Source organism: Podospora pseudopauciseta, assembly GCF_035222475.1.
Source record: "Podospora pseudopauciseta strain CBS 411.78 chromosome 7 map unlocalized CBS411.78m_7, whole genome shotgun sequence".
Classification (NCBI taxonomy): Eukaryota; Fungi; Ascomycota; class Sordariomycetes; order Sordariales; family Podosporaceae; genus Podospora; species Podospora pseudopauciseta.
The window spans coordinates 2,967,891-3,207,118 of NW_026946667.1; the positions used below are offsets into that span (position 1 = coordinate 2,967,891).

Consider the following 239,228-nt stretch of genomic DNA (forward strand, 5'->3'; position numbering starts at 1 on the left):
ACAGGGTCTCAGAGGCAATACAATGGCTTGAATCAGCAGTGTTTAGGGACCACGATTACCGGAACGGAAGCTCGGTCTCCGGAAGCAATCCGAGGTCCCGGAAAGCTAAACGCTAAGGCCAGTGCCCTGCAGCAGTCAAACGGTAGCGCAACGTAGCCTGTAGCGTGGCTCCTAACCTTATGTTTGGTTAGCGCATTTAGCGGGCGTTCGGGCCCGGGAACGGAGTCATCCTCAGGGAACGAGTAGAAAGCCAACGGCCTATAAGACCTCTGCCTCACTCCTTATTCACTGTGATATTTCTTAGACTATAAGGTTCAGTTAATATACTGGTTCACCACACTCGTCAGTGCTTCACAAGCCTATGTTACAGTGACTCTCTTCTATATATTACAGGGCGCCCCCCTGTAATCCACCCTCCTTCAGTGCCACGGCAACTGTCGAATGCTGCAGTCAAAGTCTTCGCTCTCAGTGTACTGCGCCGATAGCTATTTGAGCCTGTATTTACAAGCCTCAATAGCACCTATTTCAACAATTAATATTAGAATAAAGATCTAGAAAAAATAGTTGAATTAAGATCGATAATTTCCAAATAGGCTTTATTTGAATTAATTGGTAGTAAATTAACTATCTTTTCTAGATTATCTTTAGGGCATATTTTGTACAAATATAGTTGATATTAGTAAAAGAAATAACATAGAAATATAGGCTTTTCTACTATCTACACATATAATATTACTTTTTTAACTATAAATTAGTTGATATAAATCTTATTCTAATAGTAAAAGAAATCTAAAAAAGAGTTTTAAGGATAATATTTAATATATTTCTTTTCCATAAAAAAATAAGCCTAACAATGTAAAAGTTAGTATAGGTAGTTTTATTTTACGACTTTTTTTTAGCTTATTTAAGCTATGCTTTTTAGCCTCCCGTCAATTTATTTAAAGTAAAATATTAATTATATAATTTTGAAATACAACATTTGATTGTGGGCTTTAGAGTGCATCTAACCTCTGTAGAATACAAGGCTTCAGAAGCAATACAATAGCTTGGAATCAACAGTATTCACTGAAGTTCAGAGACTACCGCAACTGGAGTGGAACTTAGCCCTTTTGAAGCAATCCGAGGGTCCCGAGAAACCGGGCGCCAAGGTTGCGCCTTGCAAAGGTGAAACGGTAGCGCAATGTGGCTTGTAACTCTATCTTGATTAGCGCACCTAGCGGGCGTTCGAGCTGGGATTAAAAAGAGCCTCGGAGAGCGATTGAAAGACTGAAGGCCTATAAAACTTCTCCTCCAGACCCTGTTCACTGTAATATTTATTAGTCTACAAGTTCAACTAAGATACTGGTTTACTATATCTATTCAGTGCCTCACAAGCCTATATTACGGTGATTACCTTTCTATATATTATAGGGCGTCGTCTTATAATTCATCTTCCTTCAGTACTTCGGTCTGTCAAGTACAGCGGTCAAAGTCTTCTTCGCTCTTAGTGTGCTGCGCCGACAGCTATTCGAGCCTATATTCTATAGGCCTCAATAGCATCCATCTCAACATTAAGTAATAAATACCGGTAGCTAAAACATTGAAAATCTTCGTTTTATTTATCAAATTTGTTATATTCATCTATAAATTACACTTATTTAACACTTATAAAATAATATTACTAAACTATTCGCTTCATTTTACAACATTCTTTTTTATTATCAATATTTTTTTTTAATTAATAATAAGTAAGTCGCTAATTATTCATTAAATACTGAGTGCTAATTCATATAGGTAATATCAGAAATGTAAAACAATCTTATAACAAAGATATAAAACCAAAATACATTTTACAATTATTGATAATAATACTAATTTTAATAATTTATTAATTTAATAAAAAGTGACTACTATTGACGATATTGCCCACCTTATTAGATTGGTTCTTCTTGGCGTATATAAAACTTAGAACATATATAAGAAATATACAATTTTGAAGCTGCATCCTAGTATTTTTAAGTTGTTTGTTTATTTTGATAAATTCGGTAAAGTAAAGACTGTTAAATATTTAATTGAAGAACAAATTTGCGGTATAATCTTTTTTGAGTATAACTGTTAATACTTAAAACAGTATTTTAAAGCTTTCCGAAAAATGCAATGATATATGCTCTACATACATGAATAATTGTACTTTCTTTTTAAAAATTATATAAATCATATATATTGAAAATTATATTATTGTAATATATGGGCATTTAATGTATATATTTTTTACTATAAATAAGAATATTTTAAATAATAAAATTACACTATACAACAATGAGCGGATTTTTACGCTATACATTATTAATAATATGGGTTTAAAATAAATATTTAGAAAACTTAAAGATGATTAAAAGTATAGAAAGTTGTTACGGTACTAAAGGAATAACTGGAAAGGGTTGCGAGTGTAGAACATGACCAGACTAGCACCGTTCCGACTATATTTAGACACCGCTTTATGGTAAGCTTCGCTTTTATCTTCTTTTCCCTCGCGCAATAATAAGATATTTACTCTAGCTTTTAGTTAGCACTATAAGAGTTTATTACGCCTCTTAATTAAAGAAATTAAAAAGCTTTACCCTATTTCTTTCCCTTTACAACCTTATAAAGAAATCATATCGTTGCTATTTAACCTAGCCTATATTTAACCCTAAATCTTTAAAATGCCGTCTCTAATAAAATACGATACTTTAAGGTTAATCAGAGCATACAACACTAAGTATAGCCTAATTATATATTATATTTTAATACTTACTCTAATAGTTTTAAAACATACCTACGAATTTCCTATTTCAGTTTTTTAGTTTATTCCTAAGCCTAAATAATGTCAAAGATATTAAGGATTTTATACCCATTAAAAGTACCTCGGTCCAGGTATAATTAATTTTAAATAGTTTACGTTATTTCTATCTATTCATAGTAAATACTTAGGTAAGCTTACCTCTTGCAAAAATTCTAATGACTTTATCTCACTGCATTACTTTTTTTAATATCTACGCACTACCTTCTACAAAGATTAAAGTTATACAAGAAACTCCGCTCCGCTCCGCATTTAAAGCATCTACAGGTCTTTTTTTTTTTTTTTTTAATCTTTTTTTCTTTTTTTAATCTTTTCTTTTTTTTTACAAAAGAAAAAAAAATTTGTTTATTTTTTTTTATTTTTTTTTATTTTTTTTTTCACTTTTTTTTTATTTTAATTTTTTTATTTTTGTGGTTTTATTTTTGGGTGATGTTTTAATTTTTTTTTATATATTTTTTTAAAAAGAATTTATGTTAGAAACAAACCTATATTAAGAGCTATTCAGATATATTTTTATATAAAAAAATTAAAAAGTTAAATAACAAGCTTTACGCAGCTAAGCTTACTACCAGATTTCCTTTAAAAAAATACCAGCGCGTTTAGAAAGTTAAGCCTACCACTTTCTTTAACTCTATAAGCGCTAAACAAAGGAAGAAAATTTCTTTTTTAGGAGACCCAATCCAGCGAAAAACCCGCTAAAAATTAAAAGCATCCCAAATATTTTTCTAAACCTCTGTAAACTCCAGTAAAATTTTTTATAAATATTATATAACTATCCGCATTAACTAGATTATTAACTATACTATCAACTACAATATCGACTATATTATTAACTATCTATTTAACTCTATACCAACCACAGTAACTATAGCTCTAGACTTTCCTTAGACAATTAACAGTATAAATTTATACTTATATATACAAAAGTATTTTTTATTTATTATGATAATATAGTTACTTACATATAAATATAAAACTAAAAAGTTGGTTAATTAACAGCTTTAATTAACAGCTTTAATTAACAGCTTTAATTAATAATTCTAATTAAAAGAACTTTAATTGTAAAGGTAGAAATAGCAACATAGTTAGCGATGTAGTTATAAACGCTATATATTGCCCTAATCCCTGTAGGGGGTAATGCGCGGGGATAAGATCTCTTAAATAAGCAATTAAGCTATCTTACCTATCTTTATTTAGCCTGAAGTGAAGACGAAATTCAGAATCGGCTGTTTTACTGTCACACCATGTCACACTACATAGGAGGCAATCCGTGACTTGCGTTTCGCATTCATGAGTATAACACCCTGCATCTTTCTCCTGAGGGCAAACCCCACTCGAACCTAAATTCTAGACGCAAATTTTCGGTTCTCTCGGGGGCCATGTCACAACAAGAAGAAGTGGGAAACACATACTTTCTCACATCGGGATGGCACCTTTCTGAGGGGACCATCACTCTTGGCAGCATTATTGCAGATCCAGTGCACCCCAACTGACGCTCTTCAAACCATCCTCCCCAGCTGAAGCCACTACGGTAACGAAGTCCCACTTCATAAATAGAAGCGACGGACCAGACCATCCTACGGCACTTTTTAGTATCTTTATCAACCTCTTTGGTCTTGGGAACGAAGATCTATTCCACAATGACCGCAAAAGACCAATCCTTGCTTACTCGATTCGGGGTTTGCAGATATCGTCCTTCATGCTTAGTGATGAGCTCAAGCTCAAAGTCATACCTGAGACTGAACGCGTGTCGCAATTTTTGAAGGCCACGATATTCGCATTTGAGCTGACGCGACCCAAGCTCTCTGACTCAGGCGACGTCATGGCCGTTGGGGCCGACTCGGAAACTCTTGATAAACTACAGAGCAGACTGGACAAGGAGTTTGGAGAGGCCACATTCACAGTCTTCCGCACAATCGATGAATAAACCAGAGAGTCTTGTCAAGCCGTCGCACCGAGCCCCGCTTGTGTCGATTTGTTGACAGCTGGTTCGGCAAGAATAGACCGCGTCTCTTCTGCGTAACTAGTTCTGAACTCTCAATTTCATTTAGTCACCACTCTATATACACACATCCGTCTTACTCAACAAACAGGCTCTTCGCGCTTATTGTCACCCACTATGCTTCGTCATGGTTGACGTGAACTCTACCTCGTTGTCCCTACATGTATCTTTGCTGCCAGGCTTGGCTCATAACCTGGAACTGCTCATTCATGTGTTGCTTGTAGCACGGAATAGCAGGTCCTCCAGGATCTATCATTCCGAGCTACAGCAGCTGTATTTTGCCCTTTCATACCCCGAAGTCACGGTCCGGGTGGCAATATCTAGCTAGAATATATGACTGGTATATCTCTTCTGACCCTTGTTGGCCTCACATTTGTTGGAGGGCCAACATCGTCACATGCTTGGAACGAGGCGGTTAATATAGCTTCAAGGTAAATGTGGCCAGGAAGCTATGGTAGAGGTCGTTGATTGTGGTCGGCCAAGAAGAATCATTCTGCCTGCGAAAGTTTTCTGGGAGAAGCCGCATCTTCAAGCAAGTCACCGGTCGTGACATTGATGAATGACAAGGTTGGACGAGGAGCATTGGGCCCGTCGAGCGTTTTTGTCGAGATATAGGCGGTGGTTTATAAACAGCTCCACATAGTATCGGACTGCGAATGGGAAGAATAGTATGATAATGAAAGTAAATGCTTCGTGGGTGCTGTGTAGGGGACCTGGCTCCCGTTCGAGGGAGTCCAACAGTCTGCTCCACGCGAGGTCGGCCTGGTCGACAGCAAAGGTCATGATAATTGACGGGATGGGAATGGTGGCGGGGGGGGCCGAATTTGTGCAAGGTAAATTTGGGGTATCACCAGGTGGAGTCAGCAAGTTGGGTAACTGATGAGGATCTTGACGAAGGCAGCGTTTCTGGATCTTTTTGTACAACATTGTGTTCGGGAAACCCGACGTATTGGGTGGTTATCTTGCGCCACTCCGTCGTGCCGGGTGAGACTGTGCCACCGCCAGCTCGGTCTGCACATAGCCCTACCATCACCCACCAGCAGGGCAATGAGTTGGTGCCCCAATGCCGATTGGATTGCGGGGTTACATTGGAGTTCAATTCAAACCCCAGCCCTTGTGGCCCAGAATCGGCACAGCCTCCAGATCTCATTGAGCCCCCCACCAATGCTGGTCATAAGCGCTTAACTGGAGGTCCCTTGATAACCTGCAACCCATAAAAGAACCCATGAGAATCGGCTTGCCTTAACAAATATAGGTGATCTGGAGCCTTGCACAAGATGAAATTCAATCTCACCCGTGTCATATCTTCAAGAACACCCGACGGGAGGTTGGTGTTGAACGGGTACCAGTACTGTGAATGGAGACAAAGACAGGATTGGGCAAATGCATTTTCACTTGTCTACCGCAAGTGATCAATATTCCCTCATCTGTCACTGGTGATGGTGATCGCTGCAGCGTCTTGTGGTCGCCATGCGCCTGTTGGGCGCATACCCGGCACGCTTGTGGCACAATAATGACCACTTAGAATAGGCTACCCTAGTCCCATTCTCTCTAGCGTGGCCAGCTGTGCCACTTGGGTGGACGTAGGTGGACCAAAATAACCAGCCCCTTGCCTTTTTTGGTGTGCGCATATGTAGGATATCCCATTTCTACTGGAGGTGTGGGCCGCGGGATTGGCAACGAAGGGTGCAAGATGAGTACGTGGGTGTAAGACTTATGAGTGGCACAGCGTGAGAAAATGGGCATATCACCAAGTGTCGGGTGTTTAGAAGTGCGAAGCTTCTTCTGGCTTTCCCACCTCACTTCTTCATCTGCTCCTTACCTCCCAGATCCTCCTGGTCGACACTCGCGATCTCTTGTTGATACCCCAAGCGCCAGGCACAATGGTTTCCCAGCAAGAACTAGATGCGATTGTTGACGACCATGCCAGTCTCAAAAAGATCACTCTTAAAGTATATGAGGGCACCTGCAGAGAAAGAGAACATATTAAGCTGACATCTCAACGCAGGTCACGGTGGGCGTCTTCTTTGCCTTGTCCATCCTGTCGGTAGTTGCAAGAGTAGCCATCCGCCTCAAGACGCTGAGGCGATTATCTTTGGATGATTATCTTTTGTTTATGGCAGCCACAGCCCTAACGGTGACAACCGGCCTGCTTCTTCACAGCTGCGACCGCATCTATCTCTCGGCCGCGCTCCAAAAAGACCCAGCACTAGCCTTTCTAATCAGTTCGGAGCTCTTGATGGACCTTCTGAATCATGCAACACAGCAGTTTCACACCTTCCTCATCCTTGCATGGACCGCAATCTTCTTCGTCAAATTCTCCTTTCTCGCCTTCTTCCGGCAATTGATCTGGAAGACAAGGGTCCAACGCTATTACTGGGCCGTAGTAGGGATCACCATCGTCTCGTACCTTTTCTTTGTGGCAGAGCCATTTATTCTGTGTTCCGAATTTGGGATTAAGGCTCGTAAGTTCTTCTCAATACTTCTTACTCCCACCAGTCAAGAGCGGTGTTCATTTGTATAGACATCAACTAATCATGAGTAGTTTCCTGTTTTTCCCCTTCCAAAAACATCCTTTACATATCTTTGACCGGCGTCGTGACTGGCCTGGACGCAACCACCGACCTCATGATTGTCAGTATCCCAATCATTATTCTCTACCAAGCAAAGATCCAGACCCGACAAAAGGTGGCCCTGGGGATGTTTCTCTGCCTGTCCTTGGTCATGGTGTGTATTGCCATCACAAGGGCCAGCAAAATTAAAGGAGCACAGGGCATCGATATCCCGTGGGAGTTCTTCTGGCAGTTCATGGAAGCAACTATCGCAGTGCTAATGGGCTCGTTGACTGTTTTCCGCACCTTACTCGCATTCCAAACGAACAAGAATTCAGAAGAGCGGAAAGGAGCGGCAGGCCCGAGCCCTAAATCGCGAGCTTTGTTTTCCTTCCACGAACGCATGAGGCGATGGCGGGAAAAAAGGGCACAGCATAGTGACGAGGAGTCTCTCAGCGACCTCCCCCAGATCCCAAGTGCTACTATGTCGGGAATGCGTACCTTTATACGGCGCAATAACCGTGATGAGGGCCTTGAAACTTCGGCTGGCACCGTGAGAGTCCTCTCGCAGAACGACACACTGGCCGAGAACTTCGATGCCTCTTCGCACCACCGTGTCGCTGTGACACCCTACAAGCAAGATGACCATCGCGTCGACTCTCGACAGGGCAACGGGGTATCGTGGCCTTTGGCAAGCTCTGGATATGTGCTCATATCGACTGAAATCAGACAAGAACGGTTAACCACGGAGAGGGATGAGCTACACTCATCCCATATGACCAGCCTGGCTGGTTCAACAGTCCAAGGGGACTGGGAGAGCACTTATCGCGAAAGCGGTCAGCCTGGATCTGTGTATCGGGATAGCCGCCAGTACGCCTACAACCCGCAGATGTCGCGATAGCCTACTATGAATAACAATGAGGCGACGGTTGGCAACCCCGTTGCGTGGAAGCATGTGGCCCCGATGAGTCCTATTCGACCGAGATCGAGGAGCTAAAGGCGTGGATTCTGAGAGCTTATAATAAGGATGTGTGGCAAGCTCAGATACTGCCCGGGTGGCCTGCAGTAATAGCTGTAATTGGATGGCGAAGGACGCGGGGGGGCCAAAATACCTACCTCGGTACTTTCTCGCGGATGGCAAGGAGCGGAATTCTCAGGCATTGGCTGGCAGCTATCGACTGTGATAGCGGATGATTTATCGCGGGATGAGGCAGTGGAGTCATGAAAGAAAGCATCATCCCCCGTGATGATCGCCTTCTCGTTCTGAATGAGAACTGGAACGGTCGTGGGGCAGTGACGCCCGGGTCATGAACATGGCTAATATTGTATTGTGTCAAAGCGTTGATATCAATCTAGATAAACACATACATACACCGTACATACAAGGTAGACAGCTATTTTACTTATTTATTGCTCAGTATATTTAAATCATCTTCACGCTTACTGCACCAACAAACAGTTTGTGTGCCAAATTATACATGCTCTACATTCGAGTCACACTGCAAGTAAAATCGAAGTTGGAGCCGTTGATTGAAAAAAAAAAAAAAGCAGACCGCCACAGTAAACCTACATAACGAGAGTGCTGTTCAGTCAATTTTGCTGTTACATTATCTAAATGAAAGTCCATGACACTTCAGTCTTCCCCACGTCCAAACTACCCACAAGCTCCTTGAAAACCTTTGGGCTGACATCGATCCCACCGGGGGGGCACGAAGGGCACTTGTCACGGACAACGGCAGTGACCTTCTTGCCATCGTGGCCCTTGATGGAAATCCTGCGGCCACAAGCATCGCCGGCATCTTGACCGCTCACCAGTGCCGATGAAATAGCCACGATGTTGTGAGTATAACCCTTGCCACTGTCGTCGTGACCACAGGCACCAGGTCCGACTTCGTAGTACGTCATGTGTCCGTGGCGGTTGTATTTATTTTCGTCTCGATTGCGTTTGGCGGCACACTCCGTGTCCCGGAGCTGCATCTTGAGAGCAGCGGGCACCTCAACTTGCTGCTCGGCACGGGCCATGTCCATGTTGATAGGGCTGGCGAGAGCACCAACAATGAACACGGCCAAGGAAACAGCGGAGGTCCTCATTCTGATGATTTAGTTTAGAAAGAGTGTATGGGGGCAGTTATTGTAATGTATGAGTGGCTGAAGCGGACAGTTTCAAAGTTGTAATGATTGTGTGCGAGGTGATTTGTAGTACGATTTGGAAAGAGTGTGTGGTTTGAACAGCGAAATCTGACTGCGGAGAAGGAGCGTGGTTGTTGGATCTTCTTACCATGTTCGGGTTGGCATGATAACTTACTTATATTGCGCAGTTTCGTATCGGAGCCAGATTAAACGGAGGTGCCGCTTGAGTGAACAAAGTCGTTCACACTTGGCTGAAAGCTACCGGGATCGACGAGGTCACCGCTTGACGCGCCGACCGCTTTAGCGTCGTTGAGTCAGTGCCACTTCATCCTGCTGGCACCAGAACAGGAGGCCCGGTCAGTGTACCAGCCTGATTCCGACCCTACCTGACCGTTCCTCATTCCTCGATGACAGTGATGGATCCGGGGATGGTGCTTGAGATGAGAGTCGTGACGACCTGGTTCATGATCAATCCGGCAGCATTCTTGGAAGTTCCGCGCCGTAGGTGTCATGCCCCTGAATTAGTCGAGCAACAACAGGGAGTGAGATAATGGAACACCGGATATTATTACTGTTCCCAACGCCACTTTGATGCAGCTGTGTGCCAAAACCGACAAAGCTACAGGCGCCGTGGGCCCAAAATGTATAGGATAGATAAGCCTCCAATCAAGACTAGCTAAGAAGCTCCCTGATGTCTTCAATCCTCTGGACCCTTTTTTCCTCGTCTGACATCATTCCAAGGGACGAGGCACTGCGAGTAAGGGGAACTCATGTCAGCAAACTGATTGCAGGGGCCTTGGAGGTGGCTAGAGACTCACATGAACTTTTTCCTTTCTTGTATCTTGAGCATCCTCTCCTCCACGCTGCCCTTTGCAATGAAGCGGTAAATCTTGACCTCGTCCTCTTGACCCATCCGGTGTACTCTGTCGATAGCTTGCGCCTCGATTGCGTAACTCCACCAAGGGTCCATCATAAACACCCTTTTTGCCATGGTAAGGTTCAGTCCAACCCCGCCTGCCTTAAGACTGAGCAAGAGCACGGTAAATCGTTTGGACTCTTTGAACTCCTCGAGTACAGCGGCCCGGGCCTTTTGGCTCATTGAACCATCCAGTCGCACGAAATGCATGTTGGCTTGGGTGAGAGCTGGTTCGATGAGAGAAAGAAACGACGTGAACTGACTGAAGACGACGGACTTAATTGTAGGGTGTCCCTTCCGCAGCCCACGTAGTTTCTTGATGAGTGTTACAATCTTTGCAGAAGAGTTGTTGACCCCGAGGCGCTGCAGCGTAACACGCGACCCATCACCAGGCCTTCCATCATCGAGATCATCATCATGACGGACAACTTCGAATAAATCTCGGTTGTTGATAGGCTCACGACACTGGAAACACTTTGGCAACTCGTTCTTGTCTGTTTGATACTGAATATAGTCAAGCAAGCACTTTTTGCAAGCGGAATGCCAACACCCAGTTACGGTTTGGTCAATGATCGGTTCTTCGGCGCAAATGGGACACTCGTTGGACGCCTCGTCTCGGATCTGGTTCAGCACATGGGCGCCGAAAGCGTTGGAGTCGGCGGCATCATCTGTCGTCGCTGTAAAGCGTTCGATGAGGGCCTGGAGATCCATATCGTCTGCCAATCCGACAGCCGCGTCTGCAGCGGCAGCAGCTTCTTCGTCATCTGCATTGGCACTGAGATGGCGAACGAGGACAGGGTGACAACAGGATTGTCTAAGACGTAAAATCTGGGCAAAGATGCTGGTAAAAGCCTTCATCACAGTGCCTGCCTCCACATTGGCATTGAATGTGCGCTTGGCGCTGGTGAAGACATACTCGTACACGTCGCGCTCAGCCTTGGAAAGCTCGATGTCGACAATTTCGACGTGTTTCGGCGGAAGTGGAACCAGTGGTAAACCGTCGGGAGTCTTCATGTCCTTCGTCCGCCTCATCACCAAGGGTTCTAAGACCGTCTGGACAACATCCAAGGCCCGCACAAAATCTGTGGATTCAAATGGCACCGTGATGAACGTACGCCAAAAAGAAAAGTTATTCCAGGGCTCCACCCGCAGAAACCGGACGAGGCTGAATAGGTCCTCTAGCTTGTTCACAATCGGGGTGCCCGTCAGCGCCCATCTGTGCTCCGCCGTAATTTCATAACAAGCTCTTGAAGTCTTGGCCTGTCGATTCTTGATATTGTGTGCCTCGTCCAAGATAACCCGGAAGAAGTTGAGTGAAAAGAGACCACGAGTGGTTGCCCTGTCACCACCTTTTGATGCAATCTGAGTGAATTCCGACAACACCACACCATAGCTGGTGATGATTAGATCCGGAGCATTTTCGGCGTTGGCTTCAGAGCATAAGGTCAAGAGATCAGCATTTTTCTCGGCTCCATAGTAGACCATGGACTTCAGGGTGCCCTCCTTTGAAGCCTTCTCGGCTTCACTCTGCCACTGGGCCAGCAGGGACATTGGCGCGACAACCAGGGTCGTACATGGGGCGTTGGCTGCGATACTTGCGCCATTGACGACGGACAGACGGGGAAGTTGATTAACAAAGCCAACTGGGTGAGGAGGAGACTGCCGTGCTTTCACTGCCACATCGGACCTATGCGAATGAATCAGGCTGAGCATTTGGATCGTTTTTCCCAACCCCATTTCATCAGCCAGAATACCCCCCAGACAGTGCTGTTCTTGACGCGGGAATTCTAAAGATAAATCTCCCGAGTATGGGTTGATATAAAATGCAGGTTGATCGGGGACCTGGGGCAGGTCCTTATCATCGTAGTCCTTCAGAGGCCAGGTGTACTCTTCCCAAAGAGGATGCATAGACTCCTCACGCTCCTTGTTTTGCTGGTCCTTTTCCTTCGCCATCATCCAATACAGAGACTGTTTTTGATAGGTACGAAGAGTCATGGCAAAGGTATCAGCTGGCTCGGCCTCGGGCGTATTGAAGTCGAATGACTGGGCTTTCTTGTAGAGCGCATCAAGCTGGTCTTGCTCAAGTTCTTGCCCATCTTCGTTCTCGTCAGAGTTCGGAGAAGAGGATGGATTTTCCTGAGACTCTGACCGGGTTGTTGGTTTTTCCTTTTCTTTCTTATCCTCCATTTCGGCCGCCTGAAGTAGTTCTTGACGTCGATGTTTGGCGGCGGCAGAATTTGCTCGGGTTGGGACCAGGTTGATCTCCTGGAAGAGCCTGACGAGAGCTACCTGCCGCAGCCGCAAACTCCTTTCCTCTGTCGACTCGCCTTGATCGAACGGACTGGCATCTCTGTTATCGGCGACTTGGAACCCCCTTCCAAGAAAACAAGACCGCAAGAGCGAACATCTGAGCTGGAGATAAACAGTGTCGTTTGTCCGAAGCCGGTCAGGAGCATATACACATATGCCCTCGAATTTGCATATCTTTTGGTCTATCAAAGTTGAGACCCAATCAGCGGTTTCTTTTGCCAGACGGCCGATCTCTCGACCAGTCCTATCAGAGAAGCGGACAATCACATCGTTCCTCCTCGCAGTAGCGGCCGTGAGCTTGGATTGTACTTTGTTCTTGGGAGGCTGGATCTTATGACGTTCAATCATGACGATATCTCCATGCTTCACAAGACCAGCGCCACTTCGTGTTGCCCAGCCTTCGGCACCAAAGGCGCCGATATAGCGTGATTCAGGCATCGAGTGGAATGTGGCTGGCGCTTGGTGAGGTACCTTCGGACTGGCTCTGTTGCTTTGTGTGGGGGACGTGGGGCCGGGTCGCATCGTGGCAGTTGGCGGGGCCTTCCTTTTCAGGGTCCTCCAGGTGCCGTCAAGATAGAGGTTGATTGCCCTCTCGACATTGTCCCCACAATGTTCTTTGAGGATGGCGATGATGTCGGGGCTGACGGTCTCGCCAACGAAGCTCTCGAAGGTAGGTTGGTCAAAAGCTATCACGGCGGGATTCATGTCGGAAGTAGCAGCAGTTTTCGGGAAGTCATTTGGTGGTAGGGACGAGAGGTTCGCATATTGAGTCGCATGTTCTTCTTGAGGTTGTGCGCCGGAAAAGAAGCGGCGTCTTTTGCTTGGGGGTTCGTCTGAGTCGGCAAAGTCCATATTGAAAGCAGGTGGGTGTCGCTGAGCAAAAGGATGGTGGCGGTACGTATCCGTGGTCTTTAACGTTGCATGGTTGCATGTGGAAGACGCGCCGAGTCAACGGGACCGCGAATTTTGGCGTTGCTGATCCACAAAATCAGGTGACCATGTTGCTAGTTAATTTAACGTGTCAGGACCCGCTATTTCGTCATTGAAGTTCAAAGACGATCATTCCTAGCGATCCGTTGCAATTGGCGAAAATGGCCATCGCTTTGATCCCCAAGGTACACAGTATGTTTGCTGTTCCTCACCCAAAACGCCGCAACAGAATGGAAAGGGTTTTGACTTTGACTTGCAGGATGGAGCCACTGCGCTAGGGCGCCTCACAAACACTATCTATGTATCGGTCGATTCGAACTGCTGGCCATGGCCTGAAGTGGACGGCCCCCCGATGGGTTCGAGAATGCCGTCGCGGCATTGTCACAGATGCCGATGTGACTCAGTCCCGCGACTACTGTCTAAACCAGCTCAAGTACGTCTCCATCCACCACCTACGAGGCAAATAAGAGGCTGACGACCCTTTGCAGACATAGCGATTATGAGACCTACTTGATACGGCAGTTTGTTCCGCGGTCAGCAAACGATGCATACCATGCGCTCCGGACACTCAATCTCGAGCTTGCTCGGCTTCCCGAAACCGTCTCCAACCCCACCATCGGCCGACTGCGCATCCAGTTCTGGCGTGACACAATCGAGAGGGTCTTTGCTGGAAGCCCGCCTCGAGAACCTATCGCCATCTTGTTGCACAGTGCTATTGCGCAATTGAAGTCCAGGGCTGGGGATGGAAGTGCCAACTCTCTCAAATTCTGGCTGCTGAGGTTTATCAAAACAAGGGAACGGCACATGGAGAACAGGCCCTTCGTCAGTTTGGCCGCTCTGGAGGACTATTCCGAGAACACCTACGCGACCTTGATGTACATGACGCTGGCTTTCATGCCCATGCGGTCTGTCCACATGGATCACCTCGCCAGCCATATTGGCAAAGCTTGCGGCATTGTCGCGACACTACGGGGAATTCCAGTGCTCGCGGCACCTTCAACGCCCATCCAGGGGCCCTCAGGGGCCAATCTCGGGAGCACCCGAAGCCCGGCGCTTCTGCTTCCCCTGGATGTCATGGCGGATGCGGGCTTGAAAGAGGAAGATGTCTTTCGAATGGGTCCTAACGCTGAGGGACTTCAGGATGCTGTTTTCCACGTCGCCACGCGTGCCAATGATCATCTTATTACAGCCCGGGAGATGCTCAAGAACCTGAGGTTGGGAAAAGGGCCTGATCACGACTATGAACACGAAGGTGAAGCCGAACATGTGTATTCATCTGCTGCACACAACGTCGAGACTGCTGGCTCCGATGTCAAGCGTGGGTTTGGTGTGTTGCTGGAGGCTGTTGCAGCCGGGGATTATCTGAAGCGTTTGGAGAACGCCAACTTTGACCCCTTCAAGGTAAAGAAAAGTTGGAAGCTTCCCTGGTCGTTATGGCAGGCGCTTAGGCATGAGCAAATTTGATGATCTGTCACGAGCAGTTGTTTAGATGATGCCAGAGATCTCTGTTTGCCTTGAATCTAAATGGTGAACCCAATTGTTCTACTTTAGAGCCAAACCAGGGGCGCCGATGTTCATGAAACATTCGTTTTTTATTTTGGTTTGATGAGTGTTGGACCATCACGGTGTTGTCTCAGGCTCTGGAGAATTCTAGTATTACCAGCCTCATCGTGGTATTCTGGTTTTCGACCCTCTCCCAAGGTGTGATGCTGAGCTGTCGTTCTCGCGCCTTCAATAAGCGGCTGTAGCCGAGACTAGAATCCACCATGATGGGAAACACAGCGAGAGCATCAGAGAATTTTGCTTGCCAGACTCCACATCCCGCAGTTGAAAGTCAACGGAACCAGGTACATGGTGGAGTCCTTTCGTTCTCGACCCAAGGGATCCAGGGAATCCAGGAATCCAGGAACATATCCGTTGACAGGGCGCTAGCTAGCCATGGATCAAGGAAGGAAGTCCCAGAGCGAGGATTGATGCGTATTTATGTCCTCAACATAACAAAGTATTGAGCCACACTGCCACTGAATCCTGTTATATCAATTATCTTGCAAGTTGTTGCCTTGCATTTTGCAAAGCCATTAGGTTAGCCACAGTGCCACTGACCCAGGACTTGCATATGGGATGAAGCTTTTGAAAGCCGAGCATCGTCGAGAGTCTAGGCCACGATGCGCTCTCAATGTTTACTCGATATTTACTCGATAGTTTTATTTTGGCGAGACCGTCAATGACCCAAGTGTCCGGGAGAAAACCCCCCAGGTCGGCGGGGCCCCGTAGCAGGTGCCACTTCCGAGAGAGTTTCGGCCCGGTGCCCCGCATCCCTTTGGCTGGTAAAAAGGTCCCATTTCGGTGGGGCCACTTTTGAACCAATAGGAGAGCAATCTCTAAGCGAACTATTCTACACAGTATATACAACCGCTAAATAAGCGCTGAAAAAAAGAGAAGTAGTACCTGAAAAGCTCTATACTTATAGCGACCCTTAGTGGGTGTGGTGCTATAATTCGCTGTCACTTACATGCTTATTTTGTGGCAGAGCAGCCCCACCGAAATTGGACTTTTCGCCCAGTCAAAGGGATAAAATGTCGGCTCCTTCCGACATCACGGACTCGGCCGTCCTAAAGCCAGTTTGTCCGACCCCAGCGATTTCCGGTGCCTGAAACACATGAATTACGACTGGGTTTTTTCCCCAGTTTTTTTCCTCAAACGTCCCATCGCAGGCCGCCTGAAGCCCTAGTGCCCTGGTACTCAGAATACAGCCTGGTGGCGTTTTGTTGCTGGAGTTGACGAATTGGCCAATGACATCTTTGACAAGGTTTCCGTTTACACACCATCAGTAAACCGCCCGAGTTGGCCTGCAGGTTAAAAGATCGTTTGGCTGGGAGGTTCCTGGAATTACCTAACTGGAACTGCACCTGGTGCATCTGGGCATCAGGTGGCACATGAGGCTCTCACCCAGACTGCTCGATGCAACGCACAACGCCCGACGGAACATGCCATCTCCGAGGAAGTCTGAAGTTGGCAGAGACACGTGGTTTTGGAAGACTTTTAGATGATTTATGTCACGCGGTACTCTGAGGGCCTGTGTTATTTATTTTTACGGATAACCCAGTACCGAGCGTAGATACGATATACGCACTGTCGAGTATTTTAGAGATATCTGAGCATCGCGTCATAGGGCTGGATCTTAGCGCAGAAGCAGAAATGGCGGGGGAAATTAATACCATCCAGGCGAGGGGTTCCCGCACAACTCTTGTTTTTCAGTCTCTTTGCACCACAAACGTCAGCTTGCAGGGGAGCAGCGAGAAATTTGCAGTGGACAAAGGAAAGGGGGACGAATGTTCGACTCGAGCTTGGCTTCTTCGGCCGCTTTCCAAGCACCCGGTGCAAGCTTGGAATATGGGGCAAACAAAGCCAATTCCATGGAACAGAACCTTTGCCGCACACAAAATTTTCCCTCGAGGTGGAGCCCCAGGACTTTGGGAAGAGGTCACTGGGTCACCAGGTGACCCTGGATTTTGCCTTGACAGTCTCTCCAGCGGAGCCCAAAGAGCTTGAAGCTTGAAAGCTGGCATCCAGTTTGTGAGCTCATGCAAGCCTTGTGACTAGTAGGTTGGCTTTCAGCATTAGCCCGTGACCTGAAAAGCGTGCCTCCAGCCCCAGTCCACCACTCACTTGCAAGTTGGAAGAAAGGTACGACGGCAGATCGCAGACTTGGAACATGCGGTTTACATTGTCCTCATTATTCCCTGGAGAGATGGGGCTCTTCGGTAAGCTCGGAGCACTGACATTTGCTCTCCGGATGTCTCACTCAGCACTGATCTCGGCTTCGGCGAGGGCTCGGTATGGATACCGACTGTGGTGCTGACTGGCCCGGGCAGTGGAGTGAACTGACATGCGGGATCGACCAGGTGAAGATCCGCCCTGCACATGGAAGAGGTAGTGTAAGGGGTGCTCCAGATCAATGCTTGGTACGAACCACTGTCTGTCTTTTTGCAAGTATTTTTCCACCTAACTTACGTGAGCCCACGTCACAGTCAAAACTCATCAGGCACTCAGAACCGCCGGGGCACATAGCATCAAAACAAGTGCTACCCTGGCTGCGCAATGATGAGAAGCCTTTCCTGGACTCATGCTGTCAAGACCATGTGGACCGGAAGTGGACTACAAGGTGCACACAACAAAGGGGATCGATCGATGGCGGAGCAACAAGGTCCAGCTGGTCGGTTTTGTTCGCGGCCCTGCCGCTCGCTCGGTCGGTGGTGGGCTGTCCAGGTGGAACCCTTTAAGCCCTGGCCATCTATTACACATAATTACTTGATGGAAAAGGCCGGACTGGTCCCCGGGGACATACAAATACTCTGACGAGCCAGCATCCTGCTCTTGCGTCAGACCTCTGAGTAATTGTTGGTAGACTTATAGCCGTGCTCTTTCAAACCATAGACGTTATCCCACCACCCATCTCCACGCTGTTATTCGCATCTTCACACCCTCAAATCCCAACACTGGGTAACCCCATCTTCACTTTCCAGTCAAGAAAACGAGCCACGGGCACTCGATTACATACCACGCGTCGAAGGATAATCGAATCGAATCAAAAGAAGGCGAACTATCTCTTGTTGACATTTCATGGATATTGGGGACAGGGAAAACCACCGCAACGAGGATTTTCCACGAAAACCAAGGGCGCCACCTCAACACCTAGCAACTGGACCACTTTCAGCAGTTTTGGCTTTCGCAGGTGACACGGCAGCTCTGACGCACACACTGCGCGGAGCGCTCAAGCTACCTATCCTCCCGTGACACCTTCCCCGCATTCTCTAAGCCTTTCTAGGCCTCAGCAGAAGCGGCGCATCCAGCAGCAGGCCGCCTGCAGCCGGTAGTAGCCCCGTGCCTGCCCCGAGCCCACCCCGCTATTGGCAGGGGCTTCCCTAACTTGGAAATCAATAATAGAACAGCCAATATGCCACACCGAGTAGCCAACTTCTTCCGGTCGTCGACCCATTCCCTGGAGCACCAAGTTTCAAATTTCACCAAAAAGTCATCCTCGGGTTCCCGGAGACGGGCCTCCCCACCCGGCAGCGGAAGAAGTACGGGCTCAGAGTTAGTGGCCTATACATCTGAAGAGGAGCTTGACGATTCCCATGCTCCGCCCTACGTTCCACGCTTGAAGATGGGCGACTCCCGGACCAGCAGTTTTACCTCGGATTCACACAAAGAAAAGGATCATGGGCACCACCACCGGCTCTCGTTCCCCGGCATGCATTTTGGGCGGTCCAACAAGGAGAGCCATGTACACACCCCCGCCTCGCTGGACTGGAAGCTCGAGTCTCCGCCCATCGTCATGTACGGGAATGCCGAGAACAGCACCGGCGCTCTGCTATCCGGGCAGCTCTTTCTCCACATCAAGGATGAGGCCCTGGAGATCGAATCGTTTACAGCGACGCTCACTATCCGGGTATCGCAAAAGAAGCCTTTTACCAACCACTGTGCCGAGTGCACCAGTCAGTATACCGAGATCAAAAAGTGGTCTATGCTCGAGCACCCCTTGGTGATGATGAGAGGTAGGTGTTGTTTGAGAGGTGGCCTTGCAAATCTCATAAGCTGACACCATGTCACATTAGGCCAGCATTCGTTCCCATTCTCTGTGCTCATGGAGGGCCATTTACCTGCCAGCATGGAAACTCCTCTCGTCTCGATCTCATACGAGTTCAAAGCCGAAGCCATTCCCAGGAGCAACGGCATCACCCCGGTACCGCCCATCAGGCTCGAAAAGGTTCTCGATGTCAAACGCAGTCTCCCAGCATCCGAGATACCACATCACTCCGTCCGAGTGTTCCCCCCCACCAACATCAAGGCCAGTGCGCACTACCCTCACGTCATACACCCGATTGGAAGCTACACTTTGGCACTTCGACTGGATGGAATCTCTAAGCTCAATCCGAAGGTGAACACGATAGAATACTGGAAACTCAAGAAGCTCACGTGGCGACTGGAGGAAACGATCAAGACGGTAGCACCGGCATGCGGTCGGCACAGTCCCAGATTGGGAGATAGGGAGGAGGGTGCGCAGCCCAAGAAAGGCATCGTTCGTAGCGACACGCGGATCATTGGTGAAAAGACGCTGTTCTCGGGCTGGAAAAGTGACTATACCAGCGCCAATGACGCCAAGGTGGAGCTCGAGCTGGAGTACAGCCTAGGGAAGCACGCCAGGTCTGCCTGTGATACCAAGAGCCAGGATGGGACCGAGGTGAGTCACCAGCTGATGGTGGAGATGGTGGTCTCTCAGGAATGGGCGCCAGTGAACAAGCCCTCTTTGGTCACTCACACCGGGGTTGGACGCATCCTGCGCATGCATTTCGGCACCATTTTGACGGAGCGCGGGGGCATTGGGATCAGCTGGGATAACGAAGCCCCGCCTATTTATCAAGATGTGCCCCCCAGCCCGCCGGCCTATTCTCAAGAAACCAATCTGCACAGCGACGCGTCAATTGCCGAGATGATTGAGCCACTGGATAGCGCTCTGACAGCGGGCCCGGTGCACAGGTTGGTGGTGGAAGAGGAAGGAGGAAGCTCTCGCGGTCATCGGAGGGCAAGTTCTGAAGGGAGGTGAAAAGCCCCTTTCAGCTGGGCCCGGACGTTCCACTGCAGTCAGACTGGTGGGAAACCTCCACCCTATGGTCAACAAGTGTGCATTTTTGAAAAGGGAGACGGCGAGCAATGGGCTTGACAGCGGCGTTTATTTGTTTTGTTTGCATTATACCCCCGGGAACAGCGTCAGCAGCACGCATGGCAGTTCTATCTACAATCTTGCAATTTGGGCGTTTTTTTCTGTTTGGACTTGTTTCAGGGACAAAAAAAAAAGGAAGGAGGAGCGGGGGTGAGAGCAATCGGTCAGTTTGGTGTCTATAGAGCAAGAGTTGTTGCGTTTTCAAAGGGTCTGGCATCTCCTCGGCTGGAGCATTCAAGAAAAGGGCGTTTGGAGGCAAGGAAATTGAAAAAGGGGAAGGGTCTGCATCTGTCATGATTCATGGCCATTATCGAGAGAGTGGGAACAAAGAGATATATATATTGTACATACTCCCACAATGAAAAGTATACAACCATAAAGAGTCTATTGCTCTTTTGCTTTTTTTCCAAAATTGATCTATATTAGAGCTGCCCTGGGAATAGAATCAGGATGATGTCAAAGCCATGTAGGTACTTCCAGTTTGCGGGGAGGTGGGGATGGGGAAGTTGGCTTATCGATAAGTCACCTAACCCTTCATGGACGTTTACTCACCTGCCGTTAGCTCAGGTTCGATTGGTGGTGACTCGACGGAGCTTCGACTCAACCGGCGAACCTAGGCCTACATTCCAGCATCTTGGACTCATTGTTTCCCTCTAGACTTATATCCCTCCTCGCGTCTTCTTGCATAAATAGCCAACAGCAGCTGTCTTTGGTATTGCACTGACCCAGCCGGTGTCTTTCTTCTGAGTTGGCATCCGGTGGAGCTTGCTTCCTTGTTGGTGTTCCATCCGTTTGCATCGCCTTCATCTAGGAGCTCAAGAGAGCACCCCGCCACAATCATGAACAGCAAATCTGCAAAACAGTTGCCGCACGAGAAGCGGAAAGGAGAAGCAGCCCTCAGCGACTTCGCCGAGTATGTCGAACAGCAACAAGCGCTACGTTTTCCGCTTTCCAGAGCACCCGCCACCAGCAGTGCTGCCCACCATTCTGCCACAGCCAAGAGTGCCCAGGCCGACGCCGACCATGAGCACCATGACGAGCTCGATGACATTCTCGACAGCCTCGACCTTTCTGACCCAGCGCCGCGCGTGAGGTTACGAGAGTTTCTACTGTCTCCGGAAAGCAGCACGGACGCCCTGGAGGGGCTCTCCGAGATCATACAGAAACGGTTACTGGAGGGCCATGGCGAGACCGTGTTTGATGTGGGCGTGGAGGACAATGGCGACAGCATGAAGCTTACACGAGATGAATGGGACACGGCATACAAACGCGTCATCGACGCCGCAAAGAAGCTCGGGGCAGAGTGTCAGCTCTTGTTGACCAAGAACGTGGGCGGGGAGCTGGATGGAGCTCCCACCAAAGACAAGGATTGCAGCGGCAAAGTGATGGTTCGACAGGCTCCTTCCACCGTCGAGGAGGTCATCGAGACCAGGATAGCAGTGGTGGGAAATGTTGACGCCGGGAAAAGCTCCATGCTGGGCGTGCTGGTCAAAGGCGATCTTGACGATGGAAGGGGCAAGGCGCGAGTCAACCTGTTCCGGCACAAGCACGAAATCGAGACAGGGCGGACATCGTCTGTCGGCATGGAAATTATGGGGTTCGATACCAAGGGCGAAGTTGTAGTGTCCGACACGCCAGGCCGCAAGCTATCGTGGGAGGAGATTGGAAAACGCAGCGCCAAAGTAATCACTTTTAGCGATCTGGCTGGTCATGAACGTTATCTTCGCACCACGGTCTTTGGACTGTTGTCTAGCAGCCCAAACTACTGCCTACTGATGGTGGCAGCGAACAATGGGCTGATCGGCATGAGCAAAGAACATCTTGGCATTGCCCTTGCCCTCAACGTGCCCGTGATGGTTGTCATCACCAAGATAGACATCTGTCCGCCACAGATTCTGGAACAGACGGTCAACCAGATCACCAGGATACTAAAGAGCCCGGGGGCCCGGAAAATACCAATATTCATCAAGAACCGCGAAGAGTGCATCAACACGGCCACCCAGTTTGTGAGCCAGCGTATCTGCCCTATCTTCCAGGTTTCCAATGTGACGGGTGAGAACCTCGACCTGGTCCGATCCTTTCTCAACATTCTGCCACACCACGGCCGCTACGACGCCGAGGCTCCATTCGAGTTCCACGTCAATGACACCTTCAGTGTGCCGCACGTCGGAACGGTAGTAAGTGGTATCGTGAAGTCCGGCGTCATCCACGCAGGCGACGATGTACAAATAGGGCCGGACTCCCTGGGTCGGTTTACCCAGACATCTATCCGTTCGATCGAGAGGAAAAGAATTGGTGTTCCCATGGCATCCGCCGGCCAGTCCGCCTCATTTGCCCTTCGTAGAATACGACGCAAGGATGTGCGGAAAGGGATGGTTGTTCTCGCCAAGTTGGACGGCGCCCCCCCAAAAGTCTATCGCGAGTTTGTTGCTGAAGGTAAGCCGCATATTCCACCCCCGCGGTACCTAGGAAAATGTCGGACTCTCATGCTAAATCAGTCTAGTCCTCATCCTGTCACACGCCACGACGATCAAAACCAAGTACCAGGCCATGTTGCATGTCGGACCTGTTTCGCAAACTTGTGCCATCATTGACGTTGATCGCCCCTTTATACGAACTGGTGACCGAGCTACAGTCGCGTTTCGCTTTGTGCAACGGCCCGAGTATCTTGCGCCGGGAGATCGGTTACTTTTCCGCGAGGGGAGAACAAAAGGTCTGGGGATCGTCAAGAGTGTTGGGTATGATCCGTCTCAGCCTTTGATGGCCAAACAGGGAGACGAGAGTACTGCCCCCCTTCCACAAACAGCAACAGAGGAGAGTAAAGGAGCTGAGGTGATGGCCGACGCATGATCTGTCTGTTTGAAAGTCCCCTTCCCACTAGGGCTGTACATCAGCACCCTTGATTGTTTTGTTGAGAACAGATAGAATACCGGGGACGATGCAGCGAAATCGAGCATTTTCAGGAGCGCTGGAAGTTCGGGCAGGCCCCATGTGATGGGTGACTTTTCATCTTGGTTTTACATTTGTTTCTTAAATATATTCGTGTCTTTTTTTCTTTTGCCTTTATAGTTGTCAGTATTCTTCAGACGAAACGGTGGCTCGCACCAAGCCGCAATCTCTGAAGGTCCCTTTGACGACCCTTTTTGGAAGGAGTGTACTCCTCTGTTGTAGCTAACCAGTAATGGACCTTCCCATACACTCCATTGCCAGACCCATGTGATCAGGTCTTGATTCGGATGGGCCAAAAGCAGCCAAGAGCGCGTTCTCGTTGGCACCTCCAGCGAACAGTTCGGCGATGGGATCCAGGGCTAAGGCTAAATGCTCATCTGTTCAGAAACCTGGTCGGGTAGCATGAGCAATAATGGCACTGAGTGTAGGCTTGATCGTCAAGTGCTTCATGGTTGGACGCGCTGAAGGCATGGATATTGCCACTTTCAGTGAATCCGTGACTGAGGGGAGATGAGCACAACGCTATCACCTGCATGGAATGTTAGCCGGGGTCCACAGACCTGATGAGATGGATCTAAAAGTACTAACCTCTAACAAAAAGCATCTCGGATTTCCGGCTGATAGTCTGTGTACATCGAAGGGCACATTTTAGCCGCAGTTCTTGACATGGCATCCAACAGGTAGGTGGCCCCCACTATGATGGACTTTTCACTGACCTTGACTTCTTCGTCGTTCTCCTCGTCTTCAACCACGTATATCGTCTCCTCCACATCCCCCAAGACGAGGTTACAATGGCTGTCGTAAGCCTACATAGGTAGGTTAGTCGCAGAAAAAGGCCAGGAGGTGCTGGGAAGTGCTGGCAGTGTTGAGAAAGGAAGGCAAGCTTACGTGGAGCCGACCCTTGAGCTCACGGTCTCCCCTCAGCTTCACAAACACAACCTCGTCGAGCAGCAGGCGGACGAGATCGAGGGGCTCCGAAACGGAAGGCGCCTCCTCTGCAACATCGGCCATTTTGAGGGGTTGTTTTTGGACCGAAGCTTAGTGTGCAAGGATCAAGAGAATGAATTTGCCGTCGTTCTGTTGTTGTGGTGGTGGTTGTAAATCGTTGTTTTGAATGTGGTTGTTTGTCGTCGTCAGTTAGCAGTTCAGACAGCAACTCATCCCAGCCTGGTTGGTGACTGCCGAGTGAGCGAGCGATGGGAGTGAGTTGAGTGGGTGCACGCTGGAGTCCGTTGCGATGGATCTGCCGGCTGACACCGCCTGCCATGCTGGGGTTCGTGAACCATGGTGGACAGGGGGGGCCTATAAGTGGGGCATTTGACAGGAGCTCTTTTGACATCCAAGTTAGGTTCTCATTTTCATGGGGTTTCGACATACATTCTGCCCGAGAGTGGCAGTCTTGAGAAATCTGGGTCACGTAGTAGAGAAATTATGATATTATTACAAGTTCAACTACGCTGTATGTGCTTCCTTGGCTAGTCCAGGGACTGGCAGCCATCACCTTATTTTCTCTTGATCTTTTCCAGCCGGAGATCATTGATGTACATGTACCTGCTCAGAGTGATCCAGCCGTAACGGAACCACACCATCTGACTCTTGTGCGCCGTAGTCATGGCTTTCCACGCCGTTGTGAAGCTACCATGACCAGCCAAACCATTGAGAAACACGAGCCCACCGGGGTGCTTTTTATCCCTCTTGCCGGCACCAATTGCCCAGCTCAGTAGGGTAGGGAGGACGTCGACAAAAGCAGAGTATTTGCGGGCTATTGGGACGGTTGTCAAAGTATAAAGATCGACGGGGGATGCCCATCCCCCCTTGCCCGCCACGAGGGCACCGACAAACTCCTTGGCGCCATGATACAGCGAGATATGGTTGGGATGGCTTGACACACCACCGGCGTCAAAGGTAATGAGCACATCTATGGAGGCTGTGGGGGGCGATGAGGCACCCTTTGACTTGTTCAATTGAGGCGCAAAGGCAGAAACAAGGAGGTCCGAGATCTTGCCCGCATCCCAGGTCGTGGTCATGCTGTCGCGGAACTCGGGCTTCTCGACCACAAAAACATCACTGGTGGACCGCAAGCCGAGGACCACACCAGATTTGGCCAGCTCTTTCTTTCGGGTCTCCCCCAAGCCATCCGCATCACCTGTGTCAAGAAAAGAATATCAGTACTTGTGCGAGAACCGGGGAGCTCTGGCGAAGTACGCACCACTACTCAAGCAGAGAATCTTGACATGATTGCCAATTTCAGGCCGCGTAAGGGCGAGAACTGTGGGGGCAAAGAACATGGCCTCATCGTCCGGGTGCGCAATCAGAAGACAGATGCTCTTGTTCTCCAACTTTGGAAACCGCGTCGAGACCACAGAGGCGGTGTATATGTAAAGTGACGGGAGCACGACAGCCAATACGGCGAAGATGGTGAGCAACTCCATCTTGATTTGCCCCAGCTCGACGGCGATATCGTCCCCAATCGTTCGTCTTGTCGAAATCGGGCGCACAGTCAAGCAGGGGCCGAAAAGCGAAGCGGTTCAAAGAGGAGGCGGGTCGGAAATTTCTTGGGCTGTTACTGCAAGGGACAACCGGTCCGAGAGAAACAATGTTTTCGTGGAAGATGCATCAGGCGCCACTTTTGCGATTGGCAAGGTTCCCCTGGTCCTCATCAAGTTCAGTGGACCTGCGGATAATGAAGCTCACATCACGTCGTTACCAAGCCCTGTCCCGTAAAAAGGAACCACAGAAGCCTTGTGTAGGTATGCCGTACTCAAAGTTGGAGAATAGAGAGCTATGGCTATGAAAAGACTCATCTCTGTTTTTACCGGCCAGAAGGGTTTGATGCGTGCACAGGGAGCTGCCCCTCCATTCGCTCGTGGTCCCCCACTACGGCGGCGCAGCAACAAGAGCTCCAGTGGAGCTGCAGCCAAGCTTCTGGGAAGTGATTGCTGTATTTAATTAATATGTACTAGCGCCGCGAAACACGCTCGCGCGTTCTTTGCTTCTCGTCTTTCTTCTCCCTGGACCTCGACGACAATGGCAAGACAACGGAAAGATCCCGTCACCAAGGTCAGACTCAGGCAACCTGACCGATCGGGCCCCAAGGAGAAGACGCTGCTGGAGATTGCCCAGGAGAGGAATCTCTTTGCCGAGGCCGAGAAGCGACAAAATGCGCTGAGGAAGAAAACCGGAGAGTCCGGGACTGTTGATGGGAGCAGCAGCAGCGAGGATGACGAAGAGGACGACGAAGAGGATGAGGAGAAAGGCTTGTCTCCGACCGCCGAGCGCATTCTCGAGACGATGCTCTGGGCTTTATGTCTGTCAATGCTGCACTTTACACTCGATGTGCTGGTCCAGCACCAGTATTCGGCTGACCGTGTGGTATGGCCCACGGTCTGGACGAGGTTCTTCCAGGCTCTTCTTGGTATGTGTGCCATTTCTTTCTCTTGCCACCCGGATCGGCCGCGCTGACGCAGTTCACCATCCAGTCTTCGGATTACTGGTTTATACCCTCCACCCTCACCCATCGAAACCGACGCTCGTACCTGGCCTACCCTTGCGATATCAGTCGGTCCTGAGGCAGTCCGTCTTTTTCGTTTGCAGCATATGCGCCGGCTGCTACATGATTCATATTACGAATATGTTCGGGTATCTGGCAGTCATGAAGCAGGCGCCTTCTCTCGGGTGTCTCTGGGTGTGGTCCGTGATCGAACTCGAACTCCCCTGGGCTGTTCTCAGCCTTGTTGGAGCCGGGGGTTTTCTGTGGCTCAACGGCTATGACATCAAATGAACCTCAAGGGAGGCGCTCGTGTGTGGGGCTGGGGACCAGTTTGGGGTGAGCACTTGAGAGAAGGAGGGGGAAGGGGGTTCTTGCAGCTTCAAGGTGTGGTGGGATATCTAGGGCCAATCGTGTAGGTATGGACGCACGCATGTCACCCGAAGGTACCTCGTCCCGAAAATCACTTCCTGCTTCTCTCCCCGCCCGACTGGTGCTGCGCAACCTCCTGTCCACTCTGGTATCGGGTGGCTGGAGGGATGTGATGGGTGCATGCGGCTTGGGCGTTTGGAAAACGTCCCTCGCGGCTGCGGTGCAAGCGCCACGTCGGTCACCGCACCGGACAGGGAGACTGGAACAGCATCACCACTCTTTTCGGAATGTCTCACGTTAGTTAGCGTTAGCTCGGGTGCGGCCGTTGAGCGGTATGTAGTTGAGCTGGCCGGTCAACAAGCCCGGCGTGACTTCTTTGTCAAAACCGCATGCAGTTGAAAAACATGCCATGAGACATTTCCCTCATTTCCCCAACTGGAGGTCCAGGCCCGATGGAAGGTCCATGTACCCAGGACCTGCCCTCTTCTCGACGGAAGCAACAATGGCAAAGACAACAACACCATGCATCGGACTGCAGCCGGCGGCGTTTCTGCCCGCCAAGGAAACCTGCTGCCTCCGTCGCGCTTGCAGTCTCTTCCACTGACGATCGCGGTTCGAGGAAGAGTTTAAAGCTGGCCGGTCCTGCTCTGTCCACGCCATGGCCCGTCTGTCTGGTTGTCCCTCGACCTGCCTCACCAACGCTAACATTACTCAGACTCGACACTCTCAACACTGTTATATTCAGCCTTATACCCACGCTTGGTATTCTGCCGTTTTGCTCCTCGTCAGCCTTATCCGAGCATCGTTACGGACGCCGTCAAATACCCCTTCCCCTTATTGGCCACCCTGACGATGATGCGGCTGTCCACGTTGCTCTCCCTCTCTGTCGGGCTGCTCCACTCAGGTGGGCAAGCCGCACCAGCCGACACCAGCAGACTGGCGTCCAGGGTACCTAACGGCGTGATCATTGAGCACTGCACTGTTCCCGGTACCGTGGCCCTCACGTTCGATGACGGTCCCTTCAGCTACACCGGCCATGTCCTGGACCTCTTGGACGCGTACGGTGCCAAGGCTACGTTCTTCGTCAACGGGGAGAACTGGTCTCACGGAATCGATGACCCCTCGACGACGTGGCCCAGCATCCTGAAACGCATGGTTGCCTCTGGTCATCAGATCGCATCTCACACTTGGTCTCATCAAGACCTGACGTACGCCAGCTGGGAGCAGCGAAGATACCAGATGCAGCAACTCGAGACATCCCTTCGAAATGTGATTGGCAAGGTCCCAACTTACATGAGACCGCCTTACGCCAACTGTGGAGGCGATTGCCTCCCCGATATTGAGAGCTTGGGGTATCACGTGGTCAACTTCGACGTCGACACCAAGGACTACCTTCACAACTCGCCAGGCACCATCCAGGCGGCGATAGATACTTTCTCGTGGGCGGTAAACTCTGGCGGCCAGTCATCATACCTGGTGCTCAGCCATGATGTACATCAAACTACCGCCGAAATCCTCACTCCCGCCATGTTGGAAATTATTCGGGAGAACGGATTGAGGGCTGTCACGGTTGGCGAGTGTTTGGGTGACCCGGCAAGCAACTGGTACCGCTACTAGCGGGCGGATGACGATTGATGACGCTATGAGCCAGGATATCTCAATGAGCGACGATCAAGATATGACGGGCAGGTGGCGGTAATGATGATGCTTATAACGGTTGTTTGGTCCTGGGCTCGGAATTTCTGAATCACATACTGTTGGTGGAATATGGTCTGCACAAAAGGGAACTTACCCTCTGTTCCTGGTGATTGACCGAAGCTTGGGGGGTTGGCATTGCTCTTCTTTAATCATTTATCTGTATCGCATAACTAATAGTCCTAGTCGCCTACGGGTTGCTAATCCTACACTATAATATACTTTATATCGACATGTGTGCTGCATTTCCATACATGGCTTTGATTTGGAACCATCCTAGAGGTTGTCAAGCAGATGTTTAATTTCCCTGGCCACAGATTCCGGGTCGTCCTTTTGTATAAAATGCCCGCATCCGCTGGCAACCTTCACTGTATTGGAATTTCCCGGGGTGTGGACAAGACGAAGGAGGCCATCATTATAACGTGACCACGTTGGGTTCATAAAAGTGTTGATAACTTGCTTCGGGACAGCCATGGTGCCCTAGCAGAATTGAGGCACGGTGTTGTCAGTAGGAGAGTTAAACCACAGCGGATGATTGCTCGGCTCAGGAACTGTTTACTCACTTTCTCACACTGCTCAGCGAACTGATCCCAGTCATGCCCGACGACGGTCAACAGCGGGGCCTTCTCGCTGGGCTTCTCATCTCCCGGCGCAGCTATAAGAGGGAGTGAGGGTCTGTCGGAAAAGGGCAACATCTCGGCCAGTTTTCTTCGGTCAAAACGTTCAGGGTTGGGAACCGTCGGGTGGAAGAATTTGCGAAACTGTGAACGTGTGTATCGCAATTCTTGCGGGGAGACGCCTTTGGGCAAGGAGCCTGGGTCGAAGCCAGCGTCGTCGGGATCTGGGAAGATGGAGACGAAATCTGTGTTGGCTATCATCGAATCCAGGAAGAGGTATGCCGATATCTGTGTTTGGTCTGCATGTGCGTGGGCGTAGAGGCGTGCCAGGGGGCAGCCAATGGAGTTACAGACAAACACCAGACGGGTTGACTCCAGGTTTGGGAGGTGAGGTGACGAGCTGGTGAATTGTGTTAGGAGCTGGTGGAGATCGGAGACGATGTCATGAGCGTCATGGCTGTATGGGATGGTATTGGGGCCATCGGTTGGGTCGTGGTCCGAGTCTCCTTGGCCATAACGATCATAGGTTAATATCGTTGGAGGGTGCTGATTGTTGTCGGAGAAACTGGAGAGAAGGTGAGATATGGCCGGCGACCAGGCCCTACGTGACAGAACCAGGCCATTAAGAAAGACTACCAGGACGTCTGAGAGGTTGCGACTGGTACTTGGTGAATGGGCGGAGAAGACAGATGCCCTGAGAGACGCACTTGGTTTGGTGGTGAGGGTGATGGTGATGTCTTCCATTGGGTAGCCACTAATTATGTGATGGTGTATTAGAGGAAACCAGAATAAATAAGGTTTAGTGGAAACGGCAAAGCATTTGGGTCTATTCTTCCGAGCTATGAATATAGTTAGAAAAGAGCTTGATACCAGTTTGGGGGGTATGAGGAGATCTGAATGACGTTTCAGCGGGGTATCTAGAGTCTTCAACCTCACTTTAGGCTGCACATAAAACTCGTATGAAGGTTTATCACACTGGAATACCGCGGGGCCTTGATGCCGTCAACCATGCCCTTAATATTGCCTCCCATCAGCCCAACAAAACAACAGCATGGATTGCGGAGGCAAAATAATGAACTGAATGCCAAGTATCCAGCCACGTCTTAGTCATTCAGTAGCCTCCGCATTGCTCCACTACATCCTGCTCCACGAAAACCCATACCTATAATTACTACACACGTAGCCAAGCCCTAGCAGCCAATTACGTCTTGTTTGATTACCTCTTTTATCTACATCGACTTCAAACGTCGAGCTTTGCATCCTACCACCGCCATTTTCGCAGGGGGTTTCACCAACCTATCTATCTAACCTTGTCTATTGTCATTCAGTTCATCTATCACACAGTGACCATGAAAATTACAACAGTAGGAATCACCATCTTAAATGATCAGATCCTTTCTCTAACGACTTGTACACAGCTTTATGTCTATCCCATAAAGGCCCTTCGCGGCATCAAACTCAAATCAGCCCGAATCGGGCCCCAAGGCATTGCTCACGACCGGACTTTCATGCTCTTCCAGGTTTCTGAACCTGATGGGGAGCTCAAGAAAATGCAGGTCGATTCCCATCCACAATGCGCTCTTTTTGAACAAGAGCTCTCGGGTGGTAACATTTCGGTTCGATATCACGACCCAGAAAATCAAGACCAAGATGAGCAGCCTCTCGTGATCCCACTTACCCTCAACACTGCCACCCTCGCTAAAATAAACGTCAATCTTCATGGCAGCGCACCATCATCGGCCTACTCGATGGGATCACCCTATGAAGACTGGTTCTCTGCCCGGTTTGGCTTTCCTATTAGACTGGTCTACATTGGTGATGGGAAGAGGGCTGTACTGGGTGATACCCTCCCTCCTAAGCAGCATCAACAAACCACTCAGAATGGCAAGGGCGGTTGGCTATCATCCCTAACGTCCTATGTCACCGAAAGGGATCAGGAGGGGAAGCCATGGATTACCTTCACTGATGTCGCACCTTTACTTGTGACATCCGAGTCGTCCCTACATGATGTCAGCGCTCGGCTGCCTGCTGATGAACCCATGCCCATGTATAAGTTTCGTCCCAACATCGTGGTCGATGGGCAGGGTGAAGAAGCCTGGGCGGAGGACTTGTGGGCTGAATTGACCTTCAACAACAAGCACAAGCTACTCCTCACCGGGAACTGCGTGCGATGCGTGAGCATAAATGTTGATTATGAAACTGGCAAGCCCGCTGTGGGAGAGCTGGGGAGTGTTTTGAAGAAGTTGATGAAAGACAGACGAGTGGATACTGGGTCCAAGTGGTCGCCTGTTTTTGGCCGATATGCTTTCCCTGCTGTAATGCAAGACAGCCAGGGTGCGAGTTTCGAGCTGAGGGTTGGGGATGAAGTGGAGGTCACCAGGAGAAACGCGGAGCGAACTGTTTGGGATTGGCCTGGGCTATAACTTATAACTGGTGTGAGAGGCTTCTATATTTCAAGGTATAACTGCAATATATTCCCGGGGAAGCGATGGTGGTATAATGAACTATGAAATATGAGTAGCCATATTCAAGCCATCCTCGTTGTCGAAGCTTGACATATTCCGCCTGCGGAAGAAATACTGGGTGACGAGATTTGCCTCGGCGGTGGCACTGATTCAAACCGTTGCTTGGAGCTTGGAATAGAGGGCGTGGGATACTCGATGGTGATGCCTGCCGGGCGAACCTCAGCGGCGACGCGATCTATCCTGTCGTATGGATAGACTTCAGGCTTAGGGTTGTTGGATCCAGGGCTGAAGAATCCCACGTCGGGATTGAAGTCGATTTTTATGCTTTGCAGTGGTATCTTACGAGCAATCGCGGCAAGAGCAAGCCCTCGCAACCAATCCTCATCGGCTTGGTCAAATTTGGAGATGCCTTCTGAGCATCGCTGGTCAACCCCAGCTCATTGCCAACAGAACTTTCGCAAACGCGGGGCTAGCAGCTTCAAGTAGGTAACAGAGCCCACCACGTTGTCCCTACTCCACGGGTCTGCGCCCACCCAATGCACCATAGTGTTCCAGCGTGAGAGAAAGAGGTCCTCCAGCAGGGGGAAAGTCAGTCACGTCAAAGCTACCAAACGCGCCTGTTAAGTAGGATATCTCGATTGAGCGAAGCGTTTCTTTGTGATGGGAGAGCAGGACGTGCATAACAGTCAAGTCAAAGGCTCGATGCCTGCGAAGCCCAGTGTTGTGGAAACCAGTGCGGGAATGATAAGTGCTCGAGCTCCCTGAAAACAAGTAGAAAACGCTGTAGGTTGTCAGGGCTGTCTTCAAAGCAGCTGAGAGTAATGGAAGTAATGGCCGAGGAGCTCCGGTGGCTCTGTATGTGGGTCTGGTCAGCCTGATTTGTATCTCTACAGGACAAAAAGAATACGAAGACGAGGTCTTGCCTTAAATACGCTTAAGGGGAACTGTGGGTATGTCGGCGCAACACTGTACAGTTCGAGGACTTTGAGACTGGGCATGCCGTTGATCATCTGGCAGACCGGCACAAGGCGGAGCGCATCTCCATGCTAATATACAACGACTCGAGGGCTGGCATCGCCATCGTAACTGTGCGGAGGATAGCCCAAACTCATCTGGATGCCGATTCAACACAGTGAAATGGAGTTGCGTCGTGTTCGGGCATGAGTTTACCAGAGCCATGGCGTTGTTGAGATTGAACCTGGTCGAAAAGACGCCATCATTTTCCTGAACTACCAACTGCAGTTTTCGGCAGTATTGGCCCAGTGTTGGATTGTTGCGAAGGCTGGAAACTAAGTGCTTGATTGCCCTGGGCTTTCTGATGTAGTCTTGAGACCAGACGCTGTTTCGCCCAAAGCTGATGCTGAGGGTTCGATAAAAGAACGGCGTTATGATACGCCTAAAACGGCGACACACTGCCAACAGGGCCACGGCATCTCGATATTTATCAGCATGGTTTGGATGGCCACCACCACACCGACCATAGTGGCGCAGTTCGTGAGTTGCCAACTCGAGGATCACCACCAGAAGCTCGTCTGGTAGACTGATAAGCCCTATGCTGAGCACTCCATTCTGAACAGATGTAGCGGGGGTTTGGGCCTGACAATAATGAGTCGACCAGCTTCAGATCGACCTAGAAGGGCATCGCGACCAGGTCCACGTCCAGCAAGATGTCGGCATGGAGCCACCATTCTTGCTTGTCTGTTGCTCTTCCGTTCTTGGAGATGGTGTCCGAGTTGTTCTCAGAAGAAGCACGCTGAGAGAGAAGATATCATCAGTATTGCTGTTTGCTGCCTGTTCTGCCTGTTGTCAATGCGTGGCTGGGTCTGGTCTGGAAACAGGGAAGATTTACACGTTAGGTATTGGACATCACCAAAAGGGACACAGTGCAACGAACCCCTGTACCCCTGAGTCCTTTTCGCACTCAGTGGATCTGTGCGCGCAGTGGCGGGACCCCACATCGAATTGCCGTTGGGACAGCCCCCTAAAACGTGGTGAACAGAAGAGCGTTGCTTGAAGGCGAAACAGCTATTGACCGAACCTCTCTTTTACCTTGCCCAACACAACACCATATATTTCACCATTTTGTCTCATCATCATGGCTGTTGAGCAAGTGGAAGAGCCGCTGTGTAAAGCAATCCGAACCTCGGACGACAAGCCATGCACGGTGCCAGCCATTGAGATTTCCAACGGCAACCTCTTTTGCAAACTCCACGCAAAGCAATGCTATGGCTTATATATGGGTTACCAAGAGACATACCAATGAGTTCATGACGATTGCGGAAAAGAAATCCTCATTTTTAAGGGATACCAAGGCCTCTCTCAACACCATGTCGTTTGAAGGCATCCAGTCTCTGGAAGAACTGACCCAGGTCTATGAGTACCTGCTTAACCAGTTCGTCCTGATAGGGAAAGCCATCAGGGCCCGAGAACTGCACCACAAACATTTTTACTCCAGGACATGGACTACGGCCACAAGGCTTTTCTAGACAAGCTCGTCAACACTCGCTACTCGATCCAAAAGACACTGGAGAACCTCGAAAAGCGCACCGCTGAGCTTTTGTACGAAAAGGAAAAGTGGTACAATTGGGTTCGGGATGCTCAGGATGACCAAGACAAGAGCCGGGGGAAGGAGCAGAAGAAGAGGTTCAAACAGGAGCACGCCCTGTTTCAACGCCACAAGCGCGAGTTGGAGGTCCGCTTGCTGCTGCCAGGGCCAAGGAAGAAGAACGGAGCCAGGCTGCGTATTTGGAAGAGATTTTGACCGAACGCATGGCTGCCTCTGCATCCGAGGATAGTGAAGACTCTTCGTGGGATCCTATCGAGGATGTAGTGGAGAACACCCGAGGACAGTACTTGGATCTCATACGCCATTTCCTGTGGCTTGAGCCCCCTATCGTGGAGAATAAAGAGGAGGAAGTATGCGTTTATCCCACTCCTGCGGGAGCTCCCGGTGTGGACGGCGGTGCGGAAGCCGCGATTGAGAAGGACGATCAGATGACAGCAGCCGAAAAGAAGAAGGCTAGGAAGCGGGCAAAGAAAAAGTCGTCAAAGACGGCAGCAGCAGCACAGAACCAGGAAGCTGGCAGTTCGGTCGCGACAGGAAAATCCCAGCCACAGCCATACAAGAGCAAGATAGAGAGCAAAGAGGACGTGAGAAAGCGGCTCAAGGAGGGCGTTGAAAAAGACTACAGCCATATCAATGGACCAATGCTCATGGGCACCGCGCAAAACCCGGCCAAGCTGGCCAAAAGAACAGCCCCTGTCAAAGACGAGGATATTGTCAAACTCATTGCTGACATCACCGAGATTAAGGAGCTTCTGTTTTGTCGCCAGGTCATGTCACGCTCTGCGCTTCTCCCAGCTGCACTCAAAGCCAATAGTTTGGAGGAATTCCTCGCCGATCCTTCCATCTCCGACTCTGATTTCTTAGATCTCTGCATCCAGGTGGAACAGCCTAATCTGCAAGCCCTTCGAGATGTCTGTGCCGATTTTGTGCGGGGGGATGAGCCAGACAAAGACGAAGATGACGAGGATGGTGAGGACGACAAGTACGGCTCAGTCGCAGAATATATTCGCCATCATTATCGCCACGGGGCTCTCGAAGACCTGTATCGCGAAGCCCTCAGCAGCATGTCCCGCAGAGTCCTTCGGGGCTCGGACAAACTCTTTGAAGACATTGCCGAGGACGAAAAACCCAAAGACAAGAGAATGAAGGTACAGATTTGGGGCTGAAACATTTGGAACCACGCCAGGCAGCACAGCATGGCTCGAAATGGCTGGTTACACTTCTCCATCATGGCCAAGGACTGCGAATTTCCAAAGGTCATTTCACTTTGCCGCAACTGAGATGAGTTCTTTGAACTCAACTGTCTGGCCTTGTGGCAGTGTTTCCCTGCCAGCAAATGAACCGGATGGAGCGGAAACTTCCTCATCGAAGAGCTAACGCAACTTGTTCGTATCCCCGCAGCTACCTGCCGCCTCTTGCGCCCCAAACAATGCCTGCTAACCACCTAAACTCACATCGTAGGGATTCGTGCCATTCTTCATAGACCTGACAGCACAGCAGGAGACGACATACAACCAGCTTGGTACCACCCGTCGGAAAGTACTTCGAAAGCAAAGTCTTGTTATGGAGGCGCGCAACTTCATATGTGCTCACATGAAACGCAACGATCCTGTCAGTCGGCGATTCATTCAGTACGCCCTCATGCGTCCTGGCGAACATTTCATTCTTGTTTGAGATGGCAAGACCGGTCGCATTGGCGTCGCGCCTGAAGAGTACAACCGCTGGATCGTCCAATCGAGGTCGGGAGTGGGCGTTAGGCCTGGCGAGGGCTATGGCCGTCATGGGAACGATGGATGGGACCTCGAGCTTGAGGTAGATGCCATGTCCTTTGAGCTTACTGGGATGCAGTGCCAGTGGAAGTTCAGCTTTTCCGAGTACTACGAGATTTATATCTGGGACTTCGCCCCAGGAAACAGCCTTGGCAAGATGTATAAGTACATCAAGGAGGTGAGTTCCCAGGCCCCTCGACACAGCCGACTCCCCCGATGCTAACCGTCTGCACAGTGCTTGAGCAAGGCCCATCGTATCAGGGGTAACCGTGACAAGTACAAACACATGAAGCCCGTCATGGAGACCCTTACTCGCGAGCCAGACACCATGCGCGTTCGTCAGATTCAGCCTGGAGAAAATGTCAAGAGTTTGTACGATGAGCTTGCCGGACCTGATGCGCAGTTCTATGTTCGGACCAACCTGGGAAAGATGATCAGGACATGCCAGGACGTTCTACCTGGGTGCTCCCCGTACGAGTACTACAACGATACTGACGCTGCGGAAGATGCAATCCTCTTTGAGGAAGAACAGCTGGAAGGTGTGCAGAACATACCGTTTGTTGAAATATCAAACCCGGTCCAGCAACTGGAGTCCACTCATATGCCCTTGAGCATGCTGAACCACAAAGCCAATCAGCTGACGGGCGAAATGCCTGATGCTTTGGAAGAGATTCTCGGCATCAGCCGGAAGAAGTTGGTGGAGAAGAAAGGCAACACGCCGTATGCTCCTGGGTCCGAAGAGTTCCCCTTGAGGCCCCGCCCATCTGGCAGCAACAGCACGATATCATCACCGAGACACCTCTCACATCTCCCCGCCCCAAGCTGCTTACGTCCCTGGATTTTTCTTCAATCAAACTCAAATTCAGCATGGCAGAACTCGAGGAAACGGCCTGTGCACAGGAGACCATGGAGCGAGATAGATCCTACAGTATGCACGCCATCGTCTACAGCTCTTCACGGCACCATTACATTTGCTAAATCTGGCTCTCCCTACCTTAGTCTTCAAGGATACGTTCCATATCGGTGACCTCGAACCCAGGGTACAAGATCGATACAAAGAGTCGATGAAGCTCATAACTGGTCTGCAGAAATACCAATCACCTCATCCTCGTCGCCATGAAGAATGGACATGTTCTGCATAGAGATCCTCAACTGTCTCAATTTGAAGATATACTACGATGTCTACGTACGAGATCCCGCCAACCTTTGGCCTCACCGCTACATTCTACAGGACATCGTACACGCATTCATGACCATGGGCTTGTTTTTCCCAAACGTAGAGGTAACGTCCATTTTACAAGAACACCTTGGATCCAGGGAGGGACATGCTTTCAGGAACAGCAAGATCCTCGATCCAGAAGCTCGTCGTCAAGTGAGACCAGACGCGTGTACAAGAACCAGTTGTGCTTATCGGCCAAGGAAGTTCTGGGCTGGGTGGGAAAATAAAGTCTATACAGGAGATGACCTGTACATTGACAAATTCCCATTTGATTGGAACATGGCCATCAGGCCCATCATCGCAAAGCGTAAGTTTTCCACCTTGTTTCTTTAGCCCGGCCTGCGGTCGTCTTGCTCACATGGCTCAATGTACAGTTTACCGAGCCGGCATGATTGGACCCGCGTGCGTCGAGCCTCGCCCAGATGTGGTCCCTGGATTCGCGACAGCAAACACGGAGCAGCACCGGCCAGATAAGCTCGATCTCTTCATCACGTACAGCAACACGGACGAGTTTGTCCAAGGCATGCCCCCATCGTTCATCGACTACCGAGACTGGCCAGAGCTGCTGCCGGCCGCAAAAAGGTTTGCAGCGATCTGCAAGACGATGACACCACGGTTTGCCCTACCTCGCCTCTGGTCAGCTCCCCATTTCTACCCTCTCATGATGTTGCTGTCCATGCGACAGGCCGTTTCATTTTTAGATCCTGTGAGGCGAGCTTGGGAATGTAAGTTTATTCCAAAGGACATGCCCATGAGCGAATGGAGTGTACACAACACAACGGTGTTGCGGCTCGGGTTCCTTCGTGAGCAAATGATGGGTCTCGGACCCGGTTTCCAAGACGCTGGTGGACAAATCCAGAGGCCGTTTATGGGCCGAAACGAAGTACAGCGCCAAAGACAAATTCAGTCATGGCCATTCTGAACTGGATGACAAGACCTTGCGCCGGGACGATCTGATTTTGGTCATGGGAGGCGATGAGAAGGTCTTGCTCAAATGGTGCACTGCTGTCACTTTTGCCATGCAGACCAAACCGTGGCTGCGCGAAGTTGACCTGTGGAAGAGCTTCATCAACATGGACTTGGCGTTCTTGGAGAGCCTAGACTCACACTGGCTGGAATGACTATGCTCGAAGCTTGATGTATGTTTGGGTATCAACTTGTGTGTTCCGTGCTTGGGATAGCCCTCAAGCCTTTTGAAATATCAACAGCAGGCTCTTCTTCGTACTGTTTGAAAAACGCACGTATGTATGTCATAGGTCCTCATGAATACGAAGCATGAGTCATTCTGCAACAACGGAATATCAACAGATAAATGTTTTGATGGTCTCAAATCCCCTTTTCTTTTATATACCAACCCACAACCCCCTCTAGTGTGTCAGGTCTTCTTCCAAACACTAATATGGAAACTCGGCCCCCCACAAGCCTCAAACACATTTTTTTGACCAGGACATTGAGCGTTGCAGCCCCAATCCGGCGCCCTCTTGAGTTTGTCGGCCGTTGACCCACAGAAGCACCGCCTTCCATTCGTAGTACCAAAGTATTGATAGATCCTATCTGTGCACTTATCTGCACAGATCTGGTTCGTCAGGTTTTCTTTGTCGTACTGGACATAGTCCGAGAGGACGCGATCAGAGTTGTCGTAATAGCAACCAAAGTAGGACCAGCCAGGGACGCTAACTTGAATCGTTTCGGTTAGACTTGCGGAGATGGGCAGAAGTGGTTGCTGTTGTTCTTGTGGGTGGGAGGTGCTCGTGTTGACTTGGGTATTAATAACTGATGGAAGCGTTCTTTCTAACTGAATTACTTTGTGCCCCAGCAGCCCGGCTACTACAACCAAGCAGGCTGTAACGAAGGCGAGGGAGAATGTCAAGATGGCGATAGGGAGGTCAAGACCGAGGACTTGTCTCTTCTTCTGAACTGTCGAGTGTGGCCGCGGTGGTAAGCTGCCGTCGTGGCGGTAAACAACGCCTTCGTCATCTTCGAGGTAATGTTTTTGATCTGGTTTCGCCCGCCATGGGTGCTGACCCGCACCCATGGAGCTTTGGTGATGGCAGCTATAAACCTCTGGGAGGGCATTCCCGTGGTTCTTTTCTCGGTTTGGAATTGGGAGATTTGATTCGAACTTGTAGTTATGTTAATTCGGAGCTGGGATTTCACGGCGAAAGGGGAGAAAGGGCCGAGACTTACATCGTTCATGTTTACTGTTGATTCGCCTGGGAGGCAGGTCTGGAGCTGGGAAGAAGCGAGCGGTAGAAAAAGGTAGGACAAGCTTTGTTAAAAAGCCAGGTCTTGATTCTGAGATGCCTCACTCATACATGGATATCAAGACACTAGTCCCGATCAGCAACCCAGCCCCTGAGCTGACATTGATGCTGGCCCCCAACTCACCAAATCATCACACTCCTTCGGACTTATATTTAGTTAGCCTCGCATTCCTGATCCTTCCGCTCTATCAGATCGCAGGCGGAGCGCAAGCCTCAACTCTTCAACCTTTCCCAATCGAATTATTTCGCTATCTTGATTGGATTGTCCAACGCAGCGAGAATATGCTGCGCCATCACCAGACGCCAGTTCATGTGATCGAGGCCTGGATGAGATTCCTGACAATGGCTCCATCCCAGCTCTAAATTCCAGTCGCCCCAAAACAGAAGAACCATGAGTGGGCAAATTCGAGGGTTCAAAGTAATTCAAGTTGAAAAAGAACCCGGAACCACGGTGGCGGGTCGCCGTTGGGGGCAACCAGCAAGCCGTTTTGGCTAAGGCCACTCGCCTGAGCCATTCAAAAGAAAACCTTTTTTTTGACTGCCTTGGCTTGCTTGTCTTGCAAGCGACTGGCCTCCAGTTGATTGATGAGCATATGGCGGCCGCAGCTAAAGAGGATCTGCATCCTGTTCAGCTACGGGGTCGACAGTATTGACGGCAGGAGAACTATGGCTTTGGTGAGCATCCATGATCGACAGGCAGCAGAAAGTAGAGTTGATGGCCGGCCGAGTCAGTCAAGGTAGCCAACCCTGATGCAAGTAACTATAGAATGTCTCGAGGAACATTGCTTAGATAGACTGGGTACCTAAGCATCTAGCCAAGACCAAATATGGACATTGGAGAGTGCCGCGTTGACAAGCCTCTTAACTGAATCGTTCTCGATGGCTCTGAACAAGAAATTCCGGGTCATCTAAAGACCTCCTGAACAAACCGCTGCACCCAGTCAGCGATTTTCGTCGAGTATAAGACCTTTCCGAACTCGGCGGCGTCTCCCTCGCAAAGAGATTCGGCAAGCGTCGGAATTAACAACGCAGAAACTCTCGCCCAGCCAACGCTACGATCCTTTCCTTTCCTAGAGGAAGAATTCTTCAGCGGTGGACTATCGCCACTTACGAATTGCTTGCTACCTTCTTGCTGGCCTCCCACACTTTCCAGCTACCGAAAAGTAAGATTCCAGCCACGATTCTGGGAAAAAAGGGGGGGTGAAACCCTTTTGGTAGGGGCACAAGGAGGACCTCGCCACCACTGGCTGTGGTTTGGGGTGCAATCGCGACGTCATCATGGCAGCAGTCAGGGGTCATGGTGTAGTAGGAGACCCAGAGGTCTGCCCTACAACTAAGCGGATGGAATACAAGGGAAGACATGCGGTGATGTGTGGGAGATGAAGCCGGTTGGCTGCCGAAACGCCCGCTGCACCGAGAGTCTGAAGCCGAGACTAACCTTACCTAATGCCCTTGTGCTTAAGGGACCTGCCTACGGAGAGGAGGGCAAGTACGGAAGGCCGGATTTATACAGGATGGGGCCGACCCACTGCCAACGCCGACAGCGCACCGGTTTTCTGGGTGGGAGCACCGTCCGGGACAGCCCGAGAACGGGTACCTGCTCCGTGCTTCACCTCCCGAGTCTGGCCTTTTCAGAGACAACCAATCAGTTCGAGATGCCCTAGTATCTCCTGAAGAACGAGGGAATGGGGCGGCGGACATATGGTAGACTGCACTTCTGATATATAGGTTGTGGCGACATCTGGGACATGTTTAGCCGAGTGACAGTATTGAGGCGGCATACCAATCCCTCTCGCTGGGAGAATTAGTTTACCTACCATGGGCCTCTGACGAAGGACCCCCCATATGTTGTACATTATGTGTGCGCAACCAATATCGGGCCATCCCACCCACTCTTGATGTGCCCAGTGGGATCTTATGCATCACAGTTGGCCGTCACCCACGCAAATTACGTGCAGCGGCTGGAGATTGTAGCTTCTTCGGGACAGGGTCTCGACTAGCAGATCACGGGGTCATTTTTGGGAAGGTAATTATCTGCTGGTTCAGGAACGAGGTCCATACCTATCAATGCCCACTTAGCGTTGATACAAAACAGGCCTGGTAGAATCACCAAGCTGCCGGCCATTCCTTAGCCCACAAGAGCACGATGACTACAGGACTGCTGCTGCGGGAATTTGGAGAGACGGCAAGTCGAAAATGTGGTGGATTGGGCTACTCATGCAACCGGCGATGCAACTGCAGCTGGTTCGCATGCAAAGAGACGACGAATCAGCAGTTGGACGTTGCTGAATCCTGCAGTAGCATCGTGGAACCCTCCTCGCTTCCGTGCCTCCGTCTGCTGTACACCTGACCTTTTTGCTTTTCTTGAGGGAAGCCAGTCGTCCCACGGCACGGTAGGGCTCTTGGAAAAAGAGCCGCAGCTCAATCATGGTCGTTTATATTGACGGCCATCTGGCTCATGTGTGGATTCGGGGTAGAGTTGGGGATGCAATCTGGATCAAGTGGACCAAGATATCCGCCATCGTCATGGTTCTCGTTCGCTTCGGGGGCTTTTCATATCGGGTGGTGCGGCCCCAAGGGTAACGCGGCTGTCACCGAGAGAGTCAACAGACATCTACAGGATGTTCCCCAACGACGATAGAGGTGTGTGCCTTGGGGATCTGGACATACATGATTGTACAGCTGGTGTGGTTGAGATAGACAGCCCATGCTATGGGTGAAGTGAAGCCGCTCTGAGAGACTTTGGGCGTTCCAAGTCACTCGTGGGCTTGTGATCCACTGTCACTGTGTGGGGAAGAATGGAGTTGCTGCCAAGGCAAACCACCGACGCTTAGACCATCTATCTGTGAAGGTGGCTGGGAGCTGATTGAGCTGAAGGGTGAGAGTTGGGTACACCTGGTAACTTGCCATGGGCATGGGCTGTTGGAGAAAGCAGAGCCGTTGTAATATCAATCGATATGCCCTAAGCGTTTACCTCATTCATCTGTGTTGGAGGCACACAGATTGCAGGACTTCTTGAGGTTGGGGAAAATTGGAGGAGGGTACCCCTCCACGCCAAGCTCCTTTGGTAGGTGGGCGGGAGCTTTACCTTACCTACCCCTCCATCAAGGGGACGTTGGTCCTTTGGCGGGGTAGATTCTGCTTGAGCTGTGTCCTATCACTATCTGGCCAGTGCTCGCATTGTTGGTCGCTGATGGCTGGCTCAGACCTACGTACTATTGTACTCGCCGTACTCTTCATCTTTGGAGCAAGGCACTATGGTTCCAGAGCTCTTTAGGTGCGCTAACGAGGGCCGCTGAGTTCGCGATGCCGAGGTCTGTCCGGTTCTCAACTCTCAAAGCTCTCCTGGCCAAGACCAACCAACGATATTCTTCCGTAGGAGCCCTAGTGAATGCACCCAACTGATGCTTGATTGGCTGTTTCATTTCGTCGGGAGCGTGCTAGACCTCCAGACTTCAGCCTGCGTGCCTGCGTGCCTGCTTTCATTATCTATTAGTATGTGCTTGGGTCAGGCAGCACCCCACGGTTTGTCAACCTCTGACCATGATCGGGCTGGTAAAGCTTCCGAAAACAGCCACCGCTCCGTGGTCTGGCGTGTGTTTGTTTCGTGGGTTGGGCAGTGTCGCATCGCCGGTAGGGTCGATCGACCTAAGCCGCGGATATCCCAGCCAAACTGGGCTGGACATGCATGGAGGCAAAGAGCCACGGACGGCATTGGATGGCAGGGACTGCTTAATGCCTGGCCTGGTCTGTCCGAACACGATTCATGTCATCAGTTTTACTTTTTAGCATTGTACGGACTGCTGGTTTTGTCCGCTCAGGAGGACTGGAGCAGAAAACAAATCTGAGCCTGGCCAGGAGCTTGGTGCGTGGAGTGCCATTTTATTAATAGAAATGCTCGTCCACAACATGTGGCGAACGGCAGCTCCCAGCTCCTAGACCGCTACTTATTTTCTGCTTTCTGCTTTCTGCTTTCTGCTTTCTGCCTCCTGCTTCGACATGCTTACACTACAAGATTCCAGGCTGAATTACCTGCTTGGTATCCGTACTGCGTAGATGCGAAGGAGCGAGGGAAGCATGCGGCTGTATCCGTACGAGTTATAAAGTAACCTTGAGCGGTGAGCACTTTACCTTGCCACCTATGAAACCACGGAATGCCCCCTTGTTACTGTCTCCTGTTCCCGTGTAAAACAACTGTACTGTGCTGGCTTCACACGCCGAGAGATGTCTGTTGAACGCAACCAACAAGGCTTGAAGGTCTCTCGAAGCTCCAGAGCTAGGAGCTGGGCACTGGGCTTATTTGAAACTCTGCCGTGACACCGTGCAGACAGACAGAAGGTGGGCGGCCCACAGGAGCTGCATTGCGCTAAGCTGTGGTGAGAAACGCGTGTGATCAATCACCTTGGACCGCAACGTCCATGGCAGGCTCATGAATTTATGTTTGGCAGGGGGTTCTGGATAGAAATGGGCGAGGTGCAGATGAGCTCGAAATTGAAACCAACTCTGCTAAGGAAGGCATCGGACAATCTGTCTTATCTATCACACACGATACTCGTGAGAGGTTGCTCTCCAAATGGAAGCTCTGAGTCACTGTGCGAGAACGTCTGCGCAGGGACTGACTTGGCTCGGCAAGGTCCCTGTCATTTTGCAGGGTCCAGCGGGTAGAAGAAGTAGAGACAACCACCAAGAGACTCGGAGTGGATATTCATCTTGCGCTCGATTTAAAGTATCGAATAAGTATCCCTCTACCAGCCCCGGAGTTCCAAGATTTCCTTGTTAGATCAGTTGCGCCTTTGGCCAAGGAACACCACCCATCGCTTGACCAGGCCCTAACGAGGCATGCTGGTCCATCGATTCCTTAGCTCTCTTACTACAGGGGTAAGCTTTTCCATTCCGCACTGTGTCGCTGTGTCGCTGTGTCGCTGTGCCGCTGGTGTCCGTCACTGCCTGACAGTTGGATGGGACCCAGTTGACGGCTGTCCAGTCCCCCAATCATTCGCCGCATGGCACCAAGACGATCTGGGTTTCTGGACAGACAGACCTGAGAGGGAGACCTGAGACTGTCATCCATGGCAGAAGCTGTCTGTCTGTCTTGCTCAAGCCAGCCTTTCCTCGTCTTCACCTTATGCAACTGCCGCCTTCACCTACCTCGATTCCTTGGGCTGATGCCAATTGTAAACGTCTGGTTCCTCGAGAGTGTGATTTCAGCAGACCAGCGGGTATACGAAGCTATTTGGACCCTTCAAGAATCAATTGCGTCCCGTCGGGATAGCATGCGATAGCCTGCTTCACTGCCCTGTTCCCGTCCCTCCCCACCGCTCCGCTGCTGCCCGCCGCCGCCCGCCGCTGTCGCTGCCTCTTCCGTGTCTGTCCCCCCCACCCCTCCAATCTTCAACGTGCTTCTACTCTGTTCTTGCCTCTTGTTTCCCTCGACCACACCTACGCAATCTCGACGCTTCCGACTTGTCTCTGCCTTTTACGCTGTCGCCAGAGTCGCCTGGAGCCTGTAACCCATTCTCGGTCCCACGGACGATGACTGTGTCGAGTGACGCTGGCAGTAAGCTTGAGGGTGTCGCCGCCATGTCCAATTCCGCTGCCTCTGCGTCGACCACTGCCGCTGGCGGCACTGCGCCCGTCGGTGATGAAGTTGGTATGTTTTTCCCCAATGGTGTCGTTCCGACCATCCGGTTTCGATTGAGTCCTGCAAAACTGACAAGTGCTCCCTTCGGTGGCGAGAAAAAAGCCTCAACAATCACTGTCAACACCAAGGTTCCCGCAGCCAGTTTCCCGACGCCCAAGACCGACAAGCCGCGCCCTCATGTTTGCGGCACCTGCCAGCGCTCGTTCGCTCGGCTGGAGCATCTCAAGCGCCACGAGCGCTCGCATACCAAAGAAAAGCCGTTTGAGTGTCCCGAGTGCACGCGTTGCTTTGCTCGCCGCGATCTGCTGTTGCGACACCAGCAGAAGCTCCATCAGACCACGACTCCTTCCTCCCGTCCACGTAATCGTCGCGAGAGCGCCAGCGGGGCCGCCCCCGGTGCCAGCCGTGTCCGCAAAAACAGCATCGCAGGTCCGAGTGCTGCTGCCGCTGCCGCTGCTGCCGCCGCCAACAGCAATGCCGCGTCCATGAGACCGCGCGCCAACACTATCAGCCACATCGACAATGCTGCGATGCAGAACATGCTGGCAACGAACCTGCAGGTCCAAAGGGGAATCCAGCCTACGCACAGCCGTCACGCTAGCCTCGTTGGTCTGCCCATGAGCAACACCTTTGACACCTATGGCATGGCTGCCGCTCTAGCGCAGCGAGGGGCTCCTCATGGCCTTCCCAAGCTGGAGACTCACGGCATCAGCATGGACTTCACCGGTGGCCTGCGGACAGCGCCTCCTCTCCCATTCAATCCCGAATTCGAGTATGACAACCTGTTCTTCGGCCCTGCCACAAGCTCGACCATCAATCCAAATGCTCTGCACTACAGCGACTCGCCGCCGCCAATGTCCATGGACCCGTTATCCCCCTTCGCACACGGGCTTCCCGACATGACGGGTACCCAGCAGCTGGATGATGGGTTCGAGTGGTTGAACGGCTTTGAAAACCAAATGTCATTCAACAGCGGCCCCAATGAGAATGCTGTGGACGGCTCATCACCCTCAGCCATTAGCACCACCAGCCAGAGCGGCATTAGCGATGTCATGGTGGACGGTTCCAACCACCAGTCCGTCTCGACTGTGGTTTGGCAGCCCTCTATCATGGGCCCACCGCAGATGGGCAACCCCTTCTCTCTCGACATGGGCGGCTCGGTATTCCCAGACCTTTTGAGTGGCGCCCCCCTCTCGCCGCAACCGCCACCAGCTGGTAAGGCCATCGGCGATGGCTACTTTTCGACACCTCCTCCCTCTCTCAGCTCGCTGAGTCCATCGATTCTCTCAGGCTTGAATGGTCCAAACCTGAGTCAAACTCTTAATATGGGTGCCGGTCCGGAGACGCCGTCCTCGATGAATGGTAGTAATCATGGCACCTTACCCGTCTCGACAATCACTGATTCAACAAGAAATGCCATCCTAGGTGCCCTCTCGGCCTCCCAGGCGTCCGCCTTCGGCACGCGAAGATACTCCTTTGCGACGTCGAACTCGCCATTGACCGCGCAACCGCCGACGAACACCAGCAGCTCCGATCAGAACAGCAGCAGTAACCTCCCGAGCACGCGAGACCTTCAGCGATATGTCGGGGCCTATTTGCGCTACTTTCACCCCCACCTGCCGTTTGTCCACGTTCCGACGCTTTCGTTCGAGACCTCGCCGCAATCAGCTAACGGTCGAAACAGCGGCATTGGCGGGAGTGGGTGCTTGCTTCTTTCCATGGCGGCAATTGGTGCCCTGTTTGAGTTGGAGCATCAGGCGTCGATGGAGTTGTTTGGGTTGGCCAAGAAAATGATCCAGTTGTACCTCGACGAGCGGAGGAAAGCGAACGTAAGAAAGGCAGAGTCTATCCGACGAACTCCCCTGTCGGACCAGAATTCACATCAGCAGGACCCTTCCGTCGAGACTCCCGTGTGGTTGGTACAGGCAATGCTTCTGAATGTCGTGTATGGTCATAATTGCGGAGACAAGCGGTCCGGAGAGATAGCGACCACCCATGCCGCTGCGTTAGTAAGTCTTGCGCAAGGAGCCGAGCTCTTGCGGGCACCGCGACCCGAGCCTGCCAAAGATGTTGACATGATGGATGTGGATGCCGCTTGGAACGGAACCGCGAGGAAGGAAGCTGACGAACAGGTCGAGTGGCTGCGCTGGAAGGCGGCCGAGGAAAGAAAACGTACTCTCTATGCTGTCTTTATCCTTTCTAGTCTTCTGGTGTCGGCATACAATCACACTCCGGCTCTGACCAATTCCGAGATCTACCTCGACCTGCCCTGCGACGAGGAGTTCTTTACTGCCGAGTCTGCCAGTGTCTTCCAGTCAAAAGGCGGCGCCCCCGCGGCAAACCGTAATCGCATGACGTTTCATGAGGCACTGGGTGAGCTGCTCCGCACAAACGAGAAGGAGCAGAAGAATCTGGCTCTCAAGAACGTTCACCAGCCGTTTGGCACAGCGGTCAATATCAACGACCTACCCAAGAGCAACCTGAAACCTAGCAGCTTTGGCTGTCTGATCCTGATCAATGCTTTGCACAATTACATTTGGGAGACGCGCCAGCGACACCACAACAAGGTGTGGACCAACGAGGAGACGGAAAAAATGCATCGGCACATCGAGCCAGCCCTCCGGGCCTGGCACGCGGCCTGGGCAAGTAACCCTCACCACAGCCCAGAGCGTCCCAACCCTTTTGGCCTGGGCCCTCTCTCCGCCGACGCCATCACCATGCTTGACCTAGCCTATGTGCGCCTCTTTGTAAACCTGTCACGGTCCAAGGAGAAGTTCTGGCAGCGGGACTGGGACGGCATGGCCGAGGAGCTGGCAAGAGGGTCGGAAATCATACAGCATGCTGAGCATTCTCCGGCGTCCAACACCGATTCGGCCGCCACGGAGCAGTCAGATGCATCTGGAGTAAGCCCACACTTTGTCGACTCCCCACTAACGCAAACCTCCTCTCCTGACTTTGCCGCGTCCAAGTTCTCGCAGTCTGGGACAATCAACCCAGCTGCCGTGACACAATCCCAGCAGCAGCAGCAGCAGCAGCCTTCGGGCACACGATCCACAACGCGCAGGGAAAAGCATCTGCGGAAAGCAGCCTTCTTCGCCGCCGAGTCCCTCTCGGTTTCGGACAAGCTCGGCGTGACTTTTGCCAATCTGACCAGTCGCGAATTGCCGCTGCAATCGACTCTCTGTGTGTTTGACTGCGCCCAGGTCTTGGCAGAATGGGTGGCAACGTTGCAGGACCGGGTTGGGCGTTATCTTGGGATTCTGGGCCGAGACAGTGTTGATCTCACACAGGTACCTGCCATCATGCTTCTTGAAGAGGAGGATCTGAAACTGCTGGGCAAAATCGACAGCATCATTCGTGGCGCCGAGACGAAGATGAATCAGGACATGGCTGGTGGCGATGCTGCGGTGACGGGCATGGATGGCAAGCCTCATCTCGGCGACAGTCCCGGTTACGCCGCGAATCTGCTCAGAGTCACTGCCTACATGTTCGACAAAGCCGCTGTATGGCCAGGTGTGTACAGAACCGTTCCTTTCGTTGCCAACCGTGAACCTCTGCTAACTAAACGGCCTGTAGTGACTCGCCTGATCACCGCCTGCCTGGAAACTCATGCTGGTCATATGCGAGTGCGCGCAGAGAAATCGGTCATGGTCCACGAATGAACTTTTGGTTGCAGCCTTGCCGACTGGCAGGAGATTGAATGCAGGGCTCGGGTGCTGTAGCCCCACGTTTGCGTTATGTTACGACCACCATTTCTGTACGACATTGATACCCTTTTATGTTCTGTCGGCTTTCTTATCTTCATTCATGTTGTCTGTACACTTACACTTTGCCGCTCCATCATGGCATCCTCGACTTCAACAGTCTTACTGGGCGGATGGATCCGGAAGGGAGATGAGGGGGATGGCATGATCTTTTGCGGTATACGGTGCCTGATGGCCGAGGTGTGGTGGTTGGCAGGCTTCACTTTTGCGGAACTAGCTCTCTCCTTACACTCCCACACGAGCACAGTCCCAAAAGCCATGCACGACTCGGCCTTTTTGTCAGGACAACGCGGGTTTTCTTTCAAGGCATGGTATGGGGAGGAAGGGGGGGGAGGCGGGGGCGTATCTCGTTTACTTTATTTCCCCCAACACATATGATGCTGTATGGAGATCCAAGGGGCAAAGATTCACAATCATATTGTCTGGACACGACGACGCGTTATGAAGATGAAACAACATTACTTACGAATTTGACGGGATGGAGGCGCTTGGGAAAAGGTTTAGGGAAAGGTTTTGGAGGGGGAAATCGGTTCAACTCTGGGAGCTTATATTATTCAAACAAGGACACTCGCTGGTTTGACTGTGGCTGGCCAAGAAGGAAGCCGAGCAGGCCCAGGAAGAAATGGTCCTAGTGGTTTTCCCTCGAAATAAGGGATTTGTGTCGGGTACAGTAAAATAGTAAAAGCAGAGAGGAGAGAGACAAAATCAGAGAGCAATAAATGTGTGCCTGAATATTATCTTGGCGAATCTGAGACCCTTCTTGCATAGCGGAAAACGGTTGGTAGGGGTTCACTTTTAATGTGAACAGTTCAGACGGTTAGTACCCATCACTCGCAGACAGGTGAAGCCGATTGGTGGTCGGTTGGAGAAGAGACTCGAGTCGGGAGAAGGGATGATGTGTACAACAACGGTCTTGCTGTACCGTTGTAGACAAGTTCTCAAAAAGCGTGGCTCCTTGTTGGCGTTGGGTTTGCCATCTGCTGGGATTCCGCCTCGGCGCCCCCCTTTCTTAATTTTTTTTGTTGGCAAGTGTGGGGTGGACATGTGAGCTGGTGTTGGGGAAATCGGGAAACCCCTCTTCGTCGAGCCAGTCGGAGTGAAGCGATTGCAGCAGCCCAACCTGGTTGAAACTGCCAATTGGGATTTCGATGTTCATGGTGCAGATCCACATGGAGGCCAGATGGTTTGAAGATCCAGGGTCTCCGGGGGAAGTTGGATCTGGCATTCTGGATGCCAGAGAACATGGCATTTTGCTTTGTCTCCAAAAGGGACTGTCTGCTGTGAAACACCAACGTCTGCCACCCGCGTTCTTTTGTGTTGCATGTTGCATGTGTGCCGCCGGGATGCCTCGTCACTTGCCAGCAACCCGCGTGTCAGTCAATGCCCAGTGACCGCCTTTTTGCTCTTAAACTCTATTTTTTTTATACTGGGCCCTTATCGAGATGGGTCCAATCAGCGGCGTCAATTGCAACGGCAAAATGGGTTTGGTTTGCAATCTTAATCGCGTCCTGGCACCGTAGCACACGCATATCGCCCGCACCAGCTCCAGCCAAGGGGACCCGTTCTTTTGAGGTTAGATTCGTTTTCTGTTGGCCTGGGCCTGAGCTGGGGACCAGACAAAAGAGGACACACGTGGGGCTCGCCGGCCAGAGGGGCAGGGGAGACATGGATGGCACCCGTTGACAGACACGCAGCCAGATGCAGGGTCCCTGTCAGTTTCGAACGAGAGTAAAAAAAAAAAATGGGAGAAAAAACGGACAGTCGCTGGCTGGTGGTCCCCTGGTGGTCCCCTGTTGCGGTTTCGCTCGAGCGGGCGGTGGAAGAAGTTTAATTCCTCCTCCTCTCCCTCTTTTTCTCGCCCGCTTTCCCCCCTTCCCTCCCCTTCTCTTTCCTTTCTCATCTCCCCCATCGCCTCTCCGTCTCCGTGGATTTGGCTCCCTCCCCCCAGATCCATACAATCAGCCCAAGATGGCGACCGCTATCACCACCACCGAGACCAGGAGTCGCAAGGCCAACGGCGGTGCCAATGGCGTGCTCAAGACCAAGGTGGTCGAGTATCCCGACATTCAGACCATCCGCGATGCCATCCCCGCCCACTGCTTCGAGCCAACTATCCTCCACTCGATGGCTTATGTCTTCCGCGACCTCATCATGGCCGGCGCCCTTGGCTGGGCTGCCTTCACCTACATCCCCCAGATCAACGACAGCATCGTCCGCGGTCTTGCCTGGGCCCTCTATGGCTACCTCCAGGGCCTCGTCCTGACGGGCGTCTGGATCTTGGCTCACGAGGCCGGCCACGGCGCCTTCTCCAAGCACCAAAACTTCAACGACGTCGTTGGCTGGGTCCTCCACTCGGCTCTCATGGTGCCCTACTTCTCCTGGAAGTTCTCTCACCACCGCCATCACCGCTTCACCGGCCACATGGAGAAGGACATGGCCTTCGTCCCCGCCACCAAGGAGGACCGCCAGAAGCGCCGCCTTGCCGACCTCTACCTCGACCGCGAGCTCTTCGAGGACGTCCCCCTTGTCCAGCTCGTCAAGCTCATTTTCCACCAGCTCGCCGGCTGGCAGATGTACCTCTTGTTCAACGCCACCGCCGGTCCCGCCAGCAAGCAGCGCGAGGGCGGCTGGCTCCGCGTCAGCCACTTTGAGCCCACCAGCGCCGTCTTCCGCCCCAGCGAGGCCGTCTACATCTTCATCACCGACGTCGGTCTCGCCATTGTCGGCTACTGCCTCTACCTCGCCTCAACCATGGTCGGCTGGAAGATGGTGTTCCTGATGTACGGCCAGGCCTACTTCTGGGTCCACCACTGGTTGGTCGCCATCACCTACCTCCATCACACCCACCCCGACGTTCCCCACTTCGACGCCGAGAACTGGACATTCGTCAAGGGCGCCCTCGCCACCGTCGACCGCGACTTTGGCTTCGTCGGCCGTCACCTCTTCCACGGCATCATCGACACCCACGTCGTTCACCATCTATTCCCGTAAGTTTGCTCCTTTGTCAACCCTGCTGTCTCCGGCACTCCTGGCTAACAATCTCTTGTCCAGCCGCATCCCCTTCTACAAGGCCGAGGAGGCCACCGAGGCCATCAAGCCCGTGGTCGGCGACCTTTACCACCAGGAGAAGGGCTCGTTCCTCGGCTCGCTCTGGAAGACCTTCACCACCTGCAAGTACGTCGAGGCCGATCCCACCGTGCCGGGCACTCTTAAGTGGGCCGAGAGCAAGTAAAGAGCATCTCTTTTCGCGCTTGATATCATTATTTCTGCTCTTCCTTGGAAAGGGGCCAAGTCCCCAGGGAATGAGAATGATTAGGGATTCATGATGGGAGGCTGGCTTGTATATACCCCAACGGCAACACAGCGACGGAAGGAGTTCATCCCATTGACGATGACGAAGACGAGAAATATACAAAACAAACAAAATTAGAGCGGGTAGAGAAATAGACGATAGAGACTCGAAAAAAAACAGCTACAAGAAGGGGCTAGAAGCAGTTAGCCAGTCGAGCGAGCATTGCATGCTGAGCGAGCGGGATAATATAATTGTTATTGGAACCACAACACCCATTTGTCAGGGTAAGCTGACTTGTCCATGTTGAGAAATTACCCCGCAGATAAGCATGTTACACAGCCAGCATTGATCGGACTTTGGTATAATGAAGGGAATATATACAATTTTATTCTCACAATACATCTAAACCTCCTTCTATCCTTTTCTTCGTCTCAACCCTTCACTTGCAGTCTCATTCCCCGAGTTGGCACCCAAGGTTGACTCGCTCCCCTCGTACCGAAAACTGAAGTCGACCACACCAACCAACCCACTCACCGCCTTGACCAGCCCCTCCAGGTCGTCACATACCAGTGTGGTGCATACCTGCAGCACGGCAAACTCTGCGTATCCCGGCTGTTCCATGTTTCTCGGATCCAGTAGATTCACCTCAACCGGCCTTCTCTTCCTTGGACGGCCGCCATCGTGGTGCTCAGGGATGTGATCAAGTTTGTGGCTCGAACGAGTGGTGCGCTTCCGCAGCAACCTGTCCTCGTCGCGGTCATCTCTCCCTGTTCGGGAGTCGACTAGTCTAACGGGGGCGCCATCCGACTCATTGTCTTCATCATCTTCTTCGCCCGGTCCTTCCTCGGAGCCATTGTCCTCGTCGTCGTTGGCATGTTTGGGGTAAGACTTGGATGACGACAGCGTCATCAGCCGTCTCGTCATCTCGTACGGCCTTGGCAAGGGCAAGAAAGGGGGTAGCCTCTGGCCTGACAATAGAGAGTTCGACAGTAGCGTCAATGTGGACAGAATTGAGTGATGTGTTGGTCTCAGAGTGCGCAGAACCTTGGCGAGAGCGTTGAGCCATTCGCGGCTGCGGATATGGGTTTCATCGCCATCCTCCCCGTTGTGTTCTTTCGAGGTGGCGTGATAAACACGCGTAGGGTGCATGAGCGTGTAGCTTATAAGGGTGAGGTAAGCCATGATTCTTGTGCTTCCCGCAATGATGTCGTCGTAGGCTTCGCGGGGAAACTTCCCCCCTATCGTAGGCTCCCATCGCTGCCACTCGGAATGCTGCATCATGGAGGGGACCAGCATCATGACCTTGCCAAAGATTTTACGGCTAATCTTGTGAAGCTGATGTGCTGGCGTCCCGGGAATATCAACATCTCCAGCCGTGTCGTCCAGATTGGACCGAAGCGTGCTGCTGATAACACCGAAGTAGTTGGCTACCAGGTAGAGAGTTGCTGACAGATCTCTTCGGAGCCAGGTGCGATCTGTCAATGGGGATGGAAATATCGTCCAGAAAAAGGCAACGAGACTGCCACCTGCCACGCAAGCTAGACGATACGGAGCGAGCAAGTATGTTGGATACCAGGGCTGCCCTGTTCGTTCGGCAATCTCCTTTCCAAGTCGGATAGTCTGAAGCTCATACCCGATAATGAGTACTTGGGTGACGATGGTGATCATGATGGCCGGAATGAAACGAGGGTATTTGAGGAAGAAGTAGTAGCTGATGAAGACGAAGAACCACATGATCACAATGGCGCCGGCGGGCTGTTCATCAACGATATACCATATGATCAGGGACAACACCATAGCTATGACTGTGCCTCCAACTCGGCAAAGGAAGCCAAAAAAGGACTGGCCCGATGCTGTTGATGTTAGTCAGTTCAAACCCGACATGGCTGGTCGAAGGGATAGCTTACTCATTGTCATGCCAAGGGCGATTATGATCATGGCCCAAACCAGTCTTTGTTCCATAAAAAAGCGCTGGGTTTCTTCGAGAAAAGCCACAATCCCAACCGTCATGGTAGCACAAGCTACTCGAAACCCAAACATGGACTCTTCGGATCCCAAAAAAGCAGAAATCTTGCGTAGCCCATTGCCAAAGTGCTGCCAAGCTGTTTCTGGTGGCAGGTGCTCCGGATCCTTCTTTCGGTTGTAGCCATCTCCAAAGTATACGATGGTGTTTCTGGTCTCTGTGAGATCTGGCGACTCTTCCCCTGACGAGTCTTCGTTGTTGAATACCGAGAGGAGTAATTTCTTTAGCCGTTTATTCGACGGTATGATGATCCTATTTCTAGACATAGTCCCATCGGCCACCTTCTTGTCAGCAAACGCGACAAGTGCTTGAACGGCCTCGCCTGAAGCGTGCATCAAATTCTCCATATAAAGAACAATGTAGAGCTGGGACTGATCTCGCTCTCGCTGCTCCGTCAAGTGTTCTTCTCCATACCCGTCTTCATTGTCCTCAAGGCGAAAGCCGCGCTCTCTGACCCAAGTTCTTAGCAGTTCTCCTTTTTTGGAGTAGAAAGCGGCAACCTTTTCATCCATGACTTTGGCAAGTCTGGGGTCGCCGGGTCGAACCTGTTCGCCTTGGGCCTCAACATCTCGTGCCAGTTTTGGCCGTGGTAACAATCCTAAGCAGAGCCCAGCATGTTCCAGACCTTGATCGATAGCTCCAGACAAAATCTCGAACGGCTCATGCATTTGTTTCATGACCTCGTTCCAAACCCTTTTTTCTTTTTCTTTGGCGGCAATCTCGTCATCAGACAGCTCGTCTTCATTGCGAAGACGGTTCCACCCACGGTGTTCCGACACTCTCTTAAAGATGTCGATGATGGTCATCATCCCAAGCCTGTCCGTTCCGGTCAGCTTCTGAGAGGCGTGAGAGAAATTAAAGCGTAGAGGTACTTACACCGGAATGTACACATTCCGAAACAACGAAAACAACTGCCCAATATCATCCCCGTTCAGTTTTCCCCAGGCAAAATCTCTCTTGGCAAACGGTATATCAGCATGCAGCTTCCCCGCCAGCTGCCTCATCTTATCACCAGTCTCTTTCAGCTGTTTTGCAGCCCTCTCTTCCTTGGTCAATCTCCTCCCATTCTCTTCTCTTGAACCCGTTGCCTGGCTTGCGACAGCAAACATGTCCTCTTTCTCCAGTGACACCAGATACTCTCTCTGTAATTTTACTGTCCTCCTCAACAACCCAATCGCGCCCTCAAACTCTTTGAACACCACCAACCGACTACTCATGGGGAAAACGAAGAGATTGACGGCAAAAGCCAATGCTAGTGCCACGAGCATGGCCGTCAACAACTCCCTGACAAACTTCTGTGCCCCGGTAGTTGTTGTCATGAAAGGTCCGTAGGTGGCCGCGACATTGACAAAGATGCTGAAGATGATGACGGGCAAGTTGAAGGCCGGCAGCTTGGCCCTCACTACATTCCCCAGCCAAATGCCAAAGAACAGCCAGACGGCGCAGACAGCCGACTGGCTAGAGTTATATGGTACCATGGTCAAAGCCTGCCCACCCCCTGTTCCTGACGCTGGACGTGGAGCAGAAGATCTGGTGTTTTCCCGGGCCTTGACAGCCGACCAGAGTGCCAGCATGGAGATGGCGGCCCCGAGGCAGACGGAAAAGAGGTTCAGGATCATGTTCATGAGAAACTTTCCCCTCGGGAGAATGGCCAGGGCGAGAACGCTGACGATGGGGACGAGGTAGCCGAGAGTGGTGAAATAGGCGGTTATGGGGGCGGCTTGGTACATGGCAATGGCGATTGTTGGAGGTAGTGACCCCTTGAACATGATGATCAAGGTACCGGCATCGAGTCCTAACCTGTTCGCCAGCCTGCCCACCAAGCTTGGCTTTTTGTCTTGTGGCCCATGGTCGTCTGGCACAGCAGCAGTGTTGTGGTCGACATTGGCACCGGGTGCATATTCGTTTCTCGATTTCGGTACCGGTGGTGTATATGAAGTCGCTTTTGGATATGTGTGTGTTGGACCGTCGAAAGGGCTTTCTGCGTCGATTATCTTCCCCCCCTCCTCCTCGCAGGTTTGTCGTTGTGCTTCATTACTGTCCATGCCAGCTTCGTCTCGGACGGTCAATCGGGGATGCGTCCCAAGTTATCGGACGGAGAAAAGAGAAAGGCGCCATTGTTTTTTGGGCGATTATTCAGGGACAGGGACAGAGGTGTGGTGTAACTGCGTCATGGATGCCGCTTTCCTGGAATTCCATGTTACTGGCCGGTGGAGCCATGTGGAGACGGAGGTTTTACAGCGGATTCCAACCAAGCCCCAGCCGGGTTTGAGGCGGGACACTCCGCTGTCACGAAGTTGCTCCAGGTGGTATGTTCGAGAGGATGCGATTTTGCAGGCGAGCACAGACCAGACACACCAGCTATATATTGTCGGCCACCCTGTGCATTTTACTTGATTTCCTCTTTTCTTCTTCAGCTCTCCTTGCCTTCTGGCTTAGATCAAGTGTAGTATCTGTTATTTTCAGTTTAATATCTGAAACTGCTCCAACGGAGCAGAATCTTGATTATCATAATATTTTTTTTTATCTCGGCTAACTGTCCTCTGGGCATGCCCATGACGGTTGGCCACAGTGTCCCTGGTCTTACACTGCCTCCAGGTGATGGGAACCCTTTTTCTTTTCATTGCACTCTCGGGTCCTGCTCGAGCTGCGAGGAAGAGAGTACCTACACCTACCTACCAGCAGTGCTTCTGGATGGCCACCACCAGGCCGACAGTGCCACGGCCTGAACACACGCCTGGCCAAGACCCGTGGAACAACAAAAAGAACAAATCGAAGAAGGGCGATCCAAAACACGTTTCCTGTTGCACTTGTGCTCTCTTGGGTCGGGTTACACCTGCAGCACACTCATCGTCACCAACCAGCCAGTTGTTCAATTCAGAAAGCTTGTCTGGTCTTGTCATCGCCAAAACCCCACCAAACAAGCCATGATCGGCAGAGCACCTCTCGTGGTGGTGGTCTCGGTGCCGGGCACACCCGGATCAGCACGATGCCGTGTGGGCGTCGCCCGAGATGCCTTCTTGCAAGCCTGCGTGCATTACGTCTTGGCTCTTGCTCGATATAGAGAGGTCTCATCCGGCCATCCGTTGTGTGAGGGGAGCCTCACAACAGTGTCGTATAAATCTTCGCTCAAGCCCACTCCCGAGAAACGATAGAAAATCGCCACAAAATTCTTCGTTGGGCAGCCTGGCCGGTTCTATTTGGAGCAGTTGCCCATTTGTCCGACCATCCTCCAGCACTGAGTTTCATGTCGGTGTAGAAGGCGAGCGGCGCGGAGGGCCATCCAACACCTCTCACCCTGCTACACCTCAGCTCTCAGCAACACTCAAGCCTCATTCACCGCAGCCTGGTTTGACCTGTTCTGCCCGCCCGCCAATCCGGGCGGCCTTGGTTGGAAGGGTGCAGAGACAAACTTAAACCTCTGCTCCTGCTGTTTTCTCTTTTTTACTTTTCGTCTTTTAGATTTTGTTCTTTCTCGTCTTTGTCTTCTCTTTGGCTATGTGCATCGGTTCTTTACCGACATCAATCACCACGCCGACACACCCTCCGACACGCCCTCCGACGACTCCCCGAGTCACGCCTCTTGATAACTCGCAAGGTCAACGATGCCAGTCTATTACACACCTCCCCCGACCCCCCCACCTGCCATCCCTTCTCCATCACCTCCGCCATCACCGCCCCTAGCCCTCCCGGACCCAGATTCCTACCCACCCTACCCCTCCTCACACTCCTCGCGCTCCCGTTCCAAGTCAACCAAATCCTCACTCTCCTCCTCTTCTTCTTCCAAGTCCAAACACAGCCACTCCTCCGACAACCACGAAGAAGGAGGCCACAAGATCCCCTACGTCTTCCTAGGCTCCATAGCCGCGGCCTCCTTCCTCGCACACAAATACTGGCCTAAAGGTTACGTCTACGGCGACAAGGAAGACTGGGAGCTGTCCAAATACGAGAGAAGGGCCAGGGAGAAATTGCAGGCCGCAACGGCCGCCAAGAGGGGCAAGGTGAACGAGAGGGAAGTTAAGAGTTACAGTCCCCGACCACCGGCGCACGACGGCAGGGAGGCGAGAAGGGGTGGGTATGGCTATAAAGGGCCACCTCCGGTATCCCACAGGAGGGAAGTGTATGAAGAACAAGAGGAGGGGGAGGTGTACAGCAACCCCGGAAGTAGAAGAGGAAGCCTGAGAGGTGCCGCCCCCCGGGGAAGAATCGATCCGAGGGGTTACTACAACGACGACGACAGAGAGTATACCAGAGGTCTCTCCGAATACGCCGTCGCTCCCTCGGTCCTGCGGAGTAAGAGCCAAAGTGGGAGAGACCAATTCTACTCTGACGTTGCGCCCTCTCGGGACCGATCCCTTCCTCCCCGTCGCGCCTCCTCTGTTGCGAACGAGGAATATTACATGACACCGGCCATCGGTCCAGCGGCCAGCCGAAATAAAGATAGTCACGACCCCCCGCCACCTCCGCGAAGTTATGTTTCTGGGAGGGAGTTGAGCAGGCCGAGATACCTGATTGAAGAGCCCCGAGCTGGACCGCCCTTGCTTGCCAGGCCAGAAAGCATGAGGGGTAGGGAGTTGCAGAGGAGGCCATACTATGATGAAGAGGTTGTAGCCCCGAGGGCTCCGAGAGAAGCGGTTGTGTATGTGTACCGGGATGCGCCATCAGCAGGAAGCAGAAGGGCGTCTGTTGACCTGGAGGCTGGGAGGAACAGGGCATTTGACTGGGATTATCGGTGATGTTACTGATTGCTGCCTGCTTCTCACGTCTCAACAGTCTAATATCTAGCTAATCAGGTAGTCATTGATCATTTGCCTTTCGTGTCCATTTTACGCCATCTACTTGCTTATGCCCCCCCCTCCTCTGTTGATCCGTTTGCGATATGATGTTTGTCTGTGCCATATAAGATGCGAATGCTTGCTACCTAGATGTGTCCCATCCATGTCGGCGACAATCAGAAGCGTCCGCATATACCAAATCCCTTAAATCCGTGTTTCAAAAAAATAATATTACGTGTTGCTGAGAACTGCATGAGCATGTTCTAGAACACTCTTGGAGCTGCTCATACTTCACCTGCCGTGTCCTCCTCATCTACAACAATTTTCTGGACTTTGGGCTTTCTACCCCGTTTCCCCACGGCCTTCTTCGGCTTGACTGGAGATGCTTCGGGAGACGTCCCTTCCCCGGCAGAGCTCTTCATCGGACTCCTCTTCAGCGGACTTGGCGGAATTGGAAGCTCGTCAAGATCCAGCCCGGGGTTCCACCCCCTCCCGCCTGTCCTGGCTACCAAATAAGGGTTCAACTCGGCTTTAAACCACCTCTCACCCCGTTTGTTGCTCCTCGATCCACCCTCCATTGCAGACAAAGCAGCTCTTGTCGTCCGCATCCGCTTCGTGCCTTGAGTTCCTTTCCCGCCTTCGCTAAGAAGACTGCTCATCTTCAGTCTCTGCTTCTGGAGGGATTGCTCATAGGCCACAATGCCACGGACATATGGGGCCACGTCGAGGACGATGAGTTTCAGCGTTCTGTCAAACACAGATGGGTCGAGATAGGATGCCGGGATGGCGGAGGACGACTCTGGGGTTGCGATATTGTCAAAGGCAAACGCAAAGTCCATGCGCGTGATAGCCATCGATCCTGGTGTGGGAGACGTGAAGCTCGTTTGAAGACACTGAACCGCTTGTGATTCGGTTAGAGGGCAAAACTCGTCGGCCGACTGATCCTGTAGCGCCTCTATCCTTTTTTTGAGAGAGGCCTTGCCAAGAGACTTGATCGTCAATGGCAAGGAAGTTACGAGGGAGTCATAGTGAGTGGTACAGGGCGAATCAAGATGAGAAAGCCCCTGGACAAAGTCGCCCTGGGCCTTTTCGGAGAGCCCGGGCAGTGTGGCATCCATTGTCTCCTGTACAAGCGGTTAGCAAAAAAGGGAAGACTGCAAAAATTGGTGCCGCTTACCTCTTTGTGCGTGGCGAATGACCCCAGTGAGCAGATGTCAGCCACGCTCAAGGCCTCTGTCATCTCACCAAAGGCCTCAAGAGCACCAAGCCGCCCAGCGGGGGTTGCGCTGACAGGATTGATCTTTTCCGCCCAAGTACCAAGACGAAGCGTGTCCTCCCAGTTCCCGAGATCAACGCCCCAACTCTCCCAAGCTTGCTCAACAAGTTCCTCCTCTGCCTGCAGGGGTGTTGTCTTGTCACTGACAATGCTGTCCCTCGCCAACAGGTTCATGCCTGGCTGGTAGGTGCCCTCACTGACGACCCGAACTACCTCCTGGTTCTCGTCAAGGTCCACCCCTTTTGGCCAGCGAGGATAAAACCAGTCAAACCCTCCTCTGCGGTCACCAACTCCCATCTGACACCAGTATTGGAGGTCCATTGTGGCCGCACGGATGTCGCAATCTCGTGAGTCGTAGAGTGTCTCGACAGCCTGGCGGGCAAGCGCATGACCCTCATTTGCTGCAATAAGAATGAGACGATCAATGGCAAGATCTCTCGGGGGTGGGCTGAGCCGGAAGATGCCATGCATCCTCAAGGTGTGTAAAGGAACCAGAGTCTCATCATTGCACGTAATGATGAAGGGGCGTCGGGATTGTGTGATAAGGTCAACCACTGTTGACCAAAACTGCTTGTCCTCATCATAAAGAACATCAACCTCCTCCAGCAGAATCAAGGACTGCCTTTGGCTTCTAGAAGAACCCTTCTTGACATCTGTTGGTGCTGCTGTCTCGCCTGACGCGACTGTTGATGATTTTGGTTTTGCAGCCACCACCGGATTTGGTTTGAAGAATGAAGCCATGGTAGACTGCTTGCCCGACTTTATATCGGCTGCAGTTTCGTCCTCACCCTTGGCGTCATTGTTGTCTCCCGGGGTACTGGACTCATGCTGCCGGACATGATGATTTCTGGTCATGTCACCAATCTTGGCGAGTACGTCCTTTCCAGCTCGTCTCGTGCTGGAATTGATCTCAAAGATTTCAAAGTTCAGCTCATTTGCAACTGCATGAACCATGGTCGTTTTGCCACAGCCCGGGGGACCGCTGATGATAAGTGCATTGGCCATCTTTTCGCCCTTGCTCAAACTCAGAGACCGGATGACCGTCTTTCTCAAGATGCCCCTGGCGCCACTAGCGGTCCAGTCTGCTTCGTCGCCAGAGAAGTCATCCAGCCCATAGTCCTCGTTGTCACTAGAAACGATGAACCCGTCGAGCCTTCTGCGTCGCTTCTTCTTCCCATGCTTCGCCTTGGACCGTGGACTGACTTTGTCATCTTTTGACCCTGTGTCAACCGACTGAACCACCAGTGCTTGCAGCCATTCCTTCAGGAGAAAAGCCTCTTGGCCAGGCTGGAGAACCTCGGCAGCGCATGTGGGGGCGTACTTTTGGACCCAATTGACCGTCTCACACTGGGACTGGTCGAATGCAGAAAGAGAGGAAGAGATTGACGCAAAAAGAAGGGAGAGCTGAGCTGGTGGCTGAGCTTTTCCACCCGTGTCTTTAGTAAAGAGTGTACGCTGAGTCCCGTTCTTGCCTGGTGCAGATGTCTGGAAAGTTTTGAGCTCCGGAAGGATACGTGCCTGAAGCTTACTTCCACTCTCAAAATGTTTCTGAGGAAGTCGCAGCTCCGGAGGAGGAGGGACGACTACATCCGTATTGATATTGCGAATGTCTTTGACAAGGGATTCTATGTTCAAGGTCATGGCTGTGAGGGCCAACACTGACTCAGCAAGGGGCACCTTGACAGAAAGGCCCTTTGACTTCCGAGCTGCCAATAAACACAGATTGTCCTCTGCCACCTGGGTCTCTGGTCTTCCGATCGCCTCAGGCTCGTCCTCGTCGCCTCGAATATGCACCATCCCCTGCCACGGCCATGCTGGCTGCTTGGCCCCCGGGAATTTGAGGCCCAGGTTCTTGACGCCGAACTGAGGTAGGGGGGCTTTGTGCACCTGCGCGGTCCGTGGCTTCTTAGGGGAGAAAGGCGTTGAGCCGAATATTTTTGACTTGGTCTTGGTAGGCCGGGGCGAGGTCGGTTCACTGGGCTTGACATCTTCGGGCACCGCCTCCTGCTTTTTGGCCTTGCCGAGAAAGAATGGATGTGTCGATTTGGATGATGTTGGAGCTGCTGTCTTTGGAGCCGTGGGGTATGTCTTCTTTGTGCCAGATGCCTGCGGGGATTCAGATTCAACTGCCGGCTGTGCAGGTGTGGCTGACAGTATAGAATTGATGCGCGTGCCAATTCGAGTCCGAGTTTCCATGTCTGTTCCATATTTGATGCACACTACCATTGCCTTTGGCTTCCTGCCACGTTTCTTGGGGGCCTGTTTTTCACCCGCCGCAACAGTTCCCTGCACAGTTGGTGTCGCCTTGGGTACTGGGGGAGGGCCGATTGTTCCAGTCTTGGGATCAAGAAGCAAGAGTTTTTTGGGCTTCGGTGCAGTTTTTCCTGGCGCTGAGGGTTCTGTTGAAGCGGCAGTGCTGGAGGTGTCGTTACTGCTTGGTTGCGTTGCAGACGAACCCTCATGCTTACCCACAAGCTCTGGCGTATCTGTTGGACATGGTTCGCTTTGCTTGACTTTGGTGAAGAGACTGGCAATGATACTAGCCCCAGAGACCCTCGCCCGTTTGTTTGCCTTTTGTTTCTGCGGCTCCTCGGCTTCCAGTGCGTCACTGCTGTTCACATTGCGTCTCTTTTTGCCGCCACTTTCGAGGGCATGATTCACCGCCGTATCATCTTCTGTTTTACTGTTGTCCTCCGCGGTGATCGGAGTCGATATAGGGGAGGATTCGGCAGCCTCACTTTCGAGGGCATGCGGGGTCATTCGGTTTGGTGTGAAGAAAGGGTGTAGGGGTCGGTGAGCCGGAGTTGCAACCATGACTACTGGAGATGCAGTCTCGGCCATGGTATGAACCCTTGAATTTTTCACGGTCAGTCAAGACCCATAGACAATTTTCAAGCTTCGAACGGGAGGGCAAAATACCACAGCGTCGTCGCTCAGAGCAAAGGGAAGAGAGACAGCAGAGAAGAGTAGTCTGGGGGTATCATGCTGTGAAGACAAGAAAATGATGCATGTGAATACTCTTCGAGAGGTAAGTAATTGATGATTTTCAACCAAGACGGGACGGGAAAGAGCAGGAAGTCGAGGTGGAATCGGTGATAGGTAAAAGCAGTAAAATTGATGCTGGGAGAAAGTTACCAAGACGAGATCCTGCTTGAGAGTTGAGACCTGAAGTCGCGTCCAACTCAACTTCCACTATAAGCAGTGCCTGGAGAACGCGTTCTGGCGTCTCTCTCCAGCGCGTTTGGCGCTAGCACAGGCCTGGCTAGGCCAGAGCTGAAGGGTCCACTTACATCATAAGTGGGTCTATTTTGGCTGGGCGAGACAGGAATTCCGGTCCGGAGCTGGATCAAGTATTTACCGGGACTTCGAGAGCCCCGCTAAAAAGTTTCTGGACCCACCTTTCTTTCACAGTGGAGCATTGCCTTTTTTTCTTGTTTGGCAGAGCTTCGCATTTGACTGGTGATGGCTTCGAATTGAGCGACTCTCTGCGACCAACTCGAGGCGACGCAGCCAACCCCTCTCTACAGAATGGTGTCCAAACTACAGATACACACTCCCTATGTGTTGACCACCCTTGCCGCCCCCTTCGCCGACTCCCAGGGCACCGGTCGCCATGTTGCAGGCGAGGTTTTTGGACAGAAGCAAGGACTCAAGCGCAAGAAACGGTCAGAGCTTGCCGTAGCCATTGACGGCGTCGCTGTCACTATCTACGATGTCAGGCACCTTTGGCAACACCTCTAGACTACATGTATGCTGACTTCAAGTCCAGGTTCTCTCCTCCCAGCAGGTCATATCTCACGATGTCTCGACAGAATCAGTCTTCACATGCCCCCCCTACTCGCTCAGATGGAGACCGTCTTCCGGGAAGAGCGCTTCTCGATACACATATGTTTCAGCTACCACGTCCAAGGAGAAGCAGATCACACTGTTCAAGGAGGAAATTTCTACGTCCCAGGCCACAGCAGTGTCAAGCTTGTCGCATACGCCTCGAACCAAGACACCCATCGTCCATCTTTGCGCCGGCGCAGCTCATACTTCTCCACACTCGGTACCGGGCGATGAGCTCCCAAACCACGAAATAATTGCCGTGGCTTCCGACGGCACCATCATTGGCCTTGATGGGGAAACGCTTGACGAGAAGTGGTCAACTGCGCCTACCGTGCTTGTTCAAGGGCTTGCCTCTGGTTCGGGATCGCATCTTCAGGTTGACTTTGTCCAGGCCACCACCGCGGCTGATGTTGTCGATGGCCTGTTTGGTGGTAAGAACGAGCTGTTTGGCGTTTTCAAGGAAAATGTGAGCCGCGATGGGTTCAATCCGGATATCCTCCTCATCATCACGTCGTCCAAAACGCCCGAGAACGTCACCCAGCAAAATCTGCACGTTCTTGCTCTTCCGTCGGGGAGACAGGCGCAGTCGATCTTTGTCACTCGGCTCCCAAGTTTCCCGGCTTCGACCGAATATCAGCTCGATGCGAGATCCGGCACACTGCAGACCTTGGCCAACGGGCTACTCTCCAGTTACACCTTCAGCTCCGGCAGTCCGCGCCTTGAGACTAAGCTACAGATCTCCGGCATGAGCTCGTTTCTTCGAATCTCCAAGACGTCTGTCCTCGCCGCTACGCCCGAGTCCTTTTCCATCTACAACCCCATCTTTCGCTCTCTCCAAGCTGCCACCCCTGCCAACTCCGAAGGTGATTGTCAACTCATTTCCTACTTTGGCGCCCGGGAAATTGCGGTTGGCTTGCACGGATCAAGCCTCATTGCCGTACAGGTTGAGGCGCCCAAGAACCGCAACACGAAGCGTCGTGCAGAGGGACTATTGACGGATGCGATTCGCCGCGGATTACCTCGTGAACAATCCGAAACAAAACGAGCTCGTGCGGAGCACCACTCTTCGGCAGTTCTTGAACAAGCCCTGCCCGGCGTGCTATCTGAAACCATGTCTGCTGAATGGAGAAATGGCGTGGCCAACGCGGAGGAGCTTCTTGCCGCCGAAGATTTGCGTGCCTGGGAAGAGTTCCTCGCCAGTATTTTCAAAGTTCAAACCAAGCCGATCGAAGCTCAGGAAGCTGGCTCTGCTGCTACAAATGGCATCGTCGCCAGTCCTCAGCTACCAGAATGGATCTGGCCCTCTTCCAGAGCCGAATATGCGCATGTCGACAGGCGCTGGATATTTTACGCCATCAGCAAAGTGTTTGCGTGGAATCAGCCGGCTGCCGACTCGGAGGAACCTAGATTGTCTTGCCCACTTGCGGCGAGCAGTGTTCTTAACTATCTGGTAGATGCTGGCCACTTGTCCACCTCCAATGTCAAATCAGCCTTCAAGGATGAGACGTGCGAGTTGGACAATGTCGACGATATTATTGGAGCGGAGCTGCCTCCCCTTCTTGCTCAAGTCGACCCCACGATGGCGTTACTCCTTGAGTACTTGTCAGGAACTCAGCTTGGCCCCACAGAGCTTGTTTCCGCTGTCAAGTTGCTTCTCCACAGCCTGGACGTGGATGAAACCCCGTCCAGTTCGGAACAGAAACGTCTGAAGGGCGTCGCCGAAAAGAGTGCTGATGAGGATAATGACGCCATCAAGATGGAACTCGACAAGGCTGAAGAGGAACTCCAGATCACCGAGGTGCATCTGAGTGGGCACCGTTTCCGAGGACTCGGTGTGGCATTTAGCAAGTTGGCTGCTTGCCCAGCAGTGAGCACTGTCCAGAGCCTTCGGCGTCTGTTCAAGCCCGAGCAGATCATCGGGCTACTTAATGTGTTGCGGGCCGAACTCATCAAAGATGGCTGGACGTCGGATTATCGGGAGGAAATCGAGGCGCCCCCAGACGGAAGCCTGCAGCTCATCGCGGATCTTATGACCAGATGCATAGACGCGGTCGGCCTGGGCGGTTGGATGGCGTTTGACGGTGTGCTCGCCAACTCGGCCAGCCACGAAGATGCGGCTGACTACTTTGGGCGGTTCAATCACGAAATCGACTCCGCCTTGCAAGGCATTCACGACGCTATCTATCTGCAGAGCATGCTGGCCGAGGCCACCAGGTACGCAAAGAGGGCCCGTCGGGCGCTTTTGGACGCCGGCAAGGGAATGCCCACAACGGTGCAGTTCACAGAGCAGCTGCCGGTAGGGCTCAAGACAGATGCCAGGATATCTATGGAAAGGATCAGGTCAGGCGGAGAAATTGTCCAGCGCAGCAGCCGAGATATTGGCCAGGCCATCAGCCGGAGGAGGGCCGTTTACTCGGTGCAGCGGATACCGGAGGAGCTGTTGTTGGGCGTGAGGGGATCACGCGAAACCGTTGTGCAGGAAGCCAAGTAATTAGAAGTGAGAATGTCTTGGACCTTGTGTCCTACAAGTTCAGATACCCAAATGTTAATGGTTGTGTAACAAGTCAAGCTCAACACGGCCTTTCTTCCTTGCATCTCTACGATACATGGTGCGTGACAACTGATGACCTCGCCCGGTCTCTCTACTGACACCGAAGCGGTACATACAAGAACGTCACCGAGGGAGGGATCTTAGCCTCATGGTACGATGTACGATCGGGGACCTCATCTGCCAGTGTGAGACGAGAGAAATGTTGCCTTGAAGATGCGAAAACACCCAGCTCAAACAGCACCGCATGCCACATATCTCTTGCCTTTCTGCTGCAACTGTCCTCCGGTCGTGAGAGGGACCGATTTGCCTCGAGGCTCGAGTTGTTCGTTAACGTGGTTCCACCAGCTCGCCCAGGAGCGTCAATCTCGGCTTCAGAGAAAAAAGAGTCAAAAGAGCCGCCTTGGTCTTGGTTCTAGTTCGTTCCTGAGAGATCAGTAGAATGCGGGGAGGAGTCGGCGTCATCTCGGTTTTAGGCCTGTGTCCTTGTCCATCGTGACTGGACCTGCCTCTACAAATTCCCAGCACAGCCCAAGCTCCAACGGTTCGGCGTTTCCAGAACAGGCAGTGTCTCGGTCTTCATTTGGATGTCATAGGTACCTTGGCGGATATCTTGACAACGGGACTTTTAGAGCTTTTCACCACGCAAAAGCAGACAGCAAACAGGACCCCCCAGCATGTATAGAGATGTAAATATCTTGGTGATCTTTGTTTCAAAAACGGCATGCTAAAAGCTGGGCTTTTGGTACGTTTGCAATGTCTTGCATCTCGGTCGCATGTTTGCGGCACTGGTCACCCATGCTCGGCAGCTCCCACCTGGAATATTGGCCACAGTGGCGCAGCCTGCAACCCTACTAAAGCGGTTGGACGTCATCGCCGAGTTTCTCCTTTATCCCTTTCCAACTCTCGTTATTGGCCAGCCCTGTCCTATCAGACAAGAGACGTCACCTTAAAGCTCGTGTCTCGTGTCTCTCCTGCCCACCACACCACCTCTGGTCTCGCCGGCAGATTCGCAAGGCCGTCTGGAACTTCCAAGCCTTCCAACCTGGAAACTGGAAACTGAAAACTGCAAGCCATGCTCTGACACCTGCGTTTTCAACGAGACCACCACAAAACTACACTCGCCTACTGGTGATGTGACAAGATTCTGACGCACCCAGCCTTGGTCGACTGTGTTCACTGGGTGGACAACATGTATTTGCAGACGGCTAGTTGCTGCTTGATATCGCCCCGGGCGAAAGAGGCGACTTGCAACCATATGCTCGTGATGCTATACTCCGCGCCGCATTCTGATACCGACCTACGTGTTAGGATGATTGCCTCAACAAGAACCGAATTGCTTGGTAACCCTCGGGCATGCTAACATTAGAACGTTTGGGCAGCAGCAGTGTTGATTTCTCTGCTGCGTACCGCCGCTAGTGCCGCGATTCGATGACATATATGTATCTGGTTCCAGAAAGCACCCCTCCCACATGCTCGTTGGGTGATCACTCGTGCCTCATTCGTCAGCAAACAACGGGGCGGGCACCCAGCGAAGGAACAGACGCCCCAGGTCATGATGGCCTCTGCTTAGCACCTCCGGGCCATCTCCTTATCCGTTACACAGCCCGCTCCATTGGTTCCTCAGATCAGTCTCTCTTTACTCATCTCTTCTACTTGCAGCAGCCCAATCATCTCGACTGTGCTTGCTTCCACCATTCCAGCCTGAGCATCTTGTTGTCAAACACATCGAGTGCCTAAAAGCTCTCCAGCTCCCCAGCTCCCACCATTCCCGCCTCCCATCCGTACTCAAGACACATCACCAAGCTTTTCGAGATCCCCCGAGACCAAAAACAAAGACCTGTCTTTTCTGGACCAAAAAGCCTCCACGACCCCCTTCCAGAGGGGTGTTGATCTTGTCAAGAACAGTAGACCCCAAGCTGGCATTTCTTTTTTTGGGCTTCCCAACCCGACCCTACCTCGATGACGGTTGCGAACGACCGCGTGTTGCGCGTCGAGTCGGTCGATGCCCTTGCACAACAGTTGTATCGCCGTTCTCGGACTGCTGGCCCGGATTTCAGTAAACTGAGCAAGGCTGTTGGCAGTCTCCAAAGGGTCCTCAAGCACCTACGCGACGAGGTCCAGGACGCCGACTCCCTTCTCAACCAACCGGGATCGTCCAATCATGACAGTCCAAATGGCGTCTATCATGAGGAGCTGACCAGGCTCGTCCAGGAGAGCGACTACACCATCAAGCAGGTGAACACGCTTATCGAAAAATATGGTGGTGCCAGCGCTGTCTCGAATGGCATGGGAGCCGAGAGCCGGGATTCCTCCAGGACCCCTGATGAAGACCCAACCGACAAGGCACTCAAGATTGACCTAGTCAGGGAGCGCGTGGTCTCCCAAAAGGCCAAACTTTTCAACTTTCTGGACATGGTGCAGCTACACAACCCATCAAAGGTGCATCATTCGCTGGTGAAATTAGACAACAACTCGCAGATGGAAGACATCAAGAACAAGGTGGATATCGTTGCCAACCGCTTGTTTCAAAAAAGACGAGGTTCACCAGTGGGAGAGCACCAAGAAGAGCTGTGGCAAGAGTTCAAGACTGAGTTCGAAAACGAGGGGTTCTCGTCAGACGTCCTCCGCAACAACAAGGTATGTTTGGGCTTGCACGTCAAGTCATAACCCAAGTTTTTGAAGCCTGGACTCACACGGTCAACAGGAAGTCCTTCGGGCATACATACGCGAGCTCGAATCGCACAAAGCCCCTCAGGACGGAACACCCCCTTCTGTTCGCGGACTGCTCGAATGGGGCACCCAACCGCCAATGGGAGAGCAGGGTGCTTCCTCATCCTACCCAGTGCCCAACCCGGACCCAAGACCCAACCATGGTGATGCCCCCATTAGTAACGAGGGACGACGACGGATCCCGACCTCGGACACAGAGAAAACCCTTCAAGTCCATCGACATTTACAACCTCCTGCCATCTCTAACCATTCATCACATCTCAGCTATGACTACTGCACATCATCTGAACCCTCCGACTCCGAGTCCAACCCTGTTTCTCAAACGACCTTGATATCAACGCGAGATATTCTCACCCTTGACTTGTACGAAGCTAACAAGATGCCTGGACGCCTGGGCTCACGCGGCCCACCACCCAACTACAACCTGTCTCCTGGAACATCGCCAGGAAATCGGTATTTGCCTCCTGGGGTTCAGCCGCTGCAGATCCCTGGAGCAGATGCCATCTCTTACGATGGCCAGTACTCGAGGCCTCCTCGATACGCTTCGCCATCCTCTCAGTTCCCGCCCCCTTACACCAGAGCCTTGTCCCCAAGTTCATCGACCGTGACACCACCGCCTCCCTACACCAGCCAAGTGTCGCTCTCGGTCCCTCATGCCGGGAATGATCTTTCTTATCACCAACATCGGCAGCAACAAGCTCGGCAGCACAGTAACCTAGCCCCCGATGGTCGAGGCAAACAGATCCCACTGGACGCGACCTGGACCAGAATCAAGCGCAGCCTTGTATCGCCTGTCGTTCTCGAGAGAGCTGGTGTGCGTTACGAGGCCAGACCGACCTTTGTTGCAGTCCTTGGCAAGCTGTCCCCCGAGCAAATTGCCGAGTATGCCAGACAGACTGCCGAAGTCCGAAACGCAAGAGGCCCATCCAATGCTCCAAGCGAGATCTATGAACCCCCCAACCGAGCACGCCCTCGAGGATACCCCGAGGGACGAAGGATGCGTGGAGGCGGAGGTGCAAGAATTCGGAGCAACAACAACCCACCCCAACCGGCACACTGGGATGATGGCGATTCCTCCGACGATCAACGTGATTACCGCCAGGAGGTGGCACGCACCAAATACATACCCAGAGGCTACACCCCCGATAAATACCGCCCCGAAGACAAGGGTGCAAGAGCCCACCCCATCATTATCTCGACCCCTGATAGCGGCTACGGCGAAGGCAGTAGGGTCTCACCCTCGGCCACTGTTGAGCCGAAGCCGATCTTGAAACAGAACCACGTCCGGTTCAACGATGGACCGAGGGACATCTCTCCCGGCTATTACACAGATCGCTCCCACCGCGAAAAGGGTCGACGCCGTTCTGAGCGGGACAACCAAGACCGAGATGACAGAGCCAGGGATGACCGGTCCGGTGATCGGGACAGTCGGGCTCGCGAGCAGCGTGAACGGGAGCGGGAGCGGGAACGGGAACGGGAACGTGAAAGAGAGAGGGACCGGCCTCGCAGAGGTAGTTCCCGCGACAGGGAGAGGGAGAGGGAGAGGGAGAGGGAGAGGGAGAGGGAGAGGGAGAGGGAGAGGGAGAGGGAGAGGGAGAGGGAGAGGGAGAGGGAACGTGAGCGGGAACGAGACCGGGAGCGGGAGCGCCGCAACCGCCAATACACCGACAGGGATAGAGATAGGGATCGGTACAGCCGAGAGAACAGTAATGGCAACCGGTACAGAGACAGGTCGAGGGAAGATGATAGGTCGGCTTTGAGGAAGAGCCACTGGAAGGAGACGGCGGGGGCGATTGGGGTGGGAGGGGCGGCTGCTACGCTGCTGAGTGTTTTGACGGATGCTGTTCAGTATTTGTGAGGAGGACTTGGAGATATACCTATTTTAATCTTGCTTTTTTTTTTTTTTGTTTTTCTTTTTTTGTGGGAGGAATTCTTGTGATGAAAATGAAACGATTTGGAAGGTGGATATTAAGGGGAGGGATTTAAAAATCCGGGGGTGATTTCACGGAGGTTGTTGACATTGCTTGTTTATGATTTTCCTTTGTTCATAACGTTGGTTTTGTGATGATTTAGATTTTGATAGATACCTCTGGTGGGATGGCCAGAGGGCTGAGGAACTGCTTCGGAAGTAGCGGGGGACAACTGCGAAGTCAGGAGGATACTCATCAGGGAAAAGGATAAAGTGTGGCAAGCAAATGGGAGGACATCTGGAAAGAAACAGGGCACCAAAGATACCCATTTATTTTAGTTTTATGTTTACTCAACAATAATACACCTACAAGTCTGTGTTTCGCATCACAAACATCCCTCACAATCTGCTTGTTCTTCTAAGCACCCTGAAAAGCGTATTAGATGTCCTTTGAGGTTCGTTGGGGATCTCATGTTGATCATCTCATTAATGCTGGCTTTATCTGCTATATACCCTGCTTTTGGCCTTCCCCAACACAAAACCACGTTTCCCAATCCTACCATCGTGTGGCCCAACGTATCTCTATACATAATCTCACATACATGAGAGCCTGACCTTCCTTCCAAGCCCGACATAAACTCCATAACCTGCTTGCTGTGCCTAGCAATATCACAAGAAATGAAACAATCAAGATACCTTGTCTACCTTCTCCTCGCAGTCCTCCTCTGCGGCAGAGCCCCAGCCCCAGCCCCAGCACTCGAAGCGTTATTGGAAGGCCCATAACCACCCAAATCGCCAATCGTGACAAAGCCTTGCTCTGCCGTCAACTTCCCACCCCCCTCCACAGTGCTCCCCGTCAGTTTACCAAGCAACGCCGCCTTTGCCTTTCTCGACTGCGGATCCTCAAAATGGAGCTGCGAGCTCGACACAAGCGGTCCCTGTGATTTGTCCTTGTCCCCGAGCGAGCCATTTTCTGCATCCTTCTGCTCGGAGCTGCTAGCTGCCGATAGGTTGGACACGGCCGACACATTGGAGATGGCCCTGCCCAAGATCTCTCTCTTGCGTCTCTTGGCTTGGGGCTGCTGCCTGTCACCTTCCATAGAGGATAACCGGTCAGCCGTGAGTCCGGCACTCTCTGACCCGGCGGCGATGACTGTGCTGGTTGTCCTCTTGAGAAGGGCGGATGTTAGCTTTTCTGACAGAGCGATACGCTCCTGTTCTGCACGCATTGCCCGCAACTTTTCTGCGTTGTCTTTGCGTGCTTCCACCTCGGGTATAGAATGGAGGGGAGAGGCCGCGTCTGCTGATTGCCCGACATCGCCATCGGTGGCCTCAGAATCGGCCACTTCGGAGCGTGTGCGGCTAAGGGGCTTGTGAGTTTCTGGTGCCTGTCCGGATCGCGAAGAAGCCGAGGAGGAGGAAGAGGGCCTATTCAGACAGTTGGGTAAGGCTTCCGAGATAGGCGCTCTGGGTGTCTCATTGGAAGGGGTTTTGGTAGATTCGCTGGGAGCATGGTGAGTGGGTGCTGTTTCAAAGTGCGTATTGGCCGTCGTCAAGAAGGAGTCTTCTGGCGCCATTCTCTTTTTAGGCGGTTTAGCGACTGTGTCCGTCTTCTCATGGGCAAAAGCTGACGCATCGATATCTGAGCGACGTGTAGGCTTGGTCGTGGCAGTTGGCTTGGACAACAAGTCCTGGTCTACCGTGTCTCTTGCTGCTTGCTTGGGCTTCTGCCTGCCCTTCGTGGCCTCGGGAGGCTCATGTGCCATGGTGTGCTTTGGGCCCTGCAAATCCTGCTGCTTTAGCTCTGGAAATAGGAAGTCCCGGATAGGAACAATAGAGCCCGTAGATATGCATTTCCACAACCAACCGGCATTCACAACAGGTATTTTCCACTCCAACGCAAGCTTCAACTTCTGCGGCCTGATCCCAGAGAGCGTCGGGCAGACTAATATGGAGATATCGGCAGTGAATCGCTCTTCGTATCTCGCCCCCAATTGCCTGATGGACTTGTCCATCTGGTTGAGGTCGACGCCAGTGAAGTTGGACGTGCAGATGGAGAGCTTCTCAAAACCCGGAATGGGAAATGTTGGGAATGGACGCCCGATGACATGGTCTGTTGGGTGGAAAAAGCGCTTGTTGTGGAGGCATTTCTCAATATAAAATTCGGTAATGATGCTGACGTTCTCGGGGAATTTTGGCTGTATCTCGGGAGGAGAGTCCTGCGGTATAATAAAGAATCGATGTGCCATCTGAGCACCAGATGCCGAGGAAACTTCTTCTAGAGAATGGCATATCACGCCCCCCAAAGAGGCCACAGTGTTGAGAAGCATCTCGGTCTTTTTGGCCGAGAACCCCTGGATGAAGAAGCAACATGAGGCGAACACGCCGCTTTCATCGGGGCGACCGAAAGGCGAGAGCTTTGAGCCTTGGGTGTCCATTGACTTCGTGGGATTTGGGCCTGAAAGTGATGGTTGTGTGACATGCTGAAAAGACGCTGAGGGAGCAGGTTGTTGCGGGGCGGTCTCGAAAGGTTCGGCGGTCTCGGGCTGTGGTGGCTTGCCCATGCCTAAAATGTCCCCCCAAAGGTTATCTCTCTGACTATTAAGCTTCATACTGGCAGTCTTGCGCAGCTTTCGCTTTCCATCCTCCTGGGCGGCGGCATTTTCTCTCAACCGCTTTCCCATAGCAGCGTGCTGTGCCCGTTCCTTGTTCCAAGCACCGACACCCCTTTCTTCCGGAGGCAACACAGGGTCGTAGTACCTCTCATCCAAGATCATGCCTCGTTCGACACTGTCTCTGACCCACTCGACCGACACGGTCTGTTGGCCCCATCTCTTGGAGGCGTAATATTTCTTGCCTTCGGGTTTCTGGGCAATCAGGTGCGTGACGTCCTTGACGAGATCGCCAGTGTAGCGCCCACCGTTGGCTTCGATCAAATTTGCGATTTCCTGACGGGCGGCGGGGTCCTCGATGCCAGTTGTGCAACAGAGAAGCTGGCCGCGGGGGTGGTTTGGGTCCATAGTTCCTCCATCCCTCTCGAAGGCGCGCATCTGCCATTGTTTTTCCAGGGCGGCAAAGTCGATCTCGGCATCCCTCACCCAGAGATCCCGGACGGCCTCGACCCAGGCAGTAGCCATGGGCTTGATGTCGGGGCGCTCTCTGGCGACATGGCGGTACTTTGCGGTGTCGTAGTTTCCGACGATCAGATGTGTGCATTCGGGGGTGAGGTCATACTTGTGGAGACCTCCCAGTTCGATCGTTTTCGAGGCGATGTCTTCCTACGGTTGGGGAGCTCTGGTTAGCTGGAACACGGCGCGGTAATGGGTTGGTTGAGGTCAGGTTTTAGTTACCCTGAGGTCGGGCGGGATGCTGGTGCAGCAGATGACAACGCCCCGGAAAGGTTGAGCTGGGTCGAAGCCGGCCTCCATTGGATCTTTGTGTTTACCCGGCGAGCATGAGCATGAGGCTGCGTGAACGACGACAGAATATCTGACGGACAGCGGGAATGCGGACAGTCGCGTCGCGTGGGCAGCTGACATGTGGGGCACTTTAACATGTTGCTGCTGGCTGATGCGGGAGGATCGAAGAATCATAACAGGGGTTAGGGTTAAGCTACTATACATCTTTTCTCTTAACTCCTACAAGTTGATTCCTCTCTCTCCTGATCTTGAAACCAGTCATGATAACTCTATGTTGATCCTTGGTGGTAAAATCGATGGTCACTTCCTCCCCGTCCCAGTTGATCTTGCCCGCCCGACACTCTTCCTCGGTAGCCCAGAGGAACCGCACATGCTCCTGAGGGTCAAGTGTCACCACCGGTCTCTCAGATATGCTTGGGGTTTGCACCTCTGCCTCGAATGTCATCTTCTCTACAGTTCTCCCACTTCGCGTTAGAAACACATCTTTTGATACCAGCTCGACCGCATGTATCATGAGAAGCCCGCTCTCCTCCCACAATTCCCTCGCCAGCCCATGCAAGACAGTCTCATCTTCAACGTCACAAGCACCGCCGGGAATCTCCCATTTGAGTGGCATCGAGTCGTCTGGGGCGCGCTGGATGAGCAGGATGTGGTCATCGTGCGAAAATACCAGGGCACCGGTTGCTAGGTGTTTGAGGAGCGGCACATGAGGCCAACGGACCTCGAGGAGGTCGCCAACTGTAACATTGTAGGCGGAGAGGTTTGGTGAAAATGTGAAGGTGAAGCCTGATGGCGGAGGTGGTGGTGGCATACTAGCTGATGTGAAGGAGAAGAGGTAAGTTTATAGGTAACAGAGAAAGATGTTGCTTCCAGGCCCCTTTTCAGTTGAGCCCCACCCTCACCGCCCAAGTCCTCCACAAGGCAACAAGGCAAGGCACATAAGGCACCGATGCATATCACTTCAAGGCAGCAAAGCACATGCTTCTTTTTACATATTGCTCCGTGCTTACTCTGCCCATGCATCGTGAGGAAATCTCATTTTCAATTTGCTGAGTAATGCACAAGCACCATGGGCTTAGCTTTCTCCTGAACCCCTCGGAGAAGTGATTGCTGGACTTGATCTCACATCGGTATACGAACCTGAAATCGACAGCTTCATGTAGGTCACACAGCACCGATTAGTCACGACCAAATCTTGGCTGCTTGTGAAAGACATATAAAAGTTACCCAGTGAGGCAATATCTGGCTGGAGCACTCACTCGTCTGCTCAGTGACACTTACCTTGGAAAACTCACGATTCACCTTCTTGTGACGCAATGTCTTCGCTACCACTGTCAATGAAGACTCTTCTCCAACTGTCGCCTCATTCTCCTTCCCTTACCCTGACCACCTCACCGCTGCCCGTACCTTCTCACCCTTCTGACGTGCTCATCAAAGTATACACTACCGCGCCCTGCAAAGGCGAGCTCACCTGGGCTGCCGCATTCCCAGATGTGATCCCCTCCACCAAAACCCCCGTGCCCTCTCAAGATCTCGCAGGTGTCATTGTCTCCTTGCCCCCCGCATACACCGGAGGGTTCAAGCCAGGGGACAAAGTCTACTGCCGGATTGAGGCGACCCGTCCCGGTGCGGCCCGCGAATACGCACTTGCCCGTATTTCAGAGCTGGCAATGATACCAAAGAATTTGGGATGGATCCGGGCAGCTGCAACGCCCTTGAGCTCGTTGACCGCTTGGCAAGCCTTGTTTACACATGGTGGCCTGAATAAAGAAGGCCTTCTTGAAGGAAAAAATCCTGCGAGAGAGGAGAACGCAAAAAAACGAGTGCTCATTACGGGGGCGACTGGTGGTGTTGGAAGTTGGGCGGTACAGCTTGCTGCTCTGGCGGGATGCGAAGTGGTAGGGCTCTGCGGACCGAATAAAATTGCCCACGTGAAGGAATTGGGAGCAAGTGAGGTGGTGAACTATAAGGAAACTTCTCTTCGGCAATGGGCGTCGCCTGAAAGGGAGGTTGACGTCGTTTTGGACATGGTTGGAGGGAAGACGTTGGAGGGCTGTTGGTTCGCTATCAAAGATCAGGGCAAGATGGTCAGTATTTGCGCTCCTCCTGAAAGTGCTAGGCCAAGCCATCTTGTTGGAAAGGAGGGCGTGAACAGCAATTTCTTCATCGTTGAGCCTCTTGGGGAAGACTTGACAGAGATTGGACAACTGATCGAGGCAGGCAAAGTCAGGCCGACGGTGGATAGCGTTTGGTCGTTTGAGGAGTACGGGGCGGCCTTTGAGAAGTTGGAGAGCGGGCAGACGACGGGAAAAGTTGTCCTTCGAGTTGCTGACTTTGACGAGTGACTGATAACATGGCTGTGTACGGAGTAGGTAGTGTAGCTATGTATTGTGAATGATCAGTGCAATGTGGGAATGTTTCCGGTTTGATGTTTTGTGGGGTGTGCAGGGAGCAGGGATGTGATTGGCCCAGGCCTTGTCCCCTGAGACGTTGGGGGTTTGCAGACCCCTGTCTCCAAGAAACCTTATTCAGAGACGCAGGGTCCTCGCTGCGACATGATCCTCTCAAGTGTTTGATCACCCTCATTGTCACAGCTCGAGAGATCCGACTGCCACTGACAGCCATCAAGAGCACCATGGCATTGACCAACTCGGCATTCTCGCCCTGTCTCCGTCAAGCGCGAGTCCTCCGTCGGCCATCAATTGCTCACTGAGCCTCACCACCAGCCTCATGTTGAGGCTAGAGTGTAGCTGTTGTGTAGCTACAGGTCCCTGGTCCTCGACACCTCCTGATCTTCTTCCAGAGAGAGAGCTCCCATGTGCGTATCCACCCAGAAAGTTGTGGGATGAGACATTACAACCGCACAGGGTCGTACCGAGCGTACTCGCACACAGATACCCTTTCCCCAGCTCTCTTCTTGTTTCACACCACCTAATTCTCCTTCTTTGCCATTTACCTTGGTTTCTACTCGACACTGACCACTGTGTGGTGCTTTGTTGCTTTTCTCCTGCCTTTCCTTTCCTTTCATTTCTTTCTCTTTTGCCTTGTTGTGTCTCTAAGAAGCCAATCTTTCTTTCTGTTTTGTTTCTTGCCCTAGGCGTATTGGTGCGGTCCAGAGCCGCCGGCGAGCTTGGGAACTTGGTCTCGATACCTTCTTTTGGTACCTTCATTTCTGTGTTTTTATATCTCTTTTTCTCGCGGAACCGGCCGGCCGTTTTTATAGTCACATACCCCTCTGGAATTCGCCTGGTGTGTCAACCTCGATATCGTTGCCGATGCAGACGCCGTCGTGGTAGTCCGCCGACACCATACTTGCCAGCAATGGCATTTTCCTTGCTCCTTTCCGCATCCGTATTGCTCCTCTCCTCAACTTTTAGCGGCCATGCGGTAGCTTCCTCCTTGCCATTCACAAACACCACGATACCACCAACAAATGTCTCGGCATCGCACACACATGCCCCGATAAAGCTCATAAACTCGTCGGTAATAGCGCATGACGACGGCTGCGTTCATCTGCCCATCGTTCACTCAACCAATGCCAACCACTTTTCCAAGAAGCGTGGTGTTCAGCTCCAGTTAGCTAACCGGTCTGACATCGCGTACTACGCCCAACGTACATACATCCTGTGTTCTGTGAGGTGACCGTCGTGAAGCTAACAAGTCTCTAGTGAGCATTGGTACACCACCACAGCCGGTTTTCGTGCAGTTGGATACAGGATCATTTGAGCTGTGGGTGAATCCAGATTGTACCACCGTCCAGGGCGCCGACGCAGCATTCTGCCAGCAAGTCGGCCGGTACGATGGCAATACATCTTCGACAGCCAAATCGCTGGGGACCACCAAGACGTTGAAGTATGGCATCGGTACTGCCAACATCACGTATTTTGAAGACACCATCACTCTTGCCGGGACAGCCACCGCCCTGCAGGCCGTCCAGTTTGGCGTGGCCACCGCAACAGAAGATACTTTCTCGGGTATTCTGGGTATTGGGTATGGGAAGGGCATTGCCACCAAATACAAAAACTTTGTCGATCAGCTTGTTGCCCAGAACGCTATCAGAGCAAAGGCATACACCCTCGCGCTGGGTAGTAAAGAGGAGAAGGAAGGAGTCATTGTGTTTGGTGGTGTTGACCCCTCGAAATTCGCCGGTCCCTTGGCCAAGCTGCCCATTATTGATGCCAACAACTCACCGGACCAAGTGCCTCGTTTCTGGGTCGACATGAATTCGATTGCTATCACGCCACCCAACAACGATACAAAAGTGTATGAGGGCAGCAAGATGCCCGTGTTCCTGGACTCCGGGTCGACAATGACACTGCTTCCACCCGATCTTGCAGCGACGATCGCGAAGGACTTTGGGGCGGACAAAGAGGATGACAACGGGTTTTACCGCATCGACTGCGGTTTGACATCCATGAACGGAACCCTGGACTTCTCCTTCAATGGACTCAAGATCAGAGTCCCGTACAAGGAGATGATCAGAGAGGTACCCAGCAACCCGCCTGCGTGCTTCTTGGGCATTACACCAAGCAAGAAGTTTACCCTTTTGGGGGACACATTTCTACGGTCTGCTTATGGTATGTTTTCTGTCCGCCACAGTGTTATACACGGTCACACTAATGGGGTGAGACAGTCGTGTTCGACCTCGAGACAGACTCTATTTGGATGACGCAAGCTACAAGCTGCGGTTCCACCCCTGCGGCACTTGGTAGCGTTAACGATCTGTCCATGGTGGTGGGCGCGTGCGGTTTGACAGCTGAACCAGCAGTGACCGTTTCGAGTGCTGGCGGCACAACGGCGACCCCAGGTGTTGGTGTTAGTGGTGGTGGTACTGGATCGGATACGAACGGGGCCTCTGCGACAGTCTCCACGGTTGTGGTGCCTGAATCGCCACCAGGTGCAACCTCGACAGCAGGGTCACCAGTTACTTCATCAAGTTCAAGATGTCATCCGATGGCGGTCGCTGCCATGGCTTTTGCCCTCTTGGCCCTGGCGAACATGGGTTGAGAAAATAACCTGTCGAATTTTTGTATATACCCTTTCAACTGTGCTTACTAGAAGGGCGCCTGGCTGATGAAGGAGCCATGGCGCCGATTTAATGACATGATACCTACTGGTCTGTCTACGTCCACGTGTTCCATCAAGTATCCAGTAGAAATGGCCAGGCCTCACCGAGTCATATCTGCTGTACGGATACACATATACCTTGGAAGAGAGTTATTAGGCTTTGAAAGATACCTAATTTACAGGCTCGAGGGTATAATAAAGTGAATAGGATCACATCATAAGACATAAGATTCTTAGTCTACATGCTCTATTACACTCCATCATTAACACGCCTCCTCATTCTTCCCTACAGTGTAAAGTATCAACATCCGCGTCCTTAGACCTAACGCCTCCTTCCAGGCCTTGGTTCATACAAGGGGATTCCCCTGTATGAGCAGTACCTTACATGACTTGGATCTGGTTGGGGCAGCGATTCATCATCCCAGTTAATCACCTTTCTCTTCCGGCTTCTTTTTGGGCTCTCATCTAGCTTCTCTCCAACCGTATCCATATTCACATCGCCCTCCCGCTCCTGCCCATGCCCCACCCCATCATCATTCCCACCCCCGTCAGCCTCGGAGACGTCTTTCATCTCAGCGTCCCTGTTATCACCAGCGTCCCTGTTATCATCACCATCTTCACCCGAGCCGTCACCATCATCAGCAATACCACCTTCCGCATGCTCGTAACTTGCCCGCCGACCGGTCAACACGCCCAAAACCCACACCCTCGCCTCCCCAATCTTCTCCACCACTTCATCCCTTCTCTTCTCCGCCTCAGACATCTTCTCCTCCGCGTTGACAACCCTTCTCTCGGCAGCAGCAACGCGTCTATCCACCCTCGACGTTCCCTCCCCCGGACCTGACCGTGTCGGATACTCCCGCTCCGTAGCCCTCGCCGCGCTCACTTCCGCTCTCTTTTGCGCGCGGTTCTTCCTCTGTTTTTCCTCGCCCACAGCAGAGGAACATTCCCCGACATGATCCTCACATAGTCTCAGGTGCAGGTGTAACAACCCTTGCTTTGGTTCATCATCTGGGTTTGCGTCGGGGAGGAGCCAAGGGAGGGAGACAGGCGTGAACAAGTCTTGTATCTTGGCCAGCCGCTCGCCGTATCTCGAAATGATCCAGCAGTTGCCCTGGCAGGATTCCTGGGTGAGCTTTTGGTGGATCTGGGCGGTGTAGAGCGTCGAGGGGTGAAGACAATGGGCGCAGGGAGGCCGAGGGTCGCGGGCCCCAGGCGCGGCGGAGGACTGGTAAGTGAGGGGTTTGCTGTTGGGATGGAGGGTGGTTGGACGCTGGGATGGTGGGTGATCTTGTTCGTCCACGGAGAAGGGGCGCGAGGAGAGGAAGTGTGGTCGTTCGCAAGCGCAGCACTGGATGCCTGCTGGGGTGAGCCGATTGGGGATCAGGTTCACGCCAGAAAGGGTGCAAATTGGATTCGAAAACTTGTTGAGAAGGATGCAAGACAGAATCATCGGTTTTTTGCAGTTCCAACATGTCGATGGTTGCAGCTTGGGTACCTTGTTCTTCTCAGGCTTGTGTGACGCTTTCTGCTTTGTTGGCTTCCAGTCTATAATGTTTGGAATATCCTCATAGTCAGAAGACGAGCTCTCAAGATAGGAGGAGAGGATTTCTTGCTGGCGAACAGGTTGTACAAGAATCGGGGGTGATATTAGAGGGTTGAGATGGAGCTCGTAGGCGTTGCAAAGTGTTTGACAATTGCAAGACCGACATTGCCACCGACGGGGAAGAATTATTTCGTGTGCGCCGAGGGATATGATGGGTGGAGGTGGGCGTCCTAGAGGTTGGCTGAACCCTGGGATGCCAGATATGGCCAGAATACACCTGTCCGCCATGTTGCCTGGGTAGGTATGCCAAAGTCAGGTTGTGGATGAAATTTGTGAAGAGGGTTGGTGGCGTTAGGTCTTCTGTCGTGGTCGTGGTTGAAGAAGGACAACGTGGGAATTCTGGAGTTTCAGTACACAAATTTACTTCCATCCTTGGGTGCCTACCTGCCGGTTTTGAATACGGGGCGGCGACAATGGCAGCGCTGCTAGGTGCTCCGCTCCATCGTCGTCTCGACGGAAGACCTGGTGACATCCAGCCACCATTCGTAACCTACCACAATAGGTAGCTGATAGACTTATAGACAAGGTCTTTGACAGTTCTCCATTGTTCAGTGGCAGCAGGGATCAATTATATTTGTTATTAGTGGGGACATCACAATATCTTTGAAGAAAAATGGGATAGCAGTTTCAATGATAGACCCCTACTGTTTCGAACATGTAAGCCATTTGTGAGTGTAGTTGCTTCTGAGACTTTTCCATCGCGTGTACATGTAGAAACTAAAAGCTAAGACCATGTGTACCGTGGTATATTGTGAAATGGCGATGTTTGCTTTGAGACTAAACATATATCAGGTTCAATCCCTATTTGCCTTCTGACCCTACTACTCAGGTGTGGAACACATTCATGAGTATCAGCATTGCCAATTGACAATCCTCGTTTTAGTTCTCTTCATCTCCCGTTCCTGATTGTCATTCTCCTCATTATCTTCGTCTTTGTCACCAACATCTAGGATCTTCATTTGAGATAGTTCTATGACACCTTGAGACTTTCTTCTCGTCTCTGGCTTTGTACGGGCCATGCCTCCACCCAGGTTCCGTGCCATCACGGCTACAGCACTTGGATATGAATCCATCTGGATATGCCACCCTGTGATAAAGAGTATCTTTGGGAGATGGGGCACTAAAGGTAGCAGTATTCCAGGCAGCGCCCTGCTCATTCAAACTCGAGAGGAGCCAAGAGTATTTAGATTAGCTGTCGAAAAGACCAACTGGATCTTTCCTTCAAGGGTTTAGAACATGAAGTCTCAACTTACCTGGATGGTAGGAGCAGGCAGATTGACCATTAGCCCCTTCATCAAACGTTTTATTGCAAAGTCCACAGATGCGAAGACTGGCATCATCGTCGTTCCTCTTTCGCTTCATACCTACACCAGCATCCGGCTGCGTGGCAACTGTAATCTTGTCCTGGGGCTTATGAACCCCAACTTCACAAGGCTTTGCATCACCGTCCCCTTTGCAGCACGTCCAGATGAACCCCTCAGGATGTTCATCTTTCTCCACCAATGTCATCGGTCCCTCTCGCCACTCTTCCCATTCTTCCCATATCTCGGCGTCCTCGTTTTGCTCACACTCCCCTGGAATTGTTAACCGGACTGATGGAAGTACATAAAAGTGGGTCTGATAGACATACCATCGTGGTACTTGCACTCTCCGTGCTTGTTTTCAGAGTCGAAAAATGTCTCTTCACATCGCTCACATAAATGAAATTCCGACTGGAGAGAAATTGGTGCAGCTGTTTTGACTGCTGGCTTGAAAGTCCAGCTGCATCTACTCTGCCAAGCAAAGGAATGGTGCATACTTGGTGAAGGGTAGAGAGATATTCGGTGAGGGTCTTTTGCACGTCGCCGTTCTTGCTGCATAGCACTCTGAGCGCTGCCTTGAGATGATCTGGTGGTGCATTTAGGATGTCGCTGATATTGTCGAATACAGCCATTCTGCTCGAGGTGAATCGCTTTCAACTTGGTGCTTGTTTGTATTGTGTTGTGTGAGTATAGGGACCGGGCAAAGGGTGAACGCGTCTGGGAAATTACAAATGGCATTGCAAGATGGCCCAGGCCACCCCTAAGCACAGTGTGAACTTCTCTAGGTTTGATAGCTCTAAAAATAATTATGCTAGATTTTTTACAAGATTGTATTAGGCTCCTGCAAGGGTTACAGAGGTAGAGCCTGAGCCTAGAGATGAAGTATTTAAGTGAAACAAAGCGTATCCCCTGTCCCTTTCATGTCCTCTGCTTATTGCTCCTCTCCCTTCACCTTCTTATCACCCTTTGCTCTGTGAGGCCCTGTGGTACATCTAGAGACACCTCCATTAGTGTCACAGCACTCGTGAATGAACCCTCCAGGGTATGTCACCCTGTGACACGGGGTGTCTTTTGGTGTAGGTGTCCCATACTCGCACCACATTGGGGGCTTCAGCATCCAACTGCAGAGGGGCTGTTGAATATTAGCTAGCATCAGGACACTGGCACTCTAAAGACATTGAGTGTCACAAACTCACAAGTGTGATAAGTGCGAGCATCGTTTGAGTTGTTGGCATCGGTGAATGCCTGGTCGCAGCGCTCACAAATCTTCAGATCGTCATGCTCTTCTCTCTCACGCTTGACTGAGATGCCGGTTCCTTGAGCAGAGGAATGCTGAAGGTGATGAAAGCGGTGCAGAGGGCTCATGCTTTGTTCTTGCACCGTTGTTCCGTAGCTCGCCTGTCGCAACATATCCAGAGGAAGCCCTCTGGGTATTTCATTTGGTTGTCTGGAGTGTGTCATAGGTTCATAGTGATCTTCTTCATAATCATTCCAAACACTGGAATCTTCAACTACATACATTCTCCAATATAAAGCTCAGTATTAAGCTCTTAACACGTGCTGCATTTGTCAGAGATTGCTGCTCGGGGAGGGGGGCTTACCATCATGAAACCAGCGCGCGCCATCTTTATTATCAGTTTCCAAGAATGGCTTTTTGCAATTGTGCAAAAATTGTAGCTCGGCCGATCAGTCAGGATTTTGTTCTCTGACAATGGAAAGATATTTGGCAATGGTATCGCATGCTTCTTTGTTCTTGGTGCAGAAAATGCGCAGAGCAGTACCTAGATGCTCTGGCGGTGCATTCAGAATGTCGTCAGGTTTCTAGGGGTTTCCCATGGTTCTTCTTAAATGACTATTGGGCGTTGGTTGTGTTTAAGTTGGCAAAGTGAACATTGCAGTGTGAAGCGATAAATGCTACCCTCAGAAGTCTCGTTTGGACAAACGCGTCCGGTAGAGCTGAAGTCTGGGGTTATCTATCATGCCGGACATTTTTCCCTTTTCATTAAGCCGTTCATGGCCCGGGGCCACCGGCATCACTATCATGAGATTACAAATGAATTTGCCAAAACACTAAAACTCAGAAATGTACCTGGTCGCTATCCACACTCCAAACATAGTTCATAGACACTCTTCTTGATTACTCCCGGGCCTCATCACAGCCTTTGGAATCGTCTTCTCCCTCTTATTCCGCTTCCTCATGCTCCGGCTTAGAATCCGACTTAAACCTTCCTCTCTTGGAGTTCTTGCCCTAATGTCTCCTAATTTTACAATCACGTTTTCTCGCCGGGTGTCTTTCCTATCCCTAGGCTCGTGAGCTAGCTCATCGCAGTCATACCAGACATGAGAGTCTTCATCAAGCTCTGGCAGACCCGATATATATTCTTCTGATGTCCTGGATACAGACAGTACCAATCCAAAAGCCGGCCAAGTTTGTTTGCCACAGAACACGATGTGAAGACTGGATGGTAACGTTACCTCCTATATCTCAAAAAACGGTTGGATTCAGGTGCCTGATAATCTGAGTGCTCCCTCTTCCGCTTCATCTTTCTGAGAACGGCAGCCTCCATGTCTGATATCTTGCGATATATAGGCTGTGTTGGGTCCCTGGCTTGATGATGCCCAAGTGTACAGCCTGACCGGCCGCCTTCTTTGTCGCAATAGGTGTACTTGAAGCCAGCAAGGTACAGATCCTTATTCCTCCCATCATCACGAGGACCCCCCGCATCTGAGTCCCAGTTCTCCCACTCCCCCGCTTCCCAATCGCGTTCTAGTTTGCCTTCATGAACAGAAGAAACTATTAGCAACACGGCAAGTCAAATTCGAGCGGTAGACAACTTGAAGGGCGCTTACCAGGATGATATCGGCACTGCTTCGGTGCAGGGGCGGCGAGGCGAACCGGAGCCGGAGCAGGCGGGCAGCCAGAAGTAGAGGTGCGAGTGGAAGAGGAAGTATGAGTAGAAGTAAAAGTACGACTAGGGAGTAGGAACCGGAGCACGTGGAGGACCAGGGGCGGGAGTGGTCACGGGAGCTCGCAGTGGGCGTTTCTTCTGGAGATTCTGAGATGTCTGACCAGCCGAATACTGACCACCTCATCGTTATTGCACAAAGCATACACTGCATCGCGCAGATGCTCTTCCGGCGCATTGAAAAGGTAGTCCAACCTTTCAGCATGCGTAGCCATGATGAAAGAGAAGATAAAGTCGGGGAACATGGGGATGAATGCCGAAAAGATTCAGAGCTTTGAATTTTGAGCAGATATAAACATGCAAACGAAGTGCGCTCGTGGGATTGCAATTTCCCTATCTGAGCCCCACCGACTTGGCAACTGTTGACACCCCTTTTTTTCTCTATTGACACCAACTCTTTGTACGTCTTCTCACTCTTTACTGATCTTCGAGACCGACCTCTTTCTTTGCCTTTTCTTTTCTGCCAAGGCTTTGTATTCGAGTAATTGATGTTTGCCATATGTACAACCTCGTGCGCTCGCAATCTTGTCGCAGCACATGTGTACCGAAACCCTCCAGGCTTGTTCTCACGGTTTTCGGGAGTGTCTTGGAGACCGTTATCTTCCCAAACCCAACCTTCCCAAGTGTATGATGAATCACCCACCACAAGAGACTCTACGATCCGGTTAGTAGAGGAAACTGGAATGTTGGAAAAGGAAGTAGCCTGCCAGGATGATAGCGGCAGTCTCCATCAAGGTCATAATCTCGGACCCAAGCCTTGTTACATCGGCAACAGATATCAACTTCAAATGCATCCCCATCTTCCTCGCTCTCCTCCCCCTCGCCATCGTAGGACTGAACCGCCTCCAAAGCTTGCGTCATGCGTTCCCGGAGCTTCACATCAACCTTGCATAGTGCTTTCAGAACAGCACGAAGTTGACATTCAGGTGCCTTGGCGATCCGTTCTGCGCTCCATATCTCTTGGTATTCGCATTCACTGACCGATTCCTCTTCCGAGTCCATCGCTGGGAATGATTTGCTGAGGTTGGTTGGTTTGAGTTGAAAGTTGGGTCAACTTGAACAAACTGGTACATAGTGTCGAGTTCAATCGAATTGCACTCGAGCTATGCCCAAGAGAGTTAGTTAAATGAGCCTCATATTCATCCTGGTTTTTGTCATTATCGAGAGCCTGCCGAGGTTATTGCTAGTTTACGAAGTGAAAGTCGCAGCACCGTCTCTACAGTAAATCCTTCCTTGCACAGTGGTCGCCAACATGGAGTTTTGTGTGAGACGTTGAGGTCTGGCCCCAATCCCGGTTGACCGGAGTCACTCGGCCCGACCATGTGGTGGTCGCCAGACAGTCAACGACCAGACCGGCGGTTTCGGGCGCCGTGTTACCGAGATTCGTCCCACTGCTCGGAGGCCGGGGCCACGGAGGAGTCCTTTGTCAAAAGTTGAAGTCAGGGAGGCCGGTGACACGTTGAGCCAGACACGACTGATATTTGTCAGGCAAAAGTCATGAAACACACCAAAGGACCACTTTCAGCTGCGATCATCAAATGTTGTTTCTGCGTTTCTGCGTGTTCTCCACAGCAGGCCAGGGAAGTGGCCGTTGGAATGGCTAAAAAAAGGGGGCCATGGGCGGGGTACCGTTGGATAGCTCCGGCTCTGGGAATTCCAGCATCTGGTTCCAGGTTTTCCAGAGGTGGGGCCTTTTTCAGGGGAACCACCTTTTGCCAGTTGCCGCCAATTCCCGGAACGCGCGGATACGAGTGAACACGAGCGAGTTGGATCATGACAAACGGATGAACCATGCCGGCGGACCACAACACACACACACACACACACACACACACACACACACAGTTCCAGGTTGGATCACCACCTCGGCGCGTGGGTAGGTAGTTTGTGCTGCTGTTACCAGTCGCCAGCATGGAATTGCCCCATTCGGTTTTTGATGGCAACATGTGCTCACCTTTTTAGTGCAAAATTGATGCATGTTGTGCCTGGGCAGAAATGGGGCACACTGGGGCATCCTGTCGATCGGCAGTCGCCAAGAGATGAGATGACTTCTTGGGGCTGTGCTCAGCCGCCCTGGCATTGGACATGGACCTGCAGCATGCAGCAGCACCGGCCAGGGGTTGGTTGACAACCCAGGGCTGCTGTGTGGCCCCGTGGCGTCGAGAGCCCGTAATAATAATCTCACGACCCCAGCCAGGCCATCGTGTGGTGTTCCTCTTTTCTTCAAGACATCTCGACCTTCCTTCGCCGTCACACCGAACACCTTCTCTTGCTCCTTCTTCCTCCATTCTTTGCTCATCCAACCGTCTCCCGAGACGACCACGTTCTTTCCCAACACAACCTCTTCTGACACTCGCTCACAAGTCACAACCGACTTTTACCGTTTTTAAACAGTTTTCTCGTGTGACGCAATCGCCAAGTCTGACAGTCGCTGCTCTACTCGCGCGTTTGCCACTGCTTCAGCATCATTTAAAACCTCGAGGTCGAAGTTTAGCTCACCACCAGCTCCCCCTCACACCACACACATCTCTCAACATGCGCGCTTTCACAACTCTGGCAGCTGTGGCTGGCGTCCTCGCCTCGGGCGCCTCCGCTGAGAACTATCTCGGTTTCAACTCGGGATCCACCAAGGCCGACCACTCGGCCAAGTTCAAGGCCGACTTCCTCCAGGAGTTCAAGACCGCTCAGAATCTCGAGAGCGCTCCAGGAACATTCAACGCTGTGCGTTTGTACACCAACATTCAGGCCTACTCCAAGGACGACCCCATCTCGGCCTTCGAGGCCGCCGTCGAGACCAAGACCAAGATCCTTCTCGGTGTCTGGACCTCGGGCACCGATAGTATCGCCAACGAGCTCAACGCCCTGAAGAAGGCCATCGACAAGTATGGCAAGTCTTTCACCGACCTGGTCATCGGCATGTCCATCGGCAGCGAGGATCTATACCGCATCTCCGAGACCGGTATCAAGAACGAGGCGGGCGTCGGTGCTGGCCCTGACGTCCTGCTCAAGTTCATCAGCGATTACAAGAAGTCGGTTGCCGGGACTGCTCTCGCCAAGGTCCCCATCGGTCACGTCGACACCTGGGATGCCTACACCAACGCCACCAACAAGGCCGTAGTCGACGCTCTCGACTGGGTTGGTGTTGATGAGTACCCTTACTATGAGAGCGGCAAGGGCAACCACATCAAGAACTCGGGCAAGCTTTTCGACCGCGCCTACGATGCCGTTGCTGCCGCTGTTGGTGGCAAGCCTATCTGGATTACCGAGACTGGTTGGCCCGCTTCCGGCCCTGACTGGGATGAGGCCGAGGCCACCGTCGCCAACGCCAAGTATTATTGGCAGGAGATCGGCTGCCGCAAGCTCTTCAACAAGGTCCCCACTTTCTGGTACAACCTCCGTGACTCCAACCCCGACAACAAAATGCAGTTCGCCATCACCAAGGATCTCTCCACCAAGCCTCTCTTTGACCTCACCTGCCCCACCACCTTTGACACCCCCACCGGTACTTCTGCTTCCTCTACCGCTAGCGCCACCGGCTCCCAGACCAGCGTGAGCGCCCCCGGCAGCTCTGCCACTGGCGGTGCCGGCAGCACTGGTGGAAGCACTGACTCCGGCTCTTCCGAGACTGGCACCGACTCCGAGGCTTCCAACCAGGATGATGTCGTCGAGGGCAGTGCTTCCCTCGGCAAGGGCCTCTCGGCTGTCACGATCGCCGGCCTGGCTCTCGTTGCCGGTGTCTTCGCTCTCTTCTAAATTTTGGGTACCAGTCAGTTAGAGTGTGGGTTGGTGGATTTCTCAACAGTCTATAGAGGAAGGGATTTCATTGCATAGCATGGTTGTATGTACATACCATCTTGGGAGTCAACATTTTGGGATTTCTTTTTCGCGCCAGCTGTCTTCATTGGTCCAGGATAGCTATACCTGCAGTTTCAAGAATACCCTTTTGGCATTTCCTTCTCAAGCAGCCCCTTGTTTTCGTCACGGTGAAGAGTGTCCTGATAGCTGGGCTTGTAGGATGATTTACGGATAGGCATCATTTAGTTATGAGAGGATACCATAAAAATATAGACAGGGAAATGTTTTGGTTTATGCTAGATACTGGCCACCTGATCTGCGCAGTCCCACTACCGTCAACCATCGATAAGGATGTTGACAACAAACAAAAAAAGAGTCAGCGGTGACGTCACTGATATCGAACATGTTCTCCAACTGATCACCCATCGCGGCTGCCCCCTCCCCTCAATTAAGCTCCCGTCCCTTCGTACCGAAAGCGGCAAAAGTGAATCCCCGCCAAGAGGTCACGATAGAGTTTGACTTTCGGCCGTTGAAGACGGCTGTTTATTTGTTTGGGACTGTCTTGCAACTTCCACAAGCCTCAACCGTCATCATCGGCCGCCTGCATGAAGGGGTCCCCTACGTCATTGCCCAGGCAGTCAGCTTTTATACCACTCCGCTCGCTGCGCATGCACCTCCTTCTACATCCAACACACAATATCCCATACCTTGCAAAAAAGACTTCAAGCATACTTCCGGACGAGATTTAACTCCAGAACAGCCATCAGACCACGGACCAGTAACCATGTCCCACCCCACCTCTGGCCAGTCCCCCTCGGGCTCCGTCCCTTCCCAACCCCCCAAATCAGAAGTATACAACGCCGGTGCCAATGCCAACCCCAGCGCCGCCCCAATGCACCTCCGACATCCCATGACACGCAACCTCTCCGAGTTCGCGGTAGGCGACACACCCCTCGCAACGGCCTCTCCCACGGCTAACGCCCCTGGGACTGACTACCTCACCTGCCGCCGCAACCCTTACAACGAGGCTTCTGGCAAACCCACGGCGGGGTCCCTCGGGCGAGGCGTTCACGGCGGAAAGCCCACTAGCGAGCGGGAGAGAAGAGCTACACACTACGAGGGCGAGGGCGGGGAGGCGTTGCAGAACGAGAATGAGGATGCTCAGGGCAAGATGGAGACTTGTGGCGAGGGCAAGGTTGCTGATGCGGTGGAACGCACGAGACGTAGGGATACGAGTGGCGAGCCGCATGGGCGAGTGAGGGGAGAGGTGAGCTTCTTGGGGGAGGACGGTGATTTGGAGAGGATGAAGGCAAGGCAGGAAGTCGAGCGGACGCAGATCAAGAAGATGAGGGAGAGGGGGGAGGATGTAGATGGTCGGGGCGGGAAGGAGGAGAGGAAGCCGAGTGTGGAAGTTTAAGGGTTACGCTGACATGCAGTGGAAAAGAGGATGGAGGATTGGAAGGGTGATGTGTATCTTTCAGGGGACGGGCTTAGACTATTTATCGATTTATCAATGCCGGCTGATGCCTTTCATTGTGTGGTGCCCTCTCCCTGCTCATGTTGCAACCTTGCTTACTGTAACCCTTAGCAGTCAGCATGAAGAACGAGACGCTCCACCAGCGACCAAACCAACATTAGTGACTCCTGGCAGGATCTTGTGTACTAATGGGGAAATTATCACCACCACGAACGCATATATCAGACTGATGACCTTGGCATTTCTCAAAAGGGGACCTGTTCCCTTGTATTATCCTCTGTGCTATGCTAGATATTCCTGAGCTAGCAGCATCTATGTATGATCTGGGTATCTAAAACACACAAACGCCTATGCCATACAACGTCTCAAATCCAAGGGTTCGGAATCGTTGTCTCCAAGACAGTCCCATTCGCGAAGATGGTGCCGTTACGAAGAATAGTTGTGTGGCCAGGGTGGAGCTCGGGGGAGGGATGATCGATCGACCTGCCGTCGGCGAATATGATACCATTCCAAGACTTCTCCCCTCCCGCCGACTCAAGATCCCTCGCCTTGACCAACGGACTCTTCAGCTTGTTCACGTCACAGTTCTCACTGATGACGTACAAGTTCATCCCGATGCCCAGCCAGTACATCTCGGCGCTGAGCATGTTCCAACTCAACTGATGCCTTTGCTGAACGCCAATGTAGTCCACCATCATGACGTTCGGCCACGACTCGGGGCTCATCCCGGCCACGCCCGCCCAGTACAAAGCCGGGTTGACCTGCTGTATGGCAAAACCCTGGAGGCTATACGCCGTCGACGCCACCGCGTTCGGGGTGGCGAGCCACTGGGCGATGTGGAACTGGCCAAAGTCCTTGTCCCCGCCGCGCTTGAGGTCCTTCCAGTTGCTGATCTGATCGGGGGCCAGGGCGTTGATGTCTTGTATGTTGGACCAGTGATCCCTGACCCCGATCCTGTTTTGGGCGTACAGCCCGTCGCCGACGGCTTCCTTGGGCACGTCCTTGAGGTTCTGCCCGTTAAGCAGGAAGATGACGCAGCCTTTGCCGTCGTTGCGGTCCATGAAGTAGGAAGCCGGTTGATTCTGGAAGGGAACCGAGGTGTCGAGGTTGGGGCAGCGGTTGTTGACGCCACGGATCTTGGAGAGGAAGTCGTTCCAGAGCTGGGCGTCCCAGTAGATGGGGCCGCGGTCGGGGGTTTCGTAGCGGCCGATGAGGTAGCGGACGCTGAGGAAGATGAGCTCGCCCGGGTTTTCGCGGGTGAAGAGGTTGATCTCGGAGATGACTTCGTCCAGGGACTCGCCCGAGTTGCCGATGCAGACCGTGGCTGTTTCGTCGTTGACGTGGAGGGTGTGGAAGCCGAGGTTGCGGGCTGGGTTGTTGTCGTCGTGGACGGAGCCGACGCGCAGGTCGAACCAGCGGGCGCCGGCGCGGAGCTGGTCGTAGATGTTGATGCCTTGGTTTTGGGTGTTGAACGAGTTTCCGATGCTCCTGATCTTGTTGGTAATCTTGGACATTCCCGAGTCGTGGGTGCCTGGGAGGAAGAGATGGCGGACGGGCCTGTCTTTGATGGTGTTGTATATCCAACGCATCCACCCGCCTCTGTCGTGGCGAAGGGAGGCATAAAAGCCGTATTTGGAACTGCCGGTTATGACCAGAGTGACCGAGGACTCGCCGCCGGGGAACTGGTAGATGCGTTGGCCTAGGTTCATCCCGGAGAGATCGAGCGTGACGGACCGCTGATCTACCAAGGGCCCAGTCCCCTTGACGCGCAGAGCAAACTTCTTGTTGGTTCCGTCGATACGGTAGTAAGCCTCGCCAGCATCGTCTTGAGTAGCAATTCTATTGCGATACTTAATCGCATTCTGTCTGCTTTTGCCCTGGGGAACGTCGCCAAAGTCGAAGGTGCTCATCTGGTACGAGTGGGTATTTTCAAGAATGAACCGGTGGGGAGTCAGGTTCACGACCGAAATGTAGAACTTTGGCGAGAGCTGGCTGGCCGGGCTCATGAAGACACTGGCGGGCTGGTAATTCCCGGCTGGTGTCTGCTCGGTGCTGAAGGTGCGGTCTTGGAGCTTGCAGGCATCTTGAGCATTTACCAGCAAGCCGGCGAAGCTGGCCACGAAGGCCAGCGACTGGAGGATTCTCATGACCATGGTGAGGTGAAACTGGCTGGCTGGAGGTGTTCAAAAGGAGCGACTGAGAGAGAACAGAAAATATAAAGAGATGGATAGCACTGCCAGATCATGGCCATGAGGGACAAAATACCTGCTGGGAGCAAGTGGATTGAGACGGGATGGGATGAAGTGAATTCCATGTTTTATATCAGCTCCCCCCTCGCCCACAGTGAATCAGACCCAGCTATTGCTGAGAAAAGGGGGATGGATGACCCCTGGAGCATTCAAGGAGGTTGGCCATTGTCTTGAATTTCCACCCAGATGTCCAATTCGGTGGTCGACCACCTCATGTGGCCGACTTTTTCCACAACTCCAATGGAACGTATCGCCTCAATCCCGTCCCCTGAACAATTTCTTCTCGGCTCTTGGATGACTTTTATGGAAGGAGTTCTGCTTGGTGCCAGCAGCAGATCGTGGGGAGGTCTCAGTGTCCAATCACCTGCCATGTCGTCTCCAAGTCCTGTGACGCTAACACCCGACAGGTTCCTGGAGTTGCCGGAAGGCGCCAAAGTGGCACAAATGCCGGCCGAATCAGAGGCCTCGGAAGGAGCTGTCAAGCGGAAGGTGCAACGTGCCATTGGGTACTTTTGGCCAAGTGAAATAAAGTGAAATCCTACACCGACTCCCACAAGATCCTACCTACTGATACCTACCCACTGATTCTTACTCACTGATTCCTACCCACTGATTCCTACCCGCTGACTACAACTCCTATCCCAGACACCTCACATGCTTTGTGATATAGATTGAATGTCTGCCTACACTGTCTTTTGAACCTTTCCAACTGCACAGTTTGATAAAGCATAAATTTCCCCTCGAATTTGAGGTGGATAGATTTTTTCTCGTGAACCAGAACGGGAAAATGGAATTGTGCACTGCTGCAAGCAGCGCCAGCCACCATGCATGTTCGGAAACCTCCGTGCCAATTATACGACAGGTGAAGTCTTCAGCACAATGGTGCTGAAGCCCTGTCACCAGGCACTTTCTCAGTCGATGTTGGCTCTGGCCCATCGAAAAGAAAAGAATATGACAGATAGCTCTCTTTTCAAAATCCCGTTTTGAGGGCACTTTGATTTTCGAATACATCACAACTGATGCACCATATGGTTCTCCGTTGACAATGGCAACATATCATATCCCCAGAAACCAACAGGACCCCGCAGGAGACTGGGAAGCCCTGATCGTCTGCCCAAGTCTACATGATGACAAGCTGCCAAAATCTTCCCTTGGGTGGTCGCATGCGACTCTCGCCGCAGTCCCTCAAGAAAATCCAACAAAATCAGCGGTACACGACGAAGGCGTATATCGGGATTGTTTTGATGAGGCTGGTTCAGGCCAACTTGACGACGATAATTCAAATCAGCATGGGTTGACACCGCATACAGGGGCCTGTTACCCGCTCACCTTCGACAATATGGAACGTTGGACAAATGCTTCGGGGGCTGTGTCCTGCTCGATCCAGGTTTGGATGGAACAGATGAACTCTCTTCCATCCCGAGTATTGAGGCCAACCCCAGCAACGGCTACATCGCAAGAGCCAGAGCTCGACATTGCAAACATCCCAGATCTCTTCAGAGGTTTAGCGCCAATTGGGTCATCAGCTTTGCGAAAGCCTGCTTTCATCTACCCAGTGACGCCAGATCTAGAAGTTGAGGATCTTGGAGGTGATGCAGTTGAGTCCAAGGATGTTGTGATGCCACCACCAGCGACAGCTCAGGCCAGCTCGAAAAATCTGAGACCTTCAGAACCAGCCACTACAATAGAAAATTCGTTTCGCAAAGATGAGTCTGGCTGGGGCAATCCGCTCACAGATTCAGGCTATGCCTCCGCAGTTCATCAAGGGAGCCAATCGTCTCTTCATATCAACAGCTCAGCATCTGGGAATTCTAGAGTCAATCATCCAGCAAGCTCACCGACACGCTCTTTATCATCGATCAGTGTTAGGCATGTGTCTAACCTGAAAGCGAAAATGCTTGACTTACAACATGGCCCTGTCGATTCTTGGGTTGACACTTCAAAGCTTGCAGTGTTTATACCGTCTATGATTGGGTAAGTGTATTTTCTAAGCCCTCGCGTTTTCAATGCTAACATCAGCCACTCCAGCAAACCCAAAACCTTTTTCATCGTAGACTACAAGAGGGACAATGGACGAAAATGCCTGAGCCGGCTATTCGAGTGGATTATCTCATACGTTCACATCAGTGAGACGAAATGCTGGATCACGGAGTATCCGAGCCCACGACTGTCATCAATCATGGAACTGTCACACTTCTTTCGGGTACCGAAACAGTCACCAACTCAAGGCCATCTTGCAGATTTTACCGCCAAATGGACCACATGGGGATCGCATACTACCTGTCCAGTCCATCTCAGTTTCGAAGCATCGTCAATACTGAAAGGTCTTGCATGCTTGTCCCAAATTGCTGAGCACTCGAGTCTCAGGCAACACCACTCGTATGCCCTCAGCCCCAGGATGAGAATCCTTGGCGGATCCTCGAAAGGCATAAACTCCCGAAAGGGCCCATATGGATTGACCAATACTCTGGGCTGTTCCTCTCCTCCAGAAATCGCTTGTGTTTCGAATAATCATGAAGAGATCTTCTCCTGGCTTCAGACATTGCCTAGCTGTCTGGCGGTGGAGTTCAAATTAGATCCTTCTTTTCCAAACACCTCAGATTTGAGCGCGGCGCACTTCCTAATTGATCCACGAAGCAACTCAGACATCTCTTCATATTCATCAGAGATGACGATTGATTCTTACATGCTATCAATCTCAGATACACCAAGCAGTGAGGCTCAAAACCTTTCCTGCCACATGCACTCTGGCAGATACCAATCGCTCACTGGGTGCCTTGCTACTCTGCTCTACAAGGTGTTCATGGATCAACTATCTCGGAATATCTCAGTGTCTTCCCGCCCCAATGCTACCGGAAAGCAGCCTCGGAACGGCTGTGATTCTGGACACCCACAAGACGGAGGAGATTCCACCCAAGTAGCAAATGGGGAAGCACCCAATGGGTCTTCAGTGTCTCGAGAAAGCGCGATATCTAGTTCCGAGGCTCCTGCTTCACAGCCGCTTAAAAGAACCCGTGAAAGCGACAGCAACGAAGACGACACCCCTGACGGCAGACGACCCCGGCGAACTAAGGTCCAACTAGGGGAGCTACTCAACTCGCCGAAGTTGCTCGCCTGTCCATTTTGGAAGCTTGATTGTCAGAAGCACCGAAAATGCTTCAAGAGTGAACTACATACGGTTAGCCGAGTTAAACAGCATCTTTCTCGAAGACACAGGCCGACGTTCTACTGCGATCGTTGCATGGTAATATTTCCCGACAAGGCCAGCCACAACCGCCATCTGACGCAGCTATGTATCCTGGATCCGAATGCCTCCCTGGACGGAATTAGCCATCTCCAACAGTGGGAGCTGTCGAGGCGATCAAACCGAAGTCTCAGTGAACAGGAACAATGGTTCGCAATTTGCGACATTCTATTCCCCAATCAGACCAGGCCCATGTCAGCCTATATGGACCATCGCTTGTCCGAAGCAATCTGCCAGTTTCGTGAGTTTACGCAGCGTCAAGGCCGCGTCATAGCGACAAGGGAGCTTCACAAAAGTGGTGTTCTACGCGATATCTCAACTTCTGACAGCAAGAACCATCAAAGATCAAACGACACAGCAAGCGCAGCTACTGAAGCAGTCATCCAGGGTGCCTTGGGTCGTGCTCTCGACCTGATATTCGAAGACTGGCTGGCGGACGCACCGGTTGAGGCGTTGCAGAGGTCGGAACTGTCATCAACAGAGCCTAACGGATTAGAGGTCCCAAACCTCGTAGCTTCCTCCAGCTCCGTGGCTGACAGTGGTGTGACACTGGTGAACAACCACACACAACTGACCCAACCCGAACAACCGGCATGTAGCCCCCATGTTGCGCCCTTGCAAGATGGCGCCCCGGTATTCCTTGATGCCAAAGGTCTTTCGTCGGAAGGCGCTCTTGTTGTTGCAAGCAATGCTAGTCTAAGCCAAGGGTTTCCAGAGCCGACAATGATCAATCACACTCAACCCCTAGACAACACAAGGGCATGGGAGAAAGACACAAACGTTACGCTTGACATTGATCGCCATTTACTTGACATCGGCGTACCCATAGTGGGCGAACTAGCTTTGGATACGCATGTTAACAGAAGCCCGGACTGGAAGGGTTCGACTGGGTCATGGGAACATACAGACATGCTGAACACCGTACCATGCGATGAGGCAGGGATGGGACTATTTTTTGATATACAAGCCTTCAGTAACCAACAGTTGTTTTGAACCTATCGGGAAATTGAAAAAATGTTTTGTTATCAGATATGGGAATTCCAACGAACGCTCATTAGCGACCACAATGAGAATATCGAGATGCCGCCTTGCTCCTTCGAAACAAGACTTTGATAATGACTGGTTATTGGTGAGGTTGAGAATGCTCCTGCGATTATCAGCGCAAACTCCGCGTTCAAGTTGAAACCGCAATCTATCATCATAATCCAAATTTCCATCTCGAACGATGGATTTCGTGGTGGTTGGATGTCGGTGGTCTGACCCCTTACGACCAAGTGGCGTCATCAGACCACTGGGTGCCAACACACAACGCACCTCGCCCAGCAACAGCGAATTTCAACATGATGATGCAAGCAGTATAAAAGTCGGACCCAGGGTCTCCATTTTATTTTATTTTGGGCCAAAAGTCCATCGAGCTATCAGAAAACACCCATTCTTCAACCCAACGCAGGAAAAAATACGCAACCCGCGATCAAGTGCCCATGACCACCGAACTGCAAGTTGATGCCGAGGTGACACTCTCACCTCCATCCACCTTCCTATCACCATGCTCAAAGTTCCGCATCCTGGTGCTGGGTAATCCGGAAGCTACCAAACAGGAGCTGTTTTCCAAGGTTTTTGGAGTCGAGCTTGAAAAGGTGTGTCGACCCCTGCTTACCCCTTCTCACCTCTTTCGATCGAAGCGCTTGGCAAAACTGACCATGTATACGAGCACGCAGAGACTAGTCTCGGACACATTTGATCCCAAACACAACATCGAGTCCGAGTTGGATCTCCAAGGTCAGAACGACCGTCTGGCTGTTCACGCCTCGCCAAATTTTCTGAACGGCGATCAGAAGAATTACAACCGAGTGCTTGAGTTCTTGTCCAGGAGATCGGCCTCCGCCGACTACACCGAGCATGTACACATGATTTGGTACTGTGTATCAACCAGCGAGGAGGATCGAGGCATCTCGGATCTGGAGAAGCACTTTTTCACACAAGACATCACCTCGGTCCACGTCCCAGTCGTGTTGGTGTACACCAAATACGATGAGTTTGTGAGCCGGGTCATGTTGGAGTGGATGAAAGGGGCTGGATCTACCGAACGCGGTGTTTCCAAGGTTGCGGTTGGCCATATTCTCAAAGACATATCTTCCAAGAAGTTTGAAGAGGATATTGGCCGCCATTGGAACATGATACTCCCGTTTTCTATTCCGAGAGTCTGTGTGTCTTCTGGTGACGAGGATGATGATATTCGCAGCTTTCAACAGCTGGCAAACAGTACATTAGTCAGCTTGAAGGGAGAGGCGGACGTCAAGCTTGCTTTTGCCACAGCACAGAGAAGTTCCCCCGTCATCTCGACCCAATGTAGGTTTCTTGCTTCAGTATTTCTCAGCATCCACGCTGACGCTCTCTCAGTCTGCGCCGAAGCAGCCACAGACTACTACGAGGTCGACACTGGCCACGCCCGCAAGATCCACGGCGTCGACATGCGCGACATCCTCCCCAACTTCTTCGCCAAAGCCGCCCAGATCTTCAACCTCCGTGACCCCTCCTCGGTCCTCACCGACCCCTTACTGCTCAACCGCGTCCTCGACTCAACCTTTGGCACCCACCAAAAGCCCCTCCTGGCCGAGTCCCTCCGAAGAAGCGGGACCGAATCCGGCAACATCCTGCTCTCGCTCTCCCCTCACGAACGCGCAGTGTTGCTGACCCAAGCCCTCTCCGGTATCGTTCTTTTCCTACATATGCTCGCCGACAGCCAATGGTCCCACGCCGAGACGTTACCTACATTAGCCCCCTTATCACCAGGGTACACCTTTTCCACGCCCACAACCCCCCACTTCCCATCCCACTCCGGCTCCGTCAACACAGACCTCAGCCAGCGGCAAATTTCGCGCGAGCTGGAGGACCTCCGGCTCGGGACGGGAAAGTCCATCCTGCTCGACACGATCGAGTCCTCGTCCATCTTCACCGAGTGTCAGCTGAAGCAGGACATCTCCGAGCTGATCCTCAAGGCGGTCACGCTGGCGGAAAAGTCAGAGATCACCGGCGCGGGGGAGAATAACTACCGGTTTGCGTACCATCAGCATCATGATGCCATGTTCTTGGAGGGGGGCTACGGGGGTGATGAGGATGGGGTGGGGAAGGGGACGGCGATGGGGGATAGCTTGAGCGCGGCCGACATGATTAGGGATATGTCCATGACGTTTGTGAATGATAACAATGAGCTTAGGGAGGGGACGGCGGGGGAGGGGAAGGTGAAGCTGGCGTGTGGGTTGACGATTTTGCCTTTGAACTGATTTTGTGAAGAAGGGGTTCTTTATTGGGGGTGTGGGTTTGGGCTTTGGAATGGTATTACATCGCAATGGCGTTTCTTTTGTGGGGTTTGGATAGGGTTTAACGGTACATACATTCCTGAGACTAGTTTCGTTTCATACATTCAAAGGAGTTTTGTGATTCAAACTGGTGTCAAGAGAAAAGGTACCTTGGTCCATCACTGAGCTCGCAGTGAAGCTCACTGTCATTCATCTCATGAAAATATATACACTGATCTGAGCATCCTCCATATACACTGCACTTTCGCGCTTCCCTTCCACCACTCCTGCTATCATCATCTCACATCCCTGGGGTATCCCATCCATTCAGTCTTCCCTCTGCATTTAGCAAGTGTTGATCATGCTGGTAAGAGCGCTCTTCTCAGCGCTGGTGATGCTCAGACCATAAGAGTACTTGACGGCGACCCAGCTCTTGGCGTAGGTGCAGTAGAAGCTGGTGAGGGGGGGCTTCCACGAGTCGGGGCTCTTGTCGCTCTTTGCCTGGTTGACGTTGTCGGTGACGGCCCACAGCTGGGGGGTGTTGAGGTCGTTGGCGAACTGGGTCCGCTTGGCGGCGGTCCACTGGTAGGCTCCCGAGATCCAGGCGTTCTTGAGGGGGACCATGTGGTCAATGTCGACGTCTGAGGCGGCAGTCCAGGTCGCGCCGTCAAAGGGAGAGTACCATGTTCCCGAGGTGGAGGCGCAAGCCGAGTTGGTGACGACGTTGGTGCCGTCACGCTTGAGGACGGTCTCGCTGTGGAAGGGTCAGTATACTTTGATCAAACATGAAGGGTCGAACCGCGTTGAGATGGTGCCTACCGAGTGTTGCAAGCGCCTGAAACGGTGTTCCAGTGAGGGAAGAGGTCACGGTTGTAACCGCCGTTGTCATAGTTGGCCTTGACAGTCAAGGCGTTGAGCTGGGTCTGGGCAGTAGACTTGGAGGGGATTCCAGGCTGTTGTTCTTGTCAGTTGTCTTCTCTTCTCATGGCAGAGACCATCAACATACAGGAGCAGGGGCGGGCATGGGGATGGCAGACGCCACCACCGCGAGGACCGAAGCGAGGAAGAAGGACTTCATGTTGACTGATGGAATGCTGGAAACCGAGAGATAGATTAAATGCAGGAACCGGTGGACAGCGGGATGATGCAGTGTGAATCTCTTCCCGAATCTCAGGAACCACGAGGCCCTCTATATACTCTTCAGATGCCACAATGAGACACGGCCGATCTCCCTCGGTACCTTTGGACAATTCCACATTTTCGTAGAGATCCCGAGTCGCGAGGGCACAGCAGCTGTCGCTGCTTCGCTGACTTCCCGCATCCCGATGTATGCTCAGGACCAATCCACAGTCATAGGAACTCCAAAATCATCAACATGTTACCCGATGGCTCGCGGTACGTGTTACACCCCAGACGGGACCGTGTTCCCTTTCTGGAAGGCGATTGGGGGTTTATGGTCGATCGCCCAAAGTTTTAGCACATATCCCAAGTACCACCAATTGTCTCAGATGTAATTCAGACCTATCCCGGCGGACCTGTAAGATCCAAGAAACCCCACAGAGGGGGGCCCTCCCTCAGCTGCCGCCCAATTCCAACCTCTTCCCAGTGGTAACCTATACCGATATTGTCCACCCCTGTTCATCCCAAATGTGCAACCCCTCCCCCCTCCCCCAAGTCAGTCTAGACTTGACATCCAGTCAAGATGCAAGATAAGCCCACGTCGGGAAGGTTGTGGGGGGGAGGAGATCCAGAAAAAAAAAAGATTCTACGGCTCTTATCAAGGGTCCGATAACCCCTGGCATCCCCCCGCAATCCTGGTGCTCCAACTGCCATCCATGATGCATCACCAACTGCCTATTCAGGAACTGCCGAGCGGGAACCAATGGAGCCCCAAACCACCAATCACCCTCCTATGCAGCACAACGTTGCCGCGAGTGGTAATCTTTTTTGTCTCCCATTTCCCACTTCCCGCCGCAATGGCGAGCGGAAAAAGAAACACCAACCAGAAAGCCATGCGGGAAATTCCCTCGCCAAGACTACGCCTTCACCTGCAGCATGCACGAGATGCCGGACTAGGTCTCGTCGGACGGGATTGCCAAGCTTGACTTAAGAGATTCAACGTGGTAGAGAAAGCACGAGCTGTAAAGATAGGCTGCTGTTCGTAGACTGATCTGCTATCACAAGCCACGTTTTTGTTATCTTGATGGCTGCTGGACGCGGAGACATTTGGGCACTTGGGTGATAGCTGACGACGCAGGTACACAAGATACAACCCCCCAACTTGCTATGAATAGATAACCTAGCTACGGATCAAAGATAAGCATCATACAAAAGACGGAGCCCGCCGTATAACGAAATAGAAATTCGTGGAGGTGGCCGACACAACCATCACTTTGGCACCGTGATCCCATCACCACCTGCAACTGGACCGACGACCCCTGGTTGAGCCCCCCCGCTGCTGGCATCGCCATCACTTTTGTCATTCTTAGCTTCGCCAACCCCTGTTGGCATGCCGCCGTCCTCGGGAGTCTTGGGTGCGGTCGTGGACCCGGTATCGGACGACTTCTTGGATGCAAACAAGTTGATTCTCGTGGGTATCGATATGCTGGGCATCGAAGGCATACTGGGCATGCCGACACTGGGCATGGTCGGCATCGACATCTTGGGCATCTCGACCGATGGTAGTTTCGACGGCAGATACGACCGCAGAGTGGTGCTCGTTTCTTGAGCAACGCCGAACAGATGCCGCAGATAGGCCTTCTTTTGCTCGCTAACCTCGGTCTTTTCCCCGCCCTCGTTGCCGTCCAAGTCATCCGGTAGAGGGACTAGCGTGGCGGCCGCGGCGATGTCGATGGGCGATTCATCAGGGACATCGTCGTCTGCCGTTTCTTGGTCCTCCTCGCCTGTGGCCATCTCAACCGCCTCCTCGGGTGGTTTCGCTACTCCCTCCTCATCGACGGCTTTAGCAATCTCCTGCGTCTCTTCCGACTCGGCCGGGATGGGCTCTGCAAACTTTGGATCGTCCCAGATCTCGGCATCATCATTGAACCAGTTGATAACAAGCTGTGCGGCGTCGTTGGTCATCTTCTCATACTCCTTGTTCTTATCGGGTTTGAAAAGGTTGATGTGTGCTACAATCTCGTCTTTGGCCCCTTCGATAACATGTCTCGTGAACAGATGTTCCGCCGGGTGGTCTTTGGCCGGTATGGCACAGAATGTTCGCTCCGGCACGAAGTAGCCTCCGCTCCATTTCCCATTTTCGCCGAGAGACGCAAACACATCCGAAAAGCCGACCCCCCTCAGGGAAGCGAGCCGCTCGAGTCGACGATTGAGCTCATTCTGCTTCAGCAGAGAGCCTACAAAAGTGAAGTGGTCCGACAGGTACGCAAAGGACTCGCCAATGTTGCCCCTATTGACGTACGCGAGCCCCTGGCCGAGCGCATCAACGGACTGCTGGTAGCCCTGGATCACGTCCTCCTTGGTCAGGCTCCGCACCGTACGCATGCCCTCGATGATCTTTTTGCGGTGCATGTAGGCGGCCACTCCGCCAGCAGCAATGACGCCGACGGTTCCCGTGCGCATGGCGATGAGCTGCCAGGCCTTCCACGCGGGGCTGGACGATCTCTTGACAATGCGGCCTGTAGCAACGCCAACGGCACGTTTGGAGGCGAGGCGTGAGAGGGTGGCTGGTGCGGCAGCCGAGAGAGCCGTCATGACGTTGAACACATTGCTCACTTTCTGGTAGTTGGAAAAGGCGCCGTACACAAACATGGAACGCGCAAGGCCGTTGTAGGGCGTGTCGAATGCGAGTATGCCTTGAATCAGGGGAAACATGGGACCGGACGCGTTCTCGTCTTGTCGTCGTTCATCGAGGATGCGGAAGAGGCAGTCGCTGGCGACAAAGCCACTGTAGTTGGTTGTGTGAGCAGGTATGCACGCCACGAAGATACGATGATAGAACATACCCCATGGAATGAGCCACCAGAATAACACCAACGCGACGATCGTTGGGTGGCCATGGATTGTCGAGATGGGTCTTGCGCAAGTCCATCACGCGCTCCTTGAGCCTATCAAGGGGTTAGTCTTGGCACCTGGCGTGTCACGTCGTGGTCGACATACCATTCCAGAAAGGCAGCGGTGCTTTGCGCAAGCTCGCCTTTGGTCTCATATTTGGGATAGACAACAGAGGCAACCTCGTGATCCGGTAGGTTATTGGTGATGATATCTTGGAGGTGTTTGGGGAAGTTGCCAAACGTGTCGTCGTCTCCCTGGAGTCGCGCGCGATGCGTCCGTCAGCTTTGAAAACAGCAATAGAAGATTTCGAAGTTCAAAGAAATGGGGCACTGACCTTGAAGCCGTGAATAAAACAAAGCAGTAAAATCCTCTTCATTGCGATAGCAGAGCTTTAGATAAAAGAGAGACGGTAATACTGATGTGTCTCCGAGATGCCAAAAAAGATGTTGCAGGGTGAAAGTGGATCAGAGTTCCAGCTCCCGCAAGCGAAGAGACAGTTTCTTTCCTCTCAGTCCTGAGTCCCATTTCAGGTTTCTGGCATTCTGCTCTAAAAGATGGCAGTCGCGTCCAGGGTCGAGTGGCGTTTTATGCCGCGTTTGCAGGAGCTACCCATCAGAGAAAAAGGTGGTGGTGCAAATACGTCATCTTTCACGTCATGCGCGCGCCGAGTAACCACCAGCTTCAACTTCATCCAATGAGCAACAACTTGAACACAGATGAACAGCATTCGAGATGGCTTCATTTAAAATGTTTTGATTCTTTTTTTTGATCATATCATGAATTCATAAACCCATAAATCATACCCGTGTGCTTTTGATCTACCACCATTCCCATTTTCCATTGCCGTGATTGTCCTTTTTTCTCCCATCGTATACCTTTGCGTGTCATCATTCATCACTGTTCACGGCTGTACTTTGAGCGCTGCCGCCACTTTGAGCCATATCTCATCATCAAAATCGGGATGGGCGCCAGCATTAGAGTGCCACCCGCCAGGATGCTGAAAGCCCACCCGTACCCAAACCTCTCTATCAACGGAGCCGTCGTAAGAGGAAGGAAGGTGCCACAGAGACACCTCGTCACCATGACTCCTGTCAGCGCCGAGGCCGAGTATATGCCAAAAGCGTCGACAATGTATGTCATGAGGGGGATCATGGCCAGCATGAGGCAACTGCCGAGCAAGCTGACTGAAAAGAGCAACAAGAGAAGAGGGAGCTTCCACTCGGGGATCCAGCCGTAAGCTGCCACCGCGACGGGGAGAGCAAAAGCTCCAATGATGGTCAATGGAAGGCGGAATTCCGGCTTGCCAACTCCCTTGTGGGTGTGTCGCATGCGGATGTAAATTCTGTCAAGGCAGTGATTGCATAGCAGGACACTGACTGTAGATCCAATTGCTGTAGGATGTCTAGTTAGCATCAACGTGTATAAGAATAGTCTGAGCAGGGCCAAACTCACTGAAACTGGCATAGCAGCTCCCAACCGCCATCGGTGACAACCCATACACATCCTGCAAAATATCCGCCAGCGTGGTGCTCATCACATAATAAAACGCAAAAACCACCGCTCCAAACAAGCTCATGGCCATCAGCACACCGCTCCCGAAAAGAACATGGGCCGGCCTCATGACCGCATCACCTAGCTTCTTCCACACCCCCTGTTGGCCAGCGAGTCCTTTCTGTTCTCCTTCGACCCTGAGCTTAACTTCTTCTTCGTAATCCACCGCTGTCTTGTACCCCTTGCCCCATCTCTTTGCCCGTTTCCTCAAAATGGCCACCTTGTATGTCTCCCTGAAGCACAACAGGAACATGAGTTCCCCCAGCGACGCCAGTCCAGCTGTCATCCAAATCACCTTCCTCCACCCGATCATCTCAGCAAGCGCACTGCCAATCAACGGGGCTACCGCTCCGCCCACAAGCGGCGCCAGATAAACCAACGACACGGGACTTCCTCTCTGCTCAGAAATGAACATGTCGCCCACAATGGCCGGGTTAAGCACGTTGCCAGCAACCACACACCCCGTTAGCATCCGCGCAACAACCAAGCTCGTGACAGACTGCGAGGTGGCCGTCATGATGGTGGCCAGGATGAAAATGATGTTGCAGACGTTCATGACCGGGTACCGGCCGTACATTTCCGAGAGCGGTGCGATGAACAGCGGGCCAGCGGCTTCGCCCAGCTCCCAGATCGTCACGAGAAGGACAGAAGATGATTTGCTGGGCGTGCTTCCTGGCGGCGAAAGGTCTGCGACAATCTCGGTCGCCAGAGGGACGAGTGAAATGCAAGTCATTGTGCTGCGTCTGATGTTAGTTTTGATTCGAAAGAGTGGCTGCGCGGAACCTGGTGAAAAAAATCATACACAGTAAAAGCCATAAAGGCCAGGATGAACACAATAGCCCATTTGAACGGTGTCGGCCATTCCAGCGGGTTTTCTGGGTCCCCAGAGGGATCAAAATCGATGATTATCGGCTCATCGTTGCCCCTGTTGTGATGGTTATGAGACCCGAGGAAGGCGTCATCTTCGTCGGCGGAATCGGCAGGTGAGTCCGACGTAGCAGGTAGACAGGTATGATAATGGTGACCTTCGTCCGTCACACTGATGAGTAGAGGTTGAGTTTCCGGGGTTCCGAGGCGTACGCTCATTTTCTCGCTATTTCCAACTCTTCCCCCTATCAAAAGAAGCGTTTGAACACGAACACAGCCCAGAGGAAGAAAGGGGGAAGAGGGAAAAAAAGAAAAAGAAGAGAGACCTGATCGGTCTTTTTGTTCTTGAAGGATTGGTGATAACGATTTCCACCCTACATGTACGCATACCCCTCCTGTCCTTTTTTGAACATGGACAGGCGGTTCGGATCCAGACTTGAGTCTTCCCCGAATCGACACAACCGTCAGCAGTGGCCGGTCTCGCCGTGTAACCCCTGCCGTGGTGGTGGTTGAAACTTTTTTTGTGCTTGTCGCTATGCAGCCAAGAGCAGGGGGATCGCTGAAAGGGCGCCGCTAGTGGAAATATCTGGGAGAAAAGGCGCGGGCGTTGCGACGCTGATGACCAAACCAATTCACAATGGCAATTGACACTGTGTTTTTGGGCCACAGCAGATGGTCTCACTTCTGAGATGCTGTGCCTCCAGTGTCTTCGGCGGGTGTCCAGTGGTCTCGGATGGCGGATATAACGTTGACGGATACTGTATTAAACTGTGTTCTGCCAATTCATCACCCCACATTCTAGCCACTTCGAGATTTTCTCCAATGCCCAGCCTCCCCCTCCACTCACATGAAGATTCACCCCTCTCTACTGACCATGTTTAGTGACTCCCGTGTTCCGATATGCCGTCCTGTTGCGGAACTTCCATCCACCGTCTGCACCTCAAAAAGACCCTTAATCCAATGCACGGCGCCCTTCGGATAACAGCGGCAATCCAAGGTGTTTTCCCCAACAGATGCTTTAAAGCAGTGGCAAATATGTCGTCAAGGTGGCTCGATACTTCCAATGGTGTGCTTCCAGTGTCCCATCCACGATAGTGATATCGAAGGGTTCACACCCTCGATACCCAATTCTGTCGATCGATTGGTGAAGCTCAATGGTTGGTGCTGAGGGCCGATCTGACCCAAGGGTGGTGGCGCACCACTGAATGCAACCCCAATTTTCAGCGCTTGTTTCCCCCGCACCAGAGCGACGTTGGCCGCTGGGAAAGGGAAACCTGGCATGTCACGGCCTGTCACGGGTTAGGGTTTTTCAATCACCCCGCCCCCTTTCCCAGCATTCTCCTTGTTGACAAACCCCTGAAAACAAAAAGAGGAAAACTTTTGTTGGTCGGGTGATGTTCTCCCGCAGGAGTCCATTTTGAGGGGTTTAAAGTGTTTTCATCATGAGCTCCTCATGCCACTCTTCTCCATAATCCACTGCTCAACAACCTCCATCCCCCTACTAATCTCAGCAACAGCCACAGTGAACTCATCCACCTCGTCCGGAGACGCATACTCCAACACCTTCCAAACCTCCAGGCTCTGCATCAACGCCCAAGGCGACATGGAACCTTCACCATCCTTTTGACCGCGCAGCGTATTCCCCTTCCTGAGAGCCGCGCACCACTCCCTCCCCGTCGTCGCATCCCACAGCCCATTCACCCCACTGAAAAGAGCGCCCCCAGGACACACCGACCACTGCGTCTTGATGGTCTGATACACAGACCGGACAAAACTGACAGAAATGTACGTCCGCCTCACCGACTCAGCAATCACCCACACCTGCCAGAGTGTGTGCGGTGCTGGGTTAGGAGGGAGGGCGAACGGGTTGTGCATGCTGCTCGGCGGGGTGATGGCACCGACAGACGTGTTTGAACTGGTCCCTGTTTTGCTGCCCCGTATCAAGTCACTGTTTCCAGACGGCGACGAGCCAGATGAAGACGCGGACGACGCATAGGCTTCAAACACCTCGCCTGTGGTGCAATCCAGTCTTGCGCTCTCCAACATCTGGCACGCCCAGCGGTGCAGTGTCTCCATGGACGATTCTGCTTGGTCTCTGGAGCGAATGTCCCCGTCAAAGAGCTGAGTTAGCTCGTAGACGAAAAGAGATTGCGTCCGGGCTAGGTGGTTGAAAGTGCCCAGCATGATGTTTGATGCATCGAGGCTTCCCAGAGGGAGATTCGTGTTTGTGTTGTTTGTGTGGTCGAGATGAGAGTCTGGCTGTCTCTGAATGAGGTCTGCTGCTCGATCTTGAATGATCCGTAAGGACAGTTCTTTGGCTGCTGGGGTGGCCGCCAGATCATAAGCTGCTCTCGCCGTGTAGGCATCTCGTATGCACTCGGGCATCAAGTCCCGGTAGAGATGGCGGTGCATCAGAGGACTGTGGCCCTCTTTTACCCACAGTTGGAGCCATTGTTGGTGCTTGTCAATCAAGTTGGGAAGAGAGTCCTGGCTGATAGCTACCTCGAGCTCGGGCGGCAGGCTCATGATGTGCGCATCCAACAGGGTGGAACGGCGCCAAGATCCAGGTGAAAGAAACCATTGATAGGGTGACAACAGTGGTGGGCATCTCGGATCGAGGTCTGTTCGTGCTTGTGATATGTCTGGGTGCTTGCCTTTTTCTGTACTGAACCAGTCACTGGTTAGAGTTGAGGAGGCTCCCGGAACTCTCTCAGGCTCAGTCAGTAGCCGTGAGACAGCCTCATCATCGTGAGCAATTGGCAGTGACGTTGCTCCGCCACGACGAGGTGGATAGACGCAGACTATCTCTTTTTCGACGCATCTCTTGCACCAAGGCGTAGACTGGTCGCATTTCCTCTTCGACTTCGCACAGGGGATGCATGTTTTTCTTTTCCGATTACGCCGGAGCCGTGGCCTTGGTGGTAATGTTGCATCTGATGAAGGCGACCCGCTCATTTCGATAACAGCTGGAAACCTAGGTAGCCTTAGATAAAAGCCAGCATATAGTCGGGTGGTTGGATGAGCGAGGGTAAATCTAGAGCGCTCCGGTACTCGAGAACTATCAAGCTGGTAAGCCACATGATGTGTGATGGATGAGAAGTAGTCGCTGCTCACCCGCGCCAAGTGCTGACTGAGCAACCTGATCTAGCAAGGAGCGGGCCTAAGCGGGTCAGACCCAGACACAAAGGGGCCCCCTGAGAGGCTCTGGTTTGCTTAAACCCGCTCTCGCCCGCAAGTCATCTGGAACAACGCCAGAGTTTTCATCAAACTCATAATCATCGGCGATTAACGCACGATTCGTCCGCTCACTCGGCCACAGAAAGCCCACAACTAGTCCACCGCTTATTAAGTTGTGCTGGTCTTGAATGCCTTTGTCGGCAATGGAGTCGATGATGGGGTTATCTGAATTTCTAAGCCGGCGTAACGATCAAAGCTCATGAGTATAAAGGGAGGCATGTGGCTGTCTGATACAAGAGAAGAGAATCATTCCCAAAAAGCACAGCAAGCAGTGCCCATACCGCATTCCTTTACACATATTTGGCTCCAAATCTAAAACCATGGCTGTTAGTCTCTCACTCAACTTTGCTCCCATCAAGACCTTGCATAGAGAGTCTTACCCAGCAATTTCCCCTCTCGAACCCGAAAACAATCAAGCGGGCAAAACAGTCCTCGTCACCGGCGGCGCAGATGGCATCGGGTTTGCTATCGCGACGGCCTTTGTCCAGGCCTCGTCCTCGCATGTCATTATCGTTGGTCGGCGCCAAGGATTCCTCCAAGACGGCGTCAAGCGACTTGAAGCTGAGGCTCGGACTGCGGGGACCAACACCAAAATCAGCGGCTACTCCTCAGATGTTTCGAGCCTGGAAGCAAGCGAGAAGCTGTGGGCTGAATTGAAGGAGGATGGGATTGTCGTGGATGTCTTGGTGCTCAACGCCGTAGCTCTGGGCCCTGGCGGGGCACTGGTGGAGGCCAACTTGGAAGCAGTATGGAAGGCATATGAGGTCAACGTTCGCTCGCTTCTGGACCATACCCAGCGATTTTATAACCAGGTAGGTAAAAGGCAAAAGGTAAGCGACATCATCCAAACCATGACCAAACCTTCTCGCTGATGTTCTATGTAGTATCTAGTCAGTGTCTCTTCCTCCATGGTGCATAACCTGGACAATGAGAACTCCTTCTTGTCCGCGTACGGGGCAACGAAAACTGCGGGCCAAGTTTTGTTTCAGCAAATTGCCAGGGATGTAGACCCAGCAAGGCTGCAGATGATCAGCTTTCACCCCGGTGCCATCTACTCAGATGGGGCCCGAGAAGGTGGCGTCACCAAGGACATGATCGATGTGTGGGATGATGGTATGTTCTGTTTCTCCAGGTCTTGGATCAATGAGGGGGTCGAGGCTAACTTGGCAACAGCGGCGTTACCTGGTAACTTTGCCGTGTGGGCGGCCACACCCGCGGCCAAGTTCCTGCATGGCCGATTTCTGGCAGCCTGGTGGGATGTAAATGAGCTGAAGCACGATGCGCTTCAGGAAAAGCTCAATTCTGAGTGGCACCTGCTAAGAGTTGGTGTGAAAGGACTCTGAGAACTGGGTGGTGGCACAGGCCTGTTCGGTGTGTTTGTTCCTATCAGAAAGGTGGTCTGCGGGCTTCGGAGGAACTCTTCTTGTTGAAATTGAATCATATGACTAGAGAGAGTTAGTCTGACCTGCTCGAGACGGTTTGCGTTTAATAAATGGCCTGAAATCCTTTGCTTCCATATCGATATTCTCATTTGTTGCTCTTCGGAGGAAGACGTTTCTGCAACGAGTCAGAAGAAAAGGAAACCAGCGCCCTAAGCGACAAGAATGGCTGGCCATACTTGTAGGGATGAAGTCTTATTCAAAAAGTGCCTAGTGGGCACAAGGTGGCAGCATACACCTGCACCCGGGATTGGCTGTTCAGTATTTTGTGTTGTCTCTCTGCTCCCACGCGCCAGGTTCGAGACCGCAGTAGCTGCCTGCGGGGAGCCGGTAATGGAGACGCCACGAGTGGCAGGGCTGATTTCGACTGGACCATGAAGGATGTGGTTGACTGTGATTGCTGTTGAAGTTCAGAGTGGCTTTGTCGCACAAGCAGTGATCATCATCATCCAATCTCTGTCTCTAATCCGGCTTGCTTCGCCATCCCGACGCTTCCTGAACCAATCACATCTGACCTCGACCTCAATTCTCCCGACGCTGATTTGAAAAGCTGTGGACCACGCCGCCGCTGCGCTTTTCTCTCCACCTCCTCGGATGCCCCTCCAATGTCCACCGGGTGGCAGAAGCTGAAATGGGGAGGACAAGACAGCTGTCGAAGCCCAATGCGAGGTATCTCGTGTGCTGCGGGATGGGGCGTCGGAAACCGGGGTGCCACGACATTCGGAGTGAGCATCTCAGCAGATATCAATGTTTCCGGGGCCTTGTTTTCCGGATCAGGTCTTTCCATACCCTGCTGTGCTTGTGCCTATCTGTCGCGTTTTCTCTCCACCTTACCGACGACGTCTTCTCACTTTGTGGCCATGTGTTGACACGTTTGTTTTTCTATTTTCCTTCGAGCGATAACCCGGAAGTCGCACAACCTAGACTTCCCTCCTTCCTAGTTCCTACCCACGAACTTGCCTCACTCAGGCTTTGCCTCTACGTGCCTTCCCTTCTCGAACTTCGGACCATCGGCCCCACCGGCTCGGGCGGCCGCTGACGTAAAGAGCAGGAGAGATGCTTTCCCGACGGCTTCAACCTCTCGTCTTTCTCTTGTTGATATCATTCTTGTCCCTGTCAGTTTTTGCACAGTATGATCCAATCAAGGATTTCTGCCGACGCCATGGACATCAGTCGGCCGTTGTCGACAATCGACTGTACATAGACGGCGGGTTGGTGAACTGGAAGCCATTCACCTCGTCGTCTTCAAATTACACAAGTATGTTTGATCAGCTTTGCTCTTAACAAAATAGACCTCTTCTGATGCCTACATACCTACCATCCAGATCCGTTCCTTATCTTTAGCGATCTCAGCACTGAGACCAAGGATATGCCCACGCTGCATGCCAACCTTTCCAAAAATGCGACAGTTCCAAGCGTCATGGGCGGCAAGTTGTGGGAGGATTCGGTCAACAAAAGATTGTACTTGTACGGCGGCGAAACCTACCAGGCACCCCCAACCAACTTTCTCCTCTACGCCTATGACATTCTCAAGGACAAGTGGGATTCTTTCGGCCCGCCAACTGGAACGGCAGCTATCATCCCAACGAGCTTTGGAGCCGGTGTATCGATTGCGGCACGAGGAGAGGCGTATTATTATGGCGGCTTTCATAACAATGGCTCTGTTCCGGGCTGGACAGGGCCGCCGCGTGCATCTAACAGACTGATCAAGTACGACATGGACAGCAACGCATGGAGCAATGTGACCGGCCCTGATGACGTGAGAAGGGCCGAAGGCGAGATGGTCTTTCTTCCCGTTGGTGACGCCGGCATGCTTGTCTATTTTGGTGGTAGTCAAGACTTGTACGGCAATGGGACCTTGACACCCGAGCCTTTGGACACCATCTTTCTCTACGACCTTGCTAACTCGAAATGGTATGCGCAAAAGGCAACTGGAAGGATACCAGAGAGTCGACGTCGATTCTGTGGAGGTGCTACCTGGGCTCAAGATCAGTCCAGTTACAACATGTTTGTGCTTCCAGCTACTCCCAAATCTGTATCACCTAGAGGCTGACGATCTGTAGCTACATTTATGGCGGTTCCGGCTTCCCTCCAAGCACGGCAGGATTCGATGACATCTACGTCCTAACCATCCCGAGTTTCCAGTGGATCAGGGGTCCATATCCAAAGGACAGCAATGTCACCGGTCCGTTTCCAAAGAACATGATGAGCTGCAATGTTGTCAATAATGCTCAGATGGTCATCATCGGCGGCTCGAACTCCAACGCAACAGGTTACGAATGTGACGTAGACACGGTTGGGGGGCAGCACAACATGAATCTTGGTGAGGAGAACCCAGAGAATGCCATTTGGGCAAGATACCAACCAAAGCTTACGACATATGCCGTGCCTACTTTCATCATGTCGGCCGTGGGTGGCCGTAACACCGGAGGAGCTAGGGTTCTCACACCGTCCGGCGGCTTCAACGCGCCAGATCTCTCGGTGTTGATGACCAGGAAAGCCGTCATATCAACTCGAACACCTACACGAGACGTCAGTCCTGCCACTTCCTCGCCTGCCCCGACCGGAGAAGGCGAACCCGCACCACCGTTGAGCCCCGGAGCCATTGCAGGGATTGCCATCGGAGGCGCCGTGGTTCTCATCGCCCTTCTCGCCGGCTGCTGCTGTTTCATCCGTTATCGCCAAAAGCACTACAAGGGACCTCGCCAGCCCAACCAAGCCATCCCCCCTCACGGTTGGGGACCATCCGGGCCCCTCACGCCCGCATCTCCAGCCGTCACGCAAATTTCCTACGCCCACACCGTTCCAACCCAACCGCAGTCGCCGGTGATGCTCCCATCGGTCCCGGTATACCCCCCAGCAGAACTCGGCGCCAATGACAATTCCCATTATCGGACAGCGAGAACAAGCCCAGCGAGTATGGCAGCGAAGCACGACAGCTCACCCTGGGGCACGCACGCGTCAACGCCGCAGACATTGGAGCCACCAACTCCGGCAAGCGGGCCTTATCCGGCACGATCCCCGTCGTACACAGAGCGGGATCCGAGAGATGTGCAACCGGGTGCTCCGTACTGGTCTACGACTCCGCCACAGGTACAGCAACCACAGTTTCGACCAACGCAGGACGCCCAGGGTGGGAACACGTGGTTGGGTGTTCAGCAGACATGGCACAGGCCAGGATCATCTCATTGAGAACCGAATGTTGTGATATATCTGAGACGAGAAAGAGAGGTGTTATGTTTCATGATGTCGTGCATGAGTTTTGGTATATGGGTTTCTTGGTTTGGATTTCACACATTTTATAGTCATCTTGACCCGGAGGTACGGTGTAGGGTGTATGCTGTATAGTAGTAGCACATATGGCTTTTTATCAATGGAGAGACGGTTGATGATTCACCATTTCTTGCCTAGAGTTGGGTAACATTCCAGTGAGGCATCATTACAATTGCAGAAGAATCCCGCCCTAAAAATAGTTCCCACGTGTATGGAAATGTCTCTGGAGGTGCCAAATTCGGGATCAACTGTTTTTGGTAGCCTGTGTCGAGAAATCGGTTGGGTAGAACATGGATAGGGGCAAAAAAAGGGTTGATTGGCCTTGGCAAGTGGAGAAAGGTAAAAAGCTAAAAGTGTACTCTCCCGCCGGGAATTGAACCCGGGTCTCGAGCGTTGTTGACTGGATGACAAGCTCACATACTGACCACTATACTACGGAAGATGTACAGGTGTTGAGCACCTGTCGTAGTGAGAGGATTGGTTGCAAGGGAAGGGCGGAGGTAGTATATAAGAAGGGAGTATACACGATCCCGTCCCTTGAACCACTTTCGCGATCCACCTCCAGCTCAGGCCTTCCTCGTCAGATATGGAGTGAAGCAGTGCAACCTTTCAGCGATGAAGTGCGCTGGACACAATACATAGGCCGGCACTGGGTTTGGTGGCCCAGTTGTTGCCTCCGAGTTATTATCGCCAAGTGGACCCCTTTGTCTTGACGTCATGGCGCCCCATTCTAGACTTTCTATCAAAGCCAAGGGTTTCGATCAACAATAGTGACGACGGGTGACGGGTTGAGTCTCGGAGCCACGGAAGAACACCTTACTGTTGATGGTGGTCAGCAGTGGCGGTTACCGTCATCATCTAGTTGAACGAGAGTAAACTGGGGACGTCGGTTTGTGTTGGGGGAGAAAGTGAAACGCCGCAGCAAGTAGCTGCTGCGATATGTATAGGAGAACCCTATCTAAATCGACCTGGTAGGAATAGTTGAATATCCTGTATGCTGAAATTGCATCCGTTGAAGCAAATAACCCCTCAAATCCCTCCAAAAGATGTCATATATCCATATGGTCAAGTCATCAAGACCCAGAAAAAGAAACAAGAAACCCAAAAAGTCGCACCGTACACCCGGGGCTCACGTTGGAGACCCCATAAACTCCAACGCTTCCAACTCGAAAAAAGACGAGTCATCACAAAGCCTTGTGCATGTGCCATCTTTCAAACACTAAGCCCAGGCTCCAACTAAACTCATGCAAATCGCGCCAAAAAGCACAAGGAAGCAGGCCGCAACCCGCTTGCGACCGCGGAGGGTAGCCCAGCTGTCATCACTGAGAAAGTCCTCCGCAAGCAACTCGATAAGGGCGGCAAAAACAAGCAGTCCCGATGAGATGGCGTTCATGGTTCCCACCAAGATCAGGCCAAACTCAGAGTCGGGGGCGTAAAGCGTGTGGGTGGCTAGACCAATGGCTTGACCAATAGGTGTCCTGAACACGGCACCGTTAGCTTCATCTTCTGTTGAACACACCGGCTGTTTGACAATAACACTTACGTGCATCCATAAGCTAACACCATGAACCATGGCTGCAACATCCCCTTTTGCCAGTTGATAGAGGCAATACGAGCTCCCAATGCGAGACCCTCAAACGTTTCTGCAATGATATGTTAGTATTCTTGTAGTTTCGAGACAAACAGGAAAGCGTTTGCTACTCACGGTGAAAGGCAACAGCAATTAACAAGACCACAAAGTTGCCGCCGACAGCGACACTTAACGCCATACCAATGAAAATACTGTGAAACAAGATGCCGACCTCGAGAAGCATGCACTGTAAGATCTTCTTCTTGTGTAGCTGCTCCTCAGTAAGGCCGACTTGCTGGGATTCCACAGCGCTCCCAAGCAGTTCCTTAGACCTCATCTTCTCATCTGGGGAAACGGCCGGGGTTTCACGCCCAACCGCCACACTCTCCTCGGAAACAGGCTCAACAACAGCCTGGCTTCCCCGGCGAGTGGTCCCCGAAGGCCTCGTGATAGCAGCCAGTACTGGTGCCTGGGAACAGTGGCCACCAAAGGACGTAGACCGGTGACGATGGGGAGGCTCCTCTTGCGCCTGTGAGCCATCACTGTCCTCGGCCTGTCTCCCAGGACGAGGGGTGTACTGACGAGCAGGGCTAAACACCATCTCGATGACGGCCACGAAGAAAATTCCAAGCAGGGCAATAGCCCCCGGCATAGCGGGGTAGTCATCAGTCCAGAAGCTGGAGAGGCAGGGGTCGCCAAGAGAGATGAAAGCCGTCGGGAGGAGATGCACGAAAGCGGTGGCGAGCAGGACACCGGTACCAAAATGACGAACAGCGAAAAAGAAGCGCTTGGGGATGCGAATGATGGGGAACTTGAGGGCGATCATGGGCAGAGCGCAAGCCAGTCCGGAGACGGCGAGGATGATAACCAGGGCGCCCACATGAAGCGGCATGTTGTAGTCGGCGGTAGCATTGCCATTTGTACCGCAGCGACCATTGTCCTGGCGCTTGGTGAGCTGCTTCAAGAGCAGAGAAGATTCGCGGGTAACAACAGCAATGGAAGTGGCGGTGGTCGTCTCGACGGGATGACCACCCGAAAACAGGACCGGTACACCGTGTCCGGCAACGTGCACCATTGTCGACACAGCGACAACAGAGAGAAGCCATCCAATCCAGCCCGAGGGGGGCCGGATCAGAGGCTGGGAATGACAGGCTCGGCCTTCACCACCTAGCACTGTCTGGGGGGCTGCAATGGGCGGATCTGTGATGATTTTTATGTCAGTGACGTTGAAACAGGACGCCAGCTGTGTCGAAAAAAAGGGACAACTTACGACCGCTCATTGCAGAGGGATTGGGCCCCCAAGCGCGGGTTTGCTTGTCGCAATTTTTGATAAAACTCCCCTTCTCGTCATTTAATACCCCAAATGCACTGGCTGCCCCTCCTGATGCGCCATTGCGCTGCTCGCGGGCGTTTGCGATGCCATTGAGGTCCTCGCAAGTGGTGAGGTCGGGAGCGAGAAAGGGCGGGTTCTGGTTCCAATCAGGATGCTCAAAGTCATCGTCTGTTCTCGAAGGGCGGTTCATGATTGGTCTTTTGGTAGGGTCTGCTATGGTTTCCGTATATCAATGGGGGTTCTGTTCGAGCGGTCTGCTACACAAAACAATCGCACGGCGGAGTATCAGAGACTTGACGGATTGTGGCTTCTTTATGTACTTATGTAAACGAGTAAAAAGACCAAAACACTGGATGACTGACGAGCTGACTGGGATCATTTCTTGATGAACAAAAATCGATCCGCTTGCAAATGACAGCAGGTGGGGCACGGCTGAAGGGGCCAGCCCACGCTGCCCACCCGTGGCAGTGGTGTCCTTGAAACAAACCCGCCTGCAAGAACGCATCCGACAGCAATACGCCCTTAAAGCGAGCTCCCTATTGGGCAGCTCCTCGGGACCACAGCGGTGAGGTGTGGGGTCGGAATGTTACGGAGCGTGTGCCAAGATCGATACGAACTGCTGCGACACTCGCTCTACGGTTGGCTGTCTTGTCAGGTTCTTGGAGGACGACGGGATGCAGTCGTGAGTGTAGGTAGGCGAGGTGCCCAGCCCTGGTAGAGGTGCTGCGAAAATTCAAAAACCTTCTAGAGCATCTCAGTGGATTCCAGGCCTTGTCAGTGCTAAGAATATCGGAAGCACCTTGATGGCTGCCCCAAGCCCAAGACCAAGCGGCATGTGATTGGATGCTCCGGAATATGCATGACAAGCATCTGGTCATGAGACCAACACAACCTGCAAGAAGGTTGTCCGTGCCCAATCTCCACCGGGTTAGGGTTTTCTGTGCACTTTCCGCATTAGGGCAGCCACTTACACCGATTTTTTGCTTCGCCAGAGACTGAGAGGACTGCCCGCACTTATTTATATTATCTTCTCCATACCAATACACCATGGCGCCATCTTCAAACATTTGAGATCCTGTCTTACACTGTCAGTGACAATAAGATGAAATGGGGGCAGTCCGTCTCTCTGCCGTTTGCGCCGTCCCCCTCCCGCCCCTGCAACAACCAAACTCCATGGTGGACCTCGACGTTCCGTAGGGCTGTTTCTTGCAATTGCGTGCCCACCACGGGATCGCCGTCGGCAAAGGGCCAGCATCTTTCCCCATATCAAATTTTCTGGGGTAACGGGGGCGGGAATGGATCCCCGGCCAGCTCCCGAGATCCCCCGGCCAAGACCCGATGGCCGGCATGTGCTCGGCAACTCTGCAGCGCCTGTTCCGGAAGCCACCGGTGACACGGATGTCGTTGAGGCTCATCCACAAATCACAGCTGCGTCCGGAGGTGTAGTCGGCGGATGCCGGAATCACATCCTGCAAGCTTCCAGGTCGCCTTATCGTTGCTGCATCTACCATGGTTTCCGCCGGTGCTGCCCCAAAGATTGTAGCCAGGCACGATAATCAGGGCTGATTGGTGTGTTACATTGGTCTATATCCTATCATCGTCTATGTTTGGGGATTGCCGGGTAGTCTATCTGGCCACATGGCTTAGTTTCGGAGTGGTTTGCCGCCATTGTCACACTAGCAGCACATTGTATTCAACGACGGCAATTCCAAATCCTCTACTATCTTCAAAAACAAGCTATGCATTAATAAAGTTATGATTAGGATCCTACGCTGCAGTCTCCATTTGTTGTTCAACAATGCGATTAGCAAGCTTCCACTTGTATGTTTGCTAGCCTTTGCCTGACCAGTTGTTTAGTAGTTCATCATGGTCGACCCCCCCTTTGCCTCGTACTGGTCGATCTGTCTGTATGACTTTAGTCATCTCACAGGTCCTCACACTCAACGATATTATCCTGCCAATCATGGGCAGCAAAACAGACTGATATATGACTGGTATCAAGACATCGGTAGTCTCGGCGTTCATCCCAGTTTTCTTTCAGGGCTTTCTATGAATCTTTCATACCTCCGAGATGTTTCCTCTTGACGTATCTGGTCGCACAGAAGGCAGAGATGTATAGAAAAACACTTTGAAGTCAAAGGGTAGCTCCGAAATGATGGTCTATGCCAAACGGGTTTTTGACTGAGGCCCTCCTGGCTATGTGATGAGGCATGGAGAGATCTCGTTGGCTGTGATGATTTGGTCTCGGCATACCGTAGGTAAATCAGCACAGCAACCGCATCAGATGAAATTTGGTGCAAGTGAGTCGGCGCAACACACATACCCATTGTGCAAACTTTCATTGGATTTCTCGATTGTGGCTTGTTCTTGCTGTCGACCACGATTCACACTTTGATTCAGCCACTGAGCCAACCTACTAGAATTGGCCGTGAGAACCAATACTGAAGAAGTTTACAATTCGATCAAAACTTCTCTCTTAATCATGAGTCACTGGACCAGGTGGCCAGGAAATACCAGAGGCCTGACATTGGATATCGGCGTTGAATCATGCAGTGACGCTCTACACCACTTCAAGTACATGGGAGCAGGTGGAACGACTCTTATCTTCACCTGAACACGATCCCTCTCATGGCTGGGTTCTTGGTCGACAGGTCTCGCCACCACCACCTGGAACCCTCCTGATGCTTTCTCAGGGGCCCTACTCCTTTTCTCACCGAATGAGCTCTCTTCAGCAAGAGGCGCCTCTTGTCTCGATTGTAACAGCTCTCAAGATTCGGCGGCACACTGGTCTGAGTTGGAACTCGTTTAATCTAGCCTTCATCATTCATCATCTGACCCCCCGGGTCTAGAAGAGACTCTTTACGAACCATGGAGAGGATGGAGCGACAGGCGGCGCGGGCCTGGGTTGACCGACTGCTTCCCAGCCATGCTATCCCATGTTGCTTCTGTTTCGTTTGCGAGTAGCGAGCAGAAGCTGAAATCGCTGGCTCTCTTTGAGGATTCGAGGGAAGTTTACGTGGAATCGAGCAGGGCGGGAATGCGACATCAAATCAGCCACAGCCACGTGCTCGCACAGACGGCCTACTATCTTGGCTTGGAGCATTTGGAGCTGAGGACTCGAGTCATTGATCCGGTTTCGCAGGCTTAGATCAAGTTTGAAGATGGACTGAAGATTTGGAATGTGGAGTATGGAAGCTTCCCTTGAGTTTTTAGATGGTAAAGAGGTACCTAGCCCTCTTTGTGGTATACATGTAATTCATATTATTCTGATCATCTGGCCAACTTACACCGCCCTGGCAAAGAAACCCTCCACCTCACCAAGACTATCCCACCCCAACACACTTCCCCCGGCCACCAACAGAGCCCAGAGCTCTTCCATACTCCCACCGTGTTCATTGTCTCCCACGGTTTCTACCCTGAGGCTCGACCCATAGGCCAGCGCCCCGACAGTGAACGCCAACGCGAGGATCACATACCCCTCCGCCTCAGCAGCAACCACGCTCCCAGGCGGCTGTCTGAACTCGATCGTGCCCCAAGGCTGCCGCTCCCCTTTGTTCACCGGCGCCGACAGCATCCCAGTGAAGTCCCTATCTCAACCTTGTTAGCCACATCATGCATCTTTCACGGTACAGCAGGCAACACAAACCACTTGTACACCTTCCCCCTAACCCTATCTTTCTTCCACCCATGCGCCCTCGCATAAGCAGACTCTTTTGGAAACAAATTCATCGCCTCCACCACACCGTCTCCGTCCTGGTAAGCACCGTCAATGACAGACATGCACTCCCCCAAGCTTAGCCCCACGAGGGCGGGATTCAACCGATTGGATTGGCACCAGTAGCCCTCCCCGCGGGAGGAGGGGAAGAGCCGGTCGAGACTGGCTTCAAAGTAGAGGCAGGATTTGGCAAAGGATGCGAGGTCAGAGGGGGTGAGAGGGGAGGGGTCGGACTGGGAGAGGTGGACGTGGGTTGAGCAATGGGGGGAGGGGAGGACGGTGTAGTGCGTGTGGAGGATGGAGAAGATGGTGACGAGGGTGGGGGAGAAGTTTGTGGAGAGGGGGGAGAAGACGGGGGAGACTAGCTCTATGCCCCCTTTTTTGTGTGCATTGTTAGTAGGCACGGACGGGGATGTACAGGGGGTTTGGGGGAAACGAGAACATACAGAGGTTCTTTCCTGGCTGACTGGGGATTGTCACTTCCTGAGTGATGGACCACTCGCGGTAGTTGTGAGCGGATTTGTCATTGGAGTCATTGACGTGGTTCGGGATGCCGGCTTTGGCGAGGCGTTTGCTGAGGTCTTTGGCAAGGGACTTCCAGCTGGAGTGAGAGGGACCTTTTTTGCGAGGGCCGAGGAGAAGTTCAATCTCCAAGCCAAAGCGGAGGGTCGGGGTTGGGTTGGCTGCGTGATTCATAATAGAGTAAGAAAAAGTGAGGATTTGTGTGATGGCAATCATGTACAAAAGGGTGTTCCAAGACAACATTCCAGAGGTGATATATCTTTTATCTTTGATTCCTGATCACTCACCCTCCTATCCAAGGTAGATACCTCGCGTGTCTGCTTCTTGAAACAGCCTCATGTTCGTCGTCCCATGTTGGATGTCAGGCCATTCCTGTCCGACACAGTGGACATCACAATGCTGCAACAGTGGAACAGCTGCGTGAGAGCTTGTACCCAATGGAACCATCATCTTCTCAAGAAGCCCAAAACGAAGCGAGACCGGCCTGCAGTTTCGGTGTCTCCTTGACCGTATACTAGGTAGTCCTGTGATGAGGCGACCGGCGTTGCGCCCATTATCATATGGGCTTGAAGACACACTATGATGCTGTCAACGAGACTTGACCGAGAGGTATTGGAAACAAGAAATTCAAGCGGTAACGCACTAGCGGCGAAGCCAAACATCTTCGGCGTCACGCCCGTGATGTGGGTGCTAGTAGGGGGCTAGAAGAGACCAAGACAGTGCCGACAGCAATGAGGACATTGTATACACCGACCAAATGACCATGTATTTCTCGGTGTAGAGTGTGGACCTTGGGGCCGGATATGTGATCCTGACAGATACGAAAGGGGCCGAAGCAACGCCTCAGAGCGCTTATTAGGTAGTTACGAAGACCCCAACGCCACGAGGGTTACTATTTTCGATGTTGAGAAAGGAGCTGCAACTGCTGTTAGATTCGGCAAGCTGGATGTCTCTCCGGCACTTGGACGCATACAAGCAGCCTTGCTAGGCAGTCGTGAAACCTTGATCCCGGGGGCTGGGTCTCTGCGGCCGCATAGGGGTGGGCGGCCGCCATCAAAGGTGGTGTGGTGGGGAGAACAAGAGGCCAATCAGTATGAGTTTTTGAAGATGAACATGTGCGGCGGCTACCACACCATGTCGAGGGCTGTTGGTACTCGACAACGTCGTCAGCAGAGCCGCAGGATTGCTCTCGGTGAGAACCTAGGTAAGGGTGTGATTGAGATTGCATTGGAGGTGGTGTTTGCAGCCACTGAGGCGCCAATGATTAGAGTCCGTCTTGATTGGCCGTGACTATATCAGCATTGCCAAAAGAACAGTGAATTTCTTCTTCCAAGACACCGTTGAACCAGCGAGCATGGAAGGTGGAGCGCGATAAGCGCCGAAGAAACGCAAATGTCGCCAGGATCAACCAACTAAGCCTCGTGATCGGACCCCAGGAAAGATCGCCAATACTAGGATTTGATATTGGTTTGTCCTAGCGATGTTTGAAATCTGGACTTGATCATAAGCTGTTGCAACGCTGATATTAAGCCGCGAGGTAGCCTGGCGTGGAAGCTTCAATCTACTCGCACTGTGAATCTTTGCCATGACAAAGCTGTCAGTGACTTTCGATAGTGAATAATGATATCAAGCGAGTGGATAGATATAAAATGGAAGTGAAGGAGACTGGGTTCTCCCGCGGAATTGGATGAGATTCCTGCATTAAGACTTGGAAATGGCCCATGGTACGGTCTCTTTTGTGATGTAGCGACCATTGGGGGCATCTTGGAAATAACTTCATCTTGGACCCCACTTACAGGTATGTAGAAGTGGTTCATTTAGATTTTGGCACAAGAGTTACAAGTTAAGCGTTTTGGCGTTTTCGTATAACCTTCCAGGTTGGCTGTTGAGAACTAAAAAATATTTTATACCGGTATATAAGAGTACTTACTCCCACAGAGAACTCAGCCCCAAGAAGAATCCTTCACCCATTCACAACATTTTTACTATCCATCCATTCACAACAAATTCACTATTCAACCTTCAGACAGACAAAATGCTGCGAGGACGTGGTGCCCCACAGTCTGAACAGAGACAACCCCACTCTCCAGGAGCAGGGGTAAAGCGGTCGCAACCCCGCAATGGTATGTGCCCTGCTGCTACGAACTTCCAAGGCGCATCCCACTCAATTACTCACATCACCTCTCATAAAACAGGCAAAGATCCCAATACAGCTTCAGAGGCAAAAAAGACCGGCATGCGCTTCGCCTCACCTCGCCAGACAGTGGCCAGCATAGATGAGACCGAGGGGGTCGGCCTCATCATCACTGAGCCAGAGGATCTATGGCACGCCAACAACCTCATCGCAATTGGCGACACCGTCTATGCCCCCACTAACCGCAAGGTCGCCACCGAGACTCTCACAGGGTCAACATTCACTCAAAAAGTGCGCATCGAGCTGGCCGTCAAGGTCACCGACACCTCTTTTGACCCCCGCGCCTCGGAACTTCGCGTGGCGGGCACTATTGTCAACGAAAATGAAATCGCTGCCGTGGGACAGTACCACACCATCACCCTCAAGCACACTGATCGCGACATCAAGTTTACCATATGGAAGGAACAAGGCTGGGACTCGGTGGCCCGCGCCCTGCTCGCAGAGGCTGTCAGCGAGACGGCCAACAAGGACGTGGTGTTTGCAGTGGTGATGCAGGAGGGAATGGCCAATCTCTGCCTGATCACCGAGTCAAGAACATTGGTCAAGCAGAGGATCGAGCACACCATCCCCAAGAAGAGGTCGTCGCGCAAGGAGGCCGAGGGAGGCATGTCAGACTTTTACGGGAAGATTCTGTCAGCCATACTCAGCGCCATCGACTTCAACGAGCGCTCCGGCATCCCCAAGCAACTACTACTCGCTAGTCCTGGCTTCGTCGCGCATAACTTTCGAGATTACATGAAGGAGTATGCCGAGAAGAAAGCGAACAAGCCACTGGTGCGGTTGGCTACCGAGGCGGCCGTGATCCACACGAGCACTGGACATGTGCACAGTCTCAATGAGGTGCTCAAGAGCCCCGAGGCACAACGAACCATGCGAGACTCCAAGTTCACCAACGAGACAAAGCTGATGGACAATTTCTACCAAAAGCTTCGGCAAGACGATGGGAGGGCGTGGTACGGTGTTCAGCCAGTCGCCAAGGCCATCAGAGAAGGTGCCGTGGGCCGTGGCGGCGGTGTGTTGATGGTGAACAGCGCCTTTTTCAAGAGCATGGACGTGGCGGAGCGGCAGAAATATGTTGCACTTGTCGACAAGGTCAGGGAAGATGGCGGCGACGTTAGACTGCTCAGCAGCGACCACGAGAGTGGCCAGCGGTTGGATGCATTGGGCGGGATCTGTGCGCTCCTGACATACCCGTTGCATGATCTTGATGAGGAGGATGAGGAGGAAGATGCGTCGGCGGCGGGGACGACAATAATATGAAGCTGAGTCCGGTGTTTATCGGCAGACGTTGGCCTGCGGTGGGTTTCCGGCTCGGTAGCTGGTGGCTTTGATGGCGCTAGCATCGGGTGCTGCCGAGGGTGTACTGTTCGCTTAACGACCTGGAACCTGGTACAACGTCATCAACATGATATATCTAGGATAACAAGGACCTAAGGGAATGCGGCATGAAGTTTGACGTACAGGTATAGATAGACAGAGTGCACGTTTTAATACCCAACAGCAAAGGACAATGGATTGTATCTTTGTTTTTATACATTATTCTGTCCTTGATGACATTTACAGAGTAGGTACTCGCGGCGCAGATCCACAGGGACGGATTTCGGGGGTTGCGCCACCGTTTGCGAGCAGTTGAAACCCATCGACCTTGATGATGTAACCTGTTGAGCCACTGTTGAAACAAACAAACATCACACCATCCTCAAGTTCTCTTTCTGTTCCGCGTATACGCCTGATTGCCACACAACGGCCATTGTTGGTAGAGACCTCGTCATTCTCATTCTCGCATCGATCGGTACGCGTATACGGCCCATCCCGATCGCCTGCGTCATCCAGTCTCTGCTCTCGCTCCCCGCAGTTCAGCTTTCCTTGCCCCGCCAAGCTGAGGTCGGACACGGACACACGGACAACTGTCAAATCCTCCGCTTGCTGCCGGTTCTCCCTCATCCAACTTCACCTTTACCCACCGTGCTCCAGGCTAGGCCGGTCAACAAAACGGTAGACGGTAGATGCTAGACGGTAGACGGCAGACCACGGACGAAACCGGGCCAACGACGTTGAAGGAAAGAAAGAGCAGCAGCCTTACACTGTCGCACAAAACACTGCCGCATAGAAAAAAGTTCGTTGCATGTGCCAACGTGACAGGGCTGGTTATAGCCTGCAGATCGGCATCCGGGCTCCTCTCTCGAGTCCGATCAAGCTCCATCCATGCCTCCTGCGAAACGGCACGCCCAACAATTGTTACACGGCAGGCGTGTTGAGGTGGTGGTCAGCAGCAAAGGCTGAAATGCCAGAACAGTGTCGCTTGAACACAACGCCGACATGGCAAGCATTTGGTCTACCATAAAGGCGGCGGCCCCCTCTCGCACGCGGGCGCTGGAGCAACAGCACCAGCCCCAGTCCCAGCACCAGCCAAGCGAAAGTGAGCCGTCGCCAATACCGCCGGTCCGGGGTGTCGCTAGCAGGGCCTCATCGTTGTCACGATCCAGGGTCCCGGGAACAACGCCGCCGCCGCCGCAACAGTCGGTGCCAAGATCAACCAGCATCTCGGGTGAAATCCGAGGTAAGTCGCCTAGCCCTCCATTTGTGGATATCATCAAAATTACGAGTACCCCCAAAGGAGTAATGCCATATCATCACGTTTCCCCTGACCGTTTCCCCGTTCCGTTCCCCCATCCCACCATTGTCATCGCCCGTTGTTAGTTTGTCGAGTCGCCAGTCGCAAGGTCGCAGCTTGCAGCTCGCAGGACTGCTTGTTTTTGTTTGGTTAGAGCAGTCGGCGAGACATGCAAAGGCGAGGCCCTGGCAACTGGCATACGCGGCCGTGACGTTATCCTCCGTTTCTTCATCTGCTCCTCCCTTGCTTTCGGCAGCAGCCATGGCTACAAGCTTAGGAGCTCACGCGATGGCAACAGGCAGCAATAGTAGCAACCAACAGAGCCGTTCCTCTCCGATTCCGTCCCCCAGTGCAGCCAGCACCTCGACTACACAGCCCCCAAGTACCAGCAAAAAGACTTCGTCTAGGGTTTCGCGGAGCTACACTTCCATTGGGCTAACCGGCAAGGAGAAAGAAAGGGAAAAGGAAAAGGAAAAGGAAAAGGAAAAGGAAAAGGAAAAGGAAAAGGAAAAGGAAAAGGAAAAGGAAAAGGAAAAGGAAAAGGAAAAGGGCCTGGAACAAGACGTCGATGATGAGAATGCAGACGACACTGGCGACCAAAGCACCGCCGCCGGTAACGGGACAGCTGGGCCGGGCATCACCATCGGAGTGAACCAAAGCGCACACACATCCTCACCAATACCGAGTCCGGCTCTCGATCCCCTGTCACAGGTGAGTAGTGGTAATGGCCGTGGCGGTGGGGTGGACGCTTCACTGCAGCCTGTCTAACCGTATACGCGTATAGCAAATCTACCTACGACGCAACAGCGAGGTTCCCATACCAGGTCGACGCTCGATGCATATGGCCGAAGGGCTAGCACGATCCAGTTCGGACTTTTTGAGAGCTGTCACACCAGCAGGAGATGTGAGCAAAGACAAGAGGTAGGCCAACAGACTGCCGTGGCGAGGCAATGGGATTGAAGAAAGACACGGCTGACGGAGTGTGTTGAATTTATACAGCAAGAAAGGAGGTTCATTTCTCAGTCGTTTGAGCATGCGCGGTGGCCGCAAGAAGGACACAGCCGACTTTGATTCAGACTCGGAATTTGGTGTCGAGGCCCGGATGGACGGCACCAATGCCCGAGTCTTCAGCCAGACGTTAAGCAACCCAGTCATGGGCGGAGGCTATGTCCCCCATCACAAGGAACCGCCACGATACATTCGAACCAAGGCGACCAACAAGAAAGCAAGAGAGTTCAACCGCATGTTTCTGGCTCAAGAATTGGTCGGCACAAGACCTCCCAAAGATGAAGAGAAGGCCGACGCGACCAAGGCACCTGTTGTGACAGTCAGCGTGGCTGGTGGCGGCGATCGCAAGACAGCGAGGTCAGGCGGAGCAATCTGGGCGACTGAGTTCAGCAGAGACGGGAAGTACCTGGCCACGGGCGGGCGAGACCACATTGTCAGGATATGGGCAGTCTTGACGACATGCGACGAGCGCCGGGCACACGAAGAGGATGAGAACGCCAATGGCGGACCTGGAGAACGGCTTAGTGCGCCGGTATTCAGGGACCGGCCGCTGATAGAGTTTGAGGGACACACCGGGGAGGTCTTGGACCTCAGCTGGAGCAAGAACAACTTTTTGCTGTCGTCCTCGATGGACAAAACTGTCAGGCTATGGCATCTTAGTCGAAAAGAATGCCTCTGCACGTTCAAGCACAAGGACTTTGTCACGCGGTTAGCCTTCCACCCCCGGGATGACCGCTTCTTCCTGGCCGGCTCCCTGGATACCATGCTGCGATTATGGAGCATCCCGGACAAGGCAGTGGCCTTCTCGGCCAACCTTCCCGATCTCATCACTGCGGTTGCCTTTTCCCCAGACGGAAAGATAGCGATTGCCGGGCTACTGAATGGCCTATGCATCTTTTTCGAGACAGAAGGACTCAAACAACAGACACAAATTCACGTACGCTCATCTCGTGGCAAAAATGCCAAAGGAAGCAAGATTACAGGCATCCAGACCATGCTTGTGCATCCACCAGCCCCGGCCTACCCAACTCATCAACCACCAGGTTCCAGTGCGGCCTCGCATGCTTCCACTGACGTGCCCAGTAACGCCGAGGTGCGAGTGTTGGTCACATCCAATGATAGTCGAATCCGAATCTACAGTCTACGGCATCAGACCATGGAGGTTAAGCTCAAAGGGCACGAGAACTCCTGCAGTCAAATCGCAGCCACATTTTCAGACGATGGCAAATATGTGGTCTGCGGAAGCGAGGATCGCAAGGCTTTTGTTTGGAGTGTGACGGGCAAGGGGGTGCCGCTGACCACGGACAAGGACAAATCGCCTTGCGAGTATTTTGAAGCACACGGCGAGACCGTCACGACGGCTCTTTTTGCGCCAACACAAACGAGGATGCTTCTTGGTCAGAGCGGAGATCCGATTTACGATCTATGCAATCCACCACCTGTGGTTTTGCAGAGCCTGGATGAGGTTGCCAGTGCCGCAGCAAGCACCACCGGGTCTCAACTAGCACCCGCGTCAGAACACCTGGTAAAAAGGCCGGAGCCGAGTCCCGCTTATATTGCCAGATCTACTCATTACGATGGTAACATTCTCATCACAACAGGCGATACCGGCATCATTAAGGTCTTTCGCCAAGATTGCGCCTTCGCCAAGCGCAGACACGAGAGCTGGGAGACAGGAAGCACGTTCAGTCGGAAGCTAGCGCCCAGCAACGGATTCATGAGTGGAAACGGGCTAGGTCGCAGTGGCAGCGTGATGACAAGAACCAGCGGTGGCAGCGTCACACGTAGCCGAAGAGGGTCTCTTACCCAGCCATTCTCACCACAGCTTGGCCCAGTTGGCGGCAGCTCCGACCGAATTCTCAGCTGGCGCCAGGGGATCGAAAACGGAGGCGACAAGCGATCCAGCGCTCTATTAAATGGGAGCGCGACGCCAGCAGCTAGCGAAAGATCGATGAGCCCGGCCAAGGTCATCCGGACGCCCCTGAGTTCACAGGTGAACTTGGCAAGCGAGGCCAGAAAACAGCCATATGCGAACTCGACCGTCACGTCAAGAAACAGGGCTGGCAGCACCCTGACGAGCCCAACGGCCAGTGTGTTTAGTAACGCACCCTCGCGTGTCCCTTCGAGGCTCCTCAGAGAAAGACGCATGTCAAAGGAGCCGGAGGAGGAAACGTCAGTGCCGCCGACTCCGAGCTTTACCTACATGTCAGCAAGTGAGAATGATCCGCCCGATTCTCCTGCAGGAACAGGGATGGGTTCGGGGGGAGGCAGCACTACATCGTCATTTTGGAATCTGAACCGATGGCGAGGGATCACGGCCTTCAAAGTCAACGCTTCGTCGCCAAACCAAAGCGGTAGCGGTGTGGAGGGACACAAACGCAGCGACAGCCGCAGTTCTATAGTGAAGCGGGTCCAAGGGGACGCCGGTCTTGGCGATCAGAAGGAACAAGGCAGCCCAGAACAGCGTGTAGGAACATCAAGGCGACAGAGCACAGGAACGGGGCTGTTACCAGCTGCTCATGTGGTGAGAAACAGCACTGATGGGAACGGAAAGGACAGGAAGCATCAGCGCATGTCTCTCCCAGCTGGAGCAGTCTTGAGCCAGGCCGACAGCGAGGCTGACGTCCGGTCCATCCCAGCGAATGGAGGGATGGTAGCGCCCGTCAACCCTCTGCAAGTGCGTCGAGATGGCTCTCCATACCGGCACCTCTGGAGTCGTGGAAGCTCGTCCCACGGCAGCGGAGGGAGACCTGGCTCAGATATGAGCAGTTAGAGATGTTTAGGGGATTGTATCTATACTACTGCATAAGAGCGAGCGTTTTGTTAGCATGGCGTTGGATAGGTTGTGACGCGTTTCGATGAAAGGGGGTTCCGGGACAAAATCGGAGCTTCAATGCCGTGTTGTGTTGGGTTCGCTGAGAATATACCATGAACCAAAAGTGAAGCAAATAATACTCCGTCATTCATGCTTGCTGAAAAGAGGGTATCCAGAAGTGCGCCACACAAGCCAGAGACAAGCTGGCCCACGGCCAACCCAGCGGCCAACCGTTTGTATCTCCAACGACATACCACCACTTGCTTGGTGGTGGCTGCTGTATCTCTCTTCCCTGGTCTCTGTGCCAAAGCCTCGTTCGACCATGTCTGACCATATCATATCGTACCAAATTCAGCACTCCTTTTTCAACCCCTTTTAAGCAGTGGCGGCAGCCTCCTCCTCCTTCTCCTCTTCCTTGGGAGTCTCCTCAGCCGAACCCTCGGCACCCTTCTTGGCCAGCTCGCCCAGCTCGTTGGCTAACAGGGTCAGGTTCCTGGGGTCGGCGCCGCGGATCTGGACGACGCGGTCGGCGTTCTCGCCCTCACCGAGCTTGACGCTGACGCCGAGCTTGCGGCCCTGGACGTCGACGCCCTTGTCCACCTGGCCGTCGACGACGAAGACGAAGGAGGGCATGGCGGTGATGCCGTACTCCTTTGCGATGTCGGCCGAGGCGTCGACGTCGATTTTGGCGAAGGCGAGCTGGCCTGGGACGGAGTGAGACTTGGAGAGCTTGGCGAAGAGGGGGGCTATGGCTTTGCAGGGTCCGCACCTGGAGGGGCGAGATAGTTAGTAAAACGGCGGGGGGTATTGTAGTTGGTGGAAAGTAAGTAGAGGGGGGACAACATACCACTCGGCCCAGAAGTCGATGATGACGTATTTGGTGGAGGTGATGAGCTGGTTGAGCTCGTCCAGGGTGGAGATTTTGATTGGCTCAGCCATTGTAGCGGTTTGTAGCGGGAGGAACTAAAAATGCCGTTGGTATAGGTGTGGGATATGGGAAAGCAGAAAAGAAGAGAAAAGTTCACGATTCCAGGGGTCGTAGAAATGGATATTTCACGATGCGCAAAGGGTTCACTGAAAGAGATTAATAATGGGGGTGCGGGGTTTATGGCAGAGCTGCAGGACAGGGAGCGGGATTGCGATGGCGGGGTCTTTTCCACGCGTGCTGGGGAGCGCGATGCGGGGCAGTTTGGATCAACCATGTCTCAGCTCCATGTCCCACAGTTCACGGGCTCAACTCAGATGCCAACTCGCCTCTGCAATTCATTTGTCACAGCTTGGGGGTCCTGCAAGCCGCCATGACAGCTGCTCGAAAACGGAAGGTGCCACTGTCGCTGATCTGCCGAACCCAGCCTCTCGCTTCTCACTCTGTGATTCACCATCGTGGAGATTCCATTTAAGCTTAAATCGCCAGACCTTCGGTGTCTCATCAGTCAAGTTCACTAAAGAAGTCATCTTGTAAACAGACAACATGGCCAACCTTGCCTCTGCAGAGATTAAAGCCCGCCTGGAGCGCTCATACGACGCGATAGCAACCACCTACAACACCTGGGCCGTTAACCATCCATGTTCGCTGAGGTCTCCTATCTAGATCGCCTCCTCAGTCTCTTGCAGACCGAAACCCAACAGATGACTCAGAAGCACCAACCAAGTCGGCGCTGGAGCTGGGCTGCGGCAACGGGTACCCCATCCTCCAACACCTCTTTTCCGCCGGTTTGTTCGATTGCATTGTGGCAAACGACCTCTCCTCTGTACAGCTCAACTCGGTCAAGTCGGAACTGGAAGCGAAACATGACAATGTCTAGGCAGACTGGAGACAAGGGGATATGACATGTCTGTCGTTTAACCCCTGCTCCTTCGACATCATCATTGGCCTCTACACGCTTATACATCTGCCACGCTCCGAACAGCTGCTCATGCTGGAGAAGATCAGTCTCTGGTTGAAGCCGGGCGGGCTTGCCCTTGTCAACTTCAGCAAAGAGGACACGGAGGCCGACGTCATTGAGGAGTGGCTGGGTCGCGAAGAGGGCTGGATGTTCTGGTCCGGGTACGGAGCGGATAACATGCCGCGTTTGATCCAACAGGTGGACGGTTTGGAGATGGTGGTGGGTGAGCTCTGACCGGAGGACGAAGGCTCAGCTAATATGGAGTTTTATTAGGTTATCCTTCGCAAAATCCCGACACAATTAAAACCGAGACGACTTTCTCATAAAACGACCATGAAAATCTACACATCATGATTGAACTTCGTGCGGACCATCTCATCCGCTGGGCGCCAAGGGAAAGTTCCTTGCGTACGCTATTGGATGACAGAAAGCCTCACTGGTTGCCTTGCAATGCACCGTCATCATGCGCCCAAGTAATCGAAACCGATAACGAGGAGGGAGGCTGCAAGCGCGCGGCGAGCTCTTCAACATTTAGAGTCAGAGGCCTTTGGGGCTGAGCTGAGCTGAATTCGGAACGAAACAACACCGAATTTCCAGTTCAGAGCCTTATCAGCTACTACATAGCTCCAAGCCGTGTGACCTCGATGCAGGGGAAATATCGAAAGAAAGATAAGAATTTAACACAGCCCTTTACCCCCCTCCCCAAGAAAAGGGAAGCCCTTCCTAGACGAAAGAAACGTCCGCCCACGCCACCAATCTGTCTGGTCGATTCACCTAAGTGTGTCGTGTGGCCAACAAGGGTCATAACTGGACTGTGGCTTGATGCGTATAGCTTTCGGGATGCCGCACATCCTGTTCCAAAAATTATAATATATCTTGCATGGGACGCAGACAGACAACCGACTGTCATGATCATCACCACCCCTCCACTACTACGCTGGCATAGCACTCATATAGCTGGTTATCTTATGGATGGAAACATCACTCTACGTTATGTCGGCGGGTTCGGTTTTGAAGGGCCCTATACATTTCTCCAAGAGGCGCTTGCAAACACAACTGACCCCCTGGCAAGTCCGTACCTCCAACTGGCCCACGATGGAAGCTACATCTCCATCACTCGTGATGCCTGCCTGGCCATCACAAACATGACAGCCGATATCTACACGGCGTACGATAACCAGGGGATATGGAATAGACTTGTGAGTTTTCTCATCATGTACTGTAGAAAAGATAATAAACTGACGACAACAGGTCACCTGGAAATTCCCCCTTGTCTCCCTCCTCTTTCACTTCTCCCGTCCTCCCTTCCCCCTCCGAGTATGGACGAACACCAGTCTTTTCATGCTGATCCACCTCCTGGGCAGCCCTGTAACAAATATCGCGTCCCTCTTGCACACGCTCTCTTCCTGCCGGCACAGCGCAAAGAAGATGCAAAAGAAGCTACGAGATATCCAAAGAGACATCAAGGACGAGTTGGCGTCCTGGAGGCTGGAAAACCCCCTGGCGAGGGAGTTGGTACACAGCCACTCGGGAAAATCCACCAGCGAGCGCAAATTCGCCAGTCTGTGGAAGCAGCTGTCTCTGATCAAAGTCTCGTACGATGAATGGGGCGTCGAATCCTGCGAGTTCCTCATGCGTACGCTTGACAGCCTCTTCCTCGACCCTCTGCCCCTTCGTTACGGGTCAAGATCACTCGTTCAAAGAAGAGAAGTACTCGCCCAGATTAAAAAGGCGGCTGACATGCTCGCTGCTGATCGGGCGACGTATGTGCTTCCTATTTTCATCGCGCAGTTTGTGTTTATCGCCTCCATCAGCGCGGCGTTTTGGAGGGTGATTGGGGTTTTCCCTCAGGATGGGGAGTGGACGAATGTGGAGGCTTATTCGATCGCCATGTCGGCGCCGTTTTTGTACATGGTGCCGGCTGTGTTTTTGAGCGCGATTATCGGGGTGAGTCAGACGGAGAGGAGTGTGGTGAGGGTGTTGAATGATTTGGGGGAGAAGCTGATGAAGGAGGAGTGGGTGGTTGAGAGGGGGGTTTCTTCGGGGACCGAGGGTGAGAAGGAAAGGGCGGCGGTGGTTTCGGTTGGTATTGCGGCTGGACGTGGGGCGTCTCCAGTAACGAGTGATACTGAGAGGGATGAGAGTCCTGGGAGTGAACAGTTGCTGCTGTTGACGCCCCGGAGCCAAGCGACAACTGCTGAACCGACAACAAATGTCAGCGTAGAGGCTGTAAAGAGGGAATCGGTCAGGATACCGGTCGTGGTGGAGAAACAGCCCATCTTTCAGAGGGTGTGTCACGGGGGAATCTATGGCTGGCGGCCCGAGATCCTCACAGCACAACAGATACGACAGACATGGCGCCACGTTGTTTTGGCCTTGAATCTCGTCATCATGTCTGTGGTTGTGGCATCATGGATATCTTACCGGGTGCCTCCGGAAGGATTCGACTGTCGTAACGCAGGGCAGGCGGCGCTGTTGATAATGTGGTTGCTCAGCTTTGTGCTGGACTGTGTCTTTGCATACTACATGGACCGCTGGGGCCATCTCGAGAGTGGGAAGGGATACTGGTATGAGGCTGTGTTTATCAAGGACTTCATCGTGGGATGGGCGGCCGTTGTCATGATTTTGGTTGTCCAAGTAGGCATCTTCAACCGGTGCGACTGCTTCTCGCTTTGGGGAAAGGTCCCGGTTGCTCTGCCGCAGATTCCAGAGGTTGCTGCTGTGTTGATGCATCGTATTTCATTTGAGTGGCCTGCGGTGACATTTGGATGGATTGCTATAGAGCTCGGCATTTGCGCCGTGATTTGGTGGACGTATAGAGATGCCTTTCGCGTGTATAACCAAGAGGACGGGGGTGAGGAGAAATGAAGCCCGCCACCCGTCGGTCATTTCGTGGACGATGTAGCTATACGTACAATGCAGGAGATCAATACGCAACTATTTTGCTGTCATTATGGCCGTGCCAGGTGTGTTAACTGTCATTGAAGCCCTGTTGGCTCTTACTTTGAAGGCCATAAGATAATACAAAGGTGCCCCATTATCTTAAAAGGTCTTAAAGGTACCTAATGGCCAAGTTTTGGCGGTCAGTTCAAGCTGCCACAGAATAGCGCCCCCTGAGAATGCCGCCGGCATTTTGCCCCTGTCTCGGTCCATCGCCAAGTCAGGCAACCAGTGGTGGGTTCCACAACGCTAACATTCTGATCATAACCTGGCATTCGAGTATAAATAACGACATGCACCCTACCTACCTACCTACCTACCTACCTACTCTCGAACCCAGCTCAGTTCTCCCATCATGGCCCGTACAACTCAGATTCATAGAGCCCAACGTGATGCTGCCAAGATCGCCCCTCGAACTTGTGTCGTTCAGCCAACCACACCCAATCCGGAAAAGCAACAGCCGTACCAGTATCCCGGCATCAATGTCGACCTCCGCCACCTCTTGCGGCACTGGACTCTCGAACCGGGCGTCGACTATTACCGTGTGGGGTGTTTCGAGGTATCTGGTGCCCACAGCGAGACACAGCCCATCATGGTTCGGGAGGTGGCCATGACCCTTCTCATGGACCGCTTGACCGACAAACCTGGCTGGCATGAAAAGGTCTTTGACGACGAAATCGTTGCCAAATGGAAACAGGAAGCTCTGAGAGCACACGAGGATGACATTTGGAACTCCATCATCACCGATCAAATCTTGCAAAACCTCGAGGAAATACGGCAAGTACTGGCCAGCGGTGATCCTGACGAAATCGAAGGCTATCCTTGGCACTGGGCTTACCATCCTCAAAAACCAGCGCGCCAGAGGATCATATCAGAGCAGGCGTTTGATTACGTATGTATTCTTTTCCTCATCAGAGTTGCGGCTTGGTACTCATACGACTCCAGTGTATTGCTGAGCTTCGCTGCAAAGCTGTCGAGTTTAACAAAAGTGGCCTGATCTTTACGCTCAACACAAACGAGAACATGGCCATCAAGTCGGACTCTGTTGTCACCGACGAGCTTCGTGAAGACCTCAGAGTCGCCTTCAACAAACTCGTGGCTGAGCAAGGCTCCAACCCTGACTGGCACCCACGGGCTCAAGAGATGGTCCAGGACCTTGTTCACCCGTCCATGCACCCCTTTGTCTACGGGAAATCCCCATTTTTCCAAGACGAGGTTGTGGGGGTCGAGGATGCCGTTGAGAAGTGGGCTGGCAAGGGCCAGGTCATTGAGAAGCCGCTCACCAAACCCCGCGAAGAAATGAGCGACTTTCATGACTACAACGGCCAAGAGTATGCGTTCTGGTCTGAGAAATACCAATGGCTTCCTGCCAACCTAGCCTTTCAAGACGATGGTACAGTCAGGTTCACCAGTTACATCAACAACCTGCACCCAACGAGACACCCTGAGATCTATCGTACCATCGAGCGGCTCATTGACACGGCTATTCCGGCATGGGAACGGGTCTTGAGCGGAAAGGCCACCATCGGTGAACCCTACATCGAAAGGAGGTCCTCCAGCTATCGGAATTGCGGAAAGAAAGTCGTCCCAGTGCAACAGCGGTTTGGGCCCGCTCCAGTATTCTGCAGCGCATATGACAACGACGCTTACGAGGCCCAGCCGGACGATTTGCGGCCCGGACTTATCAGGGAGTGGGAAGAAAAGAATGGCAGGCCTGTTCCATTGGATGATAACGAGCTATACGAGGTGGAGAGCTGGACAGGGCCAGATAAATGGACCTCCAACCCAGAGCAGTACGAGGGTCTTACTCTGGAAGAGCAGAAAGAGAGACTTTTGCTCAATTACAAGTGGAAAGAAATTCGGGATGTTATCCTTCCAGAACCTCTGGGCTTTCAGCCAGTCACATACACCACCGAGCACACACTCAGTGAGAAGTTTAAGGAAACCGGTCTTCAGGTCATTGTGAAGATGGCTACGATTGAGCTTACCCCGGAGAAGCCCGACTTCCCGGTTGGAGGTTGGCACGTAAGTGAACCCCTATCTTTACTCCCTTCTGGATAGGTACTGACACCAAGCCTGGGGCTAGATTGAGGGCATGATGAGCGAGCACATTGTTGCCACAGCTCTGTACTACCTTGATTCAGAGAACATCACCACGAGCTCCCTTGAGTTTCGCATGAAAGCAGATGAGCACCCGGATTTGGAAGATACTATCGGGCAGGATAACTATCGGCCCAATGAGGTCATGTTTGGTTGTCGGTTTAGGAACGGAGAAGCTCTGCAGAAGCTCGGCAACGTTGAAACGCGTCAGGGACGCCTTCTTGCCTTCCCAAATGTTTTGTGAGTGGATTCAATCCGAGGTAATAACCTGTTTTGACACATTCGTCTAACCTACTATCTACGAAACAGCCAGCATCGCGTCTCTCCCTTCAGTCTCCAGGACCGGACCAAGCCGGGACATCGACGCTTCATTGCTCTTTGGCTCGTTGATCCACACCAACGAATCATCTCCACTGCCAACGTACCACCGCAACAGCTGGACTGGTGGGCAGAAGCCGTCTTTGGGGACAAGGACCAGGTGGCAAAGGGTGAGCTCCCTTCCGAGGTGTTTCAACTCTTGCTCGAGCAGGGGCTTGCCGACACAATCTCCCCGCCAAAGGAGGTGCTTGACAAGATGAACAATCGGTTGCCGCCTGAACTTGTGAACATGGTTCGCAAGCAGCGAGTTATGCCACAAGCTCTGATGACGAGAGAGGAGGCAAAAAAGCACAGGTTGAAGTTGATGGAAGAGCGGAGCACGTTTCACGAAGAGGCAGAGTCATCCTGGACGGGGGTGCAGTTCAACTTTTGCGAACACTAGTCATATCCCCATTATCTTAGGTAGTTATGGAAGTCATGCAGGTGCTTGTAGGTGTTGTCCAATGGTGGTGGTTATTCCCTGGAACGATACGACGCTGACCAAGCTATTTTCACCAAAGGAGATAGTTTGTGATCATGAGCACAACAACGAGCAAGGGGCTGCCCCTCACCGGCAGTTCATTTATATCCGTTGCAACTCTTATATCTTAACCGCCTGCATCGCACGTTGCGGCTGCGTTCACTATGACACCTAGGTAGCAGGTCTCCCGCGTCGCTACCAGACAGTAATAAATGAATCCGGGGTGCTTCCCGCACTTACGCAACTAATAAGAGTCTCTTCTTAGCCTCCACCATGGCAGCAGAGGTAGACTCGGCTCTGCCCGCAGAAGACGCAATCCATACCGAGAAGGCCCTTGGTACACTTCCTCATGAGGAGAACCCCCGGTTAGACAAGATCCTTAACCGGAAGTTTGACCTTCACATTCTCCCTTGGTTATTTGGTATCTGGTCAGTGGATTCATATTCACATTCTCACATTCTCACATTCTCACAACCCCAGGCTCTTCTCCTTCATCGACCGCTCCAACATAGGCAACGCCCGCCTCGCCGGCCTCCCCGAAGACCTCGGCATCGCCGGCGTCGGCACCCAGTTCAACCTCGCCCTCCTGGTCTTTTACATCCCCTACATTCTCGTCGACGTCCCCTCCAACCTCCTCCTCAAAAAGTTCCGCGCGGGCGTCTACCTCCCTTCTCTCATCACAGCCTGGGGCGTGGTGTGCTTGTCCATAGGGTTTGTCAAGTCCTATGCCGGGCTGATCGTCTGCCGGCTGTTGCTGGGGTTGTTTGAGGGTGGGATTCTGGGAGGGGTGATCATTTACCTGGCCATGTTTTACAAGAGGCATGAGATGCTGTATCGGAGTGGGCTGTTTTACTGTGCGGCGCCGTTGAGTGGTGCTTTTGGGGGGTTGCTGGCGGGGGCGTTGGGGAATATTGAGGTGGGGGGGTATAAGAGGTGGCCGTGGATCTTCTTTGGTGGGTTGAAAAAGTCTGATGATTTTGTGTACCTAGGTGGGAATGATACTGACGATGTGAACAGTCGAGGGGGCGGCGACGGTGGTGTTTGGGATCGTTTGCTTCTTCTTCATGCCTGATACGCCGGCCGCATCACGGTTTTTGACAAAAGAAGAACGGGACTGGGCACTGAAGAGGATGAAGATCGATGCGAGCGGCTCTACGGCTCTAGAGACAGTCGATGAGGAGAAGTTTGACTGGTTTTGGGTGTGGATGGCCATCAAGTCACCGCAAATGTGGTTCTGTGCTGGTGTTTGGTTCTTTTTGCTGGTGCCTCTCTACGTATGTCATCAAGTGACAAGTTGCCTAAACGTTTACTGACAAGAACAGAGTTTCTCGTTGTTCTTGCCGTCAATCGTCGCCGGCATGGGCTACACGTCAACCACAGCGCAGCTCTTTACCGTGCCACCCAACATGGCCGGCTTCGTCGTGGTCATTCTCACTGCTCACTTCTCTGACAAGGTCAAAAATCGAGGCGGCTTCATTGCTGCCGGCACTTTGGTTGGGATAGCGGGTTATGTGATGCTCCTTGTATCTGAGCAGAATGTAGTCAAGTATGCCGGCACATTTCTGATTGCTATGGGAGTGTTTCAAGCTTCACCTATGCTGATGGTAGGTGTTGGCATTTGGCCAAATCTTCGGATGATGCTAACTTGGTTTCCAGGGGTGGGTTGCCAACAACCTGGCTCCTCACTACGTCAGGGCAGTGGGAGTGGGCATTGTGATATCCATCGCCAATTGCTCGGCATTCATTGGAACGTTTATCTACTTGCAACGAGATGCGTATGTCACCCGCGGTAACACTTTCTACTACAATGGTCCAAAAGCTGACATTTTACCTCTCTGAACAGGCCAAAATACGCCCTGGGCCATTCCATCAGTCTTGGTGCCTTGGTCATCACACTCTTCCTGACGGGCCTTCAGGTGGCATATCTCAGTTGGGAGAACAGAAAGCGTGATAGCGGAAAAAGAGACGTTCGATTGGTGGAAGGCAGTGTGCATCGGCTCGGGCATCGTCATCCTGCTTTTCGCTACACACTGTAAAAAGGAATCAACTGTAGAGAGCTCCAGGCACTATACGTACCTAAACAGCACCAAGGTGTTGAATATGCATGAAGGTGTGTTAACCAAAGGCACTTGCTCCTTGTGCATCATCAACTTTGTGACCGCTGCACTTGATCCCCAGATCCCCACAGGTTGGCGCCAGTAGGTCTCGACCCTACTCTTGGTTCATATACGGCCTCACAAATTCTATTGCGCACCCTCCGTTTACTCCCTGTGCGTCCTATCATCGAGGCTAGGGCTATAGATGTGGAGTTCAGTCAACGGCAACATGGGAAAGGCTGCTCCTGGAACAACCTGGAGCAACCAAAGGCCACCAACACTGCGTTCAGCCATGCCTTCAACGAACTGAAGTTCTCGCACACCCTGTTGTTCACCAAACTGAGCACTCAGTTAGCCAATCCCCAGTTGAGCACCCAGTTGAGCACCCAGTTGAGCACCCAGTTGAGTGCCTAGGTACCTAGACAGCACAATGGCCTACACTTGTTCACAAGATCAAGGTAGCCTTTTGTATTAGGCTCTGGGGCAAATAAAGCGCAGATATTTCTTCAAATTCACTCTCTCGTATGCCGATCCCAGATGTCACCATCCGCGCCCAAGAGGATAGTGCCGTCGCACTCGGCAGCTTCCCCAATGCGGAAGCTCGCTCTCATTCAGGCGGCCAGTTCCGAAATCCGGGGTGCATAATCCACTGCCGCCGATGAATACTACCGTTACCCAGTTTTTATTTCTTCACAATGCCCACGTCGTTTCATTCTTATTGCAACTGTCCACTGGTCTTCCGGCGCGGATGAGCACCGAAAGCAACAGCAAGCGGCATAGGAACGTTCGGGGGTGAGGGCTCCGAAAGTCAGTGGGCATTGACATAAATCCCACGAATGATCAGGTCGTGTTTACAAGAGGCTTGTTTAATATCGCCGGTAAATATACCCGTAGAGCAACCATCCCGGCTCGGCAGTCCGCCGCGTGATTTCTAGTGAGCAGTATAAATCTCTCCGTTCACCTGTCCGTCAGGTCCATATACCTCTTTTCTTGGTCTCAACATCCAACTCCCAATCCCTGTGCTGAACGTCATCATCTCGGGGATCACACTGCCCAACATGCGTATCCTTCTCCAGCTCTTTACCCTCCTCTGGGTCTACACATCCTTCGCCACCGCAGCCATCAGCTGGAGCCTCCAGAAGGCGAGCAACCCGACCTCTGACCAGAACGACGCCTACGCCCGTATCGAGAATGCCATGCGTCTCGCCGTTGCCAGATACAACAGGCTCGCTCCACGGGCAAACAAAGTCGTGACAGTCCAATACGTCCCCTCTGTCCAAACGGCAGACGGCAACTTCAACGGCAACATCCGCTTCGGATCAAACAGGTCCTATATGAATGAACGAGTTGCGCTACACGAGATTTCTCACACGCTAGGTGTGGGTACCACCAACGGGTTCAACCAGCGCTGCTCTCAAAACAACTGGCCGACAGCCACCCCCCTTCTGAAGAGCTGGGATGGGCAAGACGCAAAGATTAACTGCGGAGGCTCACACGTGTGGCCTTATGGTCTTAACCAGAATTCAGAAATGAGCGAAACGAACGCGAACAGACATTGTCAGCTAGTGAACGCGATGATCATTGATGGCATGTTTTGATGGGTTAGGGTTGTGAATTGGGTTAGGGTTAAGGTTACTTGGAGTTTTGCACACACCATCCTCACAGGGGCTTTCCCCTGTCACCCGCTCAAAGAAAGAGAGAAGAGAAATTACTCATCCCATCTGCTCTCCAGTCCATTGACCCCCCTCGGCCTTTCTGCCAGCGTCGTGATCCTGAACCCATGCCTCAACCCTTCCTGGGGCACGTGGACATTGTAATCGCTGATAGCAGTGTGACTTGTCACCCTATTATCCCAGAGTGCGACCGTCCCCTCCTCCCACTTGACCCTCACTTGAAAGTCCTGGCCAAACGTGATGTGGTGGAAAAGAAGCTTCAACAGCGCCTCGCTCTCCTCATCCTTCAGCCCCACAATCCTCTTGGTAAAACCCGGGTTGACAAAAAGTGCCTTTTGGCCTGTGGCAGGGTGAACCCGAACGATCGGGTGCTCGGTTTTCACTGGTTCGCGGCGCACAAACAGGCCGTCACGGCGGGCGCCTTCTGCTTGGGGAAAGCCGGAGTGCTCAGCGCGGAGGTTTTCAAGAAGCGCCTGGATGGGAGGGGAAAGACGGGCATACGCAGCAGTTTGGGACTCCCATGCCGTGTCACCTCCTGTAGGTGGCACCGAGAGCAAAGTCAGGATGGTGATCCCGGGGGGTTGGCGCTCGTAGGAAACGTCCGAGTGATAGCCGGTCGTGGTGAGACGGTTGCCTCGGCGGCGGTTTCTGTATTCGTTGTCGCTACCCAAATATATGTTATGCAATTCTTGCGATTCTTTGACGTGGGCACCGACGGGCTGAGAGAGAAGGGGTTAGAATCATCTAGACAGGGCAGGGAAGGGTAAAGGGGGGGGAGGGGGGGGAGGCGCACATGAATATGAAGAGGCCCAAAGTACCGGCCAAACTCTTTTTGCTTCTCGATGCCAATGTCTTTGAAGTCCTGATCGCGGAAAACGACGACGCCTCTCTCGGCGATGAGGAGAGCCAACTCGTCCTTTTGGATGTCGTTGAGCTGACTCAGCTGAAGACCCCGGATTTCGGTTCCAATACCAGGCGTCAAATTGATCACTTTGAGAGCGGGGGCATTCTCTTTGGACAAGAGATTGGGCTTTTCCTTGTTGGCGACGAGACCTCTGTCGTTGAACTCGAAGGGTTTGAGAGGGGGAAAAGTGGTCTCGGTGTCATAGACAGGGAGGTATGCCGAGTATTTGTACTAGGGAAGGCTGTTAGTTTTATGGACGCCATGGAGGTAGGGCATGACAGCAAGTACCTCCTCATGAATCTCCTCCTGGTAGGCCAGGGTCAACTTAAGAGGGGCACTCTCGGTGGCGGTGGTTTGAGTCTGCGTGATGGTCGCCATGTTGTGAATGTTGAGTTGGCTGAATCTGAACGTCTTCGTTCGTGGTTTATCAACACCCTTTTTATATCTCCTCACTTGCTTCTGGCCTGATCCTATTTGCACACCTACGCGGCAATCGTGTATGCCGGTAAGTGTCAGCACGTCAACGACACGCATATGACGAACCAACCTCTCGATCTTGACGGTACGTCGTGAACAAAATATCTTTCACTGCAGAAAAAACCAAATGACGCGTCGAAAGATAGTCAATACGCCTTAAAAGATAGTCAATAGACCTAAAAGGATAGTCAATAGGCATTAAAAGATAGTTTTTGATATGCCTTGAAAGATAGTTCATAGGCCTACGAAATGGTTATGAGGCCTATCGACTTTCTTGAACGCATAGTTCTGAATATAATGTGCGTTGACTTACCTTTGCATGGCCAATTATTTTGTCCACAACGTGTGGCTGTCTGCTGTGTATCATGGGTGCGGGGTGTTGGAGTCGTGATTTGCACAGAAATGGCGATGGCTACGCCATCAGGCATTGACCACTGAAACGACATCAACAAAAGCAGTGGCCTTATTTCCGGGACAGTGCAGTGGAAGCTCTGCCGGGATCGGGACCGAGCCGGCTCCGTGCGCCGCAGCTCGGCGTGGCTGTGCGTTTGATGCCATTCAAGAAACGGCGATGCAATATCATGGGAAACTGTGAAGCCTCTGGAGATAGGTACCCGACGTTACTTTATAATTCAGCTAGCTGGCCAAACCCACTAAAACACACCGCTGACATAGTCGAGCACGGTAATCTTTTCGACCAGAGGTTCAATCTCCTTCTTGAAAGCCAGATGGGCGGGGTCCTGTTCCACGTAGTAATTTCTATCATCCGTGTTTTCGAATTGCACAACGAAAGCATGTGTCATGCCATTCTTGTCCGAGAGGTCAGCCCATGAGACATGGCGAGGAGGCAAGAGTGGGACGTACCTGGAGGTTTTCTGGGGAGTTATCTCGACCTCCTGTAATACTCTTGATATACGCGTGTTGCGAATTGGGCCGAAGGCAGTTTTCCTTGAGAGACAAGATCTTGGCACAGGCCTGATATCATGTGAGAAGGGTGTTTATTGGCCGGTAAACGACAGGGCTCACCACATCTACAGCTCCATCATCAAGATCGGGCTTAAACTTGAACAGGACAATGTGTGTCACCGTTGTGGTCGAGCCTGGGGGTGCGAGGTTGTAGTTCATGGTGGATGCGAAGCCGATGGGGTCGAAGAACAGAAACACGGAGAGAATGCAGAAGAGGGCGATGGTGATCCTCAGCGCGTGAGGCCTGGCCCCGGAGATATTGACCATATTGAACGGGTACAGAGTGGTTTGCGCAACGCTGCGGGCTTCCGGTGTGTCCTTCCCCAGAAGGTCATCGCGATTGAATCAGCATGTCTCAGTGGCCTGGCTGGGCCGAGCTGAGAAAGCAGCACGTGACACAAGAGCCCCGATAATACCCCTGAGCAGCGCCGCAGCCCAGACTGCTTCCGTGCTAGCCCGTCCAATAATCCATTGAAAGTGTGTTGATTCTCGTGAACCAACAGTCGTAATATCGTGAGATGGAGACGCGAAGGCACGTGAGGTTCTTGTGTCGGAGACTACGGTGACGTTCATTTTGCCTTGTAGTGACCAAGAGCCCCGCAATTTGCTTGGACGGCGTGGAGGGGCAGGGAGACGCCAGCAAGAGCACTCCGCGCTGGCTTGGCACAGTCCAGACCAGTGACCTGGATGAAGTCGATGATTGTCATTATTTTCTATCGACATTCTCATCCAAATTTCACCCTGTTTAGGTAGGTATGCACTAAACCGCGGCGACGCATCCTCGGGACTCAAAAAGTAACGCCAAGCCCCGAGAACGTCACCACGGCTGGCGGCTTCGATGGTGACGTGCACAAATGACCCGCAACATGCTCTGCAAGGTGGGGTGGCCCTTCACCGATGCCTTCGCCGATGCCCACCCCGATCGATTGCTTGTTATCAGATCATCTGATAAAAAATCGCTCACGTTTCACGTCAAAACCAGAGACTGCTCAATTCACAACACCATCCAACTACTCTCATAATGACGCTCACCATCGATACCAAGCTCAAGCTCAACAGTGGCTACGATATCCCTCAACTGGGCTTCGGTGTCTTCCAGACGTACGCTTCAAAACATGCCATTCTATCAGTGTTGAGTGTGACATGCTGACGCTCACTACAGCCCCCCTTCAGATACAGCAAGATGCGTGTCCGAAGCTGTAAAGGCCGGCTACGCCCATGTGCGAGTCCCCCCTGTGGCATATGCGCAGTTACTGACCACCCCCAGATCGACTCTGCGGCATTGTACCGCAATGAAGGAGCTTGCGGCCAGGCCATTCGTTCCTTTTCCCGCGAGAAGATCTTCTTCACCACCAAGATCATGCCTTACACATTGGGCTATGAGAGTGTTCAGTCCCAGATTGACCGCATGCTCAACGAGACGGGGCTCGGGTATCTCGATCTCGTGCTCATCCACGCCCCCTACGGCGGCTCGGCCAAACGCAAAGAATCGTGGAAGGCCCTGGTGGAGGCTGTTGAGGCCGGCAAGGTCAGAAGCATCGGTGTAAGTAACTACGGCGTTGCCCATCTCGACGAGCTGGAAAGGCACATTGCCGAGTTGGAGGAGGAGCGCGGCGGCAAGGGCAAGGGCGGCGTCATCAGCGTCGGCCAGTGGGAGATTCACCCCTGGTGCCCCAGAGACGACATTGTCGAGTGGTGCAGGAAAAGAAACATTGCTGTCGAGGCCTACTGCCCCTTGGTCCAGGGCAACCGATGGGGTGAGCCCATTGTCAAGAAGCTTGCCGAGAAGCATGGAAAGAGCGAAGCTCAGATCCTGATTCGTTGGAGCTTGCAGACAGGCCTGGTCCCCCTGCCCAAGAGCGTGAAGTCTGAAAGAATTGTCGCCAACGCTCAGGTCTACGACTTTGAGCTTACTGAGGAGGATATGAAGTCGTTAGACACTGGTGTGTACGAGCATGTGTCTTGGGATCCTACCACCGCTCCACTTAAGGATTAATTTCATCACGAGCGATAGTACCACCTTACCACGCCCGTTGTGGACCAAATGATAGAGACTGTCGCTAGCAGTAGGGCCCTAGGAGATAGCTAGCATACTTCTAGAGGTAGTGAGTAGGGCTTGACTACCTCCCTTGTATCTTAGTAGGCTTTTAAAGATAGTCCATATGTTTTCGGAGATGGTGGGAAAGCCTTGAAATGATTATATGAGGTGTTTCTATTATGATTTACGCACTTTCTTCTACGTTGTGGTCTCTATCATTCTATTCACTACGTCATATCTTAGTACATCATGCCTTCTCCGTCCACCCCCCTCTCCCTTGCACCCTCACCTTTCCCTTCCACTCTTTCCCGTCCCCTCCACCCTCTCCTCACCCCCACGCCCAGTTCAACGCCCAGTTCAACGCCCTGCTCAACGCCCTGCTAAACATCTAGTTGAAAATTGTATCATTTTAAAAGGCCTACAACTTAAACTCAACACTTTTTTCATTATCTTTTAAGGCCTACCGAGTATCCTTCAAGGCCTTTTAATGATTTTCAAGGCCTATTTACTATCTTTTTAGGCCTATTGAATTTCTTTTAAGGCGTATTAACTATCTTTGAAGGCCTAATAACTATTTTTGGAGGCCTATTACTTATTTTTAAGGCCTATTAACTATATTTTGAGCTAAATGAGCTATCTTTCAAGGCCTGCTGACTATCCTTCAAGACCTGTTGACTATTTTTAAAGCCTATTATCTAGCTAGGTACCAAGCATCACTGACGATGTAGGGTGGTCTGGAATTTCAGGAACTTTGAACCGGGACAAAAACCACCAGTACGGCGAGGAATCTGTCGATGTCGTGTCAGCCTCTTCTTCTGTGGCTCCTACGAGGGGGTTCGTGGCCATGCATGATTCTGGTGCACTACCTGTTTGGTTCAGTGATTCAGGGGCTCAGGGTTCAGGGTTTAAATAGGGGTCATCACTGGAGTGCAAAGAAGAGTGTTAAGAGAGACAGAGAAGCTTACGCGGAGGTGGCCGTAAACACTTGAACTCTTGTCCCTTCGGTCATGCACATGACTGCTATGGCGAAGAGGACTGTGAAGCATGTGATCATGGCCAGTTTATGGTACAAGTTGGGGACTATAGAGAGGCAAAGAATGGCGACAATTGGAAGCATGCAGGCCACCAAAGTTGCTCCGCGATAAGTCAGCTTGAGTAGCGTGTCGCCCGAGTATGCTCGAACGTTGTCCTTTCCGATGTTAGTAACCTGATAGGCTGGCTGGATGACCACCAATCTGAATGTTGACTCACGGTTCTTGACCTCCTTTTCTGCGCTTCTTTATCTGCATCCTGCACATGGTTGGTAGATGTCTTTTCGCTTTCCTCTTGACCGGCCGTAGACTCCGAATCGTCCGCTTCTCTCTTGTGGGGGTTTTTTACAGCTTCTCTAAAGGGAATGAGCTCCTCCGCGAGCCACCGTGTCAGGCCGTCGACATCCTTTCTCCAACGAGGTGCCACAAGGTCTGATCTGGTTGGCGGTTCTGTCTTGTTCCAGAAGCTGATGAGATTCATGAACTGTTGGCGAAGTGGGGGAGGCTCTGGCTTCTTTTGCTGATCCCCCCATATCTCGCTGCCAACTCCTTGAACAGTCATGTTTCCATGATCTTCGTCCTGGAGCCACTTCACTAGTTGTCGCATGTTGTGCGTGCTGGGTTCAGGGAGCGTTGATATTTGGGAGTACTGCAGGAGTGCTTCGTCTATGCCCATGTGAGCCCACGACCCGAAATATTTGACGAGCTGAGGAGAATACAACAAGATTGAACATACCGTAGCCCTTCAAACATTCCCTCAATTCTCGAATCTTCAAAAACTGTTTACTGTTGGTGCCCGGTCCCCAGAAAATCTTCTCGGGTTCTTTGTGAAACTCAGACTCGCCATGAAGGTCGAGACCATTCGAATCCCTGTCCAGCTCTTCCAGATCCTTCAATTGTTCCCTCAACACTGACAACTCGACTTGATAATACAAAAGGTTTTTGATGTGAAGGTCATGGAACCGCGAAAAGGCCGCAAAATCTGGTGTCTTCGTCATCAATCTTGCGAGATCAAGCCAGCCTTCAGCGGGGATTGGTTCCTCAATGGCAATCGATGCGAGTGATGGAGTCGTTTGGTGTTCCGCTCCGTCTATTGCTTGTGCCGGGTTGATCAAGGGATCCACTGACGCCGCTGTTACAGTTGTCGGAGCGCTGCTTCCACGCGACCTGTCACTCCCGATGGGACTGGTTGGGCTTGAGGGCTCTGAGCCTAGAGTTGAGCCTGCAAAGTCTGAGCGTGCCATTTTGAAGCCTAAGCGTACGTATCTGGGTGATAATGATGGCTGTGGAGCAAATGATATTTGGAAAGCTTGAAGCGCAGCCTTTGCAACGGGTGATGGGAAGCCAGTCCAGAGACTGGGGATTGGAGCGGCAGTCTCATGGTTAAATGGATCTAGTTGACAGCCTGTGTAGCAGGAATGCCCACTGATGATGTGATCAAAACTGCACTTAATCTACTGTATTTCTTAACACGTCAAATCAAATGGCGGATGTGTTGTGCATTGCATCCTCGCATTGCAGCAGTTCCACGAAGTCTTATAGGCTGAGGGTTGACTGATGCAGGCAGTTGACCTTCAAGCTTCCTATTTGCCGCCATATATCAGGTCGTGTTCAGCAGCTATAATCTGCCACTATGAGTGATATGCCCCTGGCCGAGAACATGATAAGTCTCATGAGCACACTCTTGTTGATACGACAGTCGCTATCTCCTGATATTTGGAACCCTTTTGGTTCACATGAGGCGGAGTCCGACGTGTTGATTTCTGAAGAGACTCACATATAATGACAAGATGGTTGTTGTTGGTGATGTGGCGCAATGGTGGTTAGCCTTGGTAGGCAGGAGTGGTTGACAATGTAATAGAGATTGCACAAAGAATTTAAGCGCTTCAAAGATAGTTGATATGCCTTCGACGATCTTTTTAGGGCCCTCTGACTATCTTGAGAGGCCTATTTCCTATCTTTTAGAGGTATATTGCGTATTTTGAGGGGCCTGTTGACTCTTTCGCAAGGCCTCAATCTCTTTGTTTACAACGTGACGGAATACCCAGCGGACTCGTGTGAACATCATGTACCTAGCTAGGTACCTACGTTTCCTGCATGGTCTAAATAGCTACTAGCCCTCACCAGGTCACGTAAACTGAGGAGAACCATACATGTGGTGCCACCAGGATCCTCGAATGCTACTTGTCTGATTACGAAGTGTGAGAGCAGAATCATGATCTGACTGAGGCACAAGGCTCTCGGCAATGACTACCGGATAGTAATGGATGCCACACACCACAAGATAATTCCCGCAGCAAACTCTGGTAAGGGTGCGTGGCAGTGCACACACTTGTCAAATCAAGTCCCTGGTTGTGTGCGACACACCATGAGTAACATTGGAACCTAACATCTGAGCGCTGGTGTAGAACAGGCCCCAGATTGGAGAGCCCCAACAATCAGAGGACGTACCATGAGGCTCCATAGTCACCTACCATGGGATTGAAGGCAGGCTCCATGCATTGTAAATTCACAACTCAGAATTGCTGTATGTTGTGCATGCATAACTTCATGCATCCATAGATTCAGGGGTATTGTTTACAATTTGTTTTGTGAACACACAGTTAACGATGGAATACACAAATATAACTTTTGTTGTTCTATCCGGCGTTATGAAAGGTCAAACGATGAAAAACAGAGACTCACGGGTCGAGCTGACAACTAACAGGTTGAGGCGTCACAGCTGATTGCCCCCCTCAAGTCCAGGTGTGCCTCATTTCGACCAGGGGGTTACCACCAAGGGCCAATCCCTTGGCCATAAAAGGGCAGGCAATACTTTCTTGACGCAGTAGATGGCCGAAATTGGACAGTATCGTTTGGGAAGGCCTGACGCCTCGCCAAAAATGAACAGGCCCTGAACACCATCTTCAGCTCTCCCACGTCGGGGCCCATCCACAGACCACCATCCAACTCCAAACCGTGGAAGTACTTGATGAGGTGATGCGTATCGGTGAGGGCGAGCCCCTCTTCTCTTTACCTATTGTAACTGGCCTCCTCACAGTGAAGAGCCCCGAACAAGCCGGTGATGATCACGACATAGCAAACAACATCACCAGGCTCTGCGGCACAACGGCCTCTTTGACCTGAAAATTCTGGTTTCTGTGTGTACGCCACGCTCGAAAGAGTACATGCGAAAGTTCCCGTTCTTATGGTCCGAGCCTTGTTGTGTGTCTATCTCAGCTCAAGGTAGACAGATATAAGTTTCCACGCTGTTTGATCCCAGCTACACACAGGTCGACAGAAGCATTTGTCCATCTCAGCTTCAGAAAGACAGAAGGGTTTGTCTATCTCAGGATTATATAGACGAATTACCTCCTTCTACCCACGCCAGTTACACGCATAACACCAAACGATAAGATGTCCAGTACTGGAGGCGCTACTTTTGTCGATGGGCGCTGTAGGTTATTTCGTCTTTGAGTCAGCGTGACGGGGCACTTCAATAGACACTAACATTAATATATAGCGCCACAGGCCTGGAAGCTCGAAAAATCCAGACTAGATAAAGCTCTCACCGATGCGCAACGAACGCTCGATGGCCGCAAGAGAAGCGACCCGGAAGGCAAAGATCCGAGAACTGCGAATGCTGTTGCTCTAGCGCAGTATGCCGTTGATGTGGCGAACATTCATGTGGCAAAATACCACATACGTGTAGCTTTTGCCAGTGGAGATGTTGATGACAAGAAGAAGAAGTCTCTTCTGGAGCAGTTGGCTGAGTTGGAGACGGAACTTCAGGAGTTGGCCCAGGGAAAAGCGAAGAAGGCTGCAAAGGGCCAGAACTGATGGTTTTCATACCTAGGTAAGGACAGCTATGTGCAAGGACAAGGACAAGGATCTACACTCGTTTACAAGATCAGGATGTCCTTTGACGCTGGGTTTGTCGCAAATGGAGGACAGATCTTTCTTTAAACCAACCCTCTTGTATGTCGGTTTCAGATATTCCTTCTGTGCATCAAAGTCAGTCTTTTCCGAGTGTAATCCTTTCCCACTCGCACCCACATTCAGGTGGCTTGAGATGCTTTCCAACGAGTAAGTAGGCAGTTCGGAAGGCAGGTTCCGTCAGCTAGCGATTGAAAGCATGAGGGAAGCGGGTTATCCCGCTGTTTACATCCCCATCGCAATTTATCCGATCATTTCGATGCAACACTTCCTCCCAAACCGGGTCTTCGTTCCCAAATTCCCGGGAATACCTGCCCCAGCTCCATTCCGTCCATTCTGAAAAGGCAAGTCGGACGACTGAACCGGGCCGGCTACGCCAAGGTCCCTGTGTGGGTGGGTATCATGAAAATGTCATAAAGTCTCACTTTTCCACCGTTGAAGCTTGGTGAAAAGCTTGACTCTTCTAGTCACCTTGGCATTGTTCAATCTCAACCTGGCTCTCAAGATGCGTGTTTTCTCTGCTGTTCTCCTACTGACAGCCGGTGCGGCGGCCCAACGCGGGCCATATGAGCAGTGTGGTGGTACCGGGCGACCAGACGAGAGCTGCAGTGCTGGCTGGCAGTGCACCACATACAAGTAAAGCCTCCTCAAGACTCCTATTCCCACATTGCGGTCGATGATTACTGACGCTTCCCAGCCCATATTATGCCCAGTGCGTTCCAGCAGCCACCTCCGCCCCGGCACCAACCTCGACACCGGCACCGTCCCCCACACCTGTCCCATCATCTTCCCAGCTTATTACCTCCTCCTCTCGTGTAATCACCACTCTCACCACTGTCACTACACCCCCATCCATCACCACCTCTACCCAAGCCGGCTCAGGCTCCGGCCCGGTTGTCCCCACTCCAACCACGCTGCAATCAGGGTGGTACTGGATCCGCGCGGTCGCCACGCCCAACTACCGCTCTTATCTCCAGCCCCAGCCGACATCCACCCCCGTCCCCAGAGCAGCGGTCCTCGCCAACTCCAAGACGGCCGCCCAGTTCCAGCTCACCTCCGGCCAGCTAATCCAGAACAACTTTGGCAACTCCCCCAACCTCTACCTCAACGTCGAGAACCCCACCGACAAAACCCAAAGAAGACTCAGGACATGGTTTGACACCACACCAAACACCTATGGTACCTTTGGCTGGCAGGGCGACACCCTCACCTGGACCGTCAGTGACATCAACAGGCCCAACAGTGCTGCTTGGTTGGTCTGTGGTGATAGCAAGGAGGTCTTCATCAACACTGGGGCGTTCCTGTGGGATACACCTGCGGGATGTTTCGATCATACTGTAAGTTTGACTTTTCCCTTCATATGAGAAGTGAGCTAACAGCTGGGGGTGATAGATCCACTCGTACAATGGCGCCCAGGCCGATGTTTGAGATGGAGAAGATTTCGAAAAGTGATGTTTCAATGGGTTGATGGCTGCATAGTGATAGAGGAATCGAGATTAGAAAACAATCGAGACGTTATGGCCACATGGACTCATACATGTACAACCAATCATCCCAATACTGTTCAAACCGCCCAGTCAGCCAGCTTCTTCCGTCTCCATCTCCACCAATCTTCCACGGTCTTGTGTGTAGGCCCTCAGTCTTGAGGTGACGCTTCAGAGCTACGTTCATGCTGAACGAACTTGGGCTGATGCCAAAGAAATAGTCACTCTCGACCAACACAACAAAGTCGATCAGGGCTTGTTGGTCCCAGGTCAGAGCCTCCAACATCAGCAGGTCCTCCCTCGAGTACTTGGCAAGCAGGTCATGTTTGGTGATGACACCCATGCCCAACCTCCTTTCAGCCTCTTCAACCAGCCTCGCTGCATCTGTCTTATTCCCCGTCGCCAAATAAGCAGCTTTGATCCCCGTTGCCTCAGATGCCGTCAGATACGCCTCTGTCTGGTTCCCAAAATCCGGCCACCGACTCAGCGCATCGCTCTCAGTTCTCAAATGTAACCCCACATACCGTCCGCTTCCCCCATGTCTTTTTGCAAACTCTCTCATGTACCCCTTTGCTCTGAACCCCAAAGCCAGAATATCCTCCCTGAACCTCAACAGCCCTCCAAAACTGGCAGTGAATTCTGGCCCATCCTTCCAAGTAGGCCACTCAAACTGCACTCCCCAAGGAAACCTAACCGGCCGGGGGCTCATCTCGTTCAACTCAGGCCATCCAAACTCTTTCTCCGTCCTGTCCAGGTAACCGGAAAATGCCTTGTTGAATACCCCGACGTGTCTGTTGAGGTCCCGCTTATCACAGCCTCCCCTCTTCCCCAGATCATGTGGCCTGACCTTTTCGGCTTTCACGGGGAGCTGTACGTTGGGGATGCTCTCATCATTATCGTAGACCGTGATCCGAGGGCAAGCCCTTTCCAGATTGGTTCGGAAGTGGTCCTCGTCAAAGAAGTAGGTGAACGGCTGGTAGTCCAGCATCAAATCTGCTAGATTCTTCTCGCTGCGAGTGCGGATGCGGGGCAGGACGATGCCGGTGGCGCCGGCTTCGATACCATAGCGGATGCAAGTGAGGATGTAATTCCGGATGTTACCAATTCCTCCCGAATTGTTGTCGCAAATAAACACCAGGCCGGGCCTCCAAATGGTCTGCTCCCGGCAGACACGCTCGAGAGGCCAGCGGACGAAGGGTGAGTCGGGGAGAGACAGATCGACCGGGTTTGGTTGGGGTTGCTGGTAAGGTGAGAGTGAGGTCCTGTAAGTGCTTTCGTACAAGCATATTTTGGGGAGGCGGCAAGACCAGATGGTGACCAAGGAGATGAGGCAGACAAGAAACAGAACACCCCGAGGCCGGGAGACCAGAGAGGGAGACATGGCTGGGCTGATGAAGCCCATTTTTGTCTTCATCTCATGAACAAAACATCCTGAGGCTCAGAGAATGGAGAAATGGAGACGTGTTGATGTGCGGATAAATGGGCTTGGGGTCGAATGCCATGGCGGACAGTGACCCGCTTTTGCCCACGGAGGCTCAACTCCGAGCCCATCACCCGGCATCCAAGAGAGGGATGCTTCGATCGTAAAGCTTGTGGAGCTTGTGAAAGTGAAGAAGACAGTTAAAAGCCTGTGTCTTGTATTGATTTACAAAACATGACTTCATGTGATCAGAACGTTTGAGGCAGAGGTCATGAGATTGAATGTGGGTGGCCGATAAGACTTGTTCCAGCCTGAGAATGAGACAGCGCTGAATATCGAGATTCTGTGAATAGTCAGCATTATAACTACAAATCGTTGCGATTTACAGCCCACAGGGAAAAGAGAGAGTGATAGACAATGTCCGCCACACAGGAAATCGAGAGAGTTGACATCGCCGAGCTTCGTTACTTCTGTGTCCCTGAGTTGGGTCTTGGCATCAATCCCTGCTAGCGGGACTCAGGTGGGGTTGATGCGGGGTGATAAGATGCCCCACTAAAAAGTTGAAAATCCACAAATTTTTGGTGGGCGGCCCTCGAGATTTTTGCGACCACGACGAACCCCGCCAGCCAGTCCCTCTCTCTAATTGTCGCATTGCCGCAAAGTCATTGAACACCCTACTCGACTGAATATCGCTACCTAGTCAAGAAACACCTTCGAAATGTCCAAGCGCACTGCCGACGAAGACAGCGCCGGCCCCCTCAAGGGCCGCAGCCGCCCCGATGCTATGGACATCGACGATGACAAGACCAACGAGATGGGCGAGTTCGAGGACGAGTTCGAGGATGAGTTTGAGAGCGAGGACGAGATCATCGAGGCTGGTGTCGACGGCAGACCAGATGCCGAACGAGAGGCTGAGGAGGGCGCTATGGAGCTCGACAACCCCCAGGGCACATTCATCGTCGGCAGAACAAAACTCGAGCCTGGCCAGACCCTCTCTCCCGATCCCACCACATACCGCATGCTTCACAACCTGAGCACACCATGGCCATGCCTCTCCTTCGACATTATCCGCGACGGGCTCGGCGACAACCGCAGCGTCTACCCCATGACCATGTACACAGTAGCAGGCACCCAGGCCGAGAACACAAAGGCCTCGGACAACTCTCTCATGGTGATGAAGCTGAGCGCCCTGAGCAAGATGCAAGGCGGTGACGACGACGATTCCAGCGACGACGAGGACGACGATGAGGATTCCGACCCTCTCCTCGAGCACAAGAGTATCCCTCTCAACAGCACCACCAACAGGATACGAGCTCACCAGGCCCCTGCCACTGGTGCCTCGCAGACCCCGACCACCCTCACCGCGACCATGACCGAGTCCACCAATGTTTACATTCACGACATTACCCCCCACCTCGCCTCTTTTGATACCCCGGGTACCATCATCACCCCCCAACAAAACAAGCCCGTCTGCACCATCCGCGCCCACAAGTCCGAGGGTTATGCTGTCGACTGGTCGACCCTTCACCCACAGGGAAAGCTCCTGACTGGTGACAACAACGGTCTCATCTATGTCACCACCCGCACCGACGGCGGCGGCTTTGTGACCGACAACCGCCCCTTCACCGGCCACACCTCCTCGGTAGAAGAGCTCCAATGGTCGCCCTCGGAAGCCTCCGTTTTCGCTTCTGCCTCGTCTGATGGCACCATTCGCGTCTGGGATGTCCGCAGCAAGGCCCGCAAGCCAGCGCTCAGCATGCAAGTTAGCAATGTCGACGTAAACGTCATGTCCTGGTCGAGACAAACCACCCATCTCTTGGCTTCCGGTGACGATGCTGGTGTGTGGGGTGTCTGGGATCTCAGACAATGGAAGTCGGATGGAAAGCCCACACCCATCGCCAGCTTCGACTACCACAAGGAGCAGATTACCAGTGTCGAATGGCATCCCACTGATGACAGTATCGTTGCCGTCTCTGCTGGTGATAACACCGTCACCATTTGGGACTTGGCCGTCGAGCTGGACGACGAGGAGAGCAAGGACACGGGTGGTGTTGCGGACGTGCCTCCCCAGCTTCTGTTTGTGCACTACCAGAACCTGGCCAAGGAGGTCCACTGGCACCCACAGATTCCCGGCGTGCTGGCTGCCACAGGCGAGGAGTTTAGCGTTTTCAGGACTATTAGCGTATAGAGGATCTGCTTGGGAAATAAAACGCAAGATTACCACGCCACACACAGCAAACACCTGGACACACGACAGGAATGATCATTCAATGTGATGAAGAACCCCATTTGCCCCCAGCTCCTTACGATACTCACAGACAGACACAACAAACAAATTAAGCTAGTAGTTGTACACTGGTCCCGGCGGAGCGAAACCGGTCAGCTTTTCCCCGTTCAAAGGCTGGAACTTCTTCTCCTTGTACCACGTGTGCGCATTCTCAGCCAGACTCTTGACCTCGTTCATGTCAAACTGCGGCGCCGGCAGGAGCTGGAACACACCCTCCGAATAATCGGGCGAGATGTTGTACAGCTGGGCGAGATATTTCTTCTGTTCCAGGTGTCAGCTACAAACTATTTCGTCCTCACTGATCTGAAGCATACCTGAATCTCTGGGTACTTGACAATGCCCAAGTACTTGGCCGTATTCTGAATCGTGTTCTCCCGCTGCTGGGGCGTCATTACCCTCGCCCAAAGCTGTGTTGCCTGCGCATAGTCATTCTTCTTTCCCTCATGCCAGTAATGGCTCTTCCGGCTCATGATGTTGTCGCTGACAGCATACGGCGCCTCGGCCGCGTCGGGCCTGAACTTGTGAGCAAAGCTGTTGGGGGCATACTGCTTGTTACCGGCATGGTTGGCATCCGACCTCATGGGGCCGTCAAAGTTGAGCGAGGCGTAGCTCTTGGCCATGAAGGGGCAGTTGACGGGGATCTGGTGGAGGTTGACACCAATGCGGTGATATTGGGCGTCTCTGTAGAAGAACATGCGGAACTGGAGAAGCGGGTCGGGCGAATCCTCAATGCCGGGAACCATGCTGCCGGGGGAGAAGGCGGCCTGCTCGACGTCGCGGGTGAAGTTCTCGGGATTTTTGTTGAGGACGAGGCGGCCAAACTCCTTGAGCGGGAACTGGTCTCTGGGCCAGACCTTGGTCACGTCAAAGGGGTCAAAGCCGAGAAGGTCGGGGTCGGCCTGCTCGGGCTGCATCACCTGGACGTAGGCAGTCCACTCAATCTCCTCGCCGGCCTCAATGGTGTCCCAGAGGTCACGCTTGGAATAATCTGGATCACGACCGCACATAGCAACAGCCTCGGAATCGGTAAACTGCTTCTGGCCGTGTTTGGCGAGGAAGGTGTACTTGATGTACACGAACTTACCCTCCTTGTTGACCCACTTGAACGTGTGGCAGCCGTAGCCATGGTTGTATCGCCAGCCAACAGGAGTGCCGTGGTCTGAGAAGAACATGAGGCCGGCATGATTGGCCTCGGGTGTGTTGGCCAACAGATCAAAGAGAGCATCATAGTCGAGGAGGAAGTTGCGGGGGTTGCGGGACTGAGAGCGGATGACATCGGGGCCTTGAATGGGATCGCGGCAGAAGAAGACGGGGAAATTGAGGCCCACGATGTCGTAGTTGCCTTCGGTGGTGTAGAACTTGATGGCAAAGCCACGGGGGTTGCGGCCTTCGTCGGGAAATTCACGGCCAAAGGTGACGGTCGAGAAGCGGGTGAAGACGGGGGTCTTTTCACCCACGCTGGAGAGGAAGTCGGCTTTCTGGGGTAAGGTCAGCACCTCTTCTGCTCGCAAAAGTTTCAACCTGAGAGATACCTACGGTGAGGTCAGTCACATCCTTGGTACACTCAAAGTAACCAAAGGCACCAGAGCCGCATGGGTGAACCATACGCTCGAGGGGCTTGGACCGGTTAAAGTGCTGCTGCTTCTGGAAGAGAAACACATCGCTGGCTACGGGAATACCACCGATGGTCTTGCTGTGGATGGGGTCCGGGAATGGGATGGCTTCATTGTTGGTGAAGTAAAGGGCATCGTCTTCTCTCTTTCCGCCAGCTGAGGCACCGGACACCTTTGCGATGATGTCGGCGGGGCCCTCGTTGGCGCTCTGCATATGGGTCATGCGAGGGTTGCGGCGCTCACCCACCAACTCGGCGGCAATGCCAGCAGCAGTCGCCTTGAGAGGGTGCTGGCGCGGGTCCATCTGGTTGGAGTTGAGGCCCGACATGGTGATTCTTGGCTGTGATGGTCTTCAGATTCGAAACAATCCGTAAGGTTCTCGGGATGAAGTAACAGGAGAGCTGGGATAGGCAGCGGTCCTCGACCCAGATGCCCCTTCAACCCCTTTATATCACGGGCACCACCATCTTGGCATCTTCTTCATCACGACCATAAAACCCCACATGTCGATCAAAGACAATGACTTCCTGTACAACAGACACTTCCCCGCATGAGGAAGTCGAGTCAATGAATCATCATGTTAGAGAAGGGTAGGAGGAAGCTTGCCCACAGGCTCGGCAAGCCGAAGCTGTCCAGGAACAAAGGCTCCGGCTAGACACAAGGTGGTTGACTGGGGCCTGGAGCTATTGATGTTTGCGAATCTCGATGCCATTGTCCAATAGGCAAGGGGCTGTTTTGTTGCTGCAGGAGGCTGTCTGTAATGATGACATCATCTATTGAACCTGTCGTTTTTTGACTGAAACAACCAACGAACCACAGCCCTCAGCGGTCAGTGCGAGGTGATTTGTGCTTCAGATTCTTATCACGGTCGCAAAAGGTTCATTGTCTCACAGGTTGATTTTGTGATGTTGAAGCTCGGTCTGAATGGCGCTGCTTTGCGGGGATATGAGTTGAGTCGAGTGGAGGACCAGTTGACTTATCGGTTGTGCTTATCAGCCCAAGTCCGGTAGAAGTGTCTGGTATCTCAACTTGGGGAATCTTGGGACGATGGAAAAGTTGAGATGGCTATATGTGAAGGTCCCAGCTCCTGGGATGGCTCTGTTCACTCTCACGTCTTCCTGACGTGAGTTCCTGTCCCACCTGGCACTACCAAATCTCTACAAATATTGACCTACGATCCTTGGCGCAAAAGTTGTTTTTCCCCTTTTTGATATTCTTAAGCCGATCGAACCCTTGCCCATTCCTCCACAATGCTTGCAAGTCGCTTCCTGACCAAAAGACTCATCCCACGGCCAGGGTTTTCACCAGCTTCGGTCATCTCGGCCCGTGTCAGGCCCATTCAGACGCAGAACGCCCTGGGTGTTGCTTGTATGGCCACAATCACCCAGGCTATTACCGACGACCACCGCCATATCCAGGATTGCTACAACGAAGTGGTCAACTCGAGTGACCCGGACCACCAGCAGCGTTGGGGCAATCAGTTCACGTGGGAACTCGCTCGTCACTCGGTGGGAGAGGAGCTGATTCTGTACCCTGCTTTCGAGTGGCACATGGGCACCGTGGGAAGCCAGATTGCCGAGACGGACAGAAAGGATCATCACCAGGTTCAGCTCCATCTCCAGGCGTGGCAGAGCTGCTACTAACTCCATGAAGGTCAAGAAAATGCTCAAGGACTTTCAGAGCATGAGCTCTAGCGACCCCGATTATATACCCAGGATCAAGGAGCTTTGGTGCAAGCTCGAGGACCACATCAAGGACGAAGAAGGCTATGACCTGCCTGCTCTCGAAGAGAAACTGACACCTGAGCATTCCGAGTCCATGGCGAAAAGCTTTGGACGAACCAAGCACTTTGTTCCCAGCCGCAGTCACCCCTTGGCTGGAGAGCATCCCCCGTTTGAATCGGTCGTGGGTTTGCTCACAGCCCCGATTGACCGCCTTACCGACTTGTTCCGCAAATTTCCGGAGAAGGGGGAGGAGGCAAAGCCGAGCGGGCCAAGGATTGATATACCGCCAGGAAGCAATGTGATTCACGACTGAGGGCTAAGGCACCTTGAAAGGGTTGCTTGTTTCCTACGCTGTTAATCTCGACGTGGCTAGACTGACCATGCCCGGATTGCTGGAACCGGGGGGTGAAAAGTGCTTGGAACTTGTACATATCTCGACAAGAGAAAACAAAAATTCTTCTCCCATTGAAGGAGTTGCTATCATGCCGCGCTTTTCCAAAAACGGTACCTAATCCATAATATCTATGGTCATCCCTAACATCTCCAAGGACTGTCGGGGCTTAGAGGTCCAAGACAGAAACCGAATCCGTGTGCCTCCCTACGGTCTCGCTCGCCTACCTTGGTATGATGGCTCCAGCTCGTTGACCCTCCTTCGACATTGTATATACCCTAGGTAAGCATTTACACCCCATGACCGATCCGTGATAACACCTGGCTGTAATGAGACAAGGCACCAATTAGCACATGTAAATAAACAATTGTAAGTCCTCTCATAAACAATAACTCCGTAACACGGTGCCTCCATCTAGGGGTACCTTATCTAACTGTCGCAAAGCCATCCGCACTTCGCCATTTCCTCGCCGTTTTTCATCCACATCATCCCGTCAGATTCCCGTGAGATTTGGAGAAACGCCCTCATAAATCCCTTGATGTTAGGTATCGAACCGCTCCTCTCTCCCTCTCCCTCTCCCCTCTCCCCTCTCCCCTCTCCCCTCTCCCCTCTCCCTCTCCCCTCTCCCCTCTCCCCTCTCCCTCCCCTCCCCCTCCCCCCTCCCCCTCTCCCTCTCCCCTCTCCCCTCTCCCTTTCATCTTAATTCTTGAATACCTTTGATGACCAGCCCCCGGTAATTGGAGGCGGCGCGGCCGCGGGCTTCAAACTCGAATCTAGAGGGAACAGATATGTTAGTTATGTCCATGCTGGAACACGAAAGTAAAAGCATAGTCAACCTACAAATTTCCCTGCCGGGGTTCGGCTTGAGGCGGCTTGGGTGATCCGCCAGTACCTTCTGTGAGCAGTTGCCCACAAGCCAGTACTCGGCGGCCACCGGCCGCTTCAGTTTCCGCAGCTGTTGTGGGTTCCGCTACGTTCGGGTCGTCAAGTTGCAGGCAGTGTGACGTCCCGGCCCCGGTCGTCTTGATAGTAGTCTGAGCTTTTCGCGGTGCTTGATTGCTTGCTGCCGGATCTCCAGCACCCTGCTTCTGGGGAGTGATACCAGGACCGCTGATAGAGATCCCCTCCACATATAGGCCGATCTCCGGGTCGGGGTCCCCCTTGCCTGGCCGACTTTGCCCGGTCTTCTTCTGCCCGCAATGTGGTTGAATGCTGATGGGCATTGTGACAGCTGGGCTCCTAGGCTGTTGGACTTGTCGTCAGTCAGTAACCAGATGACAACTGCTTCGCATACAGAGATCAGACCTACCTTTGAAGCTCGAGATTGAATATAAATCGACGTCAACGATGGACGTGATATTGGTGGGAGTGAAGCGGATGTCTAGCGACTTAAGAGCGTGCCCGAAGACTCCAAACTTGTCAACTTGTTGCTGATTGTGGGCTCAAGGTTTGCTGATCGTAGGTCAGGAAGGATTGGGGCAAGACTGAAAATAACTGTCGACGCTTGGGGTTCGAGTCGAAAGTAACTCAAATAGTCAAGATGTGAGCTTGGTAAGTGCAACGAAACTCTAGAAGAGAGACCTGAGTTGCTGATGCTTGCGAGAGACAGTGAGAGGGAGAGAGTTCAGAGTGGTCTGTGGTGGTTTAAATAACTTAAAATTGGCAGACTCTTCTCGCTGACGATGCTCCCACTGTGGGGCACCCACTTGATCTGTTCACTCATTGTGAGTTTTCAGGTGAGTAATAGTAGCAGAGCAACCAGATGTGGGTTTAGAAGAGCACCTTGTTTGTCACAAGGGGGCTGGAGAGAGATGAGTGGAAGTGAATAGTGCGTCGCTGCCAAATTTTGCTCTGGCAGAAGCAACCACACAAACTCAGTCTCTCCCAGCGACACCGCTTCATTTGAAGATGCCGAAGCTCAGGCTCCCCCTCCTCTGGAGAATGAGAAATACTACGAGGCTGAACATCGTGGCGGTGTCGAAGATCCCAACGATTACCATCCCAGCGGCTTCCATCCCGTCCTTCTGGGTGATTTTCTGGGCAAGAGCAATCGATTCCGGGCCATCAACAAACAAGGAGCGGCGAACACGGCACGGTTTGGCTTTGCAGAGACAGGGCCCCGGCCAAATGAAGGGCAGTCAAAATCTTTTCTGCGAAGGTCTCGCATCCGACAGCCGACATCGACCCCCACGAGCTGCCAGATCACCGAACCACTGCAATGGCAGATATGGTCATCTCTAAGAACCTTGCCAAATGGTACCAGCCAGACGACCCAGCCCTTAGAAAACATCACATCGGCATCCCACTTGAGTACTTCCGGATCAATGGTCCGAATGGCAAGCATCTCTGCCACGTTTCGCATCTTTATGGTCCCGCCATTCAACACGTCCACGACCTGTACTCGCCCTGTCAGTCCTTGCTGAAAGCCATCGCCTATCAGATCGTTGATTCCATGGCCTTTCTTCATCAGCACGGCATCTATCATGGCGACTTTCGACTCGCAAACGTCATGTTTTGCTTGCTTCCTGGAGTCGACAAATGGCCAGAGGAGAAGATGATCAAGCTCTAGGGCAAACCGAAAATAGTCCGAGTCCACGCAGTTGACGAGGAGGGGGAACGGGACTTTGAAATCGAACCGAACTTCCCTCCTTATCTCATCCAAACGGCCAACTTCGACCTTTCTTCCGGCGCCTGTTCTTACAATATCGCGGTTATTGACTTTGGCATGGCCTACTTCCTCGACAATCCACCCACCATCTGCGCCATCCCATTCGAGCTGTCCTACCCCGAAGGGATTTTTACCAACGGGCGATTAGGTTGGCCGGCAGACATTTGGTCACTCGCCTGCACTATTCTTTGGACCGTGGCGGGAAGTTACCCATTCGGCGATGAAGACTCGGAGTCCACACCATGGCTTGTCGTGGAGGACGTGGAAAGGCTTATGGGACCAATGCCACTGCGCTATAGTCCCCTGCTCACCAGCTGTGTTAGCGTCGGCAGAGAACTGAGTGAGCGACAGATGAATGACCCGTCCAAATACGCGACTTTCAATCGTCGGGAATCTCACGCCTCCACATACCATGGCGATCCCGACGTGATGAGAAACAGAATTTGTGTCAAACATGTGCTTCCCTAGACATCGGAGGAGTAAGAGGAGCTCGCCAAACAGGACGAGATCTGGAGGAAAACAGGACGTCTTCCCAAGTACATCAAGGCAGCAGGGACTGGAGGTGAAACGATCTGGCGCCCAAGCCTACTACATGATCGCGAGGATGGCGAGGCTCTGTCGGACCTGTTGCTATCCATCTCCAAATGGGAACCAACTGAGCGTGCGACTACCAAAACCCTGCTGGCACATCCCTGGTTTAAGGACCACCGCTCTCGTGGTTCTGACAGCCAGTCAGCATCCCAGCAAGGATGGAACTATCTGGCTAGGGGAAAAAGGTTGATGTGGATCTTGGGTGGCTTGCTTGTTGGGGGGGTATCCTTTCGGCTTCGCAAGAGAGTTTTGGGCAACTAGAAAAGGGGAGGGATGAGGAGTGGGATAGGGGTATTATTTGTCATTGTGTTATCAGGAGTCAAAAATCTGAAAGGGGAGTTCTTGGAGTTTGTATTGCTAGGCATGAGGCGAGATAATCGGTGGAGCAGGTGTCAAGGAATGGAATGAAACGGAGTTGGTATCAATGGAAGCAGATGATGATGTTGCTTGGTCAGTTCGTTGAACCGCGGGATGTGAGATTTACCTGAAATGAAAGCCCCTTAATACGTGAGACTTACAGTGCTCTCGCCCTAAAGTGACAGCATACAACCTGTACAATACAGAAATCGGTAAAGGAATCAAATCAGTCGCAGTTTTCTCAGGCCACAGACCTCCCTACATTTCATCGCATATTCAACAGTGGTAAGATGATCTAACTAGCAAAGTTAAGAAGTTGAAGACATCTCCACCAAGCTCAAAACACCTCAGGTATTTTGTCCTCTCTTGTATTTTGACATAGCCAAGCCAATAACCAGATGCTGAACGCCTAAAAAATCCAGGAAACAACTAGATTTCCACAAGACCGAGATAGCATGAAGGTGGCCAATAGACCTTACATGTGAAAATCCCGTTGGTCCGCTCCGTCGATTTCATGTTTCCCTTGTTTGGGAGGGGTTCTGACAGATGCCATTTCAGGGCAGCAAAAACCGACTGCCGGACCTCCGGGGTGGGCAGCCAACAACAGCCATTGGTTGACCTCCTGTGCCGCCAAGATGGGAGAGGCATGGATAGCTACCGAAACTGGCAGCCACACGGGTCAGGTGCCGGCCGATGATGTTTTCTGGATGGGGGCTGAAGACGGGGACCGGAAAACTGCATCGTGGGTGACGTTGGAGTGTCTCAGAGGGTAATGATTCGGGGCGATCAACGGCCCTCCGTTTTGCTTCCTGTCTTTTGCTATGACGGGATTCTTTTGACGGACCTCAACATGTAGCAGACAGGCGGATAACAGGGAAATGCGATGTGAAGATTGGGGGCTGAAAAAGAGTGAGACTGTCCTAGCTACCTATTTATGGCGATGAACATTCCAGCCAACTGCCGTCCTGAGCTACATATAACTCATTCAAATGAAGACAAGAACCGCAAGCCAAAATGCATCTCACCATTTTTACACCTCTTCTGGCCTGTATCGTATTTTCTTGGGCATTAGCTGAAGACTTCAGCGGGCCTGGCCAAATTCGCACCCTCGATGTCCGCGAAAACAATCAAGATCTTGGCTGTTTGACCTCAAAAGGAAAATGGACCACGGTTGAGTCGCTCTGTGGCGAGTTCAACGCTCAGCGCGTGGGAAGTAACGATGAATTCCGTCTCTCATCAACGGGGGGAGGTAGCTGCGGCATTGATGGGGTCACATTCAAGTGTGGAATCCAGAGTGGGATCTTTGGCGTACGTGACCACTGCCTCTTGGTGGCTGGCGACCTGGAAGGAGCAAGAAAGCTAACAATATAACCAACAGACATGGGGTACTGAAGGGCCGGTTAGTGGAAGAGAAGTCGTGCGGTATGGGGCCTATGGACTGATGGAAGGGTCCGGGAACAGCCCGCCCGATGCGAAAGATGAGGCAGTCGAAATTCACTTTTCGACAGGAAACGAGGGAGGAAAAGCGGTGTGGCTAGGCTGGAAGGCACTCTGAAGAGGTTGTGTGGTGTTGTTGAGTGTAATTAGAGATAGACCACGTTCAGTCCGGACGAACGCAATCGCTACCCCATGTCAAAAAGGCTCGTGACAGGACCACTGACTGACTATTCGCCCTTGAACGCCTTTTCTAATCCCTCAATATCGAGCTTCTTCATCCCCATCATAGCCACTGAAGCTCGTCCAGCTGCCGCCACATCCTCGCTGACTAGCATCTCCTTGAGCCTCTTGGGCACAACCTGCCACGACACGCCAAACTTGTCAGCCAGCCACCCGCACTCTTGCTTTGTGACATCTCCCCCCTCGCTCAGCTTCCCCCAGTAATAGTCGACTTCTTTCTGATCGGCACAGTCAATCATGAGGGACACGGCGTGATTGAAGGTGACGTGAGGCCCGCCATTCAGACCTGAGAAGCGGTGACCGTCAAGGTCAAACTCGACAAAGAGGATGGAACCGGGTTCCTGTCCATGAACTTCCTGGCCGGCCTTTGAATAGCGCTGGCTGCGCAGGATCTTGGAGTTGGGAAACACGGACGTGTAGAATTTGGCTGCTTCTTCAGCTTGAGTGTCGAACCAGAGGACAGTGGTGAGGGTAAGGTTGCCAGCGTGAGTGGTGAGCGACATTCTGCAGACAAGTAACGAGGTATGGAAGAGATGGAGAGGCTTGTTGAACGGCTCGAGCCTAGAGGTCTGGGTAGGCGGCCAAGAAGGAAGGAGAGACCATCCTCGGGCAAACAATAAGATGGCACATATTAAACATCATGGACAAAGAAGCCGGAGCGACTTCCTCCCGTCTTTGTGGCTTGCGATTACCCCTCCAAGTCCTCAGGCAGCAACGCCAACAAGGGCATGGTGGCGCCTCCAATGACGCGCTCCCGACAAGAGACTCGTGAAAGAGATCCATCTGGACGTGACGCGTAGTCACCTGATGTCGTCACCCATCACAGTTTTGTGCGGTTCGTGGGGGTCGGCATTTGTAGGGTTAGGGTCCTGCTAGACATCCCTGAGGCAGACATGATGACAACACCATTTCTTAAAGATGAGCAGGTTCAAAATGTCGACATATTAAGTGAGGGGTTACTTGCTTTAAGTTCCTTCTTTCATCTCTCAGGTCTTTTCTTTCTCGGTGTCCGCCGACTATTATTACCAGCCGCGTTGGGTGACATCTCGAATCCTACAAACCAACCATCCGCCCTATTAAACAAGCGATGATACCCTGCTATATAGATACCGAGTTCGTATTCTGGAGCTTCGCCACACCTCGTCGCATGAGCGTACAACTCAACTTAATGCCAATTGCTCGCCCAGACAGTTGCAGTCCATATCCATTCCATCAATGTCGCTTTACAACAAACTTCATCACATACACGCGCCGCCATGACAGAGCCATCACCAGCAACGGTCGAGACACCCCCCGAAACAGCACCATCGGTGGCGGTCGCGAAAACAGATGTTTTCACCGAACCGCGCACTTCTGCACAGATCAGAAAAGAAAACAGAGCCACAAATCCGGATCGCGCTCCCTATCACCGCATCTGGAGTCTCTTTTCCCGAGGAATATTGTTGGTCCTCGAGCTCGCAGCCATAGGGTACACCGCCTACGCACATAAGCTTGTCAATCGACCCGACTCACCTTTCGAGGGCGGCGTGAAGGACTTTGGTACAAGTTTTGCAGCTGTAGGTGGCGACCTTGAGGAGATGATAAGGTCTCAATGCTAACGCGTCAGGCAAAACAAGTTTGCAGTTGGTGTCGCCGTCAACCTCTCATGTGTCATCGCTTGTTTCATCGATAGATACGACGCCAGCGGGGCTGGGATTGCTGGCTTTTTGGACTTGATACCCGGCATTCTTGGTATCGTTGCCTTCTTCAGTGTCGCATTAGCAGGATATGGTTACGGAGGAAGTGATTATTACGACAGAGTGGGCTACAGGGCAGAGAGAACGGCTGTTGCGCAGCTGTCTCTGGCTGTTGGGTATGATTCCTTGTCGATTCTTTTTGATGCAATCACTGACAAGCAACATAGCATTCTGCACATTCTGTCTTGCTTTGGGGCCTGTGTTGGGTGCTGCATTGTCTGTACTCGGCCAAAAAGCACAACAGTAAAGTCTCGCCCTCAAGGTGACAAGGAAGTTTCATCAAAGGGAGGGGAGCCCAAGATTGCAGCTGCTGGTGTTTGATCATGTGCCAGATGATGCTCTTGACAAACAGTTATACATGATATAAGCACAAATATAGCACAAAAGTTTGGATATGAGGGGAGGTTCAACATTTCTTGATTTACATAATACTTTTTGACTCACCTAGGTACCTACACACCATCTCAGCACAGATGTGTGCCCACTACCTCAAGTTTTCCATGCTTTTAAGCAGCGCCGCCCTGAGCGGCTCCAGTCTATTACCCTCCACCCAGGAATCGCTGCCTCTCCAGATGCTCTGCAATTTACATAGGATGACATGCGCCTCTTTCAAGATGAACTCATCATTCAAGAGCTCTTGGGCGCTCTGGAAAGCACAAGTCCCAGCAGCATGTTGCACAACTCTAATCACGAAGATGGCAGCGTAATCTGCTGGATTTAGGGGCCGGCCCAAGTCAGTCCAAGAGAAAGCCACACTTCCATTGCTAAGCGCCAGGTTAATCCTAAGCTGAATGTCAGGGAAATGCGGGTCAAGTAGGTTGGGGGCTTGGTGAGCGAGAAGCTCGGAGGCGTAGTCAGCAAAGCAGGAGACGGCAAGGGCTGCTGCGGCTGGATTGGGGATGTTGAGCTCGCTCATCAAGAGCTGCCAGTAAGCCGGGACTTTGGTGTTAGGGTAAGGAGACATCTTTGGTGAGCTTTTTGTTGGAGGTTTCCTGTCTAGGTATATCTAGTGTTAGAGTGGAAAGAAGACGAGGCAGATGTCCACGCTGATACAACTCAGAGCTAAGGCGCGGTTTTAATAGCTCCAAGGGCGCGATGCCTTGTTATAGGACAATGCTATTGTGTTTCTAGATTGATTTCGAATAGAACAGACCAGTTGGGGTGTCTTTGTTCCTTCCCTTTCGACACTGTTCAAACAATGTTCGACGTAGTCAACAAAGAAATACCAGATAGAAGGTTGAACTGGGATTCTCCTCGAACTCTCGGTTTTCAACGTCGAAATTCTCTCACGCTGTGGACAGAATAATGGGGACTTCTCCTAGGGTGAAATCAAGGCAGGAAAAGATAACAGACCCGTCCTTGACTATCATTGATACCTCTTTAAAGTACTTTTAAAGACCTTTTGGCATTTTTTATCGATGTATCAGGTATCTTCTAATGCGTATCAACTATCTTTCAAGGCTTGCTGGTGACCTTCAATGACCCTCATCTCAAAGTGATAGAGTGTATTATGTCTCCGCGACGTGCCTGTCTAGTAGGTTCCCAGGTTGGGAAGGTACCAGATCCCTCTCCCATTCGTTTCGTCTAGCCTATTCAGCCTTCTGAACAACAAACTTGGTGCAGTCATCCTGCGATCCCCGCTGCGCAATAGGCATGACCACTGGCTGATGGTTCCTAGCAGATATGATGGTGCATACGCGGTACACGCCCTCCAGCAAACCACCCGTTACCTCAGCCTGCAAACCGCCCTTCCCATTGCCTTCATCATCGACACCCTTAAAGTAGGCAAATTTAGTCGGGTCGGGAGGGTTGACAGAACGGAGACTTCCAATGTTCTGAATGGTGATGTGACAGTGCCCAATGATATCGCCGTTCTCATCGAGGTCTTGAGGGGCAGTGTAATATGCAACGCTGGGATTCACGAGAAATCCAGCCCTCAAATGGCGGGTTTGGATCGTGACATTGAACGTCTTTTGCGCAGGGATAATGTCACCCGGTTGCGGATGGGTGATGATGGATGTGATCATGTTGGACGAGGCCGGTATCTTCCCCATGGGTATGCCATTGCAGGATCCAGCCGAATTCTGATGGCCATTGGTGAGAGTTTGACCAACGCAGAAGTTGATAAAGTTGCTTGGATTTCTGTAGGGATCCGTTAGCCTTGCATCAAGAGTACACATCGGACCGGGAGTGTCGTCTTACGTGTCCGATTTTGACAAGCCTGGTCGGATTCCCGTTGTTCCTTCCTCCAATCCGGTATACAAGCTTGCGCTCTGGACGGCTTTTGGAGAGAGACATGCTGGGCCGGGCTTTGGGTCATGCTTGGTTGAGCCGACAGTAACGGCTTTGACACTGCCAAAAAGTGCGAATGCCCCTATGGCGAGTGTATGAGGTTTGACCATTTTGGGCTCCCTGTGAACTGACCTGGACAGTGTCAGATAGAATGGTTGTCGACAGTGAGATCAAGGTCAACATCAAGCACAGATGCGACAGGAAAGTAGGTTCTCTTTAAGGAAGAAGAGAATGTGACTTTAGCGCTTACCTCAGAAGCATCCCATTCCAAGAACTGTTGATTGGGTGCCAAGGGAAATATAGTGTCTAAGACCGGTTAAAATCAATTTGCTGCCCTCAATGGGAAGACCGAGATGCTCCGGCTTCAAGTAGATGGACGATGTCTACCAATGACAGATGATCATGCACTGAGTGAGGCGCAGGAATCAACCGATCGTTCTGACTGACATGAGCTTATTATAGTAATGTATACACAAACGAGGTAGCTGGCAGGCGGAGTCCACGCCCCAAGTACCAAACCTTTACAAAGGGCAAGGAGCCGTCGCACCCCTTGCCACACGTCATGGACGAGAATGTACGCATTTCAAAACTGTCTGTACCACGCCCCCAATATAAGCCAAAGATTCTTCAAGGATAGGTACCTAGGTAAGTAGGTGGGTAACGTGGCACAAGATACCTACCTACCTACCTAGTTAATATACGTGACCTCAAGCTATAGCAGGTAACTAGTCTATTGTCCACCTAGAGAGTTTAGTGGAGGCTGGTTGTATTACCTATTCAACTACCCCATAGAATTGACTATTTTGTCCATGGCGTGTATTTCTACAGCGTGATTCCCTCGATCTTCCCTAAAATCCTCTCAACGAACTTTATCCCGACCACGATCAGATCCTGTTTGTTATGTGTGACGTCCGAGCTACCGAACTCATTATTCCCATCATCCAAACAGGTAAGACAATCCACCACGATCTCTGTATACAACCGCCCCATGCGCTGCGGGAGGGTCTGTTTTGCCAGCAAGACAAGATCCTCTTTGATCCATGACGTGGATCCTGGTAAATGGGCATGTTCAAAGTCCCGATCGCTCAGATGCTTTCTCAGCTGCAGTGAATATCCAGGAACAGGAGTTGGGACCGATGATGACGAGTTAGCGTGATTGGGGTGATGATAGGTTGACGAGGTCGAGCTACTGGTGGACGGGTACCAGACCAAAGACCGCCACAGTCCAATCTCAAGGAGGCACACACCCAGGCTATATATATCGTGCTGCATAACATATCTCTCCAAAATGCAAAGTCCCTGTCGTGCTGGATGCCGGTAAAGGTTCCGATACCAGGCTGTGTCACCGAGGCGGTTTGTCTCCATGTTGATGCTTCGAAATTGCGAGAAGCCGACAAGAAAAGCCTGACCCAGTTCCAGGGGTCGCAGAGCAGCAAGAGCTGTTGGGAACAGCAGAATATTGTCCGGACGAATATTCTTGTGTACCAAGTCGCAGGTGTGCACGAAGCTGACAGAACGAACAAGCTGTTTTGCCAGTACGATGACCGAACTGAGACAAACAGGTCTTTGCTCAAGTAAGAGACTGCGAAGGGTTGTAGGCGGCTTGAGAGGGTCTGCCTGGGCCGGAGTATGATACACAATCTGGGGACCGGGGGGAAAGGTCTTGTTGTCGTCAATGATCTCTATGAGACCCCTACAGCGTAGAAGGCCAAATATGCTTGGGTCAACGCTCTGGAGTCTCCTGCATAGTTGATGGGCGTCCGATGTAGTGTTTGTGTTGGTATTTGGGGCAATACCAATGCCTTCCATGATATACAGACTTTGAGATTCTGGTCGGGCCACAACGTTGACGCTTGAAAAAGGAATGCTGGTTGCTGTGGTAAAGTCCCATCCTGTCTCATCCATGACAATACTATTCGCACTTCTGATATCGGTGTTGATCGTGTAATCGATGGCCTTTCTTAACGCAAACATGTGATCCAGAGGGCTTGCGGGAGATTGGCTGTGTGGTAGCTGTCGGGATCTATCTTGTCCTAACTGCTGCAGTGCCGGGTCCAAGACCTTGCCGCCGATGAGCATAATCGTATACCACGATGGATCGAACAGACTTTGCCAGCACTGTAACTCCGTCATCAAGGCATCCAACCCTCTTTTGGCCACAGCATATCTCCACCTGTCAAGCTGAAGCATTCTGGTCAGCACTTGTCCCTGTCCAGTACTTGTGGAGGCGACTATTGATGAAGCCGCTGCTTCGAGCTGAGATACCGCCTGTAGCAGAGTTCCGCGTAGTCTTTGGAGAAGATCAAAATGACATTGTGCAAGTTCTTCAGTCAGATGATCTTTGATCCCGCGGAGGAAAACGAGCTGTATCTCTAGTTTCGTCCAAATCGTTTCGAGTAAAAGCACCTTATCACAGAGATCTTTCTTCGCAGTCCTGAAAGCTTGGCAGATGCGCAAGGTCTTGTTGGCAAGTTTGATGCAAATGTCGACGACGCTGACAACTGCGAGAGCGAGTTCTGCAGACATGGTTCTTTGCAGTGCTATGGACCAGGTGACGCGATTTGTGAGGTTGTTGTAAGGTATGTTGTATCAGATGGTAAGGTGGTGATGAAAATGCGGTCTGTGTCGGCTGGTTTTGGCGTGGCGCAGCTCGGGGAAAGGCGTCGTAGACATAATAATAGACAATGGAGCTATCCCGAAAGATGCTGACCAAAAACACCATGGATGTCTTCAACAGCCCTTCTAATATACCTATATCAAGCACCTCTAAAGGAGCTGAAAGGGTATGTGGACTGCCCTTGCAGGCATATTACTTGCCACGGTATCTAGGTAGGTAAGTATCTTTAAAGACCTATTAACTACCTTCAAAAGTCTGTGAACTATCTTCCAAATCCTCATCCAAAAGTACAGATTCCTTTTTTTTGTCCACGACGTATTCAGGGGTCGGCTGACCCGCTGCCTGGCCGCCGCTTGTATGTGGCCAAGCAAGCCACAGCGCCATAGCTCGTTTCTGGACACGCGCTGAAGACAGGGGGCGCGCTGAAAACTAAAAACGCGCTCAAATCCAAGGCATGAGTACGGATGTTAAATACTGCCATCGTTCCTCACTGTCGTATCACTTAGAGCCTGACTTACCCATATATGAGGTAGTTTGGATGCTGTGACCATGGCTGAAGGTATATCCGAGTTGGTTAATTCCTCTCGGCTGGTGACAGAATTTTACCTCCCGAATTTTGTTGTCCACCATCTTGAAACTGGTAATGAAATCTGGGATCTGAGAGAAGAAATTGGCTATGGAGGATCTGGCGTGGTGCGAAAAGAGGAGCGTCGAGTTCACTCTAGTGGAAAGAAATATCAGGGTCCAATGGTACGAGCCGTGAAACAGATGAGAAAGGTTCCTCAAAACCCAGACCAAGGACAGTGGAATTATAGAGCCGAGTTGGAAGCAGTGGTGAAGTTCTCACAGCCAGAGGTATGCAAGCACGTGTGGTGGAAATATCCAATGAAAGTTAACATTCAGCAACTTGCTAGTATGACCCTTTCTTTGTGCGCACCTTTGGGTGGTTCGAAAACCAAGAATCTGTGTTTCTGGCCATGGAATATCTTCCATCGAGTGACCTAGAAAGATTCAGAAGGTCCTCGCCTCCGCTTTCCGAATTTGACACGAGCCTGATCGTGTGGCAGTTGATTCAAGGTGTGCGACACATGCACGATGCTGGGTTTGCACATCGAGACTTGAAGCCAGGGGTAAGTGGTGATACTACGTGTTCTTCATGTCCTCGACCATGTCACATGTGTCCCAATACATTCAGTCGTTATTGCCTGTAAATACCTAGCTCACATCGTCATACCCAGAATATACTCATCGCCTCAACATCCCCGATGTGGCACGTCAAAATTGCCGACTTTGGAATCAGCAAGCAAGCTATGCAGGGTGTAACACGCTTTCACACCATGCGAATCTTCGGGACCTTGGGATATATGGCACCCGAGGTATTGGGTTACTATGCCAACAACACCGGAACCAACAATACCACGATTGCATACACTATGTCGGTCGATATTTGGGCCGTTGGTGTAATTGCAATGACCTTGCTGCTTGGGCGCAATATTTTTCCTTTGCCGGGCGACTACGCCAAATATGTCTTTGGACAACGGGCTCTTGACTTTGCCCGTGATCAAGGTGAGGTTTTGACAGACGATTGCCAGGACTTCATAGCGGCCCTTCTTGCAGCGGATCCAATACTTCGACCGACTGCTGCTGCTGCCCTCGCCCACCCTTGGTTAATGCAGGCCACCGAAGCAACTGAACCTTCTCCAGTAAGAGAGATCCCGGACTCGGAAGCAGACTCGGACGAGGACTCCGCTCCATCTGATTCACTACAGCCTTCCACAAAGAATCCGTGGGCGACAATCGGCAGTAGAACTTGGCCGAGCAAGGGATCGAAGACATACAGCGACGCGCTCCTGATGAAGTTCAAGTACCTCTGGCTTGATATTATTCTTCTATCTCCCAAGTTCCATACTATTGAGTTCGAGAAGGTTTGTCTCTCTCCTTGTCCATTGGCCAGCCAATGGCACGATTTAACGGCGTTCTTCTTCACCTTAGAGTCGGTTTTATGTTCTACGCTCCGATAACGCCATAGATATTGAGACAAGCGCTGCTCAGAGCGTGTGGACTTCTAGTCAGCGTGTCAACAAAATCCTTGACAAAGGATACCGGACATCCGAAGGCCATGTGGTTCTATTCTTCTCCGTGATTGGTAGGTAAGTAATCGTATCACATGATTCAAATTACCTATTACTGGTGGAGGTAGGCAAGGTATCTTATAAAGATATGAAGCTGACACACACTGCACCAGTCGGCGATTCTGTGGAGTAGCACAGATGACCAGCGCACTGGATTGGGAGAATACTGACCCCCATTGGGTTGAGGATGTCTGGCAGGGACGGTTCACCTTGGCCTGGCTCAGTCATACAGAGCTCTCATTTGACCTTGTCAACCATGTCCCGGTAAAGGAGACCACACCTCGTTTCAGAGCTATCGCTTGTTACGATGGCACTGAGATCTCACCTGGATCCGCATATGAATTATTGAGAGTTTTTTCGGCGGCGGAAAGACGGTGATCGTGGACTTGAGTTTATCGGGATCCCACATCAAGGTGCCTGGGTACCTAGGTAAGATATTTGGGTGGCCTTACTCTGCGATCGGGTTCAGAGAGTTGCTAGATCCTGGTATCATTTCACTGGGTCAGATTGGTTACGTTATCTTATCAACCAGGACGAAGACTCCTACCTAAGTGCCGCCGAGAGCCCGGCCAACACAGAAGGACACGGTCACCGCGAGGGAGCTTGATGGGGTAGTAACATTCTCAGGTACTTGTATATTCATGGCCAAAAGCACTATCCTTCTCAACCGACAAGTAGACTCTTGTCAAATTCAAGGAACTACAGCCAGACTCCATGAAACAAACCCCGGTTTCTCTTCACCCATCTCCATTCATCCCTCGCCTTAAATCCAGTGATACACGCTGAGTTTGCTTGAACCACCGCAAATCTCAGTGGGAGCACCAGTACAGGCCAAATCACAATCCGTGTCTTCGAGTTGGACGCTCAAAGCATCTAGCTCATGGCCACAAAAGCATTCAGCCATGTATTGCAGTCCAAAGAAGACAAATCCAGAGTTGAGACAGTAATCCGCACAGCGTTCGATTGTCATGGCCGCAGGGGAGAAGCCAAAGCCTCCAGCGAGAGCCCGATCGGGGGCGGGGAGCTCGCTAAAGCATCCTTGGTACACTGGGGCGGAGACCTCAGGGTGAGGATAAGGCGTATGTGGAGGGGCCTCCTCAGAACTGCCCCAGAGAGAGATGCGGTTTGGACCTCCGCATGTCTGACCGGCGTCTCCAGTGCATTGCATGGAGCAATCTTCCGGGAAGGTAGGGAAGGAACCTGTGTCAAGAGAGTTGCCACAGTAGCTGTGAGACTTGTTAGATACCGAATGATACGGAAACGGGGAGAGCTTTTTTGACTTACCACTCGCCTCCATATTCTAGTCCCCAGAGGGTGAAATTACGGGTGGGATCGGTGCAGTATGTCTCGCAAGCCTCCACGGTCATCGCCTCAAAGTCCGCGGTGCTCGCGCCGGTCAAAGCCCGAGTGGGAATTTCCGTATAGCAGCCGTAGAAAGTTTGCCCGACGACGGCGGGGACGAGGGCGGCAAGAGCGAGAATGGAGTACATCTTGATGGGTTGGAAAAGATCTTTGGTTGAGATTGTAGAGGATGTGGTGACTGATGATGGGGGAAGAGATCAGAATGACAACATCGAGGGTGGTCGTCTTACTTATAGACTTCGAGGAATCATCCTCTTTGCTTCTTCATGGTTGTGGATATATTGTTGACTGAATGCGTTCCGTCTGGCCTATCTCCGGTGTCCCCAACACCATTGACTCGATACCACTCTGCATTGGTACTCTCCCAAGAAGGTAAACACGGAGTGCACCTGCATGATCGCATCTCGACGAGCCTCGAACGCCCAGCTAACGACAAAATGTCTGGCATGCAGAAAAGACAATATCACATGCAGCCCAAAAGAGATATACATGCAACTGGACCCCTGAATCCTTCGTACGATCCGTGGATCGAAATAGCCTCAATGTCTCGTCAAGATATCGCCAAGACCTTTGAGGTTGCGTAACCAATGCTGATGGGAAAATCGTCATATGAAGGTAACTAGGCAAGGTACCTACAGACTTAGATAATTGACTGCGGTTCTTGATAGAAGTGTGCCCATAGTTTTGTATAATCCTTCATTGCACTCAAGGTTGGTGCTCAGTCATTACCTACCTGGAAAACCAGATCTTCAACGGCGAGGGATGCGGATCGTTCCGTTCCCCGAGGTCCCTGAGCTTGCAAGGGTCTAAAGCAGAAAGCTGCATATGCCAGCCCTCGGATTACCACCTTGTGCCTAGTTAGTACGTACTTTTCTGCTTCTTACGCTCACCGATTTTCCACAACAAACGCCGAGTTGCAAAGATGGACTCACGCCGGGCGCCGGCAGGGAATATAATTCAATAGACAGTCAGCCACTTGCCCAAGTTCTTTGACTGGAAAAGTCCCGCCAGCAGGAAAAAAACAGTAAAGTAAGCGTGGCCAGAAGGGGGCGTGCTGCATTCACTGTTGCACAACATAGCCCAGAAATTGTTGGAGCCAGGACTCTTTGAACAGTGTCTAGAAGTTGCTTCGGTCAACGGGTTCGCCTCCAAAGATAGACAAGAGAAAGTAACGTTAGGTGGATGCGATGAGACCCTGATGCAGATCGATTGTGACGTGAGGCTCCCCCATGCACACATCCTTTGTAGCTGCAATATGTGAACCGCGGTTGCGGGATTGTTTTCCGCGCCATTCAGCGGTCAACGCGTGCAGGCGTGACATGGCCGATGCCAAACCATCGGGGGTTTTACCTATTACCCGTTTCGTTTTTATTACACCCGATCTGATCTCCGTCCCATGCATGTCTCAGTGGGCCCCTGATTCCCCATTCTGTGGGGTTGTTCTACCAGGTCTTGCCGCCCCCTGAAGAGGCTGATGGCCTAGACGACAGCTTGCCAGGGGCATGAATGCTACCCGAGTAACTAAGAAAAACCTAAGCGGGAAGGTGACGGTTCTTGAATAACACCTCGGGGAGGTAGGCCAAGCAAAATAAACGGTCTGGACGCAAAAGCTGAACAAATGATCTCCACCGAGTACTACATGACTTGACACCCAGTCTCTATTGTCAGACCACCCCGCCTGCGGTAGAGTTGGACTTCTCAGGTTGTAGTCACAGTGCAGTTGCATATTTGGCTGCAGAGCTATATCTGCAGGATATCAATATCGAGCAGAGATTTCGATGGGATCCTCATCCGACTCGGCCGTGATTAGGAAATGCTTCGAGAAAGGACGCACGGCACCCAACGGGCATCATCCACTTGCCAGACTTGCAGAGCACCATTTCATGCCGCTGTACCCTTTGATGAGGGATAGAATATCAACCTGTACAGTCTGGGTAAGCAGGAAATTCATCGGGACTGACGACAGCCTTTGCGTTCAAGTTGCAAAGCAGATGGAGTTTATGAACGCTCCTGGGAAAGGGCATCGGATGTTCCGGTAACATGGATCCTGTTCTAGTCACGACGGCCAAAGGATTACCTTAGCTTTGCCGCTGCCACAGTGCCACACCGGCCCAGTCTCACCAGATGCAAAGTTCTAGCCAACTTCCAATGGTGGCTGTATTGAGTCCAATATGGACGCTGTGTGGCTAGCTGACAGGCCCCAATCGACCTTTGAAGCTGACACAGAGTCTACTAGATATATTCATCGTGTATGACCCTGGATCGACTTGAAGCGCATCGGTAATTACTCACAGGTTCCCACCTTCATGATGACAAGACTTTGTTCACCTAGCCACATACGCCATTTCACAGCCATTCTCGTCACCATGCTGCCTATTCACTCACTTGAATCTTGAAACGACTTTCTGACATAGACACTGGTCCCACGCCTTCAAAAGCGCTGATACCATATAGACTGTGGGTGTGTAGTAGCCGCTAATCCTACACAAACACGCACATGATGACCAAGTACCAATTTCCACTACAGAGCAGACGTCATCGTCTTGGTACAGGCTGCCATGCTATCTCCCGGACTGATATATAACGTTCTTACCGATGTCGCACTCCAATGGCCACCACAGCTATGGGTACCTCCCCCATGCTGACTCAAAACCAGGTCCCAACAACCTACTCAGGTATCCGGTTGTAGTCAGCATCCTACTGGTTCAATTTGATCATCTCCTACAGTGGTACAAGATCCCTACTCATATTACAGACCCTGGCCAATAGGCGACTTAATCTCTGGTGATGGTGTGATTTGTGGCTTGACGGTTTTTGTGGGGTGCCTACCATGTGCATCGACTGTAGATTAACGACATGTTTCCAGAAAGGCTAGCGATGTTTTGCCTATATAAAGACAATACTCCAAATTCGAAAACATCTTTCTGCGAGAAGTTCTATTTACACTGCCGGCTGTCTACCTATTCAGCCTCCCCACATTAACGCCAATCCAATGGGTTGTATTGCGTCACCGCTGAACAGAGCTCGTGTCTATATGATTGGTAGTATTTCTGCTGATGGTTGGGATTAGTGATACCCTTGTGAAGCAGCTCACCACGAGGATTGACATACCTTATGGACCATAGTTGGGCATTCATTTTCTGCAGCAGCACTTCTTCGCACCAAGGCCTTTGCAGCCGTCCCCGGTCATGTGGGAGAAGAGCTTGTCTCCACACCATGCCTCGCATCTGCCTGACCAAAACACAGAGCAAATACTTGGACTTTTGCAGGTAGCTCTGGTCTCAAGCTGGGCTGCCTTTATCTCGGAATAAGGGGCGGCAAGGACGCCGGCAACAGCGGTGAGGATAAGGTAGAGGGTGGTGGTCTTCATGTTCGGATAGTCGAGGCATAGACTAAGGTAGGATGTTGCACCTGTGCTGTATCTGGAGATACCGGGTTTGTAGGACAGGATGGGTCACAGGGAAGGTGCCTAACTATTTATCTTGAGTCGATGGACGCAGGAAGATCGCAAGTGTTCCCTATCCTGTAACCCCACGGGCAGCGTTGGACTTGCCGAGCTCGGAAGACGGAGGCCATGATCTGAGTACATGCCACGGAAATTGAGCCGAATCGGAGTACGATGAGATGGTGTAGAGTTACAACGTCCCAAGTAGCTGGCTTGGATGTCTTTGGTGGCTTGACGATGTCACTTTCGGCTGGAGTTTGGGACCGCGATCCTACTTCGTCCCCAGAGCGCCGTGATACTTTCGCCTAACTCTTCTTTCTATGGTAAAGCACCGTACCTCAAGCGACCTTCTCTTGTCTTCCAGATCCACCGCACTGTCTGTAGCCCGGCAATAGCGCTTCCGCATTACGTACATTGAGCAAGCCTCTCTCAAGACATATTTCTGACCAAGATGTCGGCAAGAGTACCATGACTTGACATTGTAACCGTTGAACTTAACCCCTAGTCCCCCACAGGGTCAGCGCCGGTAGCTCTCGAACCCACTCGGGGTTCAAGATACAGCCTTACATCATCATGCTTCCACCTGCCATCATCAGCTGCTGGATCCTCGCACCAGCCCCGCTCGCCGCTCCGGGCGCGTGCCCATACACAGACTCGCCAAACATACGCATCTGCATAGGAAGAAAGCTGTCGCCATACTGGTCGATAATATCTGATTTCTCGACGGCTGAACGCAGGCTGGACCATCCACCCGAGGATCCTAACTCAATGCATACCTTGGCCTTTTCCTCATTCACCACGCCGGCAGCAATTCAGACTTGCTCTCAACGTCCTTTAGGAAGCGGCGAAAAGGTTCGATGGAGTCCCTGGCGCCACCGTAGAGGCCATCCTCATCGGCGTCTCCTTCAAAGTTGTATTGGTCATCAGCGCGGAGGCGGTATACACCGACGAGTAGTTTGTAGACATCTTTTCAGGGCGGCCATGCAGCCAGGAACCTTGGTTGAGTTGGCCGAAGGAGTTATTACCCTCCATGTGAGGCTGGGAATGCATGCTGTTGGCAAAAGGGCGTCCTTCGGCCCTGGGCTGGCCTGGCTTGCCGCAGATTTTTTTGTGAGCTTTCCAGTCCTGTTTTTGGCACTCGCGGGAACAATATTCGGTGAGTGTACACTTGGCACACCGCTTCAGAGGGAACTCGAAGGCTGGCTTGCTGCAAGTGGTGCAGGAGGACATTGTGAGCTATGTGAGGTCTGGTGGGTGGCTTCTGAAAGTCTTGGTTTGGAAAGTGTTTGGGTGAATTTGAAAGGAAAGAGAGAGAGAGAGAGAGATCCGGACCGTTGGGCATTCACGGGGGAAATAGTTGAGGGGATCCGAAAGGCCCCACAATGTACGGTCATGTTTCTTTTCTTTTTGCGGACTTTTCATAGGTGGAAAGCCACCAACAAGGCAAACGACGCACGTCACGCACTTTATCACCCTCATCATTAGCATTGCAGTGCACGACCGCGCGTTCGACGCCCGAAATCTCACCAGCGTAGCAAGTATGTATATGGTAAAGAACAGCGGCCCGGTCCAATGCACGCCGCTGCGCTGGAAGAAGGAGTGGCTCAAGAAACCTGTGTTCCGCCGGTTCAGCGGCTCCGAGATTTCTGAGCACAAGGCCATGCAGTACTCCAAGCTCCGAGATGATATGGCGCGGCAGTCGCTGGATGCTGGGCAGGAGAAACCCATGCAGCCGAAAGATTTCCGCCGTGGGGCGGCCAGCGAAGCAAATGGTATGTCCTTTTCATGCTCCGGCGAATGGTCTCACTGATTCGGTCTCCAGGGAACGCACCTGACGCTGTCGCGACCAGATGCTGCGTCACGATCCGAAATGGGTCACGTTCAATAGCTCATATATCAACCCTAGGGTGAAATTCCATCTTCAGAATGCGGTTCTCCATGAGCCGCATGAAGATGCGCTCATTGAGATGCTCACCCACATCAGCGTTATGCGCGACCCACGTGCTGGTCGGGATATAGTCCCCGAGGAAGTCTGGCGGAATATACCACCTGACCCTGAGATCGTCGAGCCAGAGCAGCAGAGGGACAGACTCAAGGGCGGCCAGTACCGCATCCGAGGCCAGAACAACGAGCAGGAGATCCGGGATTTTACCGAGCTGATCAGGAGCAAGAAGGCACAGCGTGTGAAGAAGATTGTTAAGGCGTATCGCGACGACTACTTCTACCACCGTCCGACCTGGGATATCGAGAGGCAGGGGCGCGGTGAGGAGGAAAAGGAGTATGTCGAACCAGCCATCGATCTTCAACTTCCCGAGCGGGCGCAGCTGGCCGAGATCCTCTGCAAACAGCCGCAGGATCTAAATCCCGAACGGTCCCATGAACTCCGTATCCGGGTCGCCGAGCTGATGGTCGCGCTGTGCGACAAGAAGGAAACCCAGAAGCGACACGCCATTCAGCGAAGACCGCCGGCCGAGGCCATCGTGCAGGAGGAGTCTCTCGGGCCGGACCCCTTTCCGCTCCTGATGGACAGGAAGCAATGCCCACTCTGCATTGGGGATGAAACCCTGTCCCATGAGGAAAGGACGTTTAAGTACTGCCGGCCGGCAGTGATGTACGACCATTTCGATAAGAAGCACGCGCAGCAGCTGGGCAGCGTAAACAGATGTGCTACCACCCGAAGTGCAGGGAGGAGGCATTGGAGTTCAAGCATTTGAACCATTTCAAGAACCACGTGGAGAGGGTCCACGGCGTTAGACTACGGGGCTAAGTGTATTAGTTCACATTATGAGGAACGCTAGATGACATTGATTCGCCTTGCTCGGCGAGAGACCCGATGCTCATTTCCGTAGAAGTATGGCAAGCGAGCAGCAGAACAGACCCACTGCGGATAAGGCAAAGGAAGCCATTCATTATATAGAGCTAGCTAGCCACCCACTCAGGGGAAGCTCAGAGAGCTCCCCAGTAAGCAACATAAATCGGCACAGTTACCTACGAGACACTGCTATGGAGCATCGCTGAACCTTTTCAGAGTTTGGGTCTGTTCCGGTTCGTCACATCACATGAGGACTCGTTGAATGAGCGGCGGCACCACGACCTGTGGCACAGCGGCTTATGGCATGGCGACCGTTTGTATAGACCAGAGATTGGGCAATGCATTTCATGAGCTGGACCTATGGTCAGCCGTTTCGAAGCACTCCGACCAGGCCTACACGATGAGCGAAACGGTCGCGCGTCGCGTCCGCGAGAATTTATCTCCAGAACTTCTCTCTTTTTGGAGATGCCAGGCCCTGCTTGTTGCGTATCGAGCTATCCCGTGGAAGTACATCGAGTCTCCGTAAGTTCAAAGCCGACCACAGAGATAATCATGTTTTTCTAACAGTAAAGCAGCATTCCCAACGCCAAATTGTTCCTTCCGCACCTCAAATACGCTTTACAGGCATTTCAAGATTGTCTCGGGCATTTCCCTGCGAGTGCCAGAGTCGACCTTGTGCTCACCCTCGTCGAGGCATCCCGATTCCCCAGCATGGTATGAAGCGCTTTGCGGTCGATAAAGCGGAACTTGCTGCACGTGGCCTAGAGGACTGGTACCTTCACTCCTGCCTCGCACAAGCACAATGTCTTCTCAGCCGGATTACTGGGAATATGGACCAAGCTGCTAGCAGTCTCGGCAACCTCAGCCAAGGCAGGCTATCGAGATCCGTGGATAAGAGGATGTATTCGGCAGTTGGCCAAGCAGCCATCCAGCATTCTTTGAACTGCATCCAGGTTGAAGATCTCTCTGCTGCCAAGGGACATCTCGAAAGTTGGAGTCCCCTTGGTGAGCGTCCGTCCCCAGTGAAGAATATCGTGCTCTTCCGCAGAGACATGATGCTTGGGAGGGTTTTGCGCTTCCAGGGCGAGTTCAGAGAATCGCTGGCGCATCTCGAGAGCGCACGGAAAACAGCAGGACAGTGTAAGGACCTCGCCTTCGAAGAGGACCTTCATGATTTTACCTGCGACCTTGCCGACACGCTGCGAGAGCTCGACGACCCTGTCTCATCTTCGTGCAGAAATCTTGCGGCGGGATCCCAACTCTGTCTCCTCCCCTGGCGGATCTCTCTTGGAGTTGTCTCTAGCGGAGGCTCTTTTCGCTCAAGAACGCTTCAAAGAGGCGAAAAGGCTTTGCTTGGACAACCAGTCCCGTCCTGACCTCTTGAAGTTTGAGAGGCTGCGCTTATACAACACGTTGGCAAAGATACGCCATATCGACTCCGATTACGTAGATGCATTATCTTGTTGGGGCGGAGCAATGAAGGCAATTGAGAAGTTTCGTATGACCAATGGCCGCACAACTCGGATAATCGTTACGTCCATTTGCGACGTATTGCGCTGTCTGGGCCACACCTCGTTGATGCGTGATTCTTTGAAGGAAGTGGCTACCCTGGATGGACTGGCAAAGCCTGGAGGCATACAGTACTGGATTGCGGGCTTGCGGCATTGGTTAGAATATCTGGAGTCTCGAGAGCTTTAACTGCAGGCCGTTGATGATCCGAGATTCGGGCTTCCAATCCGAGATCTCAGATCTCGGTTTTCAGCACCCAGATTCCTGGTGCATAAACAAAGATACGATGATTGGGATGTGAAGATCTGCCCCCCTTTAACCCCTTGAAATAGACTCTACAAGTAGGAACAAGTAGGAAGCGGCAGCTTAAGGAGCCAAAAATTCATTCTCGTGCTGTCTAGCCTACACAGAGGAAGCTAGAAGTGGCCGCAATTAGCAAGGTCAGTAAGTTCCATATTTGATGGTAGATTTAACATCATGGTCTCTCCTTTCGTAGCAGCCATTGCAGCTCAAAGTGGACTTCAAGGGAGCCAAAAGTGACAGAAAATAACAGTGGGGCGCTTAGGTGGGTGCGGCGACCGGAGAACCAGGGTCTGCACGCTAGGGGCTAGAGCAGTGCTTGCAGGATACAGGCCAGGTGTTGTGGCAACGACCCGTTCAATTCTGGGAATTCTAGCTCTCCCTCTCTACCTCTTCTACAACTCTATCATAGAAGCCCAACTTCCCGACGCTAGTAAAAGCCCCGTACGCATAGGCAAGAGCCTGGCTCCTATTGCTACTGAGACAAGTCGAGAGCAGGTGGTCTTCAAGTTCCGCTGACCTCACCATCTCAATGTATTCCTGTCGCTCACGCCATGTCTGCCTCACTTCCTCATCAAGGGGTTGCCCATCTCGGTCATATTTCTGAGGGAGGTCGAAGGAGACGGGCATGGCCTGAAGGAACTCGGGAAACGCAATCAGTTCCCAGCGTACTGTACATGCCCCCTCCCAGTCGATCATGCCCGTGACATTAAAACTGTTCTCGTCAACCATGATGTTGCTGTGGAGGAAATCGTCGTGGCATAGGGGAAACGGCCCATTGTTGCTTGCGGAAAGCCGGCTAGCCATCGCTTTAATCTACGATAGGAACTTGATAATGATTTCTATTATCCGCTCCGCTGGAATCGGTCCTCTCTGTATTATGCGCCCAATAGTCTCGTTGTCCTACTTGAATTTGACGTTGTCAGCCCAGGCCTCGAAAAACGCCGCTGCTGTGTTGAACGGGCCGCCGATCCCTGGTAAGGGGCCGAGCTCGTATCCCCCCTCTCGATTTCGAACAATCGTGCTAATCTTTGGGAGTCGTATGGAGGTCATCTGAACCTAGTGAATGTAAGCTCCTGATGGAATCAATTAACAGGGGCTTGGACGAACATGGCATGTTGCCACTGAGCGGTAGAATTGTCGACGGTACTGCGCGGGTATCACGCCACGGTGCACCTCGTAGCCGCCAAGGGCGTCCATGGCGACGATGCCGGGGAGGACCTCGATCAGAGCATGTACGCAACTGCCGCTGGGTTGTTCTCGTCGAGGGCGTATGCAAAGACTCTGGGGATAGCCAAGTCGGAATGCTCCTTGATGTATTGCATTGTTGCAACCTCGGTCTCGAGCTCGGCGTTGCCTGTGGTCTTGATCCGGACCCGGGCTGCCCAGCGACTCCGGTCGGAGAACTCAAGCAGGCGAACAACGTTGTTGAGCCCGCTTGTAACCTGATCTAGAGCAACACATTCCAGGTGGCGGTTTGCATTCGAGGCAATGAGGCATAGTTGATCCCATTGGGTTCGTCGGAAACACCTGGCGGCCCGGCTGTCGCCGCTTTGAAGGTGCTTCCCTATTCGAGCCAGGGACGTGCTATGTGATCGGCGCATTCTGGTCTGACTCGGAGCGCAGAGATGGGCCGCAGCACAGGCTGGTTGCTTGGGTTTGGATAACGGTACCAACCGGGAGCTGTCGGACGGCGGCAATGGAAAGGCCGAAGCTGCTCCGTCGCCGCCGTACACAGACGAGGAAAAGGGCTGGCTGAAGCGGGAGTGGGGAGGTGAATTTAAGTTCCTCGCTTGCCTACGGACTGTGCATCTACAAGGATGAAGACCGTGACGAGGGCAGAAGGGTGGCAAGGGCGATGATGGAAGTAGACGAAGATGGGGTCACAATCATGTAGACAGAAGGTGTCTTCGGATCCTGCAGTGGATTGTTGAACCAGCTTCTCGGCCGGTCTACTTATGGCATTCCTCGCAAGGTCTTACAGGGGAAGATTGCGTGACATTTGCTGCCCTCTCGGAGGATTCGGGAGTTCAGGGGTCATGTATATAAGCGGTCTACTTCTGACATTCTATTTTAGACAGATCATCGACTTTTATTTTTTCTTCGTATTTTGTGCCTTGCACGCGTGCAGGTAATTCTGGCCCTCTGATCAGGCCAATCCGGGACTTATTATGTGGCCTGCGAGCCCATAGTGTCTTTTCTTCGTCCTGCGCGAAGTGCGACCTGCGAGCGAGCCACTGTCACGCAGGTGTGTTCATTCAGGGACCTGTTGAGGGTATATTTATGGTGTTGTGATTGTTTCTCTGTGTTTTCTCACCATTTCACCAGGATCGCTCCTGTCTCCTTAGGATCACCCAGATCACCTTGCTTCTGGCGCTCCCTGGCGCTCCACTTCCTATTGGTTTCTTTAACGATTGGCTGCGTGCCTCCCGTGGCCCAGCACACTGTTTGACATGCCCTTGGCTTAACTATGACACTGTAGAATATAGGCTCGAACAGCTATCGGTGTAATATACTAAAAGCGAAGAAGGCAATGACTGTAGTATTTGACAATAACCGAGGTACTAAAAAGAAATAGACTGTAGGGACCGCGCCTTATAGTCTATAGAAGGTAATTATTGTTAAATAAGCTTATGAGGTACAAAATAAAAATAGTGAACCAGTAAATAATTGAAATTTGTAGACTAAGAAATCACAGTGAACAAGGTCTAAGGTAGAGAGACGTCTTATAGGCTTTCGGTCTATCAATCGCTTTCCGAAACTTTCTCCGATCCCGAGCTCGAACGCCCGTAAAGTACGCTAGTTAAAATAAGGCTATAAGCCACGTTACGCTACTGTTTTACTATTATAGGGCGCTAACTTTAGTGCCCGGTTTCCCGGGACTTCGGATTGCTTTAAAAGGAGTTCCACTCTGGTTGCCGTAGTTTCTAGACCTTAGTAAATACTATTGATTGTGACAAATCCCTCTCTAGAACCTCTGAAAGGGATACTGAAATGGTGAGAAAACACACAAACCAACCACAACACCACAAATATACCCTCAACAGGGTATATGAATGAACACACCTGCGTGCCAGTGGCTCGCTCGCAGGTCGCACTTCGCGCAGGACGAAGAAAAGACGCTATGGACTCGCAGGCCACATAATAAGTCCCGGATTGGCCTGATCAGAGGGCCAGAATTACCTGCACGCGTGCAAGGCACAAAATACGAAGAAAAAATAAAAGTCGATGATCTGTCTAAAATAGAATGTCAGAAGTAGACCGCTTATATACATGACCCCTGAACTCCCGAATTCTCCGAGAGCCCCACTTTCTCACCCCTCTGATCAGAAAAATCTTAGGCATGTGGCCGCACCCCAAACCACTGGATCACTCTAGGCACAGTGATCCAGGGTGAGCCTAATGTGAGTAAAGTGATCCAGGGTGATCCACTGGGCTATATATACGGAAAAGCTGGCCGGTGTAGATAGATAGTTCCGCAGTATGCAATTCAAGTTGTATTCACGGTATCTTGTGTTTACATTGAGACAAGCCATTTGTTGTACACTGTTTAGCTGTACCGAACCAGGATTGTTCAGAAGTGCCTTCAACCAGTATCCCTTTCAGAGGTTCTGGATAGGGGTTCGTTACATGAGGTTCGGGAGATAAAATGGAATTTCCCTGCGTGGTCAATGTAATCAGATAGTTTCGCCAATTGATAGACTTTTTATACCTTGGGTCCCTTACTATCGTTTCTCAGAACCTATGGACCAAGTACTTGCTCCTGAACCTCTAAATTACTTACAATAGTAGCTATATTAAGAGTCGTTATATACGATAAATAGCACAGCCTTTACTCCCTACCTAGGCAATTCCATTCTAACCAATCAACATAATGATGTCTTCAAATTTCTGCTCAGTGATACTTTTTTGATCCTGATCAACGTAAACGAGGCTACCAGGTCGGGAGGGTGCAGTGCATCAACGTCGAGTAACTGGTACGCACTATGGTGATTTCATGCAACGAAAAAAGGGTCCCCTTAAATCGTAATAGCTCGTAATAAAGAGTCTTCAGGTAAAATCAGGCATTTTGACTGAAATAGCTTGATAACCGTGTCAGAAGAGAGCTAGGTATGCTCTAGACCAAGCGATATTTTAGATGGGGGATCACCTTGAGCCTCTTCTGTAGCTTTTCCTGAACCGTAAAACTCAGCTACCTCCCAAGTTAAAAGACCTATTTTGCCAAATCGCCAACAATGCTGGTACAGCTCCATGCTGAAAATCCAAACTTCTTTATAAGGTATCCAAGTAGAGTTGGCTGCCAATGTGCTCTCTCTAGGTAGCATATCATGCTCGTTGGGGCTTGTGGTGTTCACATTGCGGCCAAACGACATCCCCATACTACCCCTTCCCGTGGAAACAATGTGATGCTTGTGTGTTTCTCCAACAAGTGGCAACCCCAATATTCTAAAGCGTCAAAACCAACAAGACGGTCTCCATGCTTGATATGACTTCAACTCCCGGGTAGCTCATGTTGAGCCAGCTTTGAACCAATGCTTTAACTGAAGCTAGCCTTTTGTGGTCGAAAGGTTGACCGTGGTGTTCGGAGCATTGCTGACAGGTCAAAAAAAGTCGCCAGCAAGAAGGTCGGCTTGGTCATTGTTGTCATGGACTCTCACTATGAGCTATACTCTATCGTAACATCCTCTTTTCTTCTATGCCAGCTCAGATGTTCCAATGTATTTCCACAATATGTGTCCACGTGAATCTTCGCAACCCTACCACTTTGACGGCATCCTGCATTGTCAGTGGAGCATGAAAACGAGAAGATGTTTGCGGCCGGCCACGAATCTTCGCAGAGAACTCCACCATTAACTCCACCACACAAAAGCTTAGCACGTCGCCAAATACTAACCCTAATTCCACCCCACCACTACATCTATCCAATCGGAACCATCCTCATCGGGTATGGTGTAGCGGTAACATCGTTGACTCTCACTTCTCAGAAGTGTCTGTTCTCTCAACAGCCCCGGGTTCGACTCCCGGTATCCGAGTATCAACTTCTTTTTGGTTCATGTCAAGTCTATTCTTCGTATTATTATTTCCTTCTCACCTCATAACCGTTGACTGATGGTCTCCAACCACAGCACCTCCTCAGGCCGCAATGTGATCCCCTCGGGTATTATGACCTCCCCACGTTTGATGACCACCTCGGCATCCTCCCCCATCCCTCTTTCAGAATCAGTGCTGCTGGTGGCCGATGCCCCAGGTTTTTCCAGCCTTGGCCTGCTTTCCTCTTCTTTTTGTCTCTGTTGCTCCCGTCTCGCCGCTTGGTTCCAGAACAACCCCGTCTCACTAGGTGACCACCAGTAGAATGGGAACCTCCGCTGAATGTTGTTAACAAGCAGGGCCACTATCAGCATGAGGCCACACCCCAGTGAGACAGGCACCAACACATACCACCCTAGCCTGCTCACATCATCATCCACCACTGCCATCAGAGCCGTGGCTCCAGCAGGCGGGTGCACCGTTCCCGTCAGGGCCATAACCGCCGTGGCGAGACCGCATGACAGCGCCCCTCCCAGCCATCGAACACGCTCAAACTCCTCCGGCCCCAGCAAGGCGAACAGTTTACAGACGATAATCCCCGTGATACTGGCTAATATCTGACCGAGGATGGCGTTGCGGGGCTGGGCAAGCGGCGACTCGATTGCGTAAAAGTCCAGCACGGCGGCAGCACCCTATGTTGATATCAGCAAACACATTCGAGAGAAACAAGAGCCGGAACACAACATACAAAACTCCCAATGATAACCGGCACTCCCTTCTCCCCAAACGCCGGGATCTCCTGCCCTACCGCCCCGATCAAGGCCAAGCTGCTGAATATCCCCACCACGGCCCAGAATATCATGGGAATATTGCCCAGTGGTGGCTTCGGATGCGCCGCTGGAGGATGAGGGGTGCGGTACCCGAGGAAGTGCGCCACGGCCCGGGGAAAGCGGGGCAGGAATGAGGAAGGAAAGAACGGGTTGACGTGGGCGTCAACATCGAAGTGGAGTGTTGACCATGACGACCTTGGCTTCTCGGTGGGTGGTTTTCGGGTTACGTGCGTGTTGGAGGGTGAGCGGGTGAAGGACATCTTGGCTGCGATGTCAGTGAACTGGATGGTGAAAAGGTCGATCTGATATTCTTTTCATGGCATCTGGAGTGCTCGTGGAGTTTTAAGACGTGAGACAGGAGGGAGGAATTCCTGGGAGGAGCACCACCAGTCACACAACGGAAAGAGCGGGCAAAACCCTGGACGATCGCATGGCTGACGAAGAATCCATCTTTATTAAGCGGTATGTTGCCATACAAAGCCATGGTGCCACGAGCGAGCTCTCAGGCTTCGAAAAGGGCAGGAAGGGTCAACCTGTGACTAAATGTTTTGCTCCAAAGCGAGCCAACCGTCAACTGTTTTCGTGGCTCTCTCGGCGTTTACGTCAGATTTGCTAAGGGAAACTCCGAAAGAGGGATAGCGGCCGGGCTGATAGAGAGCCCAAGCCTTTTGACGCCTCGTGCCTCGGCCGCTGGCAGCCGACTGGGTAGGCTATTTCCGCGGAGGCTGAAAGTCAAAATCGTCTTCATCTCTTTGTCTCTTGTTTGAGCAGCTGTCTTGTCTCGATGCTTTTGGAGCATCAATGCCCTTGTTTTGATAGGGATATCACAAAAGGGACGACCCAAGAGGAGGAAGTGGGGGGACCACCTACGGCATGCTATTGGTGTGCGCCGTGGGCGGGTTTTGCGGGATGAGAAGCCAACTCCCCAAACATCGATCGAAAGCTTGCGGGGGTGGAGAACCATGCAAGTCGGCAATTCGGGAATATGGGGAAAGCAGTATCCCATGACGCTGACAGTTCCCGGACCGCTCGCTGCACAATAAGAGACGGTGATCTGTGTCTTGACACAGATTAGGTACACCATGGCATTTAAACGTCCACGGATGTAAGCTCGAGCTTCATATTCAGACCATTCATGATGAACTCGCACCTGTACCGCTGAAGGAGACGACGGTCTTCCCGTAGCTTTTGCACTGCAGTCTACCGAACAAGATAAAACCCCAATGAACCCCGACGATTCTACATTGAATGATGACACTGACATTAACAATTACATCATTTACGACGATATTTACATGTATAAAAGAACCATTTTGAGACTCCCGCTAAAAAGAAAAATCATCCCACACTGATTTTTGGTGCAACAGAAGGCCGACTCAATAGCCCTGCTGATACGGAGCCTGTCCATATCCTTGACCTTGCTGCCGTTGGTGATGCTGCTGATATCCTTGATGATACTGCTGCCGCTCTGGATATCCTGCAATATCTACCTCTTGATACTGTGGCTGTTGTTGAGAATATACTTGTTGCTGCTGCTGCTGCTGCTGTTGAAGATATTGCTGCTCATATTGGCGTTGTTGCTCGGAAACCACCGGCGAGTCCTGCTGCTGGTACCCCGGCGCAGGCGCTTGATACCCTTCCTGTGGGTGAGCAGACCCAGCACCTGGATACCCGGTATCCTTCTCAGCCGGCGCAGCTCCAGTTCTGAAGCCCATCTGCCTGACAACACCCCACCCGGTCTTCTGCTTCTTCCGCTTGTCACCACCCAGGCGCTTGGTGTTGGCTCCATTGAAGAAAATCGGTGGTGGCTGAGGCAGATGGTTAAGGATGAGAACGACAAAGAGGGTAATGACAAGAATCGGCAACGGCCAGGGTGTCCCCCAGAGTTGAAGGACCTGCTCTGTGTTGAGGGTTATCAACGTGACCAGGCAAAGGCCGACGCCAATGAGGAAGTTGAGACCTTTGCGGACATAGTTGAAGGGAGTCCAGCCTCCGTTGCGAGAGACGATGTAGAGGAGGTTCATTGTGATGAGTGTGAGCCCCGCGGCGACGTAGGCGTAGGTGAAAACGAGCTTGAACTTGCCCCAGTTCAGCTCCCAAACCCGTTCCTCTAGTTCCGCAGCGTTCTTGAAAACCTCGTCGCTACCTTCAAAGGCCGAGTACCCGTTGACATTGAATGTTGCAAAGAGTGAATTCTGCATAGCAGTAAGCAGTTCCGCCAAGGCGTTGATGATGTGGCTGACTGTTTCATTGTTCAAGAATTCCTCTTCTGGTACATCGTGGACTGTGGCCCAGAAGTCATCGGGGATTTCCATGAGCAATGCCAACCCATCGCTGATCGATTGAGGGGTTACATCATATTTTGGCCTGTAGAGCTGAAACACCTCGTTGAGAGTTCCGTTGATGGTTGAGACGAACCACGATGTGGTCACATTGAAGCCGGGGTCATCCCCTGCCTTCAAGGCGGTCATGAACATCTTGTTGGTAGAGAGATAAGTTTCGATAACTTTCCACCAGATGACAAACTGCGATGAGCCGAGGATGAAAAGCTTTAAAAAGAGGTGGAAGGGGAAATGGAGGAATGACCACAGAAGCTCTTTATAAAGCGGCATCCTCAGGTTCCTCCTCCAGTCAAAGTAGATCATGTAAATGAGGTAGAGGTTGGAGATTCCCGCGGCCACGTTACCTATTGTGGCGCTTGTCCACGAATTGTGATTTATCACAACCTTGGTGACGGCGCTCAGGACGGTGATGATCCCTTCGCCCATGAAGATGTAGCTGAGAAGCGACATGCGGGAGACGACATGCGTGCCTGAGAAGCTCAGAACTTGAAACTTAAGGGATAAGACAATGGTGATGAGGGTCTCCAGGCCGATCATGATGAACCAAATGGCGTATAGCTTGCTGTCTGTGCCGTCCTTGAAGGCAAATGCAACGCCGAGATAGATGATGGCAGAAACAAGATTTAATGCCACCATCATCCCCATGGGTAGCCTGGTTTTCTTGAATCTTCGAATGTGCCACATGATGGATCCGTATTGTGAGGCCATGGCAAGCCGAGACGCCATGAGGATAAGGGAGAGGGTTCGGTATGTCTGGGATTTATTTTCGTATAGGGACCACGTTGGTGCAACAACTGCAAAGCCAACCATGACACCAAAATGCACCGCTCGTATGGATCGTTCTGTGAACTTGACGGTTAGTCATATTCTCTATGAGTAATGCCCAGCCCGACAGGAGGGAAGACTTACCAAAAATACTATCCGTTATGAAGCGGACATCGAAGAGGCCCAATAGAGCCCAATTGCCCAGCCACAGCAGCACAAAGTAAGCGATGAAGCTGTTGAGCTGTTGCAAGTTGGTTACATCTTGCACCTCTGCAAAGACGCACAGAATTGCAGCAAAAAAGAGGTCGTAAAAGACCTCGATATTCGTCGCTTCGGCGTGCTTCTCAAACTCTGGGTGATCATCGTCCGACTCCCTCCAACCGAGGCTTTCGAGATTGGGGTTGCCCCCTTGACCGTCGGCTGGCGATGGGCTTTCCTTGGGAAAAGACTTGACGCGGACAACAGGGCTCTTCATCAGAGGCACGTTGTCCTCGTCCGGATCGACTGTGAGGTGTTCGTTTACCATGGTGTGCGCGTATTGTCTCTGCCGTGGTGTGTCGTGTGGTAGGTAGGGTGGTAACCTGTGCCACTTCTTCTGGACAAGAAGGAATAGAAGCAAAGGGCTACAAGAGCTCGGTACGGTGAGAAATGTTCCTGATCATCATGGTTGCGGTCCTTAAGGATTTTGACCTTGAATCCTGGTGTCAGCAGCCTGATGCCAAGCATCGCCAGCGGATGAGAAGCTGACGCCGAGGACTGATGCGATGAGAAGGGCTACCCCTATTTGACATGGCTCCCTGTTCGATCTTCAGCAAACTGGCAAGGATCGGCTTTTGCCCAGCGCTTTCTGAGCAAGTGCCCGTTGTTGATCCACTGGCCCATCAAACCCTTTTCAGCCATTAATAGTGGGTTCTGGAACTGCCATTCCTTAGTTGTCCTCGTGGTAGAGTAAGAACTATAAAGGTAGCGCGCTGCCTTGCTTGGTGGAGCGGCTATGGGGTTGAGATCACGGCAGTTCTATTTTCGGCGAATAATGGAGCTGCTTTTGGGAGGCTGTGGTTTTCCAGACAGGGGCAAAAGGCTTGAAAGACTGCAGCCTGAAGTGGCGGCCTTTTGAGACCCAGGATCGGGATGAGCGATGTTGCGCTTGTTTCTGACGTTTTTGATCTTGATTGGCTTTGCTGCTTGGTATAAGGATTTAAGCTCTTTGATCGAAAGCCAAGCGAGAGCCAAGGGAGCCAAGTGCTGAGCCAAGTCCACTGGTGTTACGGGTGGAACACGGTTAAGTCGGCATCAGGACTGTGGTCCAAAGGTTGAGGTGAGAACTGAACTGGTGCAAACTGCCCTGTGGTGTGAGTTGGCGAAGGGGAGCGAGGAAAAGAAGAGAATATGGCGACCTTCTACCACACCCTCCCTGATTCCCTTTTGCTCAAGCACCATAATGACTAGCTGTGGTGTTTGCGTACCAGGTGGCTTTTCTTATCAGATTAGCTCTATATAATCAATTTCTTCACGTGGAGGCATTACTCACTATCTTTCAAGGTACCTATTAATCAACATTTTGAAACACATTTACTATCTTCCAACGCCTGTTACATCTGGCACTACAATACAAAACAGGATAGCCGATGCGCCGAAGTTATTTGAGCACGGAGACCTTCGATAGGGACGCGAAGTGGTTGTTCAAATGCTGCCTCGTGTCCGTCGACAGAACCAGCTTCTCATCACCAGCCATGAAACATGGCCGCAACCCATTCCCCCAGACCAAGAGAGTATCCGGCTGCACCATACTACCAGCCTCGTCCAACACCACAGCCTCGGCGGTCCCGTTGAAATCCGCATACTGCTTGTCGCCGGCGGCATGTGGATCGTACAAACCACATCGGCCTCCTTGATCACCATCCCTAAGAGTCTGATGATCTTGATCTCCAGATCACGTGCGCTCTCCGCCGATTGTTGGCCCAAATCTGTTTCCTGCTCACCTTCAACCCAAGTAACAATCTCTGCGAACTGATGGTCAGCGCGGATGGACTCTCTGAGCTTCCTGAGACGATAGGGCAAAAGGAAAGTGTTTCTTTCTAGCTGCTTCAGGGTGAACCACAACCAGAATGCAGCGGATAGCTTGAACTGCCACTTGTTGGCAAATGATTGCCCCCCACCATGGCAGCAAGCGTCTGGGTCATGCCAGTTCCAGCACACCCCAGGATGACATAGACGCCCATGCGAGCCACGGTAAAATATTCACGAGTTCATCTCGCAGTCCCTCAACCACGTAGCCAAGGCAGAGCTCCTTCGGCGTGGGGTAAATGTTGTCCACAACAGAGAAGCAAGGAAGTGACTGGGGCCGCCGAAGTGCCATGGTCGCCATGCCGTCCACAGGCTCATCTCCTGTTGCCTCCCTCGACGATGGCCGAAGGTTCATGTTGGCAGTTGCCAGAGACTTCCAGAACCCAGAACCGGTGAGAAGGTCGCGCTTGAGCAAGTGCTTGAACCAGTCGTCGGGGTTGAAGTCCCGGTCGTATGGGTTACAACCGAACGCATTGTAAACAACGTTAACTCTTCTCTTGGCAATACTGAGACCCACGTCGAACTTAGGTAGATTTGCTGAAGACTCGGATAGTTCTTGGGGGCCCTCTGGCGAATTCCGAAGCCCAAGTCAAACCAATCGGGGCGTCGAACTATTAGGACAAGATCCGGGCGCGGCCTTATAGTGTTGTACTTATCCGTATCCAGGTAATACGGGGGCCAGACTTTGGTGTCCCTGTCCATCTCGGGGTCGTCCTCAATCTCAGTGGAAGAGGGCAACTTCAGTGGAAGACGGCAACTCGAAAGCAATGTCAAACCGAGCATTAACCGCGCCAACACAGCGATCGATTAACGACTTGAACCGGAGACGATTAGAACCCTACAGACGCAAAGCGTTAGCAAACGAAAAATAACAACACGACAGCTCGTTCCCAAGCCCTCACATCCGGCTCCTAGCCACACAACAGTTCGTTTGCAGACCCTCACATCCATCTCCTAGCCCTCGTTCCAGATTCCCAATCTCTCGCTCATGCCCCCGAGTCGCTTGCTCATGCCCCTAATTATCACTAACAAACGCAATCCCTCTCTGGAGCCTTTGGCATGAGCTCGTTATACTTGGCGATGTCCCATGGCCTAAGAGAAATGTCAGTTCTAGTGCATTGACAAACCAGGACACGAAATGCAATGCAACTTACCCGAACAGATACCCATTGAAAATGAGCGCCTTGTCCAAAGGCAACTTGCCGAAGAACCAGTTGTTGGTGTGCCTTACACAATCGAGAGATAGGACAACGAGGGTGAACCGTCATCGGGCAGCAAATTCCAGCAGACGCACTCCATCAAAAAGACCATTGTTGAAAAGGGCCTTGTCGTCGGCGTCGGTGGCAGTGGTGGTCGGCATCCCGAGGTTGACCAACTGAGCAGACTTGCCATCCTTGACGTTAATGACAATCTCAGCGAGCTTCGATGGGTCCACTCGCTCGCCTTTGTTCACCATGGGCTGGAGAAGAGCCCTCTTGGTGGCTGACAGGGGCACAGCACGGGCAATAAACTCGCCATGTTAGACCCTGAAATCCAACCGCTGAGCACTGGTGATCTCTTCACGGGAGCTGAAGTAGGTTGTTGAATCCGAAGGACTGCAAGGAATCGTGATCATAAATCCAACGAATGGTCGAGCAAGATTATCCGCCTGCTAACCGTTGATGAACTGAGTCCATTGGTGGTAAATATTTGGCCTGCGGGGGTGGCCAACCATGGTCTGTGAACAGGCAGCCTTCAGGGCTGGAACCGACAGGCAGCGGAATCTGGCTTGGGAAGAGTGGAAGGTCCGAAGACTGCTTCAATAAGAATGGGAAAGCACGTCGCTGAGCGGAGTAATGACCACGGTCGAATGGCATCAGGGATCAAAACACAACGGGGAAGGAACGCATAGACACGGCCGATGAGCAGCACACCCGACTCGATAAGATAATGGTATAAATTCGTTTTTCTTAGCTCGCACCATGGTGTAGTCCGAGACTTGAATGTTCAATACATGACGCGATCACAAAACCTCTTCCGGCTCGACCACGGCTCAAAACACCTGCCCTCCCACTGAATCGTCGTCCCTTCTTTCAGGGAATACTCTTGATTAACACGAACCACCTTTGCTTCGCGTTTTAGGGCCTCCCCATACGCAGCCAGATATCTGGCCCCAGTGCTGGAGTAATTGAATGGTAGATCACCGGCCCAAGTATTGTAGTTAAACTGTGACTTGACCGTGATTCCCTCGAGCTCCACGTCGGTCAAGCGTCTCAAGGCCATATTTTGAAGCTGTTCATCCAGCTGTTCCATCGGCTGAAAGCACGAAAACGTGCCCGATGAAGCGGGGAAAACAATCGATATGGTTTTCAGAGCTGGTAGCCGACCTGGTTCGCGCGTGTAAACGGGTATCTCACCCATTATTCCTGCTTGGCCCAACGGTAGCGCAATGTGCTGAACTTTTGATGCCCAATACTGGCATGATTCGTGTCTTATGAAGTATTCGAAGGCATCGGATATGGTCATGTACAGGATGTCGATTTCCGGGTTAAAATCCCGGATGGGACCAGGCGACCTCAACGCCACGTCGTGGGCCTCGGTGTTGGTTTGAAGAAGGGCTTGGTTGTAGGGCTCCTGGACAACTAACCGAGGTGGTGAAATGGTTTGGTTGTCTTGTGACATGTGCTGCTTGGTGTAGAAGCTGATGCCTGGGGTGAGCGAGACCGACGGAGTATTTCCAGCGGTGGAAGCAGCAATGCTCCAGATCTCTCGTCGAATCTCAGCTGGTAGGCGTGGGAAGGCTGTGAAGTTCACCTTCTGAGACGCGCCTTGATCTGGTGCTGTGAGTGAAATGGGCATTGTGACTCGAACCAAGTTGCAAAGTACGCGCGCGGCTGAAGTTGAGGTCAAAGTTTCCAAACAATCGGTTCAATAGCTGTACTTGTAGCTCAATGGTACAGGAATGATAAAGTCTCAAGGAGGCCTACAGGTAAGCCGGTTGGCTGCCTCGCCGTGGTGTCGCTGCGCCACTATGCTCCGCGCGTAAGGCGAACTCACAGAGCTGCAACAGCGAAAAAAAAGCATAAACACTTGTAAATTCTGAGGTGAATCCATAGCAATGTCAGCCCTGCCAAAAGACTGTATCATGTAATGAGAAGCTTCGTCAGTTTGCCGCACCATGCTCCTCGCCTTCAACATCCCCAAACTCCGCCACGAAAGAAGCTCGTGTGCATTGCCACAGTGGTGTTGAGTTGCCCAATGTCTTTGATGTGCAAACGTAAAGCAGGGCAATAGGCGTCTTTGAAGTAAACCTGCATCAAATTAAAAGGCGTGTATATTAAATAGAGATAAAAATAGACATGGTCTTGTCAGTAAACGTTGTAATCAGTGTCAGCAAGACCATCGGCCCTCCCTAGCCTCCGTTCCAATGAGTATTGTCCAGAGAGACCCGACTCTGTCCTTATCGTCATAAATCGTGACCGTCGTGTGGAGACTTCAAGAGGTGTACTGGGTTCCAATCTCGGAAATTCACCTCCGGGTTGATGTCATCGGGCCGGTGATGCTTGGCACGGACCTCGGGACAGCTCCGGGACTCCACTGCATCCGACCTGGCGATCATGGCGTATCGGCAGCATGACGCTTGATCCCATCAAATATTCCCTGCTCTTTGGTGTCCATTTATCGGCCTGAGATCTTCTCCCACAGACTGGATCCCTTTCGAGGATGGGCGGGTTCGACGGGTTTAAGTTGACTCCCCGTCAGCTTGTTGATGGCATCCAGTACCTTCAGGTGTTCTGTCTTGAGCGCCTCAAAGTCCTCGTCGAGCTGCTTATGCCACGGATATAAAACGGTCACCTGGAAACACAGCGCTGTAGTGGCAACGGCAAAGTTCGTGATGCTGACAAGCCTGGTGATGAAGGCCATTTTTAATCTGTTGAAACAAGCGAGCGGTGATTGTCTGCCACAACTGATCTAATCGAGTACTGGATATTAGCAACGACTTGCATGATGCGCAATCTTGTCAAAATTATACGTACGGGACTGTCCGGTTGAGCGGAACTGAGGGGGAGTTGGACCTTGAAGAAAAGTTCAAGAAGGGAGAAAACGATAGAGCGGGGAGTTGCTGTTTATTAGTGCGGCGACGCATTCGCCGACACCCGGAGTGACAGCGGATGGATCATGGATGACACGAGCTTCAGGTTCAATCTGTGGCAAAACTGGCGAGGGCCCCATAAGTTCACAACACGACAGGGATGGATGATTAGACGTCTTCTCGCGTTGTATCAGATGAATCATCGTCCCAAATGATTTGTCCTTGCAGTGACTGATTGATGCTGGCGGGAAAAGGGACAGGAAGAGGTTGCCTCGGTATTATCATCCACGTGTCCAAGTAGGGTGAGATTTCGTGATCCGGACCCAATGCCGGCGCCCACGCCGCAGCGGACCGAGACCAAATGCGGCGTTTTAGGTATAGCTTGAGACAACAAGTCCGTGTCGCCGGGTGAAGACGGCGTTTGGACCCACACTGCCGTCCGGTCTCGTGGGGTCAGAGTCATGCTAAGTTCCCAAGTGGCGTGATAGCAACCAAACGTGTATCAATCAATTCTCATTGAACACCCGGGCACGTAGCCAGGCGGCAGCGTCTTGGATACCATGCGGAGAGTGAAATCAATGCCCACCAGTCGGGTACTCCCGCCATTCCACCTGAGCATCGAAGCTTGAGAGGCTGTTCCGGACCTCCCGTCCATTCTGGACCCTAGAAAGAGGGTCGTTGGTGCAGTGTTGCACCAGCACGGGTGTCGTCCGCACTGCGTTGTCGTCCTCAGGGACCTCGGCCAGATCCAATATCGATCTCATTTTGGCTAATGTTCTGCCGGAAAAGGGCATCCTCCCACTGAAGACCATGAGACCCCCAAGGCCTTTGGCTACGTTGAGAACTGTATGCACAGCCGTCGCGCCGCCCTGACTCAGCCCTGCAAGGACGACTTTCTCTCGCTGTCCACCCAAGCTGGCCACCTCCCTGTTCACAAGCAATCGGATACTTGCGACGCTTTCCTTCAGGCCCTCGATTTGGAGTTCTTCCTTTTGGTGTAAATTGGCAATGTCCCAGGTGTCAAACCATTGCGACATGCGGGCGCCGGGGAATCTAACAGGAGAGCGCAACTCGCTTTGAGGGAAGACCCAACGGACCGAGAGAAACAGCTCAGGGAGGGATCGTGATTCCCCATTCCGGGAAAGAGTGCATAAAGTTTCTGGCTGTGTCTCCGCGGCCGTGAAGGAAGATTATGGTATTTTCGTGTCCTGCGGTCGGAGGGATGGTGCAGATAGACAGCATCGCCATCTTGCTGGTTCGGGATACACGGGAACAAACTGTGGGTCACCCGCCTGGAGCAGCCAATTCAGGGTGTCGTCACGTTATCATATCCTAGGGTTAGGGTTAAACACAGTCCCTCGTCAAGCTTTGGATTGTTCCAAGGTACCTGCCCAGGTACAAGTTTAAGAGGCATAAAGGTATACAAGGTCTCAATTTTCCTCTTTTTGAATTTGTAGAGAAAACAACATAAGCAAGTTGGGGCCCCAACTTGTCGAATGAACGACTGATATGAAACAGGTCCCTAGTTCCCTTCCTTTCGATACGTTTAGTTGTCCACCTGACTTTTCCAAATCTCCATTCAACCGTCCACAATCATGTGACCTTCTTCGACATGATTACCTACGCGTTTACACCGAGATGGCCATGGCAGGCGAGGCGGCCACTCTGGTTGCTGACAATAAGTAATGAACGCTATCATTTGTACAAAGGCCCTAATAAAAGATGCTAATTAAACTTTTCAAGCTGGTGAAGAGATGTTTAAAGATAGTTGATCGAGAGGCTCTTCTTCTTAGGTGCATTTGTAGCTGGGCCGCGGCCGGTTCCCTCCATCACTCGCATCACCGATACCGTATTGTCATCCTGTCTACACGTCCAACTTATCGATCAGCGACCACATTCCATCCCATTCCCAATAGTCAACCATGCCTTCTCGACTTTCGGTAATCATATGCATTTTCCCAGCGGAGCTCCCTTGCACCAGACTCCAGACTTGTTTTACCTCTTGACCCGGGCCAGCTGTTACCCTTTGGATCATTTCCCACTGTTCTCCCATTTGTGGACGCCATCGCCAGTGCTCCACAGACCCATTAACGGCAACAACCAACTGAAAGCCGCACGGAGTAGTCTCATCCTTTGTGTCAAAATTGTCCTGGATCATGACGGGAACTGCGTCCCCTGGGACTCCTTCTCCGAAAGCCTCGCCCTCATTCCATGTGTCCGACTTTCCTTCTCTCCAGAACGTTTGCATCTTGCCGTTTTTCCGAACGGCAACTGTGTAAAGATTGCCGTCAGAGTTTCCGGAAAGATCATACATGTCGAATCCAATGTTGGATTGCACAAGGCTTGCACCACTCTGGGTGATGTTCTTTGCAATTGGCGACTGCATCATTTTCCAGGCTGTGGACTGAGGCTCTTGCCGGTACTATTCGGTGATGACCTTGGTTAGTTCAAACCCAACACGCCTGATCCGCCGGTAGGCCACTAACCTCATTTAAAGTCCCATCGATATGCCTTACTACAAGTAGCAAGGACCCGTCATCAATCTGCGTGAATCCCGTGAATCCATCCACTTTCGATTGCCCCAGGCTCGACACCTGCGACCACTTCTTGTCCGTGTAGGTCCACTGCTGTATGCTTTTATCCTCAGTAACAGCCACAGCATGGAAGTCTCGATTTCTGGAGGTTCCAATGATGGACGGCTGACCAAGGACACCCACACCCTCATCGCTTGACAGCTGTGACACCTCGATCCATTCACCAGTGTCGCCGTTCCTCGAGATGTGTCTAATGCCCTTGACCGGATCAGACAAAAGCAGCTCAAAGTTCCTATGAGTCTCTCCGTCCCCGGACTGCATCATGTTCCCGCTTTGGTGCCTCCTCCGAGTCCAAGGGTCGGGGTTAACGTTTCTGAGGCCATATTTGACCCAAATATCGATGTTCGCATTATCGTATCTGGGTACAGCCTTGGTTAGCCCTTTTAACTTCAGCCAACACAGAACAGAACAGACTTACGCAAAATAAACAAACCCTCCGTCACCCCAGGCCTTGCCCCAAGAATTCTTCATGATCCACGCCCCTCTTTCATCATCATAACCAACCACCAGGGCGATGTGGTTGCCCGTATTGCCTGATGCACCGTCCCACGCATACACATGATGTGGATTCGTTGGGTCAGGCTTCCACTCACCAAAGTTGTCATACAGGATAAATGTTGCCACGATAGGTCCGTACTCATGGAGCCACCTCTTTTGATCCTCGATGGCACCAATAGCTTGGAAATTCCCGATATGCGTAGTTCTCCCCGACCGGTCACTACAGTGGACATGCGCTGTTGTACTGTCTTGATAGGGATCGCACGCCCAGTCAGCAATGCCTGGCTTCTCACCCCCGTGGGTCGAGGAGTTAGTATTCCCTGCAACATACTGCAGTGTCGCTTCTGCACTGCCGGTAGTCTCACAAATCGCCCCGATACCATCGTGAACGTCTGCCTCGCTTCGCTTTGACCAGACAGAGTGTTCTATCCTGACTTGGGATTCGATGAGGGCTGTCACGGCAAAGGCCCAGCAAGACTGGCAGACTCCTTGGTCTTGAGTGGTGGTGATGAAGTTGACCCCTGATCGGTTGCGCCAGTCTACCACGGGTGGTAGAGAACTCGAGGCAACTTTGATGTTTGCGGCAGAAACTTTCTTGCTTGACGAGTGTTGAGCCTGGGGAAAGTCGCTCGATGGCTGAAAGATGGGAGCTCCAATGTCACTCCACTCAATGGGGGGTACTGAAGAAGCAGGGACTGGGGCAGGCCACGCTATACCTTTGCGCGGAGGAAGCGCATGGACGCCTGGTATTGTAAAAAGCGAAAGAAACAGCAGCTCAACCAAAGCCATGTCGTTCATGATGAAATCGCCTCCAAGAGAGAAACTTTTTCCATCAGATGCCGTCCATTCACGCAAAAAGAGAATCTTTTGTTGATTTAAATTTAAACTATTTCTATAATGCGGCATTTGCAGCCAGGAAGCATTACACGGACAGATCTTCCCGTGCCCACAGAATTCAATGTTCGTTTGCTCGAGTGTAGTTCCGAAGACAGCCCTACTCGGACCTCTTATTGATGATCAATTTTTTCACCACCATGAACCCAGTTCCGGCGTTCTCTTCCACCAATGGTCGCAAGATCAACCGAACCGCCGTGGATCGAACCTGGTTCGACCCATGCCAGATCTCGCGTAGATCACCCGATGAGCCGTCTGAAACGCGGTAGAGACTCCACATCGGCACACGCATTCAGCCGTCTGTTTGGATGCGGGATTGCATCAACCGGTGGAAATCAGAACTTAATAGGACTTAACTATAGATTTTGTGGATACCCATCACGATTCCGGCTTTTGTAAGGAACAGAAGGAAGAATGGAAAGTGCTGCTAGGGGTATGCTGACAAGAGAATAAGAGACATCGATATGGTATAAAGTGGTGAAGAGAAAGAATATACGCATCTCTCCCATCTTTAGATATCTAGTAACTATCTTTAAATACCTACTTAATATCTTTAGATACTTATTTATTATTTTTAAAGCCATCGTAGTTCTCTTTGGGGAAATCTCAAGTATGTTTTAGTGCCACTATCTTGCGAGTAAGAAGTCATCACCCTCTGTTAATAATTACCTTAGGTGTTCTAACACGAAAGAACGCCCTTCTAAAGACAAGGTCTACTTTTTGATATACTTCGATAAGTTCCAGTAAATAACGGATTCCTTAGCCACTCAATCCATGATATATTGATCCCTGTTGGTTTTACGCTAATCTTTTTCCACGAAAAGGTGTTGCAAGATCGCCTCCTAAAAGCAACTCCCTACCTAGGTACCAGGTAAACAAACTCCACGAGTAGCCCGCTCCTCATCACGAGTGGACTGTGACAGTACCTCCGTTGTTGAAAGCACTGAGCTTCCTTCTCTCGATGCTCGGTAGCATGGGATTCATCGTGAAATCTGCAATTCTAGAATGGCTGACAAACCCATCTCCCAGCAAAAGGGAGATCGTCAGAGAAATTATTTCATGGCTTACATATCGAAATGGGTTACATTTAAGAGAGTAGGTAGGTAAATATAAGATGAATGGGGGCATAGATAGGAGCGCATATAGACCTATAACATTAAGTAAGGAAGCAGACATCCTGTGGGAGGATGAGTTGCTCCCGGATTCAGTTAGTTTGCTCTTAGGGCTTCCGCCCTGTCGGCCAGGCACAAGTTTTGTTAGTCTAGATATGTCTTCTGCTCTCCGGAGATATTTTTCCTGGTGCTGCTCAACATCATCACTTTTCTCACAGTTCAGCTGGCGCTCCACACATCCGCTACGAATCATGTGTTACCCCAAGAATAGGAGGTATTTTTTGCGATGCAGGTGGGGGTTTCGAGTGATGGTTCCAACTTGCGGCGAAGAGATCGAGATTCAACAGGTTGAAAAGCAGGTTTTGACCAGACCTGTGGGGAGGAGATGGGCCGTGGGAGTTGCGCTGTTCAGTTCCAGCTAGACCAAGTACGCCTAGTGGATAGTGGGTGGGTGGTTGAGCGTTCAATCCTTGAAAATATCCGTTGTAAAACCAAGGCAGCAAACTTGCACATGCCCGTACGGATGCACAACATTTCTCTCCATATCGGTGGAGTTTGGCCTTGACTCGCAACCCACCCGATCCTTGTAGGGACGAAAGTTCCTCTGTTCGGGTCCGGGAACCATTGGCATCTCGGTTGGGTTGGAGGTGTGTGTAAGGTAGGTGGCTTCATCGTGCATTGGGGGGTTACCATCAACCATTGAGCTGCTATCGTCGGTTTTCGTTTCTAAGACGTACTCGGTCCTGCAACTCCAGTTCATGTAGACCGACGTAACTGAAGATAGAAATCCATGGTAAGGCGGGTCGTATTCGGGCGTTGCTTGCCATGTTTTATGCAGCTCAGAGCTGGAGAGCTGAAGCTAGCTGATGGGGAGTCGGCATGCAGACCATCTGAGACAGGCATTTCCGCCTGCAGATCCTGCAAATCGCCACTCTTTATGGCTAAGCGTTTCGGTGTCCGAAATTCTGGTTCCTGATTCTCATCATCAGCAAAGCCGCATCCCGCATCATACCACCATCAACATGCCACCTTCGGCTTCCGCTATCGGGTTGGCAGGTGGATTCTTGCAAGGTCCCCCACCATTTTTGACACCGATTTTGTGGCGGGCGAGTCGCCGCGGGCCGTCCAGGAGTGCAGTAGCTCAACCGCCAAGCATCTTGACCATCTTGATAGCTGTCAGATGCTGCGCAATCCTGGTATTAGCGTGGGGCTCCCGTGGGATCGTCACAGGCATTACTCTGTATTTGGTCTGGTGCCTGATAGTGATAGTTCTCGCTGGCATGATCCCTCACCCGCTCCCAGACTACCATTGGGTCGAGGATCCGGCATCGTTCCCCTATAGGCGATCCAAGTTTCCCTCAGACCCCACGACGACTAGGTAACTTAGGTAGGCAGGTAGCGAGAGGAGTAGACACTGAAAGATGCAGCGTGACGTGAGGAGACGGGCATTTCAAATTCCCGGGAGCCCATCTTCATAAAGTAGCCGTTCTCCTTCAGTCTCGGATGGCTAGAGGTGTGCTGCAGACTGCCAGTCCAGTGTGTGTTGTTGTGCAACGATCAACCGCATAATCCATACCATGGTTCGTGTTCTGGCCATTCTCGGAGCCATCGCCTTCGGCCTCGGCTGTGCGAATGCCACTGTCTTCCCATACACATCAGTTTGCGAACAAATCAACGGAAATCTCACCAGTGCGAGTGATGTGATCTTCCCAAGTAAGACACCTGCAGAGAGCTGATTCGGTCTTTTGCAACTAACCATTCGCGAGCAGTCCAGGCGGTCACGTACCAGAAAGAGACCCAACATTGGTTCCTATCCTCAGATCAAAACCCTTCCTGTGTGGTTCGCGTTGGGTCCAGTCAAGATATCTCCAGAGTTCTTCAGATCATCCGAGACACAAAGACCCCTTTTGCCGTCCAGTCTGGGGGCCATGCCTCCAATCCAGGCTTCTCTAGCACCACAGGCGTCCACATTTCCCTATCACTACTGGACCAGGTAGTCCTTTCTCCCGACAAGAAGACGGCGGAAATTGGGTTCGGCCAGGTAGGTCCAACAATCCAGAACAAGATGGGCACCTACTGATATAGCGATAGACCTGGGCCGATGTTTATGACAAGCTTGAACCACACGGACTCAACGTCGTAGGAGGGAGGGTGATTGGACCTGGTATCGGTGGCTTCACTCTAGGAGGCGGCTATTCATGGTGAGTCTCTTCTGTCACGCGTATCCTGCGTTGTGGTGTCGGATGCCGATTGCTCTTTTCCTGACATGATCAACATCATGCATGAGGAAACACCATTTCGGACAACAGTATTTAACCCCTGGGTAGGAAGACGAATCAGTTCGGGCTTACCTGTGATACGGTCGAGCTCTTCAACATTGTCCTTCCGGTCAGTACCTATGCTTGTCCCCTTGTCCGGCCCTACCTATTCTAACATTCCGTCACAGAACGGCACAGTCACCACGGCGAGCCCAAGTTACAATCAAGACCTATTCTTTGCCCTCAAGGGCGGCAAGAATCGCTTTGGTATTGTGACCTCGGCAATTTTCCGAACTCACCCTCAAGGTCGAGTCTGGGGTGGACTCCGTATCTACCCCTCTACCTCTGTCCCAGCCCTTCTCAACGCCACGCGTCTCTTTCAAACGGAGAACACGGACCCCAAGGCGGGACTCATCACCACTCTCGAGGGTGGCGCCCTTGGCACTACGGCGCTTGTTCTCATGTTTTACGATGGCCCTGAGAAGCCCCCCATTTTCGACCTCTTCGATGGCATCCCTTTTCTGGTTAGCGGGACGCTCCCCAATCGCAAGTGGACCAACTTCATCGCCAGCTTTCCCGCCGAGCTGAAGCTGAACCTCCGGGGAACCTTCGCCAGCGTGTCGACTTCGACACTGACCTCGAGGTTCCTAGACGCCATCAAGAATGAGACGGACTCGATTGGGTTGACCAAGGGCTTGAAGACCGGCACGACAGTGTCATACGACATAGAACCTTTCACCCAGTACGGTGTACATGCCACCGACAGCGCTTTCCCCCACGCTGACTCCCCTCTGCCTGTAAGTCATAACATCAACCCCTTGCCACTAACCGTGACCCTAACACTGACTGGTCATTAGCTGAATCTTTACTTCTCCTGGGCCAGCGCTGCCCACGATGAGTATTGGTATAACCGGATGAAGCAGTCAATTGCTACGCTTAAGCAGGTGGCTATTGAGGAGGGTATCTACTCAGAATCTTTCACTTCGTATCCAAACTATGCGATCTCGGGGACAACGGCAGAGGAGCTCTACGGCGAGGCTAATGCGGAGAGACTGAGAGAAATTAGAGACATCTATGACCCCGAAAAGGTCATGGATCTTGCGGGGGGATTTGAGATTTGAAGCAATGTACCCAAGGTACTAATGTAATTACTGTTCAATTTCAGTGGTCGAGAAGACCACTAGATGCTAGAAGGAAAATGTAAAATATTGTGGCGCCTTGTTCTTTTCCGGTTGTCATACCCTGTTGTGATGAAATGTGCGTTTGGTAGCTACCCAACCCCTTTTCTTCACCTCCATAGTTGCCTCTCGGCTCATTGGTAGGATATTGCGAATGTCAGTGATAGGACACGCTTTGGTGCTTCGCATCCAGCTGTTTGCGAACTCGTCCTGTTTCACGGTTCCCTGTGGTGGTTCGCGGCACACTTTCATCCATCATTCTGCTGCCCCATAAAGTCCTTTACAATTTCCGTGACCCTACTTCTCCTTTTAACGCGAGTCGGTGTTGCTGGTGGCGGTTGGTTAGACCGAACAGCGGTTCGCAACGTCTGCTTTAGGTCAGTTCCTTTGACCTAAATTGTTAATTTTGCTATGAGATGAGCACCCACGAATTCTAGTAGTTCGCGCACCCCAAATCCAGTCTCTGGATCACAAAAAAAGTAGCTTGTGGCTCCAATGTCCTTTGTAATGCAGAGAGGGACGAAGTCATCCGAGTCTTGCGGTTCTTGGAATGGACCGGCGGCTGCGTCTTCATCTGGATTCTTCAGTCCAACCAACACAAGGGGTACCTCCGGACAATAGCTTTTAATTTCCCATGTCCACTTTCCCAGGATCGCGTCTTTAGCGGCGGTAGGATTCTCGGCGCGGAAGCACAAAAGAACTACGTCAGCCCCGTTGTATGAGAAAGGTCTCAGTTTGTCGTAGTCTTCCTGTCCTGACGTGTCTTTCAGCTCAAGTTGAAGGTCGACTCCGTCTACTTGGCAGCCGATGACGCAGCTATCAAAGACTGTTGGGCTGTATGGTCCTGGAAGTCTGTTATATGCGAAAGCGCTGAGAAGGCGTGTTTTGCCCGCATTTCGGTCCCCTACAACCACACACTTGAATTTCGTGCGAATCGGGGACTCTTTGAGTGGAGAGGCGGGTTGGAAAGCCCGATCTTGGTTGAAGGTCAAAGTTTCGTCGATGGTTGACACAGAAGTCTCGACGTCGTGTCCTTTCCGGATGCTAGCGGAGCGGATCGAGTTGAGACGCAGACTGACGGTATCAGAGATGAGATCTTCGTCGTTTTGTGAGGCAAGAGCAATCTCTTCCAGTGTCTCTAGATCGTCAACTTCGGATATCTCAACCTCAACGATATGGCGTTGTTTGAGAGCGATATCTCCGAAGCAGCGAGTCATGGCTTCAAGATCGTCGTTCAAATCTTTAAGATGCTGGATCAGTTGTGCAAAATGTTCTCTGTCCGAAATAGCCCACGAAGCGGTATTCCAAAGTCGGGAGGCTCTTTGTTGTTTCTTCCAGAAGAAAAAAGGGCGGCTTGTACCCAGGGAGCTTGAACCCAACAATTGTAGGGCCGGTGCACGATTGCTACCACGCTGCTTTGGTGGCACCAGCCCATATCGATTTCTGAGAAGCGACTCATCCTGGAATAGGTCCTTGATACACTCCAGAGTGGCTGTTACTCTTGATCGTAGCACGGGATCATCGAGTCGTTTGTCGTACTGCTCCATGCCCATCCCCGATAAGCCACAAGCCTTGCCCCAAGAGAGTAATCGTAGCTCTTGGTTGTCGAATTTCGTCTCGAGCAGCTTAAAGTCCCTTTCCAATCGAGCTCCCCGCCGAACCAACTGATAACACCCGGCGCATGTTGTGAATAGGCCTGCCAGCCCTATCACACCAATAGCGAGGCCGGCCGTTTCGGCCATTGTTGGTGGAATGTTAGTCAAACGGAGATTCTGCAAATGAAGGGTGGAGCGCAGGACCCGCAACGTTTTGTCCTCTCCTGGGTCAACTCGGACTTGGCAGTGACAGATTCTGGGGGGCCAAGGAAGCCGGGCAGTGCAGGGAGGCACAGCATCCCAACGTAGTATGCACCTGCTGCTGCTGTGGGGAAGCCATCAACAGTCTACCCTAACCCTGTTTTATGGGCGATTCATATGCTGACAAAATTGAACCTTCCTCGACTCCTACAAAAGGATGTTAGGTATCTTTTAAGATCTCGTAACTATCTCTCCAAGGCATAACAACTGTCTTTGAAGGCCTCATTATATCTTTCAATAGGTACCCTCACCAGCAGTCCCAGCTTTCTTACCTACGACACATCATGTCCTTCCACTGCGCTTATATATCACCATGCCTTTTCCCGATAGGATTCACAGGATTAAAAAATGCAAAGTGTCCAAGAGGATCGTACTTTTTCTTGAGCTGCTTGAGCTTCTTCAGCCTCCAAGGCTCATATCTGCATTAGGACCGTTAGCGTGCTACATGCTTGACCGGTCAAGGAGAAAAACATACCCGTAAAGAGCCTGAACAGGCTCATCACCATGGGCATAGTTGACGTAAGTCTTCTTTTTGCTCGAGCCGGATGCCGCCAAGTACATCTCTCGGGACCATTTCTTGGCCTTTTCGTCAAGGGTGGCATTGCCCTTTTGCCAGAATATCGCCGGTGCACTATTCCAAGGTCAGCATTGGCGAACAGCTCTATCTGGTCGTTGTGGGACATACAAAAGCAATCTCTCCCCTCGAAGAGCAAATGCCGTACTCTTGTCAGGAACAGCCTGGACAGCTTGTGTAGAGTATCCCTCCAGGATACAGAAGCTGGTTTGAAAGGCGGGCTCTGTCATGAGTGTGGCGGCGAACGCATCATACCACTTCCGCAGGGATTTCACATCATACTGGTCCACATCTATCCCTCTCAACATACGGTTTCCTTGTCCGTCGGTTTGGCATGCATACTGGTCAGCCGCGTATCCCAAGCTCGGGCTTAGCTCGGGGTAATCAACTTCCGCAGAGGAGTATGCATCCGGCTTGAGGTCGTGAGTGTCCTTGGAAAGCTTTTTGAGCTCGGAAAAAGGGCCGTTGTAGATCCACTGGAACTGCACTATCGGCTATTTCTGTCTGTCAGCATTAAGCCAGCTTTCTGCACTCGCTGGGAAGCCCAATTACCTTCTCTGCGTCCACGGCCGGGTTCAAGAACCAAGTCCCCCACATCAGCAACCTCGGATCCCCCTTCCCATCAAGCTTCTTGTTTGCGTACTTGTATACCTCCTCCAACCTCTCACTCTTGAACGTGAAAGTCTCGATGCTCCATTTCGGCTCCTTGACATCATAAACCCTGTACTTCATTTCACTCACAATGCCAAAGTTGTGACCAGCGCCCCTCATCCCCCAGAACAGCTCTTTGTGTTTTTTGTCATTCACAACCACCACCTCCCCATCCGCAAGGACGACCCTCAACTCCAGCACTTGATCGGCCATCAGGCCATACTGGCCTTGAAACCAGTTATGGCCTCCGCCGAGCGCAGGGCTGACCGCACCGACGCATCCACAGCCACCAGTGCCAGTCTGTTTGCCCCTCTTCCAAAGGTAGTCAAGAACATCTTTTGACTTCATCCCCCCTCCGATCGTCGCCCATTTGCCCGACTTATCGAGGTCGATCTTGCGATTGAGGGACGATAGGGAGATGCCAATTCCGTGGAAACGTCCCAGGCCATAATCCGAACCGTGGGTTTGGGAGAAGGCAAAGAAGGGGATTTGGTGCTGGTTCGCGTACTTTACCGATTCGGCGATGTCGCGTTCCTCGGCGACTTGGATGATGGCGGAATAACTCGGGCGGGAGAGTTCATTCCAACGCTTTGATGCGCTCGGCCAAAGAGACGACGAAGGCAGCAAGATCTTGGCAGTCGGAGAGAGCCTGGGTGTTAGTTCGGAGAGGATGTCCGATGGGATGGCAGTGTAGGCTGCCGCGGTGAAAGAAGAGAGCAGCACGGAGGCTAGAATGGCGAGCGAGGACGACCACATTTTGGCGGGTTTGAGATGGAATACAAAGCTTCAGCCATCGTCAACGAACACGTACGCAGACGGGCGGACTGTTAAATAACCATTACACGACATCGGAAGAGTATTATCGAGCTCCGAGACTACGTGTATAGGATCACATACACTGGGCGAGAGAACCCCGCAGTGAAACAGAGCTGAGAAGACGGACTATCGATCAATACACAGCGGAATAGTACACGACAGTCCCGAACTAACGAATCACGGAGGTTTTCGCCCCCACTGGCGAGCATCTGGCGGCTCCGATTGGAACACTGCCCGGGTGGCTCGTTGGGGGCGGTGTTCATGTCGTACTGCCATCGCTGTACCACGGCACGATTTAAGAAAGGGGTGTCATGACTCAGGCGAGGTCTCAGTTCTGTCTAGATAAGGTAGGCAAGGTAGGTAAAATCTTGAGGTATTGAAACTCTTGAGTCCATAAGAGAAAAAATACTGAATAACACTAGGTAGGAACGCCAAAAGACGTACCAGTGGAAGGAACCAGAACCTGACCGTAAGTAAAGTGAGCTGGTGTCTTGGTGATGCAATAAATACATTGGCGATATTGTGGTGCTGCCCCCTTGTCCACCCCGTGCAGGGATGTGTGCCTATCAGACTGAACTTAGAGAATAATGGCACCGGCCCCAACTATCACACCGGCAACGAGGAGTCCGCTACTCCTCACAATCATCTCGCTTGCCCCCGACTTTGGCTGGTCATCCTCGTCATCAGAATCCGAATCGTCGTCTCCAAAGACCTCATTGAAGCCAAAGGTCTTGTTCTTGCGGTTGATGTCGAAGCTGACACCGCCGCTGACGCTGGCTTGGAAGCCGGTATTGCTTGGGGTTGCCGTTACACCTTTGTCGGGGCTATCCTGGGCTGTGGTGAGGGTGGCAAAGAGGCCAAGGAGACTAACAAGAGAAAGGGTGTACTTCATTTTGATAGGGCGATGGATAAGATCATAGGTTTGTGGTGATATTTGTAAAGAGCTTGTGTTTTGAGTGATTGTTAATTCCTACAATGAACCGAAAGGACCTTTGCAACCCATCGTCTTATATCTCTTCGGTTTCCAAGTCAAAAGTACTGCATTGATTCCAAGTTGCCCATGGCCTTGAATCTCGCCGCCCAAATGGTCGATTGTGTGACCAGAAACAACTCACCCACAATTTGTTTCCTTGGTCCAAACATGGGCGGCCGTCGATATTTTTGAACGGGGTATACTTTTCATCTCTTCGCCACCTGGTTGACGCGTCCCCGGCCAAGGTCGATCAGCTACACACCAGCCAAGTTATGCATAACTGTATTAGTGAAATGACTAGGACTGGTCAATAGGTAGGGCTGGCGGTTGAGGGGTGGTTGCATAATGGCGGGTTGGGCGCGATCCGGGCCGCCATCCGGTTTCAGGAGGCAGTTGGCCAGATGACTCCACCTTTGGCGGTTGCAGGACAAAATAAGTAGCACGGGACAATACCTCAAGAGATAGTTCATAGGTCTTAGAAAATGATCGATAGACTTAAAAGATTATTATGAGGCCCATTTTTTCATTTTTTTTTTTTAAATAGGTGCAAGTTGGTGTATGATGCTTTAGCTAGCTAGGTACCTTGGGAAGTAACAGGTTCACAAAACGTTTATATTTTATTTTTTATAGTTAGCAATCTAGAATATATTATCGCTATATCCGGAAACGGCAACCTTCCCAACCTAGTATAGTGCGCCATTAGATTCGTGTCCTTATACAGTCTCCCCGCGCCCGCCGCATAAATAGAGTCCCTCCTCTCCGACGTCTCTCTTTTATATATACTTTCGACATTTTCTCCTCCCCCGTATTCCCCTTTCGCTCGATTCCTCGCCTCCTTATTTACTTCGCTTTTCCCCCTTTCTTTTCGTCTATAGCCCGCTTATTTAATATCGTCCGCGCTTCGATATTTATTATACTAAAATAAATACTTTACCCTTATCCTCTTTAGCGGCTTATAATTATACTCCTTATTATATTACTTATTGAAATTTTTTCGGCCTTCTGTAACGAACCCCTATCTAGAACTTCTAAAAGGGATATCGGTTAAAGGCACTTCTAAATAATCTTAATTCGGTATAGCTAAATAGTATATAATAAAATATTTCGATATAAATACTAGATACTATAAATATAATTTAAATTATATACTATAGAACTATCTATTTATATTAGTTAGTTCCTTTATATATATAGTTTTTACGCTAAGCCTAGTACCGTTCTGGATCGATTAACTTAACTTTCGATTCTATCGATACTATTACCTTTAGAGTTAGCTCTTTTAGATCGATCCTCGATTTTACTAATCCTATTTTAATTAGTCCTTACTTATATACTAACGATTAGTCCGTAGTACGCTCTATACCCTACTAGGTATTAAGCCGTAATACGACGCTTCCCCTCTTAGGCCGAAGTCCCGTCGGCCTAACCTACTTTTCTATATTTACTAATATTTATAAATTCTTTTTTTTTTCCTTTATTTCCCTACACTCTATAATATTTAACTATATAAGTAAGGCGCGACCCGGTACTAAACCTCTACACCTAAAAATAGCGGATCGCGATAAACTACTTACTTTAGTATTACAATTTATTACTATTATAAAGCGTATTTATTTCTTTTGCGAAAAACGTAGTTTCTCTTACAAAATCTCTCCCTCCGTTTCCGAGCGTTACGCTACTTATATATAGTATAATTAGTCCCTTTATAATACTTATAAATTATCCGTTTAATAATTCCGTAAGGTTATTACTTAATATAATTAGATAAAGATAGAGATAGTAAAGGTTAAGTCCTAATATATTATTTTAGATTAGAAAATTAATCGTTTATACCTATAGAAATAAATATAGTTTAAGCGAATAGCTACGGCTATTTCCTATAGCCTTAATAGTATAGAAAAGCTAAAGTATATTAAGTAAAAGGAAGCCGCGCTAATTATATAGTTTACTTTACCGTTTAGTAATATTCCTTTACTTTCTTTAGCCCCCGCTTCTCCGGATCCCTAAAGCCGTTTCCCGGCGAAGTCTTTTACCCCTATCCCGCTTAACTTTTCCTTCCTAGATCCTACCTTAGGCTTCGACTAGCCGCCTAACTTCTCTTTAGATCCGGGCGTAGCCGGTCCTTCTTTCCTAGCCGTATTAAATATTATTAATAATATACTTTTTATTTCCCGAGGTACTTAAAGCGCGTAATACTATTTATATTTAGTCCCCTTTATACTTTTTAACTTCGTAATATAGTATATAATACGTCGATTATTACGTCGAAGGCGTAGGTTCGATTCCTATTAAGGTTTTAGCTCCGTCTTATAGTATTTAGCTATAGGCCGGAGCTAAATTTTTTTTATTTATTTAGATTTTAGTTAGTCCGGATATCGTTAGTAAAATTCTTTTTACTTATTTAGGTAATTAAGGTATATCTATAATTTCCACGAGTTATTTATAGCCGGATATCCTAACTAGCTAACTAAATACTTTAATTAGCTTTTATTAAACTATAAATTTAATATTTCTTTTATATTATATTTCTTTTCTTCGTCCTTTACTACTATTTATATATTAGCCTTTTTTATATATAGTACGGGTTCTAAAAGTAAGATATAAAAGGTATATAACTATAGACGTATCGTACTAAGTAACTTTAATTCGAATACCGTTTCCGATATTTTCCTTTTAACTTTAAATAGTCTTACTCTCCTATAATCTAGCTTCTTACTAAGTCTTTTAGTACGTAAATTACGTATAAAAAAAATACTATATTTCTTCTTTTAAAGTAAGGTCCTTCGAGCCTTTTAATATTATAGTATTTCCGTATCCTTTCCTTTATAAACTTTAATTTTTACTTAAGCTTACCGTAAAATATATATATTTTATTTACCTTAACTTTAGCTTTAAATACTTTAACCGTAGGTCCCTACTATAAGTTTGCCTTATAGCCGAAATTTGTAAAGAACGGTATAGTTTTAGTTATTTCGGTTAGTAATATATTATATATTAATTATACCGTAAATAATAGTTTAACCTAATTATCTTATTTAAAATTAATATAATTCCGTAGGTATTATTTTACGATTTAATTAAGCCGTTTCGTTTAACCGTCCGTTTAAGGGTAATAGGCCGAAGACACTTTACTTATTACCTTTAGCCTCGTTATTAACGCTTTTTAAAACTTCGATATAAATTTAATATCGCGGTCCGTAATAAATTTCTTTAATTATATATATATTACTATAATGTACCGTAATACTATATCCGTTAATTATTTTACCGACTAAGTTTCCTTATAAAGTAAGAAATATACTTATTTAATAAATCTATTAATTACCGTTAATATACTATCGTACTTAACGCTAGTTACTATATCCTTAAACTTTAGTAATTTAATAATAAAGTCTATCGTAACTAAACTTTATAGCCGTTTTACTATTAGTAATAGCTTTAAAAATCTATAGGGCTTATACTTTATAACCTTCGTTCTCTCGTACGTATAGTATAACTAAATAACTTCCTTAACGTTATCTTTAATCCTTAGCTAATTAAAGTACTACTTAATTTTTTTTATAGTCTTAGCGATACCTATATATCCTCCGAACTTCGATACGTAAATCTTTATTATTAATACTATCCTATTACCTAGCTTTACGTACGCTCGATTCTTATACTATAGTCTTCCTTAACTATCTTTCTAAATACCCTATAGCTTTAGCTTTTCCTATTAGTATTACTCTATAATATCGTTACCTAACTTCCTTTAGTATTTATTAAAAATAGTTTTTTTACGATATACTACGTAATACTTTATTTACGGCTATAGTAGATACTTAAAAGTATTATCCGGCGCTTCCTTAAGTAATAGTAGTAACTTTTTAAGTATATCCTTATAGTAGTCGGCTCGCCGGTTAAATACGTTTACCTTAACGTTTTCCGAGCCTTTCTTATAGTTAATTTAAAAATTAAATTTTAAAAGAAACTCTAACTATCGTATTTACCGTGCGTTAAGGACCTTTATAGTAGTAAAGTACTATAGGTTTTTATAATTCGTATAGACCTATACTTTATACTTAATACCATTAAAGTATAGCTTTTACTCCTTGAACGTTTCGATAATAGCGAGTAGCTCCTTATTATAGATTAGGTAGTTTTAACGTGCTCCTTCGAGTTTTTTCGAAAAGAAAGTTACCGGGTATAGCTTACCGTCGTCGTCTCGCTACCCTAATTATCTACTAATCGTATAGTCTAATATATCCGCCTCGATTTTAAATAGTCGATTAGGGTCTAGTAATTTAAGTACCGGGTCCTTTAAAATAGCCTTTTTTAGCTTCTAGAAAGCCTATTTTTTTTCTTGCCTTTACCAGAACTTTACGTCTTTCTTAGTTAAATAGTTAAGTAGCCTCGCGATACTTATATAGCTCCGGATAAATATCCGATAGAAGTTTATAAACTTTAAAAATTCCCTAACGTATATTTATAATTACGGTATAAACTAATCTTTAACTATTACGATTTTCCTAAGCTCTATACGAACTTTACTTAGCGATATTAAATATCTTAAATATACTATCTTTTATATGTAAAACTCGCTTTTCTCTTTATTAATTAAAAGTCTGGCTCCGTATAGCACGTTAAATATCTCTCGTATTAGTTTAGGGTGCGGCTACAGGCCTAAGGGTTTGAGTAAGGAAGTGGGGCTCTCGGAGGATTCGGAGGTTTAGGGGTTATATATATAAGCGGTCTGCTTCGGACATTCTATTTTAGGAAGATTATCGACTTTTATTTCTTTATATTTTTGTACCTTGCACGCGTGCAGGCAATTCTGGCCCTCTAATTAGGCCGATTAGGTGCTTATTATATAGTCTGCGAGCCTATAAAGTCTTTTCTTTATCCTACGTAGAGTGCGGCCTACGAGCGAGCTACTGTTACGGAGGTGCGCTTATTTATATATCCTATTAAGGGTATATTTATAGTATTATAGTTGGTTTATATGTTTTTTTATTATTTTAAATAGAGGTCGTGCCCGGATTAAGTAAAGTTTAAGGTCTAAACTAGATTTAAAAGTCTTAGGTATTAAAGGAAGTACGAAACTATAAACGATAATAAATATTAATAACTTTATTAAATCCCGCGAGGTTCGATAAAAATAATTTATATTTATTTAATTAAATATATATTTTTTATTATAGGTTAAATACCGAGTTTTCTATTTATGTATAGAGAATTAAGTATATAGTCCGGGTAAGACTTAGTAGTAAACTAAGAGTATTAATCGAAATTAATTTATTAGTAAATTTTATTTCGGCGGTAATTATTAAAGTTCTTTTTTATCTTTAACTAAGAGGAATCCTTTTAGTATATTATTTAGCGGTAATAAATAATCGAAGGGGTTTCCGGGTTAACCTAACTTAAAATAATAGGGACTTAAAAGTAAAGAAAAAGGGATACTTTCCTTTTAATTTAAGTAAAAGTAATTTATTTTTACTTATTAAAGTTATAAAAAATAATTATTTTTTTATTTCTAATAATATATATAAGGAAGAAGTTATATTATTAATATAAATATAATAGTAATTATTAATTATTAATATATTTAATAATATTTTATTTATCGCCTTAACTAGTTTTTTTAATAATAATTAAATATATTAAACTCCTACGGCTCGTTCTGTAATAAAAACGGTTAGTTTAATAATTAAATTCTTAAAATTATCGCTATTCGTCCTTTCTTTAATTATAAACTATATTTATTATAAAAATATTAAGACCCTTCGCCTTTTTTTTAATTAAAGTAACTTAATTATAAATCCTAACGCTCTTAATATACTAGGTAAACCTTATATTAACCTAAATCCTATTATTAGGAACTATATAGCGGCTTTTACTCGATATACTAAATATCCTACTTTTTTTTTTAACTTCGCATATTAATTTTAATAACCCGGATACTTTTATTTTATAGGAGCTTATTCCGACTACCGTTATTTCTAGGGGTCCCCTACGTCTAATCGGCCGACCCCCTATCCTATAATACCTATATACTTTCTTTAATATAAATTCTTTAATCCGAAAAAAATCGGTTTTAAAAATAATTTTAAAAATAAATATTTTATAGAATATTTAAAGCGTTTTAAAAATACTTATAAAAAGTATTAGGTTATAAAATTTACTTTTTATATTTATAAGTTTAAATTTTAATATAACTTTAACGTAGGAAAATAAATCGATAAATATATAGACTTACCTATACCTATTAATATTTAACCTATTTTAGTTACTTACCTTAAATGCCTTTTTAAGATATATAACCCTCGGTAAAATAAGGATATCTATAGGGAGCTGGATAACTTTTATATTAAAGTTATTTTTAAAGGAGTAGGTAAGTTAAGGAAGGTTATTTTTAATTATTTTAAGCTACTTTCTCGAATACCGACTAAAAAGAAAGAAATAATAAAAGCTAGGGTTACTAACTACTTTTAAATAAAATTCTTCGAGTCTATAAAAATAATTTTTATTAACCGAAAAGGATTTAAATATCGCTTAAAATCTATAAATTTTATTATTTAGAGCGACTAAATTAATAATATAATCGAAGATAAGTATAATATAAAAAGAAAAATCTATAAGGAAAATAAATTAATTATTATACTTTCCTTTATTACCTTTAATTAAACGGCGGAAGTATTTAATTAGTATATAGCGGTTAACGCTATAGTAAATAGAGAAATAGTATTATAGTATTTAAGGGTAAATATTTATAGTAGCTTTTTTATACCGGGAAATAATAAATTTAAGGTAATAAAGACCCGTATTTAATATTTAAAAAACTAAGTACTTTACTCTCCGGATTTCGGTATTAGCCTTAACGGGAAAATAGATTTATCCTTTAATACCTTTTCCTTAATTAATATTAAAACTTAATTCGGAAAATTAAAAGGATAATACCGTAATAGTCCTCCGCTACTAAAAAAATACTTTTAGTATAGTAAATTTAGCTATTACGTTAAGTCGACGGAATATTTAAAGAAGAAATATAATAAAGTATAAAAACTATACTATATTAAAAAAGGTAAAGTATATATCGGTAAGAAAGAGTAGCTAGATAGTAAAAAAGTATAGTTTAATTAAAAGGATATAAAGAAAGCGTAGCGTAAAGGGAAGGTTAGCGATTTAATTCGCGTAGTAATTTCGCTAAAATTAAAACTAAATAAAGCTTATAAAGCTTATACGAAATGGGCTAAATACTAGGAAGCTCGTAAGGGTAAAGGATATAAGCTTAAAGTTTTTTTAATTAAAGGGAGGAAATAAATAGCTATTTAGATAATTAGGACTATAAATATCCGGTTAAATAGGATTTATAAATACTTTAAACCCTATGGATTATTTAACGAGAATTTAGTTAGTAACTATATTATTAAGAATACTTTATAACGCTACTTAAAAGAAAAGTAATTATTTAAAAGTATTTTAAAGCGCTCTAATAAAGTTTTAATAGTTATTTATAATTAAAAGATAAAAGTAAAAGTAAGTGCGTAGAAAATAAAAAGAGTAAGGATCGAGGATATACCGGAAGAAAATACGGATAACCTAATTTTAGTTAAAAATCCGAAAATAGTATTTACCCCCGCGTAGGAAAAGCCAAAAGTAGTTAAGGAGGGAGTTTTGTCCAATTAAAAAGATAAAGTCTGGAGTAGTTTAAAGTTATTTAATAGTAAGGTAAAGGACCTAGAAGAAGCTTAAAGTTACTTAATAATAAAGTAAAGGATCTAGGATATTATATTACCGAGAAAGCTAAAAAGTATACTTACGGTTAAACTAAGTTTATATTAGAAAAGTATTATAAAGTTTTATTTATATTTACTTACCGGTTAATAAACTATATAAAAAGTATAGCCGAAGATATTAAAGTAATCGAGTGGCGTAGATCTTTTAGGAGTACTCCGGATAGAAAGAGAGAAGTTCTATAGAAAGGGGAAGCCTTACCGTTAACGGTTTAAACGAATTTTTAAATAATTAAATATAGCGAGACTCCTTTATTTAATTAAAGGAAGATAATTTCCGCTTTATATAGTATTATAACGGATAGTAAGTATAGTATAGTTAAAGGAGGTATTTAAAAAAGAATTATCGAGGGTAAGGTCTAACCGGATAATAGCCTAAAAAAGCGATTACGGACTTTACTATTTACGCCTATTAACCGGCTTTCCGGTAGTAAGCGAAATCTCTTAGGAGCCGTTACTTGTATCTATAACGTTCTATTACTATACTATAACTTTGTTTTATTAACCTTAAAAAAGGTATTAATAATATTAAATATAGGCTCCGAGTATAACTTAATTAGTAGGGCTATAGTTAAAAGGTTTTATTTACCAATAATATTAATTAACTTATAATTTAAAGACCTTTATAAGGATCCGGTTACGTTTATAGGTAAAACCTAGGCTTTAATAATATTAATTAAAGTTCTAATTTTATATTATTTTTTTATTATTAATAATATTAAGGCTCTAAGTTTCTATAACCTATTATTAAAGATCCCGTTCTTTATAAATATAAGCCTTACTTTTAATTTTATAAAGGGCCGTATAATTAGCGCGAATATATTATATAAGGGAAAGCTAATTAAAGCCTATATAGTAAAGAAGGAGGTAATTAATAAAATAAAAGTAGAATATAATAGTAAAGATCGAGGTAATACTTTTCCCGCTAGCTAACCTTTATAAGTATTTAAAAGACTAGTTAATAATAAAGTATTTATCCCTAAATAAGTAATAAAGGAGCTAGAAGAAAGGGATAAAGTAATTAGAGGATTAAATAAAAGAGTTAGGTATTCTTTACTTAATTTTATTTTAAAAGAGTTAAGTTTACTATTATTAAATTTTTATTTAATATTTAATATTATTTTTTATAAAAATAAAGAAAAGGGAAATATTAAAAGTAAGGGAGGAAAGAATATTAGTAATTAAAAGGAAAGAAAGAAAGGACGTTAAAAAAAAAAGTCTTTATTTTAGCTTAGAAAAGTAAAAATTATAATAAGAACTCTAACTTTAAATAAAATCTTTAAGAAAAAACAATTATTACCGCTAACCTTTATAATAAGTCTATATTTAATACTATTAATACTACTATCGCTACCGCTATTAATAATATCGTCGCCGTTTAATTAAACGATTAATATAATAACCCTATTTAAACCCGATATTATATTTATATACTTAAAGATATTTAATTAGTCCCTTACTTAACTAGGTTAACGTAGCCTCTTTACTATATAGTTATATAAACGTCGCCTGCCTCTACCTCCGCCCCCTTTTTAAAAAAAAAATAATATTAAGACTAGCTTAATTACTACTTTTAAATAAGCTTAACTAACGCCTATAGAGACTATTATTACTATAATAATATATAAAAGGGTAAATAAGAAAGTAAAGCTAATTAATAACGCTAGGTTAAATAGTAGTATTTCCGAAGGAAATCCGAACTAAAAAGCGAGGAGATAGGCGGTAATTAAAAAATCCTTATAATACGGTTTAAAATTTAATAATATTATAATTTTTAAGTTTTTTAAAGTAATTAAAGGGTTATACTTTATTTCGGAACGATTAACCGATCTAATTAAGTAAACTACCGATATTTTAATAAATTAAGAAATTAAAGTATTTACAGTAATTTTATTCGTAAAAAAAACTATTTTAATTTAGGATTTTACTAAATATAAATAGATCCTTAAAAAGATTTTCCTTACTTAATATATTAGGACTATCCTTTATAATACGTAATAAAGTAAGTCTATTTTAATCTTAAAATTACTTATAAAAAGAATTATCGAATTCTTTAAGGAACGGGTTAAAAAAAATATTATTAAAAAAACGTATAATCCCTACCGTAATAATTAATTTTTAATAAAGAAAAAAAATAATAATCTCCGTCTAATTAATAATATTTAGAAATATAATAAAGTTATATAACGAAATACCTTTATTCCTTTAAATATTAAAAAGTTTAGTAAAGACTTTAGAAAGTACTTTATTATTTCCTTATTTAATTTCTTCTTTAAATATAACTAAATTAAATTAACTTTAACGAACTAAGACCTTATTACTTTCGCGATACCTATCGGCCTATTTAAAATATATACCTTACTTTAAGGAGCTATTAACTCGGTAGCTTAATTCTAAAAAGCCGTAACTAAAGTCTTTTAAAATTTTATTTTATAGGTATATCGGCTATATTTAAATAATATTATAGTAAAAGGGCTAAAGTAGGACTATAATAATAAAAAAAAGAGGTTAGAAGTTAGAAAGTAGGTCCTAAAGTATTTAAAGAATATTAATATAGTTTTACTTAACTATAAGCTTATAAGAATTACTATTATAGCCGTAAAATCCCTTTAGTATAAACGAAAAACTATTATTTTTAGCTATTCTTATATACCGGACGGACGCCTCTCTAATTAAATAAAGATAGTAAAGATAAGGGAATAACGAACTTATTATAATCTAAAGGATATTCGCGCCTTTTTAGGAATTACCGGCTACTATCGACTATAAATACCGCTCTTTAATTTAATCGTAATCCTACTATATTTTTTAATAAAGAAAGATACGAAATAGAAATAAACGGAAGCTTAATAAAGTACGATAAAATAGCTTACTTTTTTAATTATAAAAGTACCGTATTTAACTTTTTTAACGTTTAATAATAACTATTTCGGTAAAATTTTTATTATTTTTAATATAAGTTTAACGGGGTAAGGAACGGTAATTAAATAAGTAGGATTTAATAAAAAATAGTACCTTTATCGGTTTAAAAGTGGTATTTGGAGCCTGGCTAAATAGAGGTATAATGCTATTAAGAGAAAGTTAAGAAGACTATTATATACTTTAAAGAGATTTAAAAGGTATCTTTTCGGAGTGCACTTTATAGTAAAAACGGATACTTAAGTAGTAGTCTATTAAGTCTAGAGGGCGGCTAGTAACGTTTCCGGCGCCTTAATAATAAAATAGTTAAAATAAATTAAACTCTTCGACTTTACTATTATTTATATCTTTAAAAGTAAGAACCTTATAGTAAACGTATTATCGAGAAAGCTACTTAGCCTTTTTAATTTAAAGGAAAAGAAATTAAAACTAAATATTAATAATAAGGTTAACGTAAGGATCTGGAAAAACGATATCTAGAAAGTAAGTATTTAGCAAGTAAATATTAGGAAAAAAAAAAAAAAAATTATTAAGTAAGGCCTTTACTTAAACGGACTATAGTTTTTTTACTTTTATACTATCGCTAAGTTCCTTGCGATTAGTACGGAGTTAAAGGCTAGGATAAAGTTTAACGTTTAGACTATTAAAAATAACGCCCTAAAAATAATTTTTAAAGATAGAGTTTTATTTCTTAAGCTAAATAAAGAAGGTTTTCCCTTTAAAAAAATTATTAACCTTCTAATCGAGCGAAAAAAAGTTTTTAATATATATTATAACGAGATAAACTATAAAGGACGAAAAGTTATTTATACCTAAATAGTAAAAAACTATTATTAAAAGGGTATATACATTAACGTCGAAGTTTAAATTAAAATATATAAGTAATATTAATAATAGAGCCCGAAGTATTAGGAAGATTAATATTTATATATTAAACCTTTAACTACCTTATTTATAAAGTAATATTTAAACGTTTAATTTTTATTAACGGCTTTCGGAGAAAAAGCTTACTTTTTAGAGGTAAGGGATAACTTAATTAGGTATTTAAAAGCGAAAGTCTTAAACTTAAATAAGGTTTTTAAAGTAAAAAACTTTATTTTATACAATATTATCTTTAAATAGGGTTACCCTTTAATTATAGTATTAAACGGCGGATCGGAATTTAAGAAAGAAGTTATAGAGATTTTAGAGAGGTTAGGAGTTCTCCGGGTAATAATCTTATTTTATAATATAAAAGTAAATAAAGTAATAAAGTTTAGTTATATCTTAATTATATTAATATTAATAAAAATAACGGACGGGATAGAGAAAAATTAAAAGTAATAGCTTCTTTATATATTATTTATTAATAGGATTATAATATAAGGTATTTATAAATATAATATTTTCTATTTAATATATAAGTTTAACGTTATTACGTTAATTAAAAAGAATATATTATTATAGAAAATCGTTTAATAGGAAAAGATTAGCTCCGATAAATTAGGGAGAAACTAAAAGGAGAAAGCGGTTATAAATTTAATAAAGGTAAAGGTAAGACTATTAAAATTATAGAAAATAAATTTAATTTTAATAATTAAGAGGGTTAGTATAGTAAAATAAAAAGCTATAGCGAAAAAGAATAGGAAAGGAATTTGTAATATTAGGCTTAAAAGTAATATAATTAAAAAGGGAGATTTAATATTAATATATAAAATAGATAGAAAGTTAGATATAAATATAGTAAAAAAGTTATAATACTATTAGGACGGCTCTTTTAAAATAAAAAAGGTTAAACTAAGTAATATTTATTATTTCCTAAAAACGTTAAATAAAATACTATTACGAATTTCTTATACGTTAAATAGGGTAAAAAAGTTTTTTAGATTAAAAAATATATATATAAATAAAAAGGATATAGATATATAGCTAGGACTAGGGAGAGTTAAGTAAATATTTAGGAATAAAGTAAAAGAAGGTATAAATATAATAGAAAATAAGGATAAAGAAAAAGAAATAATAGAAAAAATATTAAGAAAGATAATAATTAGGGGGAAGATTAAGATAGAACGGAAAAATATTAAAATATAGAAGAGATTTAAAAAAGGTAAAAGTATAGAGATAGTTTTAAAGAAGGGTAAACTAGAGGACTTTTTAAATAATTAGAAGGAGATAATAACGAAAACGTTATAATTATTATTTTTTAAAAAGGTATTAAAGTTTATATTATAAAAATAAAGCTATTAAAGCTATTTGTTTTTAAAGGGAAGAAAGATATTAAGGGAAGTAACTATTTAAAGTAAAGATTATTATATTATATTTTTTTAATTTTTATTTTTTTTTTTTTTATTATTTTTTTTTTTATTTTCTTTTCTCTTTATACTCCTCCCTTTAATTAAAGGTAGAAAAAGATTATTCCTTTTCTTTTCTCTTTTTCTTTTTATTTAATTACTGTTTCCTAAATACTTTATATTTAACTTACTATTCTTTTTACTTTTAGTCCCAATTAACTTTCTTATTATTAGAAATTAAGCTTACTATATTATAATCTAATTTCGATAATTTATTATTACCGAAATCCTCGAAGTAATAGCTATCCTTATTAATATTAAACTATAAGTAATAAATACCTTTATATTAGTAATTCTTATATTTCTAATCGAAATTTTTTTTTCTTACGTAATTAAAGTATAGCTATATTACCTTAATTTTAATCCTATCGGGAAACGTTACGAAAGACCGACGATAATTCTAATTATATTTATCGTAAGGATTAATATAACTAAATCCTATATATTAATATTAGCTAAAGCTTAATTAAAAGGGTAGTACTTATAATAACCCGATAGCCTAAATAAATAAATTTTTAAAGCGATAAGCTCGCTTAACGATTTCGAAGAGTTAACGCCCGAAAAATTACCCGTTAGACCGTTCGATAAAAACCTATTTAACTAAACTACTTGATAATACCTTAGAGATATAATTAGTAATAGTCCTATCCGTACTAATATCCTTAAAAAATATTTATTATTTTTTTTTATTCCCTTTCTTCGTTAAATTAAGGAGGAATTACTTAAAGTAAAGGGAAGCCGCTACGTAGCTAAAATCTAAAAGGGAAATCTTAAAGTACTAAAAAGTAGCCTAATAAAGAAAAAAAATATCGTAATAAGCATTAGCTCCTTTAGGTATAATAGAGTCGTAAATATAAGTAAAACGTCGGACCTAAATATATTTTTTATAGGCAACGCTTTAATTATTGGGAGCGCGGGTAAGGTTAGTAGGACGATAAGTAAGGGTAGTAAGTAAAAGCTTTTAAATAAAGTTAATAGTAATTTCGGACTAGTCGTACGCTATAAGGTAGAAGACTCCCTCGACCTAACTAAGAAGTTTTTTAGTAAAAAAGGTTATAGATATTTAAGTAGTAAAATCGTTAATTACTTAATTAGATAGAATAGTAGGTTTCCCGAAAGAAAAAGCTATTATAAAAAAGTAATTAATAAGTATTAAAAAAAATAAGGAGTAAGTGGGAGTAAAGAGAATTAGTATAAGTATTTATAATTAAAGGATAGGACTATATAACCTATTTTATAGGCCTTAATAGAAGGGAAACTTAATAAAATACTTTTTCCTTTTTAAACGGCTTACGTAAATATTAAATAATCGTACTTTATAAACTAAGTAAATAACGAAAAATAAAAATTTATTATTTATATAGCTTAAGGTAGGAAAAGGAATACTAGCTTTTTTTCCCTTTCGATAACCCTTTAATTATAAATCGCACTATACGTTACTCTCTTTTAATTTTTTATAGAATAATATTATTAATGCTTTTTCTAAAGTCTATTTATAATATATTATAAAAAGAATTTACCGTTAGTAAGGAATTCGGCTTTCCTAATAATCTTATTAAAGAGATTATACGAAAAGCACGCCTTTAAGGTATCGATAAGGTCTATAGTTCTAATTCCCTGCGCGATATTTTCCTTCTTTAAGGTAATAATACTTTTTAGCCTATTCGCTTTAGCCTTAACTTAGTTACCGACTTAAGAGATTATATTATAGGAAAACGGCTTAATTAAATTAATATTACTTTCGTAAAGTAATTTTCGATTAATATTATTAAATATTTTTTTTTAATTTAAAAATAATAATATTTTTTAATCGGACTTATATTTACGGTATTTATATAGCTTTCTTTATTTATATAATATATAACCTTTAAAATTAATTAAAGGCTAAATAGTAATTTATTAGTTCGGTCTTTACCTACGCTTTTCGGTACTCTCTTTAAAGAATCCTCGAGCGTTATATATAAATCTCTAAAGAACCTTTAAACCCTATTATAATAAAGTCGTCGATACGCTTTTTCCTATTTAACGATAATTATAATACTTTTAACCGACGATATTAAGTCCTCCCTATTTATATTAATACCGGAAGCTACTAAGTAATAAGTATTTACGACGTTATTATTAATATTTTAATTTATATAGATTCGTTAAAGGATTAGAAAGGTATTACAGTTAAACTAATAGCGGGCCACGCCACATATAGGACGCGGGGCGCCCAGCTAATTATTAAGGAAGTCAGGGGACGGCTAATTAGGCATAGACAGAAGTGCTACGGTGCTAAGGCTCACGAGTAGTCTGCAGGATGCAAAGTGCTAGGGGTAATCAAAGGTATAGCACGACGAGCACATTGTAGGATACAATGTACTAAGAGTAATCGAGGCCGTAGTAGGGCGAGTACCTTAGAGTTCCAAGGTCTATATATACGGAGGAACTAGCTAGTATAGATAAATAGTCCGCAGTATATAATTTAAATAGTATTTACGGCATTTAGTATTTATATCGAAATATCTTATTATATACTATTTAGCTATACCGAACTAGGATTATTTAAAAGTACCTTTAACCGATATCCCTTTTAAAAGTTCTGGATAGAAGTTCGTTATACGTTATATACTTACTTTAACTCTATTATAGATAAATTAAAAGTATCTTTTTACTATTATAGCCGGACCTAAAAACGTTTAGATAGGAAGTATCCCGCCTAGCCTAAGCGCCGAGGGACCTTCCGCTAGACCTATACCCTTTACCGTAGAGTAGGTTATTAAGCGTCTTAAAGAGCTCGAGGATAAAGCTTAATAGACCCGGGAATAGATTTTCGCTATCTCGGCTACGTTTAAGTTAACTATTAAGCTTCCGGTACCGGAGCGCTATAAAGGAGAAAAGGTAAAGCTTAAAGGGTTCTTAATCTAGCTTAAAACTTATTTTCGTTAATATCTAAATTAATTTACTAACGAAAAGTCGAAAATAATCTTCGCGGCTATTAAACTTAAGAATAAAGCTTTCGTATAGTTCGAGCCTATCCTCGACGACTATTATAAGTAGGAGCCGGAGGATTAAAAGAAGATTACCGTAGAATACTTCGAAAGCTATTATATCTTTAAGGCTAAGCTTAAAGAGGTATTTAAAGAGTACGATAAAGCAAAGCGCGCGTAGGGTAAACTCTTAAGTCTACGCTAAATACGTTCGGTAGCTAACTACGCGGCTTAATTTAAAATCGATAACCTACGTAACGCTATTAACGATAAAAGGTTAATATAGCTTTTCTATTATAGCTTTAAAGATAAAGTAAAAAATAAGTTATATAAAGAAATAAAGCCTAATACTATCGATAAGTATATCGCTATAGCTATACGGATCGACGATCGGCAGTTCGAGTATCGTATAGAGAAAAAAAGAAATAATAGTAAAGGTAACTACGGTAATAGCTATAGGAGACACTTTAACGGTAACCGCTTTAACGATAAGCGTAAGCGGAGATACTTTAGTACTAACTACTCCGGCACTATATACTCGGGACCGATAGACGTCGATACTATATAGTAGTAAAGGCCGTAAGGCCGAAACTAAAGTAAAGATAACCTTAAGTATTTTAATTACGGTAAGGTAAAACACTTTAAAAAGGACTATAAAGTACTTAAACGGCTCGGATAAAAAAAAGAAATTATATTAATTACTATATTAAAGGGACCGAGGGTTATAAAAATAGTAATTATCGGATATTAATAAAGCAGAATAGTAAGCTCCGAAAAAAACTTTAATTAATACGCCGGATAAAAAAATATAAAGTTCTAAGAAATAAAGAAAATACTAAAAAGGCTAAAGGTAAAATACGAAAAAAGAGATTTTTAAATATAGGCTTTACGGAATTAAATAATATAGATTACTATAGAAGTTACTACGGAAATTACTAAAGATAAAAGTCTCGCGTAAGAATCTACTAAGTAAATAATATTAAAGAAATAATATAGTAAGTATAGAATTACTATTTTATAAAATATATTATAGCCTATAAAGCTTTTATATAAAAGTTAAAAAGAATATTAAAAAGGTAAAAAGGTCGCTAATATTAAAATTATAAAGTTATTAAAAGATATATTAATACCTATATAGTATATACCTTATAAAAGAAATATAGTATAGCTTTATTTTAAATATCTAGAGTATCGGAAAGTACTTTAGTTTTAATATATTATATATAAATATATAAAGTACTACTAAAGTAAGTCGCTATACGGCTACTAGCCGGTACGTAAAGTAAGTAAAAAGGGTAAGCTATAGTTAGTTAAAAAGACTATAGTCCGGTAGGAAAAAACTTAATAGGAAGACCTAAACGACTACGTTTTATAAAAGGTTTAGGACTTAATTAAATTAAAGGATAGCCTTTAAGTAATATAAATTATACTAAAGTATATAAAGTACTACGTCGAATATATAAATAATTAAAATATAAACGATAGTATATACTTATAGGAAAAAATAGTATTAAAATAATACTAAAGCCTAAACTACGCTATATATCTACGAAAGAAAGTTAAATAATATTATTAAATTAAAACGCTTAAAATTAAATAGAAAAACCGTTATTAAGCGTAAATATAAATAAATATTAAAGACGGAAAATAGGAGAAAGCTAAGTAAATATAATTAAAAAACTTTATATTATTAGTTAACCCGGAGTAAAAAAACGTTTTTAAACGATATAACCGCTTAGGAAACGACTCGCGGTTTTTCGCGGAGGCCGTTAACCTCTAACGGACTATAAATAGTATTTTTAAAAGTATTAACGTAAGGCGAAGGTATAGGATAATAACCCGGCGCTCGTTAGCGAGGTTACTATTATATAAGGAGGAGGTAAAAAAAATAAACGCCTTTTAATTACTATATAATAAAGGGATCTCTAAATAATAATATTAGTAAACGGTAATATAGAAACGAACCTAATTTTACTATAGTTCGTATACTAGGCCCGTATATTATAGAAGAAAAAGAAGGAATAGATTATTATATAAAGACTATTTCCTACGTAAAAGGTCTATAGGGAAATACTACCCTTAAATATTATAGTCGAAAGAAAAATAATATTAATTATATTCGATATTATAAATATAAAACCCTCGAAGGATATAATCCTAGGGTAACTATAGTATAAAGATTATAATTTAAATATCGATTAAAGGGATAGTAGTTACCTATAACTAAAAGAACTTTAAAAGTATTTAATTAATAATAGAAAATTAAAAGTACGTATAAAATAAAGTATAGGATAAGTACCCTTTACGGTACTACCGTAAAAAATATAAGAAATAATAGTATATTTTATCGATATAAATAGTAAAATCGAAGAAATAAAGTTAATAACGTTAGTAAAAATATCGGAGGTTAATAAATACGTTTACTATAATAATATAGAAAAAGGTAAGAAAAAGGTAATACCGGTAAAATATTAAAGATACTTAACTTTTACGGCTAAGTATTTAAAAGGGCTTCTAAAGTAAGGACTATAGGATTATAAAATTAAGTTAAAAAAAAGAGCTAAGTTATAGCTATTTAAAGTTTATTATATTAATGATAAATAAAATAAGGAGTTACGGAAATACTTAAATAAAAATTTAAAAAGAAGGTATATTAGGGAGTCTATATCGTTAATAGGATATCCCGTATTCTTCGTACCGAAGAAAAATAGTAACTTACGATTATATATAGATTACCGCTAGTTAAATAACGAAACGGTGAAAAATAATTACCCGCTACCGTTAATATTTAAGTTACGGAGTTAATTAATAAAGGTATAATACTTTATACGCTTAAATATACCTGTCGAGTACGCCTATATATAAATTAAAAAAGGAAACGAATAGAAAATAGCGTTTCGTATATTCTATAGTTATTTCGAGTATTTCGTAATACTATTTAAGCTAACTAATACGCCCGTAACGTTTTAATCTTTCGTTAATTATATAATATAGAAGTACTTCAATAAAATAATAATATATTATCTCGACGACGTTTTTATTTACTTATATACTTTAAAGAAATATAAATAGTACGTACGAGAGATATTCGACGCGCTATACGGAGCCGGACTTTTAATTAATAAGGAGAAGAACGAGTTCTATATATAGAAAATAATATATTTAGGATATTTAATATCGTTAAGTAAAGTACGTATAAAACCGAGGAAAATCGTAATAATTAAAGACTAACTTACGCTATAATTATAAATATACGTTAAGGAATTCTTAAGGTTTATAAACTTCTATCGGATATTTATTTAGGATTACGTAAGTATCGCGAAGCTATTTAATTATTTAATTAAAAAGGACGTGGAATTCCAGTAAAAACAGGAAAAGAAATAAGCCTTTTAAAAACTAAAAAAAGCTATTTTAAAGGACCCGGTATTTAAATTACTAGACCCTAGTCGACTATTTAAGGTCGAGGTAAATATATTAGATTATATAATCGGTGGATAATTAAGGTAGTAAGACGATAACGGTAAACTATACCTAATAACTTTTTTTTCGAAGAAGCTCGAGGGAGTACGTTAGAACTACCTAATCTACAATAAGGAATTACTCGCTATTATCAAAGCGTTTAAGGAGTAAAGGCTATACTTTAACGGTACTAAATATAAAATATAGGTCTATATAGATTATAAAAACCTACGGTATTTTATTACTATAAAGGTCTTTAACGTACGGTAAATATAATAGTTAGAATTTCTCTCGGAATTTAATTTCCAAATTAACTATAAAAAGGGCTCGGAAAACGCTAAAGTAAACGCACTTAGCCGGCAAACCGACTACTATAAAGATATATCTAGGGAGTTACCACCACTACTTAAAGAGGCGCCGGATAGCACTCTTAAGTATCTACTATAGCCGTAAATAAAGTATTACGTAGTATATTATAAAAAAACTATTTCTAATAAATATTAAAGGAAGTTAAATAACGATATTATAAAATAATACTAGTAGGAAAAGCTAGAGCTATAAAGTATCTAGAAAGATAGTTAGGGAAAACTATAATATAAAAATCGAGCGTACGTAAGGCCAAATAATAAAATAATATTAGTAATAGAAATTTATATATTAAAGCTCGGAGGATATATAAATATCGCTAAAACTATAAAAAAAATTAAATAGTATTTTAACTAGCTAGGGATTAAGGACAATATTAAGGAAGCTATTTAGTTATACTATACGTATAAAAGAACGAAGGTTACGAAATATAAGCCCTATAAATTTCTAAAGCTACTATTAATAGCAGAACGGCTATAGAGTTTAATTACGATAAACTTTATTATTAAATTACTAAAGTCTAAAAATACAGTAACCGACGTTAAATATAATAGTATATTAACGGTAATCGATAAGCTTACTAAGTAAATATACTTCTTACTTTATAAGGAAACTTAATCGGTAAAATAATTAATAAATATAATACTATAGTATATTATAATAATATATATATAGCTAAAGGAATTTATTATAAACCGCGATATTAAATTTATATTAAAGTTTTAAAGAGCGTTAATAACGAAGCTAGGGGTAGTAAGTAAGGCATTTTCGGCTTACTACCTTTAAACGGATAATTAAACGGAACGGTTTAACTAAATCGTAAAATAATACCTATAGAATTATATTAATTTTAAGTAAAATAATTAGGTTAAACTATTACCTACGGTATAATTAATATATAATATATTACTAACCGAAACGACTAAAGCTATACCGTTCTTCGCGAATTTCGGCTATAAAGTAAACCTACGGTAAAGACCTACGGTTAAAGTACCTAAGGCTAAAGTTAAGGTAAATAAAATATATATATTTTACGGTAAACTTAAATAAAAACTAAAGTTTATAAAAGAAAGGATACGGAAATACTATAATACTAAAAGGCTCGAGGGACCTCGCCTTAAAGGAAGAAACATAATATTCTTTTTTATATATAATTTACGTACTAAAAAACTTAATAAGAAGCTAAACTATAGGAAAGTAAAACTATTTAAAGTTAAAAGGAAGATATCGGAAATAGTATTCGAATTAAAACTACCTAGTACGATACGTTTACGGTTATATACCTTTTATATTTTACTTTTAAAACCCGTACTATATATAAAAAAAGCTAATATATAGGCAGTAGCGGAGGATAAAGAAGAGAAGTACGATATAAAAAAAATATTAAATTTATAGTTTAATAAAGGCTAATTAAAGTATTTAGTTAACTAGTTAGGATATTTAGCTATAGATAACTTATAAGAACTATAAATATATTTTAATTACTTAAATAAATAAAAGGAATTCTACTAACGATATCCGGACCGACTAAAACCTAAATAAATAAAAAAGATTCGGCCCTAGCCTATAGCTAAATACTATAAGATAGAGCTAAAACCTTAATAAAAATCGAACCTACGCCTTTAACGTAATAGTTAACGTACTATATACTATACTACGAGGTTAGAAAGTATAAAAGGGATTAAATATAAATAATATTACGTACTTTAAGTACTTTAGGAAATAAAAAGTGTACTATTAGCGGTATTTAATACGGTTAGGAAGGAAGGACCGGTAATATTAAGATTTAGAGGAAAGTCCGGAGGCTAGTTAAGGCCTAAGGAGGGATCTAGGAAAGAGAAGTCGGAAGGAGGAGCGGTAGTAGAAGAAAGAGCAGCGGAGATATCCGCCACCGGCGGGCCATACGGGGTAGCAGGCCGCGCGGAAGCCTCTCTCTTTTCTTCCTTAAGGAGCCGAGATTCGCGACGAAAAGCAGTAAGGGCTCGAACCTCGAGGGCGCGCGATTACGCCTCGAAACGAAGAAACTTACTTAAAGTAGCCTGCTTTTCGGTATCTAAACGTTCTTTCTCCCTAATTAGAGGGCGGACTACGGAGCTAGTTAGAGAGGAAAAGAGAGGGCCGAGAAAAGGACTCACGATCCACGCTATAAATATCGTAGTAGGAGCGGCTAAAGTTAATACACGGAAGGCACCGATCGTATCGAGGAGAAGCTATATATTAGAGGTTATTCTCCTTATAATAAGTACACTCGGGCATTACGAAGCTAAATTTCGTAAGGAACTATATTTAATTACGGTAACGGTCGGTACTCGTACGAGTCGATTTCCTTACACGATTAAATATAATAGCTAAAATAAAGGAAGAGGGACGTATTATAGAAATATAAAAGGGAAGCGGGGGTATAAATATTATTTTAGGGATACGGTTGTCGGGACGTTAACTTAGAAGGAAAGGTATTATATTATAGTTAAACTAATAGCGGGTTACGCTATATATAAGACGTAGGGCACCTAGCTAATTATTAAGGAAGTTAGGGGACGGCTAATTAAATATAGATAAAAGTATTACGGTGCTAAAGCTTACGAGTAGTCTATAAGATATAAAGTACTAGGGGTAATTAAAGGTATAGCACGACGAGTATATTATAGAATATAATATACTAGAAGTAATCGAGGCCGTAGTAAGGCAAGTACCTTAAAGTTCTAAAGTCTATATATACGGAGGAACTAGCTAGTATAGATAGATAGTCCGCAGTATATAATTTAAATAGTATTTATAGTATCTAGTATTTATATCGAGATATCTTATTATACACTATTTAGCTGCACCGAACTAGGATTATTTAGAAGTGCCTTTAACCGATATCCCTTTTAGAGGTTCTAGATAGGGGTTCGTTATAAAAGGGTATTAAGTAAACGCTATTTTTTATTTAGTATTTTATATCCGTTATACTTTCTAATATAACTTTAATATAAAAGTAAAGAGGCTAGCTTACGGTAAATAAAGCAGAGCGTAGGAATATAGTCTTTAGGTTTTAAAGTATTACTATACTTACTTTTAAGAAGGTACTTCGTATAGTAAAGAAAAGGATTTAACGGTAATAAAAGCTTAAAAAGGTAATCGTTATTATAGAGACTATAAGACTATAGGCGTTATAGGGAAGAAAATAATAAAGTTATAAATAGCTTATATAAAAAAGTCTTTAGGGTATAAGCCTAATTAGAGGGTACGTAATAAAAAATAGAGGAGGAAGGGCTTAAAGGACTTAATAAATACGGAAGGATTTTACCTACTAAACACCCTTTTATTACTATTTAAATCCCTACTACTTCCCCGGTTTACTTTACTCTTTAGTTCTCCGTTAGCTTTAGTTACTACTACTAAAGGAAATAAATATATCGTAGGTTTTCCCTTTAATTACAAAGAGTTTAGACTATATAACGTATTAAGCGACTCTTAATAACTAAGTAAGGTAGTAATTCCTTTTAAGCTCTATACTTCTATAACGATAAACTCGTTACTTCTCTTTAAGCTAATAATTACCCGGCCCCCTATTTATAACTACTTAAGGTTATTAATAATATACTTTTTACTTAATTATATACTTTATTTTATAGGATAAAAATAAGCTTCTGGAATTCCTTAAAAACGAAGGGAGAAAATCGTTAGGTCGCCGGTTATAATAGCTCGATAAAAACGGAAATATATTTTAAAATCCGAAAAATAAAGGTATTTCTCTCTCTAATTAAGGGAGAATAGATAAGGGAATAGTAAGATTAAATTATTTTCTTTTCTTTTTATTAAATAATATTTTCTTTTCGCTTAAAAAAAATATTTTTTTCTTATATACGTATTTACCCACTGGTTTATAGTAGTTAAATGTAAAGGGAAGTTTAGTTTAGGGTACGGCTATAGGCCTAAAAATTTAAATAAAGAAGTGGGGCTCTCAGAGGATTCGGAGGTTCAGGGGTTATATATATAAACAGTTTACTTCAGACATTTTATTTTAGGGAGATTATCGACTTTTATTTCTTTATATTTTTATACCTTACATACGTACAGGCAATTCTAGCCCTCTAATTAAGCCGATCAGGTGCTTATTATATAGTCTGCGAGCCCATAGAGTCTTTTCTTTATCTTACGTAGAGTGCGGCCTGCGAGCGAGCTACTATCACGGAGGTACGCTCATTCATACACCCTATTAAGGGTATATTTATAGTATTGTGGTTGGTTTATGTGTTTTCTCACCATTTCAGTATATACCACTTATACTTTTCTAAGGTACGTAAATAGATAAGAACGTTATCGAGGTAACATACTACTATTTTATCGAGGTACTTTTATATTATATAATTAACGAAAGATTAAAACGTCGCGAGCGTATTAGTTAACCTAAATAGTATTACGAGATATTCGAAATAATTATAGGGTATATAAAACGCTATTTTCTATTTATTTCCTTTTTTAATCCGTATATAGGTATATCCGATAAATATATTTAAATATATAAAGTATTACGCCCCTACTAATTAATTCCGTAATCTAAATATTAACGGTAGCGGGTAACTATTTTTTACCGTCTCGTTATTTAACTAGCGGTAATCTATATATAGTCGCAAATTACTATCTTTTTTTAGTACGAAGAATACGGGATATCTTACTAGCGATATAGACTCCCTAATATACCCTCTTTTTAAATTCTTATTTAAGTACTTTCGTAGCTTCTTACTTTACTTATCGTTAGTATAATAGACTTTAAATAGCTATAGCTTAGCTCCTTCTTTTAACTTAATTTTATAGTTTTATAATCCTTACTCTAAAAGCCCTTTTAAATACTTAACCGTAAAAGCTAAATATCTTTAATATTCTACCGGTACCGCCTTTTTTTTACCCTTCTCTATATTATTATAATAAGTATATTTATTAACCTCCGATATCTTTACTAACGTTATTAACTTTACTTCTTTAATTTTACTACCTATATCGATAGAATATACTATTACTTCTTATACTCCTTACGGTAGTACCGTAGAAGGTATTTATCCTATACTCTATTCTATACGTGCTCTTAATCTTCTATCGTTAATTAAATACTTCTAAAGCTTTCTTAGTCGTAAGTAGCTACTATTCCTCTAATCGATATCTAAGTTATAGTCTTTATACTATAGTTACCTTAAGATTATATCTTTTAAGGGTTTTATATTTATAATATTAAATATAATTAATATTATTTTTCTTTCGACTATAATATTTAGGGATAATATCTTTTTATAGACCTTTTACGTAAGAAATAGTCTTTATATAACGATCTATTCTTTCTTTTTCTTTTATAATATACGGGCTTAATACACGAACTATAGTAAAATTAGGTTCGTTTCTATACTACCGTTTACTAATATTACTATCTAAAGATCTTTCTATCGTATAGTAACTTAAAGGCGTTTATCTTTCTTACTTTTTCTCTATACGGTAGCGACCTCGCTAATAAGCGCCGGATCGTTATTCTATACTTTCGCTTTATACCGATACTTTCGAAAATACCGTTCGTAGTTTATTAAAGGTTAACGGTCCCCGCGAAGAGCCGCGAGTCGTTTCTTAAGCAGTTATATCGTTTAAGAGCGTCCTTTTACTTTAGGTTAACTAATAATATAAAGTCTCTTAATTATACTTATTTAACTTCCTTTTATTTTCCGTCTCTAATATTCTTTTACGTTTATACCCGATAACGGTTTTTTTATTTAGTCTTAAGCGTCTTAGTTTAATAATATCGTTTAACTTTTTCCTATAAATATATAGTGTAATTTAGGCTTAGGCACTATCTTAATACTACCTCCTCCTATAAGCGTATACTATTATTTATATTCTAACCGTTTACGTATTCGACGTAATACTTTATATACTTTAATATAATTTATATAACCTAAAAGTTATCCTTTAATTTAACCGGGTTTTAAACTTTTTATAAAATATAATCGTTTAAATCCTTCTATTAAACTTTTTCTTACCGGGCTATAGTCCTTTTAATTAACTATAGCTTACCTTCCTTACTTACCTTACGTACCGGCTAATAACTATATAACGACTTACTTTAATAGTATTCTATATATTTATATATAATATACTAAAACTAAGGTACTCTCTAATATTCCGGATACTTAAAATAAAACTATACTGTATTTCCTTTATAAGGTATATACTATATAGGTATTAATATATCTTTTAATAACTTTATAATTCCGATACTAACGACTTTTTTACTTTTCTAATACTTTTTTTAGCTTTTATATAAGAGTTTTATAAACTATAATATATCCTATAAAATAGTAATTCCGTACTTACCGTACTACCTTTTTAATATTATTTACCTAATAAGTCTTTACGTAAGACCCTTACCTTTAATAACTTCTATAGTAACTTCCGTAATAATCTATACTATTTAATCCTATAAAGCCTATATTTAAAAATCCCCTTCTTTATATTCCGCTTTTAGCCTTTTTAATATTTCTTTTACTTCCTAAAACTCTATATCTTTCTATTTAGCGTACTAATTAAAGTCTTCCTCGGAGCTTACCGCTCCGCTTTATTAATACCCGATAATTATTACTTTTATAACCCTCGGTCCCTTCGATATAGTAGTAAATACAATCTTCTTTTTTTATCCGAGCCGTTTAAGTACCCTATAATCCTTTTTAAAGTATCCTACCTTACCGTAATTAAAATACTTAAAGTTATTTCTACCCTAGCTTCGGCCTTACGGCCTTTACTACTATATAATATCGACGTCTATCGGTCCCGAATATATAGTACCGGAGTAACTAATACTAAAGTATTTCTATTTACGCCTATCGTTAAAGCGGTTACTATTAAAGTATCCCTTATAACTATTACCGTAACTACCTTTACCGTTACTTCCTTTTTTCTTTATACGATATTTAAATTACTAATCATCGATCCGTATAGCTATAATAATATATTTATCGATAGTATCGGGCCTTATTTCCTTATATAATTTATCTTTTACTTTATCTTTAAAGCTATAGTAAAAAAGCTATATTAATCTTTTATCGTTAATAGCGTTATATAAATTATCGATCTTAAATTAAACCGCGTAGTTAGCTACCGAGCGCGTCTAATATAAACTTAAAAGTCTACCCTATACGCGCCTTACTTTATCGTACTCCCTAAATAGCTCCTTAAGCTTAGCCTTAAAAGTACGATAGCTCTCGAAATATTCTATAGTAATCTTCTTTTAATCCTCCGGCTCTTACTTATAATAGTCGTCGAAAATAGGCTCGAACTATACGAAAGCCTTATCTTTAAGCCTAATAGCCGCGAAAATTACTTTCGACTTTTCGTTAATAAACTAATTTAAATATTAACGAAAATAGGTTTTAAATTAAATTAAAAACCCTTTAAGCTCTGCCTTTTCTCCTTTATAATACTCCGGTACTAAAAGCTTAATAATCGAT

At 49.3% G+C, this 239,228-nt stretch overlaps 81 protein-coding genes and 2 non-coding genes across 83 annotated transcripts; 42 read left to right on the forward strand and 41 right to left on the reverse strand.

The window, feature by feature from the left end:
- Nucleotides 1–5,360: 5,360 nt before the first annotated feature.
- QC763_701600 (uncharacterized protein) lies at nucleotides 5,361–5,606 on the reverse strand (the record flags this gene model as incomplete). The annotated part of the gene is made up of 1 exon (XM_062915177.1): nucleotides 5,361–5,606. One exon carries the CDS (start codon nucleotides 5,604–5,606, stop codon nucleotides 5,361–5,363), a length of 246 nt encoding a protein of 81 aa, XP_062762183.1.
- A 488-nt stretch (nucleotides 5,607–6,094) lies between these two features.
- Nucleotides 6,095–8,826, forward strand: QC763_701590 (uncharacterized protein). Its single transcript, XM_062915176.1, has 3 exons — nucleotides 6,095–6,775; nucleotides 6,832–7,288; nucleotides 7,369–8,826. The coding sequence occupies exons 1-3, from the start codon at nucleotides 6,707–6,709 to the stop codon at nucleotides 8,274–8,276; spliced, it is 1,434 nt and encodes a 477-aa protein (XP_062762184.1). The 5' UTR covers nucleotides 6,095–6,706; the 3' UTR covers nucleotides 8,277–8,826.
- Nucleotides 8,827–8,986: 160 nt separating this feature from the next.
- QC763_701580 (uncharacterized protein) lies at nucleotides 8,987–9,466 on the reverse strand (the record flags this gene model as incomplete). Its single annotated transcript, XM_062915175.1, has 1 exon — nucleotides 8,987–9,466. The coding sequence occupies one exon, from the start codon at nucleotides 9,464–9,466 to the stop codon at nucleotides 8,987–8,989; it is 480 nt and encodes a 159-aa protein (XP_062762185.1).
- Nucleotides 9,467–9,938: 472 nt separating this feature from the next.
- Nucleotides 9,939–13,700, reverse strand: RAD5 (DNA helicase rad5). Its single transcript, XM_062915174.1, has 2 exons — nucleotides 10,324–13,700; nucleotides 9,939–10,256 (listed from the first exon to the last, which is right to left on the reverse strand). Exons 1-2 carry the CDS (start codon nucleotides 13,581–13,583, stop codon nucleotides 10,178–10,180), a joined length of 3,339 nt encoding a protein of 1,112 aa, XP_062762186.1. The 5' UTR covers nucleotides 13,584–13,700; the 3' UTR covers nucleotides 9,939–10,177.
- Nucleotides 13,701–13,807: 107 nt separating this feature from the next.
- QC763_701560 (uncharacterized protein) lies at nucleotides 13,808–15,329 on the forward strand. The gene is made up of 2 exons (XM_062915173.1): nucleotides 13,808–14,094; nucleotides 14,150–15,329. The coding sequence occupies exons 1-2, from the start codon at nucleotides 13,961–13,963 to the stop codon at nucleotides 15,123–15,125; spliced, it is 1,110 nt and encodes a 369-aa protein (XP_062762187.1). The 5' UTR covers nucleotides 13,808–13,960; the 3' UTR covers nucleotides 15,126–15,329.
- A 953-nt stretch (nucleotides 15,330–16,282) lies between these two features.
- On the forward strand, nucleotides 16,283–20,823 carry LDB19 (Endocytosis regulator). The gene is made up of 2 exons (XM_062915172.1): nucleotides 16,283–19,219; nucleotides 19,280–20,823. The coding sequence occupies exons 1-2, from the start codon at nucleotides 18,619–18,621 to the stop codon at nucleotides 20,266–20,268; spliced, it is 1,590 nt and encodes a 529-aa protein (XP_062762188.1). The 5' UTR covers nucleotides 16,283–18,618; the 3' UTR covers nucleotides 20,269–20,823.
- A 133-nt stretch (nucleotides 20,824–20,956) lies between these two features.
- QC763_701540 (uncharacterized protein) lies at nucleotides 20,957–23,394 on the forward strand. Its single transcript, XM_062915171.1, has 2 exons — nucleotides 20,957–22,821; nucleotides 22,889–23,394. The coding sequence occupies exons 1-2, from the start codon at nucleotides 21,225–21,227 to the stop codon at nucleotides 23,233–23,235; spliced, it is 1,944 nt and encodes a 647-aa protein (XP_062762189.1). The 5' UTR covers nucleotides 20,957–21,224; the 3' UTR covers nucleotides 23,236–23,394.
- A 2-nt stretch (nucleotides 23,395–23,396) lies between these two features.
- Nucleotides 23,397–24,648, reverse strand: LSM3 (U4/U6-U5 snRNP complex subunit lsm3). Its single transcript, XM_062915170.1, has 4 exons — nucleotides 24,223–24,648; nucleotides 24,051–24,140; nucleotides 23,923–23,959; nucleotides 23,397–23,863 (listed from the first exon to the last, which is right to left on the reverse strand). Exons 1-4 carry the CDS (start codon nucleotides 24,343–24,345, stop codon nucleotides 23,820–23,822), a joined length of 294 nt encoding a protein of 97 aa, XP_062762190.1. The 5' UTR covers nucleotides 24,346–24,648; the 3' UTR covers nucleotides 23,397–23,819.
- A 60-nt stretch (nucleotides 24,649–24,708) lies between these two features.
- On the reverse strand, nucleotides 24,709–27,489 carry GPI12 (N-acetylglucosaminyl-phosphatidylinositol de-N-acetylase). Its single transcript, XM_062915169.1, has 2 exons — nucleotides 25,544–27,489; nucleotides 24,709–25,480 (listed from the first exon to the last, which is right to left on the reverse strand). Exons 1-2 carry the CDS (start codon nucleotides 25,764–25,766, stop codon nucleotides 24,837–24,839), a joined length of 867 nt encoding a protein of 288 aa, XP_062762191.1. The 5' UTR covers nucleotides 25,767–27,489; the 3' UTR covers nucleotides 24,709–24,836.
- Nucleotides 26,263–27,115, forward strand: QC763_701510 (uncharacterized protein; the record flags this gene model as incomplete). The annotated part of the gene is made up of 2 exons (XM_062915168.1): nucleotides 26,263–26,749; nucleotides 26,814–27,115. The coding sequence occupies exons 1-2, from the start codon at nucleotides 26,362–26,364 to the stop codon at nucleotides 27,113–27,115; spliced, it is 690 nt and encodes a 229-aa protein (XP_062762192.1). The 5' UTR covers nucleotides 26,263–26,361.
- Nucleotides 27,490–27,976: 487 nt separating the features above from the next.
- Nucleotides 27,977–30,575, reverse strand: QC763_701490 (uncharacterized protein). The gene is made up of 2 exons (XM_062915166.1): nucleotides 29,452–30,575; nucleotides 27,977–29,368 (listed from the first exon to the last, which is right to left on the reverse strand). Exons 1-2 carry the CDS (start codon nucleotides 30,247–30,249, stop codon nucleotides 29,165–29,167), a joined length of 1,002 nt encoding a protein of 333 aa, XP_062762193.1. The 5' UTR covers nucleotides 30,250–30,575; the 3' UTR covers nucleotides 27,977–29,164.
- Nucleotides 28,046–28,810, forward strand: QC763_701500 (uncharacterized protein; the record flags this gene model as incomplete). Its single annotated transcript, XM_062915167.1, has 1 exon — nucleotides 28,046–28,810. One exon carries the CDS (start codon nucleotides 28,046–28,048, stop codon nucleotides 28,808–28,810), a length of 765 nt encoding a protein of 254 aa, XP_062762194.1.
- Nucleotides 30,453–32,101, forward strand: QC763_701480 (uncharacterized protein). The gene is made up of 2 exons (XM_062915165.1): nucleotides 30,453–30,869; nucleotides 30,924–32,101. The coding sequence occupies exons 1-2, from the start codon at nucleotides 30,855–30,857 to the stop codon at nucleotides 31,926–31,928; spliced, it is 1,020 nt and encodes a 339-aa protein (XP_062762195.1). The 5' UTR covers nucleotides 30,453–30,854; the 3' UTR covers nucleotides 31,929–32,101.
- Nucleotides 32,102–34,009: 1,908 nt separating this feature from the next.
- On the forward strand, nucleotides 34,010–37,283 carry QC763_0111220 (uncharacterized protein; the record flags this gene model as incomplete). The annotated part of the gene is made up of 4 exons (XM_062906488.1): nucleotides 34,010–35,921; nucleotides 35,998–36,483; nucleotides 36,541–37,025; nucleotides 37,046–37,283. Exons 2-4 carry the CDS (start codon nucleotides 36,358–36,360, stop codon nucleotides 37,281–37,283), a joined length of 849 nt encoding a protein of 282 aa, XP_062762196.1. The 5' UTR covers nucleotides 34,010–35,921; nucleotides 35,998–36,357.
- A 145-nt stretch (nucleotides 37,284–37,428) lies between these two features.
- QC763_0111230 (uncharacterized protein) lies at nucleotides 37,429–38,645 on the forward strand (the record flags this gene model as incomplete). The annotated part of the gene is made up of 3 exons (XM_062906489.1): nucleotides 37,429–37,831; nucleotides 37,899–38,230; nucleotides 38,409–38,645. The coding sequence occupies 3 exons, from the start codon at nucleotides 37,429–37,431 to the stop codon at nucleotides 38,643–38,645; spliced, it is 972 nt and encodes a 323-aa protein (XP_062762197.1).
- A 254-nt stretch (nucleotides 38,646–38,899) lies between these two features.
- On the reverse strand, nucleotides 38,900–39,720 carry QC763_701470 (uncharacterized protein; the record flags this gene model as incomplete). Its single annotated transcript, XM_062915164.1, has 2 exons — nucleotides 38,900–39,646; nucleotides 39,712–39,720. The coding sequence occupies 2 exons, from the start codon at nucleotides 39,718–39,720 to the stop codon at nucleotides 38,900–38,902; spliced, it is 756 nt and encodes a 251-aa protein (XP_062762198.1).
- Nucleotides 39,721–44,813: 5,093 nt separating this feature from the next.
- Nucleotides 44,814–50,009, forward strand: QC763_701460 (uncharacterized protein). The gene is made up of 3 exons (XM_062915163.1): nucleotides 44,814–45,438; nucleotides 45,532–48,942; nucleotides 49,006–50,009. The coding sequence occupies exons 1-3, from the start codon at nucleotides 45,321–45,323 to the stop codon at nucleotides 49,089–49,091; spliced, it is 3,615 nt and encodes a 1,204-aa protein (XP_062762199.1). The 5' UTR covers nucleotides 44,814–45,320; the 3' UTR covers nucleotides 49,092–50,009.
- A 487-nt stretch (nucleotides 50,010–50,496) lies between these two features.
- Nucleotides 50,497–54,789, forward strand: QC763_701450 (uncharacterized protein). The gene is made up of 3 exons (XM_062915162.1): nucleotides 50,497–52,180; nucleotides 52,245–53,658; nucleotides 53,954–54,789. Exons 1-2 carry the CDS (start codon nucleotides 50,892–50,894, stop codon nucleotides 52,423–52,425), a joined length of 1,470 nt encoding a protein of 489 aa, XP_062762200.1. The 5' UTR covers nucleotides 50,497–50,891; the 3' UTR covers nucleotides 52,426–53,658; nucleotides 53,954–54,789.
- On the reverse strand, nucleotides 52,820–56,812 carry QC763_701440 (uncharacterized protein). The gene is made up of 3 exons (XM_062915161.1): nucleotides 55,385–56,812; nucleotides 54,393–55,324; nucleotides 52,820–54,338 (listed from the first exon to the last, which is right to left on the reverse strand). Exons 1-3 carry the CDS (start codon nucleotides 56,551–56,553, stop codon nucleotides 52,900–52,902), a joined length of 3,540 nt encoding a protein of 1,179 aa, XP_062762201.1. The 5' UTR covers nucleotides 56,554–56,812; the 3' UTR covers nucleotides 52,820–52,899.
- Nucleotides 56,813–57,878: 1,066 nt separating this feature from the next.
- Nucleotides 57,879–63,788, reverse strand: QC763_701420 (uncharacterized protein). The gene is made up of 3 exons (XM_062915159.1): nucleotides 60,461–63,788; nucleotides 58,834–60,407; nucleotides 57,879–58,766 (listed from the first exon to the last, which is right to left on the reverse strand). Exons 1-2 carry the CDS (start codon nucleotides 63,398–63,400, stop codon nucleotides 59,568–59,570), a joined length of 3,780 nt encoding a protein of 1,259 aa, XP_062762202.1. The 5' UTR covers nucleotides 63,401–63,788; the 3' UTR covers nucleotides 57,879–58,766; nucleotides 58,834–59,567.
- QC763_701430 (uncharacterized protein) lies at nucleotides 58,114–59,244 on the forward strand (the record flags this gene model as incomplete). Its single annotated transcript, XM_062915160.1, has 1 exon — nucleotides 58,114–59,244. The coding sequence occupies one exon, from the start codon at nucleotides 58,114–58,116 to the stop codon at nucleotides 59,242–59,244; it is 1,131 nt and encodes a 376-aa protein (XP_062762203.1).
- Nucleotides 63,789–63,969: 181 nt separating the features above from the next.
- QC763_701410 (uncharacterized protein) lies at nucleotides 63,970–67,468 on the forward strand. The gene is made up of 4 exons (XM_062915158.1): nucleotides 63,970–64,273; nucleotides 64,329–66,996; nucleotides 67,058–67,226; nucleotides 67,284–67,468. The coding sequence occupies exons 1-2, from the start codon at nucleotides 64,088–64,090 to the stop codon at nucleotides 66,876–66,878; spliced, it is 2,736 nt and encodes a 911-aa protein (XP_062762204.1). The 5' UTR covers nucleotides 63,970–64,087; the 3' UTR covers nucleotides 66,879–66,996; nucleotides 67,058–67,226; nucleotides 67,284–67,468.
- A 488-nt stretch (nucleotides 67,469–67,956) lies between these two features.
- Nucleotides 67,957–71,526, forward strand: QC763_701400 (uncharacterized protein; the record flags this gene model as incomplete). The annotated part of the gene is made up of 2 exons (XM_062915157.1): nucleotides 67,957–69,575; nucleotides 69,643–71,526. The coding sequence occupies exons 1-2, from the start codon at nucleotides 68,898–68,900 to the stop codon at nucleotides 71,524–71,526; spliced, it is 2,562 nt and encodes an 853-aa protein (XP_062762205.1). The 5' UTR covers nucleotides 67,957–68,897.
- A 499-nt stretch (nucleotides 71,527–72,025) lies between these two features.
- DPB11 (protein kinase activating protein dpb11) lies at nucleotides 72,026–75,954 on the reverse strand. The gene is made up of 2 exons (XM_062915156.1): nucleotides 74,928–75,954; nucleotides 72,026–74,855 (listed from the first exon to the last, which is right to left on the reverse strand). The coding sequence occupies exons 1-2, from the start codon at nucleotides 75,198–75,200 to the stop codon at nucleotides 72,279–72,281; spliced, it is 2,850 nt and encodes a 949-aa protein (XP_062762206.1). The 5' UTR covers nucleotides 75,201–75,954; the 3' UTR covers nucleotides 72,026–72,278.
- Nucleotides 75,955–76,312: 358 nt separating this feature from the next.
- Nucleotides 76,313–77,341, forward strand: QC763_701380 (uncharacterized protein; the record flags this gene model as incomplete). Its single annotated transcript, XM_062915155.1, has 1 exon — nucleotides 76,313–77,341. The coding sequence occupies one exon, from the start codon at nucleotides 76,313–76,315 to the stop codon at nucleotides 77,339–77,341; it is 1,029 nt and encodes a 342-aa protein (XP_062762207.1).
- A 198-nt stretch (nucleotides 77,342–77,539) lies between these two features.
- QC763_701370 (uncharacterized protein) lies at nucleotides 77,540–80,184 on the forward strand. The gene is made up of 3 exons (XM_062915154.1): nucleotides 77,540–78,609; nucleotides 78,665–79,573; nucleotides 79,630–80,184. Exons 1-3 carry the CDS (start codon nucleotides 77,727–77,729, stop codon nucleotides 80,001–80,003), a joined length of 2,166 nt encoding a protein of 721 aa, XP_062762208.1. The 5' UTR covers nucleotides 77,540–77,726; the 3' UTR covers nucleotides 80,004–80,184.
- Nucleotides 80,185–80,379: 195 nt separating this feature from the next.
- Nucleotides 80,380–81,897, reverse strand: QC763_701360 (uncharacterized protein; the record flags this gene model as incomplete). The annotated part of the gene is made up of 2 exons (XM_062915153.1): nucleotides 80,380–80,385; nucleotides 80,449–81,897. 2 exons carry the CDS (start codon nucleotides 81,895–81,897, stop codon nucleotides 80,380–80,382), a joined length of 1,455 nt encoding a protein of 484 aa, XP_062762209.1.
- Nucleotides 81,898–86,619: 4,722 nt separating this feature from the next.
- Nucleotides 86,620–86,916, forward strand: QC763_701350 (uncharacterized protein; the record flags this gene model as incomplete). Its single annotated transcript, XM_062915152.1, has 1 exon — nucleotides 86,620–86,916. One exon carries the CDS (start codon nucleotides 86,620–86,622, stop codon nucleotides 86,914–86,916), a length of 297 nt encoding a protein of 98 aa, XP_062762210.1.
- Nucleotides 86,917–88,471: 1,555 nt separating this feature from the next.
- Nucleotides 88,472–89,689, forward strand: QC763_701340 (uncharacterized protein; the record flags this gene model as incomplete). Its single annotated transcript, XM_062915151.1, has 1 exon — nucleotides 88,472–89,689. The coding sequence occupies one exon, from the start codon at nucleotides 88,472–88,474 to the stop codon at nucleotides 89,687–89,689; it is 1,218 nt and encodes a 405-aa protein (XP_062762211.1).
- Nucleotides 89,690–90,515: 826 nt separating this feature from the next.
- On the forward strand, nucleotides 90,516–91,148 carry QC763_701330 (uncharacterized protein; the record flags this gene model as incomplete). The annotated part of the gene is made up of 1 exon (XM_062915150.1): nucleotides 90,516–91,148. One exon carries the CDS (start codon nucleotides 90,516–90,518, stop codon nucleotides 91,146–91,148), a length of 633 nt encoding a protein of 210 aa, XP_062762212.1.
- A 425-nt stretch (nucleotides 91,149–91,573) lies between these two features.
- Nucleotides 91,574–93,747, reverse strand: QC763_701320 (uncharacterized protein; the record flags this gene model as incomplete). Its single annotated transcript, XM_062915149.1, has 2 exons — nucleotides 93,474–93,747; nucleotides 91,574–93,291 (listed from the first exon to the last, which is right to left on the reverse strand). Exons 1-2 carry the CDS (start codon nucleotides 93,520–93,522, stop codon nucleotides 91,574–91,576), a joined length of 1,767 nt encoding a protein of 588 aa, XP_062762213.1. The 5' UTR covers nucleotides 93,523–93,747.
- A 1,620-nt stretch (nucleotides 93,748–95,367) lies between these two features.
- Nucleotides 95,368–97,694, forward strand: QC763_701310 (uncharacterized protein; the record flags this gene model as incomplete). Its single annotated transcript, XM_062915148.1, has 2 exons — nucleotides 95,368–95,408; nucleotides 95,486–97,694. 2 exons carry the CDS (start codon nucleotides 95,368–95,370, stop codon nucleotides 97,692–97,694), a joined length of 2,250 nt encoding a protein of 749 aa, XP_062762214.1.
- Nucleotides 97,695–98,182: 488 nt separating this feature from the next.
- Nucleotides 98,183–100,271, forward strand: QC763_701300 (uncharacterized protein; the record flags this gene model as incomplete). Its single annotated transcript, XM_062915147.1, has 3 exons — nucleotides 98,183–98,338; nucleotides 98,420–99,050; nucleotides 99,102–100,271. The coding sequence occupies 3 exons, from the start codon at nucleotides 98,183–98,185 to the stop codon at nucleotides 99,983–99,985; spliced, it is 1,671 nt and encodes a 556-aa protein (XP_062762215.1). The 3' UTR covers nucleotides 99,986–100,271.
- On the reverse strand, nucleotides 100,012–101,078 carry QC763_701290 (uncharacterized protein; the record flags this gene model as incomplete). Its single annotated transcript, XM_062915146.1, has 3 exons — nucleotides 100,012–100,754; nucleotides 100,820–100,953; nucleotides 101,007–101,078. The coding sequence occupies 3 exons, from the start codon at nucleotides 101,076–101,078 to the stop codon at nucleotides 100,346–100,348; spliced, it is 615 nt and encodes a 204-aa protein (XP_062762216.1). The 3' UTR covers nucleotides 100,012–100,345.
- Nucleotides 101,079–102,388: 1,310 nt separating this feature from the next.
- Nucleotides 102,389–104,390, reverse strand: QC763_701280 (uncharacterized protein; the record flags this gene model as incomplete). Its single annotated transcript, XM_062915145.1, has 4 exons — nucleotides 102,389–103,907; nucleotides 103,966–104,067; nucleotides 104,120–104,268; nucleotides 104,349–104,390. The coding sequence occupies 4 exons, from the start codon at nucleotides 104,388–104,390 to the stop codon at nucleotides 102,389–102,391; spliced, it is 1,812 nt and encodes a 603-aa protein (XP_062762217.1).
- Nucleotides 104,391–104,908: 518 nt separating this feature from the next.
- QC763_701270 (uncharacterized protein) lies at nucleotides 104,909–106,651 on the reverse strand (the record flags this gene model as incomplete). Its single annotated transcript, XM_062915144.1, has 3 exons — nucleotides 104,909–105,405; nucleotides 105,467–106,302; nucleotides 106,368–106,651. The coding sequence occupies 3 exons, from the start codon at nucleotides 106,649–106,651 to the stop codon at nucleotides 104,909–104,911; spliced, it is 1,617 nt and encodes a 538-aa protein (XP_062762218.1).
- A 1,221-nt stretch (nucleotides 106,652–107,872) lies between these two features.
- Nucleotides 107,873–109,387, reverse strand: QC763_701260 (uncharacterized protein; the record flags this gene model as incomplete). The annotated part of the gene is made up of 1 exon (XM_062915143.1): nucleotides 107,873–109,387. One exon carries the CDS (start codon nucleotides 109,385–109,387, stop codon nucleotides 107,873–107,875), a length of 1,515 nt encoding a protein of 504 aa, XP_062762219.1.
- Nucleotides 109,388–109,466: 79 nt separating this feature from the next.
- On the reverse strand, nucleotides 109,467–110,172 carry QC763_0111460 (uncharacterized protein; the record flags this gene model as incomplete). The annotated part of the gene is made up of 3 exons (XM_062906490.1): nucleotides 109,467–109,490; nucleotides 109,608–109,842; nucleotides 110,072–110,172. 3 exons carry the CDS (start codon nucleotides 110,170–110,172, stop codon nucleotides 109,467–109,469), a joined length of 360 nt encoding a protein of 119 aa, XP_062762220.1.
- QC763_0111470 (uncharacterized protein) lies at nucleotides 109,657–111,207 on the forward strand. Its single transcript, XM_062906491.1, has 2 exons — nucleotides 109,657–110,499; nucleotides 110,554–111,207. Exons 1-2 carry the CDS (start codon nucleotides 109,990–109,992, stop codon nucleotides 111,010–111,012), a joined length of 969 nt encoding a protein of 322 aa, XP_062762221.1. The 5' UTR covers nucleotides 109,657–109,989; the 3' UTR covers nucleotides 111,013–111,207.
- Nucleotides 111,208–111,500: 293 nt separating this feature from the next.
- QC763_701240 (uncharacterized protein) lies at nucleotides 111,501–114,515 on the forward strand. Its single transcript, XM_062915142.1, has 3 exons — nucleotides 111,501–112,366; nucleotides 112,434–113,115; nucleotides 113,172–114,515. The coding sequence occupies exons 1-3, from the start codon at nucleotides 112,165–112,167 to the stop codon at nucleotides 114,298–114,300; spliced, it is 2,013 nt and encodes a 670-aa protein (XP_062762222.1). The 5' UTR covers nucleotides 111,501–112,164; the 3' UTR covers nucleotides 114,301–114,515.
- A 224-nt stretch (nucleotides 114,516–114,739) lies between these two features.
- QC763_0111490 lies at nucleotides 114,740–114,823 on the forward strand. Its single transcript has one exon. It is a non-coding gene; the product is annotated as a tRNA-Asp (tRNA).
- A 453-nt stretch (nucleotides 114,824–115,276) lies between these two features.
- QC763_701230 (uncharacterized protein) lies at nucleotides 115,277–118,035 on the reverse strand. Its single transcript, XM_062915141.1, has 4 exons — nucleotides 117,222–118,035; nucleotides 116,087–117,151; nucleotides 115,925–116,024; nucleotides 115,277–115,859 (listed from the first exon to the last, which is right to left on the reverse strand). Exons 1-4 carry the CDS (start codon nucleotides 117,472–117,474, stop codon nucleotides 115,601–115,603), a joined length of 1,677 nt encoding a protein of 558 aa, XP_062762223.1. The 5' UTR covers nucleotides 117,475–118,035; the 3' UTR covers nucleotides 115,277–115,600.
- Nucleotides 118,036–120,567: 2,532 nt separating this feature from the next.
- On the reverse strand, nucleotides 120,568–121,886 carry QC763_701220 (uncharacterized protein; the record flags this gene model as incomplete). Its single annotated transcript, XM_062915140.1, has 3 exons — nucleotides 121,446–121,886; nucleotides 120,931–121,375; nucleotides 120,568–120,871 (listed from the first exon to the last, which is right to left on the reverse strand). The coding sequence occupies exons 1-3, from the start codon at nucleotides 121,762–121,764 to the stop codon at nucleotides 120,568–120,570; spliced, it is 1,068 nt and encodes a 355-aa protein (XP_062762224.1). The 5' UTR covers nucleotides 121,765–121,886.
- A 1,871-nt stretch (nucleotides 121,887–123,757) lies between these two features.
- Nucleotides 123,758–124,975, forward strand: DOM34 (Translation factor pelota; the record flags this gene model as incomplete). Its single annotated transcript, XM_062915139.1, has 1 exon — nucleotides 123,758–124,975. The coding sequence occupies one exon, from the start codon at nucleotides 123,758–123,760 to the stop codon at nucleotides 124,973–124,975; it is 1,218 nt and encodes a 405-aa protein (XP_062762225.1).
- Nucleotides 124,976–126,034: 1,059 nt separating this feature from the next.
- On the forward strand, nucleotides 126,035–130,110 carry QC763_701200 (uncharacterized protein; the record flags this gene model as incomplete). The annotated part of the gene is made up of 5 exons (XM_062915138.1): nucleotides 126,035–126,275; nucleotides 126,628–126,794; nucleotides 126,855–127,040; nucleotides 127,114–127,250; nucleotides 127,329–130,110. 5 exons carry the CDS (start codon nucleotides 126,035–126,037, stop codon nucleotides 130,108–130,110), a joined length of 3,513 nt encoding a protein of 1,170 aa, XP_062762226.1.
- Nucleotides 130,111–131,138, reverse strand: TRX3 (mitochondrial thioredoxin). The gene is made up of 2 exons (XM_062915137.1): nucleotides 131,000–131,138; nucleotides 130,111–130,921 (listed from the first exon to the last, which is right to left on the reverse strand). Exons 1-2 carry the CDS (start codon nucleotides 131,089–131,091, stop codon nucleotides 130,528–130,530), a joined length of 486 nt encoding a protein of 161 aa, XP_062762227.1. The 5' UTR covers nucleotides 131,092–131,138; the 3' UTR covers nucleotides 130,111–130,527.
- Nucleotides 131,139–131,623: 485 nt separating this feature from the next.
- QC763_701180 (uncharacterized protein) lies at nucleotides 131,624–132,272 on the forward strand (the record flags this gene model as incomplete). Its single annotated transcript, XM_062915136.1, is given in 3 exon segments — nucleotides 131,624–131,720; nucleotides 131,767–131,951; nucleotides 131,958–132,272. Coding segments are annotated over 3 exon segments (597 nt in total).
- Nucleotides 132,273–132,682: 410 nt separating this feature from the next.
- Nucleotides 132,683–135,029, forward strand: QC763_701170 (uncharacterized protein; the record flags this gene model as incomplete). Its single annotated transcript, XM_062915135.1, has 2 exons — nucleotides 132,683–133,237; nucleotides 133,290–135,029. 2 exons carry the CDS (start codon nucleotides 132,683–132,685, stop codon nucleotides 134,904–134,906), a joined length of 2,172 nt encoding a protein of 723 aa, XP_062762229.1. The 3' UTR covers nucleotides 134,907–135,029.
- Nucleotides 135,030–135,151: 122 nt separating this feature from the next.
- QC763_701160 (uncharacterized protein) lies at nucleotides 135,152–137,838 on the forward strand (the record flags this gene model as incomplete). The annotated part of the gene is made up of 4 exons (XM_062915134.1): nucleotides 135,152–135,870; nucleotides 135,924–137,003; nucleotides 137,065–137,318; nucleotides 137,388–137,838. The coding sequence occupies exons 1-4, from the start codon at nucleotides 135,334–135,336 to the stop codon at nucleotides 137,836–137,838; spliced, it is 2,322 nt and encodes a 773-aa protein (XP_062762230.1). The 5' UTR covers nucleotides 135,152–135,333.
- A 351-nt stretch (nucleotides 137,839–138,189) lies between these two features.
- QC763_701150 (uncharacterized protein) lies at nucleotides 138,190–140,028 on the forward strand (the record flags this gene model as incomplete). Its single annotated transcript, XM_062915133.1, has 6 exons — nucleotides 138,190–138,344; nucleotides 138,397–138,869; nucleotides 138,934–139,190; nucleotides 139,239–139,520; nucleotides 139,573–139,691; nucleotides 139,760–140,028. The coding sequence occupies 6 exons, from the start codon at nucleotides 138,190–138,192 to the stop codon at nucleotides 139,950–139,952; spliced, it is 1,479 nt and encodes a 492-aa protein (XP_062762231.1). The 3' UTR covers nucleotides 139,953–140,028.
- A 1,042-nt stretch (nucleotides 140,029–141,070) lies between these two features.
- Nucleotides 141,071–141,610, forward strand: QC763_701140 (uncharacterized protein; the record flags this gene model as incomplete). The annotated part of the gene is made up of 1 exon (XM_062915132.1): nucleotides 141,071–141,610. One exon carries the CDS (start codon nucleotides 141,071–141,073, stop codon nucleotides 141,608–141,610), a length of 540 nt encoding a protein of 179 aa, XP_062762232.1.
- A 10-nt stretch (nucleotides 141,611–141,620) lies between these two features.
- QC763_701130 (uncharacterized protein) lies at nucleotides 141,621–143,123 on the reverse strand (the record flags this gene model as incomplete). Its single annotated transcript, XM_062915131.1, has 3 exons — nucleotides 141,621–142,404; nucleotides 142,479–142,820; nucleotides 142,878–143,123. 3 exons carry the CDS (start codon nucleotides 143,121–143,123, stop codon nucleotides 141,721–141,723), a joined length of 1,272 nt encoding a protein of 423 aa, XP_062762233.1. The 3' UTR covers nucleotides 141,621–141,720.
- Nucleotides 143,124–143,719: 596 nt separating this feature from the next.
- QC763_701120 (uncharacterized protein) lies at nucleotides 143,720–144,887 on the reverse strand (the record flags this gene model as incomplete). The annotated part of the gene is made up of 3 exons (XM_062915130.1): nucleotides 144,093–144,887; nucleotides 143,931–144,041; nucleotides 143,720–143,875 (listed from the first exon to the last, which is right to left on the reverse strand). The coding sequence occupies exons 1-3, from the start codon at nucleotides 144,297–144,299 to the stop codon at nucleotides 143,720–143,722; spliced, it is 474 nt and encodes a 157-aa protein (XP_062762234.1). The 5' UTR covers nucleotides 144,300–144,887.
- Nucleotides 144,417–146,260, forward strand: QC763_701110 (uncharacterized protein). The gene is made up of 3 exons (XM_062915129.1): nucleotides 144,417–145,133; nucleotides 145,195–145,252; nucleotides 145,300–146,260. The coding sequence occupies exons 1-3, from the start codon at nucleotides 145,054–145,056 to the stop codon at nucleotides 146,026–146,028; spliced, it is 867 nt and encodes a 288-aa protein (XP_062762235.1). The 5' UTR covers nucleotides 144,417–145,053; the 3' UTR covers nucleotides 146,029–146,260.
- Nucleotides 146,261–146,590: 330 nt separating this feature from the next.
- Nucleotides 146,591–149,095, reverse strand: QC763_701100 (uncharacterized protein). The gene is made up of 5 exons (XM_062915128.1): nucleotides 148,879–149,095; nucleotides 147,838–148,749; nucleotides 147,322–147,767; nucleotides 147,036–147,259; nucleotides 146,591–146,858 (listed from the first exon to the last, which is right to left on the reverse strand). Exons 2-5 carry the CDS (start codon nucleotides 148,343–148,345, stop codon nucleotides 146,813–146,815), a joined length of 1,224 nt encoding a protein of 407 aa, XP_062762236.1. The 5' UTR covers nucleotides 148,346–148,749; nucleotides 148,879–149,095; the 3' UTR covers nucleotides 146,591–146,812.
- Nucleotides 149,096–150,067: 972 nt separating this feature from the next.
- Nucleotides 150,068–151,042, forward strand: QC763_0111640 (uncharacterized protein). Its single transcript, XM_062906492.1, has 2 exons — nucleotides 150,068–150,537; nucleotides 150,604–151,042. Exons 1-2 carry the CDS (start codon nucleotides 150,498–150,500, stop codon nucleotides 150,918–150,920), a joined length of 357 nt encoding a protein of 118 aa, XP_062762237.1. The 5' UTR covers nucleotides 150,068–150,497; the 3' UTR covers nucleotides 150,921–151,042.
- Nucleotides 151,043–151,330: 288 nt separating this feature from the next.
- Nucleotides 151,331–152,444, forward strand: QC763_701090 (uncharacterized protein; the record flags this gene model as incomplete). Its single annotated transcript, XM_062915127.1, has 3 exons — nucleotides 151,331–151,652; nucleotides 151,714–152,356; nucleotides 152,409–152,444. Exons 1-3 carry the CDS (start codon nucleotides 151,522–151,524, stop codon nucleotides 152,442–152,444), a joined length of 810 nt encoding a protein of 269 aa, XP_062762238.1. The 5' UTR covers nucleotides 151,331–151,521.
- Nucleotides 152,445–152,531: 87 nt separating this feature from the next.
- On the reverse strand, nucleotides 152,532–153,914 carry QC763_701080 (uncharacterized protein; the record flags this gene model as incomplete). Its single annotated transcript, XM_062915126.1, has 1 exon — nucleotides 152,532–153,914. The coding sequence occupies one exon, from the start codon at nucleotides 153,912–153,914 to the stop codon at nucleotides 152,532–152,534; it is 1,383 nt and encodes a 460-aa protein (XP_062762239.1).
- Nucleotides 153,915–154,638: 724 nt separating this feature from the next.
- rrb1 (Ribosome assembly protein rrb1) lies at nucleotides 154,639–156,108 on the forward strand (the record flags this gene model as incomplete). The annotated part of the gene is made up of 1 exon (XM_062915125.1): nucleotides 154,639–156,108. One exon carries the CDS (start codon nucleotides 154,639–154,641, stop codon nucleotides 156,106–156,108), a length of 1,470 nt encoding a protein of 489 aa, XP_062762240.1.
- Nucleotides 156,109–156,261: 153 nt separating this feature from the next.
- On the reverse strand, nucleotides 156,262–158,738 carry QC763_701060 (uncharacterized protein; the record flags this gene model as incomplete). Its single annotated transcript, XM_062915124.1, has 3 exons — nucleotides 157,744–158,738; nucleotides 156,522–157,685; nucleotides 156,262–156,468 (listed from the first exon to the last, which is right to left on the reverse strand). The coding sequence occupies exons 1-3, from the start codon at nucleotides 158,146–158,148 to the stop codon at nucleotides 156,262–156,264; spliced, it is 1,776 nt and encodes a 591-aa protein (XP_062762241.1). The 5' UTR covers nucleotides 158,149–158,738.
- Nucleotides 158,739–159,070: 332 nt separating this feature from the next.
- Nucleotides 159,071–159,857, forward strand: QC763_701050 (uncharacterized protein; the record flags this gene model as incomplete). The annotated part of the gene is made up of 2 exons (XM_062915123.1): nucleotides 159,071–159,424; nucleotides 159,474–159,857. 2 exons carry the CDS (start codon nucleotides 159,071–159,073, stop codon nucleotides 159,855–159,857), a joined length of 738 nt encoding a protein of 245 aa, XP_062762242.1.
- Nucleotides 159,858–160,629: 772 nt separating this feature from the next.
- On the reverse strand, nucleotides 160,630–161,158 carry QC763_0111700 (uncharacterized protein; the record flags this gene model as incomplete). The annotated part of the gene is made up of 2 exons (XM_062906493.1): nucleotides 160,630–160,708; nucleotides 160,776–161,158. 2 exons carry the CDS (start codon nucleotides 161,156–161,158, stop codon nucleotides 160,630–160,632), a joined length of 462 nt encoding a protein of 153 aa, XP_062762243.1.
- A 995-nt stretch (nucleotides 161,159–162,153) lies between these two features.
- Nucleotides 162,154–162,504, forward strand: QC763_701040 (uncharacterized protein; the record flags this gene model as incomplete). The annotated part of the gene is made up of 1 exon (XM_062915122.1): nucleotides 162,154–162,504. One exon carries the CDS (start codon nucleotides 162,154–162,156, stop codon nucleotides 162,502–162,504), a length of 351 nt encoding a protein of 116 aa, XP_062762244.1.
- A 1,869-nt stretch (nucleotides 162,505–164,373) lies between these two features.
- Nucleotides 164,374–165,195, forward strand: QC763_701030 (uncharacterized protein). The gene is made up of 2 exons (XM_062915121.1): nucleotides 164,374–164,859; nucleotides 164,930–165,195. The coding sequence occupies exons 1-2, from the start codon at nucleotides 164,566–164,568 to the stop codon at nucleotides 165,104–165,106; spliced, it is 471 nt and encodes a 156-aa protein (XP_062762245.1). The 5' UTR covers nucleotides 164,374–164,565; the 3' UTR covers nucleotides 165,107–165,195.
- On the reverse strand, nucleotides 165,124–166,152 carry QC763_701020 (uncharacterized protein). The gene is made up of 2 exons (XM_062915120.1): nucleotides 165,921–166,152; nucleotides 165,124–165,832 (listed from the first exon to the last, which is right to left on the reverse strand). Exons 1-2 carry the CDS (start codon nucleotides 166,009–166,011, stop codon nucleotides 165,216–165,218), a joined length of 708 nt encoding a protein of 235 aa, XP_062762246.1. The 5' UTR covers nucleotides 166,012–166,152; the 3' UTR covers nucleotides 165,124–165,215.
- Nucleotides 166,153–166,155: 3 nt separating this feature from the next.
- QC763_701010 (uncharacterized protein) lies at nucleotides 166,156–167,451 on the forward strand. Its single transcript, XM_062915119.1, has 3 exons — nucleotides 166,156–166,784; nucleotides 166,845–167,080; nucleotides 167,132–167,451. Exons 1-3 carry the CDS (start codon nucleotides 166,485–166,487, stop codon nucleotides 167,283–167,285), a joined length of 690 nt encoding a protein of 229 aa, XP_062762247.1. The 5' UTR covers nucleotides 166,156–166,484; the 3' UTR covers nucleotides 167,286–167,451.
- Nucleotides 167,452–168,345: 894 nt separating this feature from the next.
- QC763_701000 (uncharacterized protein) lies at nucleotides 168,346–169,414 on the reverse strand. Its single transcript, XM_062915118.1, has 2 exons — nucleotides 169,167–169,414; nucleotides 168,346–169,106 (listed from the first exon to the last, which is right to left on the reverse strand). The coding sequence occupies exons 1-2, from the start codon at nucleotides 169,364–169,366 to the stop codon at nucleotides 168,554–168,556; spliced, it is 753 nt and encodes a 250-aa protein (XP_062762248.1). The 5' UTR covers nucleotides 169,367–169,414; the 3' UTR covers nucleotides 168,346–168,553.
- Nucleotides 169,415–170,078: 664 nt separating this feature from the next.
- Nucleotides 170,079–171,782, reverse strand: QC763_700990 (uncharacterized protein; the record flags this gene model as incomplete). Its single annotated transcript, XM_062915117.1, has 1 exon — nucleotides 170,079–171,782. One exon carries the CDS (start codon nucleotides 171,780–171,782, stop codon nucleotides 170,079–170,081), a length of 1,704 nt encoding a protein of 567 aa, XP_062762249.1.
- Nucleotides 171,783–172,422: 640 nt separating this feature from the next.
- QC763_700980 (uncharacterized protein) lies at nucleotides 172,423–174,383 on the forward strand (the record flags this gene model as incomplete). Its single annotated transcript, XM_062915116.1, has 5 exons — nucleotides 172,423–172,740; nucleotides 172,788–173,003; nucleotides 173,112–173,798; nucleotides 173,866–174,023; nucleotides 174,119–174,383. 5 exons carry the CDS (start codon nucleotides 172,423–172,425, stop codon nucleotides 174,381–174,383), a joined length of 1,644 nt encoding a protein of 547 aa, XP_062762250.1.
- A 169-nt stretch (nucleotides 174,384–174,552) lies between these two features.
- QC763_700970 (uncharacterized protein) lies at nucleotides 174,553–176,147 on the reverse strand. Its single transcript, XM_062915115.1, has 2 exons — nucleotides 175,290–176,147; nucleotides 174,553–175,231 (listed from the first exon to the last, which is right to left on the reverse strand). Exons 1-2 carry the CDS (start codon nucleotides 175,493–175,495, stop codon nucleotides 174,769–174,771), a joined length of 669 nt encoding a protein of 222 aa, XP_062762251.1. The 5' UTR covers nucleotides 175,496–176,147; the 3' UTR covers nucleotides 174,553–174,768.
- A 2,353-nt stretch (nucleotides 176,148–178,500) lies between these two features.
- QC763_0111790 (uncharacterized protein) lies at nucleotides 178,501–178,737 on the reverse strand (the record flags this gene model as incomplete). Its single annotated transcript, XM_062906494.1, has 1 exon — nucleotides 178,501–178,737. The coding sequence occupies one exon, from the start codon at nucleotides 178,735–178,737 to the stop codon at nucleotides 178,501–178,503; it is 237 nt and encodes a 78-aa protein (XP_062762252.1).
- Nucleotides 178,738–179,646: 909 nt separating this feature from the next.
- On the reverse strand, nucleotides 179,647–180,042 carry QC763_700960 (uncharacterized protein; the record flags this gene model as incomplete). The annotated part of the gene is made up of 1 exon (XM_062915114.1): nucleotides 179,647–180,042. The coding sequence occupies one exon, from the start codon at nucleotides 180,040–180,042 to the stop codon at nucleotides 179,647–179,649; it is 396 nt and encodes a 131-aa protein (XP_062762253.1).
- Nucleotides 180,043–188,374: 8,332 nt separating this feature from the next.
- Nucleotides 188,375–188,466, forward strand: QC763_0111810. The gene has a single exon. It is a non-coding gene; the product is annotated as a tRNA-Glu (tRNA).
- A 60-nt stretch (nucleotides 188,467–188,526) lies between these two features.
- QC763_700950 (uncharacterized protein) lies at nucleotides 188,527–190,033 on the reverse strand (the record flags this gene model as incomplete). Its single annotated transcript, XM_062915113.1, has 2 exons — nucleotides 189,210–190,033; nucleotides 188,527–189,153 (listed from the first exon to the last, which is right to left on the reverse strand). Exons 1-2 carry the CDS (start codon nucleotides 189,549–189,551, stop codon nucleotides 188,527–188,529), a joined length of 969 nt encoding a protein of 322 aa, XP_062762254.1. The 5' UTR covers nucleotides 189,552–190,033.
- A 347-nt stretch (nucleotides 190,034–190,380) lies between these two features.
- QC763_700940 (uncharacterized protein) lies at nucleotides 190,381–192,924 on the reverse strand (the record flags this gene model as incomplete). Its single annotated transcript, XM_062915112.1, has 3 exons — nucleotides 190,381–190,441; nucleotides 190,963–192,475; nucleotides 192,543–192,924. 3 exons carry the CDS (start codon nucleotides 192,922–192,924, stop codon nucleotides 190,381–190,383), a joined length of 1,956 nt encoding a protein of 651 aa, XP_062762255.1.
- Nucleotides 192,925–195,490: 2,566 nt separating this feature from the next.
- Nucleotides 195,491–195,921, reverse strand: QC763_700935 (uncharacterized protein; the record flags this gene model as incomplete). Its single annotated transcript, XM_062915111.1, has 3 exons — nucleotides 195,491–195,557; nucleotides 195,620–195,663; nucleotides 195,760–195,921. 3 exons carry the CDS (start codon nucleotides 195,919–195,921, stop codon nucleotides 195,491–195,493), a joined length of 273 nt encoding a protein of 90 aa, XP_062762256.1.
- Nucleotides 195,922–198,122: 2,201 nt separating this feature from the next.
- QC763_700932 (uncharacterized protein) lies at nucleotides 198,123–198,591 on the reverse strand (the record flags this gene model as incomplete). The annotated part of the gene is made up of 2 exons (XM_062915110.1): nucleotides 198,123–198,375; nucleotides 198,482–198,591. The coding sequence occupies 2 exons, from the start codon at nucleotides 198,589–198,591 to the stop codon at nucleotides 198,123–198,125; spliced, it is 363 nt and encodes a 120-aa protein (XP_062762257.1).
- Nucleotides 198,592–199,043: 452 nt separating this feature from the next.
- Nucleotides 199,044–199,574, reverse strand: QC763_700930 (uncharacterized protein; the record flags this gene model as incomplete). Its single annotated transcript, XM_062915109.1, has 2 exons — nucleotides 199,044–199,087; nucleotides 199,124–199,574. The coding sequence occupies 2 exons, from the start codon at nucleotides 199,572–199,574 to the stop codon at nucleotides 199,044–199,046; spliced, it is 495 nt and encodes a 164-aa protein (XP_062762258.1).
- Nucleotides 199,575–200,245: 671 nt separating this feature from the next.
- Nucleotides 200,246–202,535, reverse strand: QC763_700920 (uncharacterized protein; the record flags this gene model as incomplete). Its single annotated transcript, XM_062915108.1, has 3 exons — nucleotides 200,246–200,959; nucleotides 201,024–201,489; nucleotides 201,550–202,535. The coding sequence occupies 3 exons, from the start codon at nucleotides 202,533–202,535 to the stop codon at nucleotides 200,402–200,404; spliced, it is 2,010 nt and encodes a 669-aa protein (XP_062762259.1). The 3' UTR covers nucleotides 200,246–200,401.
- A 2,155-nt stretch (nucleotides 202,536–204,690) lies between these two features.
- QC763_700910 (uncharacterized protein) lies at nucleotides 204,691–207,111 on the forward strand. The gene is made up of 6 exons (XM_062915107.1): nucleotides 204,691–205,348; nucleotides 205,405–205,676; nucleotides 205,727–205,836; nucleotides 205,963–206,023; nucleotides 206,082–206,690; nucleotides 206,751–207,111. Exons 1-6 carry the CDS (start codon nucleotides 205,213–205,215, stop codon nucleotides 207,012–207,014), a joined length of 1,452 nt encoding a protein of 483 aa, XP_062762260.1. The 5' UTR covers nucleotides 204,691–205,212; the 3' UTR covers nucleotides 207,015–207,111.
- On the reverse strand, nucleotides 206,995–208,813 carry RHOBTB1 (Rho-related BTB domain-containing protein 1; the record flags this gene model as incomplete). The annotated part of the gene is made up of 2 exons (XM_062915106.1): nucleotides 206,995–207,439; nucleotides 207,500–208,813. 2 exons carry the CDS (start codon nucleotides 208,811–208,813, stop codon nucleotides 207,320–207,322), a joined length of 1,434 nt encoding a protein of 477 aa, XP_062762261.1. The 3' UTR covers nucleotides 206,995–207,319.
- A 415-nt stretch (nucleotides 208,814–209,228) lies between these two features.
- On the reverse strand, nucleotides 209,229–211,094 carry QC763_700890 (uncharacterized protein; the record flags this gene model as incomplete). The annotated part of the gene is made up of 4 exons (XM_062915105.1): nucleotides 210,054–211,094; nucleotides 209,613–209,995; nucleotides 209,403–209,558; nucleotides 209,229–209,346 (listed from the first exon to the last, which is right to left on the reverse strand). The coding sequence occupies exons 1-4, from the start codon at nucleotides 210,906–210,908 to the stop codon at nucleotides 209,229–209,231; spliced, it is 1,512 nt and encodes a 503-aa protein (XP_062762262.1). The 5' UTR covers nucleotides 210,909–211,094.
- Nucleotides 211,095–211,545: 451 nt separating this feature from the next.
- Nucleotides 211,546–211,860, reverse strand: QC763_700885 (uncharacterized protein; the record flags this gene model as incomplete). Its single annotated transcript, XM_062915104.1, has 1 exon — nucleotides 211,546–211,860. One exon carries the CDS (start codon nucleotides 211,858–211,860, stop codon nucleotides 211,546–211,548), a length of 315 nt encoding a protein of 104 aa, XP_062762263.1.
- Between the last annotated feature and the right edge of the window lie 27,368 nt (nucleotides 211,861–239,228).

Excerpts from the sequence above, each read along its gene's own strand:
- QC763_701590 (XM_062915176.1), top strand. The coding sequence starts at position 6,707 with ATGGTTTCCCAGCAAGAACTAGATGCGATTGTTGACGACCATGCCAGT. Across the intron at positions 6,776-6,831 it reads TCAAAAAGATCACTCTTAAA|GTCACGGTGGGCGTCTTCTT; the intron begins GTATATGAGGGC and ends ATCTCAACGCAG. Across the intron at positions 7,289-7,368 it reads CGAATTTGGGATTAAGGCTC|TTTCCTGTTTTTCCCCTTCC; the intron begins GTAAGTTCTTCT and ends AATCATGAGTAG.
- RAD5 (XM_062915174.1), bottom strand. The coding sequence starts at position 13,583 with ATGGACTTTGCCGACTCAGACGAACCCCCAAGCAAAAGACGCCGCTTC. Across the intron at positions 10,257-10,323 it reads CAAGAAAGGAAAAAGTTCAT|TGCCTCGTCCCTTGGAATGA; the intron begins GTGAGTCTCTAG and ends CCTTACTCGCAG.
- QC763_701560 (XM_062915173.1), top strand. The coding sequence starts at position 13,961 with ATGTATCGGTCGATTCGAACTGCTGGCCATGGCCTGAAGTGGACGGCC. Across the intron at positions 14,095-14,149 it reads TACTGTCTAAACCAGCTCAA|ACATAGCGATTATGAGACCT; the intron begins GTACGTCTCCAT and ends GACCCTTTGCAG.
- LDB19 (XM_062915172.1), top strand. The coding sequence starts at position 18,619 with ATGCCACACCGAGTAGCCAACTTCTTCCGGTCGTCGACCCATTCCCTG. Across the intron at positions 19,220-19,279 it reads CCCCTTGGTGATGATGAGAG|GCCAGCATTCGTTCCCATTC; the intron begins GTAGGTGTTGTT and ends ATGTCACATTAG.
- QC763_701540 (XM_062915171.1), top strand. The coding sequence starts at position 21,225 with ATGAACAGCAAATCTGCAAAACAGTTGCCGCACGAGAAGCGGAAAGGA. Across the intron at positions 22,822-22,888 it reads TCGCGAGTTTGTTGCTGAAG|TCCTCATCCTGTCACACGCC; the intron begins GTAAGCCGCATA and ends AAATCAGTCTAG.
- LSM3 (XM_062915170.1), bottom strand. The coding sequence starts at position 24,345 with ATGGCCGATGTTGCAGAGGAGGCGCCTTCCGTTTCGGAGCCCCTCGAT. Across the intron at positions 23,960-24,050 it reads AGAACGACGAAGAAGTCAAG|ACTATCAGCCGGAAATCCGA; the intron begins GTCAGTGAAAAG and ends CGATGTACACAG. Across the intron at positions 23,864-23,922 it reads CGAGATGCTTTTTGTTAGAG|GTGATAGCGTTGTGCTCATC; the intron begins GTTAGTACTTTT and ends CATTCCATGCAG.
- GPI12 (XM_062915169.1), bottom strand. The coding sequence starts at position 25,766 with ATGGAGTTGCTCACCATCTTCGCCGTATTGGCTGTCGTGCTCCCGTCA. Across the intron at positions 25,481-25,543 it reads GATTCTCTGCTTGAGTAGTG|GTGATGCGGATGGCTTGGGG; the intron begins GTGCGTACTTCG and ends TTCTTGACACAG.
- QC763_701490 (XM_062915166.1), bottom strand. The coding sequence starts at position 30,249 with ATGGAAGACATCACCATCACCCTCACCACCAAACCAAGTGCGTCTCTC. Across the intron at positions 29,369-29,451 it reads TCGCTGAGCAGTGTGAGAAA|GGCACCATGGCTGTCCCGAA; the intron begins GTGAGTAAACAG and ends CAATTCTGCTAG.
- QC763_701460 (XM_062915163.1), top strand. The coding sequence starts at position 45,321 with ATGACTGTGTCGAGTGACGCTGGCAGTAAGCTTGAGGGTGTCGCCGCC. Across the intron at positions 45,439-45,531 it reads GCCCGTCGGTGATGAAGTTG|CCTCAACAATCACTGTCAAC; the intron begins GTATGTTTTTCC and ends GCGAGAAAAAAG. Across the intron at positions 48,943-49,005 it reads CAAAGCCGCTGTATGGCCAG|TGACTCGCCTGATCACCGCC; the intron begins GTGTGTACAGAA and ends AACGGCCTGTAG.
- QC763_701450 (XM_062915162.1), top strand. The coding sequence starts at position 50,892 with ATGCAGGGTCCCTGTCAGTTTCGAACGAGAGTAAAAAAAAAAAATGGG. Across the intron at positions 52,181-52,244 it reads GTCGTTCACCATCTATTCCC|CCGCATCCCCTTCTACAAGG; the intron begins GTAAGTTTGCTC and ends TCTCTTGTCCAG.
- QC763_701440 (XM_062915161.1), bottom strand. The coding sequence starts at position 56,553 with ATGGACAGTAATGAAGCACAACGACAAACCTGCGAGGAGGAGGGGGGG. Across the intron at positions 55,325-55,384 it reads CGGAATGTGTACATTCCGGT|GCTTGGGATGATGACCATCA; the intron begins GTAAGTACCTCT and ends CGGAACGGACAG. Across the intron at positions 54,339-54,392 it reads CGCCCTTGGCATGACAATGA|CATCGGGCCAGTCCTTTTTT; the intron begins GTAAGCTATCCC and ends TAACATCAACAG.
- QC763_701420 (XM_062915159.1), bottom strand. The coding sequence starts at position 63,400 with ATGGCCGAGACTGCATCTCCAGTAGTCATGGTTGCAACTCCGGCTCAC. Across the intron at positions 60,408-60,460 it reads CATTCGCCACGCACAAAGAG|GAGACAATGGATGCCACACT; the intron begins GTAAGCGGCACC and ends CCGCTTGTACAG.
- QC763_701410 (XM_062915158.1), top strand. The coding sequence starts at position 64,088 with ATGGTGTCCAAACTACAGATACACACTCCCTATGTGTTGACCACCCTT. Across the intron at positions 64,274-64,328 it reads TCGCTGTCACTATCTACGAT|GTTCTCTCCTCCCAGCAGGT; the intron begins GTCAGGCACCTT and ends CTTCAAGTCCAG.
- DPB11 (XM_062915156.1), bottom strand. The coding sequence starts at position 75,200 with ATGTATAGTAGCTTAACCCTAACCCCTGTTATGATTCTTCGATCCTCC. Across the intron at positions 74,856-74,927 it reads GCATCCCGCCCGACCTCAGG|GAAGACATCGCCTCGAAAAC; the intron begins GTAACTAAAACC and ends CCCCAACCGTAG.
- QC763_701370 (XM_062915154.1), top strand. The coding sequence starts at position 77,727 with ATGTTGAGGCTAGAGTGTAGCTGTTGTGTAGCTACAGGTCCCTGGTCC. Across the intron at positions 78,610-78,664 it reads CATCGCGTACTACGCCCAAC|TGAGCATTGGTACACCACCA; the intron begins GTACATACATCC and ends ACAAGTCTCTAG. Across the intron at positions 79,574-79,629 it reads ATTTCTACGGTCTGCTTATG|TCGTGTTCGACCTCGAGACA; the intron begins GTATGTTTTCTG and ends GGGGTGAGACAG.
- QC763_0111470 (XM_062906491.1), top strand. The coding sequence starts at position 109,990 with ATGGCTGTTAGTCTCTCACTCAACTTTGCTCCCATCAAGACCTTGCAT. Across the intron at positions 110,500-110,553 it reads AGGTAGGTAAAAGGCAAAAG|TATCTAGTCAGTGTCTCTTC; the intron begins GTAAGCGACATC and ends TGTTCTATGTAG.
- QC763_701240 (XM_062915142.1), top strand. The coding sequence starts at position 112,165 with ATGCTTTCCCGACGGCTTCAACCTCTCGTCTTTCTCTTGTTGATATCA. Across the intron at positions 112,367-112,433 it reads GTCGTCTTCAAATTACACAA|ATCCGTTCCTTATCTTTAGC; the intron begins GTATGTTTGATC and ends CCTACCATCCAG. Across the intron at positions 113,116-113,171 it reads GATCAGTCCAGTTACAACAT|CTACATTTATGGCGGTTCCG; the intron begins GTTTGTGCTTCC and ends GACGATCTGTAG.
- QC763_701230 (XM_062915141.1), bottom strand. The coding sequence starts at position 117,474 with ATGAACCGCCCTTCGAGAACAGACGATGACTTTGAGCATCCTGATTGG. Across the intron at positions 117,152-117,221 it reads TCCCTCTGCAATGAGCGGTC|ATCCGCCCATTGCAGCCCCC; the intron begins GTAAGTTGTCCC and ends AAATCATCACAG. Across the intron at positions 116,025-116,086 it reads AATTGCTGTTGCCTTTCACC|AAACGTTTGAGGGTCTCGCA; the intron begins GTGAGTAGCAAA and ends ATATCATTGCAG.
- TRX3 (XM_062915137.1), bottom strand. The coding sequence starts at position 131,091 with ATGGCTGAGCCAATCAAAATCTCCACCCTGGACGAGCTCAACCAGCTC. Across the intron at positions 130,922-130,999 it reads ATCGACTTCTGGGCCGAGTG|GTGCGGACCCTGCAAAGCCA; the intron begins GTATGTTGTCCC and ends TCGCCCCTCCAG.
- QC763_701110 (XM_062915129.1), top strand. The coding sequence starts at position 145,054 with ATGACGCTCACCATCGATACCAAGCTCAAGCTCAACAGTGGCTACGAT. Across the intron at positions 145,134-145,194 it reads GGCTTCGGTGTCTTCCAGAC|CCCCCCTTCAGATACAGCAA; the intron begins GTACGCTTCAAA and ends CGCTCACTACAG. Across the intron at positions 145,253-145,299 it reads TAAAGGCCGGCTACGCCCAT|ATCGACTCTGCGGCATTGTA; the intron begins GTGCGAGTCCCC and ends GACCACCCCCAG.
- QC763_701100 (XM_062915128.1), bottom strand. The coding sequence starts at position 148,345 with ATGGCACGCTCAGACTTTGCAGGCTCAACTCTAGGCTCAGAGCCCTCA. Across the intron at positions 147,260-147,321 it reads AGAAAAGGAGGTCAAGAACC|GACAACGTTCGAGCATACTC; the intron begins GTGAGTCAACAT and ends AACATCGGAAAG. Across the intron at positions 146,859-147,035 it reads GTGTTTACGGCCACCTCCGC|ATTCCTCGCCGTACTGGTGG; the intron begins GTAAGCTTCTCT and ends CGACATCGACAG.
- QC763_0111640 (XM_062906492.1), top strand. The coding sequence starts at position 150,498 with ATGTCCAGTACTGGAGGCGCTACTTTTGTCGATGGGCGCT. Across the intron at positions 150,538-150,603 it reads TACTTTTGTCGATGGGCGCT|CGCCACAGGCCTGGAAGCTC; the intron begins GTAGGTTATTTC and ends ATTAATATATAG.
- QC763_701030 (XM_062915121.1), top strand. The coding sequence starts at position 164,566 with ATGCATCTCACCATTTTTACACCTCTTCTGGCCTGTATCGTATTTTCT. Across the intron at positions 164,860-164,929 it reads TCCAGAGTGGGATCTTTGGC|ACATGGGGTACTGAAGGGCC; the intron begins GTACGTGACCAC and ends TATAACCAACAG.
- QC763_701020 (XM_062915120.1), bottom strand. The coding sequence starts at position 166,011 with ATGGATCTCTTTCACGAGTCTCTTGTCGGGAGCGCGTCATTGGAGGCG. Across the intron at positions 165,833-165,920 it reads CTGCCTGAGGACTTGGAGGG|GATGGTCTCTCCTTCCTTCT; the intron begins GTAATCGCAAGC and ends TGTTTGCCCGAG.
- QC763_701010 (XM_062915119.1), top strand. The coding sequence starts at position 166,485 with ATGACAGAGCCATCACCAGCAACGGTCGAGACACCCCCCGAAACAGCA. Across the intron at positions 166,785-166,844 it reads TTGGTACAAGTTTTGCAGCT|TTTGCAGTTGGTGTCGCCGT; the intron begins GTAGGTGGCGAC and ends AGGCAAAACAAG. Across the intron at positions 167,081-167,131 it reads CAGCTGTCTCTGGCTGTTGG|CATTCTGCACATTCTGTCTT; the intron begins GTATGATTCCTT and ends CAAGCAACATAG.
- QC763_701000 (XM_062915118.1), bottom strand. The coding sequence starts at position 169,366 with ATGGTCAAACCTCATACACTCGCCATAGGGGCATTCGCACTTTTTGGC. Across the intron at positions 169,107-169,166 it reads GGCTTGTCAAAATCGGACAC|AAATCCAAGCAACTTTATCA; the intron begins GTAAGACGACAC and ends GGATCCCTACAG.
- QC763_700970 (XM_062915115.1), bottom strand. The coding sequence starts at position 175,495 with ATGTACTCCATTCTCGCTCTTGCCGCCCTCGTCCCCGCCGTCGTCGGG. Across the intron at positions 175,232-175,289 it reads CTAGAATATGGAGGCGAGTG|CTACTGTGGCAACTCTCTTG; the intron begins GTAAGTCAAAAA and ends CAAGTCTCACAG.
- QC763_700910 (XM_062915107.1), top strand. The coding sequence starts at position 205,213 with ATGGTTCGTGTTCTGGCCATTCTCGGAGCCATCGCCTTCGGCCTCGGC. Across the intron at positions 205,677-205,726 it reads CGGAAATTGGGTTCGGCCAG|ACCTGGGCCGATGTTTATGA; the intron begins GTAGGTCCAACA and ends ATATAGCGATAG. Across the intron at positions 206,691-206,750 it reads ACGCTGACTCCCCTCTGCCT|CTGAATCTTTACTTCTCCTG; the intron begins GTAAGTCATAAC and ends ACTGGTCATTAG.